The sequence below is a fragment of the Tamandua tetradactyla genome, chromosome 25, assembly GCF_023851605.1.
Source record: "Tamandua tetradactyla isolate mTamTet1 chromosome 25, mTamTet1.pri, whole genome shotgun sequence".
NCBI lineage: Eukaryota > Metazoa > Chordata > Mammalia > Pilosa > Myrmecophagidae > Tamandua > Tamandua tetradactyla.
Genome location: NC_135351.1, coordinates 16389800 through 16646680, shown reverse-complemented (window position 1 = coordinate 16646680; position 256881 = coordinate 16389800). Strand labels below are relative to the sequence as shown.

General features: G+C 42.8%; 2 protein-coding genes, 2 long non-coding RNA genes and 1 pseudogene across 12 annotated transcripts; 3 read left to right on the top strand and 2 right to left on the bottom strand.

Annotated features, from left to right (window-relative positions):
* The first annotated feature begins 68953 nt into the window (after positions 1-68953).
* On the top strand, positions 68954-204527 carry GFOD1 (Gfo/Idh/MocA-like oxidoreductase domain containing 1). Of its 3 annotated transcripts, none has more exons than XM_077143666.1 (2): positions 68954-69051; positions 196852-204527. In XM_077143666.1, the coding sequence occupies exon 2, from the start codon at positions 196908-196910 to the stop codon at positions 197769-197771; it is 864 nt and encodes a 287-aa protein (XP_076999781.1). In that variant the 5' UTR covers positions 68954-69051; positions 196852-196907; the 3' UTR covers positions 197772-204527. The 3 variants fall into 3 exon arrangements, with proteins under 3 accessions (XP_076999781.1, XP_076999779.1, XP_076999780.1); XM_077143664.1 differs by lacking the exon at positions 68954-69051 and adding an exon at positions 70622-71187; XM_077143665.1 differs by lacking the exon at positions 68954-69051 and adding an exon at positions 179233-183536.
* Positions 127211-179204, bottom strand: LOC143669092 (uncharacterized). 2 transcript variants are annotated; one of them, XR_013168697.1, is made up of 5 exons: positions 179024-179204; positions 170730-170882; positions 155196-155269; positions 134286-134366; positions 127211-127632 (listed from the first exon to the last, which is right to left on the bottom strand). It is a non-coding gene; the product is annotated as an uncharacterized LOC143669092 (long non-coding RNA). The 2 variants fall into 2 exon arrangements; XR_013168696.1 differs by lacking the exon at positions 155196-155269.
* Positions 199015-231943, bottom strand: LOC143669091 (uncharacterized). 2 transcript variants are annotated; one of them, XR_013168694.1, is made up of 4 exons: positions 231481-231943; positions 202328-202450; positions 201110-201205; positions 199015-199685 (listed from the first exon to the last, which is right to left on the bottom strand). It is a non-coding gene; the product is annotated as an uncharacterized LOC143669091 (long non-coding RNA). The 2 variants fall into 2 exon arrangements; XR_013168695.1 differs by lacking the exon at positions 202328-202450.
* LOC143669090 (small ribosomal subunit protein uS8 pseudogene) lies at positions 224653-225147 on the top strand (annotated as a pseudogene).
* On the top strand, positions 231920-256543 carry TBC1D7 (TBC1 domain family member 7). Of its 5 annotated transcripts, XR_013168693.1 has the most exons (9): positions 231920-232131; positions 233682-233801; positions 235550-235630; positions 239027-239214; positions 246094-246231; positions 249091-249236; positions 250292-250421; positions 251512-251669; positions 254786-256543. XR_013168693.1 is itself a non-coding variant. In XM_077143668.1 (8 exons), the coding sequence occupies exons 2-8, from the start codon at positions 233690-233692 to the stop codon at positions 251590-251592; spliced, it is 876 nt and encodes a 291-aa protein (XP_076999783.1). In that variant the 5' UTR covers positions 231920-232110; positions 233682-233689; the 3' UTR covers positions 251593-251742. The 5 variants fall into 5 exon arrangements, 4 of the variants coding, with proteins under 4 accessions (XP_076999783.1, XP_076999784.1, XP_076999782.1 ...); XM_077143668.1 differs by lacking the exon at positions 254786-256543 and having other exon boundaries at positions 231920-232110; positions 251512-251742; XM_077143669.1 differs by lacking the exon at positions 254786-256543 and having other exon boundaries at positions 239027-239145; positions 251512-251742.
* Positions 256544-256881: the final 338 nt, after the last annotated feature.

The window sequence follows — 256881 nt, the reverse complement described above, 5'->3', positions numbered from 1 at the left end:
TATGCACATGTGCTGGGCAGTGGTTTAGTTTCCTTGGCTGCACGTGCAAATACAATGCAATGGGTTGGTTTAAACAATGGGAATTTAATGACTCACAGTTTTGAGGACAGGAAAAAAGTCCATATCAAGGCATCATCAAGGCAATTCTTTCTCCCTGAAGACCACAACTATCAGGGCTGGCTGCTAGTGATCCTTGGTCCTGGGTTCCTCTGTCACATGGTAAGGTACATGGCAGCCTCTCAGCTCTTTCCTGGTTCCTGTGACTTTCCATCTGTCTGAATTACATTCTGCTTATAAAGGACTCCAGTAATAGGATTAAGACCCATCCTTGTTCAGTTGGGCCACACCATAACTGAAATAGCCTAATCCAAAGGTTCTACTTACCATGGGTTCACATGCACAGGAAGCAATTACGTTTAAGAGCATGTTTCTCTGGGGTACAAACAGCCCCAAACCACCACAGGTAGGGGTGGGAGTGTGTGGGTGTCATGGTCAGGTTCATGTGTCAACTTGGCCAAGTGGTGGTACCTGTTTGTCTGGTTGGGCAAGTGCTGGCCTGTCTGTTGCAACGAGGACATTTCATAGAATTAAGTCATGATCACGTCAGCTGCATCCACAGCTGATTCCATTTGCTGGAATCAGCCAAGGGAAGTGTCTTCTGCAATGAGTGATGCTCAGTCTAATCACTGGAAGCCTTTTAAGGAGGATTCAGAAGAGACAGGCTCTCTTCCTGTTTAGGCTGGTGAGCCTCTCCCGTGGAGTTCGTCTGGACCCTCCATCAGAATTGTCGGCTTCATAGCCTGTCCTGCAAATTTTGGACTCTGCGTTCCCGTGGTCACGTGAGATACTTTTATAAATTTCATACTTGCGAGTGTTCCCTGTTGATTCTGTCTCTAGAGAACCCTAACTAATACAATGGGGTAACTGTTGGCTTCCCTGTAGGGTGACCGGACAGTTCACTGGGGGTCCCAAGAATATCTGCCTTTGAAGTCTTCAGGTTTTTGAGAGAAAAATCATACATTATCCTCTTGGTAGAGGGTATCTGCCCATCTGCCAGGGTTCTTGTGACTGAGTTATGGAAGAAGGCTTGGGGTGGGGGCAGAAGGACTTTTAATATTTAGAATATAGGCTTTCTCTTAATCCTTTTTGTTGTTGTTCAGCTCCGCTCCTCCAGTCTGCTCTTTTTCCCGTTCTCAAGTCTGGTATATGCCTGGTTCTGTTTTTCGAGGAAATTAGCTTCTTGCTGGGTGTATGGTTCTACAAATTTTCAATCAAGCTCCCTGATTTGGGTCCCTAGACTTATGCCATCTATCTATCTAACCTACCTATCTAATCTATTGTGTCTATCTTATGTGTATTTCTTATCTATCTTATCTATCTAATCAATCAATCTACCTATCTATTTTTTATCACCCAGAACCTCAAATTCCTAAACCTTCCAGGGCCTGTGACATCTTCCTTCTCCTTTCAAGGCACTCTGCAAGCACTGGCATTTAGCTTTCTCAGCTCTGGTAGTTCCTCCATCCTTTTTCCACCTTCCCAAAATTTGTTGCTATTTCTTAGCAAGTTTTGTTGTTTTTTTTTTTTTTCCCAAGTCTCCCTGGTCTCATGTGCTTACAACTTTTTCTTTTTTCCTTTACTGGCATTTTAGAGTTGTTGCAGGGGAAATGGGAGGACATGCCTGAACATTCCACTATATTTAACTGGAAGTCCCCATTACCCTTCTGTTTCAGAACTTCCCTGGACATTCTCCCTGTGGATTTTAGAAAGAGCTGTAAAAATTTCAACGGATTTAGAAACTAAATTCTGTTGAAATTTTTAAGGGGATTGAGATGAATTTATAAATTAATTTAAGGAGAATGGCAGATTTAAATATTGAGTCTCCTGTTTTAGAACATTAAACACCTTATTCCGATTATGCTTTGGATCTCTCAGGAGTGTTTACAATTTCTTCCTATAGCACATCCACATTTCTTGTTAAGTTTATTCCTAAGTATTTTATCATTGAAATTAAGTTACAAAAGTTAACCAAAGGATATGCTCACTTCAAAACTTCATCTTTACTTGAAGAATCCAGGAAAACAAATGCCAAGAAAATAGGAGGTCAAAAGGTAAGGACTGTGAGAATAAAAATGCAAGTCTCCGATATTCTGTCACTTCACCTTGACGGGAGATTTGGCCACCCCTAGTTTAGTCTCCCCCAATTATCCATCCATTTATCCATTATCTGCCAAACACTGGTGAGGCCTTCAATTAGAGCTAAGTATAAGCACTAACATTACCAAGAATGACTGTACAAGGATAATATAATAAAAGTTCTGTCCTCATTTATAGGTACTACATTTATATTTTGCCCTTAGCCTCTCTCTAGAACTTGAGAAACTAAAATTTAACCTCTGCTTTACTTTCTGGCTCCAACAACAAAGCTCTACTGGGTCCCTATTGTCTAAGTAAATGTCTTCCCTAGGAGCACGAGATATTTTTTTAATAACCTTCCATCAGAGTCTTCAACAAATTTTGTATGATCTGCTGAGAGGTCCAGGCAGAAGACTGGACTGAGGCAAAATCAGTGCATCAGAACCTCCCCTAATCATGCTTCCTTAGGTTAGTGGGAACAAAAGATATCTTCAGGAAACAAACAGCAAGGGTGCCTGTGGTCTCAGTTTAATTCAGGCATTTGTGCATTTTTATGACATATTCTGTATATATCTACTTTATAAGCATGTTTGATCACCTGCCCCACCCAGTTTGTGATAACCTCTGGAGGGTGTACAGAAACAGATTGCAGATGATGGGCTGGAGAACACAAAGGCACAGGGGTTGGAATCCAGGCTCCACAATTCTTTCTCAGGATCTTGAGCCTTGGATTTTTCACTTTTAAAAATGGACTGATCTTTCACTAAATGAACAGTGATGGCCATGCTTATCTGCATTGCACTTTTAGGGCAAAAAAAAAAAAAAAAAGCAAACCAACTTCTGTAGGTTTCTTCAAGATTTAGATGAACATACAGCTGTCCATTTATACATACCAGATTCTTTTTTTTTTCATACCAGATTCCTAAAAAAAAAAAAAAAAACGCCACAAAATTCTTGGGACTCCCCACCCCTGAAAATATTTAGAGCCAATTCAACTATGAAAGAGCTTGAAAGTTATTTATTTTTCATGTAATTACATGCCTGAAAAAAATCTAAACTGTGTAGTTGTATATGTTGAATGCCAGAATAAAGAGTGCCTGTAGCTCGGGGGAAAAGCATAAATAATAAAGTTCTAGTTTAATAGTCTTCATCTCAATCATTACCTTCCTGCTAACTGTGATTTTTGGCTATTTGAGTCTTTTTTGTTTATGTTGGCAGAAATTTGAAATTGATATTTGAGAAATTAAGGTTACAGACTGCTTTGGGGCGCTGAAATACTACATTGCATCATTTTTCAGTTTAGCACTGGATTTGTTGGAAAGGAAAGGAAGTATATAGAAGATAATTTTAAAGATGAAAACAACTCATTATAAATCAGTTTCCCTAATCTGCATAAATGAATTAGAATTAAGTATATAGAAAAACATCTAAATTCACATTGGGTTACTGGGAAAAATGGATACATTTGGTTGGCTGTATTTTACTTTATGGTGTGTGACTTTGTGACAAACAGCAGTATAGGACATTTTTCATTTCTTTATAAAAATATTTAGAAAATGTAATTTAATGTTAGAAATAAAACACTCAAACAACAAAAAAAATGGGACTCACAAATGTCATTTGTCACTGGATTGTTGTGAGGCAGAGATGGACTAAGGGACATAGAATATTTAACATAGTGCCTCCTGACAAGTAACACCCAACAAACAGTCGCTGCTAATTTACCATTCTCCAATACTAGCTTATGGAATTACCTCCAATACTAGTTATGGAATTACCTTATAATTTCACTTTGACAGAATTTCAAGTGTTTTTTTTCCCAGCTATCAACCCCCTCATTCTTGGACGACTTCATTCTCCTTCTTGAAAAAGATATAGTACACATTGGAAAGGTGCAAAAAAATATATACTTATTGGATTCTGAATTTTGTTTTATGGCAAACAAATTATGTGGTGATCGGCAGCATCAGCATCACCTGGAAGCGTGTGAAAACTGAAGAATCCTCGGGTGATTCCTATGCACATTCAAGTGACTGTCAGGGTCTACCTACAGGTGGATGGAAAAGTATTTTCATGTGGGTGGTCATGTGGTCTTATATAAGAAAGTCATAGCATCCTCGCCCTTGCCCAGTAGAAAATGTATCTGTTCTCAGTTCAGACCAGAAACCAGAAATTATATATGCCACCAAAAAGAGCAAACAAAACACTCATCCTTTATTTCAGTGCTTACAAGGGGTGCAGATTGCTGATCTACAGAACAGTTGAGCTAGAGAGAAAAAGCTTAGTACTGAGTAGACTGAGGCACTCTTCCCTGGATAAAAGTAATTAATGGCAGACCTTCCTAGTTTCCTTAGAAATATAGTTGACACAAGCTCCATTTTAGAAGAGCCCTGGACTGTTTTTCAAACTGTACCATTTAACATTTCTGCCAGCAATATGTGAGCTTTCCAGCTGCTTCATATCCTCACACTTAGTGTTTTATATATATATATATATATATTTAAGGTATTCTAATGGGTGTATGATGATATCTGTGGTTTTCATTTGCATTTCCCTAATGAATAATGCTGTTGAACATCTTCTCATGTGTTTGTTTGCCATGCATATCTGTTTGGTGAAGCTGTTTGTATATTTTGCCTGTTTTTTTATTGGGTGTTTGTTTTCTTATTATTGAGTTGTGAGGGTCCTTTAGCAGTATGCTTTGCAAATATTTTCTCAGTCTGTGGCTTGTCTTTTCTTTTCCTTAGGAGTATATTTCAAAGAGACGTTTTAAAATTGGTGAACTGTAATTCATTTTTCTTTTATGCCCTGAGCAATTTTTGCCTACACTCCTATCACAAAGATTTTCTTCTAGAACTAGGTTGTCTAACATGGTAGCCACAGGTGGCTACTTAAATTTTAATTAAATAAAAATCTAAAAGTCAGAGTTACATTAGACGCATTCATTGCAAGTGCTCAATAGCCACACATATATTGAATAGTACAAATTATAAACATTTCCATCATTGTAGAAAGTTCTATGGGACAATGTTGCTCTAAAAGTTTTAGAATTCTAGGTTTTACATTTAGGTTTATGATCTACTTTTGACTCAGCCATCCCACTCCTGGGTATTTACTCAAAAGAAGTGGAAAAATATGCCCACACAAAGACCTGAAGATAATGTTTACAGCAGCTGTGTTCATAATTGCCCAAACCTGGCAATAACCCAAACAACCATCAACCACAAATGGAAAAACAAACTGCAGCCCATCCATTCAATGGGCTACTACTCAGCAATAAAAAGGAATGAACTACCACATTTGTAACAATATGGATGAAACTCAAAAGCATTGTGCTAAGAGTGGAAAAGTCAGACACAAAGGGCAACTTACTGTATGTCTATTTATATCACATTTTGAAAAAATTGAAACTGTAGGCAAAAAATCAGGTCAGTTGCCAAGGGCTGGTATGGATAGTAAGGGATTTGACTAAAAGAGGCATGAGAGAACTTTGTAGGGGGGTAGAACTATTCTATATCTTCATTGACTATATACCTGCCAAAACTCATAAAACTTTACACCTAAAAAGGGTGAATTTTACTGTATGTAAATTACACCTCAGTAAACCTGACTTTTTTTTCTAAGAGTTCTGAGTTCATAAGCAAAGATTAACACAGGTTTGTATTAGTTATCTATCGCTATGCAACAAATTACCCCTAAACATAACAGTTTAAAATAAACATTAACTCACATTTTCTGAGGGTAAGGAACTCCGGAGCAGCTTAGCTGGGTGGTTCTATCTCAGGGTCTCTCCAGGGCTGGGGCAAGACGGCAGCTGGAGCTATAGGCATATGAAAGCTGGGTTGGGGAAAGAGGAGCCACAATCTAAACCACTCCTATGTGCCTGATCAACAGGAATTGTGAGGTTATGAAGATAGGCTGTTTTAAGCTGCTAGGTTTTGATCGGGTAATTTGTTACACAGCTGTAGACAATTAATACACACACCAATGGTAGGGAGAAAATGGGAGGAACTCAAAGCAACAGAAATAACTTGGTGCCTGCAGGGCTCGATCCCTTTGAGCACAGTTCCAAGAGTCTTGGGACTTTCCAAGGCAGGGAATGAGATGCTCAATTAGACAGAGTTCAAGAGGGGCTTCTCCTAATGTTTTTGGGAGCAGAGGAGAAGGATAGGGACAGGATGAGAAAAAAAGTGGTGACTGTTCTTGGGACTTTCTATATGCACAGATTCACCCAGCCCCAGGGTCCTTTGACGTTGCCCATGCCACCCATGATGGATATGTGTGGTAGAAGATACCATCCAAAAGGCATATCTGGTGAACTGGCAGGGGAGTGGAGAAGGCAGCTTGAAAGAAGAAAGAACAGGGCTACTAGACCCTTGAAAGTGAAATCATCCTAAGGAAAGAAAACTCAGGCATGGTGAGCAGGACTCACCAGCAGCCCTAAAGTCTGGAGGGGGATGGTGGTTCCAGGTAAAGCGCAGTGGTCGTTATCTGAAGCTGCCCCGAACCAGTCCCCTTGGTAACCTTTAAGCCCTAAGGAGGAAAGGGCTGTGCAAAATTGAAGCATTTAACTAATCAAACTCGGGTGATGCCTGGGTTCTAAGGCTCTCTCCAGGGGGCTTCTAACAATGCAAGCCAAGAAAAACAAGGTAATCAACCCATGTCAGTAGAAATGATGTGTGAGCAATAGCCCAAGGAGATGCCCAGCCATGGCTGGGGCTGAGCCATGTTGATGAAATGGGCTGGGGCATGAAAGGGCACGAGAACGTCCACAAATGTAAGAAGGAAGATGGACACCTCAAAAAATAAACCACCTGGGATACCATAGTTATGTGTATGTGGGCTATCTGATTAACAAAATAAGTGTGCAAATGCTAAAGTGATGTTATTTAAACCCTCAGCTGGTGTTGTGTGGGGACATTCCGGTTATAGAGAAATAGCAGTCTGATTCTGAACTTCCAGCAACAGAAACCAAATCTGGCTATGCAAGAAGAAAAATGAATTTATTAAAAAAATTCTGGATAGCAGCACTATTCATAATACCCTTTGTTCTAGTTTGCTAGCTGCCGGAATGCGATATACCAGAAACAGAAGGGCTTTTAAAAAGGGGAAATTTATTAAATTGCATGTTCACAGTTCTAAGGCCATGAAATGTCCCAAGTCTATAAAAATGTCCAAATTAAGGCACCAAGAAGAAGTTCCCTTCACTCAAGAAAGGCCGATGATGTTCAGGGTTTCACTCTTAATTGGAAAGGTACGTGGTGAACATGGCAATGCCTGCTAGCTTTCTCTCCAGGCTTCTTGTTTCATGAAGCAACTCCAGGGGTGTATTTCTTCATCTCCAAAGGTCTCTGGCTGCATGAGCTCTGTGGCTCTGGCTCTGTTATGGCTCTGCCACTCTCTCCAAAACGTTTCCTCTTTTAAAGGATTCCAGTAAACTAATCAAGACCCACCTGGAATGGGTGGAGTCACATCTCCATGGAGAGAATTAATCAACAGATTCCAACCTACATTATTGAATAGGGATTAAAAGAAATGGTTGCTCCCACAAGATTGGATTAGGATTAAACCACGGCTTCTCTAGGGCACATAATCCTTTCAAGCCAGCATACCTACCAAAACTGAAACCACCCAAATGCCCATCAGTGGATGAATGGATTAAAAAGGCAAAACTCTGGTATATCCATACTGTGAAATACTACTCGACAGTAAGGTATTAGTCCATGCAACAATTCAGATCAATCTCAAAGGCATTTTGTGGAGTAAAAGATGCCAGACGCAAGAGACTACAATTTGTACAGTTCTAGTCACATGACGTTCTATAAAAGATAGAACTAAAGCAGTGGAGAACAGATCAGTGGCTGTCAGGGGTTAGGAGTTGGGGTGGGGGATGTAAATCAAGACCACATGACGGAATGCTTTGGGGTGATGGAAACTGTTTTGTATCCTGATTGTGGTGGGTTACACATATCTATACATGAGTTAAAACTCAAAGACCGGTACACTAAAACAAAGCAGAATAAAGCAAAAGTGTGCCTGGATTGTAAGTGAGGGTTGAACAACTCTAAATTTACTAAATATCATTGAATGGTACAACTGCAAAGTATGAATTTTATGGTGAGTAAATTTTACCAGGAAGAGTAGAGGATTGGGAGGTAGGGAATGGGTATAAGAGGGCTCATTATGCTATTCCTTCTATTTTTGTATATGTTTGAGTATTTTCATATTGAAAAATTAACAGTGTATACCTTAAAGAATTGAAAACAGGGACAGACATGTACTTGTTACCCCATGTTCATTGCAGCATTATTCACGGTAGCCAAAAGGTGGACACAATCCGAGTGTCTAAATGGATAAACACGATATGGTGCACGCATACAATGGAATATTATTCTGTCGTTAAAAGAATGCAATTCAGATACATGCGCCAACATGTTTGGAAACATTATGCTGAGTGAAATAAGCTGGATGTCAAAGGACAAATATTGTAAGATTCCACTTACAAGAAACATCTACAGTAAGCAAATCCACAGAGACAGAAAGTAGATTAGAGCCTAGGGTAAGGGGGGAAATGGAGAGTTAGTGTTCAATGGTACAGAGTTTCTGTTTGGGGCACTGAAAAAGCCGTGCTAATGGATGGCGGTGATGGTAGCCCAGCATTGTAAATGCAATTAATGCCACTGAATTGTATACACTGAATTAGGAAATTCTGCACTTATATATCTGCTACTATACACACACAAAGTTTAACAACAACAAAGGGATACTAGGTATCTCTTAGAATTGCTGGGACCAGTTTGGGACCCACAGCCAGGATCAATGCTCAAAGCCTATGGTGGCTTGAAGCTGTGTGTACCCCAGAAAAACATGTTCATACACTTAATCCACTCCTGTGGGGGTGAATACACCGTAAGGCAGACCTCTCGATGCGTTTACTTCAGTTAAGGAGTGGCCCAGGCCAATCAGAATGGGTCTTAGTGCTATACCTGGAGCCCTTTATAAGAGAATGAAATTCAGACAGAGAGGAAGAAAGCCACAGGAAGCTAGAATCTGAGGCAGAACCCGGAAGAGAAGGAAGATTCCAGGCAATGCTGCCGTGTACCATGTGGCAGAGGAGCCCGGGGCCGCCAGCAGCCAGCCCCACAACACCATGGTATTCGGGGGAAAACATCGCCCCGATGATGCCTTGATTCGGACATTTTCCTGGCTTCGAAACTGTGAGCAAATAGATATCCATTGTTTAAGCTGAACCATCCCATAGTATTTGCTTGAGCAGCCTAGGAAGCTGAAGCAAAATCCCACTGCAGAACAGCTGCAGACAGAGCTCGCTGTGGCCACCTCCATGGGGGCTGTGTGCTGAGTTTGCACCAGGGACAGGGCACCTGTTCTAGGTGTGGCTGCTGACACCGGCACTACCCTCTCAGCTGCCCGAGACGTCTAATGTCTGCACCCTCTGCCACTTCAAAGAGAGTTTCTTTGCATAGCTACTTCTGTTTTTGAAGTCCAGGGCAGGTTCCTCCATCTGACAGGGCCTAAGTCGTGTGGCTGTGCCTGGGGAAAGTGAGGCCCTCCCATTCTGACCTGTTAGCACAGAAGGTAGACTCTGCCTCCCACCTCAACTCATAATGCGGACAATTCCCCAAACACAGGACAGGGATACAGATGCCCAGTCTTCAGACAGAAGGACAATGTCCTCTGCAACAGGCAACACCAGTGGTTAGAGTGCTGTCTTAATTAGAGTGTTGCCTTAGACTCTCTTGGTTGGGAAATGCTTCATAGTACAGTGGCACATTTATACATCTTCCAAAACACTAAGATGGTGATGGATTATCTACTTGTTGGGCCACCTCTTCCACCACACGCTCAACTGCAGTTTCTAGACACTCCAAACCTCTCATTTTCTTCTCTAATGTATTTAATAACACCAGCTTTGCTTTCTACCTTTATGGCCAAAAAAGGCCAAAGGCATAAGAATAAAAATAAAAAATATAGATATGTTAAAGGCCAAAAGCATTGAAGACCCTCTGGATTTTTGACACATAAAACAACTTTGAATCACATCAAATTGCTATAATATACCTAGAAGGAAATAAATCAAAGGCGAGTTCGCAAGTGTCCACTTCACTTTGATGTGTTGGCCCTTTGACAAATATCCCATGATGGAGGAGAGAGATCCTCCCTTTGCCTAAAATTTCACAGACACCAAAATGAAGCCTAATGGTTTCCTTTCTACTGTGGTGATTGGCGATCATACTTCATTTATGCCATCTATACATAATAAACAGGGAGTATTTTTATAGTGCTTTAAACTCCTACATGCTTTTAAGTTATCAATAAGTTATTCTTCCCCAAATCTTCAGGTCAGTGTTAACTTCTTCCATTTTCAGAGCAGCCACAAGGCAGTCACTCCGGAAAGTAGTTTGGTGGTTCCTCAGGGAGCTAAGTATAGAATTGCCATATTATCCAGCAATCCTGTTACTAGGTATATACCTGAAAGAACTGAAAGCAGGGACATGAATAGACATTTGTACACAGATGTTTGTGGCTGCATTATTCAAGATTGCCAATGGATGGAGGCAGCCCAAGTATCCATTGACTGATGAGTGGTTGAGTAAACTGTGGTGTATACATATGATGGAATACTGCATAGCTGTTGGAAGGAATTAAGTCGCAATGCATGCAACGACATGGATGAAGCTTGAGGACATGATATTAAGTGAACAAGCCAGGAGCAAAAGGACAAATATCGTGTGGTCTTACTAATATGAATGAACTATAATGAGCAAACTCTGGGAGTTAAATTTGAGACTACAGGTTATCAGGATATCGAAAGAGGGAAGAAATTGGGCAGTTGATACTTAAGGGGTTAAAAATGTTTGAGGTTGATTGTACAGGTTTGGAAATGGATAGCACAATACTGTGTGATGGTAGCACAATACTGGAAATAGCAAATCTGAGAGTGAGTACGGTTAAAAGGGGAACACTAGGGTCACGTATGTTACCAGAAGGAAAGCTAGAGGATAAAAACTGGGACTGTATAACTTAGTAATGATTAGATGATGATGGTGGTTAATTGTACAAATATAAGAAAGTTCTTACATGAACAAGAACAACCAACGTTACTATTACGAGGTGGTAACAGTAGGGTGGTATATGGGGAAAAGTACAATTAATGCAAAGTAAGGTCTATAGCTAACAGTAACATTGTAACATTTTTTCATTAATTATAACAAAGACATTATACCAAGATTAAATGTCAATAATAGGGGGACATAAAGGGTATGGGATTTTTTTTCTCAGAAGTGAGAATGTTCTCATATCGACTGTGATGGTGAATGCATAACCATGTGATTATATCATAGACCGTATGGTGTGTGACTAAAACTGCTTAAATTTTTTTTTTTTAAAGAAGATGATATCTTTAACAACAAACAAAATTGCAGCCATCGGGACACAAAGGTGAAGTGATTGGCCCAAGGTCAGGCAGTGAGGCACCATCAAATCCGGAATTGTATGATTCAACAGAAAAACTCCCACACCATATCATCCATTGAGAGAAGGCTACCCTTAATCCAGGTCACTTTAAAAGTGACCTGCCCTGTCTGTGTCCTGAGCTGGTTTGGTTTAAAGCTTGGCTTAGGGGACTACTGATCAGGGCAGGGCCAGCAGCCTCCCTGCTACAGGATTTGCCAGTCAGTCCAGTTCAGTGTCTTAACTAGACACTAAAACTGTCACTTGAGATGCTTCTCAGTGAGTTTCTAAATATTCACACTACTGTTTGAAAACGAATGTTCGTAAGGATTGATTTTAGACCCAGGGTCACTAAAATGAATATTAAAAAGAAAAAATAAAAAGAATTTCGCCTTGATACTAAATAGTTATTTCTTAAATGATTGTCAGCTAATAGCCTAGGATTCTTTTCTGAAGAGTAGAGTCAGTTTAAAATGTATTTTGCAAATGTATTATGCCTTTTTGTAGGACTCTCAAGCAAGGAAAGGTTAAAAGCATAAAATGAATCCTGAGTCACTGCCATGTAAAATCAATAATTGCTATCTTTTGGGCTTTTGTATAGGAATTGTGCTTGTCTTCCAATTCTCCTTCTTATATTCCTCAAAGAGGCTGAATAAAAGCTCTTGAAGGGAATTCAGCCTCAGTTTCCTTTGCTTTCCAGGGAACCCTACAATTAAGCAATGGTGCTTTAATTGGGAAATCCAATGAAATCTCATCAGAAAATGCCTCTGTCTAAATCTCTTTGTTCACTCTTGCATTTCAGCCTGAAAATTAGCCCAAACCAATTTTTCTAGGCTCTTCACCTTCAGCTTATTTCTGAGGCAGTATAAAGCAATTGTTTATAGAAAAAGCAAGTATATGGTTATTTGAACCAAAGCGGTTGAGAATGGATCCTGTTAAGTATGGAGTAACAAAACAACAGCCAAACTATATCATTTTCCACATTGACCATTGATTAATCCCACTGCTCTCTCAAAAGGAAATGAATTACTGTTGGGGTTTTGCCCAGTTCAGGGTCCAGGCCTCAAAAGGTAAGCAGGAGTGGGGTGCTGGAAAAAAACACTCTATTGGAAGTCTGGGCCAAGCCCAGGAAATCAAACTTGTTGACTTGTTCCTTGTTGGTTAAATCAGGGGATTGGATAGATGGTATTTAAATTTTATTTTTTATTATTACTTTTTTAGGATGCAGAATCTTTTCTTCAAATAAAACCTTCACATATATCTGATACGTGGAGATGGATACAATCAGAGAAAATGGACAAAATCAGATAGTTCAACCTCTATGTGCATAAACAGCGATGATTACAAAACAGAAGCCACAGAATGTTAACAGCTTAAGATGAAGATTCTCTCTTTCAGGAGTGACACTTAGCATCCAGTGAAGCTGACATGGAAGATCTAATTAAGCTATGTTCCTGCTTTCCCTCTGACAAAATATTAAACTGGAGGTGGAGTGGGGAGAAATAAGTGTTTCTTCAGGCCAAATAAATAAAACCAAATAAAATGGTTCCTATTTTTTGACTTGGTATCTCACTTCGGAGAAGCTATTCCAACAATAATTAGCATTTGTTGAACTTACCATGTGTAAATGTGGTGCTAAGTAAGCATTTTTTCTGGTATGGATTTCATCACGTCTTCTATTGCAAGAGTTGGAAACCCACCTCAAGGCTAATGAAAAGAGAGTTTCTGTCACATAAAATTGAAAAGTCCAGGAGTATAGGAAACTTCAGCAATAGAAAGTGCTGGTACTTAACGCTTCTGTTCTCGTTTGCTAGCTGCTAGAATGCAATATACCAGAAACTGAATGTCTTTTAAAAGGGTGAATTTAATAAATTGCTAGTTTACAGTTCTAAAGCCAAGAAAATGTCCCAATTAAAACAAGTCTATAGAAATGTCCAATCAAAGGCATCCAGGGAAAGATACCTTGGTTCAGGAAGGCCCATGAAGTTCAGGGTTTCTCTCTCAAGTGGAAAGGCACATGGCGAACATGGTCAGGGTTCCTCTCTTGTCTGGAAGGGCACAGGGCGAACATGGTGTCATCTGCTAGCTTCTTCTCCTGGCTTCCTGTTTCATGAAGCTCTCCGGGAGGCATTTTCCTTCTTCATCTCCAAGGGTCTCTGGCTGGTGGGCTCTGCTTCTCGTAGCTATGTTGTTCTGCTCTGCTCTCTTTGTAATCTCCCATTCTCCAAAATGTTTCCTTTTTTATAGGACTTCAGAAACTAATCAAGACCCACTCGAATGGGTGGAGACATGTCGTCACCTAATCCAGCTTAACAACCATTCTCGATTACATCACATCTCCAGGGAGATGATCTAATTACAGTTTCAAACATACAATGCTGAATAGGGATTAGAAAAAACGGCTGCCTTTACAAAATGGGATTAGGATTAAAACATGGCTTTTCTAGGGAACATACATCATTTCAAACTAGCACACCATCTTTCTGGTGGAAAGAATACCTACATTTTGCCTATTCCACTTTGAAACTTTTTTTAAAAATTGAGGTCGTCCTATTCTATTGGTGAGTAGCCTTGACCCCTGGGTGACGGCTCTGATCTCTTTGGCTTATGTTGATTTTGATTTTTCAGCTGGGATGTGAAGATTTGCCATGGAATCTAAGCCCTCAATCACTCATTCTCTGTTCAATTTTAGTCACAGCTAAGGCTGTAAAGGATTAGAAAGAGAAACTTCTGGTGATTTGAAATTCAAACTGCATACATTCGGTTTCAAAATAAAATGACAGATGTCAGGCAAGGCCCTTCCCTTTTCCATGCTTTGGCTCCTTAGTTCTAAAATAATAACAATGATCTCTGTCATCAGATTGCTCACACATGAGGTGATTCAGAAACAAGGTAGATGGCACTGTTATTTTTATTAATCTGATTTTTCAAGCATGGAAATTGCATTTTTATAAAAATAAAAATATTTTTATCATGAATAGCAAAGTTATTGTTGAGACTGGTTAATCTTCACCCCACTGTCAGCTTCTGAGTCTCAATTACTTTTTTTAAAATTTTTTTTAATTTTTAATTTTTTATTAATTAAAAAAACAATTACAGGAAAGAAACACAAACATTCTTAGTATATGTTCATTCCATTCTACATATATAATCAGTAATTCACAATATCATCACATAGTTGCATATTCATCATCATGATCATTTCTTAGAACATTTGCATCAATTCAGAAAAAGAAATAAAAAGATAGCAGAAAAATGAAATGAAAACAGAAAAATAAAATTTATGTACCATACCCCTTACCCCTCCCTTTCATTGATCACTAGCATTTCAAACTAAATTTATTTTAACATTTGTTCCCCCTATTATTTATTTTTATTCCATATGTTCTATTCGTCTGTTGACAAGGTAGATAAAAGGAGCATCAGACACAAGGTTTTCACAGTCACACAGTCACATTGTGACAGCTATATCATTATACAATCATCATCAAGCAACATGGCTACTGGAACACAGCTCTACATTTTCAGGCAGTTCCTTCCAGCCTCTCCATTCCATCTTGAATAACAAGATGATATCTACTTGATGCGTAAGAATAACCTCCAGGATAACCTCTCAACTCTGTTTGGAATCTCTCAGCCATTGACACTTTGTCTCATTTCCCTCTTCCCCCTTTTAGTCAAGAAGGTATTCTCAATCCCTTGATGCTAAATCTCAGCTCATTCTAGGGTTTTTCTCAATCCCTTGATGCTGAGTCTCCGTTCATTCCAAGATCTCTGTCCCACGTTGCCAGGAAGGTCCACACCCCTGGGAGTCATGTCCCACGCAGAGAGGGGTAGGGTGTGAGACTGCTCATTGTGTTGGCTGGAGAGGGGCCACATCTGAGCAACAAAAGAGGCTCTCTTGGGGGTGAGAGTCTCAATTACTTTTGACAGTGTCTGACACTTCTGTACCTGGTGACTCAGTTCTATCCCTAGCTCTCTATTGCCACTGCCCTTTCATCTTCATCTGGGCCTGCATTTATTCCAGAGAGAATATCATGCTTAACAGCCATCTGCACCACTTCTCTGGGTGGGCTAAACTATGGGCAAGGGTTCTAGCAATCCTCAGTCCACTTCTGGAAGAGTCCTGCGGCTGGGGCGACAGGAGCACATGGCCCCTTCTCCCTCTCAGCTTGGAGACTATACTTCAAGATGACTAGCAGCTTGGAGTTGGGTGTCTTCCATGGTTTTTTGGACCTGCCTACTATCCCTGTTACTCAAAGTGTGGTCCTTGGACCAGTAACATAGGCATCACCTAGGAGCATGTTAGAAATGAAGATTCCCAGGCCCCATCCAGAACTACTTCATCAGAGATTGTACTTTAGTGAGACCCTCAAGTGATTCAGATGCATTTTAAAAAAAAAGAGGACCGGGAGCCCCTTGTGGTAGTTAGATTCAGTTGTCAGCTTGACCAGGTGAAGTCATATAGTTCTGTTGCTGTGGGCATGAGCCAATGGTACATGAACCTCATCTGTTGCTCATTACATCTGCAGTTGGCTAGAAGACGTGCCTGCTGCAATGAATGACATTTGACTTAATTGACTGGTACTTAAATGAGAGACCTCAACGTAGCACAGCCCAAGCAGCTCAGCATACCTCATCTCAGCACTCGCAGCTCAGCCCAGGCCTTTGGAGATGAAGAAAGAAATCACCCCGGGGAACATTGTTGGAATCCAGAGGTCTGGAGAGAAGGCCAGCAGAGACCATCCTGTGCCTTCCCATGCAAGAAAGAATCTCAGATGAAAGTTAGCTGCCTTTCCTCTGGAGAACTAATGAAATAAATCCCCTTTTATTAATAGCCAATCCATCTCTGGTGTGTTGCATTCCAGCAGTTAACAAACTAAAACACCCCTTAAAGTAAGTTAGAGAGAAACACAAAGATAAACTAGGGTGGGAGGTGGTGTTTTAAAAAAAAGGAAAAGAGAAAAAGTTGTTAGCTCATTTAAAATGGCAAAAAGAGACTGAGAAGAGTTCTCATTAGACATTCATTCAAGAACTTTTAAGAGGCCACCAGGTACTGGTAAATGTTATACATGAAGAATTATGGAAGATGATTTAAAAAGTCTGGGTGTTCTCTGTCTTTGCTGAGAATGGACCCAAAGCATATGGATTTGCACATCAGAACAAGAGTTTCAATTAGCTGTACGGAAGAGTTTTCTTCATTACCTAATGAGAGCATTTGAATATTGGGATGGCTTGCCAGGGGAAAGAGGAGACTGAACTGTGTTCTGGCTGGCTTGCACAAATCAATCCTGGGTAATTTAAGATCTGGCAGTTTGCAGCCATCAATCGTTCACATGAAGCTGGGATGGTATATTACATTGTTTTCCCTTGTCTGTTATTTTGCATCTTAATTTTTATAGAGGCTTCTGAGAAATCTCTCAGAAATGTTAAAATCGGATTGCTCAGGAGAATAGATGTGAATATCCAAATCTAGATGAGAGGCATCACAATGGAAGACATAGAGAGCTTTATATAAATGTTTTCAAATGTGATGAGAAAAATTAAATGCTAAAAGAAAATAGCAACCAGAGGACAATAGCGAGAATATGACAGAGGACAAAATATTTGATATCTAACTGTTCATTTGGATTGCCAAGAAAAATAGCAGAGTCCCAACAGATAATTGGATATAAAACAAAAACGATTCAGAAAAGGACATTTATATTTGGTCAGCGAATGAATGAGAAAATTAATCAAACTGATAAAATAAAAATAATTTCAAACAAGTAAAGAATTGCTATTCTTTACTAAAAAATCAACTAATTTTTTTATTTAATAATTTCCATTTCTGATGAAGATACAGAGAAATGAGCATCCTTATTTTATTTCAGGTGGTGAGATTTATTGATACATCATTGTGACCCTCTATATGTTTATATATAGAAGTATAATTATTTTATTCATATTTTATAAATTATATCTATGTTTATATGCATATTTAAAACATTTATAGCAATTCCGTTTTCATTCTGGAAATCTAGCCCCACTAAAATATTTAAATCCAAAATTAATCTTGCTTAAAGATGTTCTTTATGGTATCCACAATCACAAATGAAGGAAATTAAACATGATTTACAATCATAAGAAATTGGACATAACCCAAATGTCCAGTGATAGGTGAATGATTTCATAAATTATAGCAGAGCATCCTAAAATATTGGACAACAATGAAAATCATGTTTAAGTAGAGTTGCAACATGGAAAAAGTCATGTTCACTATTGAGTGAGAAAAAAAAATAGGATATGCCTCACTCTGCCCTCACCAGCCCTATAGCTAGAAACTCAGTTTCTCATCTGTAAAATGGGGCATAACAACCATACGTTCTTCATCAGGTTTTGATCATTAAGTGACATTATGTACATGGATTACTTAGTAAATAGTGCTTTTTTTAAAAAGTGAATTTTGACTTTGCCTTCAATGAGTGATCACAAGTTTTTTTTTTTAATCAGAAGTATTTAAATGCAAAAACTAAGCTCAGAAGGTAGCTGCCATGAACTGTACTCACCTATGGCTTGTCTGGTTGTGAGTGAAAATCCAAAGGAAGTTGTCAGCTGAGTTATTGAAAATGCAACCACACGAGTAAAAGACCTTCAAAGATGTAGCTGTAGACTGCTCCCAGGAAAAATGGGCATTGCTAGACACATTTCAGAGACAGTTGTTCAGTGGAGTGATGCTGAAGGATATCAATGATCTGGTTTCAGTGGGATGTCAGGTCTGGAAATCATATGTGTTTTTCCAGTTGGCACAAGGAGAGAAAGTGCGGAGAGGAGGAATGGGATTTCTCCAAAACCAGAGTCCACGCAGGAAAAGCGCCTGTAAAAAGCAAGAAATGATATTCATGCATAGCTACAGGAAAGAAAATTCTGACGTCCTATCATTGAAAATATCTCACGCTCCAAAGAATTCCTTTCAATATAATTATTTGCAAGATGATTCCACTCTTAGATCCATGGTAACTCAACGTGCATGGACTCTCATAAGAAGGAAATCCTATTTAAGCAAACCGCTTTGAAAAGTCTTCAGTGAACAGACATCTTTTAATCAATATAAGCAGATTCACACTAGAAGTAAATCATATGAATGCCATCAAAGTGCTAAAGCCTTTACTAAAAGCTCTGGCCACAGACAGTACAATGACACTCAAACTGGAGAAAAACCACAAGAATGCCTTCAATGTGGGAAAAGTTCATGAGATTTTTTGACTTTGGACTACATGAGAGATCTCACACCAGAGAGAAGCCCTGTGAATGTAATCTATGTGGAAAAGCCTTCAGTCAATCTTCTCATTTCCAAAAACTTGAGAGAATGCACACTGGAGAGAAAGCACCTGAATGCCATACATTTGGGAAAAACTTCAGAAAATATTCTCATCTTAGACAATATAAGAAAACACACTGGCAAGAAACCCTATGAGTGTGCCATGCATGTGGAAAAGCCTTCATTGATATGTCCTCGGAAAGCATGAGAGAACGCACACTGGAGAGAAACTCTATGAATGTCATCTATATGGAAAAGCCTTCAGTTAATCTTCAGTCTTCAAAGAGACAAGACAAATTCACACTCTGTGGGAAAGCTTTTACTCATAGTTCTGCCCTCAGGCAACACAGAGACTGCACAGGGGACAGAAGCCATAAGAGTGTCATCTACATGGGAACACCTTAATTTTTCTACCCTTAGACTCTATCTAATTATTCAAAAATGAGAGGGAACCTATGAATATCATCAATGTAGGAAAGCCTTCAGTCAATATTCTGACCATAGATGGAATAAGAGAACTCACATTATATGTTTTGAATATGGAAGAGATTTCAGCAATAGCTTTAACCTTTAAACACACCAGCGAACTCACATGATGAGCAAACTATGTAGCCAATACGGTAGTGTTTTAGTCATCAGTACTATTTCAGTTAATATAAGAAAATTTATTCAGGAGGATATTCATTTTGTCATCTTCAAAGCAAAGCTCTTAGCGGTTGGTCTGATGTTATACCATGTGAGAGAACTCACAATATAAATTTAATGGAGGTGGAAAATCCTCATGTACCACTGATATGCAAGCCAGAAAAATCATATGTGAGGAATGCTATGTCTACACTCAATGTTGCCTTAATTTATAATTTATCCTTTAAATAAGTGGACTCCATAGAAATGAATCACCTGGTCTGTAATTACTGTGAACTATCATTCAGTGTCATACAAGCCTTAGAGTGCTAAAGAGTACCCAATTTTGGAATACCAATAAAAACATGACATGAGAGGGAATAGTTACAAAAACATGAAATAAGAGGGAAAAGTCTTTATTAGCAGGATGAAATCCTTTGGGGAGATCCAGAAATTTCATAATGGAGAATGTATTCAGCGGAAAATTATGAGGAATCATTTGTTCAGAAATTGGGAAGGTTGAGGGCATGAGTTATTGTGTCTCTTGAGGAATAATGCCTGAGGGGATTGGGCAAATTATTGCATACGTGGTGTCTGAGTTACAGATATCAGTGGTGGAAATCCTATGGGTTTGGGGATAGGGCAATATGAAGTCTGTGATTTGAGAGTTTTCTAGGGTAATGCTTTTATGGTTGCTTTTAATGAATCAATGATGGACATTTTTGGGGTCAGTAATTAAATAGCTGAAGGGTAGGAACAGATACATTTTCTTTATGCTTAATCTTAGAGGGAACAATACTGTATCTAAGTAACAATAATATTTATCACTGGGTGAGAGTGTCCTGCACACAGTAGTTTTCTGAGTTAAGCTGAAGTCCAAATAATTCCCCTTGTCCCTCACTAATGACGCATTAAGAAGTACTCGGTCTGGACCTACTGACCTAATTATTATAATCAAAGAGGTAATAGATTCCAAAATTTACAGAACCCACAGGCAATGGCACTCTGACGGTCCAAATGTGGAAATCCAGTCCTTGACATTAATTTTGAAAACATTATTGTACCCAATATGCATATATGAAATAATTTCCCTCCTTTCATAATTTAAAAAAACTGGTAAATGCTTTTGTACTAACACTGGGGACACTAGAGCTATTTCTGTTCTGATGATTAGACCTTTAATTTTATGAAATATTGAAAGATTTATTACCCTAAATAGAGAGTAAGAAAATGATTGTTTTTTTTTTCTCTCTCTCTATGAGAGTGGACTTATGAAGTATAATAAGTCAAAGAGTGGAAAGAAAAAGCAGAAAAGTTGGGGAGAAAAAGGAAACTACTTTTGTTTGCAGGTAACATATGGATATATAGAACATTAAATCTGAAAATAAAATTAGAGGCCGTTATTAATTTTAGGAATGTCACAGGGTCTGAAGTAAAAATAAAATTCAATTTCTATATACTAGAAATTTGTTGATAGGTAATCTATGCTCTGGGCTCATAATTTCATAGTGTCAGAATTTGCATGTGCAGTTCAGTGTTGGATCCACCCAGAAGCAGAAGCAGTTATGGGAAATTCAGCTATTGCATGGATGCCACTGAGGTTAAGCCCATTATCCCCATTCAGCTGGATGGAATCATCCTCAGCCTCTCTCCCACCAGGATCTCAAGCCTCATTGGGTGTGAAAAGCAGTTTGTTGTATCCTTTATTAGCTTTGTCCTTCCAAAGACATCCATCATAACAGTACTATTGTGTGCTGGTTTGAAACTGTTATGTACCCCAGAAAAGCCATGTTCTTCTAATCCAATGTTGTGGGTGCAGACGTATTGTGGACAGAACCTCTTGATTAGGTTGTTTCCATGGAGATGTGACCCACCCAATTCAAGGTGGGTCTTCATGTTTATACTGGTGTCCTCTATGAAGAGAATAAAAGGCAGAAAACTTAGAGAAAGCTCAGAGTTGACAAAGAGAGCAGAGAGATGAAACCAAGTGACAAATGTTTGGAGATGCAGAAGGAATATGCTCCAGGGGACACCAGAAGCTGAGAGAGTTGTTTGAAACCAGAAGCCAGGAGAGAAGGGCAGTGGATGATGCCATGTGCCTTCCCAGCTGACAGACGTGTTCCAGATGCCAGCTGCCTTTCCTCTTGTTAGTGCTTTAATTTGGACGTTTTCATGGTCTTAGAATTGTAACCTGTCACTTAATAAATCCCCTTTATAAAAGCCAAAAACAAAACAAAACTAAAATGAGAGAAAACCCTTAACAGAAGTAGGTCAAAAGCAGGGGTTTCTGTGTTTAACTATGGGTGACTTTTTTCTCTACGTTTTACTTTTTTGTGTTTTCCAAGGTTTTTTCTTTGGTTATCTCTACTACTTTTCTTTATTTGTTTGTTTTTATTATGTAGTTTGGTGTAGGATAACATTTCCTAAAAATAGAGAAGGAAATAGATGAAGTCCCTAAAGTTCAGGTAGAAAATGAGAACTGTTCTTTGGCAGTGAACAGCGACTTTACTGGACTGACAAAGAATGAATGGTTAGTGAGCAGGGGGGCGTTTCCCTCCCAGATCCTTCACTTTCTAGTCGATGCCAGGCCACAGCTGAGCCTAAAGAGACCTCTCCAATGCTCATCAAACTGTCCACACAGCCCCTCTTCTCATGCTTCTTTCATCCCTTTCTCCAGCAAGCAATAAATTCCAAAGACAGATTTTCTGAAAAAGCCAGTTTTTATAGAACCAAAAACCTGATTCATCCTTGTTTTGCTTAATTAATGCCCAGATTGAATTTTTATTTTTGCATTCTCAAAAACCCCAGTCTCTGAGTCAGCAGTGAGCATCTTGTTTGTCTCTATGTTCTTTATTTCATCCACAACAACCACAAAAGCAACTACCAAGTAATCCTTTTCCCAGGGACATCAAAGCCCACAGCGCGTGTGGGAGGTGATGTGTGTCCATTCCGTTTGCACATCTGCCAACCTGTGTGAGACATGGGCACGGCTGGCAGGGAATAGCACAGGGGTGTGATATTGCAGGAAAGGAGCGGCCACCAGTGAATTCTAATGTTCTGGCCCTCATTTCAAGGACAACTGTGAATAGGGCTGAGGATAAATATCCTCAAATAACCTCCCATTAATTTACACAAATCTCATAACCAGAAAACATTCAGAATCTTCCCCACCCCTTTGCTTCCTTCCTCTCCCGTTCTTTTAAAAGTTCTTTGGTCAACAGCTGTGTCCTACCCTCCCAACCTACTGCCACCCGTGCCGCGCCTGCCCCAACGCCTGCAAAGAAAGCTTCCCTTCCTGGGAAGTGCAGCTGTGTGGGCCTCAGGTCCTCTCCTCCAACCCCGCCCCCAGCTCTTCAGTGCTGTTTTGTGAGGCTGGCTCTGAATTTGGGGGTTACCAAGAAAATGCTCAAGGACCACAATGCAGACTATGCCTCCCGCCCTTTATCTTTACTTGGCTAGTACTTCCTTGGTCTGCTTATTAGATACAGAAGAAAATTAAGAAGAGTATTTTTGTCTTGAGTGTGACCACGGAAAAAAGAGATCATGCCGAGATTTAAAAAATAAATGCACGTGCAAAATGGCAGGCAGAGAGACTGGAGCTTTAGTCTCTGGAGAGGTTGAAAGGAAAAGGTGTACCCTGACAGAGGGTTTCTCAATCTTGGCACTATCGACCTTTGGGCTGGAGAGTTCTTTGTTGTGGGGGAAGTTCTGTGTGCTGTAGAAAGTTTAGCGGCATCTCTGACCTCTACCCACTAGACCCAGTAGCACCCCGCCCCGAGTTGTGTTCATCAAAAATGCCTCCAGTTATTGCCAGATGTCCACTGAGGGTAGGGTTGCAAGATAAAATGCAAGGTGTCCGGTTAAGTTTACATTTCAGGTAAATAATGCAATCACTTGGGACTTATTCATGCTAACAAATTATTCATTATCTGAAATGCAAATTTCACTGGGCATCCGGTATTTGTTTTTTTTTTTTAATAATTAACAGACTGTTTTGGAGGTACAGTTTTGAATTTACAGAATAATTGAGCACCTGATACAGAGAATTCCCTATACCCACCCACAGCTCTACTCCAATGATATTATTAATATCTTACTTTCATGTGGTACATGTGTTACAATTAATGACCCAATATATTTTTAAAATTGTATTCATTTATTCATTTTAATTGACAAGCCAAAACAACATACAGACACGAACATTCTTTTTTAAAAATTTTAAAATTTTTAAAATTTTTTTATTAATTAAAAAATAAACAAAATAAAACATACATAATCAGTAATTCACAATATCATCACTTAGTTGCATATTCATCATTTCTTAGAACATTTGCATTAATTCAGAAAAAGAAATAAAAAGACAATAGAAAAAGAAATAAAACGAACACAGGAAAGAAAAAAAAAAGATTATATCTACCATACCCCTTACCCCTCACTTTCATTGATCACTATCATTTAAACTAAATTTATTTTAGCATTTGTTCCCCCATTATTTATTTTTATCCCATATGTTCTACTCCTTTGTTGACAAGGTAGATAAAAGGGGCATCAGACACAAGGTTTTCACAATAACACAGTCACATTGTGACAGCTGTATCGTTATTCAATCATCCTCAAGAAACATGGCTACTGGAACACAGCTCTACATTTTCAGGTAGTTCTCTCCAACCTCTCCATTACATCTTGAATAACAAGGTGATATCTACTTAATGTGTAAGAATAACCTCCAGGATAACCTCTCAACTCTGTTTGGAATCTCTCAGCCATTGACACTTTGTCTCATTTCCCTCTTCCCCTTGTGGTCGAGAAGGTTTTCTCAATCCCTTGATGCTAAATCTCAGCTTATTCTAGGGTTTTTCTCAATTCCTTGATGCTGAGTCTCCGTTCATTCCAAGATCTCTGTCCTACGTTGCTAGGAAGGTCCACACCCCTGGGAGTCATGTCCCACGTAGAGAGGAGGAGGGTGGTGAGACTGCTCGTTGTGTTGGCTGGAGAGAGGGACCACATCTGAGCAACAAAAGAGGCTCTCTTGGGGGCGACTTTTAGGTCTAAATTTTAAGTAAGCTTGACCTATCCTTTGCGGGATTAAGTCTCATATGAACAAATCCCAAGACTGGGGGCTCTGCCTATAGCTTTGGTTGTCCACACTGCTTGTGAGAATATCAAGAATTCAACTTGGGGAAGTTGAATCTCTCCCCGTTCTCATCATTCCCCAAAGAGGGCTTTGCAAATACTTTTCCACTCACTGATGGAATCACTCTGGGATTCACGAACATTCTTAACATAAAAACATTCCATACACAGTGTACAATCAATGGCTCACAATATCATCACATAGTAGTATATTCATCACCATGATCATTTTTTTGAACATTGTAATGAACCAATATTGATAGGTTATTATTAACTATAGTCCATAGTTTACATTAAGGCTCACTCGTGCTATACAGCTCTATGAGTTCTGGCAAATGCATCAGACCATGTATCCATTATGACAGTTTCATACAGAACAGCACTTTTATTTGCTAAATCTGCCTGGCACTGCACAGTGAGAGGAGGGGCAAATTTACTCTCAGTTGAAAACCACCCCCTTAGAGATCCTGGGAACTGGGGGACAGTATTGAGGGATGGGATTGTAACAGGGGATTGATTAACTGAAAGCCTGGGAATTTAATGGTCTCACCCTCTTTCCCCTCCCTCCTCAACACTGTCTCCCACTCCCATCCTTCACCCCAAAGGCAGACCTAGAGAGAAGGATTCTTTTCTGGAGAAATTGAATGGGGCCACAGACACAACCTCCCATCCTGAAATAAGGGGGTTCTGCAAAGGAAGGCAGACTCTCTGACTGATATCCTAGTATGGAGTCTGCCACTTCGCCCAATGTGTGCCCAATTCCCACTAGCTTTTTTTTAATGCCTCATTCCTAGAGAAGAATGGACAACCAGCGATTTGGGAAGAAACGCTCCATGATGACAGACAAAGACTACCCTGCCATACCCCCACTTCTTTCTCTTAACTGATCCTTAAATTAATTTAGGGTGCAGTAATGTCCTCTGTCCTAGATGATGAGTCCTGATTGGCCCAAACAGGCTAGGAGATTCTTGTCTTCTTCAGGGAACCAATCGACCCAGTTCTTAAGCCGTGAATAAGAGGGACAGTGCTTTCTGCATAGTTTCCCCAAAAGAAAGTTTACAGAGGGATGCTCTGCTCTAGTACTTGATCCAAATTCACCACTCTCATGAGTGACAGCTTCTCCCATGAGGATGAGTGGGGTGGGGAGGGAGTGGGGCAAAGGCGCTAAGCACCAGTGGCACGGGAATTAGCCCAGCTTAACCATTAAATCCATGATAAAAAGAATGCAGTTGGCCCTCTAGAGACCCTTTCATCAGCCACCACTCCCTCCAACTCCTTTGAGGCTCCTCTTGACAACGCTGGTGAGAAGCATTGATTTTTGTCTTCATAAAGTTTCCAAGTGGCTCAGAAGCCCAGAGGTGGTTTTATTCTGAAGCAAATGATGTTTGAGCTCCAGGTCCCCTCACCTGTGCAGTCCCCTTCGAGGTCCGACTATCTTCTGTGGCAAAAGCAACCGGATTAGGTTTGGATTCTTCAAACACCAACAGTGATTCAGGCCTCAGTCTACTTGAGGCATCTTTCTGCCCAAGGGGAAGTGTAATGTGTTACAGCCAAATAATGCAAGGAGAAAGGTAAAGCTCTGTTTCTGGCATGCAAAACTGGGATTTTGCAGCAAGATTTCAGCCTTGGGAAACAGACATGCCATGGTATTAAAAGGAGATTTCCTATATTTCTTCATCTACCACCCTCTCTCCACCCTCTGGGACCACTCATGCTTGTTCCCTGCTAAATTCTCAGAGCTTCCATAGCTTCTGGTACACAGCTGACATGCAACAAATCTGCGTTAATGACAAAGCAAATATGTCCAACCAGAGTCCAATCCTACCGATTCTACTCCTTACACATCTCTCGAATACATCTGCTTGTTTCCATCTTCATTGCTCCTGATCTACTCCAGCTCCCCATCACCTTTACATAGATTATTGCAACAGCCTCCCTCTTCAACTGTCTAGTGCTTCCTTCTTCCTCCAGGAGGACCTTCAGAAATGCAACTCAGATTGTGCCAGTCTTCTGCTTAATAAGTGAGCCCACTGGAGAATGTTGGAGGACATCAAGCAATAGAGTGCCACACTTGGATTGGCACAATCAAAACAAAGCACTGGCTTCTGAATGGAAGCTGAATTTGTAAGAAGTCAAGGTAAGTGGTTCTCCAACTTTAGTGCCATCAAAACACACATTGCTGGGTCCAATCCCAGAGTTTCAGATCCAGTAGGTCTGGGTTTGGGCCTCAGAATTTGCATTAAATTTTTTTTTAATTTATTAAACATACCAACATACAAACCCAAACATTCTTACCATATGATCATTCCATCTGACATATATAATCAGTAACTCTTAATATCATCACATGGTTGTATATTCATCATCACGATAGTTTCTTAGAACATTTGCATCAATTCAGAAAAAGAAATAAAAAGGAAACAGAAAAAAAATTCATACATACCGTACCCCTCACCCCTCCCTTTCCTTGATCACTAGCATTTCAATCTACTAAATTTATTGTAATATTCGTTCCCCCTATTATTTATTTTTTTAAATCCATATGTTTTACTTGTCTGTCGATAAGGTAGATAAAAAGAGCATCTGAATTTGCATTTTTAACTGGTTCCCAGGTTGAAGCTTCTGTTTCTAATCTAGGGATCCCACTTTGAGAACCCCTGGCCTAAAGTAAAAAGCAGGGAGAACAAATTTCTTCATGGTTTCCATCTTAATTCTTGCCCTTCTCTCCTTCACTTTCTATTTGCCAATAGATATTCTTTTGTTTCTTAAATGATTCTTGTTCTTTTTTACTTCCAGGTCTTCATATATGCCGTGTTCTCTGCCCTGGAACATTTATTACAATTCATGAAGAACATTCTTATAATTGTACAAATAAGTATAGGCTTCATTTACAATAGGGTTTACTCTGTGTTGAACAGACCTTTTTTTTCTTTTTTTTTTTAATTATTCTAGTAGCATATATACAACCTAAAATTTCCCCACTTAAAGCCCCATTCAAATCTATAATTCAGTGCCCATCAAATGCATTTTGATTTTGGAGATGTTAGAATGTGAAAAAAAAAAACGGTGTATATTATATCTCAATACAATATGATTAAATATGTTGTGTCTGGAGAAATGTTCTTTATCCCCAGAGACTGGATTTGGTCCTTTGCTCTGGGGGCATATCACTTAGTCTGGCACTTATACTGCTGTGATTTTATGCCCCTTGGACCAGTGGTTCTCAAACTGGGGTCCCAGGCCAGCAGCATCAGCACCACTCGTTAGAAATGCAAGTTCTCAGACCCACCCCAGACCTCCAGAATCCGAGCCTCTGGGTGTGGATCTCAGAAATCTGTGTTTTAACGAAGGCCTCCAGGTGATCTCAGTGCACACCAAAGGGTGAGAACCCCCAGACTTAAAAGGCCCCTGACAACAGTGGCTCAGTGGCAGACTTCTCGCCTGCCATGCCAGAGACCTGGCTCTGATTCCCAGAGCCTGCCCATGCAAAAAAAAAAGAAATGTCCGTGAGAACAAGGACCATTCCTGTCTGTCCACTGTTGTGCTCCAACCACTGAGAAAGGTCCCTGACATGGATTAATGCTCAATGAATATTGGAAGTGACATGACTTGTCCAAGGTCACAAAACCAATAGGTAAAAGCTTAAAGCTAAGTTACCTTTATTCTCCCTTGGTTGCCTGGTTTATGGGGTGAGTTTGGTAGGTATATCCTAGATTCACTCAACAAATATGGGTTGAGAAATTACTGCGTATTCAACATATGAGAAAATTTGGCCCAATGTCTGATCTTTGGTGATAAAATATAATGCAAAAAAAAAAAAAAAAGCTATAGCTTTTTAGAAAATTTTTTGAGGGTCCAAAAAGAGTTGGAGAAATTTGGACTTTATTAGACACCAGAGGGAGCCTTTTGAAGGAAAGCAACAGACCATGTTGTAGGGCAACATTCTTTTTTTTTTTAAGAATAAATTTATTCATACAAAGTTACCCATAGGCTGAATTTCTATAGACAAACCCTTCTTTCCATTGGATTTTATTTTCTAGACATTCTCCATCCCCAAGTACAATAAAATCACTCTTAAGACAACAACAAATCTTTTAAGGAAAAACAACAACAATTTTCTACTATATTAAAATAATAACCAAATAAAATATGAATAAATTTAGTTCATCACAAAATGAATGCATGGTAGCTGGGGTTATGGATATGTTCTGTTTTATTTTTGCTTTTTGCATTAAAAATTTTTTATGTATATGTTTTGCAAGATAGTTTTGCATTCTAAAGGGGACAAAAATGAAAGATTAACTAAAAGTACATAATTCTTCCACAATGTAGGACGGTTACGTGAATTCAAGGCTTTCCATTTCTATAATTATTAGAACTTGAATGCTTTTCAGATAAATCTTGGAGAGTACTTAAAAGTGCATGCTAAGCTTCATTTGATTACCTTGGGAAGGCAAAGGTTGAAGCTGAGTTATGTAAAGGCAGAACACAATGCCCCCAGCTAGCCCGTGTTCTGTTTCTCTGCAGAGCCTCCTTACTGAAGAGAGCCCTTCCTTGCTCACCCAACTTTATATTCGGTATTACTTTAGAAGATACTGCATTCTACTTCATCAGAAGTGGATCCGGTTCTGGTAGGTACCATTCCTTTCCGGGCGACCCACAAAGACCAAATGCATGCACTGAATCAGAGGTGAATTTTCCCTTCCACCTCTCAAGATTTCTTTCGAATATTGCTCTAAGGGGAGAACCTAGGAAGTTTTGTGCAGCCAGGCTGTTGCTGAAGCAAGACAGATAATAGAAAGTGAAGGTAAATTTAAAGCTATAAAGCAAAGACTTTCAGATCAAAGCCTAATGCCCACCCAGTCATTCTGGAAATATTCCACCATTCAACAAAGGAAAACTTTTTTTTTTTCCCACTAGGGCTGATTATTCTCCAAAGTTTTACAACAATAAGCTATTCATTTAAACTGAGATGTATTAGCCAGGTGATTTTGGACAATGTCTCAGTTTCCTGATTTTTGGAATGTGGGCAGGAATAGCACTTATCTCACAAGGTCTGTTGTGAGAATTACATTAATTCATTTCGCGTACAGAATTTTCCAGGCTGTTCGGCAAATATTCACCACCCAATAAATGCTAGCTGCTGTGTGCAATTTTTTCCTTTGAGGTTCATGCCCCACAACCCATTACCTGCAATTCCCAAATACTGAAAAGCTCTTAAAACCACATATTTGGTGGTACAACCTTGACTGAATTGACTAGAGACTGACATGAGGCTTTTTGTCCTGTTTGGGGTAAATGTTACTATGTGCTGTAGAAATATCAATGCACATAAATATCCTTCTCAGATCCAAAAGTATATAAATTGCAAGCTACAGCTAGATGACCCCAGAGGGTTCAGATAAGGGGTTGCGAACCTGTTTCAACAATGGTGCCAACACAACTTGCTTTGGAGTCACAGATTTGAATCCAGGCTTGTCCATCTACTTTGTGGACTCAGATCAACTACTTAACTTCTCTAAGGGTTCAGGCGGTTGATAGAAAATTCCTATTTCTGCGCCCAGTGTGAATGTCATGAAATTCCTGCACTCTTGCTCACAAAAATATCTTTCTGTCCTACTCATTCTCACTGATAACCTCCTAATTTTGGAGACTGCACGTGCTCACCTTGTTTGAAGCCAGTCTCCTGCTTTGTCCTAAGGTAACTACCACAGGTGGATGGAAATGTAAGTTGCTGAGAATTCTATGGCACTCCAAGACTTGAGAAAATCCTTCAGCTGAAGGATTTATTGGTGTTTTCCTTCCTACCCTTCCCAGCACTTGTGGATACCTACTGGCAACCCACCGAGGTGACTCCCAAAGGGCTGCTGCTCCAAAGGTAATTTGCACAAAGGTGCAAATTGCTAACAGCTTCAAGTGGTGCCAGAGTTAATTCATATGTACATCACCAGGGAGGAAAAAGTGGAGTTTCACCTCACCCTATGGTTGTGGGTTGCAGAAAGCAGCCCTAGAAAATTAGAGCATATGGGAGAGGCAAGATTCAAGGTTGGTCCATTGGCCTGGAGTAATGAAGAGGTAGTGCTAGGTCAGTGTTTCTAAATACTCGCTGCTTAGTAGAATCTCCTGGGCACTTAAAAAATGCCCTGATACTCTTCAGATCAATTGTATCAGAATCTCTATTCCGATGGGACTGAAGCATTAATGGTTTAAAAATCTCTGCAGATAATTCTATTTTCAATGCTGGCCTGGGTCAGTGACTCTTTACCTGCACATTGGAGACTCCTGGGAGCTTTAAGAGTTGTTAATGCCCAGTTCCCACGCCCAGAGATGCAGATCCAACTAGCCTGGGATACAGCTGTCCAGGAGTATGGTGGGGCATCAGGATTTTTAAATATTCCCTGAGAAATTCCAATGGTGGAGGCCACTCCAAATGTGCAGTATCTTTTTGCCCTTACAAATAGGTTTCCTTCCGTTTTTATTAAGAATTCCAGATACTGCAGCAAAAATTTTAAGATTGCACAATTTAAATGCTTATTATTCACATTTTCAGCTTTTGAAAAGACTCAGTTTTTGAAAAGCTGAACAAAGTTGGGCCTATTTTAGTGAGAAACTGGAAACAAAACTCAAAGCCAGTGAATTGTTTACCTGCCAAGATGTTTTTTCCTGTCACGAAGAATCACTATTGTCAAATAAATTATTACTCTGCTGCTGCAAAGGGCTGGAGAAAACTGGGGAGTAGATGGAACCAGTGGATTTAACACATGATAAATGATCATTCTGATAATTTTTCAAAGGTGCTAAATAGCACATGCATGATATATTTTAACATCCCGCTTGTATATTTGGTATTCGAAAAATGTTTTATGTTCTGCTAGGAGCCAAGTAGTTTGCTGACATCCCTGCCTTTGGTATGGGACAAAGGCCGTGGATTCTTTTGCCTGATCTGCTCAATCACCAATTCCTGAGGCTGCCCGGGGTTTCAAAGAGAGAAAGAGTTTATTATTAGAGGTGTAGTAAGTTTTGGGTGTTCAAGGTCTTTATGGATTTTAGCAAGGGGAGATGAGATCATTACAATTACAAATAGCAGGTTCTAAGCGGAAAAGGAGACAGTGTGATCATTATCATTTCAGTGGCAGAGCATGAGCTGAAAGGAGGGGAGGCAGCGCTATCACTTCAATACTAAAGGGGAAAACTGAAAGGAAGGGAGCCCAGCTATCTTTCAGTAGCAAAGTCTAGCCGATAGGATTTACAAATGAAAGGGGATGAAGCTAGTTAATGGCTGACTTCAACTTCTTTATTAGTCTTAAGTCCTTTGCCCTACAAGGAAACGAAGAGATAAAGGGAGTAACAGCTCTAGTCACAAGGCACAAGATAAGGGCTTTTACAATCATTTCAGATATCAGGGCAGCTGAATTAGAGTTGAGGGATTTCAGATATTTCCCTCCGTCTACTCCAATATACCAGAAAGCAAAAAGGAATGGGATTCAGTAAATCAAAATTATCCCTGAAATCCTAATTTCTCGGTTATACCTTTGTGGCACTTTAGCAATCAGCAAGGGTGAGACTGGAGCGATGAGCCTGGGGTCTCAGAGATAAGCAGAGACTGAGCAGCGGCGACTGAACTCAGGGTTCTTGACCCCCTCCATGGCACTTCTCATTGTGTCTTCACTTCTCATTACACCCCAATGTGGCTTTATGTCCGCTGTTGGCAGCCCGAAGGAGCATAAGTGCTTGAGTTGCCCTGACCTTCTAGGGCACCCCATTTCCTATAAGGTGATGTCCCAACTCCATATCTCACCACTCATGGCCTTTCGCTGCCTAACACTCTTGTACCTTACCAGCCCCTTCTCCTGCCCACTGCCTCCCAATGCCAGGCAAGCACATTGGGCTGTTCACTGCTCCCCCAGACCTCTCCTAACCTCTCCAGGCCCCTGCACCTTTGGTTTCCACCTGGGGTATTGCAACTTACCTTTGGCAATAAAATAGTATTTCCCTTGTGAAGTCTTTCCACAAGGAGAATCCCCCTCTCCTACCACACTCTCAGGATGGTGTAGATTCTAAGCCCTATAGCAAACATGTCATAAATAAAAGAAAATGTTCCCAGGGTATGGGAACAGAGGAGCAGCCTAAATGGCAGAGGGCACTTTAAAATTTCATCCGTCCATCTATCCAATCCATCTCTCCCTCCTCTCTCTCTTTCTATCCATCCATCAATCCATCCATCCACCCACCCACTCATGCATCCATTCATCCCTCTCTCTCCATCCATCTACCCACTTGCCCACTCCATCCATCCATCCATCCATCCATCCATCCATCCATCCCTCCCTCCCTCCGCTTCTCTCTATATATCCATCCATTCATCCACCCAATCACCCATCCATCCATCCCTTTCTCTCTCCATCCATCCACCCACTTACCCACTCACTCATCCATCCGTCCATTTAGCAAATGTATATCGATTGTCTAAGACGTGTATCTATGATGTAGCAGATATTGTTGTAGGTGTGAGAGACACAATAGACAGACTCTCTATTCTCATTCTGGGTTGAAGGGAGTGAGTATGAAAGTGGATAATACACAAAACAAACAAAGAAAAAAAGATAATTGAGGGTAGGGCACGACATGAAAAAAATACAACAGGGTAATGAGAAGGACTACTTTGGGGAGCGCCATCACCTCTGAGACCTGAATCAGCCTATCTATCCTAGATATGGGGGAACAGAGTTCCAGGCTGTGGGAAGAGCAGGAAAAAAGCCTTACGGCAGACTGACACTGCAACTTACATAGCAGGAGGCTGGGAGAGACCTCCATGTGCTTATTCTCCCTTTTCAGCCAAATTCCTAGTGCAGCCACCGAAAGGAGCTCTGGCCTCACAGACGTCGTCATGGCCTCACAGACCCAGAACTAGAGGGATGGGCCACCCACAATTACTCTCCTTCACTCAAGCACCCTCATTTGGGCCCTGACAGGGCACCCTTGGCCTCATGTGTTTAGCAGTCTGAAAACTCCCGTCCCATCCGGAAACCCCAGATTGCTTGGATGCTGAGTGCCAAACTGGAAATAGGTACTTGATTTAGGTGTGCAAAAGAGATGAACAACAAGGTTTCACTGTTCCTCTTGTACTTTTCATAGATTCTTTGCTCATTATCTCATTTAATCTTCAAAATGAATGGTTAGACCAGGCTGTGTCATCCTGTCTTGTAGAGGCAGCAGAGTGGGGTGAGGCCAGCTCAGAACCCGGGTTCTGGAACTCACTAGTATTGACCTTTATTAATGCCTTCATCTCTTTGAACTTGGATTTCTCTGTGAGTAAAACAAGAGACGATAGCACTCATCACAGGCCGTTGAAAAGATAAAGTGTGTAAAATGTTTAGATAGCGTTTGGGACCTAGTAAGTGTTCAGTTATGTATTTATTGCTATCAATTGAGGAAGCCAAGGTGCTGAGGGACCAATCATTAACTTTGCAGCCAACGTGTGCCTGAGCTGTGGCTGGTGATTTCTCTCAGCCCATTCATTCTCTTTCAGTGAAGAGAAGACAATGCTGTGTTGCATTCAATTTTTATGCCCCCTGGGTCAATAAAGAAAGAACACACTCAGTTACTGTAGTTTTAGCATAACAGGCAAGGTCAGTGTTAAATATATTCCTCTAAAACAGGAACAACAATCATTGGAATAATGGTGTGTCAATGTTTCCAGTCAATTCATGGAGGGAAGAAATTATCACCCAAAATAGATGAATGGTTGTGTCAAAAATCCCAAATTAGGAACCACTGAGGAAGTTCTCTATGATCATTTGTTAGAATAAGAAAGTATTCTCTGGGCGGACCACGGTGGCTCAGCAGGCAAGAACGCTTGCCTGCCATGCCAGAGGACCTGGGTTCGATTCCCGGTGCCTGCCCATGTAAAAAAAGAAAGAAAGTATTCTCTGATAGACTTGGTCTAGATCAAGTTCTCTCCCCATCCATAGTTTTTTTCTGCCATAGGAAAATGGAAATTCACAGCACTGTGGCACTTTGGCAAGGGAGGGAGTTTAGGGTCACCTGGGACCACCCTATAGTCTTTCAAATCACAACTTAGAGGGGCACCACCCATCCAACTCAATCCTCCCAAAACAGTTCTGTTAACCAAGATTTGAATGAATTCTTCTAATGTCATGGGAAGCAAACATTTCTTATCCAGGCTCCTCTGACTCTTTTGCCCCAGCTGGGTTTTAAATAAAGAAGAAACTGCCTGTCTCCTTGTGATGACTATGTTAATTCCCCTTCTCTCTAGTGCCTTCTAATCTTCCTTCTCTAATAGTTTCCTCCATGTGTCATGAGCATGAATACATCTGTCCCAGCTCCTAAAAAAACAACAAACACCATCCTCCACCGTAACACCCCTCTAACCATAACACTCTTTCTCATCCTCTTTTCTTCACCGCCAAGCTTCTGGAAAGAACGGTCCCCAATGATATCTCCACTTTCTCCCCTCCCCATGTCTATTCCCACAACTCAGCCGAAGGTCACCAATGGCCCCCTTATTGCCAAACCCAATGACCCTTTCTCAGCCCTTCTTCTTGTTCTCAGTGTGGCATATGGCATATCAACTACTCTTTTGTAATGTTTTCTTCCCCTTGTTTCCATGTCCCTAGAATCTCCTGGTTTTCCTTTTGCCTTTAGAACCACTCCTCAGTTTGCTTTTCTCATTTCTCCTGCTAACCCTTAAATGTTGTTGTCTCCAGCTGGCTCCTTTCTGGAATTGTTTTGTTCTCATCTCCAAGCCCACCCAGAAAAGCCTGCCAAACCCATATGCCCAGGCTGGGCTTCTTTCCCATACACTAGGACATAGGGCAGTGAGGCCCGGGCCCTCCCTTGTCCTGACTTCTTCACCAGCGAAATTAGTTTGGGTGGGCTGGATGGTGTCTAAGGTTTGATCCTTAACATTTTAAGGTGTTATTGCTGTGCTTAAACAAGCCATGGCATAGTTTTCAAGGATGCAGAGATTCATATGGGTAGAAAAAGTCTAGTCTTGGAAAACTTCTAATGTTCTACAATGCTAAGGTTTATAGAGACATGCCTACGTCTGGGTGAGCAGAGTTGAAGTGTGTTTGAAAGTATATGTGTGCGTGCATGAGTGAAAGTATATGTGTGTGTGCATGAGTGAATGTATGTGTATGAGAGAGAACAGGTATGTGTGAGTTCATGTGAATGTGCCTGTGTGAGTGTACATGTGAGTGTGTAGGCATGTAATGAGTATGTGAATTCATGTGAGTGTGTCTGTGTGAGTGTGCATGTGTGTGCCTGAATGGAGGAGGGCACTTTTAAATCTCATCCATCATCCCTCCCTTCCTCCCTCTCTATATCTGTCCATCTATCCACCCATTCACCCCTCTATGCGTGCATCCATCCATCTATCTGTTTAGCGAATGCATATCAACTATGTTGTATATGATGTACCAGATACTGTTTTAGGTATGGGAGATAGAATACACACAATCTCTGTTTTCACTGACATGTATTTAGATGTGTGTGTGTGCGTGCGCCTGTGTGTGAGAGTGTAAGAGAGAGCATGTTTGTGTTTGTGTTGAGCGTGCCTGTGTACCAGTGTGCACCTGTGTGCATGTGTGTAGGCATGTGTGAATGTGTGCACATGTGTGAATGTGTGCACACATGCCCACAAGACATTTACACATCCCTGTTGATACATATTACTTATTACCTTTTGTGGGGAAGCAATAACTAAAGCCCTAGTTCCTCTATTTATCCAATTATAGGAGGCTCAGATTTGCTTAGGGTTTGTGCCAGTTCATGGTGGCCCTTTTAGCTTTCCTAGCATAGGAGAGCTTTATATTTATTTTATTTGGTAAAAGCATAATTTAGAATATTAGGCAGAACTTATAATTATGCCTAAGAGTCACCCTTGGAGAGCTTCTGTTGTTGCTCAGATGTGGCCTCAGCTGGGCAGGTGAACCCACTGCCCTCCCCACTGAGTGGGACATGACTCCCAGGGGTGTAAATCTCCTTGGCAAAGTGGGACAGGACTCCTGGGATGAGCCCGGACCTGGCATTATGGGACTGTGAAAGCCTTCTTGATCAAAAGGGGGAGGAGAGAAATAAGACAAAAGTAAAGTGTTCAGTGGCTGAAAGATTTCAAAGAGTTGAGAGGTTATCCTGGAGGTCATTCTTAGGCATTATATAGATATCCCTTTCTTTAGTTTATGATGTATTGGAGTGGCTAAAGGGAAATACCTGCAACTGTTGAGCTGTATTCCATAGCTTTGATTCTTAAAGAAGATTATAATGATATAGCTTTCACAATGTGACCAGGTGATTGTGAAAACCTTGTTCCTGATGCTCCTTTTATATAGGATATGGACAGATGAGTAAAAAAAAAAAAGAAGAATAAAAAAAATAAATAATAGGAGGGAATAAAGGGTAAAATAATTGGGTAGATTGAAATATTAGGGGTCAAGGACAGGGAGGGGTAAAGGGGTATGGGATATATGAGTTTTTTTCTTTTTATTTATTTTTCTGGAGTAATACAAATGTTCTAAAAATGAGCAGGGTGATGAACACACAACTATGTGATGATATTATGGGCCATTATTGTATACTTTGGGTGGATTGTATGTTTTTGAAGTATCTCAATGAAAATATTTTTTAAAAAAGAATATGAGTCAAGGCCTTTGAAAAACTCTTGACTCATTCAACTCAATCGTAAATTACATAGCAGAAATAAATATGCTTTTTTTTGGTAAGAAGTCATTCTGCCTCTTATTTACAGATCCCAATTAGCTAGAATTATAGAATAAAACTCCTTTCATTTCTAAGATTTCTTTCTACATTCTAAGGGAGTATAATACTCAATAAATGGCCATTGCAGGTATTTTTTTGTTTGTTTTTTTGCATGGGCAGTTACCAGGAATCGAACCTGGGTCTGCGGCATCTCAGATGAGAACTCTGCCACTGAGCCACTGTTGCCTGCCCGCCATTGCAGATTTTGAGAAGGAAAGTAATTAAGAAGACAAAGGATTGACCTGATCCTCTGGGAAGTAGGCAGGTGTTGGGCTTGGCCACCCATAACCTCTGGTTTTGAGACATGTTTCTTGAAATGATAATTAACCTCTCCTTTCTTCATTCCTTCTCCTGACTATTAGACCAGGCTCCAAAGCCCCCAGTTACTGCTTTTTTTTACAAGCAAATCACAACTAGTATTTGAGAGGCATATGCTGCATGGCAAGCACATAGAATAGATCCCAGACAGTTTGGGTTCTGTCACTTACTAGTTCCATGACTATAGCAACAAGTTTGATTTTTTTTGGCCTCAGTGAGTGTCTGCATGCATGTGTGTGTGTGTGTGTGTGTGTGTGTGTGTGTGTGCGCGATTTAGGCTTCAAACTCTAATCTCTAACGAACTGGAAATCTCTAATGAACACAAGATAGGGAGCGGTTAAAAATTTGTCACTCTGAGTTCTGAAATCTTTTTTCCTGAACCATGTCCAACACACTCCTGTTTCCAAAAGATACGGCACAACCAAGGGCTAACCCTTTATTCGAAACCCAGCCCCTGACCTGAAACTTGCTTCCTTTCCCATCCTGGTGATTGATAGGGAAAACTGGAGAAGACTGAGACAACCACTAACCTGCTTCTTTCTTCTGGAGCCCCACCATAATCCTTCTTGCTTCTTGAAAGTACAGGGTATCCCAAACCTCAAGACATCCCAGAGCAGGTTTCAAAAGACTATCAGAGCAGGTGCATGAGTGGTTCATGGTAGAATGAACCATGGTAGAATGTTTGCCTTCCAAGCGAGATGCAGCTTCAATTTCTGGACCATGCACCCCCCTTCCCCCCTCCCCCCCAAAAAAGACTATCACCAAAAAGCTTCTTCCCTAGTATATATTAGCTTTTGTGATTCTTTCTCGTCTTTCCAATGTCTTACCCTCAGCTGATGCATTCAACCAGTCAACCAACCAACCAGTCAACCAACCAACCAGCCAGTCAACCAACCAACCAACCAACCAGTCAACCAACCAACCAGCCAGTCAATCAACCCACCAGCCAGTCAACCAACCAACCAACCAGTCAACCAACCAACCAACCAGTCAACCAACCAACCAACCATCCAAGAACCCATTTCCCATGTTCCAGGCATGGTGTGGGGTAATGCCATGCTTCCACGCCATTACTGTTTTAAGTCAGAAGTGATATAATAGTAGTAAGCTCTGGTGACATGGGAGCACAAGGGAGGGACACTGAATCCAGCAAGGGGTTGAGGGGGATGGATAGGGGAGCAGTGCTGTCATGGAAGACTTCCCAGAAGAGGTCATTTTGAGCTGCTTCCTAAGGCTCAGCTGGAATTAGTCACATGTAAGGGAATGGAGTAGGCAAGAAAGGCCTTTCAGATGGAAGATAAAACAACAGATTGCAAAGGGCAAGGCTCTTTCTGGGAGCTGCAGAGCCTCAAACCTTGGTTCCACTAACTCCTTGGCCAAGCTCCTTAACATTCTTGTACCCCTGTTGCCGCATCTGTAAAATGAGGCTACAATAGCACTTATTTAACACAACATAAAGGGCTTAGAACAGTATCTTGCGTATAGTAAGTACTAAATTATTACATTATGCTAAAAAATTTGTTTTTTATTCTATAGGCAATAAGGAGCAATCAGAGGGAAGCAAGAAAATGACAGAGCAGATTTGCATTTTAATTGGAGGAGTAAATGTGGAGAATGGTTTTGTGGGTTGGGGAGGGGAGAAAGGAAGACTGTGGGAGCCTATTATCAGAAGGCAGGGCCAATGGGGATTGAGTCCTTGTTCCATTTTATTTTTAAATGCCCTTATTTTTGTTGTTCTCATACCTTCTGCTGCCAAGCCAGCATTTGTTTCCCTCTTCCTCCTTCTTAACAGAACTCTGACTTTGTTTGGATCTCATCCCTCCCACATGCAGCTTGGGGCTAGAGACTCCAGTCTGTTTTGTCTGAGGGCAGTCCCAATCTGCCTGCCAGTTATAGGATCTCAATAGGCAGATGACCTGATCCCAGCAAATGAGACCTATGAGGGCTTCTATAAAAGTTCCCTTCTCCTCTGAGAGCTGCAAGAAGATCCTCCTCCATCTGGCCTTGATAATGTACTATTATAGCTGTCTTGCTTCTAGGCTTAGGATAAAGCCCAAACAAGATGGCAGAGCTGAGCAATGGAATGATCCCAGGTGCTTGATCACATTTTTTTTTTTGAACCATTGGGCATAACCCTTGAAGTCTTTTCCATGACTGGAATGAAGCCAGTTTCTTTGACCTAGCAGACAAAACAGTCTAACACACAATCTGAAATGGTCTTATTTGGATATATGTTTATTATTGTCTCCCCAATGGGAGTATAAGGTCCCATGGCTATAAATCTCCAGGGCTGAGACGGGGCTTTGCACATCATAGGTGCACAGTGCATATTTTTAAATTGACTTTTCAACTGGACCTGACGACTGTTGGAATATGGGAGAGTGGGGAGAAGGGGAGAGCCCAAGGTGACTTCCTGGTATGAGGGCAGAGTGGCCAGGTCAATGGGTCAGAACTGGTGGTGGAGTAGCCCCGGCTATGACACCACTGGAGATTTTTATGGGGCCCTTTCTGGCCATTTTCTCCACTGTATCTCTGGCTGCTACCAGGGTCCCTTTGTGAAGACAGTGAGTAAGGATAAATTGCATAGACCAAGGCCAAGAGACATGGATTTGGTCACTAGCAATTCCTTTCCCATATCCCAGTGTATTTATGACTCACTAGTCATTAAATATGGGCCTTGTCCTGACTTGGCATTTAGTAAAATCGTGCTCCACTTGACAGCAGTTCTTCCTGTCAAACAATATCAGGATTCTAATCTTAAGTAGGTGTCTTGGGATATAAAGCTGAGTGACAAGTCAAACAAGAAGGGAGAAAGCCCCGCCTTTTCACAGTTTAAATAAATTCCATTCTCATCACTTAAACAATATATATATATACTGTGAAACTCTTGCTCTAACCTGCCCGTCCCCCTGCTGAACGCCAAATTATTGAACAGTTGTCACTCAAGCTTGGCTTCCCCGGGTCTCTTAGCTGACTCGGCCAAGGGCCGGGGTGGGGGTGGGGGGGCGCCCCAGACTGCTGCCGTCTTTATGGTTTGACCTTAAGAGTCCCCTCCATTGCGGGTATTTTTTTTTCAGGCCTTGGAGGTTGCTTTTTGTCTTTCAGCTTACTTCTGATTGCCGTGTTTTCCGGATCGTGGGGTGAAAGCCCTTCCTGAGCCCCGCGGGCGTCGCGCACTTCCCTCTGCGCTCCCTGCCGAGGTGCTGGGGCTGCCACTTTTGCCTCCTATGACAACCTCGATGCTCTCTGCCAGTCCGGAAAGGGATTTGCTCTATGCTGCTTCTTCCTTGTGAATTAAATTTGGGGAAAAAAAAAGGAGGGGTGGGGAGCGGGGACTACGCAGCCAAGGGTTAAAAGAAGAAAAACAGCCCTCGGAGCTGGCCCCGACTTGTGCTTGCTAAAGGTGAGGCGCAGAGACGGAGCTCTTGTTTGTCACGTGAGGCCAGGCCGGAGGGCCCTGCGGCGCTGAGCGAACCCCCTGAGAAGTCAAGACCCTCAAGTCCCGGGACGAGAAACTCTCAAGCTGCCGGTGCTCCCTGAGGGGATGCATTTTTTGGAGAAAGCACGGCCGAGGCCCCTGGGCTCTGTTAAAGAAGCGGTTGGCGCTCACGCACCGTCTGGCTTGAGCTCAAGCCTTTGCACAGGCGGGCTCAGGGATGAGGAGGTGCGGGCATGTTCTGTCTTTTCTCTCCTGGGTCCCCCACCGCGTCCCCTCTCTGCTCTTCTCTGCCCTTGTGGCTTGGGGGACTTACCTGCATGCGCTGTGCTTCCTGGTGCTTTCTGCTAATGGGAGAGGGGGCGTAAGTGGGGACGAGAGAGAGGCACCCACAGGAGACCGAGGGCGAGCGGGCAGCTCCTGTGGTGTCTGAAGTCGCATCTCTGGTCATGCAGCCCCCTTTCCAGCCCCAGCAGTCACCCGGTTGTGATAACGTGTTCCCTCCCCCTTGCCCTTAGACTCTCCCAGCATCTGTCCCCCAAGGGCTACCGTGCCAACCCTGGGAGAGACCCAAATATATACTTTTTGGTCTTCAGGCTCTCCTCCCCACTTCTGCTGACCCCTTCTTTTCAAGCAAGGTGTTCTCTTGGTCCCCAAGGGGGTGATGGATTGTTTGTGGCCTCCTTCCAGGTTAGTTTTAGAAGCTGGCTTACTGGCGGACTCCCACTTCCCAGAATGTTTTCTTCCAGTTGGCAGACACACCTGCAGGGCCCTGCTTGTCCTCTCTGCCTCAAGTGTGGCACAGCCACAGCCAAGAACCATTTCTTCCAGACTTGCTGTCACATCTGAAGATGCAGAGTGCTGCAGTCCTTTCTGCAGCCCCACAGGCGGTGGAGGACATGGATGTCTGCCTCACCCAGTCTATGCTATGGGAGCAGAAAAGACACTCAGAGGTCTGCAATATGGGATTTGTATGTCACATTAAGGAAAACTTGAAGAGTCAAGCTCTTATGATACTGCTCTAGATTTCCCCCCAAACAATTCACCTGAAAACCCTAATATCCACTTACACTCAGAAGCAATTATGCTCAATTCCAAGCATGCTTGGCCACGACCTATGAATTATTTGGGGGACAAAGCAGAGGGAAGACTCTTCCTCTCTGTCTGCTGCAACGTGTTTTCTGAGCCACTTCATCTGGGATAAAAAATTCTTAAGATTTTTTAATTTGTAAGGTTCATTACAGATTATGAGTTTTCTGAAAATACCTTTTCTTAAACTGAATTGCTTCATCCTGCAAGAGTGCATTTATTACTAGGTGAAAAGTCTCCCATTATTCTTAAGAAGGAAAAAAATCAACAATCCTCAAGAACAACCTTAATTCTGGTTGTGTTTTACTGCTGCCACCATTTAGCATTCAGAAATACAGTAATAGCTGAAATAGAGACCCAGCAATAAGAAGCTGCATACAAATATTTTGCATTTATGTAAAGTTTTAGAAGAAAACACCCAAAGCTTTTTCTGAGGAAAGCATGAGAACTGTAGAAGTATAACAATGCCAATGATTGCATTTTGAATCTTGTAACAGGGATTTATATGATCAAGATGTACATTATATAAATATTTGGAAAATAAAAGGGTATATATGTTCCCTTCCACATGTAGCTTACAGCTGAGTTATAGGGACCACATACACAGAGACCAGTGGTCTCACCCAGGGGTGATTTTGTGTAAAATACGGAGAAATTTTGGGTGACATATCTTGGGGGTCGGGAGGGTGCCACTGGCGCTCAGTTGCTAGAGGCCAGGGATGCTTCTAAACATTTTACAATGCACAGAAAAGCTGCCCCACAGCATAGGATTATCCAGCTCCAAATGTTATTAGTGTTGAGGTTGAGAAACACTGATGTAGCCAAAGCAATTAGCCAGAAAACTCTATACTGAACATCATTAAGTGCCAAACTAAAGGCTACAGAAATGCTTTACAATCCAACTCATTCTTCAAGATTCATCTCAAATATTATCTCAGCCTTGCCTTGAAGGGGGAGAAGGATGTTCCACACTGCGAGTCATCAGAGTGCCCATTCACAGTGTTCGATGAGCTGACCCAAGTCGAATTTACCTCTCTTGAATGGACATTGTCTGATGTGGTGCCTCCGAGACTTCACAGGTGGGCATGCCCCGCCCGCACAGGATACCGCCACAGTATTGGTGAGCTGGGAAGACCTCCCAAAGAACCGAGGTCAATGCTACCCATTTGGGATGCTTGTTTAAGGACTGGGGATAATGGATGTATAGCACCCAACACAAAGCCTAATACGTAGTTGTCATTCCATCAAATGATACTTATTACTACTAAAGGTGTGAGAAGGCTTTGAGTTCTTGAGCAAATAGTTGGCCATTTAATATCACCCTAAATTGTTGGACTGTTAAAAAAAGTTGCAACTAAGGTCAACCCTTATTTTAAAAATATATGCTGAAGCCTAACAAAAGTCACAGAAAAGCACAGTATTGTAAGTATGCACCTTGTTAAATTTCTGTGGAATAAACACACTCATGCAACCAGCACCAAGATCAAGAAACGATATGACCAGCCCTCCAGAAGCTCCCCCTTGCTCTCTCTCCCAGTCTCCCCCACCTCCCCACCACAGAAGACACATTCTCACTTCCATCACCATCAATTAGTTTTGTCGGTTTTTTGAAATTTCTCTTTTTTTTTCTGGCTTCTCTTGCTCAATATTATGCCTGTCAGATTTGTCCATATTGTTGCTTGTGGTTACAGTTTGTTCCTTCTCCTTGTTATGTAATATTCCATTGTGTAATATACATAATTTATCCATTGTTAATGCAACTTTATTGAGATGTATTCACATACCATGTAAGCGTCCAAATTGTACAATCAAGGGTTTACAGTGCATTCATCACCACAATATATTGTTGAACATTTTCATTACTCCAAAAAAATTAAAATAAGAATAAAAATAAAAATGAGCACTAAAATATCTTATACCCCAACCCCCCATTATTTGTTTATTTTTCATCCTAATTTTTTTGACTTATTTGTCCATACGCTGGATAAAGGGAGTGGCAGCCACAATTTTTCACAATCACTCAGTCACACTGTAAAAGCTCTATAGGCATACAATCATCTTCAAGAATCAACGGTACTGGAATAAAGTTCAACAGTTTCAGGTATTTCCTTCTAGCTAATCTAATACACTAGGAACTGAAGGGGAATATCTATATAATATATAAGAATAACTCCAGAATGACTTTTTGACTCTATTTGAAATCTCTCAGCCACTGAACTTTATTTTGTTTCATATTTCTTCCCCCTTTGTTCAGGAAACCTTTCTCAATCCCTCGGTGCTGAGTCCAGGCTCATGCCTGAGAATCATGTTCCTTACGGGGGGCTGGGAGGGCAATGAATTTGCCTGCTGAATTGGCTTAGAGAAAGAGGCCGCATCGAGCAACAAAAGAGATTCTCTGAAGTGACATTTAGGCATAATTATAAGTAGGTTTAGCTTCTCCTTTACAGGAATAAGTTTCATTCCTAAGCCTTAAGATTGAGGGCTCAGCCTATTGAATTGGTTGTCTCCACTGCTTGTGAGAATATCAGGAATTCTCCAGGTAAGGAAGTTTAATATTTTCACATTTCCCCCCAATTCCTCAAGGATGGTTTGCAAATACTTCTTTATTCTCTGCCCAGATTACTCTGGAATGTATTGGAGCATCATACTAACCTGTACAAACCAACAGGATCTCACTCCCTATTCAAGTTTCCATGTAATGATGGTGTCCGAATAAACTGACCATACAAGTTGAATTCGGTAACATGCTGCAGAAAGTATAAATTTTACATCAAGTAAACATCTCTTCGGTCTCACACTAGAAATTGAAATTGAAATTGAAATTGAAATTTGAAAACACAGTCAACATCATCCTTTACCCTGTAGTCTGATTTACCTTATTCCTAACCAGTTCTTCTTCATTCATATCTCCAATTGAAGTCTGATCACTTTGTCAGTGTTTTTGACAGTTGCTGTATGGGGTAAAGCTGATTTTCAGAGCCACAGAACTCTAATTCTGAGTCTCAGGTGCCACACAGATGTCCGAAGTTCCTGGAAATGAACAGGTAATACACAAAGAGTTCAGCTTCTCAGAATTTAGAAATAACCGTTATAACTCAGGAATAGACGTGACTGCTATAAGAGCTTACAGTCTATGGACCTTTACAATAAACCTTCCCCTGATAACCTATGCTTTCAGATACCGTTCTCAGATTTTGCACGTTATAGTTAGTCCATATTAGTGAGGTATTATAATGTTTGTCTTTTCATTTCTGCTTATTTCACTCAACATACTGTCTTCAAGTTCCATTCACTTAATTGCATGCCTCACAAGTTCATTCTTTCCTGCAGCCGTTCAATATTTCATCATATTTGTATGCCACAGTTGGCCCTTCCATTCATCAGTCATGTACCCTTAGGCCACCACCATCCATTGCAAATCGTGAATACTGCCACCATAAACACCATTTGTGCTAATGTCCATTTTTGTTCCTCCTTTCAGTTCTTCCCTAACAATGAGATTGCAGGATCATATGGCAATCCTATGCTTAACCTCCTGTGAACCACTACACTGCCTTCCAGATGGGCTGCACCACTCTTCTTCCCTATTACAGTGAATAGGTTCATCCCTCTCTCCAAATTTTCTCCAGCACTTGTATCTTTCTGCTTATTTTTTAAAACAGTTTTATTCACATACCATATGATCCATCCTAAGTAAATGATTAATAGTTCCCAATATAATCACATAATTATGCATTCACCCCTACAACCTATATGAGGACAATTCCATTTCCTCTTTAAAGAACGAGAAGAGGGAAAAATAAATAAATAAAATCAAATAAAAAGGGAAAACAACAACCACAAAAATCCTATATCCTTCCCTTATATCCTGCTTTTATTGACATCTAGCCTTGGCATGTTGCCTTTGCTACACTCACTACCAGCATATTACAATGTTACTGTTAACGATAGACTCTAGTTTGCACTGATTATGTTTTTTTCACATACCATCCTGTTTTCAGTATCTTGCAATCTTGACATTCATTTATTCTCCCTTATGTAAAAACATTCTTACATTTGTACATTTAATCATCATCATTTGACCACAATAGGTTTTGCTAAGTTATACAGCTTTATCTTCTACCGTTCCTTCTGGCATCCACACATGTCCCCTTAGCCTTCCTTTTCAACCATACATTTCATTCAGCTTCATTCAGTGTACTTACAATATTGTGCTACTACCATCAGATAGTATTGTACTATCCATTTCTGAATTTTTACCATCAACCCTGTTGAACATTCTGTACTCCTTCAGCATCAAATGCCCAATCTCTATTCTCTATCTCCTGATAACCTGTGCTCCCAACCTTAACTCTTAAAGTTCACTCAATAGTCATATTAGTGAGACCATACAGTTTTGTCCTTTTGTTTCTGGCTAATACCATTCAACAAAATATCCGCAAGGTTCACCCACGTTGTTGCACACTTCATTTCTTTATTCTGTCTTACAGCTGCATAATATTCCATCATACGTATATACCACAATTTGTTTATCCACACATCCATTGATGGTCATTTGGTCTGTTTCTGTCTCTTGGCAATCGTAAATAATGCCGCTATAAACTTCATTGTGCAAATGCTTGTTTGTGTCCTTGCCCTGAGGTCCTCCGAATAGATACCCAGTAATGGGATTGCTGGATTATATGGCAATTCTATATTTAGCTTCCTAAGGAAACGTCAAACTGCCTTCCAGAGTGGTTGCGCCATTCTACATTCCCACCAACAGTGAATGAATATGGCTCTTTCTCCACATCCTCTTCAGCACTTGTTTTCTGGTTTTTTTGTTTTTTTTTTTATAACGGCCATTCTAGTAGGTGTGAGATGATATCTCATTGTGGTTTTGATTTGCATTTCCCTAATAGTCAGTGACATTGAGCATCTTTTCATATTTTCTTGAGCCATTTGTATTTCCTTTTCAGAAAAGTGTCTGTCCATGTCTTTTGCCCATTTTTAAATTGGGTTGTTTGTCTTTTTTGTGGTTGAGTTTTATATATTCTGGATATTAAACCCTTATCTAATATGTGGTTGCCAAATATTGACTCTCATTGTGTAGGCTTTTGCTTTTCTGAGAAAGTCCTTTGATGTACAAAAGTATTCAATTTTGAGGAGATTCCATGATCTGTTTTCGTTGCTTATGCTTTGGGTCTAGGAAATCACCTCCTATCATAAGATCAATTTATCCATTTTAATTGCAAATTCTTAAAAATTATTTTTAATGTAAGATGTCTGGACAGTTTTCTCAACTGGGTCTTTAGCCTTTAAATACTAGTATATACACTAAATTAATTTTTTACACTGAGACCTTGCTAATCTTGCCAAGAAATAGTCTATGGAACCTACGGGGTGCTATGGTGCTTACTCTCTCACTGTCCTCTTTCGGGAAGAACAAATAGTAATCAAGTCCCTTGGTGACAACCCCAATTGGCATTTCAGTGCTCTTTGAAAAACTTCTTCTCCCTTCTATTTCCAACAATAATTGTTTGCTTCTGCCTTGTTTTCATATCAGAGAGAAGAAGGAAACCTCTTACCTTAGGAATTATTTTTGTTTAAATCCCCTAACCCACCCCACTTCTTGGTGGCTTATGGTCATATTGCAGTTATTTGCTTATTTGCTTAAGTTTCGGTGAGTGATACTGCTTTGAAATGTTTATTTTATTGAAAACCCCAGGATAATAGCTTGTCAGAGGTTGGCCAGCCCAGGTGTAGATTATTTGAGTTGGGCATCTGGAATTACTTTGCAAATATTTTGGCAACAAGTAAATACCAAATGTCTTTTGCCCCAAGCACTTTGACACTTCTTTAAAAAAAAAGTCTGTAGTTTAGAAGGAAATTTAACCTCTAAACCCCTAATCACTTTAAACTTTACACATTCAAATGGTGTTCGTCAAGAGACACTGTGTTCCAAGAAGCCTGTAAGACATTAAAAATCCTTCTACTTTCTCTTGGCAGAACCAGGAAAAGAGTGAGTGCCAAAAATAAATGAAACTTTACAACCACTTTGTAAAACTGTTTGGCATTATTTCTCAAACTCGAATAATCCTATAACTTATGACTCAGCAATTTCTTTCCTTGTTATATACCCAACAGAAATCCATGCAGACATATGCAGCAAAAGACACAAACTGGGATGTTCATAGCAGTAGAATTTGTAACAGGCCCTAAATGGAAACAAACAAAATATCCATGAACAGTAGAATGAAAGAATGAATGAATGAATTGTGGTATAGCCATACAAAGGAATTTTACCATAGCAATCGAATGATGATCTACAGCTTTGCCGAACAACCTAGAATAATCTCAAAAACATAACAGTGAATAAAGGAAGCCATATGCAAAGTAGTACATATTATATAATTCCATTTATATGAAGTTTTAAAAATCTAGCAAAACTAAGCTTTATTCTTAGAGGAGAGAATAGTGGGGAGGAGAGAGAGAATAGTGATAGAGGGGAAAGAGAGTCTTCTGGGCTGTTGGTATTTGTTCTATTTCTTCACTTGACTTTTGATTAGTACACTTTCTATTAAACAAGTTGTAAGATGCAAAAAACAAAATGAAAGGATAGATACATTCTGAACCTCATGAGTTTTAATATTTTAGAAGAGCAATCTGAATCTATGAAAATATATTCCTTTCCTCCACATCTCATCTTATTAGAAGTTAGCCTCCATTTTAGGGTTCAAAATTGTGTGCTTTAAATACTTGGGAAACCCAGAATGAATGCCATTATAACAGTTTATGTTAGAACAAAAATAGTTATTAAATCAGTCATCTGAATATAACATGCATAAAGATTTTTATAGTTCTCTTCCTGATAAACTGCAGGCGTCTTATAATTCATTAAAGACATTCACTTCTCTATTAATCAAAAAGAAAAACTAAAAAGAACTTATCTTTGGAAACCTCTCTTTTCTAATGCAATACTGTTTTCTGAATCTTGAACTGTGGTTAAAACTCATACGTACTGCTCTAGTTTGCTAGCTGCTGGAATACAATATACCAGAAACAGAAAGGCTTTTAACAATGGGAATTTAATAAGTTGCTGGTTTACAGTTCTAAGGCTGAGAAAATGTCCCAATCAAAACAAGTCTATAGAAATGTCCAATTTAAGGCATCCAGGGAAGGATACCTTGGTTCAAGCAGGCCAACGACATTCAACGTTTCTCTCTCAGCTGGAAGGGCACATGGGGAACATGGTGGCATCTACTGGCTTTCACGTGGCTCTACCAAAGGGACACTCTCCAAGATGTTTCCTCTTTTAAAGGATTCCAGTAAGCAACTCCACCTTCAGTAGGTGGAGACACACCTCCATGGAAATCATCTAATCAACAGATGCCACCCACAGTTGGGTGGGTCACATCTTCATGGAAACAATTAAAATGCTCCCACCCAGCAATATTGAATGAGGATTAAAGGGGTCCACCACAGATTCAAACCAGTACACATACAGAAAATTCCTGAGTCTTCAGATCTTGAACTGATATTTACCATATATGTTTGTCTCCTGATGAGTTACATGTTCTGCTAAGAGTATTGATTGACTTCTTTTTTTTTTTTACATGGGCAGGTACCGGGAATCGAACCCGGGTCTTCTGGCATCGCAGGTAAGCATTCTTGCCTGCTGAGCCACCGTGGCCCACCCTTAATTGACTTCTTGAAGGATTAAAACCAACCATCCAAGTTTTCCTTCCCAGCCCCTGTGTCTCTGGTCCCCTCCCGAATGTTAAGGAAGTTGGCAGAGGGTCTCGTATAAACATATTTGGGTCGTATTTCTTCACTTGATGGGTACAGTAATAAGTTCTTCCACTGTCTTCAGGGGAAAATGTGTTTACTGAGTTTTGGAGCCAGTTTTCAAAGAATATTCGATTTAGCCACAAGCCCTGTCTTCCCAATCTACTTTTTTTTAAAGACAGGCATTGAAGTTTAATTTACAAGTAGTAAAATTTACCTTTTTAAATGTACAGTTCTTTGAATTTTTCCAATTTATTTCAAACATGCTCATACCACACATATATATCCATAAAAATATAGAGACAATTGTGTTCTTAAATTACTATAAAAGTAATCATATTTCTGTTTTAGTCAACATTATGTTTCTGAAACCATTCTGTGTTGATATCTGTGATTGTGGTTTATTCCTTTATTCCGGTGAGGTATTGATTTTAATATACCATCTTTCATTTATCTATTCTATTAATAGGCATTCAGGTTGCTTCCAATATTTCACTACCATGATCAATTCAGCAATAATTATGCTTGTGCAGCTGTGCCAGAGATCCTCTCTGGAAGCTCTAGCATTGCTGAAAGTGGAAATGTCAGATCACAGAGTGTATGTATGTTTTTTGTTTTATTGTATACACCAGATTGCTCTCCACATCATGGTTACAATTTGTACTCCCACCAGCAACCTATGAGAATTCCCATTTGCCCACACACTAGTCAACAATTGATTTTTTTAGACCTTAATTTTTGTCAGTGTGATGGATGAGAAATAGCATTTCATCCTTGTTTAATTTGCATTATTCTGGCTACTAGTGAGATGGTTTAACAATCACTTAGATTTCCTGTTTCCTAAATTATCTGTTTTTTTCTTCTACCTATTTTTTTTTAATGACCCATCTGTCTTTTACTTAATTATTTGACAGGGTTCTTTAGATGTTCTGGATGTTGTATGTTGACAGTACTTTCTCCCTTCCTGTCATTTATCTTCTAACTCAGTTAATAGTGTCTTTTCCTTTATGGCATTGTGTGATGTGTGTGTGTGTGTGTGTGTGTGTGTGTGGTGGAATGTGGGGTGTTGTGTATGTGCATGTGTGTGATTGAAGAAATCTTTCCTACATCCAGTGCCTATAGGGATCTTGTCCCAGGCTATCTTCCAAAAAGTTCTTAAGTGTTGTTTGTCAGGCATGAGGAGGGAATCCATTTCAGTTTTCTTTTGGGATGAGGTTTGATATTAGTTATCCACCTGACAAAATAACCCCAAATGTGACGACTTAGAACAACAAGTGTCTATTAAGTCAGCAGGGCTGAGGGTCAGGAGCCAGAAGCTGAGTGATTGTAGCTCAAGGCCTCTCATGAGGTTGCTGCCAAGCTGTTGGCCAGGGCTTTGGTCGTCTGAAGGCTTGGCCGAGCTCGGGGCTCTGCTTCCAAGACAGCCTTGCCACACCGCTGCTGTCAGGAGGCCACAGGGCCTCCCTGTGTGGGCCTCTCCACGAGGCTGCCTGATTGTCCTCGTGGCATGGTCGCTGGCTTCCTCCAGAGTGAGCCATCCATCTGAGGAAGAGAGAGCAAGAGCCAGTGAGCAGGAAACTGCAGTGCCTTTGAAGACAAAATCTCAGAACTCTTACTCTGTCACTTCCACTTGATTCTACTCATTAGAAGTGAGTCATTTTAAGGGTAGCCCCCACTGAAGGGAAGGGGAGTCATATTCTACCTCTAGGAGGAAGGTGTAGCAAAAAATTTGTGGACAATTGAAATCCGCCATAGCTATGAAAAGTTGATTGTTCCATCATCCTACTTAATTAAAAAACAAAATCTCTGCTTTCCTTACTGACCTCTAATGATACTTTTTATCATTTATCAGGTTTCCACATAAGCAGATGTCTGTTTCTGGGTTCTTTCTCCGGTTCCACTGATTTATTTATCTATTCCTGCATCAATGCTATAATATCTCAATCACTCTAACTTTGCAAATCTTGGTTAGTGATAGGTCACTGTGGTAGTTTGTAGGTTTTATGAACCCCAGAAAAGATCATGTCCTTAAATTTAATCCATTCCTGTGGGTGTAGACTTATTGTAGGTGGGACCTTTCAATTAGGTTATTTTGGTTGAGGAGTACCCCCAGGATGTGTCTTAATCCTGGAATCCTTTATAGAGCTTAAAAGACAGAAAAAAGTTCCAGAGAAGTTTAGAGAAAAGCCCTGGAGAAGTTCAGAGAGGACCCACAGAAAACAGAGAGGAAGCCACTGAAGCCAGAAGCCAAAAGCAATAAAACCAGGAGGAAAGAACCAGCAGATGCCAGCCATGTGCCTTCCCATGTGACAGAGGTGTTCTGGATGCCAACAGCCTGTCTTCAGAGCCCAGGTATCATCTTGTTGGTGCCTTGAGTTGGACATTTTCATGGCCTGAGAGCTGTACATTGTAAGATAATAAATCCCCACTGTAAAAGTCGATCCGTTTCTGGTATCTTGCATCCAGCAACTTTAGCAAACCAAAACAGTCACCAATGAAACACATCTCCTTTATACATATCTTTGAGTCATCCCCTCCCCTTGAATCTAGTGACTCGCTTTAATCTTATAATGAGGCAGAAGTGATATCGCACAAGTTCCTGGCCTAAGCCTTAGGAAGGGCTGGAACTTCTTTTGTGCTCTTGGGAGCTCTGAGTCACAAGGTAGGTAGTCTGGCTACATAGGGAGAGCCACATGTGGGAGGCCATGGGACAGAGTAAGGCCTTGAATCTAACTAGAGAGAGAGATGCCTAGCAATCCAGCTGAGCCCACCCCTCCACTAAGCCCCTAACTGAATGCAGTCACCCAAGTAACCAACAGCAAGAACAGCAGAAGAACTGCCCAGCTGAGCCCATCCCAGATTGCAGACAGCAAGTAAAATGGTGGCTGTCGTAAACCATTACGTCTTGGGGAAGGTTGTTAGACATCAATAGACAACTGACACAGTTCTTTTGGCATCCTTACCCTTCTTTTTCAGAATGACCACATACTGAATTTATAGATTCCTTTGGGGAAAGAATATTGAGTCTTTTGGTCCATATTCAGCTCTTTTTTATTTTTCAACAGTTTTTTATATTTTCCCTGTAAAGCTCTGAACGTCATTTGCTTACTTTACTCTTAGGTTTAGTGTAATTTTTATTGCTATTATGAATGAAAACTTTTTTTCCTAGTACATTTTCTAACTGATGGTACAAAAGAATGCTATTGATTTTTATATGCTGATTTTGTGTGCAGCAACCTGACTGACCTTCCTATTCTTCTATTAGTTTGTTTGAAGATTCTCTTGAGTTTTCGACTAACGACCATTTGATCTCTTCATCCCTGATGGTTTTCCCTCTTCTTTTCTTGTTTCTTTTCATTGGCAAAGTCCTCCAGGGGTGATAGTGGACACCCTGGTTTGCTCTTGACCTTAATAGAAATATATTTAACCTAAGTATGATATTATAGTTGTAAAGTAAAGAAATTTTTTCAAGTAAAGAAATTTCTATTCTGAGATTGTTAAAAGTTTTATTATTTAAATAAATATTATTTATTATATTTTTCAAGTAAAGAAATTCCTATTCTGAGATTGTTAAAAGTTTTATTATTTAAATAAATATTATTTATTATTATTTAAATAATATTTACTTAAATGAATGAGTATTGAAACTAATACCTACATTTGGCTCCTTCCTTCCTTTAGCATCTTCATATTTTAAAGTAATTTGGTATGTTTTTCTAATGTTGAATGAAATATTTTTACAAAATAAGTCCTAATTATTAGTCTTTTAATTAACAACCTTTTTGTTTTATTGATCATTTTAATATCTTTATTTTTTTACTTTATTATTTATGCTTTTATATTTATTTTCCCTTTCTTTCTAGATTCTTTTTCTAGAGTGTCAAAGATATATTTAAAATTTCCCTTTCTAGATCTCTAGTCTGGACTGCTAATCTAGATTCTCAGGTTGAATAGTTAATTCATTAATTTTCAAATCCCTTTTTGTTTTCTAAGAAAAAAATTTAAGGCTCTAAATTTCTTTTTGACTACAATTTTAATGGTGTCTCATTCATTTTTATATGTATGCTTTCATTGTACTACACTTCTAAATATTTTTCATTTTCATCATGATTATACTCTTTAATCTCTGGAGTACTTAGAAGGAATTTTTAACTGTCAAATTTATGAGAGGTCTATATTTTCACTGTTAGTTTCTATTTTCAGTGCAGTGTGGCAAAAGAATACGATCTGTGTGATATCATTCCTTTGGAATTTGTTGTGATTTCCTTTGTGGCTTAATAAGCAGCCAAGTTTGTAAAAGTTTTCTGTGGACTTATAAAGAAAATGTATTCTTTATTTGTTGGTGAATATTCTTTCTGTTGTTGTTTCTAAATATTATTTATTGTTCTCACAAAAAGCAAATACTCATGTTTAGAAAAGAGGAGAGGAAAAAAGTATCTATCTTTCAGGATCATAGGCTTTTGATCAGAAAGGGAAAAAGCATTTCAGAAGCAGAATCTCAGTAAGATCCTGGACAGCGAAGTGAATCAGCACCCACCAAGCCCTGGAGAACCACCTACTCTCTGACTCCCAGCCTGTGTAGGACTGTCATGTAACACCTCTGCTCTTGGAAATGCCGCTGGCAGGCTAGGACCATGTGAGCACCAGCTGTGCAGCTGCAGATGGTGCTCCAGGAACCTCATTGGTGACACAAGTGGACTCTGTCTGGACAGCACAAATGTGACCTGCTGGTTAACTGGGTCCTTCCTTCTTGGATAGTTTTACTTTACCAGTACCTGATACGGTTCTTTCCCTTGGGATGCTATCTGATTAGATTGGACTGAATCGAAGTGAATTACATTAATGTAAATTGAATATTATCCAGTTTGGTCTGAAGGATGGATGCTACCCAAGGGTGGCTAGAAAAGCTCTGGGTCCTAGTCTTAACCAGCTTTGTTTCAGTTCCATCCAAACTCTGGGAATTGTCACCAGAAGTTTGTGGGGGCAGGAGTTTTTTTTGTTTGTTTTTTTTTTTTTTGCTTTCTCTCTAATCTTGTTAGCTTGTACTCTCTCTATATAAGGGTTTCCTCCTTAATCTTTACAGCTATGCTCTTCGGTAGCAGTGAGCTCCTTTGCTTTCTCTTCCTTTGACCTTTTGGACTATAATTTTGCACATTCACAAACACCACTCCAAGGTGGACCATCACTCCACTGTTTATGATATGCGATTGGAATCTAATTTAATCACTGCTAGGAGCATTTCTTTATTCCTTTCTCATCTCTGCCTTCCCTTCACTTTCTGCATGGTTCATGTTTTGTGTGTGTATGTGTGTGTCTCTCACAGAACTCAAGCTTACCCCTATGATTGTGCTTCCAACAAACTCTATTGCAATTGTCTGTTCGTTTGTCTAATGTATAAGACCATGAGGTTCTTAAGGGCAAAGGGGAATCTCTGTGTTCCAGTGAGCAGCTCAGAGACAAGACAGAGCCAGAAGTAAATAAGCAAGCTTAAATTGATCAATGGTACACACACAGTATGGCTGTGCTGGTTGTAGAAATGTTCAGCCACTGCCCTAAGTGATTCTGCTTTGCCACCCCAGCTGCCCTGACCTCTCCCTCAGTTCTCTTGGACCCCACCACAATCCAACAACTACTGTGCTGAGACTTGGTCTAGCAGGGGACTTCCAAGACCCTGCTCCAGGGACATAGGCATTTGTTCTGATTGGTTGGTGTCCGTGCTGTACTGGAAGTTAAATATTTTAACCATCATCCCTCATTGAATGAAATCAATGAATAGCCTCAGTTTCTCTCTACTCTCATTGTGTTGAGTTGCATGACCTATTCTCTCTGCCATTATTTCTCTCAGGCTATCGTTTGCCCTGCTTACCTTCACCTAAGAATGGACTATAACACTGGTGCTCCAGCCAGCTGCCATGACTGGTAATATAAGTTCATGTGCTTGGAAGGTGATGCATTCAAACTACATGTGAAGAAGACATGGAAGCTTGCAATTGAGACCCTCCCAGGCCCTGCCATGTGTATCTTTTGTTTTGTTTTTTTTTTGCTTCTTCTGAGTTGTGTTTTTTTTTTCTAAAATAAAGCAATACTTGTAATGAAAAATAAAATAGAGAAAAGAAAGACGGAACAGGCCCTGAGTCTCCAGTTCTTAGACAGCCCTCCTTTGTACCATATAATCATAGGGCCCTCGCTTACATTATGGTCTCACTAAATAAATACTTACATTTTCAATATTTTATTTTAGATTCTGTATGTTATCTCACTGAATAAACAGGCAAGACTGGTTTAAAATGGACCATATATTGTATTATGTGCCTACATTTAAAAACAGAAATAGAAGGAATGGCATAGTGCTCTTAATTTAAATTGCAAAGACCATGTCATTCTCATCTCTCCATTTCAAATTAAAATCTTAAATAGTATTTACTTTCTGCTAGACTGTTAAAAGAGGTTTTTTTCTGGTGTGCTAATCTGTGTATATAAGCAGTGTGTTACATTTTCCTATGTACTTACTGATCTTCCTGTAAAAGCATCATACCTGTTTTTCATTCCTAGAGCAATTCCATCTCATTACAGTATTATCCGGCCCCACACCTTAACAAGTTGACTGAGGCAGAAGAAAATTACACAAAACAATGTTATCTGGAGAAACTGTGGGCATGAAGAGGCCAAATGTCAGGATTTTCACACGTTTAGGAAAAAAGTTCTCTTGCAGGCCAATGTTCATAGAAGCACTATTCACAATAGCCAAAAGATGGAAACAACCCAATTGTTTTAGTTTCCTTGGCTGCTCAATTTAATACCATGCCATGGGTTGGCTTAAGCAATGGGAATTTATTAGCTCAGAGTTTGAGTCTAGGAAAAAGTCCAAATCAAGCCCTCATCAAGGCTATGCTTTCTTCCTGAAGATTGACATTCTGGGGCTGGCTGCTGGCAATTCTTGGTCCTTGGCTACTCTGCCATATACAATGTATATGGTGGCCTCTCTTGGCTTCTCCCTTCTCTCCCAGTTTCCATTAGCCTTCGAATTCTTGCTTCCCACAGCTTTTTCTTTCTGAATTTCGTTTTACCTATAAAAGGCTCCGATAATAGGATTAAGACCCATCCTGACTGAGGTGGGTCACACCTGAACTGAAGTAACCTCATCAAAAGGTCCTACTTACAATGGATTCACACCCAAAGGGATGGATTAAGTCTAAGACCATGTATTTCTGCAGTACTTATAGCTCCAAACCACCACACCAAGAGCCCATCAACAGATGAATGATAGACAAAATATGGTGTGCACATACAATGGAATGGAATATTATTCAACTGTAAAAAGGAAAGAAGTTCTGATCATGTGCCAACAGGGATGAACCTTAAAGAACCATATTGAGTAAAATAAGCCCGACACAAAAGGACAAATATTGTATGATTCCAATTCTATGAAATTACTAGAAGAGGCAAATCTGTAGAGACAGAGAGTAGGTCAAAGATTACGAGGGCCTGGCAGTAGGAAAGAATGGGGAGTTCATTGCTTAAAGGTACAGCGTTTCTGTCTGAGGTGATGGAAAAATTTGGTAATGGATGGTGGTGATGGTTGCACAACATTGCAAATATAGTTATTGTCACTGAATTGTAACATGAAACTGGTTAAAATGAAAAGTTTTGTGCTTCTCTATCTCTATATATGTTACCACAATAAAAATTTTTAAATGAAGAAAAGTCCTATGTTTTCACTTTAAACTCATTCCCACCCTCCCAGAGCCACAGATTTAGTGGTGCTACTTCAAAAAGCGTCTGTGTTTCTTTTGGCTGTGCGAGTGACATGGCTAAAAAGCCTATTTCTACACAACCAAGTTGAGTCTGCTGTTATTTTCAGTATTCATAGGGCTGGGAAAGCTGGACAGGCATAAACTCCCTCCTCGATGAGCTCAGTTACTCAGAGCTAGAAAGACGTATCCAAGCACGTGACTAGAACTGTTAGTTCATTTCAAGTTCAAATGTTTTCTACTTCATTATAAGTGTAAGAAAATGCAGACATGGAGAAAGACGTATGTTCTTTTCATTTTATAGGTTGTATCTTTTTGAAAGTACACCGTTGTAATAATATTACATCCACAATATTGTTTTGACCTTTGAAACCAAATGTATTGCTATAAGCATTTTTTAGGCTATTAGATAATGTTAGAAAGCATTTTAATGCCCCTGTCATTAATTTATTCATTCAGCAAGTATTTGTTGTATATCGGAGATTACCATTTAAGGCTCTGGGGATATAGCAATAAATGATACCAACAAGTGTCCTGGCTTCAAGGAGCTTATATTCCATTTGGGGGAAGACAGGCAATGACAAATAAACTCAAAGAAGATGGAGGTAAGTATTGTGAATGAAAGTAAACAGGGCATTGTTAGAGAGCAACCATGGAGGGTTGGTAAGGGAAGCTACCTTCAATGTGGGGGGAGGATGCGACATGTGTGTTGAGCTCCAAAGAATGAGATTGAGCCAGCCAGGTGAACAAAGGGGAAGCGTATTCCTGGCCAGGGGAACAGGATGTGCAAATGTCTTGAGGTGGGAAAGAACCAGGCAAGCCTGAGGGATCAAGAGGGCAGTGTGGTTGACAAGGCAGGAGTCTCAGGAAGAGTGAGTGGTACCAGACAAATGAGGGGTGAGGAGCAGAGCATAGGGTCTGCTAAGCCATGCTGAAGGCTTAAACAAGTCAGTAATATAACCCATGCTTTTAAAACCTCTCTATGGGGTGCACGGGTAGTTCAGATGCACCTCTCTGGTAGAATGCTCACCTTTCAAGTGGGAGACGTAGGTTCGATTCCCAGACCATGCACCCCACCCCCCCAAAAAAGGTTAAAACCTCTCTGTGATTACTTATAGATGAAGGGGGTGCGGCAAGAGTGTGAGGATCGGACCTGTGAGGAGGCCACTGAAAGAAGTCAAGTAAGGAAAGATGGTGGTTTGGCTCAGAGTAAAAGTCATAGAGATGGAAAGAGGTGGAAGCATTTTAGCTACTTTTGCAGACAGAAATGATAAGAGTTGGGTGTCAGTGATGAGAAATAGGGAGAGCATCAAGGTTGACTTCTCCATACATGGCTTGAACAACTGAGAAGATGGTGAAATTTACTGAGATGGGAAGGACTGAGAGGCATCACTGTGGAGTGGGGGTAATGAAGGGTTTCATTTTGTACAGGTGTGGATCAAACAAGTAGGGCCAGGAGGAAGGAATTGGGTTATTCAAGTTGGAACTGAAGGGAGCAATTGGGATCGGAGTTTTAATTTTGAATGTCAGTTCACAGATGGCATTTATGATAAGGATAAGTGAATCTAGGTTGATGCTGAAGGGAGAGAGGAGTAGGGGGCTGAGGAGAGAATGTTCTTAGAAGTTGAATGTAGAAGGAGAAGGCAGCAAAGAAGACTGAGAAGGATAGATTGGAGAAGAAAACCAGGGGAGTGTGCTGTGTTGGACATGGCCAACTGGGTTGAATGATACGTAGAGATCCAAGTAGTGGAACTAACACAGAAAAGTTGTGCTCTCCAAGAGCTCTTGAGTTAGAACGATGAGGACCATAACATCATAATTTACCAACCATTTCCCTATTGTTGTCTATGAAAGAAATTCTAACTTTTCATGTTGTAAAAACTAGATAAATCATCAACTTTATGTCCAAAGCTTCATTTCCCGAGTTTAAAATGATTTCCTTTCGTGGTCATAGATATGACTATGTGTAAGGCTCTTGAGAACAAATTACTAAATTAATTCCCGAGTGTTTGTACCAAGCACAAACAAATAATACCAGCAACCTGAGTATTATTGTTTTAAAAGTCTTTAAATTTTTAGAATGGAAATGTTCTCTATCTGTGCTGTCCAATATGGTAGCCACTAGCCATATATCGCTACTGAGTCCTTGAAATATGGACCTGGGATCTGAATTTTTAATTTTCTTTAATTTTCAGTGCTATAAATTTAATTTACGCTTTGTTAATTTTAGAGAATAAAAATGGTATCTCAGCTCTATAATTACCAAAAATATTTTGATTTACCATCTTTGTAATTTACGTATTTGTGGCTTAATGATTAAATTATAAATTTGTGTAAGTTTTTCCCATAATAAAGCTATGGTATTTGCAGTGAATGTTCCCATCTCCATATTTCATAGTGGTTATTTAGGTGATCTTCAATATAGGAAAGTAGAGGAATTAATAAGAGCTGGGTTTTTTTTTTTTCAGATTAACAGATGAAGTTTATCTTTAAAATCAAATAGGTCTGCTATCTCGTTGTTTCCATTGCTACATAACTTCTTAGATCTTATTCATCCGCCTGCTGGACTGTTCCTTTTTCAGGGACATAGATGCCATCTAAAATTTTTCTTATATCCTTGTTTTTAACTGCTGTGACTAGCTGAATCAAAGGAGCTGAATTCGATACAAGTTCAATGTCATTTCCTTCAAGAACTAACTCATCTTTCTGGGCTTGAGATAGTGAACAGGCAACACCTGGACTCATCTGTACACTGGGGATGTATTTTTTCAACCAAGAAATTTCGGATTTCAACCAGAGACCCACTCTCCTCAATAGCGACGATGACAGGGAAGTGCGCACACACAGACCTATAGGAGAAGCTCAGTGTAACGCCCTTGATTCTCTCTGTACATGACCGCGGACGGTGCGAATGCTGCTTTCTATTTCTCCACCATCTGTCAGCCCCAAGCCTCTTCTTTCCCTTCCCAAGTAGACTGAGCTCTACACTGATAAGATTGAATTCCCTTCGCAGGGTTCCTCTGGGGCCCTTCACAATAACTGCGCATCTCTTCAGCGTGATGTTGACATTTTCTGGAATGTCGACAGTCTGGTTGCTAAGAATGAATGGATTTCATTCTCACAGTAGATGCGGCAAAAAATAAAGAACTGGTTTTTAAAAACAAGTTTAGAATATGTATTTATTTTTAATGAGGAAAGCTCTCCGTGCATTTTTTTTTTTAAGAATTTTTTTTCTTTGTATGCTGCATGGCGGGGGTCAGATTTCATTCTTTTTCCATGCGAGCATCCCCTTATTCAGCACCATTTGTTAAATTTTTGTTTTGTTTTGTTTTGCTTTTTTGTTTGCTCGTTTGTTTGTTTTTGGGAAGTGCATGGGCTGGGAATCCAACCTGGGTCTCCCGCATGGCAGGCAAAAATTCTACCACTGAACTACCTTTGCACCCCCTTCTCTGTGCATTTTGGTCAAATAATTGAAAATATTTGCTGGGACTGTATTATTTATCAGTTGAGTGTTGCTGTTATTCAATAACTAAAGATTTTAGAGGAACTATTTAACTATTTTTGGTAAAATTAATTTCCCTGTGCCTTAAATTGCCTGTTACGAACATTCATGCAAACCAGCCATTAGGATGATCGATAGCTCATATTGGTTTTAGCTAGTCCTATCTTTTTTTAGTTATGTACCGTCTATGTGATGGGTTACAACAGGGTTGTATCTTTTTTTTTGTAATTGAATATTTAAATGCCCTGGATGTTTGCTTTACATGACAGGAAATATCTGAAGATGTGAAAACTTCCCAAATATTCTTGTTTGGAAACTTGTGTGTGGTGGAGTTTGTGGTGAACAAACATCCAGATGATGGCAGGAAAATTTATTGTTTTTGACACTTTGCTGTTTAGGATGTTACAGTGTCGGTGACACTGGGGTTTTTCTTCCTGCCGCACATCCTTTTTCCTCAGGGGATCTGTTCACCATTGCACAGGGGATTTGTTCACCATCGTTAGGGGAAAGAGAGAAGAACTTAGAGAGAAATGTAAGTGGGCTTTTCTTCTCTCAAGGAACCAAGCGCCCTGATGTCAGTGAAAACTAGGGGCTGTGGTATCCAACATAAACGGCAGCATGCCTAGTGGTTACATATTCCTTTTGGAGGCACGTGGTTTAGGTAAAATCCTTGCCTGGGCACCCTCAGACAAATTACTCAACTTTTCTATGCACCAGTTTATTTATTTATAGTAATGGGGATAAAAGTACCTTCCTTGAAGAGCAATAGAGAGCAAATGCATACAAAGTGCATAGCAATATGTCTGGTATACAGCAAGCACTCAATAAGTGACTTCTATTATTAAGCAAGAAGCAAAGAGTTGAAAGAACCCAGAAACATGTTTCAATGTTATGCGTATTGCTCTACGATCTTCAGCAGTCATAACTATCCAAGTTTTTCAACTTGGCAAAGCTGTAATTGTTTAAAGGGCAAACGTATTTCATTTCACAAATGGGATAAAGGATGCTTATGATATTTTTGATACTCAGCTAAAAATAACCAAAGACAATTTCTACTTTGTTTCGGTACCAAAGGGGTGTTGATTGCAACTTTTCACCAACCATTTACAAAAGACCGAAAAACAAAACTAATTAACAAAACAGCAAAGCTTTTATTTTTCCTTAAATATCAATTTTTCCTTAAATATCAATTTTTCCAAAATTGTGGAAGCAAATAAACTAAATTGCTTATAGTGGATATGTAAAGATGGTAAGATTAAAGGTGATTCTGTTTTATTTTCTGAAATTTCTGTAAGATGTACAAATGGCTTTTTTAAAAGAATATTTTTATTGACAAATCTTCACACACATGCATTCCATACACGGTATGTAATCAGTGGCTCACAATATCATCACATAGTTGTGTATTCATCACTGTGATCATTTTTTGGAACATTTGCATCACTCCAGAAAAAAAAAGAGAAAGAAAAAAGAAAGAAACTCATACATCCCTTACCCCTCCCTCTCATTGACCACTAGTATTTCCATCTACCCAATTTGTCTTACCCCTTATCTCCCCCATTATTTATTTATTCTTCATCCATATTTTTTACTCATCTGTTCATACCCTGGATATAAGGAGCATCAAACGCAAGTTTCTCACAATCACACAGTCACACTTGTAAAAGTTGTATCTTAATACAATCATTTTCAATAATCAAGGCTACTGGAACACAGCTCTACAGTTTCAGGCACTTCTCTCCAGCCACTTCAATACAACATAAACTAAAAAGGGATATCTATATAATGCATAAGAATTGTTCCAGGATAACCTCTCCACTCTGTTTAAAATCTCTTAGCCACTGAAACTTTATTTTGTCTCATTTCTCTCTTCCCCCTTTTGGTCAAGAAGGCTTTCTCAATCCTTTGCTACTGGGTCCTGGCTCACCCCGGAAGTTCTGATCCACGCTGCTAAGGAGATTTATACCCCTGGGAGTCATGTCCCACGTAGGGAATAGGGCAGTGAATTCACCTGGAGAGTTGGCTTAGAGAGAGAGAGGCCACATCTGAGCAACAAAACGAGGTTCTCTGGAGGTGATTCTTAGGCCTAAATTTAAGTAGGCTTAGCCTATTCTTTGCGGGAATAAGTTTCACAGGGGCAAACTCTAAGATTGAGGGCTTAGCCTATTGACTTGGTTGTCCCCACTACCTGCAAGAATATTAAAATTTCTCCCAAGGCGGAAGTTGAATATTTCCTCCTTTCTCCCTAGTCCCCCAAGGGGACCTTGCAAATACTTTATTCACTGCCCAGGTTACTCTGGGATATATCGGGGCATCACACTAACCTGGATAAACCAGCAAGATCTCACACCCTATTCAAGATTCCATCTATTTATGGTGCTTAACTAAATTGATGATACAAATTAAATTAGGAAATGCACTACCCAAAATATAAATTTTGCACAAAGTAAACATCTCTCCCTTTGGCCTCACACAGAAGTTGAAGTTTTTAAATATGGACCTTATCATCCTTAACGCTGTATTCTTATTTACCTCAATCCTACCTAGATCAGCTTCCTTCATATCACTACTTGAAGTCTGATCATTTTTCCAATGGGGTACTGTTGACTTTCATAGCTTCAGTGCTCTAACTCAGAGTCTCAGGTGTTACATAAATACCAGAAGTTTCTGGGAATGGCCAGGTTATGAACAAACAGCTCAGTATCTCAGAATTTAGAAATAACAGTTACAACTCCTGAATATATGTGACTGCTGCAAGAGCCTACAATTTGGGACCCTTTACAACAGGCACCAGTCTGATAACCTATGCTCTCGACTTCAGTTCACCAAGTTTTTATAATATAGTTTGTCCATATGATTGAGGCATTGTAATATATTTGTCTTTTTGTTCCTGACATTTCATTCAACATCCAGTCCTTAAGCGTTCATACACCTAGTTGCAAGTCTCACGACTTCATTCCTTCTTGTGGTCATCCAGTAGCTCATTGTATGTACACACCATAGTTCCCCCTTCCATTCCTCAGTCATTGTTGTACCCTTAGGCCACCAACGTCCTTTGTGGATCGGGAACATTGCTGCCAGAAATACCAGTGTGCAAATGTCCATTCCTGTCCCCACACTTGGTTCCTCCAGCTATCTGAGCAATGGGGTTTTAGGATCATATGGCAACCCCACCCCTAGCCTCCTGTGGAACCACGACACTGCCCTCCAGAGGGGCTGCACCTCTCAGCTTCCCTACTGATGGTGAATAGGTACATCTGTTTCTCCACATTGTCTCTCTCATTGTTTCTCTCTGTTCATTTTTAAACAGTTTTATTCACATATCATATTCACATATCACAATCCAACCTAAGTGTATAGACATGCCTTTGCCACCATAATCAGGCTGAAGACATTTCCTTTTCTTCCACAAAAGATTCATACCCCTTCCCCCATGTCCCCTGCCTGTTGACATTTAGTTTTGGCCGAATACCTTTGTTACATTCAGGGGAAGCATATTGCAACGTTCCTGTTGACTATAGACCCTGGTTTGCATTGATTGTATTTTTTTCTCTGTATCATCTATTTTCAGCACCCTCGCATGTTGACATTCATTTGTTCTCCCTCTTGCAAAACGTTTTTTTATTTGCAGATTTAATCACCATCTACTTCAGGCATTCCTAAATTATACTGTCTCAGTCTTTATCTTCTATCTTTCCTTCTGGTTTCATACATGTCCCCAGCCCTTCTCCCTCAATTATACTCACATTCAGCTTCATTCAGTGTACTTATATTATTGTGCTATGATCAGGTAGTATTGTGCTATCCATTTCTGAAGTTTTACAATCGGTCCTGTTGAACGTTCTGTATTCCTTCAGCACCAAATGCTCAACCTCTACCCTACTTCTATCTCCCGAAAACCTGTGTTCTTAACTTAACTTCTTAAAGTTCACTCATTGATGTTAGTTCACATAATGAGACCATACAGCATTTGTCCTTTTGTTTCTGGCTAATTTCATTCAGCATAAAATCCTCAAGGTTCATCTGCACTGTTACATGCTTCATGACTTTAATTTGTTTTACAGCAGCATAATATTGCATTGTATGTATATACTATAGCTTGTTTAGCCACTCGTCTGTCCATTTATGGACATTTTGGCTGTTTCCATCTCTTGGCAAATATAAATAATGTCCTCTGGTGTCCTTGCTCTCAGGTCCTCAGAATATATGCCTAGTGACAGGATAGCTAGATCACATGGCGATTCTATACTTAGCTTCCTGAGGAACAGCCAAGGTACCTTCCAGAGTGACTGTACCATTTTACATTCCCACCAACAGTGAATAAGTGTGCCTCTTTCTCTACATCTGCTCCAACACTTGCCATTTTCTGTTTTTTTGATAATGGCCATTCTAGTGGGTATGAGATGATATCTGATTGTGGTTTTGATTTGCATTTCCCTAATAGCCAGTTAAGTTGAGCATCTTTTCATGTGCCTTTTAGTCAACAAATGGCTTTTACAGTGAAAAAATTATTATAAATTATTAAAGTAACCAATATGAGAAGAAATTCCATTTTATCATCATCTGAGGAATAGGATTTAAAAATGAATCCCTTTTTTTATTTCTCAAAAAGAATACTTAGAGTTATTATACATTTAGAATGTTCTGTTTGGAGTCACTTGAAAATTTACTTTAAACAGTATTGAAATGGGCCTAAAATCTCCATCCAAATGCAAATAGTAGAGAGGTTGGCAGCTAAATCATGAGTTTAGGGGAAAGAAATTTTAGACTTATTTTCAGAACTTCTTTGAAATGTTAAAATGCAATGTTGTGCTGGGATTCAGGATCCAGAGTTGAAGAGGGTTTTGAACAAAGAAGGCAAAGAATAATCAACAGATGCTGTGCATAAGCGGTATGAGCTCAATTCAAAAGCCTGTATCATCAGCAGCTTGCAATCAATACTTGGTTAGAGACTTCTTCCATGCTCAGTACTGCTGAAACAAAACCCACAGAGTGTGTGTGTGGAGGACACAAATGTAACCTCTGCTTCTCCACTATCCCCACACTGGGAGATAAGTCCTCTCTACTCCTCCTCTCTCACCTCCCACGCCCAGTGAGCAAACAGGTCCAGGAGATTTCACCTCCTTTTTATCTCATGAAGTACTCTTTTTGCTCTTGTTCATTTCCATTCCCATGACTGCTGCCTTGACTCAATCTTCCTCCCTTCACTGTCAAGTTACTGCTGTACCCAGTATCCCCATTACAGTCCACCTTCCATGCTGGAACCTAAAATGCAATCTGATTACATCCTTTTCTGTTTTAAATCCAACAGTGAATCACCATCCCTTCCTGACTTCCTCCACACAGACCCCTTCACCTTGAGTTAACTTGTTTTTAGCCTCACTCTCTCTGGAATATGCTACCCACTTTCATCCAGCTAACTCCAGTAATTTCCTTTCACAACTTTGACCCAGCCCACTTCTCTCTCTCTGAAGGTCTTCATAGGCTTCGCGTTCTGTTCTCAGAGGCCCTCCCCTGCTCTCAGATCATCCTTGTGAGTCTCTCCCATGGCACTGCTCATGCTGTGTTACCTTTCAGGTCATCTGAGAACTTTGGAGTTTATTCGAAGTGTGGTGGGAATTCACTGGTGGTTGCTGAGCCAGGGGTGGCATGCACTGACTTCTTTCTTAAAGGATCACTGCCAAATGGAGAATACGAATTACCTCCTGGAAGAGTGGAAGCAGGGAAACTGATGAGGGGCCTAATTCTGTGCTCCAGGTAGTGATTAGTGATGTGGACAGGGAGGTAGCCACCGTGGTGGGGAGAAGTGGTCAGGCTCTGGATGCATTTGGAAAGATTTGCTGGATGGATTGGTGTGATGGTTGGGTTTTGGGGTCAACTTGGCCAAGTGATGATGTCCAGTTGTCTGGTCAGGTAACCACTGGCCTGACCTTTGCTGCAAGGGTATTTCATGGCTGGTTGATCAACTGGAAGGCTGGTGTATTAAATCATCAGTCAGTTGAATGCACCTGTGGCTGATTACAACTGTGATGAATGAAGGCATGTCTCCCACAATGAGATAATCCAATCAGTTGAAGACTGTTAAGGAAGAGGAGAGACTTTTTACCGCTTCTTTAGCCAGCAAGCCTCTACTGTGGAGTTGCTCCAGACCCTTCATCAGAGCCGCCAGCTTCACAGCTTGTCTTGCAGATTTTGGACTCTTCCATTCCCATAGTCGCATGAGACACCTTTACAAACCTTATATTTACAGATATCTCCTGCTATTTCTGTTTCTCTAGAGGACCCTAATACAATTGGTTATAGATTGTTGGAGCAAGAGAGGCATCCCAGATGACTCCAAGGTTTTGGGCCAACTGGTGGGACGGCAGTGCCATTTGTTGAGATGGGGACAGCACGGGGAGGGGCAGTTTGGAGGGAGGGTGGGAAATTGTCTGCTTTAGACCTGTAAGTCTGAGTTGCTGCTGGAATTCAGTTTTGTTTTCTTTGAAATGGGGATAGTAATATTTATTTCCCACATTTTTAATGAGAATCAAGTGTGATAATTTTCTTTTGACGTTACAACTAAAAGGTCCTATTTTTTTTTTTTTTTTTTTTTTTTTTTTAAGAAAGAGGGAGGAAGGGAAGGAAAGACAGAGAGAGAAGGAAGGAAGGATGGAAGGAAGGGAAACATCTTTAAACATTTTCTTGTTTTATTGTATTTTGTTTGTTTGTTTGTTTTTTACATGGGCTGGGGCCGGGAATCGAACCGAGGTCCTCCGGCATGGCAGGCAAGCACTTTGCCCGCTGAGCCACCGCGGCCCGCCCATAAAAGGTCCTATTTTTATTCACACAGAAGCTAGGGGTAGATTTCCCTTTAAAATAATGCAGACAAAATTCCCTCTTGCTGGCTAGATATCTCTAGAATTGTACAATTGTCTCTCCTATCAAGAAATGATGTGGATTACAGATCCACCCTCCATATTTATTTATTTAACACTTATATAGGGCTTACTGTGTACCAGATACTAGTTTATATTTACTCATGTAACCCTTATAAAATCTATGTATAGATGCTAATACTACCCCACCCACCACACTCCCACCCCCATTTTACAGATGAAATTGTGGCATGGAGAGGTGAAGTAATTTTCTTCAGAGTCAAGAGGCAAACCCCTGCCCCAGCCCTGCAAGCTGTGGCACCAGGTCTCTGCCCAGCAGCGGCATGGCTGACCCGTGACCTGGCCTCTTGTGCACTGTGAATCTGTCTCCTGTCTACCACCACTGCAGGCACCCTTTCCCCTGTTGGCACTCCTGCCTCGGCTCTTACAAAACCTCTGCTCAGTGTTAATGGTAACATGGCCTTTCCTCTCTTAGCCATCCTAAGAACTGTCAGCCAACACCCCAACACCCCCACCCCGAGACGCAGCACCCAGTGTCCTTGGAACCTTTCTCCTCATGCCCCAAGATCAGCCTCCTCCCACATCGCCACACACAAGCTCTTTTGGTGTCCTGCTCACGGCCCGCGCCCTGCCTCGCTGCCAGTTGTTACAAGTTGTTTTAAACTCATCGGGTTTTCCACCCACGTGTTGAGGCAGAGCACGTGCCACTCTGGGCTGAGCTTGAAGACGAGAGAGGAACATTTCAGGACCCCCTGCCCTCTCCAGAGATCTGGCGCTGGAGGACACGGTCCGTGCCTTTCAGCTTTGGGTCACCGCTCCTAGATCCAAGTGGACAAAAAGCGGCCATTCAAAGAATAGTCATTCAGGTATTTAGTAAATGTTTATTGAGCGCCTGCTCCCTGCCAGCCAGGCAGTGTGCTAGATGCAGACGAGCTCAGACCAGATGGAGGGAAACCAAACCCGCGTAGGGGTCGCGACGGCTCCCGGGAACGCCAGGCGAGCCTCGACCTGCGCACTGCGAGGGCTCGGAAAGGGACCTGGGGGTGGGGGACAAGCGGGGCTGGGCACAGGAAGCGGGAAGCGATGGCGAAAGGAACCGGAGCCGGAGGAGTAGGGAGGGGGCGGGCATGGCCTCTGGCCAGCGCAGTGCATCCGCCGGGCGAGTCGAGACGGGAGTCGCACGTGCCGTAGCCTCTTTTCCGAGACTCCATCCCCGCTGCGGCCGCCGCGCTGCACCGCGTCTACACGGATGTCAGCCCCGGGCCGGGGGAAAGCCGAGTCCGCCAAGACCTGACCGCCTGGGAGGAAGGCGGCTGGACCACGCGTGTGCTACCTGGCGGGGTGGCGCGCGCGAGGGGGCAGTGTCGCTTAGATGCAGGCGGCTGAGGTCGGGTTCAGCGCCCAAACTCTAGAAGCCGGATTCCAAACCCAGGCCTGTTGTCTACCTGTTGTGTGACCTTGCGCAAGACCTTAACCTCCCCGGGACTCAGTTGCATCAACCGGGTAAAATGGGCTTTCTTAGGGTTGGTGAATGAATTAAAAGGGAGCATGCCTGGAAAGCTTCCCAAGCTTGGTGCCCGGCCCGAAGGAAACGCTGGCGGAGCGGAGGTTGCAATTGCACGCGGCTCCCACCTCGCCGGGTCCCCTAACCTCCCCGAACCGTAGGGCCGCCTGACCTCTTCCAAGGCAGCCAACGACTCAGCTGTTCGGGCGCGCCCTGCCTTACATGTTTCTGTGCTTGCTTGGGGCGGGGTTTGGAGAGGAGCAAGCGGGAGAAGGAGGTCTTGCAGGAAAAAGAAAGAGAAGAGCCGAGAGCAGGAGGCAAGCGAGGCGGAGAGGGGGGAGGAGTCGGGCCGAGCTCCCGGGCCCCAGCGCAGCGCGCACCCCCAGCCGGCGCGGGGGGGGCGCAGGGGGTGGGGGTGGGTGGCGCGCGACGGCCAATGGCGCGCGGCACTGCGGGGAGGGCGGTGCAGGAACACCCGGCCGCTGACAGCCCAACTCGCCAACTCCGCCCTCGTCCCCGCGGGAGCCCGGAGCCCGGAGCCCGACCCGGCCTGGGGCCGAGGCTGCCCGAGCGGCGCTGCGGGCGAACATGGCAGAATGAGCAGGCTGGCGCCGGGTCGTGGTCACCGCGCGGCTGGCTGGGGCTCCGCACCCCGCGCCTTCCGAGTCGCATCCTTAGCCGGCCTCCCGGTGGCCGCCGGATTATTTCATTCGCCGGATAAAGGGGCGCCCCGCAGCTGAGCCGCTCTGGGCTCTGGCAGGGTGTACGAGCTGGTGTGGGGGACTCGGCGGCTGCGGGAAACGACGCAGAGGAGAGCCGGTCCCGGGCTGCCAAGGCGCCGACGCGGGAATGAGCCGGCCATGGAGCGGCCTTGGCGGGGCGCGCGGAGCCGGTCGGCGCTGCGGCGAGGGCGCCGCCTGAGCAGGGGCTCCGCGGGGCTTCGGGGCCTCGGGCGCCCTGGGGGTGTCGCTGCAGCCGCCTCCAGGAAGGCCGGGAGCCCCGCGTGGCGGACACTGCAGCGGTCGCCGTACTGAGGCGCCCCGAGCCTGCTCCGCCTCAGCTCGGTGTGCCCTTGTCACCCCGGGCGCCTTGCCCTGTGCGCGGCGGCTGGCACGCCGCGGCGAAGTCGGCGGGAAGAGCCTTACAGGACTGGTGGTGGGTGGGTGGGTGGTGGGTGGGTGAGGAGAGTGCGCAGGTTCTACTGGAGATCGGAGCAGAAGCGGGACCCGGCGGACCCGAGCAGCCATGCTTCCCGGGGTGGGCGTGTTCGGCACCAGCCTCACGGCCCGTGTCATCATCCCGCTGCTCAAAGACGAGGGCTTCTCGGTGAAGGCGCTGTGGGGCCGCACGCCGGAGGAGGCGGAGGAGCTGGCCAAGGAGATGAGCGTCCCCTTCTACACCAGCCGCATCGACGAGGTGCTGCTGCATCAAGATGTGGACTTGGTGTGCATCAACCTGCCGCCGCCCCTCACCCGGCAGATCGCTGTCAAGACCCTGGGTGAGCGACCTCTCCCCCCCCACCCCCTCTCCAGCTCTCTCTCCTTTCCTTCCCTGCCGCCTCTCTCCTCTCGCCGCCACCCGCTCCCAGAAGCTTACGGGACATCCACCTTGCTCCGGGGACCTGAAATTCCCAGATCCCGCTCGGAGCTCCCTCCGTCCCTAGTCCCTGGCCTTCCCCACCCCTGCCCTTCCCTCCTCCCTGCTGGCACCACGTAGACGCGCTTCCCCCACGTGGGTGGCGAGGCTGCGGGCGGAGGCGGGTGTTCAAGCGATGGCGATGAACAGAGGCCGCGCCGGTTTCCGACTGGGGGGTGCTCGGATGCGGGGATCGGGAATGAGCCGCCCTGCGGAGAGAGGAAACCAAGTCCTCAGCTGTGCGTGTTGTGCCCAGAAACGCCCGCAGGAAGCCCCCCACCCCCCCACCCGGCGTGATCCTGTAGTTTCCCTGGGGGCGGCAGAGAACCTGCAGCTTGGCAGCCGTGGCATCTTGTGCGCATTTCTTTCTCTTGTGAGTTAGTTTAGTGTGAGACTAGAGCTGAGACCATCAACTGGTATTATACCGTCTGAGCTGCAGGCCAGGGTGGCAGGAGTGGTTGGATGGCGACTCTTCTGGGACGTGTTCAGGGCAGTTGTAGTTGTAGGTTAGGAAAAACTGGTTTGGGTAAGTTTGGTGCGCGGCAGCTCTGCAATTGTCTCCTGCACCGATCTGGGGCGAGGTGTGTTAAATTTGTAGGGGGTGGGTGCAGCGGTGCCAAAGGCAGGGATGCTTTGTGTGGGAAGAGGCCGAATGCTGCCAGTTACATCTGGAAGGCTGTGCTGCTCCCATTTGACTCCCTTCAGGAACAGTTCTGAAGCCAGGGGTTGAAAGTGAGCTCCCAGTCCCGCACCCTCCAGCCTCCCACCCCCACCCAGGCAGTCTGAATCATCTCAGGGCCATAAAAGCTGGTCTCTGCCACGCTCTGCTCCGCTCCGAGGAAAGAGAAGGGCCTGTTTTGTCCGCCAGCAGCCCTCCCATTTCTAAGACAATCCCAGGAAGATTGCTCACTCCTTACTGTTCAGAGGTAATATATGCCCGCCCTTGGAAGTTGGCATTTTTATTGGAGAGGAAAACTCAGGGCACAATAGAGCAGAGTTAAAACTCAGGGGAGAACAGGAAGGAACAGGGGAAACACCCAGAACCCAAGGGTGATTTGTGTAATCTTGAAGGAATGTTTTATTTTTAAAAAATAGGTATGGATTCAGGGGAGAAAATGTACAGATATTTTAATTCTGACTTCATAGGTCCAGGAGCCAGAGGGTAGGACTGTTTCTCCAAGGAAAGCCATTTTGTAGCAGGCCATTCTATTACTGACTCTGCTGGGACATCTGTCAGTGATTCCACAGGGAGCTGCCCAAGGCTGCCAGTTTTAACTTTAATTTTTTTAAGTGTCTGGACTTTTGGCTTTGCATAGAGTGTCATTTGGCTCTGGCCGATATATATTTTTTTCTACTTCATATAGCTACCCATATATGTGTGGTAGCTAACTTCAGTGCCTACATTGGTTTTGTGCATATCAGATAGATTATAACCACCCTATAGTATAAACCTAATGGGACAGTTTATATAAAACAGATTCGCCTGTACCAGGACGGGTTCTATCAGAGGGCGCTTGTTGCAGTGTAGCTTCTCCTTGCTTTGGCAACATCCTCCTGCAGGTCAGAGCCACAGAGCATCCCTGCAGCTATTTTCCAGGATAGGTGCAGTCCGAGAAGCAAGGATGTTCCCATTTTTTTCACCTTCTCTGGTACTCTAACCATGAATGTATTTGAGGTTCTGGCTTTAAGTGACCGGTGCACATTGTACATTTCTGTTCTCAGTTTGAAAAATCCTTTTAAGATCATATGAGAGTCACTTCTTCAAAGGCAAGCTTAAGATGCTTGATAAGTATACTTATTTAATAAACATGAGTAGGGAAGACTTCCCCTCCCCCCTCCTTTATGTTTTTGTGCTAGATCTTCTGCTGTTTTTTTAGCTACTACTTTTACAGGTAATTCTAGTTAGTCTGTGATTATAAAAAACGTGGAGACACTGGGTTTAGGTTTGACTGGACTGCACGCTCCTTCTATCTACACTTCGCTTTCACTAGGAAATCCCCAAAGAGGCTCTTCTCTTTCATGTTGTACCTGTGAGGACAAGGGGGTAGTTGCCCTGGTTTGCTTTACGGTGGGAGGTTCCTCACATACAAAACCACAAGTGAAAAACCCCAAACAGTTATCAAGCTGGGCTGGCCGTTGGCAGTTTATACACGGCTAGTGTTTGAATGGAGTTGAAACCAGTCTTTCACTAGTCCCAGTATTGTCCTTTCAGCAAGGGCTTGGGCTTTGAGTTGCTTTGGGGCCATGGCGATGGATCTGTGGCCCTGCATTTGGGGATCCCTAAATGGTCACGGCACATGAAAGTGAGGGATTGACTGATCTAGGGACCAGAGAGGAATGACACTTTTGAGACCACCTTGTGGCACATCCTCATTTAATTAAAACAAAACAAACGCCCTTTGAATTCCTGCCTAAGTGAACTAAGCATTTCTCTGTTGTGTTGATACTTTGACAATGTACAATTTCTACCATGCCCAAGACTGCTCTTTATTAAGTGCCTACCGTATGCCTGGCACATCCTCATTTAATTAAAACAAAACAAACGCCCTTTGAATTCCTGCCTAAGTGAACTAAGCGTTTCTCTGTTGTGTTGATCTCTTGACAATGTACAATTTCTACGATGCCCAAGACTGCTCTTTATTAATTGCCTACTGTATGCCAGGCGATGTGGTAGTTGCTATAGATAAAGTGTTTCCGTTCATGATGAAATATTTTCTAAGGTGGATGTTACTACCCCCATTTTACAAACGAGGCAACTAAGACTTGAATTGTAGGGCTCAAGGTCTTACCGCTAGGGATTTGAACCCACTTTCCCTGAGCCAGGTCTTCCTCTCTTCACCCCTAACCCTGCTCCTTTACCAGGGTTCCTTCTCTCAGATAATGGCAACTCCGTGCTCCTGCTTGCCCAAGTTGAGAATCTTGGAGTCATCCTTTATCCCTTTTTATTCCACTCGCGGAATTAGTTCTCAAATCTGGTTGACACCTTCTCTTGACCCAGCTCTTCTCCCCCCTCACTTCCTCCTCCGTGGTCTAGACCTTTGCTTTTTTCTTAGTGACTGTGTTTGTCAGATTCCAGTCTGCCCTGGCTGCCCGGCCCTGTGCTGCTGGACTTACCTGACTGAGCTACAAATCTGATCACGCCCCCCTTCCCTGTTCCAAGGGCTCCCCTTTGCCTTCAGGAAAAGCCCTGACTTCTTCCCAGCTTGGCAGGCCAGACCTGACCTGCCATGAGCCTGTCATGCCTCATCTGCCACTGTTGTTGAACCCCATGAGCTGCAGCTATACTAAACCACCCGTGTGCCTGTGCATGGACCCCTTTCTCTAGTATGTCCAGACCCCTGCCAGAAAAGCCCTTCCTCCTCGTGCTTGCGGTTGATGCCTCTTCATCTTTCCAGACACAGTCCAAGTGTTCTTCCTCCTGGAATCCCAACCCACCCCCTTGCCCAGCCTTGGCCCCTCACACATCCGCTGTGTTCCCTGTGTCTTCTGCCCCTGTCTTCTCTAGCACCCATTCCAGTGCATCTGATTACAATTTAAATATTATTTATTTGCAAATAATTTAATTATTCACATGGTACAAACTTCAAATAATATAAAAATATGCCCCCAAAATACACTCCAACCACAACATTACCCTGTGCTGGAAGCCATCACCATTACCCATTTTTATATGTTTCCTTTCAGAGAACTTTCTACGTAAATACACCTGTAAAACCTTTTCTACGTAATTGATAACATACCATATATACTATTATACATTCTGGTTTTGTTGTGCAACAATATAATCCTAACAATTTGTTTCTATATTTATTTAAATGAATAGAGTACACACACACACACATATATATGTATTTTAGAATATCAAAGCATCTTTGTTCTTTTCCTTATATTTTTTACTACATAGTATTCCATTGAATGGATAAATCAAAATTTCTTTAACCAGTTCCCTTTTCACCAGTGTTTAGCTCGTTTCCAGTCTTGGGCTTGTACAAACACATAATGGATAATCTTGAACATATGTCACTTTGCACACATGCCAGTCTGCTTGTAGGATAAATACGTGAATTGCTGATTAAAAAAGTATGTGCACATTTCATTGAACAGAGATGTTGCCAAATTAACTGACATCTGAAATGACAGTGCATTTTGTGGATTTCCTCATGTGCCTTCCTGCAAGCCCCTTGATTGCCAGGCTCCTGAAGATGTCCCCTGGTGTCCCCCGCCTTTGTATCTGGAGCAGCACCGGGCACGGGGCCCAGCCCAGCTCCCCAGCTGGCCTTTGGGGTCCATCAAACATGCCTCCCATTTGTCCACCCCCTCCCACTTCCTCTGCCACCACCGTGTTCCTGCCACAACTCATCGCCACTTAGCCTCCCAGCTGCCTCCTTAGCATGAGTCTCTTTTCTCATCCAGTCTGTTCTCGGGGCAACAGGGAGAGTGATATTTACAAACACCAATAAGGAACTGGGCCACTCAACCTGTGTAGAACCTTTCAATGGCTTCCATGGCACTTGGGATGACATCCAGGCTCCTTTCAGGGACTTATTTGGCCTGGCCAGGCCTGACTGCCCAGCCCATCTCACCCACCTCCTCTGCCTCCCATGCCCTCTCCTGGGCTGACTACCCCCAGTAAGGTCCCTAAGGGCCGCAGAGCCAGTGCTGGTGCTGGCCCTCTTTTCAGCTCCTCTAAACACCAAGCCCGCTCCCAGCTCTGGGCCTTTTCCTTGGCTCTGCCTTCGGCCTGGAAGAGTCTGCCTTCAGTTCCTTGAATGAGTAGCTCCTCCTTACTTTCCACTTTCAGCTCGAATGTTAGCTCCTGGGAAAGGCCTTCCCGAACCCTCTCTCCCAATCGAAATTTCCTCAAGTCACTTCCCAGTTATTCCCGTATCTTCCTCTTTATCTTCGGGGTAGCACGATTACAGTGCATGATTATCTCTTTCATTCGTGTGGTTGATGTCTTCCTTGCCATTTGTCTCCCCTACTAGAATGGAAGTTCTCCGAGGACAGGGCCTTTGCCTCCTTAGCTCACCAGCCTTATCTCCCCTAGACAATGGCAGGCACCCAGGCACACACAATACATATTTGTAGCATGATGAATGAATGCATTTTTGTTGAATGAGTTATGCTTCGGGAAGGCAGGAGTTTATAAACAGGATGTATCGATCAATACATAGCATTTTTGCCCAGCAGCCAGTGCCTCCCAAACTTTGATATGCAATTGCATCACTTGGAGATCTTGTCAAAAAATGTAGATTGCAGCGTGGGAGCCGAGATTCAGGATTTCTCTCCAGCTCCCAGGTGACATGGATGCTGCAGAAGCCCACTCCAGAGACATGATGGCTCTCTGTCTTGGGGAAAAGAAGACATCCCCGCTGTGAGCCATTAGACTGGCTGGGGAACCATCTTAAAATACCTGGTGCCTTTGTGTTTCAGCATTTGTTTCAAAAACCCTGGCCTGGTTTTTTAGAGGTGGCAGTGTAGACTTTCTTTGCAGAGCCTCTCTGTGGGTTGGAAGTCTCCACTGAGAGGGTGAGTGGACTGTAGGGTTGTGCTGTGATTTGATCTTGATGCACAGCAGATCTTGCCCTGACGTGTTTGGCCTCCTTAGCTGTGGGCTTGGAGCAATCTGCCCTTTCCCGTTCTACTGCAGCAGTGTCAGCAGTTGCTCAATGTTGAGGAGGGCTGCTGAGTAGAGGTGACAGAGCAGGGGAGGAAGTGGGATTGGGACAGCGACCCACTGGTCATCCTTGCTACCCCAGCAGAGATGCTGCTGCAGATAATGGCAGTTGTGCATTTGGATTTCCAGCGTGTCCTTCCTGAGCGTAATAATAACCGCTTCTGAAATCCTCGTGGACATGGAGTTTCCAGTTCTTTCTTAAAGGAAGGCTCTTCTGCATATATTCCTGTCTTAAGACTATGTGGAAAGGTGATTTGCATTTCACTATGGGTTCCTGACCCTGAGCCTGGGCGAATCGCTTTTGATCCGGCAACTTGGTAGAAGGTTGAGGGAGCCCCTGGGCATTATGTAAATGCAAGAAATTACTCTATTTACTGTTAGGAGAAGTCAAGCAGCCCCAGTCTCATTTCAACTAACTTGAATTAGGTGCAGTGGAGTGATTATTTGATTGATGATATCTGGCTTTGAAAATGTACAGTTCTGCAGAAGTTTAAATAGGGAGGAGAAAAAGGTCAAATGAAGAAGTTGGACATTTCGATACCTCAAACTGAAGAACCTACCACCCCTATCCTCCCCAAAAAGAAGAAGAAACAAAAGTAAATAGCATATTAAGGGTTTCACCGAGAAAGAAAAAGATACACAGCAATTATGTATTTTGATTCAGGGGGAACGTTAAATGGCCCAATAAAGCGTTATTATATAAGATGCTGTGCTTTGCAAATCAGCCAATGTCAGGAAGCACTGGCAGGTTACTACTGGGTGATTTGGGAGAGAAAACCAAGTTTCCTAAGCCTTCATTTCCTCCCCCATAAAATGGAGCTAATTATCATATAGGGTTGGTGTGACAACTAAAAGGAGAGCAGATGTGTAAAGACCTAGCAAATGGCCCCTTAGTTGTCTGCGTGTGCTCAATGCTTTAGCTTAGTCCAGCTGGTGGTTTTGAAGATTTAAAAACCATTTTCTGAGTAGAGGGAATCTGCACATTGGATGATGGGACACCTGCAAGCTGGGCTCCACAAGTGTAGTCCCAGGTGTTAAGAGATCAGGTGGTGGGGAAACTGCCCCGTGAGTTCAGCCAGTGTGTGGTCTGAGCCCTCCTTCTCAAACTTCTCCTCAATGGGGAAGGCCTTGCGGGTGGCAGTTCTTTTGGGTTCAGATTGAAGACAGGGACGTGTTGGGGGTTAAATGCTGTCACACGCCCTCCGCTGAGAGTGGCATGGACCCCTCACCCTGACAGTGACAGCCGGGTTTTGGGGAAGTTAACATCTCGTGTTGCCTCATGTTCAGGCAAGTCTGGGGTCTGAACTTTCCTGAAGAATTGTTGATGCCCTGTGGAGTATTTTAAGCAATGCGGGGGTGAGGTGGGGGATTTACATTAAAATGATATGAATTGTTTTTTACAGTTTCCAGTTGCAATGGCACCTCCGGGCATTCAGATGGTCTTCTAATTAGAATAATATCCATAAACTGAAACTGTAGATTTTTGAGGCCACCTGATAAAGCTGATTTGCAGCTTTAGCATTGCTTTTTTAAAAAACAGCTTTACTGAGATACACTTTGCATACCATGAAATCCACCCATTGTAAGTGTACAGCCCAAGAGCTATTATTCAGTTTATAGAGTTGTGCCATTATCACCGCAAAAAGTTTTAGAACACTTCCAAACTCCTAAAAGTTTCCTTATTCCCTATTGAATGGCAGTGAGTCCCATTCCCACCCCAGTCCCAGGCAGATCTGCTTTCTGTCTCTATAGTTTTGCCTTTCCTAGAAATTTCATATAAATATTATTATAAAGTAGGTAGTCCTTTGTGTCTGGCTTTTTTTTCACTTAGTATTCTATTTTGAATGTTCACCCCTCTTGTAGCATGAATCAGAATTTCATTCCATTTTATTACCCAATAATATTCCATTTTGTGGATTTACTACCTTTTGTTTATCCATTCATCTGTCAATGGACATTTGTATTGTTTCCAGTTTCGGGTTATCATGAATAAGACTTGCTATACAAGTCTTTTTTTTAGATCCATGTTTTCATTTCTCTTGGATAGGAGTAGAAATTTTCAGTTGTATGGTATATGGTAAGTAAGTATATAACTTCTTAAGAAACCACCAAAATGTTTTCTAAAGCAGCTGTACCATTTTACGTTTCTACCAGCAATGTATGAAGGTTCTAATTTTTCCACAAACTCACCAATATTTGTTCTATTCTATCCTTTTGATTCTAGCCATCCTGATGGGTGTGGAATTGGTCATCTTTTCATTCTTTGGAGAAATGTCTATTCAAACCCTTTGCCCATTTTTAAATCAGGTTGTTTGTCTTATTATTGACTTGTAAGAGTTCTTTATTGGCATTGGTTTTGCAATATTCTAATTTTCTTGAATTAGCAGACTTCTCTTGGGGAAAGGGTGGAGTTGTTTTGAAAGACTTCCCTTTCTTTTTTACTTTGGGACTAGATACAGCTTAATTAATTCTCCAACCCAAGCAAAATGAACTTTGTCAACTAGTTATTGAAATGGCACATTATTTAGAAGGGAGACAACGAGAGGAGGGAATGCTGATGCCTGGGCTCCAGCAAATTACCCCAGGCCGTAATGATTCCTTGATACCATTTCCAACATGAAGAATTTCTGTGGTGCTCCATGGTCTGGTAACCATCTCTTTTACCTAGTCTCTGGAGAGTGTTGTTGTTTTACTTCATTTATTTTTTTTTGGAGGCCTGTAGCACTGTGTTAGCTATGGTGAGAAAAAACCCGAACAGTAAGCTATGGTCTTTGTACTCAGCTCACCCATATGTGCCACAACACAATGAAACACATGACTAAGTGCAGGACAAATGGCTATGCAGGAAGCATTTGCTTCAGGCGATTGAGTGATAAAAAAAAAAAAAGCCATTATTGGATGAAGGCTTGGCCACCTGGGTAGCTTCCCAGAGTGCTAATTTACAAATGGCACAAAAAACAAAGGTGAAAAATGCAAGCATTTTTAATGGAATTCCCCTCACTGAGAAGTATTGTGTGAATGAATAGGAGACTTGCAGTGGGGGTGAGACCGTGAAGTGGCTTCCTCTAATGGGTATGAATTACTGCTACCCTGCCTTGTAGATGGACTGCATCTTGTGGCTGTTGACCTTTCTTTTTGCCGAATGGGGAACCTGGTTTGGGGTTAGAGATGAAGTGCTCAGGGGCAGCGAGGGAAAGCCTGCACTTGTCATCGTGCTTTTCCTCTCAGGCAGCGAGGAGTCCCTGAGGAGGTGGCCCTCTAAAATCTGAGAAAGGAGGAATCCCTGAGGGCTGGAATGGTTCAGAAGACCTCTTAGCTTCAACTGGACCAAGAAAAGGGGATACGGTTGAAATAATTGACAAGAAGGAGGAGGAAAGTCTTCCTCAAGGAACCACCCAGTAAGATTTAAATAACTGACAAGAGGGAGTAGTGGTCTCCTCAAGGAACCACCCAGTTCTGTGACAGTGCTGTGTGGTCAACCATGCTTCCTTAGGGTTACTGCCCAAGACAAAGTTAGCGTGGTTTGAGAATGTCCAAAGTTCTAGATTATTTTTATTCTCTAGAATTAAAAACAAAAAATTGCCAGCACGTTTTTCCCCTTCAGCAGCAGCAAGTGCCACTTGCACCTTTCTGTCTCCTCAGATCCCAAATGGCAGCAGTAACAAATGACACGGCTCTATGGTAGACAAGGGAAACGGCTTGCAGGAACGTTGGAAAGAGCCCCGTTGAGAGGCATGCAAATGGCAGCCTGAAACGGTGTGAAAATAGCTGCGAAAATTAATTCAGCAAGAAACATTCTAAAGACAAAAAGCCCTCTGTGTGATAGAGTCAGGAGCATGCTATGGTGGAGAATGGGGTCAGCTGATCTGAAGAGCTTCTGTCGGCTGAGCGCAGGATAGCCTGCACTGAGCTGGCTTCCTGGTTTTGTGTGTGTACGTGAGGCAGTGGTTGTCTTACTTTTCTAGGGCTGCTGAAATGAAATACCACAAACTAGGTGGCTTAAAACAACATTAAGTTATTGTCTCGCCATTCTGGCTGCCAGAAGTCCTAATTCAAGGTGTCGCGGCAGGGCTACGCCTGCCCTGAAGTCAGTAGAGAAGCTTCTGTTCCATGCCTCTCTCCTGGCTTACAGTGGGTGATGGTCAGTCTCCGGGGCTCCTTGGCTTGTGGCAGAACTCAGTCTCTGCCTCTGTCTTTTCAATCTGCATCTGTCTCTTTGCATGACATTGTCCCCACTGTGTCTCCTCCCCCTTTCTCTTTTCTTTTTTTTTCCAAAGTACATTTCAACAAGTAGTTACAGAACAGATTTCAAAGCTTGGTATGGGTCACCATTCCACAGCTTCATGTTTTACCCTAGTGGCTCCAAAATACCGGAGGCCAAAAGAAGCATCAGTGTGGTGATTCAGCAGTCATACCTGTCTGTTAAATCCCATCTTCTCTATTACAACTCCTCCTTCTCTGTTGATCCTACTTCCAGTGTATAAGGGTCTTTGGACTATGCTGCTTCTAACTTTTTCATGTTGAAAAGGGGAATCGACAATATAGGATAGGGGGGTGGAATTTGTTGTTTTTCTAGGAGAAGCTGACCCCTCTGGATTTCAAGACTTATATGCCCCAGGAATTCTCTGAAGGTTATGAATTTCAGGAAAGTAAACTTAATAGTATGAAACTCTTGTAGAGTTCCAGTTTCAGCCTTGGGTGTTCTTTAGGGTTAACACCAGTGATGTTGGTTGGAGTTTGGCAAACCTTGGCAATTAGCAATATCTAGATGAAGCTTGCATCAGAGTAGCTTCTAGAATAGCCTCTCAGCTCCATCTGAACTCTCTTAGCCACTGATACCTTAATTTGTCACACTTCTTTCTCCCCTTTTGGTCAGGAAGGCATTGTTGATCCTACGGTGCCAGGATTAGGCTCATCCTTGGGAGTCATGTCCCACGCTTCCAGAGAGAGTTTCACTCTTGGATGTCCTGTCCCACGTAGCAGGAGGGTAATGATTTTCCTTGCAGAATTAGGCCTAGAGAGAGAGAGAGGCTGCATCCGAGCAATGAAATAGGTTTCCTAGAAGCAACTCTTAGGCTTAATTGCAAGTAGTCTTAGCTTCTCCACTACAGAATTTAGTTTCATACAGGCAATCCTCAAAAACAAGGGCTTGGCCTATTTTCTTAGGCGTCCCTAATGTTTGAGAGAGCACCGAGGGTTTTCCAGATTGGGAAATTTGATAGTTTTATGTTTTTTCTCCAGTCCCATAAGGGATTCTACCAGTACTTTTTAATTATCAGCCCACCATAGCTTGGGATGTATTTGGGTATTACATTAAGCCATACTGAATTACAAGGCCTCATTCCAGTTCTGGGTTCCATGTGTTTAGGTTGTTAAAAACAGCTATCCAGGTAGGTTGAAGGTTCTAGACACAATAAACCTCTCTGCCTTTGTCCTCATACAATAGGTGAAGCTCTAAAATACATACACTATCATCCTTTGCCCTGCATTCTGATTTACCTTAGTCCTTACTAGGTCAGTTTTGTTTTTTATCTCTAATTGAAGACTGATCTCTTTTTCAGTTACTTTAATGATCGCTGTATGTGGCAATGCTTACTTTCAGAGCTGCAGAATTTGAGCTCTGGGTATTAAGATGTCACAGAGGTATCCAGTGTTCCAGGGAAATGCCAGTTTATACACATATAGCACAGTATCTCAGAATCTAGAAATACACTTACAATTCCAGACTAAGTGTGACTGCTACAATCTAGGCCCCAGTTTTCTTATAAGTATTTTCTAAAAGGAAATATTTGTTCTTTTGTTCCTGGCTTATTTTGCACAGCACAGCATCCCCAAATTTCTTTCACTCTTTTGTGTACCTCATGGCCTCATTCCTTTTTGAAATCGCACAATATTCTGTGTATACATCACAGTTTGCCATCCTGCTTCTCAGTCATTATGCCCTTCAGCCCCCTTCATCTATTGGGCATCATGGATAATGTTCAAAACAAAAGATAATGTTCAAAGTAAACAATCTATGTCTCACAGTTTCCTCACTCGGTTGTACAACCGTCAGCACTCTCAATTCTAGATAGTTTTCATTGTTCCAAAGAGATAAAGAATCGATAAACACAACCTTACCAAATATCAAATCTAAACTTCCCCCTATCTCTTGTCCCTCCCCTCAATTATTAGCCCCTGGTATTGCTGTAGTACTGTTGATGCCTTCCTGTTAAGTACAGCCATAGCATGTAATATTAGTTTCCCCCTATATCCATTTATTATTGACTCTTTGTACAAGAGCAAACCTTTGAAATAGTTCAAGTAAGAACTTATTTATAATTGTAGATGTAATCAGTAGGGTACATGGCTCTACACAACTCCTTTCAATCACAGTCACCTTAAATATGGCAATGTTACTTATTACCCCTCTAATGAATTACTGTCACTTCTATCTATTCCCTTACATTTAAGTTCAATCTCATTGGTTAACCATTCACCCACCTCTAGCTTCTGTGTATCTCTAGGTCTCCTGTTCTAGTTTGCTAGCTGCCGGAATGCAGTATACCAGAAATGGAATGGCTTTTAAAAAGGGGAATTTAATAAATTTCTAATTTACAGTTCGAAGGCCGAGAAAATGTCCCAATTAAAACAAGTCTATAGAAATGTCCAATCAAAGGCATCCATCCAGGGAAAGAGACCTTGGTTCAAGAAGGCTGATGAAATTCAGGGTTTCTCTCTCAAGTGAGAAGGCACATGGCGAACACAGTCAGGGCTTCTCTCTTGGCTGGAAGGGCACATGGCGAACACGGCATCATCTGCTAGCTTTCTCTCCTGGCTTCCGGTTTCATGAAGCTCTCTGGGAGGCGTTTTCCTTCTTCATCTCCAAAGGTCACTGACTGGTGGACTCTCTGCTTCGTGGTGCTGCTCTCTCTGAATCTCCTAAATGTTTCCTCTTTTATAGGACTCCAATAAACCAATCAAGACCCATCCAAATGGGTGGAGACATGTCATCACCTAATCCAGTTTAACAACCATTCTTTACTAAATCACATCATCTAGGGAGATGATCTGATTACAGTTTCAAACATACGGTATTGAACAGGGCTACTCCACCTTTATGAAATGGGATTTTGATCAAAACATGGCTTTTCTATGGGGCATACATCCTTTTAAATCAGCACATCTCCTATATCTACTTTATAAGCCTTTGAGTTTACCTTCACCAGAGTCATAGTAGTGAGATTATACAGTATCTGTCCTTCTGTGTCTGGCTTATTTCACTCAGCATTATGTCCTCAAGGTTCATCTATGCTGGCATATGCTTTCTGACCTCATTTTGTCTAACTGCTGCATAATTTTCCATCATATGTATATACCACATTTTGTTTATCCACTCGTCTATTGATGGGCCCTTGGATTGTTTCCATCTTTTGCCGCTATGAACAGCAGTGTGAAAATTTCTGTTCATGTCACTGCTTTTCAACTCTTCTGGGTATATACAGATTATTGGAATTGCTGGGTCATAGGGCAACATGATATTTAGTTTTTTGAGGAACCGCCAAACTGTCTTCCACAGCGCTTTACCATTTTACATTCCCACCAACAATGAATGAGTGCTCCAATTTCTCCATATTCTCTCCAACATATGTAGTTTTCTGTTTGTTTAATAACAGGCATTCTTGTAGGTGTGAAGTGACATCTCTTTGTTGTCTTGATTTGCATTTCCCTTCTAGCTAATGAAAGTGAACGTCTCTTCATGTGTTTTTTAGCTATTCGTATCTGCTCTTCGGAGAAATGTCTATTCATATATCTTTTGATTATTTTATAATTGGGTTATTTGTTCTCTTGTTATGGGTTGTATACTTTCTATATGTACACAGGATATCAAGCCTTTATCTGAGATGTGGTTTTCAAATGTTTTCCCCTACTGAGTTGGCTGCTTCTTCAGCCCTGCTTCTTATAGTTAGGGCCACCCTAATCCAATATGATCTCATCTTAACTACTATCTTCAAAGACCCTATTTTCAAATAAGGTCACATTCATAAGACTGTGGTTCAGAATGAACATGTCTTTTGGGGAGGCACAACTCAACAATAGCAGTAGTTCTTGTCTCTTTGATATACAGTTGAGCTCAAGGGTCATTGCTGCACTGGGTTATGATATGCTAGATACAAAAGGATGAGATGATCTCCTTGGAGAAGGACACTAGGTGAATCAGATGTGGACATGCCTCTCAACATGAGGCAGAAAGAGCTCGTGGGGATCATGATTGTGGAGCACCCACAAAGTTGTGCCTATCATGGAGGATAATTTTAGGAGAAGGTCACAGTGGTAGAGTGAGTAGTTAATTCTTTATTTGGGATCCAAAAGTTGGTCAATAGAGCCTTGCTTGGTTACTGTGATGTCTAGAGTTCTTAGATCCCAAAGGACACACATTGTAGATTGTCCTCGTTCAAAAGGCAAAGTTCCTTGTTAAATTCAGTGTCATCTGTTGGAAGTAAAGTGTTGTGCTCAAAGACTTTGTTCATTGGTGAAAAAATCAACCAGATTCAAGAGACACCCCATCAGAGTCCATAAATCCCAGGGGACCACAGAAATGGGGGTGTGGGAGCCACAAAGACTGGCTTTGAACCCTGGCCTCACCACTTACTGTGTGTCTGTGGGCCTATTACTTAACCTTTCTGAGCCTCAGTTTCTTCATCTATAAAATAGGAATAATATAAGTACCTAGCTCAGAAGTTTGTTAACTTAAACAATGCTTTGTTTAAAATGAATGTGCAATAGACATAATGAGAATTCTGCTTAATGAGAACTTATGGTGAGCTAATGTCCATTTGTTCTTTCATTGAAAAAATACTAAACTCCAGCTACGTACCAGGCACTCTTAGACCTGTTCTATGCATTGAGGTAGCCACCAACCACATGTGACACCTTAAATTTATATAAATTAAAGCTAGATAAAATTAAACATTTGTTTCTTCAGTTGCCCCAGCCACATTTCAAATACCCAGACACCATTGGTGGCTGCCAGATTGGATAGTGCAGAACAGAACATTTCCATCGTTGTAGAAAGTTCTTCTGGACGGGGCTGCTCTTGAGGCTCGGGATACTGCAGGGAACAGAGCAGTCATTTACATTTGATCTAAACATGAAATTTTGAGAAATCCAAATGGTGGGGTCTGTATATCCCCAAGAAATAGGATGGTGGGAAATCTACATGGGATTTTTGGTGTCTCAGAAGTAACCATTAGAGGTCCAATAAGGTGTAGGCATGGCCTTCTCTTGTTATTGGTAAGGGGTCTGTTGCCAATGAAAAGGACATGTGCACCACTGAAGGTTTCCCAAATTCCCCTTTAGAAGTTTGGAATGAGCAGCCAGAGAAAGGATGCTTCCTGCACCCCCAACTTGGGTGGTTTAGGTGGCACCTGCTGCAGACGAGAGTGGAGGACACTGGGCAGAAATTCTGCCTTCCGTGCACAGGAAGGGTCTTCCCGTAGCTCTCAGCAATCCTGTGAGTTGAGTGAGACTGGTGGTTTCCCTCCTGTTGGCCAATGTAGAGACTGAAGCACAGAGAGACAAAGGGATTCATTATACCCCGCAGGAGGGAAGGGGCGGGGACAACACTTGGGTGCCAGGCCTCTTAATCTTGCAAGAACCCAAGAGACACTTGGCAGACAGCTCCTGAGGACCCAAGCTCAGAGGGGGACTGCTGACTTCAGAGTAAGCTTGCTTCCTGTGCTCTGACCTATGCGGTGCCCGAAGAGGCGGTCGTTCTGACTTAAAGCCCCCTCTAGCCACTCTCCCTGTCCTTCCCTCCAGCAGCGGGGAAAGGCTGCGTAAATACTAAAGCATGATGCCTCAAGTAATAGGTAATTAACTATTTTGTTAATTATTACTGCTTTTCTTTTTGCCTTCAAGTCCCATTAACACTGTGAAAGCAATATGCATTTATGTGTGAACGTTCCTTAGGGACCCACGGCTGATCCATTCCGGCTGGTTGGAGCTTGGAGGGACAGGCGAGTGTGCTTTACTGGGGGGTGAGGACCCACTCATGCGGGAGCACTCCTCCGACGGGATGTGGGTCAACCGAAGTCAAAGGCCAAGGTGTATGTGGATGACTTTATAAAAAAAATTTATTTATTAATTAAAAAATTGAGAAACCAAATAAAACATCAACATATATAATCAGTAATTCACAGTATCATCACTTAGTTGCATATTCATCATTTCTTAGAACATTTGCATTAATTCAGAAAAAGAAATAAAAAGACAATAGAAAAAGAAATAAAACGAGCACAGGAAAGAAAAAAAAAGATTATACCTACCATACCCCTTACCCCTCGCTTTCATTGATCACTAGCATTTCAAACTAAATTTATTTTAGCATTTGTTTCCCCTATTATTTATTTTTATTCCATATGTTCTTCTCCTTTGTTGACAAGGTAGATAAAAGGAGCATCAGACACAAGGTTTTCACAATAACACAGTCACATTGTGACAGATGTATCATTATTCAATCATCCTCAAGAAACATGGCTACTGGAACACAGCTCTACATTTTCAGGCAGTTCCCTCCAGCCTCTCCGCTACATCTTGAACAACAAGGTGATATCTACTTAATGTGTAAGAATAACCTCCAGGATAACCTCTGACTCTGTTTGGAATCTCTCAGCAATTGACACTTTGTCTCATTTCCTTCTTCCCCCTTGTGGTTGAGAAGGTTTTCTCAATCCCTTGATGCTAAGTCTCAGCTCATTATAGGGTTTTTCTCAGTCCCTTGATGCTGAGTCTCAGCTCATTCCAGGATCTCTGTCCCACGTTGCCAGGAAGGTCCACACCCCTGAGAGTCCTGTCCCACATAGAGAGGGGGAGGGTGGTGAGACTGCTCGGCGTGTTGGCTGGAGAGAGAGGCCACATCTGAGCAACAAAAGAGGTTCTCTTGGGGGTGACTCTTAGGCCTAATTTTAAGTAGGTTTGACCTATCCTTTGTGGGGTCAAGTTTCATATGAACAAACCCCAAGATTGGGAGCTCAGCCTGTAGCTTTGGTTGTCCACACTGCTTGTGAGAATATCAAGAATTCAACTTGGGGAGGTTGAATTTCTCCCCGTTCTCATCATTCCCCGAAGGGGGCTTTGCAAATACTTTTCCACTCACTGATGGAATCACTCTGGGATTCATCGGGGCATCACTGTGGACAAACCAACAAAATCTCATGTCCTACCTGAGATTCCAAGTACTTATGGTGTTCAATCAAACTATCTACATAAGTTATATTAGGAAATGCACTAGTCAAAATATAAATTTTGTAACAAATGAACATTTTTTGCTTTAGTCTTGTGGATGACTTTTAATTTAAATTTATTTCTGGCAGCTCTTCTCTTCTTCTACATGAGTCTGAAGAATCAAAAATAGGCCCATGGAGAAGGAGAATTTATGTGCCCTTCACTGTCTCTTCCTGTTTTCCATCGAAGGTGGTCCACCAGAAGGGATAAAAGCAGCAGGCATGACAATTTAAGGGGAAATGCTGCCTCGTTCTGTTTGTCTGAGATTCTGCTCCTTCCAGCACTGCCCACATGGGACATTTGTTTACACTCCACAGTGCCGCTTTTCAGAGCATCCTGGGGGGACAGGTTTGGGAATCCTTGGGGATGCAGCCCGCCTGACTTCATATGCACAGCCCTTCCAATCCAGGCCACAGAGACGCGCTGGCTTTCCCCGGGTGACACGATGCCGCGTTAGTCTGCGGGACCCAGACTTAACTACCTGCACTTACAGGGATGCACCAGCCCCGGTCCATGATCCGCCAGCATTCAGGGATCCCAGGAGCCACGGTCATCGAGCCGTTGGCATTTGCTTTGCTTTGCTTTTCAACCCCTACGACCTTGTCATGATTCTGTTGACAGGTGCATTTGTCACTTCCAGGTGCCAGGGAAGTCTGTAAGATTGTATGGCTACATCCCCTCCCCCCAGGTCCTGACCCCCCACCACGGGAATTCCCAGCTTGGGTATTTATCAGCTTTGAAAGGAGTTCAGCATTTACTTGTTGTCCGTTTACTGAGTGCCTACAAACCTGTTTGGTGTATTCTAGGTGTAGAGGATGGAAAGAGAGTCCAGTCATACTAGATATGGCATCCACTCTGAATGAGCTTACCATTTGTCTGTACCCCATCACTTTTTAAAAAAATAATTTTATTAATAAAACAACATAAAAACACAAACATTCTTAACATATAAACATTCCATACTTGGTGTACAATCAATGGCTCATAATGTCTTCACATAGTTGTATATTCATCACCGTGATCATTTCTTAGAACATTTGCATCACTCCAGAAAAAGAAATAAAAAGAAAAAAGAAAGAACTCTTACATACCATACCCCTTACTCCTCCTTCTCATTGACCACTAGTATTTCCATCTATATTTTAACCTTTGTCCCCCCTACTTTTTTTCCTATACCCCTTACCACTCCCTTTCATTGATCACTAGTATTTCAACCTACTCAATTTATTTTAACATTTGTTCCCCCATTATTTGTTTATTTTTATCCATATTTTTTACTCAACTGTCCATACCATAGATAAGAAGAGCATTAGACACAAGGTTTTCACAATCACACAGTCACATTGTGAAAGCTATATCATTATACAATCATCTTCAAGAAACATGACTGCTGGAACACAGCTCTACAGTTTTGGGCACTTCCCTCTAGCCACTCTAATATACCTTATACTAAAAAGGGGATATCTATATAATGCATAAGAATAACCTCCAGGATAACCTCTTGACTCTGTTTGAAATCTCTCAACCACTGACACTTTATTTTGTCTCATTTCTCTCCTTCCCCCTTTTGGTCAAGAAGGTTTTCTCAATCCTTTGATGCTGAGCCCCAGCTCATTCTAGGATTTTTGTCCCACGTTGGCAGGGAGGTTTACACCCCTGGGAGTCATGTCCCATGTAGAGAGGGGGAGGGCAGTGAGTTTGCTGGTTGTGTTGGCTGAGAGAGAGAGAGAGAGAGAGAGAGGCCACATCTGAGCAACAAAAAAGTTTCTCTGGGGGTGACTCTTAGGCCTAATTTTAATAGGCTTAGCCTATCCTATGCAGGAATAAGTTTCATAGGGGTGCACCCCAAGATTGAGGGCTCGGCCTATTGATTACCACCCATCACTTTTGAAAAAGAAGAGAAACTAACATTTTTTTTTTGACAACTCGCCATGTCCCAGGTCCTAAATCCAGGCATAGTACAGGGTTATCTCATTTACACCTTCTAACAACCCTTCAAAATGGGCGTTTAGCATCTCCATCTTATGAGTGAGAAATTTAGCTGTACAGAGATTAATATTATATATCGCTGATTCTGAGGCATATATTCTTTTCGCATTTGAACAAATAAAATATGACTACATCTTACAAATCGATGGCATGTCATAGTTTCATTGGCAAAGCTTTTTTTTCTCTTATTAGGAAGCAAAATGGTAGATCTTTGCACTGGTGTCTTAGAGCCTGTGAAATATAGCTTGTCAGGTGCGCCCAGCTAGGAAGAAGTAGAATCAGAATTTGATGTCGGTTTGCCTGACTCTAAAGCGTGTGTGTTTTCCAGCACAACATGCTGCAGAATCAATAGCAAGCATAAACAAAGGCCACCTAATCTTCATAAACAAAGTATAAAAAATGGGTGGGGGGTGCATGATGGCTAAACTAGGGCTTCCATCATTTCATCCATCCTGTAACTGAGATATTGGCAGCATCAGGCTCTGCAGGTGTCAAGCAGGATGTTGAAAAACTGAGAAAATGTTATTTAATTTTCTTCCCTTTCTGCTGATGTGAGCTGTTTTTTTGAAGGCCAAAATGAATGGCAAGGAGTTGTGTGGATGAGATAGGAAAAAAGAAAAAAAAAAAAAAAAGAGTGTGATGCATTCCTCTGTTATGCTCCGGGCAGTGTGTGGTATTTTATACGTGCAGGGATCTATTTAGGCTGAGACAAGTGGATGTGGAGGAAGGACTCCCAGGCCCTGTCCACCCTCCCCTCCGCCCACATGACCGCACTTTGGGAAGTCCCCGAGTGCAGGCATGTGTGATCTTATCATTGTCACAGTGCCGTCGAGGTCGCCACTTCCAGGTATGAAGCCAGGTCTGACCTGGATTCACAAAGCAGTGCCCGGGATTCCACGTATGCACGAACAGCCATCAGCAGTGCATTGCCTTGCACACACTAGTTCTCACGGCTCCCACGTGCTTAAACAAACGCAGTCCCACCCCACAGCCTCCGTGATGTCCTCTTTCCAGGGAGTGGATGTGGAAAGCAGAGAAGTAGGTGGGAAACCAGTCAGGCATTTTGAGTTCTCCCGTGGCAGAGTGGGCAAAGAACATCTTTGGTTACAGAACACTAGGGACCTTTCTCTTGACGCCCTAGGGGCACAGAGGCCTGGAGGAATTAAATAACTCGCTGGTGTTCTCACAGCTAATTACCGACAGCAGAGTTAGACCCAAATCCTAATCTCCTGAGCGTGTTCCTCCTGCCTCATCAGATCATTTGCTCACCCTGGGTCTGCATTTCTCCAACGAGCAGGAAAATCCGGGGGCTTATTTGTGGAAAGTGCTCCCAAGGAAATAGCCTAAAATAACAACTCAAACTATGAACAAAACTATGTGCACAGTAGTGTTCACTGAAACCTTATTTATAATTAATGAAACAATGGAAGCAGATGTAAATGTTCCCCAGTCACCTGGGGATGAGCCCGGCCCTGGCACCGTGGAATTAACAATGCCATCCTGACCAAAAAGGGGAAAAGAAGTGTAACAAATAAGGAATCAGTGGCTGAGAGAGTTCAAATAGAGTTGAGAGGCTACTCTTATGCAAGCTTCAGTTAGACATTCTATTTATTATAGTTTGCCAAAACCATTCCTGCTAATCCTAAAGAACACCTAGGGCAATATATAAGATTCTACAAAGGTTCCGTGTAGTAGGATTACTTTCCAGAAACCTGCAACTTACAGAGGGGTCCCTGGACCAGATAAATCCTGAAATACAGAGGGGCCAGCCTCTCCAGAACAGCAGCTGGTTTCATACCCCTATCCCATATGGACAGCCCTTTCCAACATGAGAAAGTTAGAATGGGCATAGCCTAAATACCCCTAAAGAGTGGGAGAAAGATCAGAGGAGATGATGGAGTTATACAGACAAGGTAGGATTTAACAAATGAATATGACTGCTGAATCATTATATTGATATTTCTTTTAGTTTCCAGTGTCTTAGAGCAGCTAGCAGTAAAAACCAAAAATTGTGGAATTGGAACCCATACCAAACTCTGAAATCTGTTCTACAACTAACTGTTGCGGTGTGCTTTGGAATTTATTGCTTTTTTTGAATATATGTTATTTTTCACGAAAGAGAAAAAAAAGTCGATTGTGATGATGTGTGCACAGCTATATGATGATACTGTGAACCATTCATTAATTGTACTTTGGATGATTACATGGTATATGAATATATAATATATATCAATAAAATTGCATTGAAATAAAAAAAATGCTCCCCAATCAGACAGCAGTTGCGTAAATATGGTGACTACAACTGATGAGATATTAAATAGTTACTGGTATTATGTATAGGAAGCTGTAGCAATATGGGAAATTTTCTCAGGATGTAAAAAGTGTTCATTATGAAAGCCTTGTTTAAAACAATACATGTGCACACATGCGCGTGTACACACACACACACACACACACATGCAAACATGCATACACACGTGCCCAGAAAATTAAGTCTGGTAGATAATAAGCCAAAATTCTAATGATGCTTATTAAGGTTTTAGAATTATGGATTCATTTTCTTCTCCAAATTTTCAATTAAATGTGTTCCTAGTGGGATAAATATGTTTATTTTTTAAAAAAGAGAAAGATAATAACCTGGGAAAAATCGTTTGAATGGGATGGCCCTCCGGCTCTTACTTTCTGTCATCTGAATCTGGAAGAGTTGTCCCGAGGCGTGTGCAGACATTTTGAGCAAAGCAAAAATGAGCCCAGCACTGGCCAGAGGGAAAAGTGGAAGTGGAAGTGGTTGTCATCATCAGATGTGACTCTGAATTTGGGAAAAAGCCATAAGCTTTTGGCTGTAGAGTGATTTATTTGTAATTCTAACCTTGTGTGGTTCAGATCCAATCATAGCTGGAAACTGTTGGTGCAGTCCCTTCATTTTCCTCTGCCTTCGCAATTCGTCCAGGGTGGGAAGCGAAGCTCTGGTTGGCTGCAGCCATCCCAAAACAATAGAAATGGTGCGATTGCAATGTTCCCAATTTTTATTTTCCATTTTATTTGCAATATGCTTCCTTTTTAGCCAAAGCTGTGTTGGTACAGATGGCTAACAGGTTTAGAGCTCTTGTTCTGAGAAAAACCGTCATCTTCTGCCTGAGCTTCTTCATGTGCCTTGTGGCAGAGCTGTGGTGTCGACCAGAAGGCGTTAGCCTAGGAGATGTGACAGGCTCTTCTGGTCCCATTACCGCAACTGATTAGCTGTCTGACCTTGGGCAAATGACCTCACCTCTCTAGCCTTTTGTTTCCGTAACTATAAAATGCAGGTGCCAGAGTTAGATTTTAAGAGCCCTTTCCAGTTCCTACCTTGTATGTCCACCCTAGTTGCTCGCTTTAAAAGCTTGGCACCATCAGTGCAAAATTGTTTGGCTTGGGAAATACTTTTAAGGGCTGTTTTATTACTGGTGCTGTCATCTGGTTGATTTGTTGGCGAATTTTTTTTTCCAGCCACACACACACATGCACACACACAGTGCTCCTTTATACCTCAAAGCATACTTCCCTTTGTCTGCTAAGGAGAAAATGCATTCCAGGTGCAAAGGTTCCTGGGCTGGTGTGTCTCAGTGGGAAAGCTGCTGCTGGGCAGCAGTGTGTGTGTATTTGTGAATGGATGTGAGTGTGTACACATGTGCCCATGAGTGTTTGCTACCTTGATTTGCAGCCTTGATGGCATGGTGCTTTTTTCCTTTAATGGTGCTGCTGAGAACACATCTGGATGGGTAGCTGCCATGACAGCTGTCAAGCTGGTAGTTCAAGGGGGGTTCAATATTGCTTCTGGGCACAAATTTATCATCACAGTGGGCATTTTGGGGGGTTGGTTTCTTCTGCAGTTACCTCATTCAGGAGGCTGTGCTCTATTGCACAAAGGAAAGAGCTTGCTTTGCCAAAGAAGAGGCACTGTACTGTCTGCAGGAGATGGGGAGGAGGGCATTTATTCCAAGCCCCTCCAGCCAGCTACTGCATTGCAGCCAGCTTATAGGAGGCCAGAGGGAGGGAGGGGGCAGAGAACCTCACGCTGTCATGCTTGAGTAATTGGCTAGATGTAGCCACTTTTACTGCAGACTCCTTCTGTGTGTAGTCGCCCTTCCCAAAAGGTAGACGACACAATGGTATGTGTAAAGCAAAGTTTTTATTACTGGTCACAGCCCTGACCAAGGAATTAATATAACTCACCAGCCAGCATAAAGATAAAACCCAGACAAGAGAGGATCTTAAAAGGAAAATGTGTGTTTACTTCTACTCTCCCTGTTCTCTCCTAACTCAGATTTAAAATCCGTGCCATATGGCAGAACTAAGAAGGCACAACATCATCATCCTGTAGCTTCCAAAGAAGTTACATAACCAAGGATCCAAGATCAGCAGAGGACCAAGGAGCCAGTAGAAGCTGCATCTTTGTCCACGTGGGGACATTTTTGAGCCACCCTAGACAGGAGGTGGCTCACATCTTTCACAGCACTAATTTTATACTTAGTTCCGGTGCTTGACAGTCATCAATGGGAAGGGTTCCCAAGATGCAACATAAATTACTAGTTCTTTTTATTTATAGAGAGTGTTGTTGGTTCTTCTTTCCCAGAGGAAATGCTTGGTGGGAATGATAATGTACTGCATTAGCTGGGTGTTGGATGGCCTAGGTTTAATTTTAAATTTGATGAGAATGCCTGTGGACCTTTTTCTCTTCCTTTAAAACTTTTAGGGAAATAGGAAACCTTGGTGGAATACTGTTCCTGATACAAACTCACTTTGTAACCTTACGTAGGTCTCTTAACTCCACTGATCTTAGTCCCTCTTATACAGTGATGGATTGTTTAGAATGGTTCCAAAACTTGGCTGTACATTAGTAGTATCTGGGAGATGTTTAAACATCCTGATGGCCCAAGCTACACTCCAGACCAATTATATCAGAATTTCTAGTTTGAAAACTAGATACTGGGGGCCCAGCCCCAATCAAGACAGCAGAGTGAGACACATTAGGGTTCCATCTCCCCAACAGAGGCTTTGGACAACCAGGAAGAACTGGCAGAAACATGGTTGAATCAAGAAAAAGACCACTTAAATGCATTAAGATCTCATAGCGCCCTGCCTGACCTCACTGTCACCCCTCACCAGCTCATTGCAGTGCTAGCCCATGCTCCCAGTGGGGGATCCCTGGTCCTGGTTCTGGAGGGAGCAGAGTAATCCTCATGCACATACTAGGAGCATGTATGGCTGGTCCAAACTGTCTGGTGATGGCCTGTGGGACTTACTGTCCCAGAATTTGCCCTGCATGCTCAAAACAGCTCACAGAGCTCTTTAGCAGAATCCCATGGAGAGCAGTCACATCATGCTGCCTGGGGCAAGGAATTGCTGGCAATAGGACATACTATGCAGTGCTGGACCATGAAGAAACTGTTTCATAAGGAAGTGGGAACTTTTGTAACCTAGGGCCAGAGGTATAAATCTAAGATAAGACATGTCAGGGAGGCCCATACAATTTGGCCTGGAGCTGTTCTCTAAACTCTTCATATGGATAAACTCTGAAGGGAAGCACTCCCACAGGTCAATCTGGAAAGACTAGGAAACACATTTTCTTCTTTTTTTTTCTTTTAATTCCTGGAATTCAAAGAAATTTCTGTCATAACACAGTAGCTGGTTACAAGCTTAAGGAACAGATGGCTCAGAGTACTAATTCCAGTGATAACACATTAAAATATAAAAATGTCCAGATTTCAACAAAAGATTATAAAATAAACAAACAGGAAGTGATGACCCAGCAAAGGAGACAATTTAAAGGCTTAGAAACCATCAATGAAAGGGTGCATAGGTGGTTGAGTGGTAGAAGGCACGTCTGTCATGTGGGAGACCTGGGTTCAATTACCAGCCCATACACCCCCAAAAGGAAACCATTAATAAGGAGGATCAGACCTGGGAAATTCCAGAAAAAGACTTTTTAAGAATGGTCTTAATTTTTAAAATGTTCTCAAAGAGCTAAAGGAAAACATAGACAAAGAACTAAAAGAAATTGGGGAAACAACAGATGAACACAAAGTGAATATCTATAGAGAGATGGAAATTATGAAAAGAAACCAAACAGGGCTGAAGACCACAGTAACAGAAATTAAAAATTCCCTAGAAGGGTTCCACAGCAGGTTGGAGCTGGTAGAAGAAAGAATCAGTGAACTTGAAGATAAGACAATTAGAATCATCCAGTCTGAGGTGCAAAAAGAAGAAGGAAAATTGAACAGAACCTGAGGAACCTGTGGGACACCAGCAAGGATATCGACATGTGTGTAGTAGGAATCACAGGAAGAGAAGAAAGAGGAAAAGGAGCAGAGAGATTAATCAAAGAAATAATGACTGAAAACTTCCCAAACTTAACAACAGATATGAATATACACATCCAAGAAGCTCAACGAAATCCAAAGAGGATGAACCCAAATAGACCCACGCTGTGCCATGTAATCATCAAACTGTTGATTACCAAAGATAAAGAGAGAATTCTGAAAGCCACAAGAGAGAAGCAACCTCAACAAGATTAATTGCAGTTTCTCATTGGAAACCATGGAGACAAGAAGGCAGTGGGATGACATATTTAAAGTATCGAAAGCAAAAACTGCCAACTGAGAGTTGGACCCTAACCACCTCTGCCACTACCGTGGCCACTCCCCATCTGCTATGCAGTTGGAGAAGACCAGCAGGTCTACACCTTCAAACAAAGAGTAGAAGATGTCCAACTTATCCAAGAACAGCATCCTACCAAAGTCCCAGTGATAACAGAAGAAGACAAGTATGAGAAACAGCTTCTTGTGGGATATGCCTCTCCAAAGACATTTGGAATGAAGTTGTTAGTGTAAGGCTAGCAAGATGCATCTATTCTAGGATTTTTAAAACCCTTACCAAGGGAATAAAAAAGGGAAGTTACCAACTGTGTCTGTTTGAAACTATTGTATATCCCAGAAAAGCCACGTTCTTCAATCCTGATTTGATATGTTGGGTGGGATCTTTTTTATTAAGGTGTTTCCATGGAGATGTGACCCACATGATTATGGGTGGGACCTTTTGATTAGGTTGTTTCCATGGAGATGTGTCTGCCCCCCATTCAAGGTGGGGCTGCTTACTGGAGTCCTTTAGGAGGGAACCATTTTGGAAAAACTTCAGAGCTGACATGAACAAGAGAACTTTGGAGATGCACAAGGAAAATGCCCCCAGGGAAGCCATTTAAAACGAGAAGCCAGGAGAGAAAGCTAGCAGACGTCACCATGTGCCTTCCTAGCTGAACAGAGAAACCCTGAATGACATCAGCCCTTTCTTGAGTGAAGGTATCTTTCTCTGGATGCTTCAGTTTGGACATTTTTTGGCTTTAGAACTGTAAACTTGCAACTTAATAAATTATTTTTATAAAAGCCAATCTATTTCTGGTGTATTGCATTCCGACAGCATTTAACAAAATAAAACACCAACTGAGATTGATCAGTTCATCTTATCACAGATCATGGAAGGCAGTAGTATTCCCACCTAGGAGTTGTTGGAAATTGTTTTTGTTCAAGCAGAAAAACTGAGCTTCAAATGAACACAGTCAGCTCTGAAAAACTATATTATTTAACCTAGGGTATCTTGTTTTTAAATTTATACATTTTAAAATGCAAAGTTATTTATATTAAGTTGTTAGAAAAAGAGAACTTTAAGTTATTTTAATGCTCTCTTTTCCTGATAGGAACTTGTTGTTGAAGCTGTAACTTAAAGGAATTCAGAGAGACATTAAATCTTCTCTTTAAGTTCCTAGAACCTGCCAAAAAAAAAAACTCTACATAGAAGAGTTTTCATTCAACTAGAGAAATCCCTGTACAAGGATCTTTAAGCATATGTGCTCAAGTATAACCTTTCAGAAATCATTTTCCATGATAACTAACATAAAGCAAGATAGATGTGTATAAAAACAACTCTGATTCTGAACTGCCATTCATTGTTTGTGCTTCCTAATAGGATATATACCAAGTCAGGTCTCCTGCAGCATTAGGAAATTTGATAAAACACCAGGCTGCAGCTTATTTGGTTTGTTCTCTAGACAGCTACATGCAGAGAAACACTACTGCTTTGTAGGAATCTTGAGTAAATTAGAATTTTGGTCTACATTCTAAAACGGCCCCAGAGAAAAAAGGAGGAACATATTCTTAGTTTAGGTTTTCTCGAAGAACTCAAACTAGTGTCTGATTTAGTAAATAAACAAGCAGTTTTATTAGTTTCATTCTTTAAGACAGTAGTAGGAACTATAGAGGACTAAAACTTGGAAGCCTTCAAATTCAGATGTACTCCCTTTTACCTTTTGGCTTAAAGCTATAGATGTTGAGTGTGCAACTAAAATATATTATTAAACATTTCTCACATTTTTAACAGTACTTATCACGATTAGGTGAAACAACCATCAGGATCCTCCCCCACTCTTAAGTGCATGTCAATTGTGAAGAAAATGTAGCAAAAGGACACATAGCTCTTTACAAATATTAATGTCAAAAATTAAATGTCTTTCAAGTTCAACCTAGAGTAAATGACTGGATGCTTTCTGCTAATGTGGGGCATTTATTCACCATTTTTTTGGGAGTATCGCAGAAGAATCACAGTTATGCTACTTTAAACTGTATATGCAGCAGGTCAGAATGTATTCTGTGTATTTTGGTGTGTGTGGGATATCTCTATATATCAGTGGGAGTTATTTGCTCTAATGAAGAGGAAAACACTATTCCTCCAGTGGACACTCTTACCCAGCATTAAAGAGATCCACAGTGTCCTGTGAAACAACAAACAACAGCAACAAAACCTGCCAACCAGGAATTCTGTATCCAGCAAAACTGTCTTTCAGAAATGAGGGCAAGATTAAGACACTCCCAGGGGACTACCGGACTAGCCTTATAAGAGATGCTAAAGAGAGTTCTGCAGTTTGGAGAGAAAGGATAGTAGAGTATCTCAAAGCTGCAGGAAGAAGTGAAGACCTGCAGTGAGGATGATGACTAGAGTAAATATAAATGCCAGTATTATTCTATTTTTGGTTTGTGACTCCAATTTTTTACTTCCTTATAGGATCTAAAGGGTAAATGCATAAATATAATGATAAATCAGTGTTCTGGGACTCATAATGTATAAACATATAACTTGTGACAAAAATTACAAAAAGGTGGGGGGACAGAGGGGTATAGGAACATAGTTTGTGTATACTACTGAAGTTAAGTTGGTATCAAAGCAAAAGAGATTGTTACAGGTTTAGGATGTTGGGTTTAGGCCTCATGGTGACTTCAGAGAAAATATCAAAGAATATGCAAATGCATAGAGATAGAGATTGGAGGGCAGGTTGCCAAGGGCGATGGGGTGGGGGGAAATGGGAGTTAAGTTTTAAACTTTAGTAGGGTTTCTGTTTGGGGAGAAGGAAAGGTTTAGTAATGGACGGTGGCGAGGGCACCGCAACATTGCAAGTGTGATTAATTATAAGGAATGGCTGATGCTTGGGAATGGTTGGGGTGGGAAAGTTTAAGTTGTATATATATAAAAAGAAAGAAAGGGCAACCTAAGAGACAATGAAAATTCAATGCAATATGTGATCCTGGACGGAATCTAACGAGAGGAGAGAAGGCTCAGAGGGATGCTATTGGGACATAGCGTTCCAATAACAAAAAAATGGAATAGAAATTGTAACAGGGTTGAATGTTTTGAACTTGATAGTTTCACTTGGGGTGGATGCATGGGTGGGTTTCCTTGTTCTGGGGAAACTTGGCCAACAGCTTTGAGGGTTCAGGGGGCATGATGTGAACACCCTACTCTCAGGTGTTCAGAAAATGGTGTGACGGACAGATAGACAGAAAGACACATACACAGACAGAGGGATAGATGGATAGATGGATTGATGGAATGATGGATGGATATCCAGGTGATATAGCAAATGTGGCAAAATGTTAAAATTGATGGATCTGGGAGTGTGTGTATGGGGAAGGGGCTGTGTCAGAGTTCTCTTTATTTTGAAATACTTCCAAACTTACCCTACAGTCAACAAAAATAATACAAATCCCATAAAAATACCCGACAGTTAAAAAATAATATAAACCCTGTACATTTTTTTTTTAGAAAAAGATCTAGGCATTGATATTTGTTAAAACTTCATAAAGCTGAAAACCACTAGTTTAAGACAGTGCTTTCATAAGGAGTATGGGAGGATTTGGCTTTTACTTGTTATTCTTATTTCTGTTCTAGAGTGATGAAATGTTCTAAAATTGATCATGGGGGTGTATACTCAACTATGTGATGATACTGTGAGCCAGTGATTGTATACCTTAGATGGGTTGTGTGGTGTGTGACTATATCTCAATAAAATTGAAACAACAACAATAGTGCTTTCCAAACTTGAGTGCACTCTGAATCTTCTGGGGTCTTGTAAGGTGTTCATCTGATTTAGTAGGTCTGGGGTGGAAACTAAGAATCTGCATTTCTGTTGAACTTCCAGGGAATGCGATGCTACTGGTTCAGAGGCCAAGCTTTGAGCAACAAAATTTAGAAAATAAACTTTCTATAATTAGCTAACCATAGTATAAAGCACAGTAATTATATTTCCAAAACTGTGGCACAAGTGATATACTTTAAGGAGGAGCACAGAAGAAGGAGCAATTATTTTGGGCAGAAGAAATCAGGGGTTGTTGCCCAAAGGAGGTGACATTTGAGCAGAGCCCCGAAAGGTGAGGAGACTGTCTTTGGGCAGTATATGAGAAAAAGGATATTTCAGTTTCTTTTGACCTCCATGAACTATAGACATGCTGGAGAGCTAGGGTGGAGCTAGGGTCCCATGGAGCAAGAATGATTCCTGGGCACTTCTTCATCTTTGTTGTTGAAGTTCCAACTAAGCCTTTGTTCTGGAGTGCTGGGTATTGAATCATATCCCCCATAAAGACCTGTTCAAATCTTAAACTGCATTCTTGAGTGTGTGGACCCATTTCTAAAAAGGACCTTTGAAGATGTTGCCATTAATTCAAGTGTGGACTCCTTTGTGAAAGGGATCTTAGAAGATCCTATTTTTCAAATGAGGCCGTGTTGAATCGGGGGCGTCCTTCATCCCTGTGTCTTTGAAATACAGAGGAAGTTTGGATGCAGTCTGTTCATAGGGAGCCACAGGGAGAGACCATGCAATGGGGGCAGAGATGCAAGATAAGGAATCCCAAGGATTGCTGCAAACCTGTACCAAAACGCTGCAGACTCCAGGAGATACCATGGCTGGTCCAGACCTTGATGTTGGACTCAGCTTCCAAAGTCCTGCAGCAGTGAATTCCCATTCTTTAAGCCAACCCATTGACTGGTACTTGTCATAGCAGCCCCGGCAAACTGAGACCTTGTGTAAACCTAGAAGAGCTGGCGTTCTCAAGCTATATGCTTGGTATTGAGGTGGGCTCAGTCATGGGTCTGTCTACCCACACTCTTCCCTCCCCTTGCTTATGCGGGGGTACAGTGGCGCCTCTGGGAGCATCTGGAAACTTCCAGTTGCCTGGTTCTGTGCCAAGAGGAAAAAGATTAACAGGAAAGAGCAAATAGGGGAAATCAGGTCTGGAGGGAACCCATGTGGGGCTATGGAGCAGAGTCTGTGCCTCACACTCTTGTGACTTGAGTCATCTGGAAAAGAGGAAAATGAGTGCAGGAAAATACTACCCACCTGCATAGACAGGCAGCAGGCTCTAAAGTGCAGAGTCTAAATTTTTTGACCTGCCCTGCAGGAAGAAATACATTGTATGTCATGACCTAGTACATAGATCTACTAACTATATGCCAATATATATAACTATATGTAAAGAGCTATAACATGAATATGTCACCATATGTAACACACACTTTACATATGGTAACATTTATGTGTAACATATTGTTACCATATGTAACATACATGACAAAAGTTTTATGACACAACCCTTAACTTTATTACATTGGCCTGTGATGCAGTATATTTTCTGTCCTCTTCCATTTCATTAAAAAGAAGAAAAACTAGTCATGACCCCCCTCCCCCGCCACAGAACGGTTTTCACAGTACTTAATGGATGGGTACCTGCTGTTAAAATAAAAAAATTCAAACTCTGGAGAGGTGGAAATAACTTAGAGTCTTGTGATGTGGGGCTGCCCTGTCCAGTAGAGCTTTCTGTATTGATGAACTGTTCTGTTCCATCAATACAGAACTGCACAGTAGCCACTAGTGCATTTGGCTGTTAGGCACTTGAATTGTGGTTAGTGCCAAGGAAGAGCAGAATTTTTAGTTTTATTTAACTTTAATTAATTTACATGTAAGTTGTCAGCCACGTGGGGCTAATAGTTATTGTGTTGGACAGCCTAATTTTGGGGTATTGCTCTGTCTTGGTCACTAGCTGCACAGACGCAAGCAAATTATACCCTCTCCCCCTACCCCATAGTCCGCACACTTCAGGGCTCTGCAAACTGGGGACTTGGCCATCTCCACGGGGGCTGCCACTTCCACCTTTCAGGATCCTGGGGGCTGTGAGAGCCAGGCTTCCAGTTTATGAGAACAGCGGGTGCATTACAGTTAATTAAGTGTCCTGGGGTGTGTGATAGATAAGGTGCTTTGCATTTTTAAGTGCTCCTCCGGAAACCTTTCCCTTCTCCCTTTCACTTAAGGTGGCTTAGGTGCTCACCTGGGGGGCTTGACTGACAGGAGAGCTGCTTTCTGCCTAATGAAATCCTAGCAGCCCGTCTCCATGGCCTCGCTGGTGGCATTTGCAACCTGAACACGAGGTGTTTTGCGTCTATCAGTTGCTTTCTTCTCAAGTGAGAAGGAAACTTACCCCAGACAGGCATTGTGGCCCAGGGGGAGAGGTCCGTGGGGGGTTGGGGCACAGGCTGACCATTTGGGGGTGGGGTGGGTTCGTTTTTCTTGCTGTCATGTTGAAAGCCAGTGATTCAGGTTGAGGTTTTGTGGACAGGGTTTATTTCAATTCCAACAGTTAGAACTGGCAAAGACCCACCATTTCACTGACCTCAGGGCTTGGCTGGGAAAATAAAGGCACCTGGAAAATGACGGGGGAAAGAACGATTTGTTCCACATTTTCAAAAAAGTTCCAGTCCTGACAGTCAACCCTGACCATGGCGGTGGGTTTGACACATCCATGGCTGATGTTACTTCTCAGCAGGCGGGTTCCCCTCCCAGCCCCTCCCGGGGGTCACTCACAGCCTGTGGATTTGGGCTGAGCCCACATGGGTGCTTCCAGTACGTGTTGGCACCGACTGGCGGGAGGGTAAAAAGAGGCACCGAAATTCTAGAAAGAGTCTAATTCATGATCCTCAGAGATTGGGAACCAAAACAACCAATCCCTCATTGGAATCCTATGGCCCCATTGGAAGCATTTGTCTTGTTTCTGTCCTTTCCTCTGTGTAGGCACAATGAGGGGAGTTTTTAAAAGCTGTATAGCGATAGCATTGAAGATAAGCTTTGTGAGGGCCTCCTACACATAATTGCAGGCCCTTTCATTAGAAGGAGAGAATGAAGCAGGCAGCTCTTTTCATTCTTGGCGCCACACTCTGAGGAACAGTTATCTTCATTTACAAATGGAAAAACAGAGGCGATGTAGCAGGAGAGGCAGAGAGGTGAAGCAGAGATGGACACAGAGAGAGGCAGAACTTCACAGCTGGGAGCTGCTGGCGTTTGAACCCCAACCTGCCTTTTGGGCTCAGATGCTCTGTGGCGTAAACACCTCAAGGTGACCTGCTGTGTCCCCTTGGTATTTGTGACTCATTGGGCGTCTCTTTCACAACGGGTCTGCCCGTGGGTGCCTGTCACCGAGAAGAGGGGGTGCTGGCCCCTCAGTCGCTGGCTTTCTTGGGGGAGAACTGAGCCCCGGGTCAGCTCATCTGGTTTGGGGGGACATTAAGAGGGACGTTGTTGTGACGAGAAAGATGGCAAACCACCATCCTCCCCAGATGAAGGGAAGACTGAGCATGTCGCTTACAGATCCAGTTGACAGGAAGCGCAGCCACTGAGGGAGAAATGTGCAGTGCAGTGGCAGAGTGGCAGCGCTCAGCTCCTGGGGGGGAGGGGCGGGGTGTGAGCGGACAGCGGGGGCCGTGAACGCAAGCGGGAGATGTCACCTTAGCTGCTCGGGCTAGTTCGCTGGACCGAGGCTGTGGGGACAGCAAAGGGGCCGCATTGGGGAGACCCCAGCTGTAGTAGCTAAGTCTGGAGACCTGGATGTTTGAGGTGGGCATCAGAGTGAGGGTCTGCAGCTGCAGGTGTAAAGACATGATGACTCCTGCCCCGCTGAGGTGGGGTGTCCACCCCCCTCACCGGCTGTCACACAAAGAGGGGACCTGGGGGACTGAGGATGAGCAGCACGTGGACAGAAGACTCTGCCAGGGGTCAGGCAGAACACTCAAAGATCCTTCCTTCTCACAGAAGAGGCAACCATCAAGGTCAGAACTCAAGCCTGCCTTTTGGACGGTTGACATGCTGTGCTGGTTTGAAACTTGTTGTGAACCTCAGAGAAGCCCGGTTCTTTGAGTCCAGTCTTGGGCGGGCAGACCTACTGTTGGGTGGAATCTTTCGATTAGGTTGTTTTCATGGAGGTGTGACTCCACCCATTCAAGGTGGGTCTTAGTCCACTTACTGGAATCCTTTAAGAGAGGGACATTTGGGGAGAGCTCAGGCAGAACTGCCCTGGGAGATGCTAAACAAGTACCCACAGGATCTGAAGGACCCAGAACCTGGAGAGAGCCAAGAGAAGCTAACAGATGAAATCCAGAATTGCCCTGGAGAAGCTCAGAGAGGACCCACAGATGCTTAGAGAGAGAAAACCACTGGAATCAGAAGCTGGAAGCAATGAACAGGGAGGCAGGACCAGCAGATGCCAACCATGAGCCTTCCCATGAGCCAGAGAAACCCTGGACATGATCGGCCTTTCTTGAGTGAAACGATCCTTAATTCAGACATTTTCATGGCCTTGGAACTGTGAGTTTGTAACCTAATAAATCCCCTTTATAAAAGCCAACCCAGGGGGTGCAAGGGTGGTTCAGTGGTAGAATTCTCGCCTGCCATGCGGGAGACCCGGGTTCGATTCCCAGCCCATGCACTTCCCAAACAGACAAACAAAGATACTAACAAAACCAAACAAAAAAATTCAACAAATGGGAAACACACATGGGAAAAAGAATGAAATGTCACCTTACCCTACAGCCTACGGAAAAAAGAAAAAGCTGACCCGCTTCTGCATATTGCATTCCGGCAGCTTCAGCGCCTGAAGTGTGCTCTGTGCCTCTCGACTTCAAGCATGAAAAGCTGAAGAGGACACGCTGTGCCCAGGATGCACTGTTGTCATCCTGGAACTAGCAGCCATGGGCATCCTCGGTGCCTGTCACCCCACGAGGTGGACATGAAGCCTCCGACAGACTGTGGGACCAGCCAGAGGAGTGGAGACTCTCCCCTGACTCCTGTCATCTGTGCCCGCTAGGGTGGCCCACTGGATTTGCTAAGGTTGGGGTCAGCAGCGATTTGGGAAATGTTCACAGAGAGCCAGAAGCAGAGTAAGATGGGGTGTGTGCTCCCAGGGAGTCACAGTCCATCGGGGAGATGCTGTGACACAGGGTGGCTGTGCCAGCCTGGGGTAATGGCCGTGGGACAGCAGAGGAGGGGGTCCGTGGGTCATGAGCACTGGGGGACCTGTACAGAGCGGCGACACTGGGACTGAGCTGTGGGTGAGGATGGGCATCTGGCAGCAGAAGGACGAGCATGGTGTGTTTGGGAAACGGTCCTGGCGTGGCGCGAGCTCAGACTGTTGGGAGTTGTGATGACCGGTAGGCACTGACGCTGGTCGTGGAGGATGGCACTGAGGGTAAAGGGCTTTAATACCAAACCAAGTCGCCAAATGTTCCCCTGTGGACAGTGAGGAGCCAGCTGAGGGGTGACACGGTCGGCTCTGTGTTTAGAAGGGTCCTCGAGGGACGATGCAGGAGAGCCTGGCCATGGCGGTGGCCTTATGGATGGATGCCTGGTAACACCTCTAGGTCAGAAGGGCTTGGAAATGGTCTGTAAGATGATGTACGATACATATTGTGAGCCGTTGATTGTCCACCAAGTATGGAATGTTCACACGTTAAGAATGTTCATGTTTGTATGTTGTTTGGTTTTATTAATAATAATAATAATAATAATAATAATAATAAAAAGATGGTGTACAATACAAAGAAGGTGTAAGAAAATACTGACGTGGAAAACAGCGCCAATGGACCGGAAAGCGTTACATTTGATTTGGCTTTTAATTGGCCTGAGTTCAAACTTTTCTTTGGATGTGCCGAGACCTCTAGGTTTGAAGGTTAAGATATACTTATGGGGAGGAGTTAAGTAATCCTTTTGGGCCACTGACTCCAGGGTGAGCTCCAGGAATCTCTGCTGCTGCCTGTATGGAAAACATTTCTTGGGTTCAACTGAAGGCTGTCACTGAAGTGGCCCAAGCTGCGAAGGAAAGCTCCCGTGTTCATCTTTCTGGTGAGAACAGGGCTGCAGCCACTTACAAAGAACATTATTATACTGTTAGGTTTAGAACTACATTGAGGATGTCTTGCTTGCTCTCTGAGTCACATCCAACTGCAGGAATGTTCCCTCACCCTGTGTATCCCTCGCCCTAGCATGGCGCCTCCCAAATTTGTCTGCCCAGCTACCCTGAGCACAGGGGAGGAATTGCACAACCTGCTTATCTGGAGTGAGGACATAGATCAGCGCCTCCTGCCAGGACAACCAAATCTTTTTGAAGTCTCTTATTCTTATCAGAAAAATCCATGTGGAATTTCCATGCTATTTTAGTTTGTTAAATCCTACTGGAATGCAATGTACCAGAAATGGAATGGCTTTTAAAAAGAGAAGTTGTAAACTGTACAAGTTTACAGTTCTAATGCCATAAAAATGTCCAAACTAAGGGGGGCCAGAAAAATGTCCAAACTATGTTCCCGGTTCCATTACTTCCAGCTTCTGATGCCAGTGGTTTCCTCTCTAAGCGTCGGTCGGCCTTCACGTAATTCTTCCAGAACACAACTCTGGGTTCTGGCTTGTTTAGCATCTCATGGGAAGACACATGGAGACATCTGCTGGGCTCTGCATCTCCAAACGTCTGTGTCTAGGTGTCTGCTCTCTGTCAGCACTCTAAGCATGTCCAAATGTCTGTGACTCTGTTGACTCTGAGGCAATTATGTTTTCTTCAAAATGTTTCCTCTTTTAAAGGACTCCAGTAAACTAATTAAGACCTACCTTGAATGCACTGCATCATGTCTCCATCTAATCAAAAGGTCATACCCACAACTGAGTGGGTCAATTTCCATGAAAACAATCTAATCAAAGGTTTCCACCCTACAATATTGAATCAGAATTAAAGGACGTGGCTTTTCTAGGGTACGCAGCACTTTCTAATCAGCACATGGCTAACCTATAATATTCCTGCAGTGGTTTGAACATGAAAGCTTTATTTCCAGGAGGCTGCCACACCTGGCTCCTCCAAGATGTATTTGTGGGGGGGGCTGCAGGTACCCCAATCTAGGAAGCATAACCCTAGGATGCTCAACATTAGAAACTAACATTCTACCCAGGATCTGTAGCAAGAAAACAATTGAGATCCATCTGTATAATTATCCAGACTTTTGCCTTATTCTAGAAAGGATTAGAGGTGGCTGAAATAGGTACTTAAAAATTCAGTCTGGGGTGGGCCACGGTGGCTCAGTGGCATTGTTCTTGCTTGCAATGCCGGAGACCCGGGTTCGATTCCCGGTGCCTGCCCTTGCAAAAAAAAAAATAATAATAAGTCAATCTGTATTTACCGGCAAAAGAAAGAGAAATAAACCTGCCAATGTTGACAATATTCATTAAACATTTTTTTTTTCAAACCCAAAAGAGTAATCACTTAAGAAGCATCTCTTCCTCTCGCCTCTGGGATCTTGCTGGGAATTGGGACCATTGTATTTTCTGCTGCCTCTGAGACCCACCTGCATCTTGGCGCATGCTGCTTCTAGTGAGGAGAGACTGAGCTGTGCAAAGAGAGTTCCCAGCCTGCCAGGACTGCTCTACCCACATCATGCCCAGCAAGATGCTTATTTGAGAATAAGCTGTCGTCGAGCTCCAAGAACGGCTCTAACAAACTCCTATACCATCTCTTTGTAAATGCCGTCAGCAGAGGGCTGGCCAGGCAGATGTTAACACAGCACCAGCCGGGCAGCTCTGAAGAGGGCATTTCTGCTCCTTTGCCCCTCCTCCCTCTTAGCAAATCCCGGTGGGTAGAGCACTGACAGGTAAGAGCAACAGATTCTGGGAGCCGTTGGTCCTTCAGTGTGGCTCTTTGATTGGGTGTCTGGACTTTAATTCAACCGAGGCATTTATTTCTCCTGCATGGACTTACTGAGTCCTGCTCAGTAGCAGGACTTCTATTTACCTACTGTTTTGGCTTCATGAGGCCCCTGTGACTGCTGCTGCAGACATTTCCCTGTAGAAAATCCCTAGCGAATTTTTTCTTTAGGAGGACATGTGTCTCCCTCCCTGGGTGTTTCTGCAGCTGAATTCAAACCAGAGATGGCAATTCCTTGAGAAGGGCGGCTTCCCCAGTCCTGGCGGCCTCCCCTGCACCAAGGATGATTCTCTGAAGCTCCTGGGAGCTGTGAGCCGGGAACTGGCTTCCCTCCCGGGGAGACAACCCCCCATGGGCGTCTGGAATTACCAAGGTGATTTAGCGATAGGAACTTATGAAAGAACAAATCTGGAGTGTAAAACTCGGTTCAGATCGGGTCAGAAACCTGACCCAGCCTGGGCCTCGAGGGGTGTGTTTTGCACGCTGCTAAGCCTTCAGAATCTGTAAGGAGGCGTGTGTGCTCCTGCGGAGATGTGGCCGGGGACAGCAGCCTGGGTGCGTGTGCGCGCAGAGCCCCGCGCGTGTGACATGCACATGTGCAAAGAGGTTGTGATCAGGAGGCCTCAGATGATTAAATGCTAAACTCTAGTAGGAACCCCAGTATCTGATAGCATAAAAACTTACTCAAATGCATTTACAATCAATTTGAGGTTTGTAAGGTCGGGGGGGGGGGGGGAAAGGAGGTTTGCTCTGAGGGACAGCCAGGGATCCAACCCCCCCATCCCCCATCTTCTGCTTGGTGTCCGTGCTGTGGGGCCCTTCTCACGCCCCCTTGCAGCCCACAGAAGGATCAGGAAGCCAGCTCACCAGTCCTCTGCTGCAGCTGCCATCTCTGAATCATCAGCTCGCCTCATCCGTAGGAGGCTGGGACTTATGAAGTGCGGGGTCGGGGGGGGGGGTTCTGCTTTGGGGGTCTCGGGGGTGGACGGCTGAGGTGTCAGTGTGAGCAAGTCTGAGCTCATGGCTGGGGGTCGAGGGATTTGTTCATTCTGGGGAGCTAGTGGGTGTTCCGGGAATGAGTCTTCTCTTGCTCTCTTGCCTTTTCTTGGTTCCTCTTTTGTTGGTTTTAAAATAAGTAGTCCCTGAAAAGCTAGCACTCTGATAAGAAGCCCCCTCCCCATGGAAGGTCCTGCATCTTTTTGCTTTTTGGTTCCACAAGGGTGCAATTATTGTGCTTGCATGTGGCTTCCACAAGACAATTTATGAGGGGACATTGTCCTGGCTGGCTACAGCCAATTTCTTCTAGCAGCTTGATGGGGGTAAAAAGGGATTTTTGTGCTCACTATTTACGAGAGGCTTTAGGAAAGTAAATCAGGGGGTCAGATTGACCAGGATTGAAAGCTGTCTCTGACTGTCTGGGTGCTTTTGGGTAAGTGGTTTGCCTTGTTTCCTTAACAGTAAAATGGGCAAAAAAAAAAAAAAAACAGAAACAAATAAGTTAATATGTATAAAATTCCTAAAAAATATATCGGCACATTGGGAGCCCCCTTAAATGTAAGTTGTTGCTGCTGTGACTCCTTCTTCGAATTTCACTTGCTTGGTTAAAGTCATGAGAATGTAGTATATTTGAGGTCATTTTAAAAAAAGAGTGAAGTGAGGAGTGAGCAAGTTCCCACCTGAATTTCTAGGTTTACGTTCTTTCAAATGAGTAAAGTCACTGTCCCCTCCAGAGAATCTGCAAGGACTATCATGTTCTGAATGCTGGTGGGGGAAGATCTTTGAAACCAGATTCACGCGTTTAGCAAACATGTATTCACGCCTTGCTAGGCACAAAATGTTTTGCTTGATGCTGAAGAGGATATAAAAATGACTAAGACAGTATGTGGGTTTTGAGGCGCTTGCAGCCCAGTGAGACGCACAGACATAAATGAGACACGACAAGGGGAGGTGGCAGGCTCTCTGCACCACACTTCACCTGGGCTAACCCATCTCATCCTCAATATAACCCGACGAGATAGAGGACACGATTCTGAATCCAAACATTAACTCTGAAAATTGAAACGTTTTTTTGGTAGGTTTGACGCAAACTCATTTGCTTACGAAATCTGGAATGAACCGTGATGTGAGGCGACTTGTTTTCATTTTATGCCACGTAATGTGATTGTTCGCTCGTTTATCTATAGAAAAATGCTGGGGAATACGTCGTGATGTTTCGCAAATGCACCCCATTATCTTTCTAAAATCTGAAAAGTTTGAACTTCATCCGACCCCGGGGGGTTGGAAGAGCGATGGTGGACCTGTAAAGTTAGATATTTTACAGACTGACACTGAGGCACAGAGGTTAACCTTGAACGATGGGGGTTCAGAGCCAGGCGGGGAGAGGCTGAGGGTGTGCGCCTCTTATCTGTTGGGCCATCCCTGTCCCCCTCACCACTACCCACCACCCTCATCCCATCTCTTTAGATTCCTTTAAAGGGAGAAGATTCCACACCCCTTCTTTGTCATAGATAGCAAAGCAGCTGGATCTGCAAGCTTGGCTAAGCCCATCCTAACTGTATTCACTAAGCTTCTTTTGCTCGCAAGCCACAGAAACCAGTTCTAGAAATAGGCAAAGAGGGGTATCCAGCCTCAGAAAAGGAATCCTCATATTTTCTTCCCTATAAGCTTCCCTCTGTAACTTGCTCTGTCTTTGTTGAATTTTTCTGCTTCCCAGCCCACAGAGGAGAAGATGGCTACTCCCAGCAAAACCCGAATTTCTGTCTCCTCAACGTCAGAAAGCAGCCAGACTGAGCCAGAGAGTCTCTTAATTTTTTTTTTCCAAATTCCCACGTGGTTGCTTCCCTTCTGGGTGTTGCAATAAAAAGCTGAGGGAGGGCGGGGTCTGGTTAAAGAGCCCACACCATGGGCCGCAGGTGTGAGCCTGTTAGAGGCCTGACTTTGGTGATGGACTTGATGTAGGGTAATGACTCATGGATTGTCACCTTGTGGCCAGTGTGTCTTTAGGGTGGGCATCCCGCCAGCCTTGGGTGTTGTTCCTCTGCCTGACAACTTTTCTTGCCATTGCTGATTTGCATTCCTACTCCCCTGAGCTGACAAGGACCAAGGCAAGCTGCTTGGCCTGTGGCTGCCCCTGTCGCTAAGGCCACTGGCTTCAAGTCCATGACCTGTGGGCCTTCCTCTGGGCAACTCTGGGCTGCAGGCTTCGAGGGAGAATGACCCAGGATTCCTTAATCCGACGATGGTTGCAGATTCTTCAGAGCCAAGTCAGAAAAGCCAGTTCGTCCTCTATTGGTTAAGAAAAGCTTTCGATGGAGGAAAGAAAATTTGAGGGGAAGCTCAAGGTCTAAACCTTAACATACTTAGACTGTCTCCATGAACTTTGAATAGAAACCACATACCTTTTAGCTACGGGTAGAGTTGTGCTCTGGAAAGGTAGAGTTTTGCACCCTTAGTGTCAAGAACTGAGTCTGTAGGGAAGTGGAGAAGAGTGTGAACGAGCCATTACTTCCTTTGCAGAGTGTGAGGCCCCCAGATCACCCCAGTGTTCCATCTTTTCTGCTCACTGTTGGCCCTGGAGGCTCAGATGTTTGCATAGTTTGGTCTCCAAGGGTGAAAGGGGTCCCTCCACAACTTTTCCTATTCTGTCCTTTAAGAGTAGCTCCTGCCTTATAACTTGCCAACCCCCAGCCAAAACCATTCTAGCCAAGCCTAAAGAACACCTAGGATGTTATACAAGATTCTACAAAACTTCCATGCACTAGGGCAACTTTCCAGAAACCTACAACCCCCAGATGGGCTCCTGGACCAGATAAGTCCTGAAACCTAGAGGGCCCAGCCTCTCCAGAACATCAACTGGTTCCATCTCCCTACCCCATATTATTGGTAGCCCCTTCCAACATGAAAAAGTTAGAATGGCCGTAGTCCAAATGCCCCTAAAGAGTGGGATAGAAAAATCAAAGGTGATGGTGGAGTTATACAGAGAAGGCAGGGTTTAACCAAAAAAAATATGATTACTGAGTCATTAAATTGATATTTCATTTAGTCTCCAGCATCTTAGAGAAGCTAGAAGTAAAAACCTGAAGTTATGGAATTGTAACCCATACCAAACTCTAAAATCTGTTCTACAACTAATTGTTGTGCTGTGCTTTTAAATTTTTTGCTTTTTATGTATAGATGTTATTTTTCACAAAGAAGAAAAAAAAGTCGATTGTGATGATAAAAATATTTATTCCTTGTGGTCTCCTATATTCTGGAGCAGCTAGAAGGAGAAATCTGAGATGATGGTATGGTAGCCCATGACAAATTCTGGGATCTGTCCTGTAACTTCTTGTTGAAGAATATTTTGAAAATCATTGCTCTTTTCTTTCTTTGCTTTGTATATATGTTATATTATACAATAAAAAAGTTAAAAACAAAAAAAAAGAGCCTGTCTTGGAGAGGCTTTTGGGCGTGTCTCCAACGCAGCAAGAGTAGAGCTTCTTGAGAGATGCAGCCAAGCCTCCAAGCTGGAAGTAGGGCCCTCAGAGTCTTTGGAAAGAGTCTGTGCCTTCCATGATGGTCTAGTGGCGTGAGAGGCTGATTTTTTCCTCCATGCAGCTTAAGCATGTTTATCTTTCTTCCCAGAAGAGCAGAGCACGTGCCTGAAATGGCCCAGGGAGCCGCTCCAAGCGTGTGTGGGCAGTAGGCGGAGATTCTGCCCCTCTTGGCATTTATGAGGAAGTCTGAGTGTTGCTATGGCATCTGGGAACTTTCATCTTTTCAGAATTGTTTATGAGGTCCTTATTTTGTGGAAGACCAGCTGGAGCGGGAACAGTGAGGCGGCTGGGGGTCCGAGATGCCCTTCTCCTGGGGCTGGAATAGCAGAAGGAAACCATCGGCCAGCCGCTTTGGTTGAGCGCTCCCTTTGTGCAGAGACATCAGGGTGCCACGTGCCTTCAGGGGGTGGGGGACAGATGCCTGGGGGAGCGGCTTCTACTTGCCCTTCTAGAAGTTTCTCTCTTGGCTGAGAGAGGATGGCAGCTCTACCATCACCTGGGAGAAATGCCAAATGGGGTCTTCTATCTTGCCTGCCTTTATTCAGGGCACCTTGAGCCCCCCCACCCCCCAGGTTCACACATTGGAGATTTGGATGTCACTTTAGATGTCTCCCATCTTCTACCCCCAATTCTACCAGTTACCCCAGATTTTAACCCCTACAGCGCTTCCAGTTCAGGCTCTGAGGATCATCTTTTCCCCCAACGTTTTATCCAAAAATAGTTTTAAAATTACAGAAAAGTTGCAAGACAGAATAGTGCAAAGAAGACCCATATACCCTTAACCAGACTCACCTATTAACGTTTTATCCCTTTTGCTTTTGCACTCTCTCCCTATACACCCAATCACGCACAATATTTTTTTTAACCATTTGAGTGTAAATTGCATACAATTGACATGGCTTTTTACTCCTAAAGTCTTCAGTGTGTTTTTCCTAAGAACAGGGCGCTCTCTTACAATTCAGTGGTATTAATTATACCTATAATGCTGTGCTACCATCAGCGCCATCCAATACCAAAACTTTCTCACTGCCCCAAACAGCAACGCTGTACCCATTGAGCAGTACCTCCCCAATTACTCCTCCCTCCCAGCATCTGTTAACCTCTAATCTGTTTCTATGAATTTGTCTGTTCTAGATCTTTCATGTAAGTGGACTCACAATATTTGCTCTTTTGTGTCGGATTTATCTCACTCATTGTAGTGTTTTTCAAGATTCATCCACATTGTAGCGCGTATCAGAACTTCGTTCTTTTAACGGCTGAATAGTATTCCATTGTATGGCTGTCCTACATTCTGTTTGTCCAGTCATCTGTTGACGGACACTTGGGCTCACCATAGTCTTTGGATGGGTTAGCGCGGCAGCCACCTATTGGGCCTCCTGTCTCTGTTCTTGCCCGTACACCCCAAGTGAATTCAGATGCAGCTCTGATCCCATCACCGCCACGCTTAAATGCTCCCAGTGGCTCCCCCCACCTCAGGATAAAGTCCAAGATGAAGCCTTCCTTGGCCCTCTGTGCCTCTTCATCTTCACCATTCTACCCTGCTTGCCGAGTAATAGCCCAATACGTGCTGTTTCATGCCTCAGTTCCCTTTACTTTCTTCACTAGAATGTTTTCTCTGCTGACTTTGATCGGCAAACTCCTACACATCCTTTAAAGCTCAGCTTAGGTTTCACCTCTGGGAAGCTTTTTCTTTCATCTTTCCCCTTCTCCTCCAGGGCTAAGGTAAGTTTCTCTCCTCCACGTCCCTCAGTAACCTGCACAAGCCTCTTTCGTAGCAGTCCGTTGAAATTTATTTCTCTTTACGGCGCCCCTCCACCAGGGGAAATGTAAAAAAAAAAAAACCACACATAAAAACGCCTGATTCTTTAACAGGGATTTGCTCTTACTTAGTTTTGTAGTTTAAGAGCTGAGTTCACTCCTTGACCTATACATGAGGTCATACATTTTTGTTTCAACAGTGAATCTTCAAGATATTGTTGAAGTGTTTCTCAGACATATTGGACCAGAAAATTCTCTTTTTGCAGAGTATTTTTAAAAGCTGGTATTCCATACAATTTGGGTATCCCTGGATCTCTAAGACTGAGTCTTCTCTGAACTTTTGAATTCAGATGAGCCAGAATTCTGGAAGGTGCCTCTGCTTTGGGCTCCTAGAAGATGGGCAGGAACATCTAGAGGGAATAAAGCAGGGGGCTGCCGCCAGCTGGTAAAGTAGGGATGGCCCAAATAAGAGCTTCCAGCCTGTAAAATCCCTTTTCACCACTAGGAGGACTGATCAGTGGGGTCATGTCAGCCTTTGCCCTCCTTCTTAGGACCCCATTTCCTTGCCATGCCTCCCTTGCTGATCATTAGTTTTGTGACTGGCTGCCACCTGCATAGATGTGTTGGGAGGGGAAGTGCTGCCTGCACAGTGACTCTCCACCCATTGCAGGGGGCATCCGCTGACACCCCTTGACCAAGCCCCCCCCCCCCCCAGGAATAGCAGGTGTCAAGGGTGCCCTGTGGGACCCTCAGCTATCACCCAGATTTCTCGTGGCTTCACCGTCTCTGGGGTCTACATACCCAGCCTCTGAGTCTGAGTAGCTTTTTCAGAAGGTCGGTCCTCTCTGCACCCTCCAGCAGCCTCCAGTTCAGAGAGCAGGGCCGTTGTAGGATGCAGGCTGTCACCCCACAGGTGGCCCTCAGGATGAAAAGAAATGCAGTTCCCTGTTTCCTGCTGTAACCTCCTTCTCCTGGGGCTGCTATGGCAGTTTCCGGTCTTAGGGTTTAAATTCTGGGAATTGCAAGTGAACAGGCCTGCATTTGGGAGTTTTAAAATTGGACATAAATTCCACTTCATGATGTTACGGTCCTCAGAGTGGCAGCTGTGCTAAAATTCAAGACTTGGCTTTGTCATTATTCTAGGAGTGGGCTGTGATTTATTAGCACAGTGGACGAGGTGAGAAGTCCCAGCCTCTTGCACTTCTTCTGTCCTTGGCAGCGTCACTCTGCCCCTTTTGTGGTGGAACAGATAGACATTCTCCAACCTTTTCCGTTGCCACCCAGGGCTTCTCTCCTAATCACGGCCACTGCATTTGGCTGCCTCCGTGGCGTGCTGCCCCATGCAGAGATCACACCTGCAGTGTGGCTCCAGCCCAAAAGGCTTAGCCTTGGGCATCTGATCCACATACCCCAGGACAGGTCTGGGCCACGTGTGGTAGGAGACTGCTGTGCTCTGAAAGATTAGCACTGCAAACAGTTGTGTTTCGTGCATCTGCTAAACTGCGGAATTAAGATTTCTGGTTGCAGCGTAAACCTCTCGATTCTACTTTCTGTCTCTATGAATTTGTTTATTCTCAATATTTCATCTAAGCGGACTCGTGCAATATTGGTCCCTTTGTGTCTGGTTTATTTCACTCATCGTAATGGTTTTCAAGATTCGTCCATGTGAGACATAATACCTTTCTTTCATAAGCAAGCCTGTTAGGAAGACAGGGCCAGCTGTTCTTTGGCTGTAGGAAGCGCCTCTCTGCTTTAGAATCCAGGTTTTAGGAGGAAAGAAGCCAAGCATTGCCAAGGGGCAGGATTTCTTTGCCTTTGGCTCAGGGAACATGCAAAACAAGAGCTTACTTTCCTCAAGAGTTTTAAGCCAATGGCTATTCTATTAGAAGAAAGGTGGGTTGGAATGGGATCTTGGCGTCTTTAGATTAAGGGCCTCAGGACAGGTGCAGATATCATGACCAGGGGCAGCCTCCAGATCTTGTTTAGATGCATGTCATTGCCTCATTATTCAGATATGGATATGAGAAGTGGTGCTCAGAGAACATCAGGAAACCTGGTCCTTCGGGAAGAGAAGATTGCCGAGCATCTGCAGCTTGGAAGCCTGCCAGCTGATGCCTTTCCAGAATGCTAACCACTTTTCTCATTGTTCAGCTGCCTCCTCAGCCTGATGCTGCACTTTCTTTTTTCCCTTCTCTAATTGTTCCCCTTCAATGTGTGCAGAAGCTGGTACTTTACCGCGCTACTGATTAGAAATGTGCTGGTAGAGGAGGACTAGAATTTTTAAAATTATTAATCGTTTCTTTTGGGGGAGATTTCATTTACTTATTAGAGGGCCTAAGGGGGGTTGGTTTTTATAGTGGAGCTGAGACGATTAAACCATAAATTCTTTGCACAAAATGTGAAATTGAAGAGGACTCTATATTCAGGTGTTTCCCACTTTCCTGTTGGATAGAAAGTACCAGTTTTGCATGCTGATTTCGTTTTAGGGATCTGTCATTTGCAGTGATCTCAGATCCGTTGTTTTCCAGGAAGCTTCTCACCAAAACCTCCACCAGTGCAGGAACAAGTCAGGTCCAAGCACAGGGCTCTGCAAGGTGGTGGGTGGGAGAGGTGCAGGGAGAAGAGCAGATGCACGTGCTTCTCCCGTGGATGTTCAGGGCTGGAGGGGTCTCGGAATCCGTAAGGAAATTTAGGACCCAAGTAGTAGTCAGTCGCCTTCCTAAGGTCGGATCTGGTTGAAAGGAGAAATGGTAGGTGGGATCAGCCTCCTGGCTTCTCAGCCGGGTGAGCCCCCATGACACCATGGGCTTGGCCAATTCTCTACGCCCAGGGCCTTTGATGGATAAGCCATTTGGACTCGGCGATGGATGGCATTGGTCCTGGGCTGCAGATGCATCCTCTTTCATCTTCTTGCCCTATGAACTTATGTCAAACATGCTTGTAACCCAGGAGAATCTGACAACATTGTGGTGTTCGTTGTGGAGGGCCATGGGAGGCAGGGAACCACTCCAGTCTCTAAAGGAGGGCTGGGGAAGTCGAACTTGACTCAGTTATATCAAGCCTGGCAGATGTGAATGGTGAAATGGCTTCTTCTCATTGATCTGATTACTTTTAGATCAGCTGTTGAAATTATCAGTGTGGCAGGCCAAACCCTTCTCTTTGTATCCCTGTTCATTGGAAATATCCAGATAATTGCAGTGGTTGCCCTCTTTCATGTGGGAACAAACAGGAGGGAAGAAAAGAACTGTAGAGGATGTATCATTAGCAGGACAGACACAGATACCAGAGGAGGGAAGTTTGGGCAAAGCTGAAACATTAAAAGATAACAATACAAGCAGTTACTTTAAAGTCATTTTAAGGGACTCTAGGTTTCTTAAAGTGGATTACGGATGTTTGGGTAATAACCGAAGTACTGTTTACATTGAAAGCTGTTCTCTGATTTAATGGGAAACATATCTGGTTTTGATTTCTGAAAACATGTGTTAGCAAAATTGCTGCCAGGAGACCAAGCCAGTCCTGGAATGGAAGGAAGGAAGTCTGAGCTCTTGGTTTTCTAGAAGTGAGGGGCAGAGAGCAGAAGGTTGACTGATTACAGATGGGATGTTTCACAAGGACCTTATGCTAATCCTTAATTTGAAGGGGTTTCATGAAAGCTCTGGGCAGCCTAGAATGGTAGGATTAGCTCTATCATCGATTTTCCATGACAGTTATCAACAGCAGTCACTAGCATTTAATTAATGTGATTAATTTCTGCATGGAGGGCAGTATTTGGTAAACAGTTAAGCTTTCAGTTTCCGGACTCAGGGAGACCTGGGTTCAAGTCCTACCTCTGCTCCTTACTTGCTTTAATGTAGTATTGTCCATCTTGGTGCACATTGGAATCATCCAGCAACTCTGGATGCCCAGACTATATCCTAGGGAAAGAATATAAGAGTCTCTGCAGGCACAGGCATTGGTGTGCTTTCAAGACTACCTCCCCCCAGTGGAAAATCAGGTGGAGAAGCTCTGTACTCTAGGCTGACCCTGAGAAGTTTAATAGCTCAGTAGCTTGTGTTTCCACATCTATCCAGTGGGGGTAATATGATCTAACATCTACAGTTCTTGAGAAGATAAAAGGAGAGAACGCATGCAAGGTGCCTAGCCCAGAGCAAAGGACAGCTAGCATTCTCAGCTCAGCTTCCCTACATGTGAAGGAAACTTCTGAAATGCAAGCATGATGTTTCTCATGTTGATTAGAGGGCAGGCACTGGAGGAATGTTCTTGCATTTGTTTGAGAGAGACAGGTAGACAGACAAACAGATATACTCTATGTCTGCTGTCGATTGCAGAGAGGGGTTGGGAGGATCTATTGTGGTGTTTGACAAGAGGTAGCGTCCAGAAAAATTTGGGTTCTATATCCCAAATCTTCTACCTAGAACTTCTGTAACAGTTAATCCTCAGGCACTCAGAGTGCGGGCGTGATGTTGAAATGTCTCGGTAGGTCAAGAGCACAAACTGTTCTCCATTTCTGTGATTCTGTTCTCATTCACTGACATAAAATATGTCTACTCATGGAATATTAATCTGCGTATATATTACCTCCATAAACATTAATTATAAAAAATTAAAACATTGCATCTGGGCTAATATTTCTCTTCTCCAAATGCTACCAGCTAATACCTTTATGCTGGCACCAGCTCCGACACAGATTCTATGGTTCACAGGGTTTTCCTGTCCTCGTGTGTTGTTGGAAGCTTGCCACTGTGTAGGACACACCAAAATGCTGGGAGCCCATCCCCAAATCGATAAAGAGTGAGGCCATCTAATACAGCGGGGAGGGCATGGGTTTCAGACTTCAGGAGTTCTGGGTTAGAATCCTAGGTCAGTACTGACCCCCGAGCCTCAGTCTTCTTATCTGTAAAATGGTGACAACAGAACCCACTTTGCAGGGTGGTGGGTGATGAAGGTGAGAAATGTATGGGTGATATAAAGGCCAGGTTCATAAATGCTCATTCGTATAGATATTAGTATTATTAGTTGAAAGACAAGTCATTCATATTTTTTAATTTAAATATATATATTTTCCTATTTGTTTTTTAGAAGGTGTGGTTTTATCTTCATGCATGGCACTGAATTTTTTATGAGACTTAGAAACTACTGGGTGGTTACAAGATGTCCTACAAGTCTATGAGTGGTTGCAAGTGATTTTCTTTGTAAAGAGAACTACACCCATAGCTCCTCAACATTTTTGTTTCCCTCTTACCTTCCGGGTTGAAATTCACATGCACTTTCACTTGTTCCTGGGTAAGTGCTGTGTACACAGGTTTTAACAAACCGGTTCCAGCTGTGGGCCTTGGGGATGCCTGATGCCGTGTCCATAGTGTTAATCCATCAAACAGGGCTTTGGAGAGGAACCAACTGCATGTTCTTAGCGGCTCCTTGAGCTCTTTGTATTTGGTGTGGTAAACTATTAATCATGTCATATTGTCATTATGCACTGACATGTCTCTCTGCTAAGCTGAATAAATGAAATGACATATAGGAACGCACCTACAGAATGTTTGGTACACAAGTTGTATACATGTTCTAGTTTGTAAGCTGCCAGAATGTGATATACTGTAACTGGAATGGCTTTTAAAAAGGGAATTTAATAAGTTACAAGTTTACAGTTCTAACCTATGAAAGTGTCCAAACCAAGGCATCCAGGGAAAGATACCTTAATTCAAGGAAAGCCGATGTGTCAGGAACACCTCTGACAGTTGGGAAGTCATGGGGCTGGCATCTGCTGGTCCCTTGCTCCTGGACACCGTTGCTTTCAGCCTCTGTCCCTGTGGGGGTTCCTCACTTTGCTTCTCCAGGACTGGCTTTCATCTCTTGGCTTCCCTGGGCTCTCTTCAAGTTCTGGCTTGCTTAACATCTCATGGCGACGTCTGCTGGGCTCCATACATCTCCAGACGTCTGTGTCTCTGTTCTCCGCATGTCCATATTGTGTGTCAGCTCTGCTCTGAAGTTTCAGTCAGATCTGTCATTTCTGACTTTCTCCAAAATGTTACCGCTTTTAAAGGATTCTAATAAACTAATCAAGACCCACCTGAAATGGGTGGAGTCACATCTCCATCTAATCAAAAGTTCACAGCCACATTTGGGTGCATCACATTTCCATGTAGATAATTTAATCAAAAGTTCCCAACTCACATTATTGAAATAGGATTAAAGAAAACAGCTGCTTCCACAAGATTGGATCTGAATCAATACATGGCTTTTCTGGGGTACATAATACTTTCAAACTGACACAATACATATACATGTACACATACTTGTACATGTATGTTCTAGTTTGCTAGCTGCTGGAATGCAACACACCAGAGACGGATTGGCTTTTAATAAAAGGGGATTTATTTCATTAGTTCTTCAAAGGAAAGGCAGCTAACTTTCCATTGAGGTTCTTTCTCATGTGGGAAGGCTCAGGGTAATCTCTGCTGGCCTTCTCTCCAGGCCTCTGGGTTCCAACAACTTTCCCCGGGGTGATTCCTTTCTGCACCTCCAAAGGCCTGGGCTGAGCTGCAAGTGCTGAGATGAGGAGTACCAAGCTGCTTCGTTGTGCTCTCTCTTGTAAGCACCAGCCAATTAAGTCAAATGTCCTTAATTGCAGCAGGCACGCCTCCTAACCGACTGCAGATGCAGTTAGCAACAGATGAGGTTCACTTACCATTGGCTCATGTCCACAGCAACAGAACTAGGTGCCTTCACCTGGCCAAGTTGACAACTGACTCCAGCTACCACAATGTATATATTATTTTCCTTCTTCTTCCCAATCCCTAACACTTCATCTCATTTACCTCTAACCCCAGTGCCTTCTACACTGAAAACTTAATATTTATTGAAGGGAAGATGATGGAACCTTTTTTTTCCGTGGGCTCAAGTGCACTAGTAATATGTTCTCACCTGGGATATAGCAAGGTACCAACTGGACATTGGCGGTTACCTTCAAAGGTAATGATCACATTTTTGGTGCATAGTATATTCATTGCTAGACCTATATAATACACATCCGTCTGTTATGTGGTAGTTTTGTGTTTTTTTTTTTAATGGGCAGATTGAGAGAGATTTGGACTAAATGGCACCTGTACTTTAAAAACCACTGGTTTGGCTCTGTCTAATGCACTAGCCGCCTGTCACATATGACTGTTTACATTTAAATTCATTGAAACTAGAAATTCTGTTCCTTAGTTGTACTGCCCACCTTTCAAGTGTTTGCCATGTGTGGCAAAGTGGCTACCATTTTGGATAGGGCTCAGAAAAAGCATTTCCATCACTGCAGAAAATTCTATTGGATGCACCTGCTTTGGCAGGGGGCAAGAGGGCAAGGGGATTTTCGAGGGGAGAGGGTCCTCTTAAAGCCCAGTTCCTACATCTTCCATGATCAGAGGAAGGAAGTTTTCAAAGACAAATTTTCAATGAGGCTTGTAATACCATCCTGGGAATTCAGTCATGGAGCTGGAAGAACAAAAAAGCAGCAGAAATTCAGCAACAATGCTTGGCTTTAAGGCTGACCCTTTTTAACTTTCCATTACTGCTTCACCAAGACCCACTGCCTCTGGGTCAACCTTCCCCTTTTGCTCATACTCTACTCATGACAACACCCTGTTTTTCTCCAAAAGCAATTTTAGGAGAAACCCACAAGGTCTATTTGGATATCCCAGGCCTGACCCTTGGTTACAGGTCACTGGGAGCCTTTGCTCCCCTAAGTCTGCTGAGGCTGATGCAGTCCGGTGGGCTGACCCACCTGGCGTCACTAGTGTGAGCTGCTCCCAGACAGAGCTGTGGGTTGGAGCTTTGCAAGAACACAATGCCTTTGACCGAATGTCACATGCAATTATTCTGCTTTGTATTTCTCAGGCTAGCCAAGCCTTTTACTGGAGTAACATGATAGCCCATCGATATTTTCCTGTTTCACAGATGGAGAAAATAAAGCCACAGGATGATTAAGTACCTGCCAGCAATTCAGCAACAGCTATCAATGTTAAAATCACACCTATTCTTCACCCTTAACAGTTCCACTTCTGGGAATTTATTTAGCTCTATTAACAACTGTTTATGGCAGCATTGTTTATGATATTGAATAACTGGAAGCAACTTAAGAGTCTAGGTATAGGGGAGTGGGTTAAGTGAATTATATCACATGAATGCAATGTAATGGCATGCAGCCTGCAAAACCATGAGTTAGATTTGCCTATGCTGATATGGAAAGATCTCCAAGATATATTCGTGGATGGGAAATTAAGATGCGAAATAGAATGTGCATCATGACCCCATTTGAGTCAATCATTTTTAGAGAATAGATATTCCAGAAGGATATACAAGAAACTGTTCAACATCAGTTCATTTGCAGAGTGAATAGGAGTTGATGAGGGAAAACTTATTTTCATTTTATTTCCTACTATAGTGTTAGATTTTTTAAAAAGAATGTCCACATCTTACTTCTATTTTAAAATTTAATTTTAATTACGTACTTTCCAAAGTTTAATTTTTTAAAGCATGTTCTATTTGGGTGTTTTTTTTAAATTTAATTTATTCATGTGGTTCAAAATCCAAAGGTACAAATGTTAATCCCCCTTCTACCCCTTCCCCTGGTCACCTCACATCCCTCCTTGGAGCCGCCACTACTCCCTGAATCAGGTATCTCCTTCTGGATGTAGTCTATGCATGGACAAAAAAGTGTTCATTAAAGTTCTTTTCTAATTACACATGCAAAACTGAATGCATGTTTAAATCCCTCTGTCCACCATTCCTCCCTACCCTCATTTTTGCATTTATAATATTAGGTTTTAAAAAAGGAAGAAATCCCAACTTTTCCAAGTCTTGGTTAGAAACCAAAGAAAACAAGAGTACAGAATCCCAGGCAAGCCAGTTACACAGGGATTGCACTTTGCCCAGTGGAGGTACTTTTTATGACTTCTTAATGAAAGTCATTGCATAGTTTGGATTATGCTTAGATCCTGCAGAAGATATATGGTGGGTCTGGTGCCATGGCTGGTTACCAACCGGTACAGAAGCATCTTAAGAACTTAGCAGTCTGCATGGCCATACTGGGGTGGACCCCCTTAGTAGCAGCCTGCACAAGACTGGGCTCTGTTCCTTTGGGGCTTGCAGTCTAGTGTGGGAAACACACAGCGGATTATTTAATTGACAGTGGTAGTCAGAGGCGAAGGCACATTTAGGGCGTACACCAGTGTTTGGCAGCGGTGAGTCTTGTTTGAGAGGAGAGAATGAGTAGGAAGTTAGTTCGGTGAAGACTCTAGAGTTGGGCAGGGTGGGGGTGGGGTGTTAGTTTGCAAGCTGCTGGAATGCGATGTACCTCAAACAGAATGTCTTCTAAAAAGGAGAATTTATTAAGTTGCAAGTTTACAGCTCTAAGGCTGTGAAAATGTCCAAATTAGGCAAGGTTATGAAAATGTCCAAATTAAGGCTTCCAGGGAAAGATACCTTGGTTCAAGAAGGCCGATGATGTTCAGGGTTTCTCTCTGTGTTGGAAAGGCACATGGTGACGTCTACTAGCTTTCTCTCCAGGAATCTTCAGTGATTTCCTGGGGCGCTGTCTTATCTTTTGACTCCCCTTTCAGTTCTGGTGACTGTAAAAGTTTTTCAAAATAGTTCCTGCTTAACGGACTCCAGTAAGCAGCCCCACCTTGAATAGGTGGAGACACATTTCCAGGGAAACCATCTAATCAAAAGTTACCACCCACAATTGGGTGGGTCACATTTCCAGGGAAACAACAAAAAAAGATTCCATCCAGCTATATTGAATGAGGATTAAAGAACTGGGGTATACAACAGATTCAAACTGGCACAGGGGGCACACAGCCTTCCAGGCAGAAGGAATAGCTATGAGAAGGCATCACACAGTAAGTTCGTTGTGATGCAAGCAGGGGTTTATAGCTCCCCTATCACAACCATCATCTTACAGATCAAAGGCACCTTCTTCAAGGGTTCTCACCTCTTCTGTGTTTGAGCTCCGTGGCTTGTTTTCTTCATGAGCTTCTCCTCCCAAGTAGGAAACGGAGATGGCAAGATGTGTGAGTCAGCCCTGTGCCCACCACACCACCAGGGGCCTGTCTGAGTCAATCAGATGCCTTCTAAGTGTGTGGCAAATCCTCCAGGCCTCCAGCTTCTCCAATTTTGCCTTGCCATTTCTTTTTGGTTCTGCTGTGCTCTGGCCTCCAGCCCACCATGCCCAGAACCCACTATGCTTCCTGCCATCCTCTCCTTCCCTCTCCTCCACGTGCCTGGCTGACTCCTGAGGGTCTTCTAAGATTGGGCTGGGTCATCTGCTATGGGTTAAATTGTGCCCCCGAAAGACATGTTGAATCTTAACTCCTGGTACCTTAGATTGTGACCTTATTTGGAAATAGGATCCTTACTAGTATAATTAGGTGGGTTAAAGTGAGATCATACTCGTGTAACATGGCCCTAATACAATATGACAGGGGTCCTTATGCAAAGAGGAAATCTGAACACAGACAGAAAGGTTGGGGGACACCACGTGATGACTGAGGTAGAGAATGCCATGGACTGCTGGAAAATCACCACCAGAAGCCAGGAGGAAGGCACTGAGCAGATTCTTCCTTAGAGACCAGCAGGAGCATGGCCTGAGCCCCTAGAACTGTGAGAGAATACACTTCCGTGGTTTTAAGCCACCAGCTTGTGGTGCTTTGTCAAGGCAGCTCTTGGGAACTAAGACAGCTTCTCCTTCCTCTTCTTTTCCTAAGCCAGGAGTTGGGCTGTTGACTTCTGCGTTCCCCTACGCTCTGCCCTGGTTCCCACTATGATGTAAAATGCTCTGTCTGTGACTCTGATGCTCACCAGACTTGGCAGGTCTCAAGCCTGAGCTTGTTTCCTCTTGATATTCAAGGGTCGTATAAAAAAAGCCCAGAAAATGTTTACTGAATGAATGGTCTGCAGATAAGTGCCTTTAGGGATTGGAGCCAGTAATGCTGGGTGGGCTGCAGGGACTCCCAAGGCCTTCGTGGACGCCCTCGCAGGCTAGGGAGGAGTGGAGAGGTACTCAAGGGCGTCCTGGGTAAAGACAGTAGAGATGCATGGAAGAAAGGGAGCAGGAGGAAGCCAGACTGTATGGATTAGAGTAGACAATGCACAGAAAAGCCCCTGGGGAACTTTCCACTGCGAAGCCCTCTGAGCTACTTCTCCACCACTCTCAAACAGGGGAGGGGAGGATTTTGCCCTTCAGTGGATCTTTGGCCAGTTCTAGAGGTCTTGGGGTGGGAATTCCTAGCTGTGGGGAGAGGCCAGGGATACAGCTAAACATCCTACGATGTACAAGATAACTCCACACTACAGAGAAGTATCTGGCTCCAAGTGTCAGTCATGCTACTGTTGAGAAGCCCTGTGCTAACTGGACTGTGGCTAACTGGATCATCAACATGTTCATGACATGGACCATGATTGGGGAGTTACAGGACTTCACTGTTTCTAATTACTTCGCATATATGACCAGTGATACTCTACAGGGAGCCCATTATGACCATAAGGACAGGAGAGGAGGTGGGTTTGGGGCAAGTGGCAGCTTTGTTTATTTCGGAGACCCAGCTTGGGTGGGACACGTGGTCAGGGTCTGGGGTGGGGAGATGCACTGGAGTCTGATTGAGGTGGGAGGAGAGGACCCCAAGGGGTTCAGGCCGTGGGGTCCTCTGTGTCAACCACAGGGGCTTGATGAGATGTGCACAAGACTTGACAAGCGCAGGGCCATAGGGAAACCATTGAGGAGTATGTCCTTCTGTTGAGAAGAAGGTGAAGACCTGGACAGGGTTATGCTAATTTTTGATCCCCACCTTCCCTCGAATTTCACTTTAGTAGAAGTGTCAGTGTTGGTTGGCGTGGAAACAGGAGTAACGCCTCAGCTCCCTTTTCTGTCTTCTTCCTAAGAGCCTTCTCTAAAGGAATGCCGGTTAACCAGGATGGAATTGGGCCATTGAATGTGATGTTTCCTGGTTGATAGCTGCAGTTGCACCTGTAGCTGACTGCTCTGGCATTTGGCTGCTTGGAGGCCATCTGGCATGCTGGAGGACCAGGCTGAGACCAGGGCATTGGGGAGTGAAGGCACCGCTCCTCCTCAAGCTATATTGAGAGGCAAGGATGCTGCTGGGAGAAATGGCCTTCAGATTAGTGCTTGGGAATATTTAGGGTGGAGAGAGTTGCTTTGTTCATGAAATATGCCATTAGAAGTGCCAGACTCTGAACAATAAACTGTTTCTGCCAAGCTTTGGGTTTTGAAGCCAGGGAAAAGAGAGGAGGGACTTTGGGGAAAAGAGTTTAATTAGAGGTTCTTAGCTGGAGACACTTCACACTTGGTGGTGACCTGGGAACAAGATGTAGGTGGCTATTAACATTTTTATTGAGGTGCTGGATTATGGCTTTGGCATTTTTCTCATCATTAGTGAAAAGCTTTGTGCTTAAAATACAAGTCACATAATGCTACTTAGAGGAGTGTGTTACAGGGAAGAGAATGGATGCAGAAAGGACCACCAAGCAGTCCGTCCAAAAGGACATTTGGGTCTTGTGGTAGATTGAATTACGTGCACCAGTGAAGGACACATTCTTCATCTTGATCCACGTTGCTGTGGGTGTGAAACCCTTTGTAAATAGCATCTTTGAATATGTTAAGGTGAGTCGGGTTGTGGACTCATTTGTGAATAAGATCTTCAAAAGTCCTTGTTCCTGGAGGCCTCCTATGGAAAAGAGCCAAAAACCAGAAATCAGTGGAAACTGGAAGAGCACAAAGAGAGAGAGATTGTCATGTGACAGAAGCAGAGATGCAAGCCTGGGAACCCCAAGGATTGCAGCGGGCCAGCATCCGCCTGCTACAGACTTTGGGGAGAAAGCATGGCCTTGCTGATGCCTTCATTGAAATTCTGGATTCTGAAACCGGTTAAGCCACCTCGTTGTGTGGTATTTGTCCTAGCAGCACTGGCAAACTGAGACAGCCTCACTGGAGAAGATAGCAGTTACCTGGAGGGATGACTGGTTGAACATAGGTTCTGACTGAGTAAGGCTGGAGGTGGGCCTGGCTGTATCACTTCCCCAGGTGTCAGATGGAAGGCTTGGGAGTGGCAGCCTAAAAGAAGGCAGGAGAGGGGCCAGGGTCACGTGACTTTAAAGAACGGGCCCGGAGAAAATGAAAGTTGTTTAGCTCGTCAAGGTAGGGTAGGGTACAGCTGTCCTCTCCATGGATGATGAGAGAAAATGCGTGGCAGAGTGGAAAGAACAGGACTTTTGGGTTTGAATTTCGGCTTTGGAACAATTGCTTAACATTTCTGAGCCTCGGTTTCCTCATCTGCAAAACGGATAATGGTAACCTTTACTTTGCTAGACTGATAAAGATTAGACACCATGGCGCTACAGTACCCAGCATGGAGCCTGGCAGAGTGAGCGGTCGAAACCCTCACTGGCACCTCCTCCCTCGCTCCCAGGCACCCAAGACTTCAGTTTCATTTCTCAAACTTGCTTTTCTTCAGAGTGTACAGAGTGATTCAAAACAAGCGATGCAAAATCAAACGGCTCTGACTCAGTCCTAACCCAATCACCTATTAGCTGTGTGACCTCAGGCAAAAAATATCAACCTTTTTCTTTCTGCCTCAGTTTCCTCAAGTGTAAGTACAGTTGCGAGTACTAAATGAGATGAAGCACTTACCAAGTTTTCGCTCGATAACTGGAATGTAGAAAGGCTGCAATAAATGTTACCGGGAAAGTGTGAAACTTGAGAAGCCTTGGGGGTGGGTATCCCCAGGGGAGGAATGGTTCTGTAGAACCGGGAGAAGAAGGGGGCGGTGGTGCAGTCTGGTATGGGAACAGGAGGGGGGAGTTCTCCCAGGACTCATAAACTCCCCTGGACTGCATGGCCTGGAGTGTAAGGAGGGTCACGGCTGTGCTGGGGCTACCTGACTCTGGGGCAAAGGAGCCTTCCTTCCCCCACCCTGCTGCCCCACTTATCAGGCAGTAGAGTGGGCTCCAGGAGCTTCTTTGATTTCCTTTCATTGCTGGTGTCCTCCCCACTGCACACAATTTGTGGATCTCTATGGGATCTCCATAACAGGAACAAAGAGAGCATGGTGAACAGCGTGGCAGATCCCTTTCCCGTGTCTATTCCTGATGGCCCAACCCCCTTACTACGGTTGCCATTCCTTTTAGAAGAAAATTCTTTTGGTTTGTGCTGGGGAAGTATGGTGTGATAGAAAGTGAGCTCAACCGCCAATCGGGGTATGTGGATTTCGGTCCCAACTCAGTGACATATTAGTCCTGGTAAATTTGGGCAAGTCACATCCAATTCCTCATCTATAAAAGGAGGGTTTGAGTTACATGTTTTTTTTTTTTTTTTTTTTTACAGTCCATTCTAAGCTCAAGTTATATGAGTTCCTCAAAGCTTGTCTTTATGGAAAAATGACTCTAGGAAAAAGCCCGGCTCTGTTGCATCTCCCCATAAAAAGGTCAATTCAGCTTGTCCCTTTCCCCTTGCCTTGCTGTTGTCCTGAGCAGGCCTGAGAACTCACCTATACTTTAGGGTTGGGGGGACTCACTTGTTCTCTTCTTTGTCAAATAGTAATGGTAAGGAGGTAAGGCTTTTCAGGGTTGCTGGGAAGACTAACTGAATAAATAATAACAAATAACAGTAACAGGCTCAGTAAATATTTGTAAATGACTGACTGAATGAATAGATTTAATCTGTGCTCATCCATGAAGGTCCAGTTCAGTATTTCCCAAACTTTTTGAAATGAGCCTCAATAAGAAATATACTTTGCATTGCAACCCAATTGATTGGCTTCCCTATGGCTGCATAATGAGCCACCCCAAAATTTCGTAGCTTAAAACTGTTGCAATCATATATCTAGCTCTTAGATCTGTAATTTGGACAGCTTGGTGGGGACAGCTCATCTCTGTTCCACATCCACCATCGGGGTGGTTCTCCAGAGGGCAAGGATCCTGGAAACTCACTCACTCATTGGTCTGGTGCTTGGTACAAGCTTTTGCCTTAGACGTCTGCTGGGCTGTCTGTGGAAACACCCGCATGCGGCTTGGGCTACCTCGCAGCATGGTGGCTAGGTCCCCAAAGTGAGCCCTGCCAGTGACAGAGCCAGGTGGAAGCTGCATCGCCTTTTGGACTTAACCTCGGAAATCCTATAGCATCACTTCCATTGCACTTTTCTTTTCCTTCAGCCGGTCACAAAGCACCACCCAGATTTAAGGGGAGGGGGCTAGATTCTAACCCTTCATCAATAAAAAGCAAGGTTCTGGAAGGATATATGAGACCAGAAAGGTTGCAATTGCTTTTTGAAAATACAGTTTGTTGCACCAGTATATACATGTATGTGTGTATATAATGCATGTATAATAGCATATTTGTATAATAATGCATATTTTCCACATATTTCTCTATGTAATATTTAATATATGAATATAAAAAGCTTAAATGTTTCAAAAAATAATACTCCCCTTTTTACATGTTATGTGTTCTGTTTTTCTTCTATTCTTTGAAGAAAGTAGGTGGTCTTCATCCACCTTCTTAGCTGATTTCATCACACGGTGTAGTGTTATGCCCTCATCTGTTTCTTCTAGACAACCCGAGGCAAAGAGCTGTTTCTAAGCCAGCTCGTAGCTGGACTGTGCCCAGAGGCCCAGGGCACCACCTGAACTCACTTTCTGGCTAAGCTTTTACATCAGCAGTACTTGGTCAGCTCCTGGATCTTGTCCAGCAGGAAACTCAAACCTTCCTGCCTGAGGGAACCTTGGAGCTCACCCCCTCAGCCTTGGAACTCCTCTTTTGGTCTCTGCAGTAAAGAGGCGGTTGGCAATTCTTGAAGCAACAACAAGCTGGCAGATGTTCTGGCTGATAGTACAAGCTCAGGAGGGCAGCCAGTGTCTCGTGTTGGGGTCACAGAGCCCCCTTGGTCACTGCAGATGCCGTGTGAAGCAGGGAACCCAGCGCCTCCCTGAAACCCACTGAGTCACTTCTCTGCAAGAGCGGTGGAGATGGGTGCCTGGGAGGTGGACTCTTGCCACCGGGGGACATCTCACACCTGTTGAGCTGATACCCCTCGTTGTCTACGTTTCGTGAGACTGATAGACCCCCACTCCACCAGATTTCTCCTGAGGTCTTTCCTCCAAGTTTCATTTGTGAGCGACCTGGGCACACAGCTTTGCAGATATATGGGCTTATGCTCTTAGGGTTTGGTTTGGGTTTCTAGCCAGCTAATGACCCATGTTCAGGGACTTTGGTACCAATTAAGATATTTATTCCCACTTTCCAAGTGGTCAAGCAGATGATGTGCAGTGTGGTGCACTTTTATTCAAGTCAGAGAAAGAGCAGGCGGGAAGCTATGCATCTTGTCATCCCTCGTGGATACTATTTTTAGAATTACCACGTAATCTACAAATTCCGCTATTCCTGATGGAGGGCCAGAGGGAACTATTTTGGTTTGGCAGCCAGGCTGTGGCCCTGAGAAAAGGAAGCCTGAAATTGAGTGGGAGAAGGACAAATTATCACAAAGCAATCTTCCCTTCCCAACCCCTGCAAGGGACTCCTGGGGATTCCCTTTGAGAAGGTGTTTTGGGCTTTTGTTAAGGAAGCTGGACAGCAAAACTATCTGCTGGATTTCCTCAGGCTTCACGATTTAAAAACTGGAAACTTTCATTATTATTATTTTTTAACTAGAGGCGGTCTTTAACGTGCTGGGTGTAAAAGGCAGTGGAAAGGAACAGCCAACGCAGCCATCCCGGGGACCTGAAATCAGAAGCGATGGGAAAATGACAACATAACAAGTTTGCGTTTCCACTACTGGCCGCACTTCCCCCGCCCTCGGCTTACCCACCCTCCCCACTTCCTCCCCAGCTCCCACGCTGCTCTCCTCCCACTGAGTTTCCACCCCACGTAGTGACTGGTGTCACTCTGGGGTGAGTAAGTCACATTTTGCCAAAAAGAGGCAATAGGACAGCAACAAGGGAAGTTCCGCGTGGGGTCAGGGGTCATGGAAACGACTGCAGACTTACTAAGAGACTGAAAATGAGCCTGAAAGCAGGTTGATGTTTTCTTTTCTTCCTGAACACTGGGAAGCAAAGGGCATTCAGAATTAAAACACAGTTGACGGGTAAAGAAGGCAACTTCTCTCGTTGCCACCTGGGTTTTCCTGTCTGCTGTGTGCCTGGGAGAAGTCTCTATCCTAAGGCTTTGAACATGGCTGGAGTTGATGAGGCATGGCATGCCGTCATGTCTCCATGCTCTGGTGCCTTGATGCCATCGGAAAAGGGAGAGATCAGCAGCGTTCCACCAGGGACGCGGGTCATTTTTTCTCTTTGGCCAAATTGAGTCGTCCCTTCACATGCTCAGTGGCCGTGGTGTCCCAAGGCCCAATCTGGTGTCCTGGGGCTTGCTAAAGATTCCTTAGAGCCTGAAGAGGTACCCACTGTTGTATTTGCACCTTCCAAGGAAGCTCCAGGCCTAGCAGAGGGTGGGATGGTGTGCCTGACTTTTTTTGTCCAATGGTAGGTATCTTAAACATATATAAACCTACAATCCCAAAGAGCTCAGAGTTTACTACTATGCACAGTACTTTTCTTTTTTAATAGTGTTTCATTTTATCATGGTATCATACGTAAAGCATACAGTTTCCCATTTTAACCACTTTTAAGTGTACATTTTTTTCAGTGGTGTTAATTGCATTCATAATATTATGCTGCATCACCACCATTCAGTACCAAAACTCTCTCATCCCTTTATACAGCAATGCTGCACCCATGAAGCAATAACTCCCCATCCCACCTACCCCCTCCATTCCTGGTAACCTCTAATCTACTTTCAATCGCTATGAATTTGCCTATTGTAGATATTTCATATAAATAGAGTCATACAATACTTGTCCTTTTGTATCTAGCTTATTTTACTCAACATGATACTTTCAAGGTTCATCCATGTTGTCACAGCTTCATTCCTTTTTGTAGCTATATGATATTCCATTGTGTCTATGCAGTACATTTTATATGTTCATCTTTTGATGGACACTTGGGTTGCTTCCATCTTTTGATTATTGTGAATTATGCTGCTGTGAACATTGGTTTACGACTATCTGTTTGAGCCCCTGTTTTCAATTCTTTTAGCTATATACCCATTTTCATTTGTAAAGCTGTCAGAATGCAATATACCAGAAACAGAGTGGTTTTTAAAAAGGGGAATTCATTAAGTTGCAAGTTTACAGTTCTAAGGCTATGAAAATGTTCAAATTGAGGCAAAGCTATAAAAATGTCTAAACTAAGGCATCCAGGTAAAATGGCTTGGCTCAAGATGGTCAATAACGTTTGCAGTTCTTTCTCAGCTGGAAAGGTACATGGTGACATCTGCTAGCTTTCTCTCCTGGCTTCTCATTTCATAAAGATTGCCCAGGGGAATTCCCCTTTGGCATCTCCAGAGGTCTGGGGTTGTGTGGACTCTGTTGACTTTGATGGCTCTAAAGATTTTTCCAAAATAGTTTCCTCTTCAAGGGCTCCAGTAAGCAACCTCACCTTGAATGGGTAGAGACACATCTCCACGGAAACTATCTAATCAAAAGTTGCCACCCACAATTGGATGCATCACATCTCCATGGAAACAATAAAAAGATCCCACCCAGCAGAACTAAATGAGAATTAAAGAACTTTGCTTTTCTGGGGTGCACAACAGATTCAAACTGGCACAGTACCCAAGAGTATGGTGTTTTTAACTCCGTACAGTTCACTCACATCTGTTCTTTCATTTGAGCCTCCCATTTTGTCAATTAGGATTTTTGCATAGTTATTGGAGGTTCTGAAAGTCAACCCCTCCTGCATGTACATTCCCTCTTCATAAGCTTGAAGTATATGTAATACACATGGCCTTGGGTTCTTGGACAGACTCAGCATGACCCTGAACATGTAATTTCAAGATGGTTAACTCAAAGTGAAAGAAACTCAATGTATTGTGAACCTTCTTTACCTCGAGCTTGTCCTGTGGGCTCGCACGACACACATAAGGGCCATTCAGAGATTTCTTCGTGGCTTACAGTAATGTTTTCCCATACTTTTACTTGTTACAACAACCATGGGAGACTAATGTTACTATGCTCCTACTTTGCAGAGGAGAAACTGTGACCCAGAGAAATTAAATATCCTGCCCCTGGACACTGGTTATAAGAGACTCAAGCTGAGACTCACACCCAAGCTTTCTGCACAGTGGCATTCCCTTCCTTCTGCCAGATGGTGCCAGTCTTTTCCAGTGCAGTCAAAGCTGGAAGAGAACCTAGACACTTGAGAAAGGGTGCTCTATCCCCTGGCCAAGCTTAGGCCCCAGTCCCCATCCTACTTGTAAAGTATTGAGTTGTACCTTGCTCAGGGGTTGCCTTATCAATCAATCCAGATCCTTGCTTGGTGCCAGGCGAATTGCTCCTTCTGCCTGTCTTGGGCTCTTTAAAAATGAAAAATAAAAATTTATTGAGATATCTTCACACGTATACAGTTCATCCAAAATATACAATCAGAGGCTCATAATATTATCACATAGTTGTGTATTAACCATCATGATAATTTTTAGAACATTTGCATCACTCCAGAAAAAGAAAAAAGAAAAAAAACCCATACATCCCATACCCCTTATTCCTCCCTTTCATTGACCACTAGTATTTCCATCTATCCATTTTTTTACCCCTTACCCCTCCCCCCATTATTTATTTATTCTTATTTTTTTACTCATCTATCCATATCTTGGATAAAGGGAGCATCAGACACAAGGTTTTCACAATTACATGGTCACACTGTAAAGCCATATAGTTATACAATTGCCTTCAAGAATCAAGGTTACTGGAATATAGTTCAACAGTTTCAGATACTTCCCTCCAGCCACTCCAACACACCATAAACTAAAAGGGGGTCTATTTCTCTCTTCCCCCTTTTGGTCAAGAAGACTTTCTCAATCCCATGATGCCGGATCCCACTCATCCTGGGAGTCCTGTCCCACGTTGCCAGGGAGATTTACTCTCCTGGGAGTCATGTCCCACGTAGGGGGGGGGAACTGCTCCAGGCTCTTGCTGTGACCCACCGTGGGTGCCTGCGGAGCACCAGTGGGGTGCTCATTCAGCTTCCCAGGCTTTAAGGGTCAGGGAATGGAACTGGGGTGTACTGGACAGGTTTCAGGAGGTTGAAGGAGGTCATGGTCACTTTCCTGGGCATTGGGCAGGTGTGTGTCTCAACTCCAGTTAGAACTTTGCCTTCCCCTCCCTGCTCTCAGCTTGCCTTGTGACCTGGACAACACAATGTGGCTGATGTAGGATAAATCCAAGACTTATGTTGGGGTGGGGATGGGGGAAAGTATACCAAATCCCACCCATGCTGTTTCTGTGGTTCCCTAGGATTTCTGTAGGAAAAAATACTTGTGTGTTTGTACTAGTTTTCTAGGACTGCCATAGCAAAGCATCACTAACTAAGTGACTTAAAATGACAAACATCTGTTGTCTCACATTTCTGGAGGGTACAAGTTCAAAATCAAAGTGCACCAGAGCTGTGCACCTTCTGAGGCCTATAGGGAAAAACCCTTCCTTGTTTCCTTTTCTTTTTTAACTTTTTATTTTGAAATAATGTAAAACTTACAAGACAGTTGCAAATTTAGTACAAAACCCATACAAGGACTCCAACATGCCCCCTACCCAGATACCCAGATTTATTCACTAAAATTGTCATTCTATTCATTTATCTATCCTATCCTATCTATCTATCTATCTATCTATCTATCTATCTATCTATCTATCTATCTACTTTCTGAACATTTGAGGGTAGGTTGCATATGTCATGCTCCTTGAGCACACAATCCCTCCATATATATTTCCTAAGAACAAGGCTATTCACTTATGTTACCATCAAGTTTCAGAAATTTAGCATTGATAAAAAACTTACAGTCTATATTCTAACTTTTTCATATGTGCCAATAATGTCCTTTTGAGCCATTTCTCCTCCGTTATTAGATCCCATTGAAGATCATGTTTTGCGTTTAAATATCATTGTTTCTTTTTAAAAACAATTGTGGAAACATATACGCAATATACGTTTTCCCATCTCAACCACTGCAAAGTCTGTGTCACTTCCTAGCTTCTGGTGGGTTGCCAGTAGTCCTTGGGCTTCAATCTCTGCCTCTCTTTCATATGGTGTACTCCCATGTGTGAGTCTCTCTCTGTGTCCAACTCTTTCCTTCTTAAAAGGACACCAGTAATATTGGATTAGGGTCCACCCTCCAGTTTGACCTCATGTTAACTAATAACATCTTCAAAGACCCTATTTCCAAATCATTCACAGAGCCAGGAATTAGAATTTGAGAATGTCTTTTAGGGGGGCAAATTCAACCCATAACAATAGACTAGGACCAGGCAGCCTGGGCCAGTGGCTTGCCTTGTCATGGCAGTAATCTTCCCGGCCCAGAACTGCCTCTTAGAAGGCATAGCTGAGCCAGGTGGAATGGCAGAGAGCCAGAGATGGGGTCTTAGCTTGCTTCCCGCATAGGCTAACTCCCATCAAAACTTTGTGTTATTTGCACCACGTGTCCAGCAGACTTTGGAGTGGAGCCACTTGACAGGAGGTGGAAACCCAAGCAGGATAATCCTTGGATGGGCCAGCAGCTCTAGCATACATCAGAACAGGACATCCCAGAATTGTTTCCTCCCTCAAGAAAGAACTGATGAATGCTGTGTTATCTTAATTTTAATTTCTATAAGAGCCAGATGGAGATGGTTTCTAATTGGCATTCTCGTAAGATTAGACAGGTGCCAGGGTAGGGAGGTCAAGCCATGTGTGCTGTCAGGAAGATGTTGGAGTGAAGCTACTGAATCTTTCACACTCTAAAGGAGTGAAGATTGCTGCCTGGTTTATCTTGCTGAGCAATCCCATAATGGACTTTAAGAACAAGCCACTCAAAATCTGCAGGCGCAGGCTTCCTTTTCTGCTCTTTCTAATCTTGTCTATCTTAGATGAGGTCTAGAGCAACTAGATCCCTGAGTCATGGCCAAGAGCGTGGGTCCTGGGGCCAGATGGTCTGGACTTAACTCTTGGCTCTAATGCTTCCTGGTTGTAAGACCTTGGATAAGTGACTTAACCATTCTGTCTTTAGTTTACTCATCTGTAAAATGATGACAATGATAGTACCTAACTCAAAGGGTTGTGGTGAGGGTTAAATGTGTTGATATGTATAAGTTCCTATATAACCTTTCTATGGGATGTCCTCATAGGCAGCTTTGGATTGGATGGATGTAGACCAGAAGATTCTTCTTATGAAAACCTTTGTAAAGTTTCAAATTAATGCAAAAATATAAAATGAATACAATTTTTAAAACCCTTGACCATGTCAATCTATGGTAACCACTATATTAGCAATTTTTGCATTTCCTTCTTCCATTTTTACATGCATGTGGGTATTTGTTTTCTTTCTTTAACAAAATTGTGATTATAATTTTCTTTTATAATTTCCTCATTAACAGTAAGTGGTGGATATTTTCTCATCATATGGAGTATTCTTTGAAAACCTGATCTAATCATTTCACAATGGTTCATCATTCAGATAACAAAATGTGCTTAAGTACTCTATTTTGGTTCACATCCAAATATATGCAGTATATATTTGATGGTGTCTTAGGTTTGAAAGGAGACCCTTCAAAAATGACTCTTCTGTGTAAAGAAGATTTAGGAGGAATCCAAATATCATTGTTGTCATCATCCTTTTCCTTACATTTGTAAAATCTGTTACAGAATCAAGCAGATCTAGGACCAATGGATCGAATTATGTGGAGGCAGCTTTCAGCCCAATATAAAGACAGAACTTTTAACCATGGAGCCCAGCTCAGTCTTGGAGTGGGAGTGGTGGCTGTGAGTCCATCATCACTCTATTTAAGCAAAGGGGGAATGACCATCTGCTGGGGGCATTTCTGCCTTGGGTGGAAGATACGTCCAAAAGGATCTTTGAAGAAGATCTCTCTGATAGTCTTTCTAAAGCTTCTCCTTATGAGGCACAGGCACGGAGCAGGAAGAACACGTATTGTGGATCAAGGTGGGTCCAATCCCAGCTCTGCTACTTACTCATTGAATGACCTTGGCCAAATAATGCAACCTTTCTGGCATTTTCAGCTTCCTCATCTGTGTGGTAAAGTGGGTCCGTTCTCATTTCTCAGGGTTAAACGTGACATTTAGGATGATGACTAACCTGGTCCTTTGCCCATAGCAGGTGCTTAACAAACAGGCCTGTCATATGTCTCAGGAGTGCCCATGTCCTCTGATTGTGTAGGAGTTTTGCCTGTCTTTGAAACATGGGGATCTGGGCTCAATTGAATGCTGGAGCAAGGGGGCATGTGTATATGACTTTCTGTGTATCAGGTCCATGCTGGGTGCCTTATATTTATTCTTAAATGTGATGCTCACTGGGGTTTTCTTTGGGTATTTTCTTTTGGAAGTGAAAACAGACTGTCAAAGGTATTCCCTTGATTGATTCTCGAAGTGTTCAGCAAACTGGCTACAAGGGTTGTGTCCGGCACCCTCAACTATCTTGTAAGTTCCACATTCCACATTTGTTCCCATGCATTCTCTTCTACCTGGATGATAGAAATATATGTATTTTTTGGCATGGGCAGGCTCCAGGAATCGGACCCGGGTCTCCGGTATGGCAGGCAAGAATTCTACCACTGAGCCACCATTGCATTGTCCTACGTGGATGATATATATTTAAAATAACATTAGGTGTGGAAGAAATGGCCAGTTACATCAAGCTGCATGTAAAACAGGCATACATTCACACAGTCTTCCCTCCTAGCTACATTTCCAGATTTGTCAGACCAGAGAAAGGCTGGCCCACTAGGGTACCTCCCACTTCAACTTGGAGAAAATTCTCGCTAAGAATTTCTCTGGTTCCCTGTAGCTTTCAGGAAAGGCTTTTGTTTAAACAAAGGAGCCAGCCCACTGGTATCTGGATGAACACATGCTTCCTACTGAGATGGAAATGATCTGAATCAAAAGGAATGTGGGCTTCTTTTTTTCTTTATTTTTTTCCTTCTTCTCTTCCTACCCAAAGCTGCTAATACTTACTCGCCAAGGGTCCAAGTGTAGATGTAAACACTTCTATTTTGGGGATGGATTGTCTGTTTCTGTCTGCATTATTTAAAACAAATCATGAGTAAGTGGGAGAGAGGGGAAAAGGAGAAAATTTTGGGGGTGATGCCTGGAACCAGAGGTGGCAAGGAAATGGGGACTCTCCGTGTAGGCAGCATCTCGGCCGACACCATCGCTTTGAAACTTTATTCCCTCATTTGTGGGTGTGGGTGGATGGTCCCTAGAGTCTCTTCCTGCTGTTATTGGTCTCTGAATCTACCAAGTCTGTTTCTCTGTCCTGAGAATCCAAGCTGGGCAGCTTGTGTCCCAGGGGCCTTGGGTTCCACTTGGAGTTTGCACATTACAAACTGTAAAAGTGAGCTTCTTGTTCTTTTTGTTGTCAGCAGACCTTAAAGATTGAATTACAGCCTTAATTGGAGAAGGGCATGAGTAGAGAAAAGGGAAACTGTGTGTTTGAGTGCTTGTGCATGCCTGTGCTTGGTGTGAGTGTGAGTTCAGTGCATGCTTGTGTGTGTTTGTGTGTGTGCGTACTTGGCATGTGAGTGAATGCGTCTGCGTGTGAGTGTATGTATTCCTGTGCGTGCACGTGTGTAGAAGTGAAGAACCTATGAAGGGGAGGGATCCCAGCCAATCTCTAGCTTTCCAAAAGCCTATTGCATTACGTTTTCCCTTCCTCGGATATATTTCTCCTTGAAGGAATTATAGCTTGCTATTTCAGATTCTTGCCTGTTGGTCCTTCCCAGAGGAAGAAACCAGCATTTGAGAACCCATCCTTCACAGGCTTCAGTGTCAGCTTGATTGATGGCCTTGGGGCAAGGCTGAACTCACCCAGCAAACCCTTCTGGCCCCTCGTGGGGAAAGCTCTTTAGACGGGATGGGCTTCCAGCCCTGGGCTTTGGACATTCCCTCCTGAGACATCTTAGCCGGGACTTAGAACGTAAGAGATGCTGAAAAACTCTGATTGAATTACAGAATGACAGTCACCTGCCTCTTGGTGGGGAGGCTAATGGAGCCTGCAGCGGTTAGGATGGAGAGAATAGATCTGGTGGGTGGCACATGCCTTTTGAGCAGTTGTCAAATGCAGAAGCTGGGGTAGTGGGAAAAAGTTAACGGGGATTTTCTGAAAATACAGATGAATATAAAGTCTCCTCTGAAAGGCTAAATTTTGAAAGTTTTCCTTTTACCTAGCTATTTATAAGCATGCAACACTGCCAGTAGAGGGGGAAAAATCTTCAAAACAATCATCATATAGGTGGACCACACTTTCTTTATTCTCAATAAAAATGTTATACCTCCCACTTCTTGATATGAGTGGTGGATATAAGCACTTATATCTACCACTTATATCTATGTGCCAGTCTCTGGGAATTGTGCATGCATGCTGATTCTTAGAGATTTAGGTTGTTTGCAGCTTTTTTGCCCCCTATTATAAATAGTGCTGAGATGCACATCTTTGCATATAGCCTTTGGTCTGATTTATGACATTCTGTTTCAAGTAAATCCCTCTAAGTACAGTTACTGGGTATGGAATTTTAAAAACTACTCTCCAAACCCATTACTGCATTGCTCTCCTGCCACTCTGCCTTCCCACACGAAGGAGTAGCCTGCCTGTGCTTCCTTCCTTCAGAGAGGCTTGGGGGAAAAAACAGTCCTTTGTTGCATAAATAGAAGTCCTTAAATTTAACATAAATACCTGATCAAGTATTCTAAAATAAAAGTTTATTTTAGAGACTTAGAAAAAAAGATGACAGCTCTTTGAGTGAGTTTCCATGTGCTGCAAGCTAACGGGTAGAGCTTTCCACCCAGAAGTATTGCATTGGAAGGGAAAACAAGTGCCTTATTTTCTCGTGGAATTATTATGTCTTCAGGAGGGTCATGAGATCTGACTTGGTTGGTGGCAGCTTTTATCTTCCCCCGTTCTTCTCTTCTACTCTTCACTCCCTTAGCATTCCATGCCAAGCTTGCTGTATTTAGGAAGGAGATGGAATGACATCTTTCCCTTCAAGGCTCCTGAGAATTGGGGCCACCTGGGGCTCTGGGCAGCAGGAAGTCCTCTGCCTCCAAAAAGCCCTGATTGTTGTCCCCTGTCCCTCGTCCCCACCGCCAGAACTTGGTGGAGCACGCGTCTGAGGCTTGGTTGTCACCCTTTGGAAAGGGGCTACATGGACAGATGGGTGGGATTTGTATTCAGAAGCAAACCTGTGCATAGGAAGAAATCAGAGAACCCTACTGGCCTTGGGTTTTACAGTAGAAATCATGTTTTCTCCTCCTTCTACCTTCCTCTTGGATCCCCACCCAGACCTAGTGGGAATTCGGGCCTGGATTTGGTTCCACTCAAGCTGACAAGTGTGAACTGAGCACTTCTCTGTCCTCGCCAATGTTCCCATCACTGGAGACAAGACAGTGAACAGAGAGACACGTTCTGCCTGCAGGAGCCTTCCAACTTTCCAGTGGCGAGAGAGAAACCCCAAAGAAATGCTTGCATCACCTGCTCTGGAGACTAGTGCAATGACCAAACATGGAGTGAGCAGGGAAGGTTAGAGAGTGAGGGAGATACTGGTGTCCCCACGTCTCCCCGCCCCCTGGGGCGGCCAGAGAGGGGGTCTCTGAGGAGAGGGACATGCAAACAGATAGGAGCAAGTGGGTGTTTCGGTAGCTAAAGCTGCCGGAATGCAATATACCAGAAATGGATTGGCTTTTTCTTTGCTAGGTTACAAATGTACAGTTCTAAGGCCATGAAAATGTCTGAATTAAGGCATCAGGAGGGACATGCCTTTTTGAGGATCGGCTGCTGGAAGGCACATGGTGATGTCTGTTGGTCCTTTTCTCCTCGGCTCTGGTTTCAAAATGTCTCCAAAACGTCTCTGGGCGTTTCTCTCTTTCTTAACTTCTCTGCGCTCTCCCCAGAATTTCTCTGCCTTTTATCCTACCTTAACAGACTCCAGCAAGGGGATGAAGACTCCCTTTGAATGGGCGGCATCACATCTCCATGGAAACAACCTAAGCAAAGGGTCCCGCCCACAATAGGTCAGCACCCATAGGAATGGAATGACTTAAAAGAGCAGAAGGTGGTCTGGGGTACATGACAGTTTCAAACCAGCCCAGTGGGGGAGCGAGCCATGTGCGTGTTTGGGGGCAGCGTGTTCTGAGTGGAAACAACAGCAAGTATAAAGGGGTGAGAGCGTGTTGGGGGTGTTTCAGGGATGGCAGCCAGGAGGGCAGTGGGGCAGATGGAGAGGAGTAAGGAGTGCAGCGTGGCTGCACATGGCTGGGGCCCTCCAAAGCAGGGGAGAGACTTGGGGTTCAACCCTCAATGTATTGCAAAACCCACCGAGGGCTGGTGGCAGGGGTGGAGTGACAGGATCTGATTTCCTGTTTCAAGACAGTTGCTCCTGCCTCTGGTGAGGGGACTGCAGGAGTGATGGCAGAGGAGTCACACTGCTGTGACAGTCGAGCTGAGAGGCAGTGGCGGTAGATGGTGGAGGCAGCCCTCTGGCGTCGTTCCTTCCCCAGGGAGCAGGAGGAACCTCTAAAATCATCTCTTCCCTTTTTGGAATCTGGGCCTCCAGGTCAGACTCCCCATTTTTAATGACTCCTGCATCCATCATCTCTCTCTTTTTTTTTTTAGAAAGATGCTCACCTCTCAAATTGCCACCAGCCTTCCTTTCTGAGTTCTTTCTTGAACAGGAAATTCAATAGAAGTCCAATAGTGCAACCCAACCTTGAGAAAGAAGCATCTCCTTCTTCCCCTCCATGCTGAGCCTTCTGCAGGACTGGAACCTAAGGAAAAAACCCCACAGAACCAGGAACAATCTGCTGTAGTTCTCAAACCGTACACGCAGTGTGCCCAGGGAACACTGAGCTGACAGCCTTCAAGACATGTTTGCCATGTCTGTCAGCAACCAGCCCTTTGACTTCCTGCTAGTAGGGCTTTTCATTATTGAAATTTTTCCTAAAAAGGGGTGAAAAATAGTTTCCCGGTGTAACAGGAAGGCCCTCGCTGGACCGGCATTCAGGAGATATCAGTTTTAATTCCGACTTTGCCATCAGCCAAGTGTGTGGCTGCAAGACATTCATCCTTGCTGGAACTGCTTCTTAATCTTTAACATGAGTACTAACCAGCTTGATTTTAGGATGCATTTCAGCTTTAACATCTTAGGATTCTAAGCTAATATGGTATGCACAAGGAATAAGGAGCAGAGGTGGCAGGTGAAACAAAAACTCTGGACTTCAGCAGAGGGATTCCTTAAAGGGGAGTCCCAGATTTGAACTTATCACCTGATCACCCTTTTAGGTCTCCACATTTATTCTTTTCAGTGACTTCATAGGCTGTATGACTTATCCCATTGTGTCAGAGGAAAGATAAACAAACTGAAGTCTGGGATTAGGAAATAAAACCTCCTCTATGCAAGGAGAATCACTCCCGGTGACTATCTTTTCTGCAAAAGGACCTGCTTGATTAGCCATGTGGCAATCAGACTGTGTCTCTGGGTTGGATTTTTGCATCCCAGGAGAGTAATTAATGAGAGTGGGGCAATTACCCACTTAAGAGATGGCTCTGTTTCTTCCAGGTCCAGGCTTCATTTTCTTTCTTTCTGTTTTTTTCCATTGCCCCTTTTGTTATGATTTATAGCCTCTCTGGTCTCTTGTGTGGCTTTGGTGTGAGCTTTTACTGAGTAGGAGCATGGCTGGCTTCCAAAAATAACAATGCTAGCCCAGGTCTGGACTAAAGCTTTATCACATGAGTCTGATACCTTTCTCTCTTTTTCCCTACAAGTGAACACTCTTCCCAAGCATAGAAGATAGGATGGGAGACCCAAGGCCTTTCCTTCTTGCTTTTGTTTTTGTTTTGTTTTGTCACTACCCCTGCTGCATGTTGTTGTAAAGTTCATGGTACATCGATGAAAGTGTTCAATGTTTTCGGGAATGCATTCTCATTGAAATGAATGTGTGTGTGTGTGTGTGTGTGTGTGTGTGTGTGTGTGTGTGTGTACTCTACACCAAGGGGGCAGATTAGACTCTTTAAATTTAATCTTTGCCCAGCACGTCTCCATTCCAAACATACCTTATTGTTTCAACGATGACGTGGCAATAAAGATTGTTATTCATGCTATGGTTGGTTGAAAGAGCTATGTCTGGCAATTCTTTTCCTGCTCCCTTTATGAGAAGCCATCCCTGGGCTCTGGGTTTTGGTGCTGTTTTGAGTCTGACATTGTTCTGTCTTTGCCTCACGGGCTGCTTCACGCCTGCTGCTCAGAAAGAGCCCCTCCATGCTTGGTGACTCGGGTCTCCCAGCTCGGTGGCTTTGGTAAACAGCACGAGTACTTCGTGTCCTCAGAGTAATTCTCTGGCTTCATTCTCCAAGCTGACTTACATTGTTTGGACTGTTTGGCAATTCTCAGGTTCTTTTGGAAAATAGGTCTAGACGAAGCCATTGGAAGTAGGTAAAGACAGGGGGCTGCAGTATGGAGTGCTGGAATACTTGAGAGTATAGAGCAACCTAGGACATGGCCTTCAAAGTGCAGTGTCCACAGTAGGTGCTTTATAAGTCAGTCTAATTGGTTAAATCTTGACGAATTTCTTGAACTCTTCTAATCTGATCAATTTAATCTTGTTCTTTGGTTAAATGGTCAGTATGACTTGGAGAGGATGATGGCGATGGTGATGGGATAGTCTGAGAAACTGGTTGCAAGTGTCTGAGTTGGGTTCTTCTCTGAGCCTGATCCCTTCTATCAGCTATCAGCAAGGCCTGACTCTCTTGTCTCTCGAATCTGTCCTCTTCTCTCTCTCCCCATCTTCATCACCCTGGTACCCGTCCCCACCACGTCTCACCTGGATAATGCGTATACAATTCTTAGCCCTGAGCCTGGCATATGGTGAATACTCCATAAGGGATAGATATAAAATTTTTATTATAAACCATCTACATGATTTACCCTTTTTCAATTAAATTCTTTAAGAAGTCCCCCATCACCCTTAGGTTAATGTGCAAACTTCTTTGAAAGGCCCATGATGTAGCCCCTGCCCAACTCCCCCACCTCACTCTGCGTCATCTCCCTCTTGCCCATGGCACTCCACATCTTTTCTTTCTTGGACCATCAAGCTCTTGCCCGCCAAGGGCCTTTGCATGTGCTGTTCCTTCTGCTCGGAGTGCCCTGCCCCCTCCTGTCCACATGGCTGGCTCTTTCTCATCCTTTAATGTCACTTTCCAGAGAAACCTTCCCCCACAACCCTATCTAAAGTAAGCTTCCTCTTCTTACTCTTTATCACAGAACCCCACTTGTTTCCTTCTTAATACTTCCATGACCCAGGAAATGATCTGTTTCTGTCTTTGTTTACTTGTTTATTGATTGCCCCCTCCCAACCGTAAATTCCATGAAGGCTTGGCCCATGGCTACCTTCTACCACTGTGTGGCTGGCACGTGGCTAAGGCGAGATACATGCTTATTGGCTGGGCAGCTAGGAAACGACATGCTAATTACAATAGCCATATAGATAATAGTGCTAATGGTGGGTTAGGCAAATGACCGTCGTTTGTGCCAAACTCAAACATATACTTTGTATTTATTTCATGTAATCATTTCCACAGTCCAAAACAGACATTCATCTGATGAGGAAAAGGAGGATTGGAGAGGTCAGATGGTTTGTCCAGCTACAGAATCCACACCCACAGAGGGTCTGATACTCTGCAAATTCATCAAGTACCTTCTGATAATGCATAGACGCTTCACCTTGAAGAAATAGGAGGGAATGGGGAGGAATCCACCTGCAGCTCCCCTTGGGGCTGACTTGCACCCAATAGCATCCCCCATCTGCAAAGAAAGGCTGTGTTTTCCACAGTCAAGTATTCTAGGATAGTCTCGTGAGGAGACTCATGTTTTCAAGAACTGAAAGGATGGCAGAGGGGAGAGGACATGAGAAACGTTGTATATTTGAATGGCAGCTTAGTCTCCCTTGAATACTTTCAAGCGTTGGCACTGCTGGGAGGTGACCCGAATCTGAGCAGTGAGGGGTGACAAGCGAATCCACTCAGCAGATAGTTGTGCTGGTTCCCTGCCGCCAGACTTCCTGAGACATGAGAGCTAACTCACTTTCTATTTTAGTGCTGGCTACTGGCAGGAAGCCTCCTTCTGAGTTTAGCTGTTGTGTTAGTTGGCCTTTAGTTTACAACCACCTCTGACTAACATTGTATTTGTGTAAATCTAAGAACTTCTCTTCCATCCAGCCCTAAAGAAACTAGTTTAAAATTACGTTGTGTTACCTCATGCGCCTTTTAAAAAACATTGATTACCACAATTTTTCCATTATCCCAAACAAAGAATCTGTCCCCATTAGCAATAACTTCCCATTCCCCCCTCACAGCCCCTGGTAACCTCTGATCTACTTTCTGTTCCTATGAATTTGCTTATTCTAGACATTTCATATGAGTGAGATCATACAATATTTGTCCTTTGGTGTCTGTCTTATTTCACTGATGTCTTCAGGGTTCATCCATGTGGTTGCATGTTTCAGAACATCATTCTTGTTTATGGCTGCATACTATTCCATTCTATATATGGCTATGTATACACACGTATAACCATGTTATTAAAATCCATTCATTGGTTGATGGACATTTGGGTTGCTGTCACTTTTTCTTTATTGTGAATGATGCTGCTTTGAACATTTGTATACGAGTACCTGAGATATGCTGTTTTCAATTCTTTGGGGGGTAAATACCTAAAAGTGGAATTGCATAATCTGTCTTTGACTTAGATCAAATATCCTGATTCCTGATATCTGCTAAATGGCATTATTACTAAGAGATTAATTATTTTATTAATCTCATGATAGCAAAAGGCAGCATGTATCAAGCATTCACTACATACCAGGCACAGTGCTTAAGTTCTTTCCACAGGGTAAGAGTGGAAAGCTCTTTCCTCTGTTTATCAATCTCCCTTTTATAGATAAAACCATAGAGGCACAGAGAGGCTATGTGAGGGACTCAAAACTACCCATCTAGGAAGTAGTAGTAGGTGCCGGCAGTTGACCCCAAGTTGAGTGGCTCCCTCAGCTGCTGTCTTCAACTCTGAGTTACCTCTCATGCCAGGCACCAAAGTATTAATCCTAAACTAAAATTGCACTGCCCTCCCTAAGATCAGAAGCTCAGTTCATTGTCCTTTCCAGCCTTTGCTAGCTGATTTTGTTCACTTGGTTGGATTGCAGTGGGGTTGGTCAGCTCTGAAGCGCTCAGAAATCTTGAAGCATCACAGCCTACATTGCCCAATCTGTACTCCAGCTGGTGTGACTGGACTCGCATGTTGAGCTCGTTCCAAATATGCACATCATTTTTTCCCACCTAGATTGCAAGATCCTAAGGAACAAGGCCGACACTTTGTTTTTCTTCGGTTTCCCCCAGAAAGCCTAGCATGTTGGTGGGTGTGTATAAATAGTTTAATACCACTTAGCTTGATGGGGGAACAGAATAATCTCAATTTAAGTGGTTGACTTCTTTGGATTAAATCTGCTTTAGACTGGTTGTAAGAGCCTTCATTTCTTTTTAGAACAAATGTGGTTTGATTTCACAACTATAAAGTAGACCAAAAATGTCATATGTGGAACATGATTTCTGGGAGAATTGTAAGGGCCCATCATCGAGTCCCTTTTTTTTTATTTATACTTTTTGTTTTGAAATAATTTCATACCTACTGAATAGTTGCAAGAATAATATAAACCTCATATAGAGAATTCCAACATAGTCCCATCCTCCCAGATACCCAGATTCACCAACTTAAACATTTAAACATCTCTCTCTCCATCTATCATTCCCTCTCTCTATCCATCGCTCTCTTTCTTTCTATTTTCTGGGCATATGAAAGTAGGCTGCAGACATCATCCTTTGTGAACAAAGGATACTTCCATGTACATTTACTAAGATCAAGGCTATTCATTTATGTAACCTCCTTAAGTACCATTATCAAGCTCAAGAATTTAACATTGATATAAAGGTTTCAGCTCTATACAGGGATTCCAATTTGTTCATATGTCCCAATAATGTCCTTTTGAGCTTTTTCTCCTCCCTTACAAGACCCAAACCAGGGTCATGTATTGCATTCGTCATTGTTTCTTTAGTTGCTCTTTCTTTCTTTCTTTTTTCTTTAATTGTGGGAATTTTGTGCATTTTATATTGGCCACTTTATAGCAGGTATCTTTGTGCTGTGTAATTGCTAAGGTGACTGCAGTCCTGTTAGTCTGTGCAAGGGACAGAACCAAACTGAACTCCGAGATTGAGCCCGGTTTGTGTGACGGGACCTTAAAGTCTCATCTGCCAGGCTGTGCTGTTCGGTTTTGCTGTGGGTCGGCTGATTTGCACACGTGTTTGTCTGAAAACAGCACAGGCTGCCCAGTGGCTACGGTGCTGGTAGCTGGGGAGGCCTTGGAGGGAAGGGTCAATGCATGCTTCAGAGTGGGGGGCTTTTTTTTTTTTTTTTTTTTTTACCCCATTTTGGCCAATGAATGCTCAGACATCCTTTTCAACCTGCCTCACCCTTGGCTTACCTTGGGTGAGCAAAGTGCTAAATTACAGCCAGCTGGGAGTTCCCTGCTCTTCTGAAGCTGGAATGCTCTATGGGTACCTTCCTCTAGAAAGAATTTTATTGACTTTTCTTGGATCAGGTCAGTTCTTTTTTATTAGTCTTTGGAAACAAAGAACCCATGCGTATTACTTGTCATCCTGCAGGCCGACTCTGGGTAGGGTTGCATCCCTGGGTGGTATGGAAGAGAATGGGGAATGGCAGCAGGCTCACCAACCCCTAGCAAGCAGGTGGCCTAGTCCCTGCAGTGCCTGAAATCTCTGCTTCTTCCTCTGCTACCCCAGAGAACGTGAAGGGTCATGGGCACCATGGGTACATGATAAACAAATGTTGCGGTCAGCAACTTGCAAGAGACTTTCTGCAGATGGGAGAACAGGCGGTCCCAGTGGCACCTAAGCCGTGGGTGTAGACATTCCAGGGAAAAATGTTTGGCCAACTCAATGACAGAGCCAAGGGGGTGGGCTTTTGGCCTGGCTTTATTTGCTGCTCTGATATAAATTCACTCCCAAGTTTAGATTTCTCTGGGCTCCTTGTGTATCCAGTGGGTGCCACTGAGACTGCTAGAAAGATTGAATGGTGCTGAGCAAACAGAAAGCAAGCTCATCACCATAGCAACCTTGGCACATCCGTTCAGAAGAAGACACTCTCAGAAGCAGACAGCATCCTGGAGGGCTTTTTCAGATGAGGGTTTCATTATAATTGCTCTGCTCAAAGGAGCCTCTTCTACCCCCTCACTGTACTTGGCCATCAAAACTTTGTTTAATGATTCAGAGGAAGGAGGGGAAGTGCTCGGAGCACATGGGTCCTAAATTGTATAAACTTAGAAGGGAAGACGAAATAAGGGGAGCAGAGAGCAGTAGACATGTTCTTGATGATTTCCACAGCCAAAGGCTGATTCTCTGACTCAAGGGTCGGCCCCACTTGAAATGACTAACAATTGGGAGGGAGGAGGCTGATAAAAAATATTTTAATATTTATTAAAATATAATACTTTAAATATTTACAACCGATTATCATGTGGGCACTGACCAGTCAGAGCTGATGCTGGCTTTTATACTACATTGGTCTGAATACCAGCTTGGCTAAATAATCAAATTGATAGACAGATGGATGGATGGATGGATGGATGATACAGACATGTAGAGTATATGGCCAATGTTGAAATTGGTGGATCTGGGTATCTGGGTGGGTGGAGGCTCTGTTAGAGCTCATTGTTTGGGGTTTGCATTGTTTTGACTACTGTCTTGTGGGTTTAGAAAATGTTTCAAAATACAATTATAAAAAATGAAATAAAATAATAGTCAACCTTTGGTTAAGTTGATTGTGTGATCAGCCATAGTAAGGGCAACGTTAGCTAATATTTGAGCTTTTACTGTGTATTGATTCTGCTCTATGCACTTTGCATGGATTGTCTCCATTAATTCCTGCAATAGTTCTAAGGTAGTGGCTATAATTTTCCTCATGTGGTAGGTGTGGAAACAGAGGCACATGGTTGAGTAATAAGACTCAAAGAGTTAACAGTGGCAGAGCTAAAATTCAAAGCAGGTAATATCAATCAAAAGTCCATGTTCCAAACCTCCTGTTTCAGTTTGCTAAAGCTGACAGAATGCAATATACCAGAAATGGGTTGGCTTTTACAAGGGGATGTATTGGGTTCCAAATTTACAGGTCTAAGGCCATAAAAATGTCCAAATTAGGGCATCGAGAGGGAGATACCTTCTCTGAGGAAAGCCTACTGGCATCTGGGGTTCCTCTATTACATGGGTGGCACATGATGTCATCTGCTGCTCCTTTTCTCTTGGGTTCTGGTTTCAGTAGCTGTCTCCAAAATGTCTCTGAGCATTTATTTCTCTCTTAGCTTCTCCCAGGGCATTTTCTTTCTCTGACTCTGAACATCTGAGCTCTGAGCTCTGTGTGTCCTCTCATAAAGGACTCCAGTAAAGGATTAAGACCCACCTTGAAGGGGCTGGGTCCCATATCCATGGAAACAACCTAAGCAAAAGACCCCACCCAACACTAGGTCTGAACCCACAAGAATGGATTAGAAGAGCTTTGCTTTTCTGGGGGTACATAACGGATTCAAATCAGCATACCTCCCTATGCTGCTTACTAAGTAAAGACTTTTCTGGGAGTTCTCACTGGAAATAATATCAATGAGCAGGTTACAGGCAGGAATAATCCCAGTTGACCAAAGAAAAGATGATGTAGAGGTGTATTTGCATGGCAGTGCTGGGCTCCTATCCCAGACTAGGATATGGGAAGAAGGTTCTCCAGGCAAAATTCTTTAACAGCATCTAAGGAAAACAGGTTGCAAATTCAAAGTAGGATGATGATGTCTTTGTTGGTCCTCCCATGATAGGGAAGGAGGCAGGCCCAACAGCAACAGGTTGAGTTTAGTCGGTGCCTGGCACCTGCTGTTTTCCTCCCTTTGTCTGGGACTTCTCTTCTGTTGCTCCTCCTCCTCTCTGACAGTTGCTTGTCCTGTGCAGCAATGACAGTGCACATACATGGTTGGCTGTTTGTAGGGCCTTGGGCTCTTCCTAGTGAGAACTGGAGGCTTTATCATACAACTACAGTTGAGCCTTGTTATTTGCAGTAGTTATGTTCTAGAAAGTCACTGTACACATTGGGGAAATACAGGGTTAGGTTCCTGTGAATCTCTGGTTACAACATATTCAATCAAACAATACACAACCTTATTTTATGTGTGTTTCTGTTTAATGACACTTTAATTTGTATTGTTGATTCATGAACATCAAAATCATGGCCAACAGCTTTGTAACTCATGCCACGTAAGCCATGTCACAACTTTCTTGGGCTTAGGAACACTAGACAGCACTTCGGCATTACACTTGGGGGCCATTTTAAACACCAGAATCACCAAAAAGAGCACAACAGTGTGAAAAACATTGTATTAAATGTACACCAAAAAGGACATTTGTTTACAGTGTAAACCTGAAACGAGAAGGCAGAGTGTTGCCTTGTTCAACCTCAGCTTCCCAGTACACATTGGGCAATTCAAATTTTTCACAGCTCTGCACGTGTTCTGCAAATGACCGTGAAAGCACAAGCACTGATTTTGGGGTTACCAATAGAGTTTAGCAAGTAGGTGAATTTGCAAATATAGAATCCACCAGTAATGAGGGTGACTGTGAGTAGGAGTTCCTTGTCCACTTTGAAAGCAGTTCAAGTATCTCCTTGAGGCTAAGACTCTGCTTTGCTGTATGAATAATAATTCATCACTTCATTGCCTGAGGGAGAGGGTGAGGGGTGATGCTGTGGGGGTCAGTAAGGGTTTGCCTCCCTGTGTCAGGGTTATAAGCCATGTCTCTTACTCCTTGCCTTCCTTCTTCTTAGCTCCAAATCAGACAGACTTAACATTGATAAATCCTGTGAGTTCTGGGACAGATGTTGAACTTTCAGATTGTTGCTCATAATTAGTGTATTTAAGTGATTAGAGCCGCATCTTTCCACCTTTCATTGTTGTTGTCAGGATATACCAAGTGTTAGGAGGTAATGCTACCTTCTTTTTGTTTTGTTTTCTAATTTTAAAATTTTAATTACCATCTATTTTCAGCACCTTGCAGTAATGACATTCCTTTGTTCTTTCTCATGCAAAAACATTTTTAAAATTTGTACATTTAGTCACTATCATTATACACTCTAGGCTTTCCTAGACTATACCATCTTAGTCTTTATCATCTATTTTTTCTTCTGATTTCTTTTGTGCCCCCAGCCCTCCTCCCTCTATCATTCTCACGTTCAGCTTCATTGTGTTTTAACATAATTGTATTATAGTTAAGTAGTATTGTGCTGTCCATTTCTGAGTTTTTACATTCAGTCCTGTTGCACAATCTTTATCCCTTCAGCTCCAATTACCCAATATCTTATCCTATTTCTACCTCCTGATGATCTGTTTCCAGTGAAATTCTCCAAGTTTATTCATTAATGTCAGTTCATATCAGTGAGACCATACGGTATTTGTCCTTTTGTTTCTGGCTAATCTCACTCAGCATAATGCCCTTAAGGTCCATCCATGTTGTTACATACTTCATAACTTTATTCTGTCTTATAGCTGCATAATATTCCATCGTATGTATATACCACAGCTTGTTTAGCCACTTGTCTGTTGATGGACATTTGGGCTGTTTCCATCTCTTCGCAATTGTAAATAATGCTTAATGCTACCTTCTTAAAAGGCCAGAGAACATATCCAAATGCTAGGGTGTGTCGGTTGCACTGTGAGAGCCAGAGCCTCTCCAGAGTAGTTTGCTACCCTTATCTAAATTCAAGGCATCTCTCCAAAGAAAACATTTTTAAATCACTTGAGGCCTGAGGCTTTGCTTCCCTGTGTTCCCGATGTCATTGACCTCAATTGACCTTGGACATTTACACCGCTCTCAACATCCTGCCATGCCAAAAGGCCGGCATCATTTCAGAAATGCAGCAGATTCCAGCTCACTTCACTTTCTTTCTTTTTAAAAATCTGTTAAATTCAAATAATGGGCCCTTCTTTAATATGATAGTTATGTTGAATACTCCCTTTACAATTATTTCTACCTATAAGCCTATCCATTTTCCGACCTGTATGTGTGTGTAAAGAGGTACCTGGAATTACAGTCACCTAGTTTGATGATGCGTATAATCAATGTATGGTGGGGATTTGGGGTACTAGTTTCATTTCCTTCCTCACATTTTTCCATATTGCTTATTTTTTAAAAAATGAGCATGTGCCGTTTTCTAAAAAATAAGAAAGTCATTCCCAAATAAATGAATAGATAAATAAACAGATATATCATCCCAAGATGAGGTCCGAGAAAGCATAGAGGGGCCAGGGCTTAATTAAGTACTGGGCTGAACATAGATTCTTGCCTTGTTTATTAAGTCTTTTGTTCGCCTGTGGCTGGGTTTTATTTCGACCTACTGGCCTACTTTCCTTCAGTCAGGTCCTATGTTGTTCACTTGAGTTCTTGTACGTGGTTGCTTCATTTTTTTTCTCTGCTAGATATCCCACAGGGATGTCCTCAAAGCAGAACAAAATTTTATTGGAATAGCAGCCACTTTTGGACAGTGAGAAAAACTACTTTCTCTTCATAACTCATGTTTTTTGTTTTTTTTTTTCCTGCATGGGCAGGCACCGGGAACTGAACCCGGGTCTCTGGCATGGCAGGCGAAAACTCTCTGGGCCGCCCTCACATTGCTTTTAAGCAAACTCTGCCACTCATCAAACTTCCACTTCTAACAGCAGGAGGAACAACAGGAGGCTAATGCCTCCTGCACAAGATAAGGCGGTCTTGCGTGACATATTGTGCAGAAAATTTAATTAGGCAGAATGAGACCATTGGAACTAGGTCCTGCCTGGAAAAGGAAAAGAAATTAACCTCTGCCTGCCACAGGAGGGCCCAAGGTCATGTTGAATTGTGTTATGATCAGGCTGTTTTTACCTGAGTGAGAGAGAGAGAGAATATAAACACTTTCCACATGTAGGACAAATGCTGCTTCCTTGGGTCTCTGTACCATTCTTTCCTTCCACTGCGTTAGGTAGGGAAGGGCACATTTCTCACATACCTTTGCCAAATCATGGTTTTTCTGGGAGCAAATCCAAGTACTCCCATCCTTTGGAAGCTAACCCAAGAAGAGAGATTCTGTGAACTTCTGCTCCTCGGCCGGGCAATCCTGAAGAGTTTGTTAAGTGAGTATGGGGAGGTGCCGTTGAGTTAGAGCCAACCAATTTATTTCATTACCATCTAAGTTAAACAAAGGGTTTGCATTGGCAGTTGTCTCCTGATGAAATCCAGTGACTCAGGAAAAGCCTCTGACTAAGCCCTGCTGTCATAGCTGATCCTCTTAACCCCATTTGACCTTAAATTTTTCCAAAGTTTGCTACATCCAGGACCTTATAGCTGGGCAGAGACCCAATCTCTGCTTTGAAGAAGTGTTTGATTCTCAGAGAAGCCCTTAGAATTTCCACCACGGCCCATTTCTCAGCCATTTGTAACTCCTGTGTCTCAAAGGCACTTCAAAGAGACATGACAAAGGACTTTACTTTTAATGTCTTCCTTTATTCCAAGTGCCTGAGCCGGTCTGGTCAAGTAGTGGTGCTCTGGTCCCAACCCTACAGGAAGGCACTGCGAAGATGTGGTCTCTGCAGACCAGGAAGGCACAGTCTAGTCAGTGATGTATGATTCTAAGAGTGGTAGGCAGAGCAGGAGGCTGGCCCTCCAGAGTGAAAGCCAAGTTGTTGGGTCACCTATTTTAAGGCTGTCCTCCTTCTCTTCAACAAATAAGCCCTAAGCGTATAGTTTCGGCTACTGTAACCCAGATCCAAAATAGCAACTTTTTTCCTCAGTTAATAGTCCATTTATAAATAGCCTGGCAGCTCCACTGTGTCTGGGATCCAGGATCCTTCGTGTCATTGCTCCATCTTCCCTGGGATGTTGTCCTTGCCCACATCCCCCAATATGGCGCCACCCTCAGTCAGTTTTCTCACCAGGAGGGGGGATGTGGGGAACGGCACCGTGGGAAGTTCACATATCACTTCCACTCACATCCCATTGGCCAGAACTTAGTCACATGACCATACTTACCTGCAGGGGAGGCTAGGAAATGTACTTTTTATGCTGGGCAACTTTGAGTCCAATCAAAATGAGTGGTTTTCATACTAGAAAAGAAGGGGAGACAAGGAAAGGAGAGTCAGGAGTCTGTGCTTTCTTTACATGTGTGATTTGTCAGGACCTGTGCTAGGTGCTGGAGATAAAGTGATATATAAGTAAGATGGAGTCCCTGCCAACCATCCACAGGGAGATACACAAGGCCCCAGTTACCATACTGGGTATTAAGGCTAGCCAGGGCCAAATACAGGCACCCAAGCCAGACAGAACAGGACTTTGTTGAAGAAGGCTTCCCAGTGGTCTGGCTGTAAAACTTTTTAAAGGACAACTGTATTAAGCCCAATGGATTGAAGGTCCATTTCCTAAATCCTGGTTTCATTTGGACCTGCATTTTCCTTCCTTTGTCAATGAAACTGAATTCTGCAGCTAAGGTTCAATGATTGATTCTTGATCTTTGTATTTAAGATGTAAGGAGATTAAAAAATATTCCTGGAAGCAAGAATTAATAGCAAATAGAGGAGAAGCTTCAGGGCTCCATCTCGCCACAGAAGCTTTGAACAACTAGTAAGAACTGGAAGAAACAGCTTTCTCCAGTATAAAATATATACTGGAAATAGTTAAAGGACTGCAGTAACAGGGCAAGTATTGAATCAATGAAAACACTTCTTAAAAGCAGCGGGATCTTGTGGTTCCCTGGCTGGCCCCTGCCCTGTCCCTCACAGTCTCTTCAAGGAGCCCAGTACAGATCCCTGGTCCTGGTTCCAAAAAGGAGCAGAGTACCCTGGGGGGAGTGGGGGTGGTGTCTGCCCCAGTCTGTCTGGTTGTGGCCTGGGGGACTTACTATTCCAGAATTTGCCATTTGTGTAGAAGGCAGCTCACTGAGCTCTCCTACAGACTGCTAAAGGACAGTCGTTAAGTAGCTGCCTGAATCGCTGGCTGTCACATATACAGTACAGTGCCTGGGGCCATGAGAAACTATTTCCTAGTGAAAAGGGGACATTTGTAACCATGTAAATGGGGAATTCCTAGGTTCATGTGCATATGCCCAAGACAAGACACATGTGCAGGAAGGACCAGGGAGGCCCCTAAGCTTTGGCCTGGAGCTATTCTCTATACTCCTTGTATGGATAAGCCCTAAAGGAGAATGCTGGCACAGGTCAAAATCTGCAAAGACTGGGAAATGGGTTATTTTTTTCCTTCTTCTTCTTCTCTCTCTCTCTCTCTCTTTTTTTGTGTTAGCTCCAGGCATCAAGGATAGCTCTGTCATAACACATTAGCTGGGCACATACTTAAGGAACAGATGCCTCAGAGTCTAAATTCCAGCAATAACACATTAAAATATCAAAATATCCAGGTTTCAACAAAAGATGAGCAAACATACAAAGAAACAGGAAGCAATAGCCCATGCAAAGGAGAAGATTAACACCTTAGAAACCATCAATGAGGAGGATGAGACCTGGGAGATTCCAGACAAAGCCTTTTTATCAATTGTCCTAAATATGCTCAAAGAGCTAAAGGAAATCTATAGTACAATAGATGAACACTAAGAGAATATCGATAGAGAGATGGAAATTATGAAAATGAACCAAACTAGCCTGAAGACCACAGTAACAGAAATTAAAACTTCCCTACAAGTGTTTACAGCAGATTGGCGTTGGCAGAAGAAAGAATCAGTGAACTTGAAGATAAGACAATTGGAATCATTGAGTCTGAGGAGCAGAAAGAAGAAAGAAAAGTGAACAGAGCTTGAGGAACTTGTGGGTCACCATCAAGAATACTATATTTCATTGTGGGAATCCAAGGAAGAGAAGAGAGATAAAATGGAACAGAGAGAATATTCAGAGAAATAATGACTGCAGACTTCCCAAATTTAACAACACATGCAAGACACTCAATGAACCCCAAACAAGATGAACCCGAATAGACCCACACTATGCCATGTTATAATCAAACTTTCGAATGCCAAAGATAAAGAGAATTCTGAAAGCCATAAGAAAGAAGCAATGTGTCACATATGAGGGAACCTTAATAAGATTAAATTGCCAGTTTCTTATCGGAAACCACTGAGGCAAGAAGGCAGTGGAAAGACATCTTTAACATGCTGAAAGCAAAAAATTGCCAACCAAGAATTCAATATCTGGCAAAATCGTCTTTCAAAAATGAGGGAGGGATACATGGGACATGACTCCTAGGGTGTAAATCTCCCTGGCAACATGTGACAGAATTCCTGGGGTGAGCTAGGACCTGGCATCAACAGATTGAGAAAGGCTTCCTGATCAACAGGGGAAAGAGAGAAATGAGACAAAATAAAGTTTCAGTAGCCGAGAGATTTCAAACAGAGTCAAGAGGTTATCCTGGAAGTTATTCTTATGCATTTTATATATATCCCTTTTTAGTTTATGGTGTATTGGAGTGGCTGGAGGGAAGTACCTGAAACTGTTGAGCTGTGTTCCAGTAGCCTTGATTCTTGAAGATGATTGTATAAAGATATAGCTTTTACAATGTGATTGTGCGATTGTGAAAACCTTGGGTCTGATGCTCCTTTTATCCAGGATATGGACAGATGAGTAAAAAAAAAAAATGGATAAAAATAAATAAATAATACGGAGGATAAGGGGTAAAATAAATTGGGTAGATGGAAATACTAGTGATCAATGAGAGGGAGGGGTAAAGGGACATGAGATGTATGAGTTTTTTCTTTTTTGTTTTTATATATTTTTCTGGAGTGATGTAAGTGTTTTAAAAAATGATTATGGTGATGAATACACAACTATGTGATGATATTATGAGCCATTGATTGTACACCATGTATGGACTATATGTGTGTGACAATTTGTCAATAAAAATATTTTTTAAAAATGAGGGAGCAATTAATACATTTCCAGATAAACAAAAGTTGAGGGACTTCTTCATAACTAGGCTGGCCCTACAAGAAGTGCTAGAAAAAGTTCTGCAGATTGAAAGGAAAGGACACTAGAAATGTGCCACATGAGAAAATAAAGATCTCCAATAAAGATAATAACATGGTTAAATACAAATGCCAATATTATTGTATTTTTTGATTAGTTACTCTACTTTTTACTTCCTACAGTATCTAAAAGGACAATGCATAAAATATACTGATACATCAATGGTTTGGGACTCGTACAAATGTATAATTAGTGACAAGAACTATATAAAGATGGGGGACGGGGGGGACAGGAAATAATTGTGTATGCGGTTGAAATTAAGTTGGCATCAAAGCAAATGAGGTTGTTATCGATTTAGGATGTTAAACCTAAGCCCCATGGTAACCACAAGGGAAATATAAAAGAATAGGCAAACTCATAGAGGTAGAAAGTAGCATATAGTTTGCCAGAGGTGGGGGGGCACAGGTATTGGGGAGTTAATGCAAAATGAGCTCGGTTTCTGTTTGGGGTGAAGGGAAAGTCCTAGTAATGGGAGGTGGAGAGGGAACTGCAATATCGTGAGTGTAATTAAACGCACTGGATGGTAGCTACGCTTGGGAGGGGTTGGGGATGGAAAGTTTTACATTGTATATGTGTTTCCACAATTTAAAAAGAAAGAGAAACTGAAGACATGATTGCGGTTAAATGCAATACATGATACTGGATGGGATTTAAAAATGGAGAAGAAAAGGCTCAAAAGGAGATTTGGGGACATAAGAAAACATGTAAAACAGACTGCAAGCATTGCATCCAGGTTAAATTTCTTGAACTTGATAACCGCACTTAAGGAACAATGAATATCCTTGTTTTTAGGAAATGTACGTGGAAGTGTTATGGGTTCCAGAAGTATGATGTCTGCAGCCTGTTCTCAAATGTTGTAAAGATAGATTAGTTAGAGAGAGAGAGAGAGAGAAAGAGAGAGAGCGAGCGAGCGAGAGAGAGAGAGAGAGATGGTATATAGGATGGAAGAAAAAGGAAGGAAGGAAGGAAGGAAGGAAGGAAGGAAGGAAGGAAGGAAGGAAGGAAGGAAGGAAGGAAGGAAGGAAGGAAGGAAGGAAGGAAGGAAGGAAGGAAGGAAGGAAGGAAGGAAGGAAGGAAGGAAGGAAGGAAGGAAGGAAGGAAGGAAGGAAGGAAGGAAGGAAGGAAGGAAGGAAGGAAGGAAGGAAGGAAGGAAGGAAGGAAGGAAGGAAGAAAGGGCAAAGGTGGCAAAATGTTAAATTTTGTATGGGGTTTGTATTATTTTTGCAACTGTCCTGTAAAATGAAATTATTTCGAAATAAAAGTTACAAAACACATTAAAAAAAAAAAAAGCAAGTAGGATCCCTTCATTTTTTCCGCCTCTCCTCTCTCTGCCTTCCCTCCCATCCGGTTAGTCTAGCAAGGAGGCGTCCAGGCTCCGAGCAGGAGAAAAGGCACCTTTCCTGAGGACAGCTACCCCGGGCGTGGAGCACCCTCACAGGCCGTCTCCGAAGGGTTTCAGGGTGGAGGCAGCAGGGGGAGTGGTGGCCCAGAGAGCTCTTAGGTAATGTGGCAAACAAACAGCCAACCGGTGTTTTCATTTTCCATTAGCCGGAGAGGCTTTTTATTTCCTCTCGAAACCGGAGCAGACGTGAAAGCAATTAGTGTTAGTGGGTTTCCAGTGGCGTCCCGGGAGCCAGCAAAATCCTGGGGCCAGATGTCTGTACTTGACTGGTTCCTTGTTCAGAGAATATCCATGAGTTATTTCCACCCCTGCTCATCCCCTCCTCCCACCCCAAAGACCCAAAATACCACAGTTGGGAGAACTTAATATTCTCTGAATAGCAGAGGCAGAGGCTTTTCTTTGGAGATAGAGAAGGCTGCCTCAGTGGTGGGGGAAGGGAGGGAAAAACCCTCGCCAGCCTCCTCGGACCCAGCCTGGCCCCAGGACCCCGTTAGGCCAGCGAGGGTTTGGGACCAGGGCTTGAAGCAGAGATAAACAGGAAGCACGGAGCAATTCTCTCTGCCCCATCGTCTATTCTGCTTTGTGAGCTCTTCCGTCCCCCTGCCTTCTCTCATCCTGGATGCATAGAGAAGGGACATGAAGTAAACAGTAGGAGAAATAGAGGGCCCGAAACAGCCTCTCTCCCTCCCCTGAACTGGCATGGCATGATCTGAGTTTCACTCCGTTCCAAGGTGTATCATAGCTGAAGCCCCAGAATCTTCCACTTAACTCCTTTTCTAGTGTAGATATGCTTTTCCTCTACAGCGTCGTGTCTTCCTGCGAGACCTTGTGTTGAGTCGTTCATCGCTGACCATCTGTATCAGCCTCTCCAGTTGGGGTGCCACCAGCCACGTGTGGCCCTAGAGCGCTTGATCTGGCCAGGGTGATAGGATGTGCTGTCAGTGTAAAATGCACACCAGATTTCAAGGCCTTAGTACAAAAAAAAAAAAAAAAGAACATAAAACATCTCAAATGTTTATATTCACTACATGTCGAGGGGATAATATTTTGGATATATTGGGTTAAATGCAATTCGTTATTTCTTTTCTCTCTCTCTTTTTTTAATATAAGAAAACAAACAATACACTTAGAACCACCAAAAATGGATATCTTAGTTAGCTTAACCATAGGCATATTTAAATCAAGTATCCATTTAATCATTGTAAAGCCTGTGTTTGCCCGGTAAGTTTCAGAAGCCAATTGAAAATTAGGGCAAGAAGGAAAAAAAAATCTACAAATTCAGTTGGCAAAGTTCTTAAATTCTAAATGTTCAACACTAACTTAGATACCATTTGATGAGCTGTCAAAAATGTGAATGTTCTCAAAATATCAAATAGAGCGTTCTTACAAATATCTGCTAAATGAAATGCACTATTAAAATGAATTTTACCTGTTTCCATTTACTTTTTTAATGTGGCTACTAGAAACTTTAAAATCACATGTGTATAGGTGGTGTGGTGGTGGCTCAGTGGCAGAGTTCTCGCCTGCCATGCCGGAGACCCGGGTTTGATTCCCAGTGCTGTCCATGCAAAACAAAAACAAAAAAAAATCACACGTGTGGCTTGCACTATATTTCTTCTGGGACAATGTTGGTCTGATCATCCTTTAAAATGTTTTAGAGGTTTCTTCTTTAAGGTATTGAAAATAGTTTGTAAAACCTTACAATCCTTGAAAAGTCTTTAAAGGAAAAGAAGAGGCTTTCTCTAAATCTTTGTAAGAGGAAAGTTGGATAGCCAACAAAGAAATTACACAGCATTTGGGAGAGCCTAGAAACTTGATCACCTTTGAGGGACAGTGATGATGTAGATGGGTAACGGGCTGGGGTTGGACAGTAGCCCATGATGGGGTCTGTGGGGTGCTGGGGAGAGGTGCCCTACATAAAGACATTCAAATTCAAATTTTTAAAACCCTGGGTGCCTGTAAGCAATGTCTCCAGGTGGAATTTGACCCAGAGGACTCCATCATGCTACTCTTGGAGCCTTTAAAGCTTTCAGAACAAAACTGTTTTACACTGCAGATCCCATAAAAACTTCCTGTTGCAGGTAATAAAAAACCAGGTTTTGTAAATTGGAATTATAAAAGAAAAATCTTTAAATGACATTATTTAAAATTTTGCACCCAAGTCACAGGCAGGCTCCACTGGATAGTTTACTTATTCTGTTACTAAGAAGGTGGATACCAGTAAACTCTTATTTATTGAATGCTCGTTCTGGAAGATGCTGGGATAGTGTTGGTTCATTGAGTTCTTCATTTTCATTGAGGCTCAGGAAAATTAAGCCATAGCTAGAAAGTGGCAAAAACCGAGGCTTGAGCCCAGGTGTTGCAGTTTTAATCCAAAGGGTTTTAAAAGTTTTTCAGACTTGTCATACATGGCCTCATTTGGTCCTTACAAGAATCTTGTGAAAATCAGGAAGTTTGGGCAGCTCCTTTAGTCTTGTTAGTAAGCTTCAGCTTTCCTCAGTTTTGAGAAGAGGCTGGATGAGATGACTGTTTTATAAATCCATGACTTTGTGACTTCCTAGTACGGTAAAGGGCTGAGTCGGAATCCCTGGGGACCCCTGAAATGATTCCCTATTTTAGAGCATCTGGCAAAGTCTTTGCCAGTCATTTTCTAGGTACATTAAAACAATGTCAATATTTTATATATCACGAGAATTTATTCCAGTCATTTAGACTTTGATTTCAAACTATGATTGTTTAGCATTTTTTTACTTCTAAAAATATAGAAACATTAAAACATTTTGCTGTTCATGCTTCATCTATATCTTCACCCCTTTTTCTGCAAAGAAATATTTTAGCAGCCTAATTAGTATATCATTTGCATACCAATCAATTCACCTTTTTAAAGTGTACCATTAGGTAGGTGGCTTTTCATATATTCACAGAACTGTTTAATCATCACTACATTCAATTTTCACCACTCCCAAAACAAACCCCATACCTGTAAGCAGTCACTCCCCATTGCTCCCCAAAACATACCCCACCCACTCACCCCAGCCCAAAGCAATCACTCATCTACTTTCTGTCCCCATAGAGTTGCCTGTTCTGAATATTTCATATGAATGGAATCATATGTGGCCTTTTGTGATCGCTTTTTTTCCACATAGCATAATGTTTTCAACGTTCATCCATATTTTAGCATTTATCAGTACTTCCTTTTTTAAGTAGTCAAATAATATTGCACTGTATGGATACACCACATTTTATTTATCCATTCACCAAATGATGGAGATTTTAGTTGTTTCTAACTGGGAGATATTATGAACATTTGTGTGCTAGTTTTGGTGTGGACATGTTTTCGTTTCTCTTGGGTATGTGCCTAGAAGAAGAAACTGTAGGTCACATGGTAACTCTGTTCAACATTTTGAGCAACTGCCAGAGTGTTTTACAGATGGCGGCACCATTTCGCCTTCCCACCTGTGTGATAGGCTCTAATTCCTCCACTTGACTCGCCATCCCTTGAGATTACTCTTCTTTTTGATTATAGCCATTCTAATAGATGTGGAGTGTATCTCATTGTGGTTTTGATTTGCATTTTCCTGATGAATAATGATGTTGCATTTTTTTCATGTGCTTATTGGCTTCTTGTATTTCTTCTTTGGAGAAATGTCTATCATCAAATCCTTTGCCCATTTTTTAATTGGGTCCTTTGTCTTTTTCTTGTTGAATTGTAGGACTTTTGTGTATATAAAGTGGATATTAAACACTTATCAGATAGTCGGTTTCCAAATATTTTCTCCCATAACATGGGTCATCTTTTCAGTCTTGATGCTATTCTTTGAAGCACAAAAGTTTTGAATCTTGATGCAGTTCATTTATTTATTTTAACTTTGTTGTTTTGGCTTTGGGTTTTGTATCTAAAAAGGTTTCACCTAACCCAAGGTCACAAAGATTAACTCCTGTGTTTATTCTGAGAGTTTTATAGTTTTAGCTGTTATATTTAAGTCATATGATCTATTTGAGTTCATTTTGGTGTTTGGCATAAGGGAGACATCCAACTTCATTCTTTTGGATATGGATATCCAGTTGTCTCAGAACCACTAGTTGAAGAGACTATTCTTTCTCCATTGAATTGTCTCAGTATTATTGTCATAAATCAATTAACAACAATAAAAAATCAATTGACCATAAATGTGAGGGTTTATTTCTGGACTCTGAATTCTATTCCATTGATCTATATGCCTATAGATCTTATGCCTATATTGCACTGTCTTGATTACTATAGCTTTGCAGCAAATTTTTAAATCAGGAAGTGTGGGTCCTCTAATGTTTTCCTTTTTCAAGAATGTTTAATCTATTTTGGTCCCTTGCAGTTTCACATGAGTTTTAGGATTATTTTGTCAATTTCTGCCCCAAATGCAGGTGGTGTTTCAATAGGGATTGCACTGAATCTGTAGATCATTTTGGGGAGAATTGCCATCTTAACAATAGTAAGTCTTCTGGTGGGACGTCTTTCCATTTATCTAGGTCTTCTTAAATTTCTTTCAACAATGAGTTTTAGTTTTCAGAGTACCAGTGCTAAACTTCCTTTCTTAGAATGATTCCTAAGTATTTTCTGTTTGGATGCTATTATAAATGGAAGTGTCTTCTTACTTTCATTTTTGTATTCGTTTTCTGCCGAGAACTAGTAAATAGTATCACACTATCCGTAAATGCCACCATGACAGTTTCCCTATAAATATGCAACCAAGCATCTCCCAGGGATAAGAACTCTATTTTTAAAAATAAAATCACCATGCCACTATTGAACACATAAAATTTAACAACAGTTCCCCAGCATCATCCAAAACCCACTTCACATTCAGATTTCCTTGATGGCCTCTAAAGTGTCTTCTCATAATTAGCCTTTTTGAATTAGGATCCAGACAAACTCACATCTTGCACCTGCCTCTCATATCTTTCCCCACTTTCTCATGTTTTCCCCCACTTTCTTACTGCCCCTCTTTTTTTCTTTTTCGCACTTTGAGGTTTTAAATTTGTATTATTCAGGCACAGGGGTCTATCACCCCACACAAGGCTAACATTTATAGTCTGACGGGCCCATTCAATAGACCTCAAATTCCTCCCGCTTCATAGCATATAGAAAATAACATTATTTTCTCCCAGCAGAAAAGCCCCTAGTGTGCGCGAGTTGTGCAGTGCTACGATTGGCTGCCCGAGCACCTGTTGAGGAGAAATAATCCTTGCTGAAGCTGTCGGACAGAAAACCATTGTTTCCAATCCCTGCCCCCTGGTACTTGAGCATCAATGACTAATTGTTAGGACGAGTGACGGAGAGGACTCTCGCTCATCTCACTTGATCTAATGGAGCCGAGGACAACTCAGCTCCATGGATGACCTTCTCACTCAGGACCGCTTGGGCCCCCACCTCCCACCCCTAGGGCTGCCCTTCCATCAACAGGTGTGGGTTTCTCCCTGGTATCCCCAGGTTTGCTTTTCCCCCCCGTTTAAAATATTGATCAGAAGGTGAGACGATGCACGTCTGCAATCAGGACCAAAGCAGAACTCAAAAGTAGAAAAATTTCCTTAAGAGATTTTAATACATTGTATGCCCCAAACCTTCCCACTTGTATATATTTTTCCAAATGCCAGCACACCTTTTTGCCACAATGTGTGCTCTTTCCATCACTGCCAGCTTGTGCTTTACTGCTTTGAATGGGGACATTCAAAATTGTCTTAAGTTTTCCTGTTGGCCATGAAAAATATCACGGACTGGTTTTAGTTTAACAACGAGAATGTACTGGCTCACAGTTTTGAGGCTAGGAGAAGTCCCGAATGGTCTTATTTACAGTGAATTTATACCCACAGGTCTAAACTGTCATCCACAAGCTGATGCTTTCTCCCCAACATCTGTGACATTCTGGGGCTGGCTGTTGGCCATCCTTGGGGTCCCTTGGCTTGCGTCTCTGCTTCCTCTCTTTTCTCTTCTGGATTCTGTTGGCTTCCGGTTTCTGGCCCCTCCATGTGGCTTTTTCTGTCCGTCTGAATTTCTTTGGTTTATAAAGGCTTTTAGCGGTTCAGATTAAGACCCACCCTCATTCAATTGGGCCACCCCTTAACTAAAAATAACATCTTCAAAAGGTCTTATTTACAATGAATTCATACCCACGGGTCTAAACTGTCAACCTACTACAAAAATATTTTCCCAACCAGTACAGCCAGGGTCTGATTTCCCCAGGGTCACAGTCACAAAGTACCACGGGCTGATTGGCTTAAAGAATGGGAGGGCGGTGTCTTGCAGTTGTGGAGGTGAGAATCCCAAAATCAACGTGTAGACAGGATCCAGCTTCCTCTGATGGTTTCTCCGTGGTCCATAGCTCAGTCTCTGCCTCCATCACATCTGCCTCCCACTCCTGTGTCCAGATTTCCTCTACTCATGAATAAGACCTCCAGTCATAGTGGACTAAGACCCACCTGATTGCACGTGGCCTCTCCTTAACTAATGGCATCTTCAGAGGTCCCGTTTGCAAATGGGCTCGCATGCATAAGACCAGGAGTGAGGACTTGAACATGTCTTTGTGGGTGCAGTGATTCAACCCATGACAACAGGAACCAGCCCATCAGCACGGAAGCCACCTCCAAGCTGGAGTGGGACATCAGTGCCCTCCGGCCATGCCAGGCGCTGACCCTTCAAGTTGCTGAAGAGGGGGATGGATTTCCTGGGTGCTGGGGAGATATTTGGGGACCTCAGCGCAGCGGCTATTTACCAACTGGTACACACACGGATCTTTCATTTATTTTTAACTTAAGTGTACAGTTTGATGAGTTCTGATAAATGTGTACAGCTCTGTGACCGTCACTGCAGTCAAGATAGAGGATTTCCATTATCCCAGAAACTCCTGTGTCACCTTGCGGTCCCTTCTCCAGCTTCCCATCCCCAGAGCCAGCCCACATAATCACTGACAGGCTTTTGCTCGGGCTTAGTTTGAACTCTTTTAGAATTTCATGTAAATAGAGTCAGACGGTACGTTCTTTTCTTTGTATCTGGCTGCTTTCGTTCAGCATACTATGTTTGCAATTTTCCTAAAGTGGTTGTATGTGCAAGTAGTTTGTTTATTTTTATTGCTGAGTCATATTCCATTTTATGGATATACTACTGTTTTGTTATCCAGTCACCAGGTAATGAAATCAACCTGCTTCCAGTCTGGGGCTGTGGGACAGACTCTGCTGTGAGCACTCATATTTGAGTCTTTTGTATGGACATATGCTTTCGTTTCCCTTTGGTAAATGTCTAGCAGTGGAAATGGCTGGGTTGAGGGTGGGTACATGTTTTCTTTTATTTAAAAAAAATATATGCCATAATATTTTAGTATTCTTTAAGTATAAATAAATCTATAGAGGCAGAATTAGGTTAGCAGTTATATAGGGATGGAAAGGATAGAGGGACTGAGGGGTGACTCCTCACGGGTATGGAATTTTTCCTTTGGGAGTAAGGAAAAATGTTCTAATATTGATTGAGGTGATGAATACACAACTCTAGTATATATTAGTGATCTATTAATAGCCATTGACTGTTCACCTTGAGTGGATTGTATACTGTATGGATAAATCCCAATAAAACTACTGAGAAAAAAAAAAGGTGGTTGCCCAGCCCTTCTTTGACAACCGCTTACTGTTACCGCGCTATAACTAGCGCCTAATTCCTGCTAGGAGAAAGAAAAAGAATGAGTGGAGTCATCTATCTTCATAAACAGACGGGGCTTTCAAAAAAAAAAAGGCCTGACTCCCCCAAGTGTCCCTGGCTCCCATGTGGACTGCTGCTCTCCCTGGTGCCCGCTGGCTAAGCGGCAGAGAGAAAAAGACGTTGCTTTCATTGGATGCAGTCAGCTGAGCAGGCGGCTGCGACATGGTCGCTGCCTCCGGGCCACTGGAATCCTGCATTGCTTCCTTTCCGAGTCCAGGGCAACTTGTTAATCAAAACTAGACTCCCGGTGTGAGTTTGGACACTGCATGTGTGCGCCGAGGTGGCCAGTCTGGGTTAAATATGCAAAATTGGCGTTTGAGTATGGAGGGGCAAATTTTTTTTTTTTGAAGGACAGTGATTCTTTATTAGAGAAGTTGTGGATTCACAAAACAATCATGCATAAAATACAGGATTCTCATGCACCATCCCACCCCTGACACCTTGCCTTGGTGTGGAATATTTACCGCAATTGATACTATTATGTGTCATTCATAATGTGGGTGGATATTTTCCATATAACACCTTATTAACACCTTGTATTGAACATTTGCTATAGTTCATGATGGAATACTCTTTTTTGCTTGTTTGTTTTTCTTTAATAGGCTTAATTTTATTGGTATTACATTTTCCATTTCCATTTTTTTAACTATATATTTTGTGGTTTTAATTAAAATTTTTTTTTTAAAACATGACATATAAACATGAACATTCTTACCATATGATCATTCCATTCTCGGTATATAAACTATAACTCATAATATCATCACATAGTTGTATATTCATTACCATGATCACCTCTCAGAACATTTGCATCAATTCAGAAAAAGAAAAAAAAGAAGAAAAAAAAATTGGTACATACCATACCCCTCCCCCTCCCCTTCACCAATCACCAACATTTCAATCTACTAAATTTATTTTAACATTTGTTCCCCCTATTATTTATTTATTTTTAACCCATATGTTTTACTCATCTGTCGATAAGGTAGATAAAAGGAGCATCAGACGAAAGGTTTTCATAATCACACAGTCACACTGTGAAAGCTATGTCATTATACAATCGTCTTCAAGAAACATGGCTACTGGAACACAGCTCTACATTGCCAGGCAGTTCCCTCCAGCCTCTCCATTACACCTTAACTAAACAGGTCATATCTATTTAATGCGTAAGAATAACCTCCAAGATAACCTCAGCTCTGTTTGAAATCTCTCAGCCGTTAACACTTTATTTTGTCTCATTTCTCTCTTCCCCCTTTTGGTCAAGAAGGTTTTCTCAGTCCCTTGGTGCTGACTCAAGGGGGCAATTTTTTTGAAAAACAAGGTTTTTAAGATATATTTTTGTGCAAGGAAAGCATAGATGTTAAAGGTACAATTGGATGAGTTTTGATAAGTGGACACACCCAGAAAACTCCCTCCCCTAGAGATTTGCAGCATTTGAAAAGGGGAAGTTTGAAAAGCCTCTAGACTTGCCTGAGGCCGAGAGTGTTTCACCGATCCCCACCTCCCGCCTAGGCTTTGCAAGGAGGTGAGCTTCAGAAGAGAAACAAATCCAGTCTGCCAGGGCCATCACTTTGAAAATAGCTACCTAGTATGGGCTAAGCACAGACATACTTTATCCAACTTAACCTTCAGAACTGCCCTGTGAGGCAAGAGTTATTTCTCTTCTTCAGATGAGGAAATCAAGGCCCAGAGCTATCAGTACCGTAATACAGAACATAATACATAATGTAGTGCATAACAAAGCCAGCTAGTAGCTGGCAGCACCACGAGTCCAACTCAAAGGGGGCAGCTGCAGCGTTTGCACTTGCCATAAGTCCGGCTTCCCAGAGTTCCTTCTGAAATATTGGTAAGGACAGGGAAGGGAAGGAGATGCATCCTTTGGAAGAAGGATATTCCTTATCTGGAGACATGGAAGAAATAGGAAATGTCTTCTTTTAAAAACTTGTTGCAAAATTTGTATTCTGTTCCAAATATGCCCATATGATTTTAAGATGAAATATGTTTAAAATAAAAATGCTTCCTCTCTCCCCAAATCATCCAGTCAAAGGACACGCCAGGAAGACGCCAAGTGGGGGTGTGTAACTTTGCACACTCGCTGGCACACCAGCTGCGGGGTGTTCCCATCTTCTCTTAATTCTTAGACTCAAGGGGTGCTCGGCCCCAAATGCTTCCTGTTCCCCGCCCTTCTCCTGTTTTATTTTTCTTAACTTTTTTTTTATTGTGAACTGTAACATATATACAAAAAAAAAAGCAATAAATTTCCAAATACATTTTAACTAGTAGATATAGAATATATTTTAAAGTTTGGTATGGGCTACAGTTCCACAATTTTTTGTTTTTCTTCTAGCTGCACCAAAACACTGGAGAGCAACAGAAATATCAATATAATTCGGCAGTCATACTCATTTATTAAATCCTATCTTCTCTGTTACACTCTTCCTCTTTAAATAACATATATACATAAAAGCAATAAGTTTCAAAGTGCAGCACAGCAATTAGTTGCAGAACAGATTTCAGAGTTTAGTATGGGTTACAGTTCCACACTTTTAGGTTTTTATTTCTCACTGCTCTAAGGTTCTGGAGGCTAAAAGAAATATCAGTATAATGATTCAGCACTCATACTCATTTTGTTAAACCCGACCTTCTCTGTATAATTTCACCATCATCTTTGATCTTTCTCCCACTCTTTAGGGGTATTTGGGTTATGCCCATTCTAACTTTTTGCTGTTGGAAGGAGCTATTGATAATATGGGATGGGGGATGGAGCTAGCTGAAGTTCTGGAAGGGCTGGCCGCTCTGTATTTCAGGAGAGGTTGTAGGTTTTGGAGAGTTTCCCAAGTGCGTGGAACTTTGGTAGGATCTCATATAATGCCCGGTGTTCTTTAGGATGGGCAGGAATGGTTTTGGTTAAGATTTGGCAAGTGATGATAGGTAGCAGTGTCTAACTGAAGCATGTGGACGAGTGACCTCCAGTGCAGCCTCTCTTCCTTCTGTTTTGCATTGGCTTCTGTGAGGGAAACAGATGGAGACAAATGTTTGCCCTCCCAGGTGGTGGTAGGTCTTCAGATCTCCCCTGCGGTCCAGCCTCTGGGGTTTTATGAGTCACCCCTGGATCTCCACCCTCAAGGTGGGGCAGAGGTTGCCCCAGAGAGGACAAAAGGCCTGGAAGTGAAAGAGGAAGCGAAAAGCAGTCCGGTGAAGGTACAGCTGGAGTTCTGACAGCAGGTGGACTCTTCTCAGGTAGAAAGGCCAGGGGCCCTGAGTCTGACATCCTCTTTCCCCATTAAGGGCAGCTCCTGGGGAGCCCCACAACAGGTTTGCCCCTGCTCCTAGCCCTGGAACTCAGCAGCTGGAGGCTACCTGTTAGGAGCTCACTAAATAAGCATCCTTGTCCCTTCCTGAGCACTTTTTCCACCCACCTGGTTTCCTTGTGACTCTGAAGGTGTGAGCTGTTGAGCCAATCGCCGTATACCTGTGTACGCTGCCACTCAGGAATCCTTGCCTTCCTTCTGTGAGCAAAGACTCCTCGCTCAGACATGAAATGTCTCCAGGTGTATTAGATCCTATGGCTGCTGTAACAAGTTAGCATCAACTTAGTGGCTTAAAAATATATAGTTTTATCCTCTTACAGTTCTGGAGGTGAGAAGTCTAAAATCAAGGTGTTGGTAGAGCTATGTTCCTACTAGAGGCTTCAGGGGACAATCCATTTTCCTGCCTACTCCAGCCTCAAGAGGTCACCCGCATTCCTTGCCTTGTGTACCCCTCCTTGCATCACCCCCATCTCTTGCTTCCATGATACATCTCCTACTTCTTACTCTGACCTCCTCCTTCCCTCTTATAAGGAGCATTATGATTACATTGGGCCCACCTGGATAATCTAGGCAAACCCATCTGTGGTAGTTAGATTCAGTTGTCAACTTGGCCAGGTGAAGGCACCTAGTTCTGTTGCTGTGGACATGAGCCAATGGTACGTGAACCTCATCTGTTGCTCATTCCATCTGCAGTCGGCTAGGAGGCGTGCCTGCTGCAATGAATGATGTTTGACTTAATTGGCAGGTGCTTAAATGAGAGAGCACAACATAGCACAGCCCAAGCAGCTCAGCATACCTCATCTCAGCACTCGCAGCTCAGCCCAAGCCTTTGGAGATGCAGAAAGAAATCACCCTGGGGAAAGTTGTTGGAACCCAGAGGCCTGGAGAGAAGGCCAGCAGAGATTACCCTGAGCCTTCCCACATAAGAAAGAACCTCAGTGGAAAGTTAGCTGCCTTTCCTCTGAAGGACTAACAAAATAAATCCCCTTTTATTAAAAGCCAATCCGTCTCTGGTGTGTTACATTCTGACAGCTAGCAAACTACAACAACATCCCAGGGTCTCCTAGACTTGATCACATCCCCAAAGTCCTTTTTGCCATCAGACAAGAGAATAATCACAGGCTCCAGGATTAGGGCAGGGACATTTCTGAGCAACTCTTATTCAGCCTACCACCTCAGGGGACTCAGCGTTTTTGACACTATCTCCTGAGAAAAGGCCACCTGTCCTCTAGGTGCTGGTGCAGCAGCTCTCCGACACACACTTTGAAAGGTGCATTTGAAAGTATGTAGGCTCTGAGTTCAAATCCTGACCCACTTGTTAGCTCTGTAACCTTGCACAAGTTAAATGCCTCGTCCCTGAGCCTCGCTTTCCTCAGCTATGAAATGGAAACAGTACCCTAACTTTGCAGGCTTATGGAAAGATTGAAGGTAAAGCATCTGGCATTATGGCCAGCAAATTGTAAGTGCTCAATAAGTGATGATTTGGAGGATTTCTAGTGAGCTGTTTGTAAGTAGAAGCTACATTTTCCCCCAACTTAGTGTGCAGGTTGAGTGGTGGCTTCATGGGTAATTATAATGTAATTATAAACTATGATGTAAACTGTGGACTACAGCTAAGAGGGCAGTTATAATAATATTCTCTCACCAATTGCAACAAAAGTACTCCACTAATGCAAAATGTTAATAATAAGGACAGGTAGATGGGACTCTGTATTTGTTGCATGACTCTTCTGCAAATCTATTTTTATTATAAAAAATAATAAAACAAAAAATTAAACATATAAAGACTGTTCTCCAGGCTTCTAAATCCTAAAAGCCTCTTCTGCAAATTTAGAAACATATATTGATAGTGACATGGTAGGATTAAACATTCTTGCCTGCCCTGTATTCGAGTAGCCTCAGGCTTAGTGGTGGCATGGATAAACCCATGGAGTGAATGAACTCCTGGCTGAACCTCGAATTACCCTGGTCTCCTTGGACCAGGGTATAAAGGCAAAGCTGAACAGGACCTCCTGAGGGAGCATCTTCAGTTTTCCTTGCTCATGGCTGGGCACTAACCCGGGTGGAATGCTGGTGAAATAGATATGTGTTTATACCAAGGAAGTTTCTTTACAGGGAGCAAAATGGTGGCATCTGGTATATTTATCGCAAGTGGAAGGGAACTAACATTTATGAGGAAATACTGTCAGCCAGTTGCTTTACCTTAATTATCTTTAGTTGATCCTCAAGATATTACTGTCTGCATTTCATAGATGAGGAAGTAGAAGCTCTGAGAGCTTGGCTCTTATCTGAGTTTGCACAACTTGCCAGGGCCAGGCTAGGGGCAGGGCTGGCATCTATCCAGCTTCTAATTCTACCAGCAATTCTTGAATTTCTGGATAATTCATGAATCGTTATTGTATTACAAGAAGGGAAAAAACCCACAATTCCTGGTTGGAGAAAATGCAATGGTATATGAGTTTTATGCGGTTAGTTTCTGTTTTTTTTTTTTAATTGCATTCCAGTAAGTCTTGGCAGAAAGCCATGCCAACGCCCTCACTGTCATGCAGAAGGATATACCCATTGCTGATTTGCTTAATCTGTTTTAAACCACCCTACTTCTCATTAAAAGGACATTGTAAGGAGGGGTGCAAGGATAGTTCAGTGGTAGAATTCTTGCCTGCCATGCGGGAGACCTGGGTTCGATTCCCGGTCAATGCACTTCCCCCAAAACAAACAAAACAAACAAACAAAATTCAACAAATGGTGCTGTGAAAATGGAAAACTCACATGGAAAAATAATGAAATGTTACTCTGCCATATGGAATACAAAAAAAAAGGACATTTTAAGGGTTATTCTTTCCTTTGCAAATAAAATTTTAAATTTAACTTAAAAAATTTTATCTATTTTTGAATTGATACTATCATCACCTAGTTAAAAATCCAAAGAGGACAAGAGCAGAAACACTGAAAAAAACCCCTCCCGTCCCTTTCCCTGAGTCCCCCACTTCCCCTGCCCAGAGATAGCCAGTATTACTGGTGACCAGTATTCCCTTCTAGAGATATTTCACGTGAACACAAGCAAATGCATCTGCGATTATTCTCTTTTTGCTATCGAAATGGCAGTACACATACATGTTGTTCTGCATCTTACCCATTTTATCTGACTTTCCATATCATGCATGAAGAGCTTTCTCATTTTTTAATGTGAAAATTCAAAATTTTATATAAAGCTATGAAAAAGATACTGCTCCATTGATGATATTGGAAGTAAATTTTTTAAAAACAGGTTTTCAGTTACATAGCTAGCAAAATACCTATAAATTATGAAATTGGCTGATGAAAAGAATGCATTCTTTTGTAGAGTCCAAATTAATTGAGTGAAAATCCTCCACCAGACAAATTAAGTTGTTTTGAACCCTTTTGTAAAAAAATTCGAAAACTGAAGCCTTGTTTGGCATTATGAAATTATTGAAAAGGAAGTACTTCAGCAAGTTCTGGGTCACCATCCCCCAGAGAAATGAGATTGTGTTTTTGGAGGGACCATGTTCTCCACACTGCGGGGAGAGCCCTGGTGGACCTCCACTGTGCTGTCCCTGAAGGGTCTGTCTGGACAGGTGTTTTGGTTTGCATTGCTGGAATATGATATACCAGAAACGGATTGGCTTTTACAAAGGGGATTTATTAGATTACAAAATTTACAGGTCTAAGGCCATGAAAATGTCCAAATGAAGGCACCAGAGGGAGATACCTTCTCGGAGGAAAGGCTGCTGCCATCCGGGGCTCCTCTGTACAAGGGGAAGGTACATGGCGACGCCAGCTGGTCCTTTTCTCCAGAATGTCTCCAGGCTTCTATGGGTTTTTGCTTGTTTCTCCCAGTACGTTTCTATTTCTGAGCTCTCTCCAAAATGATTCTGCCTTTTATCCTCCCCTAAAGGATTCCAGCAAGGGGATTAAGACCCACGTTGAATTGGGTGGGTCACATCTCCATGGAAGCAGCCTAAGCAAAAGGTCCCGACCACAATAGGACCACCCCACAGGGATAGATTTAAAAGAACATAGGCGGCTTTTCTGGGGTCTGTAACAGATTTCAAACCAGGTCCTTGTGGATGGGTCTGTGACACTCTTCCTCAGGCTGAGGGATGCACAACCAGCCTCTGTCACTGCTTCTTGCTTCTATTCTTCCCTGGAAATCTCCCTGACTGCTTTGCTCCTGCCCTCTTCATCTGCTCACCACTCACCCCAACATGAGATGGCAAGAGGCAGTTACCTGAGAGGACTCAGGGACTAAGCAAACTGACCAGAAGAAGCAATTCTTGAAGAAGCAAGAGGCCCTTGGCCGTGTACTTGGCCAGCAGAGTTATTCAGTCCCACCACAGTGTCCCTGTTCTAACAGATTCCAGAACCTCAATGCTCTGAGCAACTCTGTTCATCAAGCTATCTACTGAAAGTAACTTTTTCAAGCATTTTCAAAGAAGGAGACCACCACATCCATTGTTAACAATAGCACGACCACCGTTAGGATTTATTACATATTTGCTGTGTTCCAAACCTTCATACTTGCTAAGCTCTTAAAATGATTGACCACGTTTCACGCTCACAACTCTGCAACGAAGGCAATACTCTTATTATTCTTATTATGCGGATGAGGAAACTGAAGCTGAGCGAGGTTAAGTTACTTTTCCAAGTAAGTGGTAGGACTTTGGTGTCAAGACTCAGTCCTTGGTCTAGCTGCCCTACTTGTGTCTTTTGACCACACTCCGTACTGCAGCTTCGCTTGCACCATCAGAAGTTCCACTCAAGATTACTGACGTTTAAGCTAGTTTCTTACCTCCTGCCTCCAAGGAAACAAACAAAATCTAATGTTCACCATCCTTTGCAAAATAACTCTTTAAACCCTTTGAACTTTCACCTTCCCCTCTTCTGGAATCCTACCTCCTTTTCTTGTTGGGGTATGGTCACTGTCAGGCCATTGAAGGACACCAAGAAATATATACAATTCCTGATTGTCCTACAGGGTTTCACCATCTGGGTGATAATAGCTAGCATTTATTTTGCATTTACAAAGAGCTAGGCACTGTGCAAGTAGCTTACCTGCATTAGCTCATTTAATCCTCATTACATCCTTTGGAGGTAGATACTATTATCATCCCTGTTGTATATAAACTGAAGCCCAGAAGTTTTGGGGAGCTTGCTCACAATCATAGAGCCCACATGGGGGCTCCAATATGACATGAAGAATGGCTTAGAATTCCAGATGGTGTAAAATAAAGGACTTTGAACAGGCTCGGGCAACAAATGCTAAAGAACGAGAAGACCTTGAGGTTTGGGAACCTCAAGGAAGCTGTCACAAAGCAGGTGGAATTTAAGTTGGGCAGCCTGGGGGGAAGGGAGCAAAGGGGTGAGAGTGGGAAGTGGTGATTGAGCTCACAGACCCTTGGCTGACCTGTGTGGCCTTGAGAGCTTAGCAGTGGGAAGGTGGGGGTCCTTCTGGAGACGAGAATTATGGCCAAACTGTGCAAAGTCTTAAATTGCATACTGTGGGCAATGGGGAAGGTTAAGCTTCTAAACAGGAGGGCCATATATAAATATCTGTGTGTGTGTGTGTGTGTGTGTGTGTGTGTATATGTATAATCGGTGTTTAGAAAAGATTCATAGTAAGATAGATTAGAAAAGAGTCTTTGGCATTTTTATGGCTTTTAGAAAATGGATTGCACATCAGCAGCCTGTAAAAGGACCTCTGATTGAATTTTGGAATGAGGTGTTTACATGTTCAGATGCTGAGAGTTTGCCTTAGTTCTTTATCCTGTCTTACTTCTACTCACTCAACTATGGGGGGTGTGTGTGATGGGGGTGGGGAGTAGGGCCATCCCAACAGGTTCCTCTGTGCCTGAGCATTCCCATCATCCCTGGATTACAGCTTTTTTTCTGAGGCCCTGGGAGAGCCAGATAGTGGGGCCCCAGCCCTGATTAGCTCAGAGCCCTTTGACCCTTCTCCTCTCCGCTCCCCTCCCCAAATAAATGCAGATTGGCCATTGAATGGAAAAGGCACGTTGTAGGGAGAATATAAATCATGGATGGCATACTTGGAGGGACCCATCGAATATCTAGTCTGAATGCTAGCTGCCCTTTCTTTCCCCGGCATGCTTCCCTAATGAACGGTCAGATATTATGGACCATTCATGAGTTCTTTTGGAGAATCATGTAAACAACAATGGCTTTGAGAAGTTCTGCAGAAGAGAAACCTCTTTTTTGGGGGAGGTGGAAGCAGGAGAGTACTAGGGACTTCTGTTTTGTTGTCTGTGTGTGCAGGTATGTGTGTGAGTGTGTGTACATGTGCATGCATGCAACTGGGTGCTTATATTGCTTTAAAAAAACAGTGCCCAAGAAGTGCCCAGAAGCATATGAGGCAAGGGGTGGCCAGTGGCAGGTTTACCTTCTATTCCAGGGTTGAAAGGGATGAGCTGGTGATGGGCATGGAGCCAAAAATCAATGACGCTTTTCAAACACTGATAATAAGCACCGCTTGGCCCTAGAATCCTTTCTTCATGTTCCTCATGGCAGTTAGCATCCTGTAGAAATCGTGTTGCTCAGAAGCACTGTGGGATGCTGACTTAGCCCCGTCCACCCACTCTGCAGACGGGGATATGAAATCCCAAAACCACACAGGTCCTGGCAGAGTTGGGAAACGTGGGAGCAGGGATCTAACATCTGCACCTCTGCCATCCACCTCCCGCCCCTACATATTGATTATTCAGCCTCTAAAAGTGAAGATACGTGGGGAGGTGAACGCTGTCCCTGGAAAACCACAGCACAATTGCAGAGCGGGAGGTTTTTTTTTTTGAAGGAGACTCTGTGGGGAGCTGATGCTCCCTGGTGGCGATGGAGTGGAAGCTGGGTCCCCCAGAGCGGGCTCTATACCGAACCCTGGTCGGCCTGCCGCCTGCACAGGTGAATGAGATTTCTGCAGATGCGGCTCACGGGGGAAAGCCGTGTGTCCCCCAGGGTAGGCAGTGTACCTCATGTCATTCAGCTTGCCGGGTCAGCTTCCCAGGCAGAACTGTCTGGATTTGAACTGTCGATTCCCTGGATGTGTGTCCAGGGCAGATGCCATGCAGGTACCGTCTGCCTGCATTTAAGAAGGAGGCAAGCCTCCTTGTGGGCCTGACACAACAGGGGACTCCTGTAACGCCTTAATTTTGGAGCCTTCAGGGCCTGGGAATAGAAGGAAAACCAGAGGACAGTGAACATTTTAAGCTGTTGTTTGAAAAACCACGGATAATTGTCAAAACTCACTGGCTTTGGGCAGCTAATAAGATGAGCTGAAGATGGAGGGTGTGCAAGGAGCCTCCTAAGCCGGTGTTTAAGGAAGGAGACGTGAATTGCATGGGTGGGAGAACTTCTCTGGGGAGCAGCAAAAACAAAAGACTGAGCAGGGAGTAGTTAGGGGCTTTATACTTATGCATTGTGATTTATTGCACTTCTAATCTATAAATGTTTTCGTTTTCTCTGAGTAAACTCATTAGGCTGTAAGCCCCTGAAGAGGATGGGAGGTTTTGTTGTAGGAACTCGGTTTTATCTACACTGTCCTCATTGGCCAAGGCTGCTGTGACCAATACCACAAACCGCTCGGCTTAAACAACAGGCATTTCTGTCACCGTCCCAGATCAGTGTTTCCCAGGCCAGGCTTCCTCCCAGACCCGGTAGCGTTTTGGCGTTGCCTTGCTGGCAGTCTCTGGCATTCCTTGGCTTGTGGATGCATCTCTGCCTCCGTCATGTGACGGTCTCTTTCTCCTTCTCTGTCCTCTCCTCTGGTTTCTAGGAATGGGCCCAGTTTTCCTTCTGCTTAGAAGGACTTTGGCCATATTCAGTTTGGCCACACCTTAACTAATAAACCTCTTCAAAGGTCCAACTCACAAATTAGCTCACACCCACATTTTGACTCACCTTAACTAATAATATACTCAATGATACTATTTACAAATGACTTTACACCCACAGGACTGGGGGGTTAGGAGTTTTTTTCTCCTGTTGTGGGAGACGTGATTTACTCCCCAACAGATACTTTGCATATACGACTCCATTTGATACTCATATTTCTTTTCATTCCCCCCCACAACAAATAAATCTAGCGCTGGGCATACCAAAAAGCATGCACTTGTGTCCAGTAAGCTAGCAGAATAGTTTGACCAGTTCAACTCATAATAGTGTTCTCGATGTGTTATGCATTGAAGGAAGAAAAACATAATTCTGCCAGCCCCGACCTAGCAGAAACTCAGGGTACTTTTCTCTGGGTTCCACTCCCTTGTCTTCCTGCCCCCAGCCTCAAGTAGAGCAGCAGCAGTTTCTTGCTGCAGGTTAGCTGGTCTGTTCAGAAGGTCCCCGCCTTCCCCACCTGCTGGCTTTCTAAGAGGCTCACTGACCTCTATCACACCGTCTCCAGCAGCACTTTTCAGTGGCACATATGATCTGTACTTTCCTAGCACCGGAATCCCATGGGGACAGGTGCCTGTGTGGAGCCTCTCCCGCCTGTTCCATCTTGAGCTCCCCAACAAGAGGAATGGCACATGTCTGAGATTAGAGCATCCACCTCATCCCCCCCACCCCACCCCCGCCCTGGCATCATTGGGTTGCTATTGTTGCTAAGCAACCAGGTTATCAGGGTTCTCCTGGTCAGCAGGTACCTAACGCGGGCCTGGAGTTCTGGCTGTGAGATGCCCTGGGGTCTGGGGACCGGAGCCTGCAGCCTCCTGCTGCCAACCAGTTCGGACCCTTCTCTGTGTCCAGAGGGCCCCTTCTTCCTGGAGGTGAGGCTCTACCTTTTGAGAGAGGAAAGAAAGATTCAGATCAATGAAACGATAATTGGTTCTGCTTAAATAACCAGAATCTCAACCTCATAGGCAGAGAAGTCTCCTAATTCCAGTTGTATTTAAACTGATTTATACCTAAATTCAATATCTTCATTTGTATTCAGATCCCTTAAGAGGCAGTTCATTATTTTACTTCGTTATCAGAAAGCTCAGAAAATTATATTTATTCTCTGAGCTTAAGAAGGTGCTAATGCAATGGAATATTACACAGCCATATAAAAAATGAGGTTCTGGTACATGCTACGACATGGATGAACCCTGAAAGAATTATGCTGAATGAAATAAACCAGACACAAAAGGACAAATATTGTATGATTCCACTTGTGTGAAAGATCTAGAATAAGTAAATCCACAGAGGCAGAAAGTGGATCAGAGGTTACCAGGGGCTGGAGGGAAAGAAAAGGGAGAAATATTACTTAACGGGTACTGAGTTTCTGTTTGGGCTGATGAGAAAGTTTTGGAAATGGCTGATGGCAGTGGTGACTGAATGTAAATTTTACAGTACATATATGTATATATGTTACCATAATACATATATATATATATTTTTTTTACATGGGCAGGCACCAGGAATCGAACCCGGGTCCTCGGGCTTGGGAGGCAAGCATTCTTGCCTGCTGAGCCACCGTGGCCTGCCCCATAATACGTATTTTTTAAAAAAGAAGATGGTGCTGAATACATCTCTCATGCCAGCCCATACAACCTCGGTGAGCTTCAGTAGTTCTCGGTAACTGCTCTCACTGCTGGATCTTTAGGAGCTTCTCAGGGCTAGGTTCAGTTTTTTTTATTGCAAATTGTCAAGTACTGAAGGGTATTGCCAGCAAGCCAATGCTGGGGGAAAACTACTCTGCTGAGAGGAAACCACCAATCTGGCCTGTATAGAATAGCTCCAGTCTTTAAAGAATTTGTAATTATGTATAGGGGCTGATCATGGACACAGAATGTTCTAGAACAGAGGTCCCCAAATGTTCTCCGTTCTCAGCACCTTTAGTACCACATAGCTTTTACATGATGTTCCTAGGCCAAAAGAAAGACCTAGCAATTCTATCTTCAGTAATTAAGTCCCAGTTACTTAAGTATTTATGTCCTAACAACTTAGCAGCCACTTGGAAAAACATATATCATACATAAATGAAAAGAATAAAAATATTTTTATTTCATTCTTCAATCATCACAATTACCTATGATGGGATGTGTGCGCCTGTTTGGGCACTGAATAGATTCTCAAATTTTCTTTCCTGTTCCACCTTGAGTTTTGCCTGGTACTGGTCTTGCTTTGTTTTGTCTTTTAAATCATAGCATCCACCCAAAACCCAGCTTTGCAGAGAGAGGGTGTCATTGAAAGGAGCCTTGGGATATCTCCAGTGGTTGGGGTGTCACTTATTTGGGGTGACCCCCTGGCCACGCCGGATAATTGGTGCTAATGAGGTAACTCAGGGCCTCCGCGCTAGTTTCCACTAGCTTGGGGAGATGGGGTCCAGCTTGACCCCGCCAGAAAACCCCGCCATATGATTTAGAGGGTCTGGGCTTAGCCCCTTTCAGCCCCACCCCCACTCACTGGGAGGGGAGGGGCTGGAGATTGAGGGCGACACGTGGGCACTGATCTCCTAATGAAACCCTAGTAGAACCTCTGCACCCCACAGCGCAGGTGAGCATCCCTGGTTGATAGCACATGTCAGGGTGTCGGGAGAGTGACGCATCCTGAGTCTGAAGGGAGAGGACTCGGGAGCTTTGCATTTGGGAACCTTCTCAGAACTCCCCCTGTGCATCTCCTGGCTGGTCCTGATTTGTATCCTTTTTCCTATTAAAAAAAGAAAGGAAAGAAACAATGTAAATCATAAGTATAGCACTTTCCTCAGTCCTGGGAGTTGTTCTAACAAGTTATGGAACTGGAGAGGGAACCCTGGAATTTGTAGCCAGATGGTCAGAAGAGCAGGTCAAGTTTCCAAGGGAGGGTGGTCTTGGGGGGCACAACCTGGGAACTTGGCCTAACCCTGGGCTGGGCCAGAATTGCCTTGCACCTGGCCGGGAGGGGAAGGGAATGAGCCTCGAGAGGCCCTTTGGGAGAGGCCGTTCCTCTGTTCCACCGTGGAATGGAGGAAAACGAACTTGGACTTCCATCCATTTCCTCCGTATCCAGCACACCTGTAGGGCAGCTGCTGTCCTAAGGCATCTGGGCTTCTCCTGTCCAAGTCCGAGGGCCCAGGAGCCCGAGGCATGACTTGGCCCAGCACTGTGCCCATGCAGAGCCCTCCCTGGGAGCCAACAAGAGTCCCTTCCCAAGAGGGAGCGAACCATCCCTGCCCTGCCTCGACTTTCCTAATCTGCAAAATGGGACTGCTGTCCCGTGACATCACCAGGCAGGCTGCAGCTTTCCAGCTTTTCAGGTTTGAACTAGAGTTGCCTGGGCAAGCACAGGTCAGTTTCCTGGGATTTCCTGCCAACTGAGGTTTCATCGGATAGTTTCATAACAGTCTATGTTGCAATTGTCACTAACACTGCTGAATTGCGTATTTGAAAGTGGTTTGAATGGGAAACGTTATATTGTAGATGTGCTGTGACAATAAAAATTAAGAAGTAAAAATCCCACCCAATCTGGATTGCTAGCAAATGTAGCAGGCTCACCCTGGCCAGGGCCTGGGACAGTGTGACTGGTCCCTGCCCCCAGTAAGCAGCTTTCCAACCTCTCAGCCTAGGAGAGCCGGTCTTGCTGAGCCTTCATCTCACTCAGTTGCAGGGCCCTGTCGCCTGGTCCTGGAAAGATAAGGAAGATAAAGCACTCTCCCTTTAAGAGAAGCAGATCCAGGACGGAAGAAATCATCTGGCTTCTGCGTGGGAGGGAACCCCAGTTCTCCCTCCTCAGTGCTTTGTAAGCCCCCAGTGCTCCCTCTGCTGACAAGGTGTAATAATTTCTCTGTCATCCTCGACCCACGTGATGGTATCACAGAGCTGTCATAATATCAGCTGCACCAACCCTGCAAGGAAAATCGTTACCCTCCCCCCTACATGGGACATGGCATCCAGGGGTGAAAGTCTCCCTGGCAGCATGGGATGGGACGTGACTCCTGAGGATAAGCCTGGCCCTGGCACTGTGTTATCAACAACACCTTACTGACCAAAAGGGGTCAAAGAAATGTAACAAATAAGGGGTCAGTAGCTGAGAGAATTCAAATGGAATGGAGAGGCTATTCTGGAGGCGACTCTTTTGCAAGCTTCACTTATATTGCTAATTGCCAGGGTTTGCCAAACACCGACCAAAACCTTTCCTGTTAACCCTAAAGAACACCTAGGGCTCTATCTGAGATTCTACAAAAGTTTCATGCACTAAGTTTGTTTCCCAGAAACCTGCAACCTCCAGATGAGTTAGGCTAGATAAGTCCTGAAATGCAGAGGGGCCAGCCCAATTAGTTCCACCCCCCTATCCCATATTATTGACAGCCTTTTCCAACATGAAAAGTTAGAATAAGCATAGTCCAAATCACCCCTAAAGATTGGGAGAAGGATCTAAGGAGAAGGTGGAGTTATAACAGAGAAGATAGGATTTAACAAATGAGTATGACTGCTGAATCATTATTCTGATGTTTATTTTAGTCTCCAATCTCTTAGAGCAGCTAGAAGGAAACACCTGAAATTGTAGAACTATAACCAATCTCTGAAATATGTTCTATAACTACTTCTTACAATGTACTATGAAATTTATTGCTTTTTTGTACATTTTTTCACATTAAAAATGTATATATATGTATCAGCTACAGCCAAGAGTGAAGTTTTGTTGCCTGGAGAGGAGGTTCTAACTTGCAGCCTCCCTTCACTAAATGAGTGCCGGTTACTTAACAGGTACTTAGCTAAACGTTCTGGGCAGCCGCCTTTCTCTCATTTTTGCCCAGGCTTGCCCTCCCTGTTGTCTCCCCAAACAACCAATAACACCAACAGTAGCTGCTGCCTACAGGTGTGTACCATAGAGGGAAAACTGGGTGCCAGCACCTTATCGCCAGGCATATCTGGGCAAAACCCGCGGCTGCAGACACTGCGTGCATTGTCATTGGTGAGAGCACCCGCTGTTCAGGTAGGTAGAAAAGGGCACTGCAGTAGGGTTTTTTGCTTGTTACTGAGACTCAGGAACTTCGTTCTTGGAATAAGCTTATTCCTTCCAGTGTATACTCTTCTATATATTACCCATTTCATCCTCTCTGTAGTCTTATAAAGTGGGCAGGGCCAGATATGCCCCCATTTCACAGATGGGTTTTGCACATTGAGTCAGCAGCAAAGCCCGATCTGAAACACACTTTCAGTTCTGTACCTCATCCGGCACCTGTGCTGCCTGGCCCTTGCCTGCATGTCACCCCTACTGTGAACTTCTTTAGAATTCTTGTAGCTCTAACAGCTGGCAAGTGTATTTTTTTACTTGTATCTATTATGGATTCCAGCAGATTTCATGTGCCAAGACAGGGACATTTCATCCTCAGAGCAGCCATTTGAGGAAGGTATTGTTTTCCGATACTATAGATAAGGGAACTGAGCTTCAGAGATATAAAGTGGTATGATGGGTGCATTCAGGTGTCAACTTGGCCAGCTCATGGCACCCAGTTGTCTGGATAGGCAAACACTGGCCTAACCATCACTGCAAGGATTTTTTTTGCAACCAAAATGCTGGTGTAGTCAATGATCAATCAGTTGATTGCATTTGTGACTGATTACATCTATGATCAACTAAGGGTGTGTCTTCCATAAACAAGATAACCCATCAGTTGGATTTGATCCAATTCAAAGTTGAAGACTTTTAAGGGAGAAGAGAGAATTTTCACTGCTTCTTCAGCCAGTGAGCCTCTCTGTTGGAACTCATTAGACCCTTCATCAGAGTTGCCTGCCCTATGAATTTTGGACTCTTGCATCCCCACAGTTGCATGAGACACTTTCATAAATCTCAGATGTACAGATATCTCCCATTGCTTCTGTTTCTCTGGAGAACCCTGACTAATAGAAGTGCCTTGGGGTCACACCATCAACAAATGCCACTCAGAACTTAAGTCTGGATCTCTTGAACCTCAGTCCCTTCCTTTTATGATGAATAACATGTATCTTGGGCTGCTTTCTTAATAGGCATGTAGTGGTCCTTGTGCACATACATCGCCAGGCTTTTCAGAAAGGGCCCCTGAAAGCTTGCAAACTTGTTGTATTAGAGAGACATTTTAATTGCAAACAACAGAAGCTGACTGGTTGGTTTTAGCAGATGGGAATGTTTTGAAAGAACATTGGTTTGGTCACAGAAATGCTAGAAAGGCTGGAAAAAGACTTGGAAAACAAGAGGAACAAAAAAGGGCATGGCAGCTGGAACCATGGTCAAAAATTACCCCAGAGAATCCATTTGGCATGGATGGACCCATAGCTTGCCCAGGCACTGGTACTGGACAATAGTGGCCAGCATTGGTACCTCAGCCCTTGGAAACTAGATGTTGGCACCCCACTACCAGCCTGGATTCTCAGCCATTCCAGTTTCTTTGTGCACCAGCCCCAGGCAGTGTCTCTGGTTGGGCAACCTCAGCTGTGTGCCCTTGCCTTAGCTGTGGGGGCAGCTGAGAGAGCCAATCCCTGGCTCTGGCTTCATGGCAGGAAGAAGCTCTCCCTTCCACTAGACTTACCTGGTGGGGCTTCCCAAATGGTGCAAGGAGATACAAATCCTGGGCATGCTCCCAAGTTACAAATTTCTACTCCCTCCTCCCCACCCCAGTTAACATGCAAACACCCAGTTATTGCACTGTAGGTGCAATAATTACCACCGCCTTCCCACCACTCCCCAAACTTTGTCTCAGACTTGGTCTAAGACTCTCGGACCTAAAGTAGGTGAAAGCACTCTGGGAAGTGGTATGTGAGCTTTATCTCAAGCCCTTGGTGGAATCTGGAATCTGGTGTGCCTTGAGGTTGTGGAAGGGGTTTATTGATGCTGTGACTTCAGAGCAGGACCACTGTTTGTCTGAAGACTGTAAAACAAACAGGGTTCCCGGAGCAGTTGTCATTTCCCTCTGCTTCTGGCTGAGCAATGAGGACCTATCATTTCATTGTGAGGAAGCAGGGGGCGCTTCTTTCCTTTCCTGGGCAAATCTGTGTTCCTGGGCTCTGCCAGGTGGTACTGGCATGGCCCCGTTATGGTTCTCCTGCCCGCACACTGCTTTCACAGGGCTGAGGTACGTGGCAAGCCCATGGCAGCCCAGTTCCTTTGGCCAAGATGGCGGAAGCCAGGTTGCGGAAGGCTGGCGTCCGTGTAGGAATTCCTTTATTCAGCAGTGGGAACTCAGTCACCAAAATGGCCAGTTCACTGCCTCTGATGTGAAGCACCTCTGCCTTTCAAGGAGAACGGCGGTTGTGGTTCTCCTACTTTGAGCCTTTGGTCCTTCTTACTTTTCAGCTCTAACCCCCACAGCAAGCCGTAGACTCTGCTCTCCCTCCATTACTTCCCCAAATCTCTTCTCCACACAATCCTGGGGTCCGGTTGGGGTCCATAGAGTTGATGGATTATTTTCTCAACCCATCCAGGTGGCTCTGAGGCTCAGTCTTTTAGTCCTGATCCCAGCCTTCCACTTGTGGCAATTGACTAGGTGGAAAATGGTAAATGTAGGGCTTGTAGCAGGGAAGAAAACTGAATTTGCAGCCTGGCCCTATCACCTAATTATAATCTTGGGTGATCATAACCTCCCTCATCTCAGTTTGCTATTCTGTGCAAATGGGGAACAGGGGTCTCTGGGCCTTGGCGGAGCCAATGTGCTGGAGAGGGGAGCACCTGACCCCGATTGCACAACAATTCCAGCTCCTCTTCCCTCCTCATCCTCTCTCCCACTCCCAGAGGCCCTGAGGCTGCACCCTTGCCCTCATCTGTTTCTATTACCACTGCATATAGAGAGTCATGGATTGGGGACGCAATCTCCTTGGTAACAAGGAGACTTATAATAGCTTTTTAAAACCCTAGAGTAGCTCACTAAGACTCTCTTTTTGATCGAGTAAAAACTACTAAAAGAATGCAGAAACAATGAGAGGTTAAAAAGGAATGCAGATGCGGGGGGGCCACGGTGGCTCAGCAGGCAGAGTTCTAGCCTGCCATGCCGGAGACCTGGATTCCTGGTGCCTGCCCATGCAAAAAAAAAAAAAGGAATGCAGGGGCATGTCTGTGGCATTTAACATTGGGGGAATACTGGGGAATCTTCTTTGTGGGGATTTCAAGAGATCACAGTGGCCTGGCCGGTCATGTAAATGAGGGAGATGGGTTGACGGTCATTGTAGATGGCAGAACTCTAAGAGCTTTGCCCCCTAATGTTACTTCTCTGATTAAGTTAACTGTTATGTGGTAAAAGAGAGATTATCCCATGGGCCTAATCTAATCACATGAGCCCGAGCCCTATAAAGGCAGAGAATTCTTTCTAGCTGGTGGCAAAAGAGGAAGGCAGAGAGAGTCCAGACGTGGGAAGGATTGACATGCTGTTACTGGCTTAAAGATGGCAGGGGGACATGGTGAGAAATGAGAGTGCCTTTAGAAGCTGAAAGTGGCCTGCGGCTGGCAGCCACTAAGGAAATAGTGACCTCAGTCCTACAACCACCAGGATCTAAAATCTGCCAATAACCTAATTGAGCTTAGATGTGGGAAGAATCCTTTCCCAGAACTTCCAGTTGAGAGCCCAGCCCAACCAACTCCTTGATTTTGGCCTTAAACAGAGACCCAGCTGAGTGTCCCAGGGCTTCTGATCTACAGAACTGTGAGATGATGAATGGGTGTTGCTTTACCCCTCTAAGTCTGTGGTAGTCTGTTGCAGCAGCAATAGAAAATGCATACAGTAATGCATTAGGGAGTGGTGGGGACTTTGGTATACTGGAGAATAAGTGCCATCTAACTATCTAAGTTATAGTTCACATCCAACTGATAACTGTCAGGCAGGAAGTTCTGGGGAACAAACCCAATGTTTCTGGATCTTTTCGTTTTTTAAGGGAGGCCAAAAAATCTAGACTGCGTGAAACATCCTAATGTTTCAAAAAACACAACTGCTGAGTGAATATACCTGAGGTCTACCTATTTGTGATCCCTTTACCAACGCATAATTTCTCTTAAAGGGAGAATTTCTTACTTTTTGTTTTTGTTTTGAGAAGTTGCCTGGTTTATTGTCCCCCATAGTAGATATGTAGGGAGGTTATCGTATCTCTTAAAAGCATTGATTTGCAGTCAACAATGAGGTACTGAAGCTTACCAGACACTATGTGGGGGCTTTGGGAGATAACACAAGATTTCCATTCTTTTGGGGATTCACATTATACTTTGGTAGGAGGAAAAGGGTTTCTTTATTTCCCTATAGCTAATCTGATAACCATTATAGGCCCCTATCCTCCTAGAAGGGTGGGAAGGGAATGGAATTATAGTCTAATCTGGTGATCTCATCTAACCCAATAGTTTACATTTTCTCTTTAAGTAAACCAGCCTCTTTTAGATGTCCCAATCTTTTGGAAATCTGCCCTTTGCCCCATTCCACTCCAGAAAGTAGTTGTTTCTGTGGCCAAAATGTGGCTTATGTGATCCTGGGTGGTGGAGGGGAGGGCTATGCTCCTTGGGTTCCCCTAAATCCTGGCTTGTCCAGTTTGAGGAATGGTGGTGCAGGCTCTAGCATCCATTCCTTGCTCCTCCCCATAACAGAGACCATCAAGGTGCAGTGAGATGCCCTTGGCTGTTTCAGAGCAACATGGCGGCCCTTGGCTACTAGAGTCCAGTCCTGGTCACTTCCCTCTGCTCCCATGTCCTTGCCACTGTAGCCACTGCATCTCACCCCGGGTCTCCATCCTCCTATGGGCCTCCCAGACCTCCTACCCCCTCATACCTGGATGTATGTGTGCTCCATGTGGGCAGGAAGGGCTGCCTCAGATCTGCTTCTCTGAGGAGCTTGTCACTAGCATGGAAAGTCTCCCACATAACTATCTGCCATTTTTATACCTCTTCTCTTGTCCTCCCTTGGGCTAGGAGTGGCTTTCATTTCTCTCTTGCAGAATACCCAGGCTGGGGAGGCTGGCTAGTTGACTTCCCAATATCATATCCTCTTTCTCAACCTTAATTTCATGTGTAAGTCATAGGGATGGAGTATGTAGGGTTAGCCAATAAAGAGACCTAAATTGGAAAATGTCCAGGAGTATTATCCCTGTGATGGAGATTATGGGTTAAATGACTAGATTCTAATGCACGTGAAATGACCAGAAAATGTAAGTACTTACTTGAACAAAAAGAGGGCTCAGACAACAAGCTTGAGTTGTAGAGAAAGGTCCTTAAAAGGGGCTGGTGGGATAGAGGCTGGCCTTTATGAGTGGATTGGGTATAGAAAAGCACTTCCATAGCTAACTCAGTCCAATATCAATGTCAGCCACACTGATTTCTATCATTGATTGTTCCCTTCTTTCCACATCAGGAGCTGTAATTGTGTTCTCCAAAAAGATATGTTGAAGTCCTAACCCCCAAGTCCCTCAGAGTGTGACTTTTTTTTTGGAAATAGGGTATTTGCAGATGGAATTAGTTATGATGAGGTCACACTGGAGTAGGGTGGGTCCTTAATCGCATATCATTGGTGTCTTTATAAGAGGAAGAGAAGAGACTCACAGGGGAGAAGCCCATGTGAAGATGGAGGCAGAGACTGGAGTTATGCAGTTACAATCCATTGAAAGCCAGGGGTTGTCAGTTACCACCACCAGATGCTAGGAAGAGGCAAGTAAGGAAGGATTCTTCTCTAGAGCCACTGGAAAGAGCATGGCCCTGCCAACACCTTGATTTCAGACTTCTAGCTTCCATAACTGTGAAAAATACATTCCTGCTGTTTTCAGCCAACCAGTTTGTGGTAGTGGCTTATGCCAGCCCTAGAAAACTGATTCAGGAGTCATGACAAAAGGAGCCAGATATGGGTCACCCCAATACATTTCCCATCCGAAGTTTAATATTAGGATGGAAACGCTCAAGTGGCTTTGGGGTTTGAGACATCAACCCAAACTGAACACTGGGCCCCCTGCCTCACAACCCTGGTCTCTGAGACACCCTCCCCCCCCACCAGCAGAGGTGCCAACTCTCTTTGGGGCACTCCTATGGCACCATGTGAAAGAAACGTTGCACATGTGGGCACAGTCACGGGTCCCAGGTGAAATGGGAACATGTGTCAGGGAGGTGGATGCCATTCTCTGGGTGCTGTATATGATTTCAGTGTGGTTGCAAATAACAACCCACCCAGCCATGAGATGGGGATGGCCAGAAGCAACAGAGGTGCAGAAGTTAAGATCAGGCTTCCTCTGGAGCCAGTATGGTTCCAAATCCTAGTGCTTCTCCCCACTGAGCCGTGGAACCTTGGACAAGACGCTTGCTCTTTTCAGAGACTCAGTTTCTACATCTGTAAGGGGAGGATAGTATTATACCAGCCTTGAGGGGTTGGGTGGCCTGAAAAATGGAAATGCATGTAAAGCACTTGGCTTCCTTTGGCACAAAGTAAGTGTTTGGCAATGTTGGTTTTACTATTTTAAATTATGTCATTATGATGATGAATGGATCAGATTAGTGGTTTATGTTGGGACGTTGTATTTATGTCAGGAGCTCTTATGGGGATTGAAGATGGGGGGTTTAATAGCTCCAAAAGAAGGTGACCAGTGTTTATGGAGGAAGGGCCAGAGGGTAGAGACAGGGATTTGGACAAGTCACTCCTCTTGGTGCTGTCACATCTCTCACACTTTCTAAGTGTGTGTGTATGTGTGTGTATGTGCGTGTGTGTGTTGGCAGGGTGGGGAGGAGATTTGGAGAGGAAAACTCAAAGAGAAAAGAGACCCACCTGGATTAAGTGGAGTGAGGCAGTTGGTGAGCGGAACTGGGTAATGGCACCTTATCTCAGACTGCAGGGAAGGAGCAAGTAAAAATCATCCTGTTTGTTCAGATACTAAGTTCTGTTAAAAGTAGAGGTTCACCTGCCTTTTTATCCCCTTGACTCTAAAGCCCAGTTCTGTGCTATCTTTTTCTAACCATAGACTCTTTTAGGAATCTGGTGAACCTCTCCCTCATAAAATTGTACACCAGGATATACATGAGCAACTTTTGTCAACAGTCCACTTTTGGTGGTTTCTTGGACCTCAAGTTAAACACTCTTGCTTTAGATTGTATTTTGAATGGACCTCAATCTTCTGAATGATGTAGGCAAACTCCTACACATGCTTCAGGGCCCTGCTCAAGTGTCACCTCTTCAGTACAGCTTCCTTCCATGCCCAGATAGCCTGGAAGCCCCTCCTTCATGCTCTCCTTGTACATTGTTCATCCTCTATTAAACCCTTATTCCAGTACCCATTCTCTTCCTGTTTGGTCATCTCCACTAGACTGTGAGCTTCTTACTAGTCATCTTTCTTACTCATTTACTGGTCCCCAGTGCCTCACACAGAAATGTTGAAGGAATGAAGTATAAAGGAAGATAATGAATTCTTTGCTTAAACTGTAGTGAAAACCTTTCAATTTCTATAAATGGGAGTTAAAAACAGGAAGCCATATCTGATGGGACTTCTTGTGGGGACAGCTGCAAGCCAGCCTTCAGGATCGGCATCCGTTGTAGCTTCCAGAAGATACGGAGCTGTCAACACAAATGGAATAATCGAGGAGGAGCCAGTGGGAAAGTAGCACTGCCTGATAGATTTCCACCATTGATTAGATAAGGGAATGTGTAATTGGAAATGTGCTGGCAGGGAAGGATGCTTTGAAGTTCCAGGCTGAATATGTTAGGAGGTGGCTCTGGTTTCTGGATGGTAGGCACCACTCCAGTACCCAGGGCTAACTGCTTGATTAAGTGCAGGAAGAGACCCCTGCCCTGTGGGATACTAGAGAACATGTGTCTTTCCCGGGAGGCAGAAGGAGACCTCTTGCCCAGTCTCCTGAAGAGCATCAGTTGGATCCAGTATCAGTCCCCACGAGAGTCCTGGTCTTTCTTGTGGGTACAGAGAAATGGGGAGGGTCCTCAGCCGCAACCCATCTCCCCAGTGGGAGACCCCAAGCTTGGAGGGTGTGAGGGGTACAACTGCCCAAAGGTGGGCTTTAGGGTCTGTTGGTTGGAAGCACCTACCCTAGATCATTAACTCCTCAGGAGGCCAGGGATATTTTGGTCCATTTACAGGGCACACACTGAACTGGTGTTGAAGGAAACCAATTTTCCATTTCCCCCTGAAGAATCTTAGGAGGGAAGTAAAGCTCCTTCTGGAATTATTTAACCTAAAAACTTCTGATGAAGAGCAGCCACACTGCCTTGACTATAGCACTTTCACCCTCCAGAAGTTGCCCACCCACCTCATTTGTCCACCAGTTTATGGACAAATATCTCCCGCTTTATTTGCTGATGGGGGGATTCTCGTGTTGGGAGATTAAGTTGGTTCAAGTCCAAAGTTCAAACTTGGTCTAAAATACGGAATTGGTTCAAACCCAGCTGGGATTACACAAAGGGATAAATGGTCCCTATAGAAGTGGGGAATGATGACTCTCCCAGAGCACTCAGCCCAGTCCCAGTGCTTTCTGTATCATCCACGCTGACAAATGGGGCAAGATTCCAAGACATCAATTTCTGGGTGCAGAATTCCTGCTCCAGTGGTACGGAGTCTGGGGCATGCTGTGATGGCTCACAGTCCCGGTGGGAGGAAGCAGCCTTACCACCATCCGACAGAGCCCAGCATCTCCCGAGAGCCCTGCTGTTCCTCTGCCAGTGGGATTTGCTGAAGCTCGCCAGTTGCTCGAGAAACTTGGGGGGTTTGGCAAGACACAAAACCCTTTTTCTCCAGCACTTATTATTTTTCCCCCAGTTTTTCCTTTGCATTGCCTGTTTATTTGCAGTGAAATAGAATCCATATGTATCAAGACCCTTTGCTTAATTCGAAGTCCCAGTGTGTTTGCTCTTTTGGCTTAGTAGGAGGGCATCACATTTTGCCACTTGAGGATATGAACCCCGAACCTAAGCGGGGCATGTTTTGCACGGCACTCTGAACAGCGCGTAGGTGTAGGATGATGGAGATGCCCTCCTGTCCTTTCAGTGAAGTTCTATACCCAGGAATGAGAAAGTACAGACTGTCCCTTAGGCTGTGCAGAGTGGTCACTGGGTTGTGTATTTTTTCCCTTCTGCTTGAGGAGAGACTTTGTAGGGTGCCCCGAAAAGGGAACTTCTACCTCTCTCTGGCCACCGTATTTCCTGTCTCTCTGGTGGAACCTACTTATCTTCATGTCAGAGGGAGGTAGGAGGGTGCCAGACTTAGTCCCTACTTATTGTTTCATTTCCAGAAGAAATTGGAGAGAGAGGACTTTACTGTCATGAGCCCACTTCTGCTCTTTCTTAGGGGGCATGGGGGTGGCAAGAAAGGCATTGTGCTAAGACAGATGACAGTCAAGAAGGCACCAAATATCAGTGCTGCTCCCTGGAGAGCTGGGTCTCAGAGCCCAGGCTGAGAGACATAGCAGCAGTTGGGAAGGCAGATGCCTTTCTGCTTCTTTAAGAGAAACCCCAGCATTATCTAAGTGGCTTTCCCAGGCTAGTGGGCTGTGCTACCCCTGTGCCCAGAAGTGAAGGCCACCTTTACATTGCATGTGATCTCAGGGGTAAGGGAAAGGCACGGGGGCCACCGTAATGCATAACCCCTCCACTCCCACCCCACTCCACCCCACCCACCCCCACACAGGAGATGTCTGATGGCTGGAATGCTACCGTTAGAACTGTATCTCTTTAGCTTAAAAGATGAACCTTGGAATTTCAGGTTCTTGGCATTTTGATAGGGCAGATTTTGGTAGGAAAGCTGGGAAGGAGAAGCTGAGGATCTTGGAGGTCCCAGAGCAGGCTTTGCAGAAACACCGCTGAGGGGTGGAGTTGAGGGGGATAATATCCAGAACAGAGAGAAATCAGACTTTGCTTCACAAATGTGGGAAGGGTGTGGGTAGCTCTGCATTTTGGGTTCCTTTAAAAACTGGGGTGATATCTCCTTTTAAGCAATTTGCTATAAGGGTTTCGAGACGCAAACACAGAATTTGTGATGGAGATGCTTGTACCTCAGAACCTTAGTGGATCTATGTATGGGCTTCAGGATGTGAGTAGTTTTGTGATTATGTTTGTATTGATTTTGGTGGGGAGAGAGTCCATAGCTTTCATCAGAATCATAAAATGGTCCTAAGGAATTTGAGCAGCAGGGCAGAAAATGTGGTCTGAACCTCTGAATAGACAAAGTTCAAGGTCGGCTGAGCTTTGTTGAGCTCTCCAGGATGCAGGAGCTGGGCCAGGTCCATGGCGCTGGGTCCTGCCTGCCCGCCCTAGACTTTGGAAGACCTTTCCATCATCATCATGAACACTACCCCTCAAAGGACAGCACGACTCCTTTGGGTTTAAAAAATTAATGTTTGTCTCTGATCACACAAGTGAAAACTTAGAAAAATATGGAAAAGTGTACTGAAAAAAAAGCAAAATCAATCATAACCCTACTACTCAGTTAACTACTGCACATATTTTGAGGTATTCCCTGCCAGGATTTTTCTTTTTCTTTTTTTCAGAGAGAGTTGAGATCATTGTATGTCTATGAATAGAGCCCTTTTCACTCCACATTGCATCCTAATCATCTTGCTTGCCATCACCAAGTCTTTATAAGCATCATTTTCAACGGTTGCACAATACTGCATTGTGTGACGGTCCTGGAGTTTACTTACCCATTCTTCTATTGTTGGACATTTGCATTGTCTCCAGCTTTTTGCTTTAATAAATAATGCAGTGCAGTGAGAAAAGTCTTTGGGCAAGAAGCTTGGCTGACATTTTAGATTATTTCTTTATGGTAGATTCCTAGAAGTCTGCTTTGGCTTTTGAAGATATATTATGTTAAGATGTTGCAAGACCCATTAATAAAGCATGGACTTGGCATGGCAGGCAGAGAGCAGGACACGTAGCTAGGTGCTATGGATGGAGAATACACTTAAATACCCAGCGTTTATCTCTGAGGAATTTACAGTAGAGTTTGTAGAATGTAGAATCTACAAATAGCATAAAGCAAGACATGCCTGTACTTCAAAATTTATGGAGCCCACATGCAAACTTATAGGTAGAGCTTTGTCTGTATGTTCGTTTGTGTTGCATTTTCCAGAAAGGGGAAAGATCAGAATCTTTTTCATTTACAGAACTGAAAAGAATTACCAATTCAGTGATTGTTTGGGTATGGGTGGAGAGGGTGGGGTGAATTATTTTTCTTACGCCCCCATTCTTCTATTTCATTTTATATTTTTTGTAATAGAAAAATAAGAAACATATTTTGGTACCATTTATATGACCGATTGAGTGTACTAAGGAGAGGTCAGACAAGGCTTCTGGTTTGGGGGGGTCTTGGGTATCGTGTGGGAGGGACCACAGCCTCTACCCAACAGGTGTGCGGCCGATTTTGGCAGCATCTGCCACCTTTCCCTGCAGCGACCTAGCAATCTGTTTGCATATAAATCTGCCCTTGGCATCATGAGGCAGTGCTATTTGAGCCCAGTGCCTGCAAGATCCCGTCATCAGGCATTATGTTAAGCAGGTGCTTGGCACTTTATACACACCAACACTTCCTCATCTTCTGCCAGCACCTCAGCCTTGACCTTTTACTAAAAGGTACAAGAGCTTCTTACTGCTTCTTCATGTCATCAGGAAAGCCAGTCCAGAGCTGCCGATGTGGAAAAGACAAGGAGATTCTTGTCACTTTGATGTGAGCATGGAATTTGGCAGCCATAGTTTATGTATGTGTTTTTTTCTAATCCGTGCTGGATTCATCGACTGGCTAGGAAAATTAGAGAGCCAGGGGCCAGGTGCAGCCTCGTCCAGGTGGTTCTCACTGGACAGACACTCACAGTTGCAGCTGTTCCCCCAGAACCTCATCTTAGCTCAGAGCATTCCAAGAGTTCATGAATATTGTCAGGTACCCATGGCTGGGACAACGGGGATGGGGGAGTGTGTCTTTCACCCTGCTTCCCTTGTGCTGTCTCCCGTCTCTGTGGCTGGACACCGAGGTCCCCGTTACAGGGTCTGTGTGCGGAGTGTGACCAGCAGAGACCTGTCTACCACAGGCTGGCACATGCCTTCTCTAGGCAGCTCCCCCAACCTTGATTCTTCTCACTTTTCACCTGGCTTCCAACAAATCTGTAGTGGTTTTTTGTGTGTTGTTTTGAGACCCAGTTGGTTTTCTGCAGATCCGACTGAGTTGGGTTTTTTTTTTTTTCCCTCCTTAGCGTCTACAGAATGAAATCTCTTCCTCATTCCCTCTCACCCTCCCTCCTTTGAACCTTTGTCTTTTCCAGACCCAAACCCATCATCTCCCAATGGGCTCAGAGAGGCATCTTGTGTATACCTGTAATTTATACAAAGCTATTAGAGTCATCACAAAAGCCTAATTCTTACTGCCCCCGGCTCCACTGGCAGAAAGTAACCAGCCTCACCTTGAGCAGATGGGCTGGGGGGAGAACCAGGCACTGGCCACCCTCTCTGATATTGGGACTCCCTGATCTTCCCGTAAAGAGTGGGAGGGCATATTAAACAAACACATCTGTGACCACTGCCAGTCCTAATCCAGAAAGCAAAATAAACAAGCAAGATGACACTCAAAATAGAGTCCTTTGGAAAAAAAAATAGACAGCTAAAAGCTTGGACCTTCAAGTAGTGTCATTAAAGAAATTCTTCCTCAAATTTAATCAGATTAGCCCTGGTTATGATTTAAGCTCTGGTTCTGTCCAGATATGGACACTGTACTTCTCTCTCTCTCTATGGTGTTTGTAATAATAAGGTGTTAATAAAAATTATGTTTTATTTATAAAATATTTATAATTTTATTTATAAAATAATTTATGAAATTTATTTATAAATTTTATTTATATTTTATTTATTTAATTTTATTTATTTATAAAATAAAACGTAGGCAAAATTGTATATAAACTAAGATGAATAAAATGTATTTTATACAATAGGTAGTAAAATTTTGCATTCTATGTAAAATATTTTACAGAAATGTCTGCTCGTGTATAGTTACAACAATGTTTTAAAAATAGACACCATTTCACAGGTAAATATATATTTGCCTAGAGATGTTATCTACTTATATCTAATAAGATAGTCTGAGACCTCTCACATTAGATTGGCAAGTATTTAAAAATACTTATACAATATAGTCTAAGTAGAATGGACCTCAATATTTAAATCAAACACGCCACAATTCAATTTACATATAGACGTCAACACTGGAGTACATGGCACGACTGCTTATTAAATGAACTGTTTTATTGATTAGCGCTCAGTTAGGGGGCCGGCGCGTGCGAGCGCCCCCTGGCGCGCGCTGCAAGGCCAGCCCCTGACCCCGTGTCTCTGCTCCGCCCGCAGGCATCGGCAAGAACGTCATCTGCGACCGCACGGCCACGCCGCTCGACGCGTTCCGTATGATGTCGGCCGCCCACTACTACCCCAAGCTCATGAGCATCATGGGCAACGTGCTGCGCTTCCTGCCGGCCTTCGTGCGCATGAAGCAGCTCATCGGGGAGGGCTACGTGGGCGAGCTGCTGGTGTGCGAGGTGCAGGTGCACGGCGGCAGCCTGCTGGGCAAGAAGTACAACTGGAGTTGCGACGACCTGATGGGCGGCGGCGGCCTGCACTCGGTGGGCACCTACATCATCGACCTGCTCACCTTCCTCACCGGCCAGAAGGCCGTCAAGGTGCACGGGCTGCTCAAGACCTTCGTCAAGCAGACTGACCACATCAGGGGCATCCGCCAGATCACCAGCGACGACTTCTGCACCTTCCAGATGGTGCTGGAGGGCGGCGTGTGCTGCACGGTCACCCTCAACTTCAACGTGCCCGGCGGCTTCAAGCAGGACGTGACGGTGGTGGGCTCCGCCGGGCGCCTGCTGGCGGCGGGCACCGACCTGTACGGGCAGCGCACCGGCGCCCCCGAGCAGGAGCTGCTGCTGCGCGACGCCACGCCCGTCAGCAACTCCCTGCTGCCCGAGAAGGCCTTCAGCGACATCCCCTCGCCCTACCTGCGCGGCACCATCCAGATGATGCAGGCCGTGCGCCAGGCCTTCCAGGACCAGGACGACCGGCGGACGTGGGATGGGCGGCCCCTCACCATGGCCGCCACCTTCGACGACTGCCTGTACGCGCTCTGCGTGGTGGACACCATCAAGAGGTCCAGCCAGACGGGCGAGTGGCAGAACATTGCCATCATGACGGAGGAGCCGGAGCTGAGCCCGGCTTACCTGATCAGCGAGGCCATGCGGCGAAGCAGGATGTCCCTCTACTGTTAGCGCCGACGGAGAGGGGACCTCGGGGGACATCGTCTCCAGCGCGGGGCTCAGAGAGGGGGAAAGCACAGGGGTGGGGGTGGGAGAGCGACTGCTGGAAGGAGGGGGCGGGGGAGGGGAAAGGAGGAGGGGCACTGTGAGTGAATGGCATCTGGGAACGGGGTCCCGGCCCAGGAGAGGAACCCCGCCCAGGGGAGGAAACCCCGCCCACGGCAGAAGCCCCAGGCAAGACGGCTGGCGGGCGTAAGCTAACAGCCTGAGAGGATCCAGAGGGCCTGCCATTCAGGAGATCATACCTGCTGAGTATTTACACAAGGAGAAGGTGGTGTATCAGCTTCTGCTGCCATTTACTGAGAGAGGGGGGAGGGGTGACTTCCCTCTGTGCCCCAGCCATCCACACACCTGGGTTTCCTTTGCAAGCCAAATGCTTCTGCAAGGCCCTTGCTGGATCAGATACTAGGCTCAGCGATGGCCAGGTTTCCCCAACACCCAGCCCTGGCAAGAGAAGGTGCCCTCTTCACATGTCCACAGGGGAGGGATGGTGGAGGGGTGGGGTAGTGGGAAAGTTCTAGTTCCAGGAAGCCACTTTTTAATTCTACTTCAAGTGTCTGGATGAAAAAGCACTTGGTAACGAAGTGTACAGCTTTCTTGGATGACCTTTTCCTTGCAGGAAGCACTAGGAGTGTCTCCCTTACTGATTCATTGGCCATCACCTGGCCTGAGATGGGGTGAGGTGGTGACAGGTAAGGCAATCAGAGAAAGGGGTTTCTTAAAGCCAAAAGGAGAACACAAGAGTGCACACTGCACAGAAACAGATGAGGCCAAGAATAAAATATCCCTTTGAATTTGTCAACAATTAAAGAACTGAAAGGCGCCTCCTCCCAATACTCTTTCCAGCAGCATGGAACTGAGTTTAAGAGGGATTAGTTACTGATGTGTTGAGGTGGTCCTGCAATTCAAGGTTTTCTGGGGCAGGGCTGAGAAGACAGCAAGAGGGTGTGGGCAGGGCAGGTTTGACTGGGAGCTCCTAGGCAGCCCTCAAAGCCCCAGGGCAGCTGCCAGTCTCAGCACTGTCCTGTGAATTCCCAAGTGGAAGACTTGCACTGGACTTCCTTTGGACTCTGATACCCATCTCTCCCTCTCATCCTTCCCTTGACCTGGGGAAGGGCTTTTAGCTGTGTGGGTTTAAAAGTTCCACTCAGATATACTCTTCTTACCTTAAAAAAAAAAAAGTGCCACGGCTCTTTTCTTTAGTTTTGGCCTTTGCACTCAAGATTCTGACACCTGAAAGATTTTGAACAGGTATCAAAAAACACACACACAAAAAACCCAGAGAGAGGTACATAATTTTTCAGTATTTCAAAAGTGGGGTTTTTAAAGCCCTCTGAGGTGTACACTTCACCTGGGGTTAAGAAAGTAATGTTGAAAAGAGCATATTCTCCTTGGGCTGTTATCGCTTGAATCCTTTCACCTTCTGCTTACAGAGATTTATTGGAAGGGAGTGGGGAGCTGCAGCCTTGGGCAGGTAGTATCATAAGGGAACTAGACAGACAGACAGACAGACACACACACACACACACACACACACACAAACACAGGTTTTGTAAACGTTTACCGTCAGCAGATGTCACTGAAATCATTCTGAAAAGTTCAGATCTGGTCTTGAAAGAGCAAGACAAATACCTTTTGAAAACAGGTAGCCTTCCCTTTATCTTTTCTGTCTTAATCCTTTGTCCTACATAAGACATTTCTCTAGGTTGGATGTCGAGGCTGGTACTTGTGGACACTGGTTTTGCTCAGCAGCTCACAAGAGGCCGACCACCGAGGTTTAGACTTCTTTTCCAGTAACTGGAAGTAGATTTAGAAGGGAACTTAAGGAGCCAAGAGTCCATCCCCAAGCCTCTGAGGAGGCAAAATCTGAAAATGAAAACTATAATTCATTGCATCCTCCATTTTCCTCCCTACCATCGATATACTGGGAAGCCTAAGCTACTAGAAGGGGGCAGCCGTGGGTGTTTCCAAACATTGGGGAATGTGTTGGTAAGTTCCAGAACAGAGGGGCTAAGGTTTGCCGGCCTGCAAGGAACTGCCCTACTTCCTGGGGCCTCGCAGAAACATGAAAAGCTTAGCCCACCGACACTCTTGTTGGGATTTTATGGTCCATGATCTGCCTACAGGCTCCAAGCTCAGCATTCCAGCATTTGCAGTTCTCAGTTTAAAAGTGGAGATTCAGGAAAATGGAAGTCTGCCTGTAATAGTTTTGAGGGCCATGTCACAGTCATGGTTTGGGTCCTTGTTCTCCTAAATTGCCTGCTTTTTTGGGGGAGACTAAGTGGAAAGAATTTTTTTTCTAACTGGCATGAAAGGCTATAAGATCAAAGATGGAGGGAAAAGAAACCAAATGATACAATGGACCTCATTTTTCTCAGTCGTTTATAATCTAAGTAGGGGTAGTCTTGGGATTTCAATTTTATGTTCTTCTCCTTAACCATAATGCTTGGGAGACTGTTTTTCCAAGTCCTCTGAGCTTGGCAATAAATATTCAGTGTCATGAAATAAAAATTCTTATTTGAGGCTGGGGCAGAGAAAGAATATATATTCTTTAATAGAAGCATGAAAAAATACTTCAGTGAATATACTCACATTTTATCTACTGAGATGCATGTAGTAGGTAGAGGCAGGAATGGGAGGGAATAAAAGACCTAGATAGTTTGGTGTTTTTAATTAATATAAAAATTATAGCAGATGGGTCTGAGATCTTTAAGTACCCCTTCTGCACCTGTGCTACCATGTGCAAAAACTCCGTTGGCTGGGAGCAGAGCTGTGATGCTGAAGTCTCAGGCTTTCAGTAACATTCTATAGAAGGTCTTTGTTTCATCCCAGCACCCCAAAAATGCCCTCAGGGGTCTAGGAACCACCAGCCTACCAGGACCTAGGACTAAGTCCCAGCCATAAGCGAGTCCCTTTCTTTTTAAATGTGTTTCAAGGGCCTTGTGTAACTAAGGCTCAATTTTAGGATCTTATCATTTAGCTCCCCCACGCGTATTTTGGTGCCATCATTGTGTGGATGCCTCTGATACTGGAACTTTTGTTGATGCCACTGGTTGCCTCTGCAAATGACCTAAACTCCAGTTTCTGCAAGTCTATGTCAGGCGTTCTTAACTGGTATCCACAACTGTTGGGGAATGCCCTGAGCTTATATGGAAAGTCTGGAGTCTCTGTGTCTCCTTTTGAGAAGAGAGTCCATCACATGTCTTAGATTCTCCCAAGACTTCTCTCCTTAATGGGAGAGGCACTGAGGGGTACCACAGATACCCCTTAGGCTACCTGTCAGCAAATACCTGTGTGCCAGGTGTATCTGGACTTCCCAGGGACAGTCTTGGCTGGCTCCAACTCAAGATGAGTTTCTCCCAGGCCCCTTCTCCATGTTTCTCCATCTGCAGAGAGCAAACCAAGCACCCTTTTCCACATGGAAGAGAACATTTATTGGTGATCCACTGTGTGTGGGTATTTTAAGTACATTAGCTCATTTAATCCATAAAAAACTCTATGGTATTGGGTGGGCCATGGTGACTCAGAAGGCAGAGTTCTCACCTGCCATACCGGACACCCGGGTTCGGTTCCCAGTGCCTGCCCATGCAAAACAAAGAAACAAACAAGAAACTCTATGGTATTGGGGTACTGCTATTTCCCTTTTACAGATGCAAAAACCGAGGCTCTGAGAGTAAGTTTCAAAAGTAGGGTTTTTAAAGCCCTCTGAGGTGTACACTTCACCTGGGGTTAAGAAAGTAACGTTGAAAAGAGCATATTCTCCTTGGGCTGTTATTGCTTGAATCCTTTCACCTTCTGCTTGCAGAGCTTTTATTGGAAGGGAGTGGGGAGCTGCAGGCTCTGAGCAGGCAGTACCATAAGGGAACTACACACACACACACACACGCACACACACAGGCTTTGTAAACGTTCACCATCAGCAAATGTCACTGAAATCGTTCTGAATCGTCCAAAGTCACATAACTAGTAAGCAGAGGTGAGAGTCACCTGAATCCAAAACTTTCCTTCTTCTCTAAACCACACTGCCTCCCACGAAGAAAGAGCTGTGCCTCTGCTGATCTCCCCAGGCAGGAAAGCCCTCCTCAACAAATACTGCAGGGGTCTACTCTCATGCCCACAGGAGCCACTGAGATAAGAGTTGAATGTGACCCGTTTCCCACTCGACTGCTGTACCCACACCCCATTGAGGCAGGGTGCCACATCTGATGTTCTGTCAGAAGGTTAGTTACTCAGCTACAAAGAGAAGCGGCTGATTGTTCTTACCCTTCCCCAATAGAAATATCATAGCCTCTTTTTAACATGGACTCCATCAGTTGATTTTGATTGTAGGTGATGGCCGCAAGTCTCAGAGTTGGGGATTTTCCAAACATTGGGGATTCTTACAGATGGCCCTTGCTTTGCTCTCTGTGGCCTGGGTATAAGGTAGGAAAATGTCTTCTCTCAGGGAGTGGAGCTTTTAAAGTTCGTTTGTTTGTGACTCAGATTTTAGCTGTGCATTGCATTTTTACCTTTATCCTCATTTATTCCTCTTGTCTCATAACTGCAGCTGTTGAGTTTGTGGTCATAAACTGGGTTTCTAATCTCTTTTATTCTGGTTGGTATGGAGGAAATTCAGCATTGCTAGTGACATCCTGGGGAGAAAAGAAATTCATTTGCATCTGAAGGGACTTCAGAGTCCAGTACATTCAATCCCTTCATTTTAGATCCCAGAGAGGTGATGTGAGGGCCCAGATCATACTGCTGCTCTTGTGGGTGAGCCAGAACTTGAAGCCTGCCTCTCACAGCACCTTCTGAGCTGTCGGCTGAGGGTAGGGAAGCTCAGATAGGTGAGCTGATTTGCCTGAATCTGCGTGGCTGGCCAGTGGAGGAGTCGGAATTAGAACTCAGACCTGCATGGGACTGTGTTCCCTGAGCTGTTGCAGGGAAATCAATTTTTTAAATAAACTAAAATATATGTTGACTCTACTTGGACAAATAGCTACTTAAAAGTTTCCATTGTGATTGTAACATGAACAGTGATCTCGGATTCATCTTTTATTTAGCAAAGATGGGAGAAGCATAAATCTAGAGTTTTCATCTTTGGGATTTCCTGAAGCCAGGTCTACTTACATTCTCCCCTATTCCTAAACATAGAGCTAGGCTCTGACTAGCTAAAAACTCCTGTCCCACCCACCACGTGGAATTTTTGGCTATCAAAGCCCTGGAGTTTTGAGGGTAGAGGCCATGACATTGGGGAGCTCATTAAAAAAAAAAGGAGCAGAACCCCACATTTCAATTCCCATTTTTGGAGGGGTGGGGAGGACAGTACTGTGCATGTCGACACTGTGATCTCGCAGAGGGGCTCGGCGCAGGCTGAGGAGCTGGTAGATGGAGTTGTTCCCAGTTACAGGGGACAGCCCAGGTGAGTGGGGCTTCCGGGAGTTTTCACAAGAGGACTAGAGAATTCTTGTGCTTTTTAAAAAGGTGATGGGTTCAGGAGTCCCCGTGGAGTCAGGAGGTGAAGCCAGAGTCAGGCCTGAGTAGACCACATTATTTAGGAGTGGAAGGTCGTGGCCTGCCAACCCTTCTCTCCACATCAAGGTCTCTGTTCGCTGGAGCTAGAGAGGGCCTCAGCTTAGCTCCTCAGGCTGTACTTGCCTCTTTGTCAGGCTGCTAAAGTGTTGCACTACTGAATACCCTTGAACCTGTGACTCCCTTTTCTTTTCTGTTTACACCAGCAGTGAATGGAGTTAATAAGAACACATCAATAAGAAACGGCTTTTTGCTTACTGTGGCAATCAACAGCTTGCCTGGGCAGGCCTAGGCAGGGCCTACAAAATAACCGTAGTATCACCACGAAACTGTCTTTCTTGTCCCCTGTGCAGGTCTCTGCTGTCCTCTCCAGCCAGCAAAGGACTAAGCTGTTCAATGAGCCCCCCCTGGGGTCTCCTTATAACCAGGACGACTTCACTTGTGATTCTGTCTAATTCCAGGTTCAGAAACAAAACAAAAGCAAGTGACCTGACCAGCTCCTTTTGCTCCTCTTTCAGGCATCCAATCATATTTAATAATCTGCCCTGTGCCTTGCCCAGGGGAGGGAGAAGTTTCTTGCAATTACAGCTTCCAGTTTGCTGCCTGGTGCTTCTACAGTACTTCATTTGTTCTTTTTAATAACCAAAATTGCATTTGTTTGGTTGCTTGTCATTGCTGAGTATGTATTTATTATGTCTTACAAACACGAGTATACATATGTATAAAACCAAACTTATATATAAGAAGTCAAGGCATGTATACTAGATATTTTAAAGAGTTATTTATCAAGGGGAAAAGATGTGCATTATCAACAGAGTCTATATTTTATATATAATGTAGATAGCAAAAAAAATAGCTTATAAATTATACAAGGTTTGGTTTTCTTTTTTTATTATGAAAGCAAAAAAAAAAAAAAAAAAAAAGGACAATGAATACAACTGTTCTTAGTGTTTTAAAGGCCAGACTACTGTGGGAAGAGGCTTTGCCCACCCGGCCCTCGGGCTGCGTGGGAGCTGCCATTCCAGGCTCCAGGGAAACGATGCTCTTGGTGACCTCTGTGACACTCAGGGCACGTGGTAAAACTCACTCAGCCAGCTGGCGTGTGCCGCTTCCAACATGGTTTCCTGCTGTTCTCCACAGTTCCCATTGGTGGGATAAAGGAATGAGCGTGGCAAATAAAGATTTCAAAGTGTACAATTCCTGTTGTTTTCCTGTTTGTTAGACCCTGGTGCTCTAGCTCATGGGTTAGATACCTGGTCAGCTGGTGGGATCTGAAGCAAGAACGAGAGTGGGGATGATGGCACTGAAGCAGGGTAGATGGGTGTGTATAGGGGGGCAGGGCTGGGAGGGGGTGTGTCATGTCTCGTCATCCATGAAGCCGAACAATCCGCTGACCTTCAGCTATTGATTGTAGAGTCACTGAGTATTAGAACTGGAGGTACTTCAGAGCCATCTGGTTCAAACCTACATTTTGGAGACATGGAAATGGAAGGGAGAAGACCCACCTATATCCATAGGGAGGAGGTTGTGTGTGTGTCAAAGGCTATTCTAGACAATAGGAAGTTGACAACACCACAGATTTTAGAATGGGAGAGCAAGTTTTGGAATTCTCCATTATTTTAATGTCTTAACCTAATAACTAAACCAAGCTCTGAAAGTCTTACAGGGTTACTTATTAGTTTAAAAGTGCATCTTTGTTTAACAGTGTTTAAAGGCAATTACTTGGCCAAATTTCAGATTTGCATGAAATGGGTCTCTTGGAGAGGTTGGCCTTTCTTTTCCACCCTCTCAGGGAACAAACACGGGTGCTTCCTCTGGGCCACGCTTTTTCAACACTTCAAAAACATTTGAAAATTAGAAATAAAAATACAAAAGTTGAAATCTCATCGTTCACTCCTATGTGAGCATGCCCTGACATTAATGCATTGCAAAACGCAACCCACTCCATTAACAGATAAAATGGCAGCGACTCCCAGCATCCACATGGATTAGTACTGTGCATACATAATACTCTCATCCCTTATGATTCTGTAGTAAACCTAAGAGCATTTCTAAATAAGGCAGCAAGGAGAAGTGCTTTGTACAAGCTAAAAGCACTGTCTGTTCAAATAAAAAAATTTGTTGCAATAGGATGTAATCCTCTAAGGGGCTCTTCTAGCAAAGCGAGCTGAGAACCAACACTCAATGGGAGACTCAACTTCCATGAGTGTTTATGCAAATTTTCAATCTAGATGCTATTTTGTTCCTTCACAGATCTTGGTTTCTCTTAATTTAGGCCCATTTCTTTCCTTGTAAACCAAGGAAAACAAATTACAGAAGATAAAATCAACATTGCTTTCATAGTCTCTGAATTGTTGATTAAAAATAACAGATGCAATTCTATTGCATATAATTCAGGTTATCATTTACTGTTCAAATGAAGATAAATCCATGTGTTCTACCTATACCGACCTCCCACAGGGCTCCCCAACACACACACACACACACACACACACACACACACACACACACACTTAGATGTCATTTCTAGTTTCACCTCCTGCTTCTTTTATGCTGAGCAGTATTTAGCACTTGTGATACGACTGGCTAATATAATCTGAAAAGTCAATAAGCGCTGCAATTGTTATAAAACTGAATTACATATATCCAAAGTATGTAGAATTTTGTATAAAAGTGAAAAGAAAATAATTTCACCTTACTCTAAGGGGTGGGCTCTCATTTTACTGACCCACTTTTACCTTTCTCTTGTCTGAGCAGAGAAGATCCCTTTGCTTAGGTAGTCCTCAGCTTTGCTCCCAGCTCCTCCATCCATTTGGTCTCAGCAGTGCCCCCCTACTTGAAGGCTGTGCAAGAAGCCTCAGCGACAGAGCTGAGAGATGTCACTTCATAACATTTATGCCAAGTCAGGATCAGACAGCATTACAGCTTCCCTGAGTCAAAGCCTACAAACTGAAACCTTTCAAAATCCTTTGCCTTGTTCATACAAGTCCCGGCTTCCTCTTGAATCCTATCTCTGAGTCTACATCTGCTGGGTAAATGCCTGAGAGGTGACTTGAGCTGTGGCAGCTTCTTTAGAATTTCTGTGGTCTGACCACAGCTCTGCAAGATGAGCTCCACCAGAGCTAAGCCAGTGGCTGAACTTCCTCTAAAACTTCATCCTAATTATAGGAATACTTTTCCTAATTTTACACAAGTTCTGATCAGCTTTACTCAAACCAAACTCTCTACCTTCAGCTATGAGTGAAAATGGATGACTCTTTTTGGGAGCCTTTCTTTGGAAATCATAGATTAATTCGTTTCTTGGTCAGTGGCTTATTTGTTGATGGGGCTCAATCCCAGAATTGCAACCTATAATGTATATATGTAGGTCCCAATTTCTCTGACTCGTTTATTCTTGTCCATCAGTACCTTGGAAGGTCTTCTTGGGCACAGGAACCCTAAGAGGACCTTAAGTGGCTGAAGCTGATGAGCTGACCATATACCCGCAAGGCCCAGTAGGCTCTGAGGCAGTCCTTGGGGCTCCTAGTGGTCTGTCTTGGACTCCCCCAATCCCCAGGTCATCAACTGCATTTTAGATCGCACTTAGAGGTTACTTGGGATTGGTGAACCACTCCAGACTCCTCAAAAGCAAAGACCCAGCAGGCATGACAGCTCGTGAGACTACAGGGAAAGGAGCAAGACCAAAGCCCCCACCATCTTTCCAGGTCTTCTGAAGCTCTTGTCTGGGATGTGGTAGTAACAGATGAGCTGGGGCAGCCAGTCACTCTTCAGTGTGCGAGGCTAAGGGATCTGGGCTTGACCTTCAGGTTCCTTCCATGAAGCAGAAGAGAGCACTGGCTTATGAAGAGCAGCTGTGTATCAGTTCAACTGTGAAATATCAAAATTATATATATCATTGAGGAGACACGAAGGAGGGAAGGGATAGGGAGAAAAAAAGAGAGGAAGGGGCTGGCAGCAATCAGAGGCCATTGGAGAGGGGAGGGCAGTAGCAAAAGGGTTGCTAAGGGTTAAAATAGATGAAGGGGGAAAAAAGTAGATGAAAGGCCAGCAAGTCATGAGATTAAGATGGAAAAGGGGATGAAGAGAAGCACATGTTGCATGAGATATTGGAAACAGGGTTCGTTGTGGCTGGCAGGCCTTAATCTGTGTTCTGAGAACAGCCTGGGTGAGAAGGAGGATGGCAGATGACAAGGAATGAGGGAGGAAATCTTACAGGAACTTAAAAAAAATCTGGCTGATTCACTTCTGGAACTGTTTGAAGCTTTCAAAAGGTCAGTATCTGCTGGAATTTTTAAAATACCAATCACAGTGTCCAAAGGGTTCACCCTAGATCCCAAGGGCGCCTTGGAACCCCAGTCCTTGGCTTTGCTCCCAGCCCTTTCCTAGTGCTTTTCCTCATTGCAACTCCCCAAAACCTAATCACTGAAGTCTTCAAGGATTCAGCAGCTGCCATTTCTCCCTGGGGCCCCTGGACACACTCTCTGCTGAGGAGTTCACCATTCAGCCTCTCAGCCCTCCTTGGCTTTCCAAGAACCAGCCCACCAGACCACACTTACGATCTGCTTTTGTCTCTTGTACTTAGAGCATTTCTGGGGAAAATCCCAAGGTGGAGAAGACCTGGTCAAGCAAGAGTGGGTGGGTGCTCGGCAGCAGGGCCCCTGGTCTCTGCTCTCTTGGACACCCAACCTCTGTCCTCGAAACTGCCTCAGATTATCTTCTTTTTCCAGGTGTCTCCCTTACTTGTTGTGGTAGTTAGATTCAGTTATCAACTTGGCCAGGTGAACGTACCTAGTTTCGTTGCTGCGGACATGAGCCAATGGTACGTGAACCTCATCTATTGCTGATTACGTCTGCAGTTGGCTAGGAGGCGTGCCTGCTGCAGTGAATGACGTTTGACTTTTGGCTGGTGCTTACATGAGAGAGCACAATGTAGCCAGCCTAAGCAGCTCGGCATTCCTCATCTCAGCACTTGCAGCTCAGCCCAGGCCTTTGGAGATGCAAAAAGAAGTCACCCCAGGGAAAGTTATTGGAATCCAGAGGCCTGGAGAGAAGGCCAGCAGAGACCATCCTGTGCCTTCCCATGTAAGAGAGAACCTCAGTGGAAATTTAGCTGCCTTTCCTCTGAAGAACTAACAAAATAAATCCCCTTTTATTAAAAGCCAATCCGTCTCTGTGTGTTGCATTCTGGCAGCTAGCAAACTAGAACACTTGTTTACACCAACCTCTTGATTTCTTTCATCCAAACAGGAGCTTCCTGATGAGAGCCTCCCCACTTATTTTCCTGATTGCCTAAAATACACTGGTTAGGCTTCCTCATGCTTGCACAGGGAAACAAAGTCAGAGGCAGCTTTCCTGTGTAGCACTGGATCTTGTTGCTCCCCAGCCTGTTCTTATCCTCATCTCAGTTTCTCCTTGTCCACATCTCAGTTTCTCCTTGTCCACTGTGCTCTTCCCTTCGTTTTCCAGTAGGGCCAGAAATTCCAAACCTGGAGCCTCTGAACTTGGGCAGAAAAAAAAACCAAACAACAAAAAAAAGTCCCACACGGCTTTTACGAACTCAAACAAATTCGACATTTCCTTCCATTGGGATAACCACTGCAATTATATTAGTAGTACTGTGACATTATTACCAATGGACATCATATATTTTTATATCACATTATAGCTTTTGCAGCTCTCTTTAAATATCATTTACCCTCAGCACTACTCTGAAATTATGGAAGTCATTAGGTTCACAACTAGATCTTGCTATTTGATGCTTCAATAAAAAGCTCATATTGCACTATCACAATTAAAAAAATATTTGGCTAAGTATATATCAATGTAACTTATTACCTTGTAATCACATGCATATTATTTTATGCATTTATAAACATTATTCCAGGGGAAAATAAACATTATTTCGAGGAAGAGCCAATAGGTTTCACCAGACTGCCAGAGGAATATATGACACACAAAAGGTTAAGAAACTGAGTGTGAGAAATAGCCTTAGCTTGATCCATACTCCCAACCAGAAAATTTTCCCCATGTATATTGAATATGGTTTGAATAATGACAGTAGTAGTTTAAAATATATACTCTAAAATCCAAAGACCCCCTTCTAGGTATTCAAAATTGTGTCTGCAGGAAGATCTTGCTTCAAAGCAGTGTTTCCCAAACAGAGCCACACATCAGAAACAAAAAGGGCATTTCAGCAGAAGCAGATTCTTGGGTACCACGCCAAACCTTCTGAATCAATTTTGGGGCAGAATACGTGGCTGGATTTTTTTTAAAAATGTAACTATTACAGGCATCTATGAGCCTGTAATAGCCCAAACCATACAAAAAGATATATGATGAAAATGAAAAACCCTTCCATCCCAGACACTGGTTCTCACTTTCCAGAGTTAACTGCCACCCCCTGCCCCATCAATGATTAACATTCTCTTTTTGAAGTTTTCTGGGCATCTGAATGCATTCACGTGTTCTATAGACACTGTTCAGTGTGGCTTGCTCTTTTTCTCTTAATTAGTATTTTAAACATCATTCCACATTGGCATATAAGGTCAACCTCATTATTTTTAATAGCTGTATTGAAAGTAATCTGCACCAATTAAAAAGCTTTTTAAGTAGTCCAGGTGACTGGGCTGTAGTGGCCCCTCCTGCCTGCTTTCCTGGGGACCAGTCGGGTCAGCCAGCCTGAAATTTGGAGACGCCCACTCTAAGGTTACTGCTACTGTTTTCCAAGTCCCATCTTGCCTCTTTGTCACCATCCCCAGCCTCTCATTCTGGAGCTCCTAAAAGCAAAGAGTCGATTTGTATTTCCTTACAGAGAAACAAACAGTCTCCTTTGCATGGGTGGCTGTTAACACAGCGTTTGCGTGACATGAAAGGGCTCTTTCCTAAGAAGGCTGTGAAAAGCCGGCAATGCCGGCGTTGCCTCTGTCAGTCCTAGTACTACTGCATTTTGAGAATCCTTTTGGTGCCAGAATGCCTTTCATCCTCAGTTTTGAAAGCTTTGTGGAAATTAGGCTAGGACTAGTGAAAAAACTCAAGCCTGGTCACAAACGACTCTATGAGAGCGGAAGTCTGGGTGGAAACCTCCCCTCTCCATACCTGTTGAACTTTCTCTAGCTGCCATTTCTGCGTCCTTGACCCAGCTAAAGGGTTTGGGAAAAGCTTTTTCACAAGTGATATGTTCAGATAAGCTAAATCCCCTGAAATTCGGTACCATGTGGTTTATCTGTATGGTTTCATGTAGCTCCACTGATCCACTGACTCTGTGGCAGCCCAGATCTGAGAGAACAAAAGCTTGTCTAGAGTACATCACTGTAAGACGTTAAATCTTGAGGCAGATTTCCCCACTGCCTTCATCAATCTGTGCAAGGGTTTAAGAATTACTCTCAATGTCTCTGTGCCAATTTTGGCAACCTTGTAAGTAACCACCTGTCTGTTCACCACCACCTCCTGCCAGCTGGAAGTAATTTATTCCTTATTATTTATAATGCTCACTGATCAGCCAGAGAGCCAACAGGACATGGGACAGAGCATTGTTAGGGAGACTTGGATTTCTGCTCCACCAACGATAGGACTTTGGAAAAATTAAATAAACCATTTTCCTTTTTCTATGCCTCAGTTGCCTCATCTGTGAAATAGGAGTTGTGTTAATAATTTAATTCCTTCCTTTCCTAAAGTCAGACAGCCAGATGATGGTCTCTTAATGTCTTTTCTAGCAGAAAAATAAATCACTGACTCTAAGTGCTTTTAAAAGGTCAGAACTTGCCTTCAACACTGAATTGCTAACGTTGATTCTGCTTCCTCCAGGATGGGCAGAAAATATTGTGAGCTGTTTCTCCAGTTTTTACAAATATGAAACAAGTCTAAAAGAAGTTGGTACTCAGGCAAATGGTTACCAGGAAGGAAGCCATTACAATGGCTTGTTTTCTTATTCCATGCCCTACAATGTTCCAGTTGGAGCTCAGCCATGTCTCTTAGGAAGGCAGCCTACTCCTATTTTCAACCTGGCTTCCCCATATGCATGGACATCCACTACCTGTCACTTCCATCCAGCGACCTGCCCTTCCTCCTAACTCTGATAAAGAGAAGGGCCAGAAAACACTGGGCTCCATGAAACACTTGAGAGTACACACAAGAAGAAAGTTTAGTGTTTCAGTGATCCAAAGCAAACAGGACTCTTTAAAATCTACAACTTGCAAAATTTGATTTTATATCGTTTCATAAAATAATTTATCAGATGTGTTTGGCTTCCCTTTGGACTTGTCTGATCAATCAACAGATCATTAACATGAGCTGAGGTCTGCAATGCTGCTATAAAAGGGAAATAATGTACTATAAAAGGGAAATTGATGTACTATAAAAAGGGAAATAAATGTACTATAGAAGGGAAATAGATTAATGTTCAAGGTAGAAGCATATATGCTAGGGTACCAACAGATTTCAAGAAATGTTCTAAGTCCTATACTAGCTTTCCTTTATGGCTACCTACCAGCCATCTATGTAAAAGTAGACTTCAATTCTTTGTATTGTGTTGAAATTTTTTTTTTGCATGGCAGGCACCGGGAATTGAACCCGGGTCTGCGGCACAGAAGGCAAGAACTCTGCCTGCTGAGCCATCATGGCCTGTCCTTGGGTTGAAATTCTGCTCTGATCCTGTGAAAAGTTCTTCTCATAGTCTCCCTTTCTCTTACCTGCATTGTATACACTTTCTTAGATCCCGGAGACAGAAGAGGAGCCTCTGACCATCTGTGCCATGCGACTGTAGCATTTTGTGCTGTTTCCACTGGTGTTTTTTTATATAGGCAGTTACCTACCTACCGTGATCCCTGGCAGAGAGTAAGTAAGAACTTAATAAATGTTCATGGGGAGAGGGAGAGAGGGTGAATTTACATTGGGTAAGCTGCCTCCTCATTCAGGAAATGGTTTTAGGGCCCCTCTGGGAACTACACATCAGGGGAATCCAATTCAGGGCAGTGCAAGATCACTGAAGAAGTTGAGAGAGCTCTTTAGGAGGCCAGAGTTGAGTCTCCTCTGATTTCAAAATTAGGATAATTGGGTCAAGCATAAGAGCTGAGGAATTGAGTTGCATCTCAGGCATTTGGGGAGTGGGGAGGGGTGAGATCGCTAGGACATGTGTGGGACAGTGAAGATAATAAGGGTTTCTCAGAGGGGAAAAGAGAGGATTAGATCCAGAATTGGAAGGCCTGTTTTCTTTAGCCAGCAAATACCTTGGCTGTTTCCCCTCTGCAGCTGCACCTTCTCAGGTATGAAGGCTGCCACCTTATGTAGGTCCATATTTCTATTCCAATTGGTCTCATGGCATTCAAAGCAGTGGTCCTGAGAGTATTTCTTTCGGTGGAAATCTCTATACATTTGGATAGGGGGTTGGCTGCATAAAACAGAGTCTCAAAATAGCAGAGGCTTAACAAAGATACAAATTTCTTTCTCCCTTATGTAAAAGTCGGAGCTGTATGAGGATTATGTACTGCCTGCTAAGTTGTCAGGGGCCAGGCTTATTTATTTTGTTTTTCTCTCTTTGGCAGCATGGCCCTAGATGGCACACCACTGTGTCTACCTTCCAACCAGCAGGAGCAAGGAAAAGGGAGGACCTGATCCCTAGCTGCAAGGGAGTTTGGGAAATGTAGGCTGGATTTTACTAAGCCCTATTTCTCCCCTGTATGCGGTTTCCCTACTCTGGCCTACAATGACCTAAACTTCCAAGCTCTCAGTTGCCGCCACACTTGACTTATTTTCTATTTAGGTCACTCCCTAAATGCCCTACTTCCGATATCCTAGTCTAAAAATAAACATACCCCTCTCCTTCCTTTAGTTCAAATAAGTCAATTTTTAAGGGAAGCTAAAGGAAAAGCAACATTAAACAGTATTAAAATTGATATAGTGCCACCTATTGTTCTAAGTGTTTTATTGCCATCAGCTCATTTACTTCTCATCACAGCCCATAGTATAGGTATGATAATTATAAAGATAACTTTGTATATATGAAATAGAAAGAAATTAGGTTGCTTGTCCAAGATTGTATAACCTGTGAGGGGCAAAGCTGGGGTTCAAACCCAGGTGGTCTAGCTCTAGACCCTGGAGTCTTAGCCACTCTGCCATATTGTCTCTCTGCATGTACCAAAGCATGGAAAGAGATCATTGCAGGGCATACTTTGCTTAGCCAAAGCTACCCAGTGAGTCGTCCTGTTGGCTTGGGAGGCTTCCTTCCTGGTGCCCACTCCTTTGGTACTTTCCCTTACCTCCCTGCCCCTTTGTCTATTGCTACCTTCTGAGAAGCTTGATTTTTCTTCTTCTGCTGCTTCGGCCTGGGCTCTGGGCAGATCACCTGAAGGCCTTGTGCATAGACCCTCCACTTGTGCACTGATCTGAAACCATCTCATCCATTCAAGGCCAAGGCTCCAGTAATTCTTCCTCTCCCTCCTACATCAGCAATTACTCTTCTACCAGGCCATTTCCATCACTGCTACCCCACCCTATTCCCCTCCCCCATTTCTTTGCTTATCTTTACAACAAAGCTTACAGAGTTGACTATGTGCTCTGTCTCCAATGCTTCTCCTCCATTCTCTCTTAAAACTACTCCAATCAACTTCCTGGAAGATGGCGGCTTAGCAAGACGCGCGGATCTTAGTTTCTTCTCCAGGACACCTACTAGGGGAGTAGAAACGATACAGAAAGCGCCCAAAGCCACAACAGAGATAAAAAAGACAGCGTACCCCATCCTGGAACGGCTGGCTGGCTGAGAGAAGCAGCTCGGGTGAGATCGCCGAGGCGCGCGGGCCTTACCGGGCGGGGTGGCAAGCGGCCGGAGTTACTCCCTTCCCCCTTCCCGGGCCGGCTGGGAGAATTGGAGAGGTGGTCCCCTGAAACCAAGGTGACTGGCGCCCACACCACGCGCAGCCCCCGGACCAACTGAGAGAATTGGATCGGAAACCCCCAGGCCGCGGAGAACGGTGACCCCGTGACTCCCGGGGAACGTGCACTCTCTCGGACGGGCCGCTGCCGCTGGCGCCCTCCCGCCACGCTTGTTGCCCAGGGCCGACTAGGAAATTCGGACGGGCTCTTTCCCTGGCTGCGGCGACCAGCAACCCTCCCTGCGTTCGGACCCCGGGCCGGCTCAAGCCACTTCGGCTAGCGAACCCCCAGGACGGCGAGAGTTTTCCAAAGTTTAAGGTCCCACAGCACCTTTTACTGGTGGGACCCGCAGACAAACGTGTGCCACGAGCGCCACCTACTGGGCAGGATAAGAAAAACAGATCCCAGAGATTTCACAGAAAAATATTACAACCTTGCTGGGTCCAACACCAAGAGAAATCTGAATAAATGCCCAGACGCCAGCAGCAGAAGATAACTGTCCACGCTCAAAAGATTGAGAATATGGCTCAGTCAAAGGAACAAACCAATAGCTCAAATGAGACACAAGAGCTGAGACAACTAATGCTGAATATACGAACAGAAATGGAAAACCTCTTCAAAAATGAAATCGATAAATTGAGGGAGGACATGAAGAGGACATGGGCTGAACATAAAGAAGAAATAGAAAAACTGAAAAAACAAATCGCAGAACTTATGGAAGTGAAGGATAAAGTAGCAAACATAGAAAAAATAATGGATAGCTACAATGATAGATTTAAAGAGACAGAAGATAGAATTAGTGATTTGGAGGATGGAACATCTGAATTCCAAAAAGAAACAGAAACTATAGGGAAAAGAATGGAAAAATTTGAACAGGGTATCAGGGAACTCAAGGACAATATGAACTGCACAAATATACGTGTTGTGGGTGTCCCAGAAGGAGAAGAGAAGGGAAAAGGAGGAGAAAAACTAATGGAAGAAATTATCACTGAAAATTTCCCAACTCTTATGAAAGACCTAAAATTACAGATCCAAGAAGTGCAGCGCACCCCAAAGAGATTAGACCCAAATAGGCGTTCTCCAAGACACTTACTAGTTAGAATGTCAGAGGTCAAAGAGAAAGAGAAGATCTTGAAAGCAGCAAGAGAAAAACAATCCATTACATACAAGGGAAACCCAATAAGACTTTGTGTAGATTTCTCAGCAGAAACCATGGAAGCTAGAAGACAGTGGGATGATATATTTAAAATACTAAAAGAGAAAAACTGCCAACCAAGACTCCTATATCCAGCAAAATTATCCTTCAAAAATGAGGGAGAAATTAAAACATTCTCAGACAAAAAGTCACTGAAAGAATTTGTGACCAAGAGACCAGCTCTGCAAGAAATACTAAAGGGAGCACTAGAGTCAGATACAAAAAGACAGAAGAGAGAGATATGGAAAAGAGTGTAGAAAGAAGGAAAATCAGATATGATATATATAATACAAAAGGCAAAATGTTAGAGGAAAATATTATCCAAACAGTAATAACACTAAATGTCAATGGACTGAATTCCCCAATCAAAAGACATAGATTGGCAGAATGGATTAAAAAACAGGATCCTTCTATATGCTGTCTACAGGAAACACATCTTAGACCCAAAGATAAACATAGGTTGAAAGTGAAAGGTTGGGAAAAGATATTTCATGCAAATAACAACCAGAAAAGAGCAGGAGTGGCTATACTAATATCCAACAAATTAGACTTCAAATGTAAAACAGTTAAAAGAGACAAAGAAGGACACTATATACTAATAAAAGGAACAATTAAACAAGAAGACATAACAATCATAAATATTTACGCACCGAATCAGAATGCCCCAAAATACGTGAGGAATATACTGCAAACACTGAAAAGGGAAATAGACTCATATACCATAATAGTTGGAGACTTCAACTCACCACTCTCATCAAGGGACAGAACATCTAGACAGAGGATCAACAAAGAAATAGAGAATCTGAATATTACTATAAATGAACTAGACTTAATAGACATTTATAGGACATTACATCCCACAACAGCAGGATACACCTTTTTCTCAAGTGCTCATGGATCATTCTCAAAGATAGACCATATGCTGGGTCACAAAGCAAGTCTTAACAAATTTAAAAAGATTGAAATCTTACACAACACTTTCTCGGACCATAAAGGAATGATGTTGGAAATCAATAATAGGCAGAGTGCCAGAAAATTCACAAATACATGGAGGCTCAACAACACACTCCTAAACAACGACTGGGTCAAAGAAGAAATTGCAAGAGAAATTAGCAAATACCTCGAGGCGAATGAAAATGAAAACACAACATATCAAAACTTATGGGATGCAGCAAAGGCAGTGCTAAGAGGGAAATTTATTGCTCTAAATGCCTATATCAGAAAAGAAGAAAAGGCAAAAATTCAGGAATTAACTATCCATTTGGAAGAACTGGAGAAAGAACAGCAAGCTAACCCCAAAGCAAGCAAAAGGAAAGAAATAACAAAGATTAGAGCACAAATAAATGAAATTGAAAACATGAAAACAATAGAGAAAATCAATAAGGCCAGAAGTTGGTTCTATGAGAAAATCAATAAGATTGATGGGCCCTTAGCAAGATTGACAAAAAGAAGAAGAGAGAGGATGCAAATAAATAAGATCAGAAATGGAAGAGGAGACATAACTACTGACCTCACAGAAATAAAGGAGGTAATAACAGGATACTATGAACAACTTTACGCTAATAAATACAACAATTTAGAGGAAATGGACGGGTTCCTGGAAAGACATGAACAACCAACTTTGACTCAAGAAGACATAGATGACCTCAACAAACCAATCACAAGTAAAGAAATTGAATTAGTCATTCAAAAGCTTCCTAAAAAGAAAAGTCCAGGACCAGATGGCTTCACATGTGAATTCTACCAAACGTTCCAGAAAGAATTAGTACCAATTCTCTTCAAACTCTTCAAAAAAATCGAAGTGGAGGGAAAACTACCTAATTCATTCTATGAAGCGAACATCACCCTCATACCAAAACCAGGCAAAGATATTACAAAAAAAGAAAACTACAGACCAATCTCTCTAATGAATACAGATGCAAAAATCCTCAATAAAATTCTAGCAAATCGTATCCAACAACACATTAAAAGAATTATTCATCATGACCAAGTAGGATTCATCCCAGGTATGCAAGGATGGTTCAACATAAGAAAATCAATTAATGTAATACACCATATCAACAAATCAAAGCAGAAAAATCACATGATCATCTCAATTGATGCAGAGAAGGCATTCGACAAGATTCAACATCCTTTCCTGTTGAAAACACTTCAAAAGATAGGAATACAAGGGAACTTCCTTAAAATGATAGAGGGAATATATGAAAAACCCACAGCTAATATCATCCTCAATGGGGAAAAATTGAAAACTTTCCCCCTAAGATCAGGAACAAGACAAGGATGTCCACTATCACCACTATTATTCAACATTGTGTTGGAGGTTCTAGCCAGAGCAATTAGACAAGAAAAAGAAATACAAGGCATCAAAATTGGAAAGGAAGAAGTAAAACTATCACTGTTTGCAGACGATATGATACTATACGTCGAAAACCCGGAAAAATCCACAACAAAACTACTAGAGCTAATAAATGAGTACAGCAAAGTAGCAGGTTACAAGATCAACATTCAAAAATCTGTAGCATTTCTATACACTAGTAATGAACAAGCTGAGGGGGAAATCAAGAAACGAATCCCATTTACAATTGCAACTAAAAGAATAAAATACCTAGGAATAAATTTAACTAAAGAGACAAAAAACCTATATAAAGAAAACTACAAAAAACTGCTAAAAGAAATCACAGAAGACCTAAATAGATGGAAGGGCATACCGTGTTCATGGATTGGAAGACTAAATATAGTTAAGATGTCAATCCTACCTAAATTGATTTACAGATTCAATGCAATACCAATCAAAATCCCAACAACTTATTTTTCAGAAATAGAAAAACCAATAAGCAAATTTATCTGGAAGGGCAGGGTGCCCCGAATTGCTAAAAACATCTTGAGGAAAAAAAACGAAGCTGGAGGTCTCGCGCTGCCTGACTTTAAGGCATATTATGAAGCCACAGTGGTCAAAACAGCATGGTATTGGCATAAAGATAGATATATCGACCAATGGAATCGAATAGAGTGCTCAGATATAGACCCTCTCATCTATGGACATTTGATCTTTGATAAGGCAGTCAAGCCAACTCACCTGGGACAGAGCAGTCTCTTCAATAAATGGTGCCTAGAGAACTGGATATCCATATGCAAAAGAATGAAAGAAGACCCATCTCTCACACCCTATACAAAAGTTAACTCAAAATGGATCAAAGATCTAAACATTAGGTCTAAGACCATAAAACAGTTAGAGGAAAATGTTGGGAGATATCTTATGGGTCTTACAACTGGAGGCGGTTTTATGGACCTTAAACCTAAAGCAAGAGCACTGAAGAAGGAAATAAATAAATGGGAACTCCTCAAAATTAAACACTTTTGTGCATCAAAGAACTTCATCAAGAAAGTAGAAAGACAGCCTTCACAATGGGAGACAATATTTGGAAATGATATATCAGATAAAGGTCTAGTATCCAGAATTTATAAAGAGATTGTTCATCTCAACAACAAAAAGACAGCCAACCCAATTACAAAATGGGAAAAAGACTTGAACAGACACCTCTCAGAAGAGGAAATACGGATGGCCAAGAGGCACATGAAGAGATGCTCAATGTCCCTGGCCATTAGAGAAATGCAAATCAAAACCACAATGAGATATCATCTCACACCCACCAGAATGGCCATTATCAACAAAACAGAAAATGACAAGTGCTGGAGAGGATGCGGAGAAAGAGGCACACTTATCCACTGTTGGTGGGAATGTCAAAGGGTGCAACCACTGTGGAAGGCAGTTTGGCGGTTCCTCAAAAAGCTGAATATAGAATTGCCATACGACCCAGCAATACCATTGCTAGGTATCTACTCAAAGGACTTAAGGGCAAAGACACAAACGGACATTTGCACACCAATGTTTATAGCAGCATTATTTACAATTGCAAAGAGATGGAAACAGCCAAAATCTCCATCAACAGAAGAGTGGCTAAACAAACTGTGGTATATACATACGATGGAATATTATGCAGCTTTAAGACAAGATAAACTTATGAACCATGTAATAACATGGATGGACCTAGAGAATATTATGCTGAGTGAATCCAGCCAAAAACTAAAGTACAAATACTGTATGGTCCCACTGATGTGAACGGACATTCGAGAATAAACTTGAAATATGTCATTGGTAACAGAGTTCAGCAGGAGTTAGAAACAGGGTAAGACAATGGGTAATTGAAGCTGAAGGGATACAGACTGTGCAACAGGACTAGATACAAAAACTCAAAAATGGACAGCACAATAATACCTAATTGTAAAGTAATCATGTTAAAACACTGAATGAAGCTGCATCTGAGCTATAGGTTTTTGTTTTGTTTTGTTTTGTTTTGTTTTGATTTTACTATTATTACTTTTATTTTTTTCCCTATATTAACATTCTATATCTTTTTCGGTTATGTTGCTAGTTCTTCTAAACCAATGCAAATGTACTAAGAAATGATGATCATGCATCTATGTGATGATGTTAAGAATTAATGATTGCATGTGTAGAATGGTATGATCTCTAAATGTTGGGTTAATTTCTTTTTTTCCGTTAATTAAAAAAAAAAAAAAAAAAAGAGAAGGGATAATTGGAGATGAAGGGATACAGACTGTACAACGGGACTGGATATAAAAACTCAGAAATGGACAGCACAATACTACCCAATTGTAATGCAATTATTTTAAAACACTGAATGAAGCTGCATGTGAGGTATAGGTTTTTTGTTTTTGTTTTTTTTGTTTTTTTTTCTTTCTATTATTGTTTTAATTCTTATTCTGTTGTCTTTTTATTTCTTTTTCTAAATCGATGCAAATGTACTAAGAAATGATGAATATGCAACTATGTGATGTTATTAAGAATTACTGATTGTACATGTAGATTGGAATGATTTCTAATTGTTTTGTTAATTCTTTTTTTAATTAATAAAAAAAATAAAATAAAATTTAAAAAAAAAAAAAAAACTACTCCAATCAGGCTTTGGCTCTGATTGATCTTGTCTAAGTCACCAAAGCCTCCCATGGTCTTAGTCCTCTTCTTACTTGGCATAGGAGCAGCACTTGGCACAGCCATAATGGACACAGATAGGGACACCATTATTGATACACTTTTAAAATTTTGGTTTCCAGAAAACAAAATCTTTTGATATTCCTCCTGCCTCAGTGATTGTTCCTTCTTGTCTTTTTTTTTTGCAAAGTCCTGCTTTTCTCCTTGGCATTTTAAAATCGAGTGTCCCAGGGCACAGACTTCTGTTTTCTTTTTTCTTCCATCTGCCTATTCCCTTGGTGGTCTCATGGCTTTAAGAAGCCTTCATATGCTGATAACGCTCAAGTTTTTATCTCCTGCTTGGATCTCTCTGCAAAACTTCAGACATCAGTCAGAGTCCAATCAGGAGAGAGACACCACACAGTAAAGTGAATGGGGAAAGTTTAACATAATTATACAGGGGATTGGAGCGATGGAGAATTAGCTAGTAAGGAACAGACGAATAGCGAATATATAAGGAGCAGCCACCACCTCCGGGACTGAGATAGAGTGCCAAGGAAGGAATGAATCTGGAAGACAGGGCCTCTCCCCATCTGGGCTGAGATTAAGACCTGGCTGGAGAGGGTGCAGCTATGGCTCACTGGGTGGTACAAAGGTTTGCTGAGGCATCATGTGGGGTTAGGGAGGGACTTCACTGAGAATCTTCCTTCTAGGGTGCTGGGGAAAATTGTCCACTGGGAGGTGCTGCACCTTGGAACTGCAAAGCCACCCAAGAAAGTAGTGGGGGAAGCCATCCACAAAGAAGTTTTGGGACTGGGGCTGCCAGGCACCCAGAACAGCACAATGTTGAGTCAGGTACTACAGAAGCTGTGCATACTGCAAGGACCTGCCAAGAGAGCTCATCAGAATCAAGTGAAGAAACCCTTTCCTCTTCCAGTGTCCCCCACCAGTGCACTCTATGGAAAACTTAATATCATGCCAGATGGCAATGGAAAAATATTTCCAGGGTCCACTTCTGTTACAGCAGAATGGTTAATGAAAGGTGGATGTGGAACTGAGAGGCAAATGAATTGATAATTGCTTCACTCCAGATTTGTGAACAGCCACCTACCTGACATTTCCACTTGGATGTCTAAGAGTCAACTGAAACTTACCAGGTCCAAAACTGAACTACTCTACCTGTGCCCTTCCCCATCTTTCCAGCTGCTTAGGCCTACAACTCAGTCATTGTGACTCCCATTTTCCTCTCACATGCAAGATCTAATTTGGAAGGAAAACCTATTGTTTCTACCTTAAACATATACCTATGATCCAACCACTTCTTCCCTCCATATCTACTGCTATCACCCTGGTCTAAGACAACAATGACATTATCATCATCATCTTCATCACTTGCTTCAATATCTCCAATAGCTCTTTTATCAGTTTGCTAAAGCCACCAGAATGCAATATATCAGAATTGGATTGGCTTTTACAAAGGGAATTTATTAAGTTACAAGTTTACAGTTGTAAGACCATAAAAATGTCCTAACTAAGGCAGCCAGAGAGATACCTGAGCTCTGAGGAAAGGCTGATAGCGTCTGGGGTTTCTGTCATGTGGGTAGGCACATGGTGATGTCTGCTGTCCTCTCCCAGCTTCTGATTTCAAATGGCTCTCTCAGCTCTTGTGGGTCTTTTCTGGCTTACTCTGGGGTGATCTCTTTCGGCATCTTCAAATGTCTGTGTCTAGGCTTCTGCTCTCTGTATAGGCTCTGAGCTCCTTCTCTCTCCATGAACTCTTTTAAGGACTCCAGTAAGTTAATTAAAACCTACTTTGAGGGTGAGCCATGGTAGCTCAGCAGGCAGAGTTCTGGCCTGCCATGCCAGAGACCCAGGTTCGATTCCTGGTGCCTGCCCATGTAAAAAACAAAGACCTATTCTTGAATGGGCAGGGTCACATCTCCATGGAAACAACCTAATCGAAAGGTTCCACCCACAATCAATCTGTATCCACGAGATTGGGTTAAAAGAATATGGCTCTTGTCTATATTTTAGAACCATTCCTACTCTTTGAGGCCAAAGAAGAAAGGTTTATTTTGCCTGGAACCTAAATTTTCTGTAACACATAATCTAACTCAACCTGTCTGTACAGCTCAGTTGAACAACTGAAACACAGGGAGCCCAGAATAAGAATGAGGACCTTTAATCCTGTATATCTTATGTAATGCCTGAATACATCCTAGAGCATATTAAGCAGATAATCAAAAGTATTTGCAATGATGGGGTGCACAGGTAGTTTAGCAGTTAGAATGCCTGCCTTCCATGCAGGAGACCCGGACCATACACCCCCCCCCCCCAAAAAAAAAAAGTATTGGCAAAGTCCCTTGAGGGATGGGAGAAAAAATATGGAACTATTAAACTTTACCATCAGGGAATCCCCCTGATACAGTGTCAAACATTAGGGACACACAAATCAATAGGACAAGCCCTTTATCTTGGGACTTACTCTTGTGAAGCTTATGTAGGTGATGGATAAGCTTAGTCTACCTATAAGTATGCCTAAAAGCTACTTCTGGAGGACCTCTTTTGTTGCTCAGATGTGTTCTCATTCTCTCTAAGCCCAACTCTGTAGGTGAAATCATTGAGCCTTCCCCCTACGTGGGACATGACATCCAGGGATGAAAGTCTCCCTGGTGGCATGGGAGATGACTCCCAGGGATGAGTCCAGCCCTGGTACCATGGGATCAACAACTCCATCCTGACCTAATATAGTATCTAATATAGTATCAGTGGCTGAGAGTATTTCAAATAGAATCAAGAGGCTACTCTAGAGGTCACTCTTATGCATGTTTCAGTTAGACATTACAACCTATCATAACTTGCCAAATCCCAAACAAAACTATTCCAGGCGGTCCTAAAGAACACCCAGGGAAATATATAAGATTCTATGAAGGGTAACTTTCCAGAAACCTACAACCTCCAGATGGGTCCCTGGACCAGAGAAGTCCTGAAACCTAGAGGGGACAGTCTTTTCAGAACATCAACTAGTTCCATATCCCTACCCGATATTAATGACAGCCCCTTTCAATGTGAAAAAGTTAGAATGGCTAGAGCCCAAACACCCCTAATGAGTGGGACAGCAAGATCAAAGGTAATGGTGGAGTTATACAGAGAAGGTAGGGTTTAAAAAATGAATATAATTGCTGAATCACTAAATTGATATTTCTTTTAGTCTCTAGTATATTAGAGCAGCAAGAAGTAAAAACCTAAAATTGTGGAATTGTAACCCATACCAAACTCTGAAATCTGTTCTATAACTAATTGTTGTGCTGTACTTCGAAATTTATTGCTCTTTTGTATATATGTTATTTTTCACAAAAAAGAAAAAAAAAGTTGATTGTGATGATAAAAAAATATTTATTCTTTCTAGCATCCTATATTCTAGAGCAGCTAGAAGGAAATATCTGAGATGATTATATAGTAGCCCATGACAAACTCTGGAATCTGTCCTGTAAACTACTTGTTGAAGAGTGCTTTGAAAACTATTGCTTTTTTCTTTCTTTGTTTTGTATATATATTATAAAATAAAAAAGTTAAAACAAAACAAAAGAACATGGCTGTTCTGATGTACATAACAGTTTCAAAACAGCACAGCTCTTAACTCTTTTACCCATGTCCTCCTGCAGTCTCTTCTTAGCATAGCAAAAAATGTGGTTCTTTTTAAGCATCACTGAGGTCAAGTCATTCCTCTGCCCAAAACTTCCCATTTCACTCAGAGGAAATGCCAAAATTCCCTAGTGACCACTATGATCTAGGCCTCCCCCACTAATTTTTCTGATCACTTTTAATAATGCTCTGTCCCTTTATCACTCCACTTCAAACATATCGGCCTCCTTGGTGTTCCTCAAGTAAATGGGAGACGTGATATCATCCCAAGGACCTAATCGTCATTACCCTTACCTACTTGTTCTTCTTTCTAAAAAATAAATTTACTTAATTATTATATCTGTTGTTCATTGCCTATTTAGTCATGTATTTCCCATAAGAAGTATTCAATTTTTTAGAATTTATATATATATATATAATATATTTTATTTATTTATTTTTATTAGCACACCCAAGCACAAGTGCCTGGCACATAGTAGGAGCTTGATAAATATTAGTTGAATATTGACTACCTGGCTTTGTGTTCTCAACAGAGGATGGTGTCATGGTCCAGCAGAAAGTAATTTTCTCCTCCTGTTAGAAGCTTGTGCTTCCTCTTTCTGCCATCCTTCTGTACAGCCACAATGGTGCCTACGAATGTCCTGGCCAACAGTCTCAATGGCATCCACAGTGCTGAGAAAAGACACAAATGCTGGGTTCTTATCAGGCTGTGCTCCAAACTCATCATCTGGTGTCTAATTGTGATAATGAATCATGGCACACTGGCGAATTTGAAATCATTGATGATCACAGAAGCTGGAAAGATTGTTTTGAACCTCACAGGCAGATGAAACAAATGTTGAGTGATCAGCCCCAGATTTGCCGTGCAGCTCAAAGATCCCCAAAACTGGCAGAATAATCTGCTCCCATCCTGTCAGTTTGGCTTTATTGTAGTGATGACCTTAGATGGCATCATGGGTCATGAGGAAGCAAGTGGAAAACACACTGGAGGAGAAAATCCTGGATTACATTTCTAGGGATTTAATACATGCACACAAATAAAATTCCTCAATGAGTACTGTGCCAGTTTGAAGCTATTATACCCAAGAAAAGCCATGTCCTTTAATCTTCAATATTGATGGGTGGAATCTTTTTTATTGTTTCCATAAAGATGTTACCCACCCAACTGTGGTGGTAACTTTTGATTAGATGGTTTCCATGGAGATGTGTTTCCATTCAAGGTGGGGTTGCTTATGCAACCCTTTAAGAGGGAACCATTTTGGAAAAAGCTTAGAGCCAACAGAACTAACAGAGTTCACACAGCCAGAGACCTGTGAAGATGAAGAAGGAAAATGTCCCTGGGGGAGCTTCACGAAATAAGAAGCTTGGAAAGCAAGCTAGCATGTATCTTTCTAGCTGACAGACATATTCTGGACCCACTGGCCTTTCTTGAATCGAGGTATCTTTACCTGGATGCCTTAGTTTGGACATTCTCATGGCCTTAGAACTGTAAACGTTCAACTTAATAAATTTGCCTTTTTAAAAGTCATTCTGGTATATTGCACTCTGGCAGCTTTTGCAAACTAAAACAAATAAATATACATGCATGAGTTTGTGCTTTTACTGAAGCCTCCTCTTCAGTAGGCTGTTTCTAACCTGGGAACCCCCCATTCAGGTGTCCACAATCCTCTCCTTACCTCTAACCCATTTCCCCAGAACCCTGGGGCTATCATATACACAGTTCCATGCTCCCTGGAACCACAGGGTGTGAATGTCATCCATTAGCATTCCTAGCCATCATAAGCACTTTACATAGCTCATTTTATTTAATCCTCATGATCACCATATGAGATAAGGTGTACTATTATCCCCATTTTACACAGCAAACAAAGAAACCAGTCATTGAGAAGTAATTTGCCTAAGGTCAAACAACTAGCAAGTTGATGAGTCAAAATGTGTCTGTGCCCTGTAGGGCCAGAAACAGTTTTATGTCATGAAATATTAACTTAGAGGAAGTTAAACCTGACTTGAACTGAATTAAAAATTGGTTTTGAGCTCAATTACAGAGGGAGGGAAATCAAAATCTGACTTTTCAAAGTAAACCACCCTTAGTTAGTCCTAACTGGCTCAAATGGGAACCAAATTAGAAAGCATGACATCCTCTGCTTCAAATCTACCAATTCGAGATGGGTGGGAGGCGGCTCAGTCCCGTTTGTTTCTACACCAGTCGTGGCACATCCGGGCAGTCTCCTTCAATGGTTTCCTTCAATTGCTCTTAGAACAAATAATACACTGCTTATTCTACACATTAAAGATCAGCTATCTGTGTGGTTTTCTGGATTCATTTCTGCCTCCTTCAGGAGACTATAAGCCCCTTGAGGATAGGGGCAGATATTCCAAGTTTTGTTGATGAATGAATGAATGCTTGCAGCTCCTTCATATCCCCATTTATTGAGGATACCAAATCAAGTTGCTTTTTAGTAAGGGAGAGAATCCTAAGCCTAAGAAATGGGGTTTAAATGTGGATGGAGGAGGAGAAGAGGAGGAAAGATCTGGGGAGAACTGGAAACACTTTCTGGCCGATCATACGACATGGATGGACATCTACTGTCTTCATGCAATACTAAGGAGGTACTCCTGAATCCAAAACAGAACTAAACACTTTTCAGTTTACTTCCACAGAAAAGGAAAACATCTGCATGTGAACAAAGAATTATGCATTTTCCCTCCTTTACTCTAATAAACTCTCCTCTAAGAATGTTTTTCCTTCCCAGAATTTCTAAATACCTTAAAAATTCTTTTTTTGTTGTTTTTTGTTTTTCCCTGGGAAATTTCACTTTTTTCTAAATGGGCTTTTTTTGGTTTCATATTTCTAAATAACAACTCTTTGATGCCAAAGCTGGAATGAGGCCAAGGGCTCATGCTTCCACTGGAAAGCACATATTTTTTTATGGTAAGTGACTGGGAATCTATGTGGAAGTCTTGGATCTTAGCAGCTTTTAGGGTATCAAATGTATATGCAAAAAGATGAGCCTGCAATATCTAAGAGCAGGTTGGCGTTTTCATTTATTCCTTATTCCATCTGCTGCTTCTTAACTTCGTGCTTTTCCTCAACTCATTGCAGTGATTTGGCCCAAGGTCAAGAAATGAAGAGACTTCTGTAAGAGTTATTCAGGTTTCTCCTTCTTCTTTCTCCTCCTCTTCATTTTCTCCCTCCCACTGCATCTTCTTCTCCCACTCCTTCCTTCCGCTCCTCCTGCTCCCTTTTCATTTCCTTAATTGTGATAACCAGTGGAGCTGTTGGAGAATGTAAAGGAGTAGTCCAATAGAAAATGACCATGTCCTAAGTGTTTCACATATTTCTAGCCTGCAGGGTTGGGGGGAGGGCAGGATGTTGAAGTTTAGAGCCTCTAAACACTAAAGAAAGCTCCCTGGTCAAAAAGAGCAGCCTCCAGACTCCAGTAGCTGGTATCTGCCTACTTGATCGTACTAACTCAGACCTGCTGAGCCAGTTTTCTACCAAGTCACCGAAACGAAGGAGGAAATGAACCTCTGGCAGTATCCAAATGTGTTTCTCTTCAGATGTTTTGGAGCTGTGATTTGGCCCATTAATTATCTGAATTTATATATTCACCTACCATGCTGTGATGGGATTTTTCACTCCATTAATTTCAGTTGCTCCTCTACACTAAAAAAGTTGCCTTAAAGCCATAACCAAACGGGGGCCTCCTTTCCTTATCTCTAGAAAAAGGAATAAGGGGTTGAGGTGGATGCTAAAGGGCAACTATTATTCTATCACAAATGAATTTAAAAGCTGAAAAATACTTACATTCCTAATCATATTTTGTTGTTATTGTACACTGATATATAGCTCTCTGCACCACATTTAATGGGACCAGTTGACCCTAAAGTACCTCTCAACCTCAAGATTTGATTCTGACTAGCACAATGATTTCTATAATTCAGTAAAAATAGTTACCCACCAGAGGGCAGTAAGATTACAAACAAATGAAGCTGGCCACAACTGGCCAGTGAGGTACACATTCAAATGAAATGCACTCATAAGTTTAAAATTCTTCTCCGATTAAATTCCACAACAATTTTATTGTCTGCCTACTTCATTCTATGTTCCGTGTTATGCTTGATGTCCAACAATAATGCTTTCTAAGTGTCCACAGGCCAAATGTGTTACATGCTTCATGACTTTATTCTGTCACGAAGGAATGAATGACAGCGCATTTCCAGCGTGTGGGATCCCTTTTTATTCATTCAGCAACTTCATATGAAGCACCTACTATGATTCCACACATTGTTATCTGAACTTGGGACGTCTCAGTTAACAAAACAAAGATCCCTGACCTTGCGGAACTTATATCCCCATGGGACGGTAGGCTCCCTTGCCCAAAAAATTAAATAAGCAGATTATGTAGCTTGTTAGAAGGTGATAAATGGCGTGGAAAGAAGGAAAAGTAGAGCTGTGCAAGAGGCATTAGGATTCAGGTAAGAGGTTGCAATTTTAGGTAGGGTGTAAAGGAGGACATCTGAAGGAAACTGAGTTGAGGGAATAGGCCTTGTGAACAACTGGGGACATTTGTCCTAGACATAAGAAAAAATACACGAAAAGGTCACAAGGCAAGAATCGTCCCTAGTAGGAGATCCTAAGTTCGAGCTAAGAGGAAGTAGATCACAAACAGCCTTGTAGGCTATGGTGAGAACGCTGGTATTCACTAGTGAAATGGGGAGCCACAGCAGGATTGTGAGCACAGGAATAACAGTGTTGAGAACAGCCCAGCCTTAAAGAGGCCTTGCTCCTATAGATGCTTCTAAATATTCACACATCATACAATCCAGCTTAATAGTACAGACATGACTTCACCACCATACCCTCTTATCAGAGCTCATCTAAAAGCACAGTGAAGGGCAGTTAAAAGCTGCTATACTTACTTAAAAACCGCTGTGAAAGGCAGTGTGGTGGTTCCACAGGAAATTAGGGGTGGGGTTGCCATATGGTCCTGAAATCCCGTTGCTCAGTGTATACCTGGAGGAACTAAGTGTAGAAGCATGAATAGACACTTGGTACCCTGGTATTTACTGCACACTTGTGTTTATGGCAGCAGTGTTCATGATCCACAGAGGTGGCCTAAGAGTACAATTGAGGAATGGAAAGGGGAACTGTGGTGTGGACTGCTGAGCGGCCACAAGAAGGAATGACATTGTGAGGCAGGCAGCTAGATGAATGAAGCTTAAGAGCTGTACACTGAATAAAATGTCAGGAAAATAAGACAAATAGTATCATGCCTCACTCACATGAATGGACCAACTATAATATAAAAATTCTAGAATTAAAGTCGAGAACATGGGTTATCAGGTTGGGGCTTATTGTAAAGGGTCCTAGACTGGAAGCTCTTACAGCAGTCACATATATTCAAGAGTTGTAACTGTTACTTCTAAATTCTGAGATACTGAGCTATTTGTACATAACACGGCCTTTCCCAGATACTCTGGGTACTTATATGACACCTAAGACTCGGGGTTAGAGCTCTGAAGCTATGAAAAGTCAGCACTAACCCATACAGGAAGTGTTTACAAAGTTGAAAAGGGGTCAGACCTCAACTAGAGATATGAATAAAGCTGATATGGACAGGACTAAGATATACTAGAAGACTGGGTAAAGGATGATATCGTCCATATTTTAAAACCTCAACTTCTGGGTGAGGCTAATGGGGGAGATGTTTATTTGCTACAAAATTTATATTTTGGGTAGTGCATTTCCTAATTTAACTTGTATCTTGAATAGGGAGTGAGATTTTGTTGGTTTGTCCAGGTTAGTGTGATGTCCTGATAAATCCCAGAGTGATCTGGTCAGTCAATAAAGAAGTATTTGCAAAGTCCCCTTGGGGGAATGGGGAAAAAGGAGGAAATATTCAACTTCCCCATTTGGAGAATTTGATATTCTCGCAAGCAGTGGGGACAACCAAATCAATAGGCTGAGCCCTCGATCTTGGGGTTTGTCCCTATGAAACTTATTCCTGCAAAGGATAGGCTAAGTCTACTTAAAATTAGGCCTAAAAGTAATTCCTAGAGAACTTCTTTTGTTGCACAGATGTGGCCTCTCTAAGCCAACTCAGCATGTGAACTCACGGCCTTCCCTCCTACATGGGACATGACTCACAGGACTGTAAATCTCCCTGGCAAAGCAGGACAGAAATCCTGGGATGAGCTGGTACCCGGCATCAAGGGATTGAGAAAACCTTGATCAAAAGGGGGAAGAGAGAAATGAGAAAAAATAAAGTATCAGTGGCTGAGAGATTTCAAATAAAGTCGAGAGGTTATCCTGGAGGTTATTCTTATGCATTATATAGCTATAATACATAACTATATATATATATATATATATATATATATATATATATATATATATATATATATATATATATATATATATATATATATAAACTAAAAGCTATTCCTTTTTAGTTTATGGTGTATTGGAGTGGCTAGAGGGAAGTACTGAAACTATTGAGCTGTGTTCCAGTAGCCTAGATTCTTGAAGATGCTTGTATAAGGATATAATACTTACAGTGTGACTGTGTGATTGTGAGAACCTTGTGTCTGATGCTCCTTACATCCAGGGTATGGACAGATGAGTGAAAAATATGGATAAAAATAAACAAATAAATAAATAATGGGGGGAAAGGGTGAAATAAATTGGGTAGATGGAAATACTAGTGGTCAATGAGAGGGAGGGGTAAGCTGTATGGTATATGTGAGTTTTTTCTTTTTATTTCTTTTTCTGGAGTGATGCAAATGTTCGAAAAAAATGATCATGGTGATGAATACACAACTATGTGATGTTATTGTGAGCCACTGATTGCGCACCACGTATAGAAAGTTATGTGTGTGAAGATTTTTCTCAATAAATAATTAAAAAAATAGAAAATAAAAAGCTGTCATATTGCTGTGGAACCACCTCACCTTATTCTTGTGCCACCTTCTGTGCACTGTGCTAAAACACTTAATGGTAGCTCACGTAAATCTTTCCAACACTCCTAGGTGGTAGTCACTATTGCAAGCCCTACTTAAAGAATAGGGGACTTGTAAACGTTAAGTGGCTGGCCTGATGTTTGGATGGAGTAAATGGAACTGCTGGAAGCTGCACCTTGAAGACCTCTGCTTCCTAACATGAAGAAGCACTGCTTAAGCAATGTCTAAAACCCCAGTACCGACATACTAAAGACGATGGCAGTAGGCAAGGGGCTGGGAGGGGCATAATTATTGTAGTTCAACCACCGCATGCTGCTATATTTTAACGTTCTAACTTAGCCATTAAACTACAAACTTATGGACACCGAAGCTGGATTTTCTTATGTACCGCTGATCCCTGAGTTTCCCCCTAGTGCAATGCACTTGTACAGACTGAGTTGTACACGTGTAGATTGTTTTAAGAGGGCGGGGCGCGTCACCGAACTTACTCTCTTTAGGAGGTTCCTCGCTAAGCCGCGGGTTTAAAAACCCACTAGGATCGCTTCTCGGCTTTCTGGGTTTGATCAGATGTAGAAATCCACCGGGGCAGTGCTGCCCAGAGATGGTTCAGAGCCCAGTGCAGGCATTTCGAGGGGCAGGGAGGGCAACGCATCCCGGGCACACATCGCCCGGATGGCGGGGGTCGGTAGTCAGTCGCGAGACTCTCGGGACCCGTAGTGGGCTGAGGAAGCTGGGGAGTTGAGGAAACTCATCCGAGGGGTCGGAGACGCAAGTTCGGAGGTACACCAGCCCTTACCGGAGCTCAGGGCCCTCCACCTGAGGCGCAGGGGCCAGAGTGAGCGTGGGACATTCGCTGCGCATGCTCCGTCCGCACACCTCTCTCGACGCCCCCCCTCAACGTCAGCTGACGTCACGTCCGGCGGCGGTGGGGCCTGTGTCTCCCGAGCCGGCTTCCGGCGCTCGCAGGTGTTCGTCTACCTCGCCGCTACCTCTTCGCCCCGTCCGGGCCGCCGTCTCCCTGATCGCCGCCGCCTCCTCCCTCCCCTCTCACTTCCTCCCGCCGCGTCCTTCGCCGGCCTCGTTTCCGCTCTTCTCCCGGACCGCTTAGCCTCTCCTGGGTGCGGGTTCCACTACTAGAGGTGAAGGAGCACAGGGAGAGGGGGACCTGGGGCTCGGACCAAGGCGTTTCTGTTTTCCTCTTCAGTTGGCCAGGCTATGTCCATTACAGCGTCTTCTCTGCGACGACGCAGAGAATGGGTGCCTAGTCATCAGGGACTGTATCTCTGGGCAGCTCGTTTGAATGCTTCCCTTCAATAAATCTCCAAACTTGTGCGTTTTCGTGCTTTGGAAGTGTGCGTTTAAAGCATCAGGTCGTAAAAGCTCAGAGCCCTCGAGAAGATGTTTCTAAACGAATCCTGATCTTAAACAGTGACCGAATCGTTTCGTAAAATGTCTTTTCAATTAGGAAGACCTTGGCTTTCAGCAACCCAACTCTCCCCCCTGGTCCAAGGAGAGACATCACGAGATTTTTAATATCCGAGGATTTACTCTTTTTTTTTTTTGCAGCGACGGTTACAACATTTGGGAGGGGGAGTGCAGTGCTTTTTTTGGAAAATGTATTACACCCATTCTATTCTTAACACAACAACCTAATTTGACCTTTTCTTGATGACTGACAATAGTATGAAGAAGATTCTTGTGAAAGAATCTGAGACCACTGAGCCTCTTGAGTTCTTGTGTCAGATTTTCAATAGTTCTTTCGTCTCCATGTCTGTGACCTCGCTTGTCACGAACGGCTACATTCCTGCATAGAGTAGCAACTCTCCAAGTTTATGATTTTATGCTGTTAGTTTGTTTTAGGTTTTGAAAATTGATGATTATATTGATGATAGAATTGTGTTTAATGTAAAAAAAAAAATGGGGGAACTCCTGGCTTCTTACTTTTTTTTTTATAGCATCTCATTTTATGAAATGCCCATTTTGAAAAACAAGCTGTAGACATTTATGTGGCTTTAGAATTGTAGCTTAATAAATCCCCTTTGTAAAAGCAAAAAAAAAAAAAAAAATCAAGCTATGGGAAAGAAAGAAAAATCAAATGTAATTTTCCTACCTAGGAATAACCATTGCTAACATTTTGAAATATAGTCTTCTATGTAATTCTTTTTTTTTTTTTTTTTGGTGCATGGTCCAGCAATTGAGCCTGAGTGTCCCCTGCATAAAAGGCGAGCATTCTGTCACTGAACCACTTGTGCACCCTCTTCTATGTTTTTTAATGCATGAGATTTATACAACAAAAATGCAATCAAACTGTATCTGTTGGATAACCTCTTTTGCATAACATATCTTGTCTGTCTTCCCATTTTACTAATTTCTTTCTTAGAACATTTATCATGAATACAGAACATTCCATTAGGTGCTCTCAGTGTAAAGTTGGAGCTTTTTTGCAAAAATCTTACGCCATCTTTTTTAGCAATTCAGAGGACTTTAGAGTTATACCTTGGTTTTTGGCCAAGGTGCATGTTGGGTTGCTTTTACAGTTGTATAAAAGGAATGATTTAGTATTGAGTCCCGTGCAAAGGTAGGAAGTTATCATGGTATACTTAATTTGTTGAAAACATAGAGAAAGCCATTGGAAAATGTTCCAATTCTTCATTTTTGGGTTCACTTTTTCTCTACTCTCTCCTTCAAGAATGAAACATGACTGAGGACTCTCAGAGAAATTTTCGTTCAGTATATTATGAAAAAGTGGGGTTTCGTGGAGTTGAAGAAAAGAAATCATTAGAAATTCTTCTAAAAGATGATCGATTGGGTGAGTTGTAGAAATTAAATTAAGCTTATTTGTTCTCTATCATCTCCAGGTATTCTGAAGTAAATGTTACCTTAAAAGATACGTAAAGGTTGCACACCAGTATCCACAACAGCATTATTCATAATTATTAAGTATCCATTAAGAGATGAATAGATAAATAAAGGTGGCATAAACATCAGTGGAATATTATTTAGCTATGAAAAGAAATGAAGTTCTGATGCATGCTACAGCATGAATAAACCTTGACAGCAATACATTGAGTGAAGTAAGCCAGATACAAAAGGACAAATAGTATATCATTCCACTTATGTAAAATAATTGGAATATGCAAATTCATAAAGTTAGAAACTAGAATACAATTTACCAGGGGTCAGGAGTGAGTAGAGAATGGGGAGTTGATGCTTAATTGGTAGGGAGTTTCAGTTTGGGGTGATGGAAAAGTTCTGGTAATGGATGATGATGATGGTGACACAACTTTGTGAATGTGCTAAACACCACTGAATTGTATAATTGAAAGTGAATAAAATGGGAAATTTTAGGTTGTGTATATATCATCAGAATACAAATTTAAAGACCTGTAAAACTGTGTGGCAAAGAATGAACCCTAATGTAAACTATAGACTACAGTTAATAATATTTTTACAATAACATTTTTCAACACTTGTAACAAAGGTACCATGCTAATGTAAAATGTTAGTAATAGGGAAAATTGTGTATGTGAATGGGGAGGGTTATATGGGACCTCTGCAGTATCTGCGTGATTTTTTCTGTAAACTTATAAATGTACTAATTAAACAAACAAAAAATGCATGCAGAGGTACTTATCACTAGCTTATGTTTTAGGAGTAGGATAACAGTAAAACTTTGAAAGACATTATGGGTTTTTCAAAGTTATATTTCACTGAGATAGTTGGAAGTTTTTGAAAGATCTCTTAAATCAACACTGTTTTTCTCTTATTGGATCCATATTTTTTCTTTTCTCAACTTTCAGATATGTCATCATAGCTTCTGGATAAATTTACAACAATTTTGGCCAACTTTTTTTTTTTTTTTTTTATGGAAGTACTAAGACTTATTTAATTTTAATTTTTTTTAAGCTAGCAATAAGATCTATTTTGTTGTTGACCAAAGTAAAATAAGCTGAATCATAGTTTAAAACAATACTTAGTGTGCATAGAGTGTTTTTAAAGTTTCAAAAAGATTTCCCACCTGATCTTTGATCCTCACTTTTTGGTCTTTGTTTTAAGTTTGTCTGGTATTATTATTCTTGTTTGACAGGTAGGAGAACTGAGGTGCAGAGCAGCTGAGTGTGTGGTTTATTTTAAAATGGGGGATTTGAGGTCTGACTGTGCCACTTATTAGCTCTGTTAACTCAGTCAAGTCACTTAACTGCTTTGAGCTTCAGTTTCCTCATCTTTAAAGCAGTAACTACCAACTGGCTTACAATGTGGGTTAAATGAAATAAATTGTACAAATCGTAATTGTTGGTAATGTTATAGGAAATGTAGTAATTCATGTGAAATGTGTCTCCTATGTTGTAAAACACTAATTGTTTTAGAATAGCTAGTTGACAAAAGACATGGGCTGGAGATCAGACCAGTGTTGCCTTGCCTACATGTGGCTGACCATATGATAAGCTTTCCCGGAGAGAAATGTCCTACTGTGCTTGCAGTTTAAAAAAACAAAAAATACTTTTACACATTGTGCTGAGAATGAAAAGCCTCTAACTGTTTTTCCTCTTCCTCCAGATATTGAGAAACTTTGTACTTTTAGCCAGAGGTTCCCTCTCCCATCTATGTACCGTGCCTTGGTGTGGAAGGTGCTTCTAGGTATGAGATCTAAGAATGGAAAGATTTATCTTCAAAAATATTGAATGACGGGCTCAGCTCATTTGTCATCTCATCAGTCAGAAAACAGAAGATTCATTTAGGCCCTAGATCAAATATTGAGTCCTCTTCAGGAGACTCAATTATTGTTTACTCTGAAAGCCTTTAAGAAGGTGACTGCAGCAGTAAGATATTAAATATTTCTCTGGGAATGTCTATTTATTAATAATACAAGGAAAAGTAAAGTGTATTCCTGAGGCAAAATGTGGGAAGAGTAGTAGAGAAAGGAGAACTGGTATAAGCTTTGCTATCAACTAGGAAACCTTGAGGAATCTCCTTTGGGCCTCATTTCTTGAATCTGCAGAATGAGGATATCGAGCTAAATTAATTCCTAGGCTTTAGCTCTAAACTTGTTAGATTCTGTGATTCCCACCTATTGAGGTATGATTTCCTAATGAATGCTATTAAAGTGAAAAGCAAGTGGTGAGTTTTCACTTCTCAGCAGTATGAATAAATCACTTCTTGTTGTGGATAGCTAAATGAGAAGGAAAACTGATCATGGGAACTTTCTGTGGAAGAAGTCTGTTAGGTGCCTAAGTGACAGCTTCCCTTTTGAGCCCAGGGATTTTTTTTTTCTTTCTGTTTTTCTGTCATTGCTAAGCCTTCTGAAACATATTATACCCATTACTGCCCTCCTTTCTTTAAAATTTTCAAGTTTGCTAACTGCAAGATAGTGGTGAGAATAGAACTCTATAAAGAATATGAACTATTACTGCAGTTTATTGGGGAGCCCATGTGTGTCTGTTGCTAGACCGGGTAGTTTTCTTAAAATGTATCAAATGATCCTAGGATTCCCCTGTGAGACAGGCATCAATATCCCAATTTTCCAGTTGGGTAAAAAGACTCTGAGGTTAAATAACTTGCCTAAGGTCATACAGCCTATAAGTGGCAATTTGAGCTCAGGTGTATAAAGCCCAGTTGAAGGTAGAATAGTTATGGGCATCATTTTCTGTCAAAAATGTATTTTGCTTTTGGGACTTAAACATACAGACCTAAGTCTAATTAGGTAATATAGAGGCTGCGAGGAACTGCAGGCTCAACTAGAAAAACACTACATAATGACTTTTTTGTTCTATTGACAGTGTTTGTAGACTTATATTTCTGCTAGGTCACCAGGCAGTTAAAATCTGGAGAAGAGATAAAAGTTATTTTAGTTTTCCCCTGAGCATTATTTTCCTAAACCTTAGTATTTCCAATGGCCTCAAAATAAATACCTCCCAGGGATGCATTTTAGGTGATTATGTTGATGATGTCCATTTCTGCTGGGAAATACTACGTCTTGTTAATAAGTAGTGGAAGGGGTACAGTTATACCATGCTGTACTTCCTGGGTGCTGAGACCTTTCTCGCTTGTTCATCACCTCTGTGTTACTTACCTTTCTATATCGAGTATGTGTTTGCTATTATTTTTGAGGTGGTTAAAGGCACTGGAGATTTAAAACTCACACTAGGTAGGAGACAGACCCTCTCTTTCTGGTGTTTTGTTTTTTCGTATAAAATCGAGTAAAATAGATACTCCTGCAAAAACAAGGAGACGGTCTTCTTAGTTTTTGTAGACCTCCCATCTCTTGATACATATGCAGATAAGCAGAAAAAGAGATTTTCAGCCCTCCTCGCTCTCTTCACATGAAGGGAGAAAACTAGAGAACACATTGTTCAGAACCTTGCTTCCCTCAACAAACTATCTTAGAGATGGTTCCTTAGCAATACACAGAGAGCTTCCTCTTTTTTTTTTTTCCATGACCTCAACTGTGTTCCAGCATAAGGATGCACTAAAATTTACTTCTCTAGACCCTTGGGCAGGTTTTTGATTACTTGGGGACCTTGGCATGTTTGCTTTCTGATACCGTTTTAGGCAAATATCAGAAAGAGACTTTAGGAACAGCTCTTAACAGGTTTGCAGTTCAACATGGGAAGCATTGTGCTGTCTCTTAAGACAATGAAAGTTCAAATACAGCCATTTAATCTGTTTTAGTCCAGTTTTGGAGACACTGTAATATATTCCCTTGACTTTTCTGGGAGCCCCATAGTTTAAGATGTGTTAAGATTTATGTCAAGAAAAGGAGCATTTGAAGAAGTTTCGTTCTAACGTTAATGTGGCACCAACAGTTAGGAGAGTCTTTAGAGCTCATCCCAGAATATTCTTTAGAGCTCTGGATCTTTTGGTGTTTTGCAACAAAAAGGGATCCATAGTCAAATATACCAACTAACGTTTTTACTAGCTTAATATGGGCTAAGTATTCTTCTAAGTGCTTTGAGTATATTGGCCTAATTGTCATGACAACCATGTGAGGAGGTATTATTATTCCTGTTTTTCAGATGAGGAAACAGGCATAGGGGGACCCTTCCTGAAGGTTCCCACAGCTAGTTGATAGCAGGACAAGAACTCAAACCCAGGATCTTTGACTCCAAAGTTGGTGCTGCTGTTCACCCTCATTAAGTTTAATGAAACTGGAATAAAGAAAAATGTTTTTCTTTATAGCAAAATTTAGAGCCTTGAAAATTCATTGCCAGTATTTCCCAAATGTATTTGCCTGTGGTAACCTTCTGACAAAGACTCTTGGGACAAGTGTCCTGCAGGGAACATTTAGTGAAATGCTTCTCCATCCCAGTTCCTACCTCTGACAAATGAGGGAATAAATGTTCAGAGGGGTTATCACATTTGTGAGAATCCTATAGCTGGTGTGATCAGATTTAGAACTAGAACCTGGGTTTCCTAGAAGCCTATTTCCACTGTGTGCTTTCCATGCCATTACTTTGTGAAAAAAAAGACGGGGTTCTTCCTCCAAGGCCTAATGAGTACACATAATATTTAAATGGGTTTATGAACACAAGATGTCTTAGAAAAATAATGTAAGGGGACTTTGTCAGTGAAGATTAGAATTTCTGTTGTCCTGAAGATAGAATGGTTTTTGAACAAGTTTGAATTGTTGGGGAAGAGAAGGATTTGATGCTTTGTTGGTGATTCTGAGATGCATGCACCATGTGCCGACACTGGAGAGATACCTCCAGGGCAGCCCCAGGCTGACAGCCGTATATCAAATTAAATCCTTATTATAACTGATGTGGTGATTATCTTGAATTTGTGTGGCACAGTTATTCAAGGTGTTTTGTAATGCCATTTCACGTGTCTTTAATCACATTGATGTGATCTACCATTCAAATGTTGCTAGTATTAAAAAATTTAAGATCATTTTTATATTGAGAATGTTCTTAAAGATAATCTGTATGGAAATTAAATATCTGTTTGTATTCTAATCTAAGTTGCTTTATTAGAGGAGGGATTTAGATTGATACTGCAGTGTTTTGTTCCTTTTTTTTTTTTCCTGGGTTTCTGTAGGGATCCTGCCTCCACACCACGAGTCCCATGCCCTGGTGATGATGTACCGCAAGGATCAGTACTCTGATATCTTTCATGCCCTGAAAGTCATTCGCTTCATCAGCGATACCACCCCTCAGGTTGAAATCTATCTTCGTATGTATCAGTTGGAGTTGGGGAAGTTGCCTCGAAGTCCCTCTTTTCCACTGGTTAGTGGTTGTTTCTCTTTGGTGTGTAATTGAACTCTTGACTGTCCCATCTTGCCAATTTTTAATTATATCCGTGTTGCCTTAGAAACCTTCAGTGTCTCCCCATTGTCCATAGAATAAAGACAGTGTGTGTTTTCCTGGCATTCATGGCCCAGCACTTTCCAACATAATCTGCCTTAGTTTCTTATTTTTTTAATACATTTTATTTTGAAGTTATTTTAAACTTAGAGAAAAGTTGAAAGAATAGTGCCAAGAATCCTCATACACCCTTCAGCCAGTTTTCCTAGTAGTTAACATTTTACTAAATTTGCTTTGTCATTTTTCCGATATCTATATTCACATTTTTTCCCCTTGTACCATTTGAGAATAAGATGCAAACATGAGACCCCGTTACCCCCAAATAGGGTAATAGCTTGTGCTCCCCTAAAGATGAGAAATCTCCCAGGCCGTAACAGTCCAATCATCAAAAACAAGGAATTAACAATATTAACATCCACTCTCCAGACCATGTTTCAAATTTGACCTTTTGTCCTAATGCCCCTATCACAAATAAAGTAAATTAAAAACTATAATAATAAAATTTCTGGTCCACGATTCCATAGAGGATTCCATATTACATTTCATCATCATGTTGCTTTAGTCTCCTTCAACCTGGAACAGTTCCTTTGTCTTTTCTTACTTTTCATGATCTTGACGTTTCTGTGTACAGGTAGAAGGCCCCTTAAGTTAGGTTTGTCTGAAGATTAGATTCAGATTTTTCATTTTGATGTAGAGGTGATATTGTGTCCTGTTCCGTCTGTAATATCAGGAGGCACATGATGTCGATTTTTCCTATTAGTGGTTAACTTTGATCTCTTGGTTAAGGTCATATCTACCACGGTTTTCCCCTCTACAGTTACTATTTTTTCCTTTCTAATTACTGTATCCTGTTGTAGGGAGACCCTCAGGAATTACATTAATATGTTATTCCTTTGTGATTACTATATCCTGTTGTAGAGTACACTTAGGAATTCTCCTATTCTTTATCAACCTTTCACCCACTAGTTTTAGTATTTATTGATAAGTTTTACATTAAAATTTTTTTAACTTTAGTTTTGTAAGTAGTTAGAGACGTTGAAAAAAGTTGCAAAAATAGTAGAATTTCCATATACCTCACCTGCTTCTTAAAAAGTTACATCTTTTATATCACAGTATAATCAACAAAATCAGAAAACTAGCATTGATACAAATACTATGACCTAATCTTATAGACCTTCAAGAAATTTTGCAGATTGTCCCACTGATGTCCTTTTTCTGCTCTGGGTTCTGAAGGATCACACGTTGCATCTAGTTGCCATGTCTTCTTAGTCTCCTTTATTCTGAAACAGTTCTGTTCCTTACCCTTTCTCTGTCCTTCATGACCTTGATATTTTTGGTGTGTACTGGCCAGTGTGTCTCAATTTGGGCTTGTCTGGTGTTTCCTCGTGATTAAAATCAGGTCATGCGTTTTGGGCAAGAATATCAGTGAAGTGTGACTTTGATTGCTCACCAGTCACTTGGTTGAGGCAGGTTGGTCAGAGTTCTTTACTGTAAGGTTACTGTTTTTCCCTTTGTAATTAGTACATAACTTGTGAGATAATACTTTGAGGCTATAAATGTCCACACATTGATGATTCATCTAGTGTCTGAATCAGCGTTTACTCTGCTGATTGCCAAATGGTGATTTTCTAACTTCTTCATTTCTTCTATATTTGTTAGTTGCCACGTTTCCCTATTTATTTACCTATATCAGAATGAACCTATGGATTCTTCTGTTATTCAATAGGCTATAACCTATTACTACCTCTATTTTTTTTGGTACTCAAATTGTTCCAGATTTGCCCAGGGGGCGCCCCTTCAAGCTGACTCCCATCTTTTGTGAATGTGTATCTGTGTTTGTTGTTATCGTTGTTGTTTTAAAATTAGAGCAGCTGTAGGTTTGCAGTAAAATCATGCAGAAAGTTCATAGTTCCCATGTATCCCACCCTTTGTCCCCTGTGTCTTTTTCACTTGCTTTCTGGCACAAAAGGATATTCCAGGTTCACCTTGTGCTTTCCCTATCCCAGCCCTGCAATCAGTCAACTCTTTCTTGAATGGAGTGTTATATTGAGAAACTGAGCACTGGATATGCTCATTGTTTCTGGGTGTCACTGCTTCTAGATCCCCTCAGTAGACAGTTAGGAAATGTATGTCTGTGTGTACATATACATTCATATACATATTCACACACATTTATTTAGGAATATACACACACATTCACCCATATTTACATATGCCTATATATTTATATTTATACTTATTCATCTCTCTATATTCAAAACTCTGAGTTCATACCAAATACCTCCAATTCTAATCCACTATCACAGGTCCATTTTATCCTTCACTCTTCCTATATTTGTAATTCCCTTCTCTGATGCTAAGACTGGCTTGCATTCTCCCCATATATTTGCTGCTTTTGCTCATTGCCCTGAATGTAACCCTAACTACCAGCCACTGCTTTGGCCTCACTTGCAAGCCTTAGTAGCCTTCTTGTGTCCCTGGCTGCCTTCTCTGTACCTCCTGACCCCCAGCTGCCTTCTCTGCCCTGACGCCCTCTTCAGCTTCAGCCCCACAGGCTGCAACCTGCTTTTTTAACTTCATCTTCAATAAACTCCTTACTTTGGTTGCTCAGACTACTTGCTTTCTGCTGAAACAGTGAATTGTTGAAAACAGGAATTTGCCCGTAGCTTTGCTATTCCATAAAATTTATTTTTATTTTTTATACACTGCAGGTTGCAGCCTACTAATACAGCAAATCAGGCTTTGGTTTGTTCTTTTCAAAGTTCATAGTGGACAAACCTTAGAGCTAATAAAGGTTGTCAAGTTTTTTTAAGTTTAGTAAGGAAAAAAAGGTCCCTGGAAATTTTTGGAACTCTTAAATCTCCTTTAAATATCCTTTGTTATTGGCCACATAACAGTTGGTAGTACCATACAAATTCTGAAATGACACACATGTTAGGTTCATGTGTCTGTTCATTCAGGAACACTCAGTGGTAGGTTGTGTCCAACTTGTCCCTCCTCAGCTGGTCCGGTTTCAAATCTAGACACCTTTGCTTCAGTTTTTGGGCAGACATTGTGTTTGCTTTGAGCTCTGCTGCCCCATGCCTCCCTAATCACTGAGCCTCACTTTTCTTACCTGGTAATGAGCATGTGTGACAGTGCTCAGCACAGGGCTGGAGAACATTGGTCTGAGCAGGGTGTCAGTGGGAGGTCAAGAAAGGAGACTTCCATTTCCTTTTCCCTCCTTGTTTTCTTCTTCTGACACATTAATAAATGCTTAAAGAAATTTGTTTTCTATGATGCTAACTCTGTTACCCTTGATATTGTATCTAATAGTAACAGGTTGAAAGGAAGCCTAAAGTTGAAGTAAATTAAAAAAAAACAACAACAGGAATTTTGATTTACTTTGCGACTTTGAGGAGGAATAGAAAGACATTTTAATTTATTTTTAATGTTGAAATGTTTCCTCTATTAAATCCTAGGTGACAGTGTAAAGCTTTTTGTGTAAGATATGATATTTGAAAACAAAATAGGTTTTCAAATAGTGTTCAGTTTTTATAAGTTTACTTTGTTGAAATTTACTTGAAGATTTTACTTTCATGTTTTGAATAATGCCATTTCACAAGGTTTGAGAAATGTCAGTCTTCTTACTCCTAAAATTCTGATTATAGGGAAGTTTTTACTCTTTAGGTACTTAAAGGTAGAATAAAATTCTTAAAAGGGATATATGAATGTATTAAAAGAACATAAATGCTTTTGGAGTCATTTCATATTTGCAAATATGAAACTATATTGACAGATATCTCCAATTATTGCTTGTGCCATTTATCACATAAATCCTTTTTTAAAAAAATACTTTTATTGATAAATCTTAACATACAAACATTCTTTTTTTTTTTTTTGCATGGGCAGGCACTGGGAGTCAAACCCGGGTCTCCAGCATGGCAGGCGAGAACGCTGCCTGCTGAGCCAGCATAGCCCACCCCATACAGACATTCCTTACATGGTGTATAACCAGTGGCTCACAATATCATCCCATAGCTGTGTATTCATCACCATGATCATGTTTTAGAACATTTGTGTCACTCCAGAAAAAGAAATAAAAAAAAAAAAAGAAAAAATTCATACAAACCATACCCCTTACCCCTCTATCTCATTGACCACTAATATTTCCATCTATCCAATTTATTTTACCTTTTGTCCCCCCTTATTGTTTATTTATTTTGTTATCCATATTTTTTATTCATCTGTCCATACCCTAGATAAAGGAGCATCAGCCACAAGGCTTTCACAATCATACAGTCACATTGTAAAAGCTATGTCATTATGCAGTCATCTTCAAGAAGCAATTCTATTGAAACAGAGCTCATCAGTTTCAGGTACTTCCCTCTTGCCACTCTAATATACCGTAAACTAAAAAGGGATATCAATATAATGCCTAAGAATAACCTCCAGGATAACTGCTTTACTCTGTTTGAAATCTCTCAGCCACTCACACTTTATTTTGTCTCATTCCTCTCTTCCCCCTTTTGGTCAGGAAGGTTTTCTCAGTCCCTTGATACCAGGTCCTGGCTCATTCCAGGATTTCTGTCATACATTGCCAGGGAGATTTACACCCCTGGGAGTCAATGTCCCACGTAGTAGAGGGGAGGACAGTGAGTTCACTTGCCACATCAGCTTAGAAAGAAAGGCCACATTTGAGCAACAAAAGAGGTTCTCTGGGTGTGATTCTTAGGCCTAATGTTAAGTAGGCTTAACCTATCCTTTCTAGGAATAGGTTTCATAGGGTCGAACCCCAAGATTGAGGGCCCAGCCTATTGATTTGGTTGTCCCCATTGAGAGACTATCAGAAATTCTCCAAATGGGGAAGTTGAATATTTCCCCCTTTCTCTCCATTTCCCCAGGGAGACTTTGCGAATACTTCTTTATTCACTGTCCATATTACTCTGGGATATATTGGGACATCATACTAACCTGGACAAAGCAATGAAATCTCACGCCTTATTTAAGATTCTATGTACTTATGGTCTTCAGCTAAACTGACCATACAAGTTAAATTAGGAAATGCACTACCCAGAATATAAATTTTGCACCAAATAAATATCTCTCCCTTTGGTCTCACACAGACGTTGAAGTTTTAAAATATGGACAGTATCAGCCTTTACCCTGTATTCTGATTTACTTTAGTCCTATCCAGATCAGCTTCATTCATACCTCTACTTGAAGTCAGATCCCTTTTTCAGCTTTTCAAACAGTTCCTGTATGGGGTACTGCTGACTCTCATAGCTTCAGAGCTCTAATTCTCAGTCTCAGGTGTCACATAAATATCTGAAGTTTCTGGAAACTACCAAGTTAAGCAAACAGCTTAGTATCTCAGAATTTAGAAATAGCAGTACAACTCGTGAATGTATGTGACTGCTGTTTGAGCTTACAATCTAGGACCCTTTACAATAGGCTCCAACCTGATAACCCATGCTCTTGACTTCAGTTCGCTGAGTTTTTATATTAGTCCATATGAATGAGGCATGATAATATTTGTCTTTTTGTTTCTGACATTTCATTCAACATACAGTCCTTAAGATTCATTCACCTAGTTGCACACCTTACAACTTCATTCCTTCTTGCTGCAGCTCAGTAATCCATTGTATGTATACATCATTGCTCCCCCTTCCATTCCTCAGTTGTTTTACCCATAGGCCGCCTCCATCATTGTGGATCACCAACACTGCCGCCATAGACACCAGTGTACAAATGTTTGTTGCTGTCCCCACACTCAGTTCCTCCAGGTGAATACTGAGCAGCAGGGTAGGATCATATGGCAACCCCACCCCTAGCATCCAGTGGAACTACCACCCTGCCCTTCAAGGGGCTGTACCTTTTTCCCTAGTGACAGTGAATAGGTACATCTCTTTCTCCACATTTTCTCTAGCACTTATTTCTCTCTGTTCTTTTTTTTTTGCATGGGTAGGCTCTGGGAATTGAACCCAGGTCTCTGGCATGGCAGGCGAGAACTCTGCCTGTTGAGCCACCGGGTCACACCCTCTGTTCATATTTGAACAGTTTTATTCACACGTCATACAGTCCAACCTAAGTGTATAGACATGCCTTTGCCACCATAATCTATCTGAAGACATTTCCTTTTCTTCCAGAAAGAATCCATACCCCTTCTCCATGCCCTCCGTCTGTTGACATTTAGTTTTGGTGTAATGCCTTTGTTACATTCAGTGGAAGCATATTGCAGTGTTACTGTTGACTGTGGACCCTCGCTTGCATCGATTATACTTTTTCCCATATACCATCTATTTTCAACACCCTGCAATATTGACATTCATTTGTTCTCCCTCATGCAAAAATGATTTTTTATTTGTTCATTTAATCAACATCATTGTTGCACTATAGGTATTCCTAAATTATACTCTCAATCTTTATCCTCTATGTTTCCCTCTGATTTCATACCTATCATATGAATCCTTTTTAAAAGAAATTATCAGCTAGCACTGAAGATATTTTGGGGCCAAGGGAGTCAGTACTTTGCTTGGATTGATGTTGACTTTTTGGTGGCTAAAATTTTAGAATTTGGAAAATCCCCACATACTCAGCCTGAAACTTAGTCATTCACACACACTGGTTCAGACAGATTTCTTTGGTTACTCATCCTTTTCTCTACCTTTGTCCCCTCTTTAGTGATGGATTTTTATTCCACTTTGATTTATTAATGCAGTGTCTTCAAAAATTTAGGGGCAAAGTTTCGCTTTTATTAAAGAAATAACATATTTCTCTCTTCTGCTGTCTCTCTCTTGAGATTTGTTATTAATCTTTCAGGAGCCAGAAGATGAAGTATTTCTCGCCATTGCGAAAGCCATGGAAGAGATGGTGGAAGATAATGTTGACTGTTACTGGATTATCCGAAGCTTTGTGAACCAATTAAAGAACAAGTACCGGGATTCTTTACCCCAACTGGTGAGAGACGTTTGTGTTTTTTCTTTTGTTTTTTTTTTTTTTTCTATCCTTATTTCCCATTTTTATCCCCTGGGAGCTTTTAAAAATTACCAGTGGGTTTATTCAGCCTAGACCAATTAAGTCAAAATCTCTGATGCTGGGGTCCAGGCATTAATAGTTTTTAAAAGCCTCAGGTGATTCTGTAGTGTAGTTAGGGTTGAGAGGTGAGTACTCATTTACAACTACCTTTTTAAAAACTTGCTCATATTATTTTATGTTAGGATTCTGCCCTAATTTATTATAAGTACTCCGTACTGACGGTGAACACACTCTTGTGCATACTCCTTTGTGCATATCTGTGAGTATTTCTCTGGGGTAGGTACAGTTAAGTGGGGTGCTTGTTTGCCCAGGAGACATATTTAAGATTTTAAACTGCCAGATTGCTTTCCCCAAGGTCATACTAATTTAGGCTCCTCCCAATTGATTATGAGCCGTCCTACTTTTCTACACCTTTGCCAAATACTTGACAGTAGTCTCTCTTAAATTTTTGTCAGTCTGAGAGTGAAAGTGGTATCTCATTTTCATTTCCATATTCCCCGTTTCTGATAGAGGCAAAATATACTATTACTGCCAGTGTCTTCCTACATAAACTAAAAAGAGGTAGTCTGATGCCTATTAGCAGACTAAATAGAAATTGAGAGAAAATATTGCACTTTGAAATGAAAATTGTATGTCAGTTTAGTTTGTAGTATATAGATATCATATTTTCAACACCCTGAATTATAATACCTAGAATTATGTAATAAATTCTGTACTAATACTTCAGTCAGTAAAGATGGAAAAAGTTTAATCTCTTTCAACCTTACTGCAAAAAGCTGGCAAAAATAATACAAGGGGATGATCTTTATATTTTCATAAGTGCTATCAAATTGTATATAATGTAAATATTGTGTGGCACCAACAAAACGTCTTCATTTATCAAAAATTATGCCAAGATAAAAAAATCCCAGTTAAAAAAAATATGTGTGTACATTCTGGATGTTTATCCTTTGTCTGTTATATATGTTGAAAATATTTTCTCCCTGACTATTGCACAAATATTTTTAAGTTTTGATACAGTTGGATTTATCGATATTTTCCTTCTGTTTTTTCTGTATCTTTCTTAGGAAGCCCTTTCCAACTCAAAGATTAAAAACATGTTTCTTTTAATTTTCTTGTAACTTTTAAAAGTGTTTAAACATTTTTAAACTGAGCCCTTTTATTGGTGAGGGATTCTTTGTGACTGGCATCAGACAGTTTTAATTTCCTTCCTTTACAGTTAACTACAACACCACAACTTCAGTTCCCACTTCACTTCTCTTCCTGCCCCTGCTTAACAGTTACAGAGAACTTCAAGTCAGGCAGTGTGAAATTTGTTTTAAGTACTTCATTTTCTAGGGTTTTTTTTTTTTTTTTTTTTTGGCATGGGCAGGCTCCAGGAATCGAATCTGGGTCTCTGGCACAGCAGGCGAGAATTCTGCCAGTGAGCCACCGGTGCACCGCCCTAAGTACTTTATTAAAATGTGGACCTTTCTTTGCCTGATTCACTTCTTAGTCTTCAGTGGTCTGCTCAGTTGTCGCCTCTCTGGGAGAAAACAGTTTCTGTCTTCTGAAACATGGGTTAGGTTTTCCTCCTGCAGGCACCCAGCACCCTGTGCTTATTCCCATGATAGAATTCATCATAGTGTATAATAATTACTCTTTACTTGTCTGACCTAAATTATATGCTCCTAGAGGACTTTTACTCTAGTCCCTATAAGTAGCACAGTGTCTGGTTATAGTGGACGTTGTATAGGTTAGGAACTGCCTCTGACAGAAGCCCAGACATGCAGATGTTTGGCAAAATAAACATTTATATTTGCTTCTATGATACGGGATTTGATTATACTCTTCTTGCTGGTGAATGCAGACTTGCAGTTTTGACCCTTCAGGTCCATCCTAACCAGTGGACCCAGCAGCCTGTGCCAAGTGAATGTGGCCAGGTGCCAGTTCTGTGAGCTCCCTCAACTGTGCAGAGTTGGCTGCTGCTTAATCTTATGTGGAAGAAACAGACTATCAGACAAAGTCCAGGTGCTTTGTTCCCGCAGTTACGGAAATATTCTCATACTCATTTGTGTTGGATACAACAGTCATCCTCTGGACATTTCTGTGTATGAGCCTCCTTTGCACTAGTGCACAGCGCTGCTCAATACATGTCAGTATATTCATGTTGAATGAATGAGTGGAGGTAGGATTAGCGGAATGCCAGAGGATGGCCTCTTATTGTGTGTTTATAACTTCCCCAGAGAAGGAGGTCGGGGGTAGGTGAAGTTGGGCCATGTCCACTTGACAGGTGTCTGTGGTTTCCCTCACACTCATTTCATCTCCATCTCTTCCTGTCTTATGCTTCTTAACACTCACTCCCCACTCTGTTTCTTTGGTCTTATCTCTTCCCCTTCTCCGTTTTTGCCGGTTATGCTCTCCTGCTCTAGATGGGCCAGTGATATCAATAGACCTTTTATAGCCCCCCAGAACAATTGAATTTTGCTTTGAGCTTTTGCCTTAGGCTGTTGAATCTGGTTAGTGCAGGTAGTGGGGGCATGACTAACCATTCTGATTTGCCTGGGACTGTCCCAGTTTTAGCACTGAAAGTCCTGTGTCATAGGAAACTCCTCAGTCCCAATGGTTCGTTGCCTAGTTAGTGGTAACCAGGGAAAATGCTGCATCATAAGTGACTTGGATGCTTCTGCTTTTCTGTTTCTAGCAGTTCTTTGCATTCAGAAAGTACATTTCTTTCATCATAGATTGTAGTATGAGGTGACCACAGGAAATGGGTAATCTCTCTTCCTGTTTAATCTTTAGCCAAAGGCTTTTGAACACTACTTGAATCTGGAAGATAGCAGACTGCTGAATCATCTGAAGACATGTTCTGCGGTGTCCAAACTTCCCTATGACCTCTGGTTCAAGATGTGCTTTGCAGGATGCTTGCCTGAATCCAGTTTACAGAGGCAAGTTCTTTTGAAGGCATATGGAAGGCTTGGTTTCAGAGAAGAATCTGCTTCTTCATGTGATCATCCCTCAGCATATGAATTTGCTTTAGAGCAATACAGTAATTTGAAGCTGACTTTTCCAGTGGTTGACATAGCAGTGCATGATGTTGCTTATTGAAGAGGCAATTAGAAAAATCGAGGGCTCTCAATGTGTTACATGCTATTCAGTATTCACACCTATATATAATTCTCCAGAAGTTTGTATATAGATGCGGGTTTTCTTTTCCAGAGATTAGGGTCGACCCTAATCTGGAGAAAACCTGGATACCTATTAGTCTCATTTTAGCATCTGTAAAGGAGATGAAAGCAGTCCCAGATGTGCAGCATCAGAAAGACTCAGCCTTTTCAGTCAGTTGCACATGTATGGTCTGGTAAGACTGTCCTCACCACTCTGAAACAGGCAGACCAGTTTATTATGAGTCCTTTGTCCCTCCTTTCCAAGGCTTCCTGTTGTAGATGAAGAAGGGCTATCCACAGAGAACATTGCAAGACAGTATACACCTGAGCATACAGAGTAATACCAACTTTGAGTTATAGGAATTATCAGAATAATTATTTTGGTGTGGTAACGGGTCAGTAACTTGCTCCTTAAGCCCTCAGAAAAGTTTAAGGAATCTGTCGTGCAGAACTACTGGAAAATTAAATTTATTTCATTTCATAAGATTCTCATTGTTATTCCTTTATCTTTTAGCATTATAAGATATTACTGATATACACACTTTGGTTTAGGACTTTCCTTACCCCAAAATGACTGATTTGGAACATTAGATTCATAGGAGAGCAATATTTTTCATTGGTCTTTTCTTTTTCCTTGCAACTTCTGATTGCATCTAGGTTACATTACAGATGACTGGTCTACTTTGTTGTTGTTTTAATGGCTATTTTGCAATTGTTCTTTGAAGCTTAACCTTAAAATAAGTGGAGTAATTTGTTTTGATTTTTATAATTTCAGATGACTAGGTAACCATAAATTTCAAATCATGTAATTTGATTATATCTCTTTATTTTTATAGAGTTTGGGATAAAGTTGTAAGTGGATCCTGTAAGATCCTAGTTTTTGTAGCTGTGGAAATTTTATTAACCTTTAAAATGAAAGTAATGGCATTGAACAATGCAGAGAAGATAACAAAGTTTCTGGAAAATGTAAGTGTGGTTTGTTCTGTTTGATTTTGAATCTAGAAATGAAGTCATCTTAGCAAGCCAGCTTTTCCTATTGCATTAAATTACATCAGAGAAATGATATAGTATATTTTTATATCATAAGAAAGATTTTTCCCTTGAAAAATTTTGGCCTACAGTTGGTCTGTGACTTTTAGTTTGTGTCCTCTGTTTGGGGGGATGATGGTTTGAGCGGTGAATGCGCACGCTTAACAGGCTCTTCCCCTGATGTCACTACCGGGAAGCATTTCAAGGAAAGGGAAAGGTGACATTTATCACTTTAAGATGCATCATTTCTTTTTTTTTGAGTTCATGGTCCAGAAATCACACCCGGGTCTCCTGCATGAAAGGTGAGCATTCTACCACTGAACCACCCATGCACCCCAAGATGCATAATTTTTGTTCATGAGAAAGGAATCCTGATGTATTGGGGAACTTTTGTAAGCCCTTTCATTCCCGTTACTATCTCTGGTGTAATCCCTATTGGGTTTTGTTAGCACACTTAAGTATTAATTTAGTGCATGTAGGAAGAAAATGTCTAAATGTAGCTTTTTCCTCTCTGTGTGCCTTAGATTGGCCTTTACCAAGTAAGGGGTGGAAGTAAAAAAGACTAAATGCCTGAGTGAATTTCACAGAATCCAAAAGTTATTCTTTTTAAATCAGTATTAACATTTGAACAGTGCCTGGTAAATGGTAAGTACTAAGTGAACATGTGTTGAATAAATGAATCATCAATTTAATTAGTGACTAACAGTGCCAGAATCTGTGCTCAGTGGTTTTCATGGTTGTCTCATGTGATCCTTTAAACAGTGGAGCTATTGCTCTCCCTTTGAGATTGAAGTGAAACACCAAAGTTTAGGTGACCTGCCTAAGGCCACACAGTGGTTAGGCCACGCAGCATTGAACCCAGAGCTGCTTAGAATGTCCTTGCGTGGCAGTAAAGCAAAGAGTCTGAGAGCCTTTTATGCTATCCCTGCTTAAAGAACAGTGAAAACGCCAGTAAAATAGATTTTCTGCTGCAGTGAAGTAGGGAGATACCCTGAACCTTCATGAAGACTGTCCTGTTTGTCCACAGATCCCCCAGGACAGTTCGGATGCAATCGTGAGCAAAGCCATTGACCTGTGGCACAAGCACTGTGGGACCCCGGTCCATTGAGCCTGAGTGCACCTGCTGGGGGTGGACAGCTTGCCAGGCTGCCTTGGGGACTTCCTCCCCGGGCTGTCATCTCCCAGGTGATTAAAAATCCTGTCCTTGCTCTGGTGCTTAAAGTGAAAATTTTTTTCCATTAAAATTATTTAATTAAGATACCTGGTATTGCTGTGTGGTGGAGCAGCGTCTTGTGGTTACACAGAAGTACAAAGTTCAACTCTGAATAGTGTTTTTAAAGGGCGGTTAGAAAATAACCCCCTGTTTGAAAGCAGCCCAGTCATCATGGGTGGGGGCGTTAATAAGCAGCATGTAACTAAGCCTGCCCACCTCTCCCTAATTAGCACGGGGCTCATTACTTTGTAAGGTCTATTTCTGGAAAAAAGAACAACTTCCTCTGGTTGACACCTCAGATTTGGCTTTCACTGATACAGTACTTGTTTAAATGTAAGCTGTCTCCCGAGGCTTCAGTTTGCTAAATAGGCTTTAAAAAAAAATTCCTTCCATTTTTTTCTCTTTGTGCCAGTTGAAATGAGACAGTTATTGGGAAAAAATTCTGTCCAAGTGTACTTACCAGGAAAAAGAGCACTTGATGGTTTTCTGGATGCGTGTGCTTTCCTGATGGGTCCTTAAATGTTGGGGGAGCTTTGGGGAACACTCTACTGCACACAGTTGTAGGGGGAGAAATTGCAGGTTACTGACCACCAGGCCATATTATGCCACGTCGTGGTAACTTTTCAGGCTTTGAGAATCTGGTGAGTGAAATGGGCCCCCTAATCAAGGTTAGCCTGGGATACGGCAGCACAGAAATGCCACGCTTCAGCTGTCATACCTGCGCTGGCCCGCCACCTCCCACCCAGAGGAGGAAGACAATGAAATTATGGGGCTACAGTTCTAGGAATTCGGTCCCTACCCAGTGTTGGGGAAAAGTTCAGAGAAAACTGAGTGGCTGAAACCAGCTGGTACTTCTGTGCAGTAACATATCCATGAGTATTTGTTTAAAACAAAAAAATTCCACTCACATGAAAAACCTCATGGAGTCAAACTGCTGCCTACACTTAATACTCCTGAAAAAAAAAATGACTCTCTGTCAAGCGTGTGTTCAGCGATCACCTCTGCCCAGTGGGGAATGCAAGAAAAAAAACATGTGAAGTCAGTGGTATTAGGAATCCCAAGTCCAGAAATAAAGATAGTGGTCTCTGCACAAGGGAGTAAAGTCAAGGTGTGAGCATGTGCGTGCTGACGCCTGAACTCCGAGGGAGGACCAGCAGTGCCGGTGTGGGAGGAGGGGGAGCAGAGAGGGAGAAGGCTGGGGGCTGAAGCTCCGCTTACTTCACATTTGACTCGGGTCCAGATGATCTGAAATGGGAGACTTAGTGTACTGCTAAAGGGATCTAAAAATAGATATTCCACAAGCATATTCTGTCAAGACCAGTTTGGTAAAACTTTTCTGTCTGTGGGGAATGAGGTGGAGATTCTGTTTTTTTAAGTGAGTCAATCGGATGCCATCAAAAGTTTTCCTAATTAGAAAACTAAAGGGTCTGTCTCGGCAGAAGGATTTTTAAAGGCCCAGACAGTGAGAGCAGTGGTAGAGTGGGTGAGGATCCAGTTTCTGTTTTTTTTCCTTATTTTTCACTCTTTGTATTGTACAGTTCTGCAGGTTTTCAAATTTCTAAAATATTTATTGTGGTAACATAACAAAATTTCCCATTTTATCCACTTTCAAATACATAATTCAGCAGTGTTAATTTTTTTTTTTTTTTTTTTTTTACATGGGCAGGCACCGGGAATCAAACCTGGGTCCTCTGGCATGGCAGGCAAGCGTTTTTGCCTGCTGAGCCACCGTGGCCCGCCCAGCAGTGTTAATTTTAATGCCAGAATTTTATTTTGCTGAGGGCTAAGTATTTGGAACTACTGCATTCCATGAGGAGCACACACCTGGGGAAGATACCCCCATATTCCTTCTATTCAAAATGTTTTGTTAGGACAGTGTGTAGTTATTCCTTTATGTGAAAGCCCAGACTTTCTGTCATAGCCAAAACGATTGTGGCCAATATGTGGGATTGTCTTCTCTCAGAACACTGGGATTAAATTTAGTTTCTATTCTTCCCTTTGAGAGTATCTTTTCAAAGATGGGAGAGATGAGAGAAGCCCTAAGTCTGCTCTGTGTGTGTGTGTGTTTGCACGCATGCACATGCTCATCTGCATGGACAGGGCTTTAGCATGATGACAAATCCAAGTGACCAATTGAATGTACCCAGGCTTATGAGTGCCTGATGCTGCTTCAGGAAATGGAGTCAGAGTTCTTGAGACGTCTTTTTTTGTTGTTGTAAATAGAAGTTTGCCTGAAAACTGAGGCAACACTCAAATCACGTGATATGTAGAAAGGGCTCAAGGCCTTGTAGCTCTCTGTTCTCTGGGTGGGAGACATGCGTCCTCCTTCTTGAATTGCTTGAGAATCCTCATGTGCTGCTCATGACTGTGGTCATTGCCTCCCCACTGGGACTTGAGTGTTTTTTGCCCTCCCCTCCCCTTTAGAAATTGAAGAATCTGGAGGGGAGTTTGTGGAAGTGAAAAGGGTAAAAATACAGCATGTATGTCCAGAACTAGATCCTAAGTCGAGTCTCTTGCTCAAGTGTCAGCCCTGCCCAAGCGATGAGATTCTAAACGGGGCCAAAGGCTCCCAGCAGGGCACCCTGCTCTGCAGTTTGCAGCTGCCAGCCATTGCATGGGGGAGCAGTTTCTGTCTTCAGCAGGTTGTTTGGGGTTTGGAAGGGCTAGAGGGTACTTTTATCACCCTTGACAGAGAGGGGAGAGTGGGAATGTATGTAGCCGGAGTTGGGGACATGAAACAAAGAGCTGTTTCTACTTTAGACTCAGAGCCAAATGAAACTGCTTGTGGCTGTTGGCACAAACTGCGACTTTCTAGATCAGCTGTTACTTATCCAGAGTTGGCGCCAGTTTGAGTAGGAGGTGGGTGGGTGAAGGAAGAGGGGGCGATGAGAAGAGGAAGGTGGTTGTTTTCCAGGAGGACAATGATAGGAAGGGCTGGTGTGTGAAGGGAGCAGGGGAGGGCATGTACTGAACTGTTAGTGTTTTCCTGCCCACTTCCTCTCTTTCCTCCTTAATCCTTCTTTCAGCCTTGATTTATGAGGGTTAAAAGTTACTGGATGAGGTGCTGATTCCCTGTCTTACTCCTCAGGGTGATTTTGATTCCAGGGCAACTGGGAGGGGAAATGGAGAATGACATGGGGTACATCCTTCCAGAAGCTTGCGCTGGCCTCGCAGAATGCCACGTGGAATATCACAGCAAGTCCTCAGTGTTCAGACCTCAAAATTGGGCCTAATATTTAGATATTCCTCTGTATTGACCAGAATTTGTATGTACATGTGTTGTAATTAAATATTCAGGGTCGCCCTTTGAGGAGCTAGGGCAAACTAGTGCTGGCACTAACCTCTGACCTCCTGTGCAGTTTCCTCTCTGCCTTCTCCCACCATCCTTTGCCTAGAGCGGCTAACTAGGGGCAGCCTTGTCCATTGGTCGTTTTAGTATCTCTCTTTTTTCCTTCCTCTGCCTACACTATGGACATTATGCTAAGACGATTACGAGAGAGGCAGAAAGGAGAAGAAACTTTGCATGACTCTCTTTTAGATGTCAGGAGTCTGCACTTCCCACTCCAGGGGTCCCCACCCCACCCCCTTCATACCACTCCTACCCCTTGGACACACAGTGTTTGTGTCCGAGGGGTAGTTTTTTTCCCCTTGCAGTCTCCTGGGTTCATTTGTTCTTGTATTCACTTTCATTCAATCATAAAATGAATCCAAATGCTCTATTATTGATGAAGAACCGAGCTTAATGTGCTGAACAGTATTCAGCTGTAAAAAGGAATGAAATTCTGATACATGTGACAACATGGATGAACCTTGAAGACACATCATATTGAGTGAAATGAACCAGACACAAAAGCACAGACATTGTATGAACTCGCTAATATGAAATAATTAAAATAAGCAAATTCCTAGAGCCAGATACTAGAATACAAGTTACCAGGGGCTGGGGTGGGGATATGGAATGGGCAATTAGGGGTTAATTGTTACCCAGTTTCTGGTTGAGATAAGAGAGTTTTCGTAATGGATGGTGGTGACAGCACAACATTGTGAATGTAAATAACGCCGCTGAACTGTATTTTGAAAGTGGTTAAAATCTTAAGTTGTATATAAAGTAATAAAATAATAGTAATATAAAACAATAAAAAATAATAAAAATCGTAAAAAAAGACTTTCAACCCTCTCATTGTCTTATCTCTGATATGCTCTGTGTGTCTGCTTCCTTCTGGCTCTCTCTGTAGTTCGGATTGCTCTGCTTTTCAGGTACAAGCGGTGGGCGGAAGGTGCCTTACTCTCAGATCCTAAGCTTATATGCTACAGGTCCAGCTTCCAGGCACAGTGTTTCTTGGTCCAGTTCCTAAATCCATGGGTAAAAGTCTGTGGCCCTACTTGGGTTGGGGCTGCCCTTGGATCTGCCATCTGCCACGTTGAAGGGAGGGGACCATAGGACAGAAACGTGGCTACCAGGAGCCTTCCTGTGTCCTTGCCAGGGTTAGGGGTGGCGAGTGAGGGACAACGTTAAAGGGTTCACTGAACTAAGAAGCCACTCAGAAGAGCTATCCGCTCCATTGAGCAAATCTTTCCACCGGATATGTTCCCTGCAAAGCTGTCAGGGTGGCAGCAAAGACCCTTCTGCCTTGGACTAAGCCTGGCTGGCTCTTCCTTCCCCACTTCTTCCTGGCTTCCACCTGCCTATTTTAGGCAGCACAGCGGCCCTTTTCAGGAGAGGGTAGGCAGAGCAGGAATATCCCACTGGGAGCGTTGGCAGACAGTGTCTGGCAGGCCAGGCGTTCCCTTTGGAACCTTTCATACTGAGTCTGATTCATTCCAGAAGTCTGTGGAATGTCTGCTTTGCTCAGCTCCCTCCACTCCACCTGGGGAGAACAGGAGCACCTCCTGCCTGGAAGCAGCTGAGTTTATTTGCCTCTGATTTCCTGGGAGGGAATCTGGTTCTCCCGGGTTGTTCAACATCTGGGCCTCTAGATTGGGCTGGGCTCTGGCCAGGCCTAGTGGCAGTTGGGTGAGCCTCGGTAAAGCAAATCAGGGTGCTAAGGCTGACTGATTTCAAGAGCACGTGAAAGGCACACCCAACCCCGAGGTATGTCAGAGCTGGGAGGAAGCCTGCTGTTTGTCCATTTGGATGCCCCTCTCCCCCAAACATGCAAACAAGGGAAGCAAGCCAGGTTCCGG

Coding starts and splice junctions, on each gene's coding strand:
- GFOD1 (XM_077143664.1), top strand. CDS start 70,935: ATGCTTCCCGGGGTGGGCGTGTTCGGCACCAGCCTCACGGCCCGTGTC. Junction 71,188..196,851: donor GATCGCTGTCAAGACCCTGG/GTGAGCGACCTC, acceptor CTCCGCCCGCAG/GCATCGGCAAGAACGTCATC.
- TBC1D7 (XM_077143668.1), top strand. CDS start 233,690: ATGACTGAGGACTCTCAGAGAAATTTTCGTTCAGTATATTATGAAAAA. Junction 235,631..239,026: donor GGTGTGGAAGGTGCTTCTAG/GTATGAGATCTA, acceptor GGGTTTCTGTAG/GGATCCTGCCTCCACACCAC. Junction 250,422..251,511: donor TAACAAAGTTTCTGGAAAAT/GTAAGTGTGGTT, acceptor GTTTGTCCACAG/ATCCCCCAGGACAGTTCGGA.